Consider the following 235,626-nt stretch of genomic DNA (forward strand, 5'->3'; position numbering starts at 1 on the left):
GAGCAGCATCGTGAGGATCCGGTCGACGGTGACGGTGCGGAGGGTGGCGGTGGGAAAATAAAATGATAGGACGCCAAAAACAGTCAAATGAAAGCAATAAGCAATCGTGATTGCTCAAAAAAAGTGGCCTGGATTCTTCAGAATTGCAACTTAAAATTAGCTTAAAACGGAACGAAGTTCACGTGACACAAAAATCTTTATTTTAATCTTCAGAAGAGGAAGAGGTGTATATCCTCACTGAATCACCCACCTTCAACCCCTGAAATTATGAAAAGAAAATTGACTTTGAATTGGACATCAATATTTTATTCACATGTAAATTACTTCAAAGTACAAATGTTTAGACAATAAAATAAATACAGAGCATTTATTAGCACCTCTATATGTCATAGGCGTGGGGTTTATTGAGACACAAACCCGCCCCCCCCCCCCCTTTGAAAAATCAAGAAAAATTCATTTTGAGCTGTACATCATTAATTCAAAATAAATTCACTTTAAAGTAACGTTTTAAAATTAATAAAGAAAACAAAAATGACAGACTTATTTCTATATTTGTAGATACCACTCAGAATTTTACAAACTAGACCAATGCCAGTGACTGCAAGGCCCAACTAACTAAAAGTGAGGCCCAAGGCCTACAATGCTTTGGAAGCCGCTCTCCGTCTCTCTCTCTCCCCCCTCTCCCTCTATTCTATCACTTTATAAGTCAATGCAAAATAATGTTTAACATTTACTTTAAAGATTTTTTTTTCTTCTCATTTTCACAAAAATACATGATTTTTTAATGCTGTGCATAAGTTCTTTAAAAATTCGGGGCCCCTGAGGAAGATGGACCCCAGGCCCAGACCTAGTAGGCCTTAGCCTTAATCAGACCCTGAGTGACTCACAGCTTGCAAAAGATGCTGACACTCATAACACAGTACTTGTGTTCATCAATGAGGTAGAGCAAACGAACACTACTCGCCATTTTAGCCACGAGAAATAATGACACTCTCAAAATATATATTAAGATATCAAACAAATTGCTAGTGCCATAGCTAGGAAGATACCTCTCCCCGCATGGAAAATGGGGGAATAAACATTCTTAATTTAATACTTTATAACATTAAGCAGATATCAACTTCACCGTTTTTTACTTTCTTCTATATCTAAAGAAGAAAGTATTGGATTCGTGCAAATTTTCGAATTTCGAATTTTGACGGATTCGAACGTTTTGAGGTGTGCTGAGTCCATTTCGACCATTTTTGGAAAATGTCTGTCTGTGTGTATGTGTGTGTGTCACGTCTGTGTGTGACCAGTTTTTTGTGGCCGCTCTACAGCAAAAACTACCGTATGAAATCGAACGAAATTTGGTACACGTATGTGCCCCTATGTGAACTTGTGCCCATTGGTTTTTGACGCGAATTCCTCCAAGGGGGGTGGGGGGTGGAGCAATCGGACGTTTTTTGAGTTTTGCGTGACTGCTATTCCCCAGGAAGTAACTGGCGGAATCAAACAAAATTTGGTCCATATATTTCTCCTAACAGGGAAGGGTCTTGATTCAATTTTGGTGTCACGCCATGTCTTCGTACGGCCCGGGTTTTGAACGCAGAAGTTAGAGCAGAGCAAAGTAATACAAATTAATAAATGAAAACTGTATTAATCTTTATTGCAACTACTTTCGAATCTTGTACTTTTTTCAATATATTTTGAAGTAAAAAGGAAATGTGATTTTAAATTAATTTTTTTTTAGAATTTATTATTTCTTCATTATGTTTCTTCCTCATTTTTACTTTCTTCTATATCTAATATATAGAAGAAAGTATTGGATTCGTGCAAATTTTCGAATTTCGAATTTTGACGGATTCGAACGTTTTGAGGTGTGCTGAGTCCATTTCGACCATTTTTGGAAAATGTCTGTCTGTGTGTGTGTGTGTGTGTGTGTGTGTGTGTGTGTATGTATGTGTGTGTGTGTATGTATGTGTGTCACGTCTGTGTGTGACCAGTTTTTTGTGGCCGCTCTACAACAAAAACTACCGCATGAAATCGAACGAAATTTAGTACACATATGTGCCCCTATGTGAACTTGTGCCCATTGGTTTTTGGCGCGAATTCCTCCAAGGGGGGTGGAACAATGGGATGTTTTTTGAGTTACGCGTGCTTGCTATTCCTCAAGAAGTAATTGATGGAATCAAACAAAATTTGGTCCACATGTTGCCCCTAACAGGAGCAGGTGCTGATTCAATTTTGGTGTTAATAGCTCAAAGGGGGGTTGAGTTATAGAACGTTTTTTGTCGTCAATTGTGACTGCTGTATCTCAAGAAATAACGAACGAAATCAAACAAAAATTTGTCGACAAGTAGCCCTTAGAGGGTATAAGAAATGATTCTATTTTGGTGTCAACAGCTAAAAAGGGGGTAGCGCAATCGCCCGTTCTTTTTTTCCATTGTGAGTGCCCTATCTCAAGAAGAAATGCTACGTTCTGGTTGAAATTTGGAATATATGTGAATCCATATGTAAACAGGCTTTGGTTCTATTTTGACGCCGATCGCTCCAAGAGGTGTTGATTTTTTTTTTTTTTTTTTTTTTTTTTGCGAATAAAAATATTTTTATTAATGCAACAATAAGAAAGATAAATCGTAATAGATTGTCGTCTGCGTATTTCTCGTGATTTTAATTGTATGGAAATGATAGGAAATATTATCTCAATGATTTAAAATTTTGAACTGTTGCCATCTTATGTTTGTTAACAAATAATATATTTGTAATTCATTCAAGCAAGGCTTTTAAAATAACTTTCAATTTTCGCTCTTTGCTTTGCTTTTGCAATAAGTCAGACATTGGGATTGTCGTCAAGTTTTTGCATGTGTCATTTTGTTTTTGTTGGGAATATTGCTTCCTCGTCAAGCATGGGGAGGGATCAGAAAAAAAAAAAAAAGAAAAATATAGAAGAAAGTTTCGTGATGGCCACAACATACTAGTTATTGTTCGCTCTTAAAGTATTTCATCCATTTATTGTTATATTTATTTTTGAATTTTGCACACTAGAGATGCAAATCATTCAAAAACCCATCGGGAACTGATCGGGAAACTTTAAGAATTAATTAAAAAATAACTAGCAGCCCTAATGAAGTGAAATTGGTGTCTATCGTTATAAAATAGCCTAAATTTTCATTTAAAAAAATAAAAAAAGCGCATGCAGGTTCCTCATTCACAACTCCAACGAACTATAGGGGGCACTGTAGCCACTTTCTAATGACGGACGAAAAAGGTAAAACAAACGCACGTGGTAACGAAGAAAATGCTAATAAGCCCAGTAAATTTTGTTCGTAAGCATGATTTTTTCGCTTTATTCTTTTTAAGTTAATTTTCAAAGTCTTGTTGATATTCTGGCCCACGTAGAAAGAAATGAGAATTCAAGAAGCATTGCTAAACATTAGAAATTAATGCAAATTACGCAGTTCGTAGTTCTAAGCAGCCATTTCCATGATGTTGAATTCGATATTTATCAATTCTTGATAAAACTTAAATAATAATTGTGGCCTAACAAGAATAACAATTAATGCTGAGAAGCTCGAGAATACTATTAAGGGACGAAAAATTTTCTGCAACTGAAAGCAATCTAAGACCGGTCTAGGAAGATTGGGCGCCGGGAACTTTGGGCGCCGAGTATTTTGGGCGCCGGGAACTTTGGGCGCCGAGCATTTTGGGCGCCGGGAACTTTGGGCGCCGAGCATTTTGGGCGCCGAGCACTTTGGGCGCCGGGAACTTTGGGCGCCGAGCATATTGTGCCCAGTATTCCCGGGGCCTAAAATGCTCGGCGCCCAATGTTCCCGGCGGCGAATTTTGAAACGCTCTCAATGGTTGCGTTCGACGAGCTCGACCGAGAGCGATCGGTTAGTTAATCGAGTGACAGTTAATGATCACGTGCTCCAATCAACAGCTGAAAAGCGACCTGTGTCAGCCTTTGCACCCCCCCCCCCCTTTTCCTAAAAAAAATTGAAATGACACGTTTGGCTACCACCAGGGAGGTGGAAGGGAGGAGATAAATCTTTCCTATTTAGACGTGGCAACGATTGTTCACGTTTTTAGAGGGCGCTGTCGGCGAACTGCTCCCGTCAATCGCAGCAGATCAATGTAAATGATGCTAAGTTTCTCATTTTTTTAGAGGCAGCTATTAAAGCAAAAAAAGAAAAATACTACTGGAAATCGGTTGTAATAAGGGGCTAATATAGTGGACGATGTACGGCTTTCGTTCACAGGAAGTTTGCACAGTATTTTGATGGAAAAATTAATTTTATTTTTCATCGCCAACTTGCCGAATTCGTCTGCTATTAATATTGCGCTGTGAGATGTTTTATTTATTACGAGTTGGAATTTTTCTATTCCTATAAATAATTGACAAAATGAGAATGTATTAGAATTATTGATGTAATTGTTTAATAATTATTTACATAAATACTTTTTTTTTAATTAGTTGCAAATTTCGTGACATGTTTCGAGAACTAAATAAAGCGAAATAATTTTTTGCTTTCACTGTGCTATTCGCAACTCCAACGAACTATAGGGGGCACTGCAGTCACTGTCTAATGGCCGACTTAAAAACTTAAACAAACGCATGTGGTAACGAAGAAAATGCTAAAAGTGTTGTGATTTTTGTTCGTATGTATGATTTTTTCGCTTTATTCGTTTTAAAAGATTTTTCAAAGTCTTTTGGTTATTCTGACACATATAGAAAGAGATTAAAAACCAAAAAGTATTACGAAAGTAAACAATTAATGCAGAACACACAGTAAGTTGTTCTGAAGCAGCCATTTTCACGATGTTGAATTCGGAATTCATAAATTTTTGGTTCGCTTCGAACGGCATTTTCATTTTGTACCGTTTTTTCTATACATTAGTACATATTAAGTTCAGTTTCGTGATATTTCCAGCATTTGTTGCCATTTTTGTCACATAGTGCACATACATGGCAGACTGTCAAGAGTAACGTTTAACACTAGATAATTTATTTCTATGACTATATGATTGGATATCCAAAGAAATCATGCATTTAATTCATTCGTCATGGAAATGATTTACCTGATATGCGAAATCTTGTCAAGATACATTATTCTTTCACATAATTTTAAAACCATAACCCTATAAACAGATTTTTGGCGAACTTTTATTTTTTATTGTTCAAATTCTTAACGTTCTTTCTGGATTTTTCAATCTGTTCTGCGATAAATATTTTCAAGAAAATTTATTTGCATACTGTCTATTTCAGTAGGATACTGTAGTAACAAAGGTTATTTAAATCATTTATGTGGAATTAGGTTAAGGAAAAGTGTCCAGTCAATGTTGTTAAGTTCGTTTTTTTTTCATCGAATTGAAAAACTGATATTTATTCAAATTCACTCAGAACAAAATAAATAAAATGTGTACTCACAGTTTATATATGGTGGTAGTTTTCTTTTCAGTTGATTGACCATTATTTCTTTTTACTTATCGAATTCTGTAATCTTACTATCATTTTATTCCACTCATGATAAAAATTAAAAATGGTTTAACTAAAAACGCGAAAACTCGCCAAGGCTACTTTGCTTGCACAATACTAAAACTACTATAACCCTAAACAAATTTGGCGAAACCTTTCAGCTGAGAATAAAAGGAATAAAGCATAGACTAATAATAAGAGTAGACCGAGCTATGGCAACCCTTTTGCTGCTCATAAACCAAACCATGTGACTGGTGGATATCCTAGCAACAGCGGGCGTTAATCGTAGCAGACGATCAACGCCAGCGCGAAATAAAATAAATAGAATTGATGGAACATGGAAGAATTATCTTTTATGGAGTCCGATTTGTAAATTTGTTATTCAAAGTTGTAAATATTTTGTTAATATAGTGAGTTTTTCGTTTAGATAGTATTGTGCATTTTCTTTAGTCAATTTCAATAACTCTCTAAGCAATAAAAGATGCAAGCGACCAAGAGGAATCAGCAAACGGTAAGATTTTTACCTACAGTTTCAATTTAAGATACCGATTAGTACATTTTTGCGTTAACGCAAAACGTTTACGCCATTTCGTTTACGCCAACGCTGACAGCTCCAAATGAAATAAAAGTTATCGAAAACTGATCAAAAACTATTACTAATGTCAAAATAATGCATAACTAAAAGAAAAACAGTTCAATCTCTGCACCTGGAAGTTTTTTTTAATGAAAACACATTGTCTTAAAATACATGTCGAGTGCCAAACTATAGATAATGCTGCCATCTAGCAACCATGCTGCCAAAGTCTTCGCCAAGCCCTTCCACTAGTCACATGATACATTTATGAACCAATTTTCTTTATCAGCAGGAATGAGAAAGCTCGGTCTACTCTTATTATTAGTCTATGGAATAAAGTAAATTCTTTCTCGGTGAAACATTTTTCATTTTGTTCTACGATAATATGTTCAAGAAATTTTGCATACCGTCCATTCCAACTAAATGCTGCTGTAAAAGATGGTTAGTTAAATTAATTTAAGATTTAAAAAAACTCATATTCTTACAAATTCATACAAAACAATAAAAATTTTTACCTTGTATAACGTTATCCAAGTTTGTTAATCCAGTTTTCGCTTTCACCATTTTCAATCAACTCATATTTTAGAAGGAAATAAGGAAAACTAACATTATTTTGAGAAGCTCGAGAATACTACTAAGGGACGAATTAATTTCTGTAGCTGAAAGTAAACTAAGACTCATCGATTGCGTTAATAAATACTAACTGCCTGTGTTTACGTCAACAGACACACGTGGAACGCAACGTGGCAATGTTTCAGTTTCATCGGCAGTTTTGTAAATCACCGCAAGGTAGCGTATTCGAGCGCTGGAGTTCCGAATTTTTATCTGTTAAAGATCGTGAAAGAAAAAAATTATTTCGCTTTAATTAGTTCTCGAAACATGTCACGAAATTTACAACTAATTAAAAAAAATGTATTTACGTAAATAATTGTACTACATTCTCATTTTGTCAATTATTTACAGGAATAGAAAAATTCCAACTCGTAATAAATAAAACATCGCACAGCGCAACATTAATAGCAGACGAATTCGGCAAGTTAGTGATGAAAATTAAAATTAATTTTTCCATCAAAATACTGTACAAACTTCCTGTGGACGAAAGTCGTACATCGTCCACTATATTAGCCCCTTATTACAACCAATTTCCATTAGTTTGTTTCTGTTTTTGCTTTAATAGCTGCCTCTAAAAAAAATGAGAAGCTTAAACGTCATTTACATTGATCTGCTGCGATTGACGGGAGCGGTTCGACGACAGCGCGCTCTGGAAAAAGTGAACAATCGTTGCCACTTTTACACTAGCCAACCCGTAGGACATTTCTCTCCTTCTTCCTACTCCGTGGCTACCACCAACTACTCGCAATCAGTAGTCATTGGCCCCGGGAACTGTAAGCTGTTACATTTCGATTGTTTTATGCTCCGAGCTTGTGTCACTCCTTAGCTGTACTAAATCATTATAGTCTAATAGGTGTGAGTTCATTTGTATGCTAATGATATTATATTCAGAGCTCTAAAATTTTTTTTTTGGTCTTGTTAATTTTGCCTGAATGAACTGATAATTGATAACAATTTGCAGATTGCACCAAAATCTTAATTATATTAAAATGTCCCCTATCAAAGGAGTTTACAGCAAATATTGTATAATTGACTTTGAATTCATAGCACCTGTGATAGTTAAGTTAGAGGGGGGAGGAGAGCCAAAGTGAGTGCCCTCGGCTAGTGCATTCTTGCACCCTTTGAACTTGTTCGTTTCCGTTTTTTTCCCTTACATTCATGGCGTGTGAAGCAATCCGGAAAACTTGCTAAAGGGTTTGCTATTCATATTGTATTGTAATCAACTCGGAATTTGGAGCACTTCAGAAGTGATTGGGGAAAGGGGGGGGGAGCCCTTGAGCCAAAGTAAGCACCCTACAACATGTGAGCCACCCATGTTTTCTTTTTTAGGTTCAAAGCAATCCATATAAGTTTGCAGAAGGAGCTTGCAGTTAATTATTCTTGCATTATAATTAATTTTGAATTCATGGCACTGTGGAAGTGGAAGGAAAATTGGGGGAAGGGCCAGGTCTGAATCCTAAGTGAGCGCAAGATATGGCACGCTTCTCCATGACATTCAATCGTCTTCTGAACTTTATACTTTGTGCAGAATAAGGAGCTGAATAAGATTCAGTGCAAAGGGTTGTGAGAGCCCATGGTGCGCCTACCAATCCTTACGCCCTTATGAAGAACCTTTCAACAGAAGACATTTTGACAAAACCTTATTCTTTTCATAGTCAAAGAGTCGGAGTCATTTTTCCTCCAATTCCTCAGCCTTGGTTACCACCTGCTTTCTCGACACTAGCTGGCTCATTAGTAATGGCAGATTAAATGAATTAAATTACCTGTCTTATTGGTAAACTTGCTGCTTGTAAATGTATTTCATTTAATGATAGTTGCTTCGAAATAAAAACTTTTTGCAATTGCTAATTAACGGTGAAATAAGAATCAAACAGATCAAAGTTGGTTTTAAAAAAGTGGTTCATTATCTACATAGTTTAAAATTAATATGAAGTGTTGATGTTCAATATTTTTCACGGATCATTCTTTTTGGAAGACCCTGCATTATGATGAATTAATTTTGTTTATTTAAGGGTGTATTCAGGGTAGTGATGTGGATCGGGTAAACACCCAGCGGGTAGGTAAATATTTTTTGGGTATTTACCCGGGTATTTACCCAAGGCCTGGGTAAATACCCAAAAACTGGGTATTTTATAAAAAATGCAAAAAAGTGAATGAAAATTTTTTTAAAAAATCTAAATATGAAAAAATTGGTAAAACTGATATTATACATATGTATTACACAGTTTATAATATTTTTTATTGAAAGACTTGATGAAATCATGAAAGAAACATATCGTGAACCAAAGAATCTTTCTTTTCAATGTCATAATTGGAGAAGTATAAGCAATTCATTCTGAACTTCAGGATATCAAAATCACAATCTATTTTAGTCATATCCAAAATGAAAAAAAGGAAGCATGAGGGATGTTTGGAAGAATAAACTGAGAAGTTATTAAGACACTATGGTGTTATTTATTTTACTGATATTTAAGTGATAACATGGAAAATATAGAAACAGTTTTCACATTAATAAGCAAAAAAAAAAAAGCGAAATTTTCTTTTCTGTTGCCTTGCTCATTTGCATTTGCTCCCCTGTAGGGTGGGAAGGTAAATATTTTCTTGGGTATTTATCCGAAGGCAGGGTAAATCCCCTAGTAATTGCGCATTTTGCAAAAAAAATTTAGGTAGTATTAAAAGGTGAATATTTTCTTTTTTAAACATAAACCCTAAAATAAAAGATTAAAAATTTTAAATGAATTTTAAATGTTTATGTATATTATGTGTATATATATACAGAATGCACCTGAACAATTGAACTAAGTTTGGAGGAAATTTCTGCATAAGATATAGGTAAATAAATAGTAATAATAAATTGAGCGACACTTCGTTACATTTTGATGTCATGCAGGGACATATTACTGGGTTATAAAAGACTAGGACCTTAAAAAATGATGTTTGCTTTTTTTTGTAACCAGTTAAGCTTTTTTCTTCTTGTAGAATGACTTTTTATATCTGAAATTTGGCTATCAACATTGATTAGACATATCCAACACATTTAATGTGAATATCATATTAGATTGCTAAGCTGTTTCGCACAATAATTCTTTAAATATGTGATCAAAATACAATTTTTGGGCAAAAAATTATTGTTTTGTATATGGTTCATTGTATATATACATAATGGAATACATACAGAAAAGTATTTTAGATGAATATAAATTTTTGAAATAAATACCCGGGTATATACCCTGGGTATTTAACCCTAAAAATAAATACCCGGGTATTTTACATCACTAATTCAGGGGGCTTATCATTGCTCCCCTCCAGCTTTTGGAAATACCGATTTTGAATTTTTTCTCTATAAAATGCAATGGTATGTACCATCCCTCCTGGAGGAACATTTCCTTTCTAAATTCTCACTGCGGGTTTAGTTCAGGGTCATATCTAATGAGTGGATTTTTAGTGTTTTAAACCCACTCGGAAATTTTTCTAATACTATTCCAAAACTTGCTTTATTACATTTTTTCTATTTTTTTGCAGAAAAATTAAACTACAATAAACTCTCTATCATCCGTGAGTCATTTAACAAAAAGGAACGTGTTTTTGCAGTAAGAAGCAGAAACAACGACTGTTTTTTGTCTAAAAATTGTAAATAAACTCATTTATTTTTGTTTCATTTATTTATTGTACTGTCCGACCATCACGAGAAAAGCCACTGCCGAAATGTCTGCGCCTGTCTACTGCCCTAGTAACAAGGCGCGTCTCATTTTCCCCAAGAGAAGCATAATGTAGGGAAAACCTGTATGATCCGTTGTGCAAAAATACTACACTTTTTTACTTCACTGTACAAATTTTCAGTTTGAAGAAAGTATTGACGCATCAATGCAACTACATTTTTGTGGGAGGACAATTTTTACCTTATTGACCCTCATTTAAGCCTTCTTGGGGTTTATCCGCGATTTTTATTATCAGCGGCACTTGTGACAACCGATCCGCTGATAATCAGAAGTTTACTGTATTATTTTTGAGGAATTGTACCACCTCAGTGCTTTAACTGCAGTATTTATTTTTATTGTAGTTATTGCGAACATCATTTGTTTCAAAACAATACAAAGTTCCCTACAGATGTTAAATACCCATCACATACAAAATTTTTGATTTTGAAAGTACCAGACTTCTGTAAAACATTTTAAAGGTGTCAAAAAATATTAATTTAATAGGTGCATATATTTGAATGTGCATAATGTTTTTGTATTTTTGTCACCTATTGTAGGTTAGCTTTAATTTGCAAGCTTGTTTATTTGTTTCATGCTGAGAAAAAGTGCAAAAAAACGTCTTATTCCAACATTTCCCTATTGTTAGTATTGAATACAAAACAAGTTGCTTCAAATATCTCGAAAACTACTTTCTGCAGATACTGCCAATTACCTGCCCACTGCAGTATAAATGTTTGAAGGTGCACTGAATTTTACTAGTGCTAAACTCATCAGTAAAAACTTGAAATTGAAACAACCATCAATCGATTAATTTTTAGAAATACTTTGTTTTTTTTTTATGTTTATTTTTGAAAGGGGACACATCTAATATTCTCGATACCATTTGGATGTGTCCAAAATGAAATATCCTTCTATACATATCAGATATAGAAGAAAGTAAATATGATTTACGAAACATAACTTAAACACCTTAAGAACAGACTGCTCTACCTCCATCAGCGAAAACCAACATCACTGAAAGTTTTAATAAAAATCATTTAATGATAAATTGAAACAATCAGTTTAAAAATGGTAGAGAAGATGGGAGTAAAGTGAAATGAGAGAGAGAGAAAAAAAATCTTCACAAGCTTAAGCTCATTAATGAAGAAAATATATTAATTGTCAATTGGAGGGATAAAAAATATGTTATTCGCAAACTTCAAAACTAATTCTTAACGATTGTCGAGGTGCAAATGAATCAATGGAAGACTAGAGCATACTGGTCAGAATTATTAAGGATAATATTCAATCAGAATTAGGAGTAATTCCCAATTTTGAATTATTTGTGATTGTGACACGTAAAGGGGGGTCTAGGGGTAGGCCGCCGGGAAAAATCTGAAAATTGTAGTTTGAAAAATGCAATTTTAGATGATCTATAGTGATATTCAGGGGAAGAAAGATGTGCCCCCCCCCCCGAAAATGTTTGAAATCTTGAAGCCTTAAAAACACGATTGTAGCCTTTTTTTTTTGTTAAAATTTAGTGCACCGCCAGTTTCTTGAAATTAAAGCTCCGAAAACGTAATTTAAGCCAACCTTCGATAAAAGGGAAGGGGGAGTTTTGAAGGGGCTCGAGTCCAGAAATATTTCGTAATTGAAGCACTAAATGCGAGATTTAAGACATTTTTCGATGATGTTGGCGAGAGAGAGATAGAGAGAGGGCGGGGGAGGGGGGGAGGTGCATTCTCTCGAGAAAATTTCGATCTGTTGAAACCGCAGTTTTAGAAGATTTTCGGTAATGTGGGTGGAGAGATTCGGAGTCCTCCCCTGGCAAATTTTCAAAATTCAATTCAATTAACGCAATCGTAGACGATTTTAAATACTGTTCGAGGAGTAGAAGGTTTTGGAGATCTCCCTCGAAAATTTTTCTGAATGAAGCCTTAACAATGAAATTTTTGAGGATCTTCGGTAATATTTGGAGAACGACAGTTTCGGGACACCTCAGGGAGTTTTTTTTTAAATTAAAGTCCAAAAGACGAAATTTATTCGACCTTGAATGATGATGAATGAGAGAGGGCGTTTCTCGGAGGTTACGTTGAGAGCACTCTCATAGCTTTTCGAAATTGCAGTCCTAAATACTTAGGTGTAGGCCATCTTTAATCACGTTAGAGTATGGGATGGGGTTTGAGAACGTTTTCCCGGGATTTTTTCAAAACCCAAGTTTTAAAAACTCACTTCCAGGCCAGCTTTGGGGACGTAAAAAGAAATGATTGGAGTTCCTCAGTCTTCCTTTCAGTTTGGCTATGTCCCTCCTATCTTTATTGTAAATTTCAATAATTAATAAACATATTGTGGTAATATTTTTTTCCAATTTTACTTTGCCAAACACGATAATTTGCTTGGATTTTCCATAGTAAAGTTTTCAATTTTCCGCACAATATTTTTTTTTCTTGCAATACAAGCATTTGCGGCCTTAGAAAAAGGACTTTTAACATTTTCTGCGATACCTTAGGTCTCTATTCCACTTCGTTTTATTTTAAATATGCCACCTGCATCTCTTGATCAAACTTTTGATTTATTTCCGATTTTTACATTCAAACATTTAGAATTGGTGTGAGTATTCATTATAATACACTGTTAAAAAAATTTCCTGAAAATAACGGATAAAGTACCAGCAGCAAAGTTGCCGTAAATATTACGTTTCCGTTAAATTATTTTCCGTGACTTAACAGAAGTTCCATTTCTCATTTCTCCGTTTAGTTCTGTTCTTCCATTTATAAATTTTCCGTGATTTAACGAAAATTCCATTTCTTTTCTTTCCGTTGATCTATTTTTTCGTTTTTAAATTTTCCGTTCATCTATTTTTCCGTTTTAAAACTTTCTGTGTCTTTACAGAACTTTCGGTTCTTGATTTTTCGTTGCGCTATTTTTTCGTTTCTCATTTTCACATATTTTACTGAAATTTCATTTTCGTTTTCTATCCTATATTTAAAATGATATATAATAGAAAAATAGTTTAACTATTTAAAAACTATTTTTTTTTATTTGTATTTATTACTAAAATATATTTTAAGTGAAATTTTTGCTTGATAAACTTACCTTTCAAGCATCTCGAAATTCGCACCTTCAGATGAATGAAAATAATCGAAAAGTACCAACAAGGAAATTAGTGGATTTAAATATAACACCAATTTTTGATGCTGATACTGCTCGATATTTCCTTCGACTTCTTCTCGTACATATTCTGGCGTGGCATGGAAAAGCATACATGAACAAGAGAATATTTTTATTTGCAGAATGAGTCAAACAAAATACCATTAAAATCCGGTTGATTTTATCATGGAATAATATACCTGATGGAGAGTACCGCATACCAATTTACTGTGTTTAAAAACAGAATCATTGACATACACGTGAAGAATTTTTTGCTCAGATGATGTATACCCCCCCCCCCCCTGTGATTTCCGCATTTTTCACTCATTGGAATAGCAACATAGATTTTAAGTGCATAAGCATTATACTTAGGCTAAACATATCAATCAGTTCGTTTTACAAGAAATGTTTTTACAAGAAACTTGCAATAATCTCAAATAAGTTGTTGGATGAGATCCTAATAAAATAAATTAAGTAATTTATATTTATTATTATAAATCATAGACTAATAATAAGAGTAGACCGAGCTTTCTCATTCTTGCTGATGAAGAAAATTGGTTCATAGATGTATCATGTGACTAGTGGAAGGGCTTGGCGAAGACTTTGGCAGCATGGTTGCTAGATGGCAGCATTATCTACAGTTTGGCACTCGACATGTATTTTACGCCAATGTGTTTTCATTAAAAAAAACTTCCAGGTGCAGAGATTGAACTGTTTTTCTTTTAGTTATGCATTATTTTGACATTAGTAATAGTTTTTGATCAGTTTTCGGTAACTTTTATTTCATTTGGAGCTGTCAGCGTTGGCGTGAACGTTTTGCGTTAACGCAAAAATGTACTAATCGGTATCTTAAATTGAAACTGTAGGTAAAAATCTTACCGTTTGCTGATTCTTCTTGGTCGCTTGCATCTTTTATTGCTTAGAGAGTTATTGAAATTGACTAAAGAAAATGCACAATACTATCTAAACGAAAAACTCACTATATTAACAAAATATTTACAACTTAGAATAACAAATTTACAAATCGGACTCCATAAAAGATCATTCTTCCGTGTTCCATAAATTCTATTTATTTTATTTCGAGCTGGCGTTGATCGTCTGCTACGATTAACGCCCGCTGTTGCTAGGATATCCACCAGTCACATGGTTTGGTTTATGAGCAGCAAAAGGGTTACCGTAGCTCGGTCTACTCTTATTATTAGTCTATGTTATAAATGAAATCTCGAAAGGAGCAATGAATGTTTCCAGATTTCTAAGTAGTCAAGAAAACTTATTCTTGTCAACATTTTAATCGTATTTTCAAAGATTAACAATCTACTCTGCCTTTTCGCAAAAAATATAACTGCAAGAAATACTTTTATTTAGAGATTTAAAATGTTTACTTTCAATCAGTCAACAAAAAAAAAAAAAAAAAAAAAAAAACTGAGTGATTTTTTTTCTGTCTTGCTCGCACACTGCGATAATCTCCGGTTGATGCGAAATGTTGGCATTTAACGTTTTAATGATTTTCAAGAATACAACGCGTTAGAGCAAAAACAGTAACTTTATAATAGTTCTATAAATTCTAAATCAGCTACCATCGGAATTCTATCAAATGCATATTAACAAGAAAAATACATTTGTATTTTAACATGTACAAAGATATTCAACAATACTTACATGTGACCAGCGGTGCTAAATTTAAGTGTCTCCATTGCATCTGGATACAAGTAATCCAATAGCCTTTATTTTAAATGGATAACACGGGATCCTAAAAGTATTCTCACGGCTAGAACGCACAATATGACTAACGAATAGAATTGTTCGAAGTATTGAGCAAAATAATACACCGCAATAATATTCTACTACTGACTCAGTAAAACCCTCATCAAATCATCAGGGCGATCAAAACACATCTGCCAGTCTAAAAATGGCGCGAACATTTTTCCAAACCTACAAAACTAAAAGGCGTATAAACAATTTCGACATAACAAGTATATTACTCTCCAGACATGAAATAGCAAGCTATCTATTTTGTCTACAGCATCCGAGTTGTTATTCTAAATATGCTTTTAATTAGCAAAATGTAACAGTGCGATTAATAAGCACTATCAATGAGGGATGTTTATCATGACTTGAAGACTAATCAGAGCAAAGTACAGCACAGCAGCAACCCTAGAAATGGAAAAATTCCGTTTTCGTCGGGATGTTTACGTTGTTGTAAGGAAAAAATACGTTTTGAAGCATTACAGAAATATTCTGTTAAAATCAGTCAGAAAACTACCTGAACTTTCAGGTTTTTCTTAACAGTGTACTTTGAATGTCTCTTTGCAATTAACTGTTGTTTTTTTTTTTTTTTCCCTCTATCTCTCTATTTCAAATTTATTCCGGCGACTATTACATTTTTCTCCACTTAGCAATGATTTTCAGGACAACATTTTTCATCAAAAAAAAAAAGGATATACATATGGGAATGTTTCGGCGACCCCTATCCTATTGGACTGTCCTATTTATTTATGTATTTTTATATTATTTTTTTTTTTAACTGCAGAACCATGAAGCATGGTTTTGTATAACCAGGGCCGTCGAGAGACAAGGCATGCAACATATTAGTTTGGTTGCCTGTCCTCCCTCCCATTATTCAAATTTTGCTCTATGCACAATGTTTTTAATGCAAGCCGAGCCCATAGTTTCCGACTTGGCAGACATACGCACTCTGCGGCCTAGTGAAAAGTGTACTGTACTGAATACTTTTTTTTTTTGTGTTAATAAAAAATATTTGAAGCGTACATTTGCGCGGCCCATACTTAGATACTCGTAATAAAAGAGAATGATGGATGTTTCTAAATTGTATTTTAAGATTACATTTTCTATTCAAATTTGACAGAAAAAACACTTTTTGTCACTATTATTTCACTTGTTCATTTATAAATTACTATTTTAATTTTTTAAAACAACGAAAACACTCTTCGTTAGTTGCATCGCTAAAATGAAATTGTCGTCCACACTTCTGAAAAACGGGGGCCTGCTAAGGCGACGGCCCTGAAAAGTACGCGGAAAAAGTATTATTAATGCTTCTATTTATTGTTGTGAGTGAGTTTAAATATTTTTTCTTTCCAAAATTTAAAAATTTCATGTTCTAAATATAAAAAAAGTTCTGGAAAAAAAATCCCCCCCCCCCAAATTTTGATGGCGCAACTTGCGCCATAATCTCCCCTTATGGGCACCCTGCTTCAATGAGGTGACGTCTGCCTTCAGCTTGGTTATTGACTATTCCAGACTGATGAGTCCATAACAAGGGCAAAACTACAGTCTCTGGATGTCATACAGTGCATAATTAACAAATGTGTAAAAAACAATGTTTTTCTTCAAATCTTTGTCATAATCTTCATTTACTTTTAAATTGGAAGCAAAAATCAAACAAAATATTAAGTTCCTGTCTTGAATCTTGAGAAGTATGCGTGCCAGTCTTGTAGTTTTCTCGACGCCATATCACTTTGATCTGTTTGATTCTTATTTCACAGTTAATTAGCAATTGCAAAAAGTTTTTATTTCTAGGCAACTATCATTAAATGAAATACATTTACAAGCAGCAAGTTTACCAATAAGACAGATAATTTAATTGATTTAATATGCCATTACTAATAAACCAGCTAGTGTCGAGCAAGCAAGTGGTAACCAGGGCTGAGGATTTGGAGGGAAATTGATTGTTTGATTTTGAAAAGAATAAGGTTTTGACAACTGTCCCATTAGGAGCTTTTTTCTAATTTGACAGAAGCTAAAAACAAGGAATAATCACTGGGTTTGTTCTTTGTTGAATTTGTTTGTTTTGCATTCATTTTCGAGCTATTTTAGTTTTTCAAGAGTTGTAAAAATACATTTTTCTATATTTTCCTACTATGTTTTCGTTTTTGTGATTAACTGTTCAGCAACATCAAACTGAAACATCTCTTTCAAATTTTACTGTATGCATTGCCTTCTTTCTTTTTCTTCTCCCCCTCTTTTTTTATTCTTTCTTTTTACTTATTGCACAAGGGGTTTGCCAACATTCTTAGCATTTTACAAAGGGTTCGCGAGCGAGAAATGGTTGGGAACCGCTGACGTAGCAAAATACATGGGGTTCGGAACTTTTCGATGTAGGAGATCCAAAACTGCTGTTTTAGACGATCTTTGAATGATGTTGAAAGATAAGAAAAGAAGGACATGGGGGCTAATCTCCACAAATTTTTCGAAATTGAAGTCCTGAAAACGCAGTTGTTGTAAGCCATCTTTTATGACGTAAGGAGAAGGAACGGGGCTTGGTACTTTCTACCGGAAATGGGGTTGTTTCCTTCAGTCAAAAGTAGTACTTTTTGTCAGTGAAATTGATAGAATAAGCAAAAAAAACATGGAGCGAGAAAAAACTTTCATTTTCCCAACAGTTATTTTTTAATTAATTTTAAAATGTCCGATTTTTCAAACAATGCGTGGTCTCGATGACATCTCAAATGATGCTCTTTGGCGCATCTTTCTACCACGTTTCCACGTTATGATAATTAAGAAGCGAATTATTCCTATTCCTATTCAGAGTCACAACTGACTACAACTGTATTTATGTCGAGGACTGCATACTAAGTGCCTTGCCTCCATTATTTTATATACCGATAGATGGCAGCATCATCACCGGATCGAACAGTTAATGAGAATTTAGAACTAGTCCAGGAGCTAATAGCTACCTGGTGCTAGCACCCCCAGAGGTATCGTTTCACTTGGAGGATATTGAGACCACGCATGTTTAACGTCGCCCAGTCCCCTTTAATGACGACGGTGGTCTTCGACCATCGAGGTTCGAACTCAGGACCCTCCGGCCCCGAATCCGACACTCTACCGATCGGGCTACCACGGCCCCAGAAGCGAATTAAAATTGCGCTCTACGCTTGCCATCAACTATATCGTTGCCAATACAAGTGAGTAAAGATGCGAATTAAATATTTTGCTCCGTGAATGGCATTTCATCATTTGTGATGTCATCGGCAAAGCGTTAAGAGTGAAAGCGCACCGATTTAAGAAATTTTTAAAAATTTTAAACTTAAACACATTATTTAAAAAATGGCCAGTTCCTATTTTTTAAGCATGCTCTTTCAGAAAAAAGTACTTTTAAAATTTTGGAAACGACCTCATTGTTCGAAATTGGAGCTTTAAATGCGATGGTTGGCCATCTTAGGTAGCGTTAAAAGAAGAGATGGGGTCATGAGCCAACCCTCAACTTAAAAATATATTTTCAAATACAGTAGTAAAAATTGGTTAATTTGTCATGTCTGAGGTAATATGATGTATTATGAATTTTCAGTAAGGCGAAGTCGGAAGGACCAAGGAAAAAAGTTCGAATGAGCGAGAATCAAGAGGGGAGAGTGCAAAATTTGAGAAGGGACACGTTAGGAAAAGATTAGAATTACACACATGTTAGGAAATATCACTTGAAGTTTCCTGTTGTATTTATATATCTCATTCAAAAGTGCTAGGGGAAAAAGTTCAGTTACTTCACTAAACATTGAAGAATTGAGAATGAATTTTTCTAAAGTGAAGAATCTCATATCCAAGTAGATTATTGTTGCATATTTTGATGACAGACAATCAGATATATTTTGCACTTCTTCGACATATTTGAGTATCGACTTGATAACGGAACAAATTCACTTTCTTTCTTCAAAATGTGCGTTTACATCACTATTAATTAATAAAGTCCAAAACTGTAAAAATTATTTCTGTTCGAAATATGTTCACCGGGTATTAGTTCAGTACATTGATGTGTTGCTTCTTCTTCGAATTCTGCTCCTTCAACAAGTTTTTTTTTTTTTTTTTGAATTTGGAAGTTCGATATTTCAGTCCATTTACTCACCTGCCAAGACCTTGTTCCCCTGCCAAACAACTTGACTCAGCGCTATTGGGAGGATCGCCGTCGAATGGCCAAAAAGCCACTAACAGGCATTGAACTAAACTCTTAAGTCCATTTTCAGAAACTAATTTTGTTTCTTGAAAAAAAGATTGAAATATTGTTTTACTGCTCATGCTTCACTTAATGCCTTCTCGGTTAATTTTAAAGCAAGTTCTTCACACAAACGATCGAGTGCTTTCAATAGTCCTCGATGGTGCAAGGAAATGGGTCAAATTATTGGAAAAAGTTTCATGACCTTACGGGCTCCCCAAAGCTCCTGGCCAGTGGCGGATACAGCCGGCGGGCAACCGGGCATTTGCCCGGTGGGCCGGCCATGCTTGGGGCCGATCAACTAACAGCAATAACGCAAATTCGCAAAACATAGCCTCAGCTCCTCTTTATGCATGGACTAAAGCTTGCGGGTGGAGGAAGGTAGGGCCGTCACCACAAGAGGGTGAGGGGGGGATTTCTGAAATGGGCTGCCCAGGGCCTGATTACCACACAGGCTGACTAGGCCTAGGCCTGGGGCCCCATGTTCTTAAATGACTTATTAATTGGAAAAAAACTTCTTTAAAGGGGAATTTTTAATCATTCTGCCAGTAACGAGTTTACTTGGTCACGATTATGCGGGGGCCCAAAGAGGATTCCTAAAGGCAAATAAGTGATTTATTCATAGTTGTGTGATTAGACAAAGAGGCTTCCAAAAGTGCATTCGTGCTTTAAAAATTTAAATCAAACACTGCATAGTCTTCAGGGGGCCTCCAAATTAATGTGGGTTTAGGGCCTCACTTTTAGTTAGTCGGGCTCTTGGGCTGCTAATATATTTTTAGTGGTACAATAAAAAATAAATGAATAAATTAAAAAAAAAAAAAAAAAAAAAAAAAACAGGGAAACCTTAGCAGTCGTAAAAAGTTAAAATACTTTTGGTCTCTTTGGCGCTTTTATTTATAAATGACAGTTCACAATTGCTATAAAATGCAAAATGCAACTTACAACAAGGGTCGACGTGAGGTCATGTCAGCTGAGTTGGAGAATAGGGGCCCGGCTCGGAATTGAGCTCGTGCAGAGGGTAAAATATCGTAATGGTGAAAGGTGTAGAAAGAGGCTTGTGAAAAAATTGACCTTTGTCATTTTGTTCCCGGATCCGCTTTTGCTCTCGGCGACCCTGTTTATAACAATTGGAATAAACGTGACACAGTATTTTTTTCCGTAAAATTATTTAAAAATATGCAATTTTAAAATACCATTGAGGAGCATCCAGTTTCGAAAATTTGCTGGAGGAAAGTACTCGAACCTCTCCCATTTTTTTAACATTCCCAAAGATGGTCTAAAACTGTTTTTAAATTAACAGTATCACAAATTTTCTGGGAAAGTGCCCCGTTCCCTCCTTTCTCTCGGCAATCATCAATGAAGAACGTTTTAAATCGCGTTTTTAGTGCTAATATTTCGAAAAATTTCCGGGGGGAGCCTTCTGAAAACTCCCTTTCCTAACATCACTGAAGGTCAGCAAAAAATTTCATTTCTGGAACTTAACTTTCGAGTAACTGCCGGTTTCCTAGTCTTTACCAAAAAAGGCTTTTTAAGACTTCAATTTGAAAAATTTCTGGTGGATGGCCTTGGAATCTATCTCGACTTAAAATCACCAATTCTGTTTTCGGATTTCCACTTCTGAAAAACTGCAGCAGGAGAAACCCTGAACCTACGTTCCCCTAATATCACCAAATATTGTCTAAAATTGAGTTTTTAAGACTACAATTTCGAAAATTTTCCGGGAGAGAGGCCCCCTAGGCCACCCTATTTTAGACTCAAAGTTGATCTTTCCATTAAGTTTATATTGCTAATACTTTAATGACTCCCAGAAGCCAGAAAGCTAAATCCACTCTATCATATTTGTTGTAATACATGCGTTTTAAAAAATATTAAGGGACTGCCAAACTCGTACCCGACCCCTCCCACCAGTTTTTGACCTCGCATCGAGTTTGGAAGTCGCCAGGATATGGCAGCATAAAAAAGGGAATGTTTATGACAGGGCCCAGTAATGTATGTTTGTGTCGAGGAACCCATCACGTTCTAAGACGGACCCAGTCTTTCACCCATGTGAACATCGCTAGATCAGTTTCATATAACAGGGCAATTAAGTTACTTGTTATGACTGCAGAAAAGGACATACTAGTCAAGAGGTATTATCATTAAGGAACTATTCAATCAAATTCCGGGCATTATAAAAATACTTAAATGGACAATTACAATCACAATTTTCCCCCAAAATAAGGTTTAAGCTAATACTGTATCAATTTATTCACCACTAAAGCACAGAAGTGTTCATATCTGTTAAATTTTGTATAAATAAAACACATTTAGTTGTTAAGAATAATTTCCTCATGTTTAAGTGACATCCCAATCATTTGATAAAATTTAATATCTATAACAGCTATGAGGCCGCTACACCTCGTAATGCCAGGGCCGATTTTTTCAACCAATCCGTCACTGCTCCTGGCCGGTATCCTCACCCAAACGGCGACCCTGTAAGTGGTGGATCTTCATTGATGTTAGTGAACGGCTCGGGATCGCGGGCTCTCTCCCGGAATTTTAGTTTTAAATATGTAATTGAAGGCCCTGTTAACGACACTTTCGAAAAAGTTTTCGATTCCGCTGATTTTTTTCAAAATTGAAGCTCTACAAATAAACTAGTTGTAAAAATGTGATGTAAACAGGAAAGTTGAAATATAAATAGATTTTTTAAAGAACTTGATTAATGCAGCAAAATGGTTAGTTTCAAATGAACTCGTTTTGTTGTAGGTCACATGCTGAGACCTTCCTTGCATCTTTGTTAAAGATCCTTGGTTCCTTGGTTACTGTACCTGTCGAAAAAAGTAAGTCTGCTAATAAGAACCAGTATGAATGCATTAGTCCAAGGGTTCTCAAACTGGGTGCCGCGACGTGTTCATGATATCAACATATATTTCTGGTGGTTGTGCAAAATAAGGTCATGTAGACAAATAAAGTCATCCCCTCATTGTTTGATGTAGCATAGTAAAAATTTGCAAGATCATGATCAGAAACATGATCAGATCATGATTATCAAATGCAACAAGCAGTTTTTAATCACCTTGCAACAGTGTAGTAAAAGGTTTGATATCACAGAAGAGTGATGTCAAGACTAAGGCCCGCGGTTCTAGTCAAAACTACCTGAAATTATTTTACGTTTCATTTTGTTTCTACGTGAATCACTGTAGGTTAACAGTAGGGGAAAAGTTTATTGTTCTTGAAGCCTAATTTAAGTAGTTGACGCATTCAAAAAGAAAAAATGTCGTTTTATGCGTCATTTTCTTGTGATTTGATAACCAAGAAAGAACATTGTCAGTCAATAAGACCATGTTTGTCTTATTTTCATGCTGGTGTCCTTATAATAAGACACCAGAGTATCGGGTAGAGGTAATGATCCTGTGCTGCGTATGCTGCACATATGTGCAGGAGTCACAAAAAACAGAAAATAACAATTATCGGTTGCCCTGAATGTGACAGTTGACCTTTCTGCTCTCCGTGGAAATATAAGGAAATTATTGGAGGAGGTTATTAAATGTGGTTTACTGCATCTTTTTTCTGGTATCAAAGATTTTTTTCAATTACCTCAAGTAATTGAGATGGACTGGGATGCCATGAAAATGTTCTAAATATTCAAAGGGTGCCACGAGTAGAAAAGGTTTGAGAACACTTGCCTTAGTCAAAACTTTTTTTCTACCTAACAAAGCCGCTTGAAAGGCTTTAGCCTTTTGTAAACCTTTACAATCAACCAATACAGGATCCAGTCTTTTATGCGGCACCATTAAGGTGCAGATGTCAATGGCAGAGAATTTTGACACTCAGTTTCTTGTTAGATGGACACACTTAGGCACTCTTCTAAGCAAGATTTCCCTAGGGACTAATTTTACAGGAAGTATTTAAAGCCAAATGGACACTAGAGGGTAATGTCAATACATGTTGCAAAATCATATGACATGGGCGTTGACGATTTTCTGCAACTTGAAGATCCAGTGTGGCTACTTGGCCCACGGGTCAGAATTCGGGACCAATTACATAAGAGACAAATGCCTTACCACCATGTCAATCAGCCAACTAGTAATAACTCTGAATGAATTATAAAGAATCCTGCAAAATCATTGTAATGTTTACATAACTTTAAAGTTGTAAGTGTGCTGATATAAAAATTGATGCAACAAGAGAAAAATGAATAGAAAGACACAATTTGCCTTCAGAGACAAAAAAAGAAAATTTTTTATTTAGAGGTGCAACACATTGGAAGGGAGACAGACATACACGAAACACAAGCATGTATGAAAATAAAAACTTTGGTATTCAAGCAACAAAGATTTCGTTCTTTTTTTTTCAAACTATGGAATGTGTTCTATTTGTATTTACGCAGCGCATATTTAGGCTGTAATATAGGGCAGTCCAACTCTTCAAATCAAATAAAAATTATGGGAATGTGTGATTGAAGTGTTTTCATGTGTCAACTAAATACCAGATTCAAAGGCTAGTTTTAGATCATAATTCAATGTTTTTCTTGAAATTACAGGAAAACAATTAAATTTCCACTTTCTTTTTTGCCTTTAACTAGAGAAATTCTCTTTTAAAACAAAATACAAAGGAAAGGTTGCAGTAATGAATGAGTAATATTTATCAAGTTAAAGCAACAATAAACAGTAAAAATACCATTAAAATAATGAGAAAAAATACAAGAAAATCAAAGCAAAAGTTTTAAACATATTGTACATAAATTACAGGGTAATAAGTCACACCTTTTACCAATGAAAAAATGGAAACTTGTTACATTTGCCTTTTACTAATACAGTGAAATCCCATTACAACAAATACCAATTCAACGAAATATCCGTTTCAACAAAATAAATTTTCAAACTTATTAAATTTCCGCTGCATTAGTTGAATTCCATTACAACGAAAGCCCAGTTTCAAAAAACAAAACTTGTGGCCCCTCGAAGTTCATTGTAACAGGATTTCCTTGTACTTAAATATAAATTACACTTACTAAAATTTAAAAACGTCCAATTCTTATTATTTTCCAAAACAGATTTTGGATTATGTAAAATCATATCCAAAAGCATATTATTTCCCAACATACTTAAAAAAAATCTCATACCTCAAATTTTTTTTGCTGTTCAATAAAAAGTTTCTAATTGAGGAATAGAAAACTAAACTTTTTATGTAAGTGTAGGAGACCAAAACTAGAATAGATCTTTCCTGCTTCTGTTGATCTGTTTCAAGTTTCTCCATATAGAGGTTGATATAAACAAAAAAATTTTTTTTCTCAAAATATTGATTAGAAAGAAATCCAAATTTATAAATGTCTCCACAAACCAACACAAGAATCAACTACAAATGTAGATTCCAAGAATGCTGCGAGCTACATTTTTAATTACAACAATCCAAGAATTTAAAATTTTATGGGATACAGTTGGACAGCCCCCTTATCTGGTAAGGTGAAGTGAAAAATGCAAAATCAACGAACATACATTTTAGATAATTTAAATCTAATTCTGAGGCTATATCTACAATTGTTTTCAATACATACTTCATATAATAACATTTTTCTTTTCATTTTCAGTATAAAATTCAGGAATGTCAATGAATGTTTCATTTAAAAAAATAAAGACATTGTATAAGAAAATTTAACAATAGTTGTCATCTTGATGACAGTTAAAGATTGCAGCAGCAATCCACCATTGAAATATAAAAACAATTTTTATTGCATTATTTCTAATTTTTTCATTAGTAAAAACATTCAACATGAGATAAAGAAATAAAAACAATAATTTCGTTTACTCTAAAATCAAACTCCTATGATCTTTAAAAAATAGTTCTTCTTTTACAATCATTAACATGATACTGTTCAATATATTAATGGCTCACACAGTCAAATTTCTAAGTCCTCATAATAAATATTTTGCTACTTTTAACAGATCTTAAAGATTATTGCTGTTTTTTTCAATTAAAATAAAATAGGAACTCAATGGCTTGAAATATGCTGCTGAAGACAATTGCCTACACTATTATGAAATGTTCCCACGGCAAACAAAATTATTTTCCTAAAAGGTGAATTTATGGCATAATTTTACATGCAACAATATGACAAAGAATTTTCTAGAAGTATTCGATGGGTATTTATCAATGATTTGAGCAAATTTCAAGTTTAAGAAACTTTTATTAACAAGGAACTTATAAATATTTACCATAGCATTGCATTTATACGTAGTACAATCTAAAAGTTCGAGGACAAGTTGTATAAAACGTTACCCTGAATAGTTCTTATCACCGAAGCACATCCACCTTCAAAATGGTCACCTTGAGCGACCATGCACTTCTGCCAACCATCAATAACTTTTGGAAGCACTCCTGGAAGCCATTTTTTGCAACCTCCTAAAAAGTAACATGGTGCTAGATTGGACTTTTACTTGTTCCCAGAATTTACAAAACTTATAATCAAAAAGTAAGGATGCCACTTTCTTTCGTCAGATGAAGTTAAAGCTGCTTCGCAGGCCTTACGGGAGGTTGCAAAAAATGGCTCCCAAGAGTTATACAAACCTTAGCAGAAGTGCATAGTTGCTCAAGTCGACTATTTTGAAGGTGGATGAGCTTCGGTGATAAGAACTATTCAGGGTAAGGTTTTATGCAACTTGTCCCAAGAATTTTGAATTGTACTACGTACATCAAAGTAATTAAAATCTTATTCCAAGTTTCAGGAAAGCAAATTAATATAGAGCATGGGACGTTGTGTATTTACAAAATCATCACATCCTAATACTGGATGCCAAGGATTATCTTTACACTAGGCAATTGTATTCTACAGCACATTTTAACCCATCTATTATTTGCTTAAATAAAACCAAATGTTTACAACGATAAATTTAACTTCTGAAACGGGTATGATGCAGGCATCTACATTCAAAGAGTTACCCAAATGAGACACCAAAAGATGTTTATAAGTCATTCCATTTTCTTGAAATGGAGCTCAAAGGAAATCTTAAGCCAAGTGAATAATAATTTATAAGATAATGATGCAAGGGATATTGCATAGAGAATACAAATGGAAAACACAGTTTGAAGCATGTCATGAAAATAAACAGGAAATACTGGACAACAATAATCTTAATGAACAAGACATCTTCAAATTCGAATAAATTAAGACAGCACAAGAAAACGGGTACTACTGTATTTCACAATAATTTAAAAGGCAATTTGAAATTTACAGAGAAAGCACATTTACGAGGGGCAACGTCAGTCTTAGTCGACCTCTCCGAGAAAGAAGCCGACTCTAATAAACTTTTCCCCCATTTTGTTTGAGTAAAAAAGTGCTATAAATTTTGATTGGAAGACTCATTACTTAAGGGATGATAAAATATGGTTTCGTTCAAAACTGAAAAGATAATGCTAGGGTCAGGATTAACCATGCAAGCAGATTACACTCAATAACTAAAAGTATTTTTAGCAAGAATACCTTGCTATTTAAAGCACTTTTCATAACTTTTTATTCAAATTTATTTGGATATTTTCTGAAGAATTCCATAAGTAATTAGAATGAAATATTTATTCTCTTTTTCCTCTCCAGTATGTACCTAAAAATTAATCGCAATTTATACAAGGATGATTTGTACAGAAATATAAGATCCAAAACTTTAATGGCCAGCCTCAGTTCTAAAATTATTTTCTGTGGTACAGGCTACAGGCCACCCAGGAAGTATAAGTCTAAGCTTTCACTTGAAATGCCTCTGGTTCTTCCAGAGCAAAAATGCATTCAATGGAAAATCTTAGTCTTAAAGGCTTATCTGGAGCCAGAACAAATTGTAGTTCAAGTTATTCAAAACACTTAACACGTTCGCGACAATATGAATTTCTTTACTGCACTTTGAAGAACGTGAAATTAATTTTTAATAACAGTGATTCGTCGCGTCTTTGTTATTGTCAACTTGTTCATTTTTTCTCCTTTGATCGCTATCAATGTAGCCACAGTTAAGAAATTGTCTCCAGTACACATACAGACTTTTCAGCAGCAATGCAAAGCTTCATAGTAGGTGACCCACCTGAGGATGGCATGTCTATTAAGAAAGTCCAGGGTGACCAACTTGTGGGTCAGAATGTTGCAAACATGTTAAATATGACTTCTCCATCGAAACTGTTCATGTTCAGAAGAAAGCTGAGAATCAGGCTTAATATTGGCAAAATGCATCAGGAATGGATCATACCCTGTTTATAAGATGTAAAAAGAAATTGTTGTTGCATTACACAGGATTCTTAAGATTACCAAACACAAAAATAAAACCCAGCGATACTTTTCTTTTTGCACCATTGTTGCTTATTGGCCCTTCCTATATCCCAACACAATCGATCAATAAAAATACAGCACAGAAAATATATACAAACAGAAACAACTGAAAAATCTGTAGGTAAAAAGAAAATGTAGAATGAATGGGAAATGAATATATTACAGCTACCAAAAAAAAAAAAAAAGAAAAAAGAAAAAAACCCATTTCAGACACATAACAATGCTGTCATCAACATCATCTATTTTATGAACTAGTTGAAATTTATTCTTAGTTATATTATCACCATGTTAAATGGAAGACTAAACTGCAAACCAACTGCAAGGAAAAAAATTCAAAACAGAATATTGTAAAAATTGAACTGAAAAATTTATTTGGCTCTGCAGTTTATCCAGTGATATATTACTCCAGCTGTATTTTTGCTCCATTATTACTGTATACTTTGCTGACATATTTCTTCGGTTTGTAAAATGATATGTGGAAAATTATGGTTATTTGCTTCATTATATATCAATTACATCTTTTACTTGTCATGAAGATAAGTAAATAGTCATATACATATTAATACTATTTCAGCATATTAGCATTAACTTTAAAGGCTATCATTTCACTTTGAAATGCCATTTACATTTCAATTTTTGCTGGCTATTAACTTAATTTTAAGTCAAAGGTGAAAAAAACAGGGAGGCTGAGAGAAAGGGGCAAAGGGGTGGAGGAAAATTTAAGCATACATAACCCATTTCATGCTGATATTGTATTTTATGACAAGATGAAATTCAGGAGAGATGATTTTTAGTTTTAAAATTTCATTTTGCAGCATCAAACTCATTCCAAATTTATCTCATGGTTGTCCAACCTAATAAAAAGAAAAACAAGCACCAATATACTAAATCAACCACTTTTTAAGAACTTTTGTAACAATAGAAGAGAAGGAAAACTTTTGTTTCGATGCCAATTTTCAAACAAAATTTAGTTATTACATTAGCCAAAAAGAGTAATTTTTTTGTTTTTTTTTTCTTTTTTTTTTTATAAATAGTTGTGGGTAACCAAAACTGAGCTTATGAAATGTAAAAGCATTCAATAGCAAACCACTTTCAACAAGAATTTTTTAATTAATATGAAAGGAACCATTTTTCATAATGCTGAATAAAATTTCTCACAATATGAAAAAAGAGTAAATTATACACAACGATACACAAATTGTAACCAACTACGTCCTTTTTCAATAATTAACTTTTCCAATAGGCAGTTCTATCTGCCAAGGTTCTTTAAAATAACATTCGGATGAAAATGAGGAATAAAGAGAAGCACATTCAACAGGGTCATAAATAATAATATATATTTAAATTAAATCCTAAAAACATCTTATAAAATTTTAAAAATAAAGAGATTTTTTCAAAGCATTTCCTTAATTTTTATATAATGCGAATTCGACCTTACTAGCAGTCTGAGTTTAAACAATAAAAGCTATGAATATTTCATTTATGCTATTGAATCCTACAAAAAAATATATTTGCAATAATTCTTAACTGTTTAAAACTTATAATAAAAAGCATGCTCAATGCCCCACAAGTTACATGCAGGCAATTGTTTTGTAGAGAAAATAACAATACACTTAACTTCAAAGTAGTGTCACAGTTTAGTTTATAGTCAAAAAAGATCTTTATATATCTAAAACATATACCATTAAGTTGAGCAGCTTATGCAAATCATTTTAAATATAATACATCATTTAAATTGTAATCAAACAATTTCATTACAAAAAGCATAGATTAAGTACACAAACAAAAGTCTATTACAATTTTAAATCTAATAAAAATCTATTCATAATGTTAAAGTGAATCTGAGAGCTCAATTAGGGCCATTCCACGAAGAAGTCAACCCTTAGTCCCGCATGTTACGGTTTATATATTTCATTAAAACGTAATAATGTCAAAGGGTAATGATAAAATTTTTTGCTTAAGAAATCACGCATAAGTTCATAATTTAAGCAGAAAAAATTTGTTCATAAATATTTTAATGTATTATTTTTAATGAAATATATGTGGCGTCACGTGCGGGACAAAATGACCACTTTCTGTGGAATGGCCCATAACAAGTTTTTACTACCAGTACAAAATTGACACGTTTTAAATGATTGATGCGGTTTTCCAGTCTTATCAGTTGCGAAAGCTATTTCAGTTCGATATTTATATTTGAAAAAAAAAAAAATTACAGGAATTGAGTGAAATATTAGAATATAAATCATTTGCAAAGAGGATTATCAAAAAAATTGCATAGGAGAAATTTATTGAAATGCACTAAGACAAACAGGGAGAAAAATGGGAGGCAGGTCCTAAAAAAGGCACAAGTCCACAAGATTTCACATTTTTCTTGCGTATAAAAAGGCTCTTCTACCTTATAAGAATCAATTGACAGGTGGAGAACCTCGTCTCCTCAAATGACTCAACGCTCCTCAAATTCAAATTACCCAAAGGACGGTACTTTAAATCCCAAGCACCTAGCATGATGATATCATGAGCAATGGTTAAGCTATTGATGGGGCACATTCAATGCAAGTACTTTTAGTAACTGATAATTTTTTTTTAAAAACCAAGTGACACACGATGATTCTAGAATATGAAACCAAGATTCATCTGTAGATTTTTTCATAAAACGTTACTTAAAATAATTTACCTACAACAATGTTTCTCTATATATACACATTAGAAAACTTGATGAATGTCAGATCAAAGAATTAAAATTTATTTTCTTCTGATTTGAAGAAGTGCTATAACCATATTTAAAAGACTTAAAATTATAAAACAATCATGACATCGAAGAATAAAAACTATTAGTGACATAGTGGTACCACTCATCTAGCTATATGTGCATTGGCCGTAACAATCTTCGAAAAGCGTAGGAAGTTGTTTCAGATGGTATTTGTTTGCAGTTCTCCTCTCATACTCTGTAAACTGTTGATATTACTTGAATTCGATCGACAGAAACAAATTTCACACTTGAAAATGGAAAATATTTTTTCCTGCTTTCATGGGGATACAAGAAAAATAACACTATATAAATACATTTGATATGGGAATTTAGAGCCATTTGCCTCCATAGAATGATATCCAAACCAGTGACAACAGGCAAACCAAATTCAGCTTACACTTTCTTTTTATTTATTGTTACAGACGATGCAAGTGCTAACAGGATGATTGGACCATGGTTGCATATACTAACATGCATTAAAATTATTTAAGTCTTGCCACAGCCAACTCTTTCAAACCCATCAACCTAAAACTCGAAATGGCCGAAATTGCCACAAGTTTTGAAAAGGAAACAATAGCTGAAAACTGTAGGAGGAGTTTTACTTTTAGATGGAAATAACATCATAAATGTTCAGATAAGTTTCAAAAGCAACGCCATTAATTGTGTAAACCTAAATCTTCAAATTCCAAGATCCACAATCACTTGATTCTGAACAGACTGAATTTGAGAGAATTGACTGTACTCGTATTTGAAAAACAAAACTTGAAGGAAATAGTAATTCAGAGATGTTTGATCATAACGTAAGCTTATCCGATGTTCTCACAACAAAAGTAATAAAATTATGTACTACAAAAGACAGTTATTGCAGTCATCAATGTAGAGGTTTTGAACCCAAAAAAAAAACAGATGAGACTACCATGTTATAACAAGGCAATGGCCCCATGTCATAGCTTGATTTCATACATGCAGCTTGGGCAGGGTTACCTCACTCAAAAGAACACTAGGGCGACGACAGATAAAACTGTCGAAGGGGGAAAAAACATTCAACGCCTACTTACAGCAATTCCGAAGTTCTTTTTCTGCTCCCTAATGTGGAAATTGAATGACATGTGAAACAAGAAATGGTTTATGTGGATATGCTTAGGCAATTAACTACTTAACCCTTTATGTTAAAAGTTACATTAAATAAAATCAACAAAGACACTTTCAGGACTTCATTGTTAATCAATTAAACCTATGAAAGTCAGAAGACTTCTTTTTCAGCTCTACTATGGAAGCATTTTTACTCTCATTCAAAACCTTATTAAAAATAAATAAATAAATAAATAGCAGAAGTAAACATTAAGGAAAAATCATTTGTGTTCTGTTTAATACAAGAAGTTTCACATAAATATGAGGTTGAGCTGAACTAAATTTTGCAATTATTTTGCAAGTCAAAAATACCATTCATGTTGAGCGTTCTACTCAACCTCAAACTCAACATAAAGGGTTAAAATAGTAAATTTTCATTTCACACAAGATGAAGGCATATCACAATAAACAAGTAACATATCCAGAAGCAAAATCTTAATTTCCTTTTGCACATCTTGGCATCTGAATAAACTCTTAAAATGTTCTTTTGTTAATGACATCAGACTTTCTCGAGCAAAGCAATGTCCAAAGAGGAGCCGAGTCTTAAGAAGCATTTACAACTGCGCAATTCAATCACATATACATAATCATGAAAAAATAGCTTTTCATCACTACTAGAAGCTATTAATTTTTTTAAAACTATGCCTTTTCAAAGTAATAAATAAATATGCACTCTATATTTCTGTTCTACAAAAAAGCAATTTACATATGTACATGACAGTCATACTTCAGGATGGTGAATGCACCATTTCAGTACGTCCAGCTCCTTAAGCCGAAACTCAGATTCGCAGTCCTTCCGAAATGCCGGACAGAATGAGGTAACCTTGTTTACCGACCTTTGGCGAGCACACTAAACTATGACCAAGCGCTAAAATTCTACATCTAATTGAGGACAACAGACAGGACACACAATCACATTACTGCCATCAGACAAACATTGAACAAGGGAGGAAGGGGGAAAAAAAACTTTAAAAAGAACTTGCGATGTGCAGAATCCAGAACATTAGAGTTTTCTTCAGTTCAAATAAAGGGCTTGTTCTAGCAGCACATCTTTCCAAATGAAGAAGACCTTTTTATTTATTTAAAAAAAGGAAACTATTCCCTCTAGTCAGTCATTGAATTAATTTAGTTAAAAAAACTATATCTTTAGTATGTCCACTAACTCATTCATGTCTTGCACCGAAGTTGACCATTAAGGGAATGCATTGACGAAAATAGCGTCTTTCAAAGGGGATCAACTCCTTTTGTCTGTTGTGGCTCCATTAACGAGACCAGGGAAGCTTCATAAAATGAGAAATGTCAAGATACAAGATACGTCATCTTTAAAAATAGCTTCTTAGATCAATAACAAAATAAAAAATTTTCTTTTCACACACAAACATACTGAAGTTCACTTAAATCCTTTCCCCGTTTATCTTGTTATCATGACTGGAATCTGTAGGATGTTAATAAGTCGACCAAATTTCAGTTTTGCAAGATGTGAGTTCAATTCTGAAACCAAAGAAAAAACAAGCTTTAAATACATAAGCAATTTTTTCCCAGCAATCAAGAAATAGTTTTTAGGAAAAATTTATTTTTCAATTCGTTTCATAAATGGTCATTCTAAACAAAATGCGTAACTTGATTTTTTTTTTTTAAATCTATACTTTCATTCCTCAAAGCAGAATACTACTAAATTTGCGACGTACATCACAGAACAGATGCCTGAGATGCAGAAGAATTCCATTCAAATGTGAGAGGAAAACTAAAGACAAATTTTCTGCAGAAATTATACAGATTTCTGTGAAATTTCTGCACATTTTCTGCAAAAATCTTCCAACTCAAAATAGATTTTTTGCACAAATTCTGCATATTTCTTGAAATTAGAATAAAATCTAAAATTCTCAGAAAATCATGATAATTCGGCAGAAAGCTCATGAAAAATATTGAATTTGATAAGTTACATGCAAAAACTTCAGATTTACTTTGAACTTAAAGAAATCTGCAGAATTTATGTAAAATTCCATCTTGAGTTGAAAGATGGAATTTTTCTATCTTTTTAGTTCTTCTTTTCCTTATTTTTCCCAATAAATCTTCAACACTGCAATATCCTCCGTAAATGTATGTTTTGGAAACATGCCAACATGCATTCAATGCATTGAAACACGTCCTTTGCCGAAAATTGCATGTCTTGTTTGAGATTTCAATCCTTCTGCATCCTCAAAATATTTCAATTATTTAGAAAGTTTTGAAGTGTTTTATTATATACTATCCTTACTCGACTCATTTTATTTATTATTTTAGTAATTTATTTATTCACTAACAATATTGTAATTTTACCTTCATGTCATGTAAAAAAAAAAAACGCAGTTAGACACCTATGTTCGAATTTTTATAAAAGTTTGTATCTTTGCTCTTTTAATGCATTTTAGAAAGCACATTAAATACTTTCAGAGAATCTCAATCAGATTAGGTTCCACAGAAATGCATAGCAACAGTAAAGTTAATTAAAATATCTGTATGAAACTATTTTGATTTAGGGCTCCCGATTTGTGGAAAAGGTCACATTGGTTGCTTGTGTATACAATGCTTGAAGTACTTGCAGAACAATTTCGATCAAATTATTTTATGTTGCAGAACATTGTCAAGTATTCTGCTTTGGGGCTTTCATTTAAAGATCATTTACTTTATTTTCAACAAAGTTATCTATAAAATAAATACCTTTGTGCTGAACAGTAAAGTAAGACAAAACAACGTAAGCAGAAGCACAAATTTGTAATTTGTGCTTCTGCTTACGTTGTTTTGTCTTACTTTAAAGTTATCTATATTTTATTTGTAACTTAATATGAACAAATTAATCAAAAGATGGTTTCTTAGGATCAGAAGGCATAAAGAACACATAGTTAACAACTCTCCAATTGTATTAGTACACACTTTTCTACTGGCATTAAAAAATTGCAAAATCACAGTGCAAAATATAATTTCAGATTATGGTATAACCAACACACATGTTAAACTCTGGCCATTTTAAACTAAATTTATCTTGCTTTACAAGCCCAGCAAACATTTATAGCCTCTGACTTTTGTTAGTTTTATCTTTGAATGTGAATAATACATACTGAAAATATTAAAGTTTACAATAAAAAGACATTTTTATAAAAATTACATTTTTTCTTTGCAAAATTTTCCGAGTTAAAAAACTAAAATGTTCTCATCCCATTTTTATGAAATATTACAGACTTTGCCTCTGCTGATTACTAAGCAAAAATATAATTATCGGAGCAATATTTTATAAATTAGTCTATATTCATTAAACACTAATACATTAAATTTAAAAATAAAACCTCACCAGGAAAACTGAATTTTCTTAAAATGGTGCATCAATTTGGACTTACAATACAAATTTGAAAAAAAAAAAAAAAAAAAAAAAAAAATGAAATTCTATACTATATAGTGCAAAAGATTAGATTTACTGTAGCACAAAATTGCATAGATAAAAGATTAACTTTTTGCAGAGAATTAAGCTCTCACCACATTTTTTAACATGCTTTCAATTTTTGTTCAGACAAACACAATGGATTAATATGAGTCCAAACCAACATGCAGCTAACATTTACTACAGATCAAACTACACAAGCATTTTTTTCTCTTAATTGTTGCATTGCTATTCCTTGACAAAGCAAATTTTGACTACCAAATATTTGTGGCACAGTGCAAGCTTTTTTTAAAGATAAAAAAAAAGAGCATAATTTTTCGCACAAAGCCCCAGCAGTATTTGCGTTAAGGGGGTAGGTACTGTAGTCTAGAAATTCGAAAAAATAGACTTTTTTTTTTCATTTCATTTTAAAGTTTAGACCTTCAAGAAAAAGCCTCTAAGAGGATTTACAGAAATTTGAAGAATTTTTGAAGTTATCGTTAATTTTGTTAAGATAAAGAAAAAGCCAACAAACGAGATCAGCAATGTGACAAACGCTCTGAGGTGTGAGTTTCCAAAGCTTCAAAAGAAGGCAGAACTTCTCTCATGGCTGAAAGATCTGCCAAAATGTAGCTTTTGAGGTATAGGAAGACATGAGGTATAAGGCAGGGATCGCTGTTCAAAAAAATATCAGTATAGCATACAATCAAACCACTCAGACTACCCGAAATGCGACTGCAAACTTTAAACGCGTTTTACTCGAAAGTACTTTTTTCAATGCGGTTGATAAGATAACTAAAGTTTTAATGCACCGATTTCTTTCAAATTTCCTAGACTTTCTTTATACTATCAGTTTTGTCTCCACATAGGGGTTTCAATATTTTTTATTTAGTATTTTTAAAAAATACTAAAGTTGAAAAAAAAGAGGCAAAAATGATCTTTTATTTTTCAAAAAGATGCCATTTTATGCAAAAATATTTTTTTTAAATTAGCTACATCCAGACGATTTTACGTCCTTGTTTAATAAGAATCAACCTTAATTTCATGTTTCAGATCACCAGGAGGATTGGAATCTTGTCAACCAGTAGACACTATTTTTTTCTGAGTCCCCCTTTGTCGGTCTCTATTAATTTCAATTTTGAATTTTTCCCCCCACTATTATACATTTTTATACTTCTCAAGTATCAATAACAAACTGAAAAAAATTGATACTATAGCTTGACCACGAAGAGAAGGCGGATGACCTTGAAGCGAAACCTCATTTTGTATCATTTGTAATAGGTAGAATCAACCAGAAAGCACCTAAAACTGAGAGTCGTTCTCATTGATTCTATCTATCACAAAATAATTACAATCAACCTATTACAAACGATACAAATGATGTGTTTGCTTCAAGGTCAGCCGCCTTCCCTTCGCGGTCAAGCTTTAAAAATGTTTACAGTTTTTTTTACTACGACCACAAAATCGCCTCAAAATTGAGCGCTAGACTAGAATAACCCCTTAAGAACAAAACAAAAGTTTCAGTCATTACATACAGTATTTAGAAGCTCAAAAGGCAGGAAAGGAAGGGCAAAAGGAAGAAATCATGCTGAGATTAAAAATGATAAGTAAACAAAAAGTTGTGTTACAGAAAAATGTTTTGCTATTAACATAAGCAGCTGAAACAACAGTTTTTTTTTTTTTCACTTTTTAATCTTAGTTTTTTATTGAAATGTAATTATATACCTTATTCTTTGCTTTAAATAGTTATAAAAAAAGGCTAAGAGTTATGACGTATTGTATTTGAACTTTAAAAAGACAATTTAACATTTTAACCAACTAGAGACATAAATCTTTCAATGCTATTTTCTTCAGTATTTTCTCTCACGGAGAAGAGTTGATAAATGTTCACTCATCACAGATGTGATATTGTGACCTCTTCCTTGTGCACACCATAGTTCTGAAGCAATCAAGATTTATAAAATGTATTGCAACTGAACCTAAGTTTGGTCATTATCACTTGATTTTTTAAATGATGTTCCAGGCTCTTTAAGAAGAAAAAGTGGATCCTGTATTCTTCTTCTACATTGAATACTTTTACTTCCAACAGTTCTCCTAGCCACCAGTCACTATCATACACACAGCAAACATAATCTGATAATTTCTTTCGGATTCTTGCTTTTTGTTCAGCAGGTTTGTCTTTCATGACCTGAAAAATTGTAAAATCTGAAGGAACAGATGCGCATCTGGCATGAATGATATATCTGTTGATAGGGATGTAGCTGTGAAAATACAGAGTTTGGGGGTAATGGCAATGATGCTTTATATATTTTTTCAAGATCCTTTGCTACTGTCTTAACATCATCACAGGAAACATAGAAAAATGTTAAACCATTAATATGTTTGGTGCAATAATCAAGAACTTCTAATGGATTTAAGATCTGATTATTAATCAGGCGCTGTAAACTAGCCCTTCGAACTAGCCTCTTTAGTGTTCCACCTATCCCATCAGATGGGTCTTTCTCATGGGACGTTGCAAAAAAATACCACTATGCTTTTATACCAAAGTCCTCTCATGGTGGCTGAGGCTAATGAAGTTCTTTCTGTTTTTATATTTTGCAGCAGACCCATCTGGAAAGTAGGTTAATTTTGAAACTGAAGGGTGGTCTGCCTTAGTTTTCAACAAGGATCTTTACGGTAGTATTATGATCCAGGTAATCACTCACAAAGCAAAAACTTTCAGCTTGAACCATTTTTTTGCCAGTATACAACAAAAGGATGAAGTGTGCATTGAACACCTGACCTGATAGGTCTGGATCTCGTCTTGGAAAACACAAGAAAAATTTTCTGAGAAGTCTCCAAGTACCAAAACTTCTACCAGTGGCGTAGCTAGACCCGACTTTCGGGGGGGGGGGGGGGGGTTACTTCTTATATATATATATATATATATATATATATATATATATATATATATATATATATATATGTATAATCGCTTGGAATTTTTCCCTTTTCTTCTTTTTTTTTTCTTTCTCTTCTCTCTTCTTTTTCTCTTTTTTTTTTTTTTTTTTGAGACTAACTTTTCGGGGGGGGGGGGGGTTTGTCCCCAAAACCCCCCCCTTAGCTACGCCCCTGACTTCTACCTTATCCAAAAGGGCCCATATGAGAGGTGGGGGAGTGGGCAAGTAGGGGCTCAACCTCCCCAAAAGAAATTAGAACTTCCTTGCGTTTAGTACTTTTTTCTTTGCAAAAATGTAAAAGCATTTCTTCTTTTGCCATTAACAAATAAGTTATTTTAAAAAATGTTAAACTTTATAAACTCTAATCGGTACTGAAATCGGTTTCAACAGGGAAAATATACTGCTAAACCATGAGGAAAATATCTGAGCCCTTTCTCCCCTTAAAATTTTGCCTATAGGCATCTATGCCCTTATCCAGAGCGTCTTTTTTTTATTTTAAAAACTCTGCTTGCTTACTGGCAATGAAATTGTGGCTCTTCAGGTGTTCCAAGTTTTTCACAACACTTAACCAAAAATTTTTGCAAAGGAAGCTCATATTTCAATAAAAAACTAAGATTAAAAAGTGGGGGGGGGGGGGGGAAACCTGTGTTGCTTTAGTGCAATTATTTGAAAATTCAAATCCTTATATCTGCCAAAAACCTTTGAATAACAAAGCAATTTTTATTTTGTTAGAAAGCTGATAAAAAGTACTTAAAATACCACAAACAAAAATTTTTTTATGTTGCCCCCCACATGCATTTTTTTGTGTTGAAAACTGGATTTTTTTTGAAAATTTGCAACTTTGGGAGAGCATATCTCATAAAGGGGGTGGAGTAACAAGCCAATTTTTTTTATACAATAAGTAACCATGCATATAAATATATGATGAAAAATAGGGCTGGTTATTCTAAACCATTCATGGGTTTTTTAATTTTCAAAAGTGGTAAAAAAATAGTTTTTCATCACGAACTTTAACCTTGAAAAAATTGGTATTTTTTTTAATCTGAAATTTATTGATATCATGTATGAAAAGATCTTTTTCTTAGCTTTCCAATGAGCTATGTTAGAGCTCAAAAGCTTTGATAGAAAAAAGTTATTGTCCATAAGACAAAGCATCAAAATGCCCTATTTTTGCTGTTGCCAATAACAAAAATGGCCTATATATGAAAGGGTAAATTTTTTTAAAATAAAAAATTTATTTTTTTGAGGTCTAGGAAATAAAAGGAATGCACATGCAAATTTTCATCAAATTCAAAAATGGTGATGAAACAACTTTTTTTTTTAAATTTGTTGATTTAAAATGGAATGACCCTTAAGCAAAAACATTTTGTCATTACCTTTTAAAACATTTTTTTTTCAATGGTTTAAAATATTGTTTCTTAACAAATAAGATACGTCTCCTTCACATTGAAATCTTTGCTTTCAAAACCTACATTTTATTTTGTCATTCCTACAATGATAGATCAAAAATATTAACTAATTAATACAGCAAGCTACAAGATGTTTACGTTTACTTTGGATGTCTCGAACATGACGCATGCAAATAAATTAAATTTTAAGTAACAAAATTATTTAATAAAAATTCAATTGCAGAAGCATCCTATCATCAAATGTAAAAATTAAAAAATGTGTTTACCCCTGTTTAATTAATATATTAAGAGATATGACAAAATGTTGGTGAAATTTAAGCGCCTGATTGTCTCGCATGTGACAGTGGAATGGCCCATTTGTACATGCTTACTCATTTTCAGCCAATTTAAAAATGGTTAATCGATTTCTTAGTGTCATTGAAAATGTCATGAATGCATAAAATAGAGGAAGTACCATAGTGATGCTTGACCTCACTTGGATTCAGTATAAGGCTGTTGGTAGATCGAAGGATCTTCGTTGCCAGGGTTGGGTCCACTTGCAGAGACAGCAACACCTATTGGATCCTGTGGGGAGAGATTAGGTACTCTCAAGAACAGCCCACATATAACTACCGCATAATCCCAAATAACACCCTTTCTTTCTGATGAAGAACCAGGTTCTTAAATCTGGATGTAGAATATAGGGTAAAGCTACTTACTAAACAGCGCAGTAAAATGTCTGTAGAAACTTTACACCCATACAAACTGGAATAATTATCAAATTTAAAAGTTTGCAGAACAAAGTTTAAAGACAGTTGCTATCTTTAAGTCAAAAGAATTTGAAAAAAAAAAAAAAAAAAAAACATGATAGATGATGCTAAGTAAGAGCAACATTGGTGGAAATATGCAAACGGTGATAAGAACTTGTGCTCCTCAATAAAGTTATCTGCCTTCAAAATCATAATTCTAATGATAAAGATCATATTAAGGTGCAGGTGTTATTTGGGATTATATAAGGTAAGCAAGCTTTTTTTTGTCCAAAAGTAATACCAAAACAAAAAAGTTTTAACCCATTTTCGGCCAAAGGTGGTATACGCACCATTTCAGTAAAGAATTTTTAATTAACGCTGTTTCATATATTTTTTACAAATGTAATTTTTATGCTATTTCAAAAGGTTTTGAAGGCATCTATAAAATAATAGTAATTCATTTGGAGCAAGCACTTTCTTTAGAGAAAATTTCAAAACATGCTTGTTTTTTACCTTGAAACGTTGATTGTCAAATTCGACTTTTTGAAATTGTATAATTAATCCACTTGAGATTAATCACACGTTCTTATAATGGGTTAAAGTTGTAAATTCTATAGATAAAATAAAAATAATGTCATAAAAAATCTTATAAATCGTTATTTAAATTTAATGGTGTGTAAACGCACCATTGGTAGAAAGCATGAATAATAAGCAAAAATTGAAATCCTAGTTTTTATGTAAGAAGTCATACCTTTTTTTTTTCTTTTTTTTTTTTTGCAAATTGTTATTTCATTTAAATTTGTCTAATGAATGTGTCTAAATCATGTGTCCTAATAGATTTGTCTAATTTTTTTTTCAACAAAATATGCTAATGACAATAATAGTCACGATTTCCAATTTTCTGCAACTGACTTGAAAATATTTTTAGGCATACTAATTCTTTCTGGATACCATTCTCTTCCCCAAGTAGATATGTACTGGTCTTTAGATGAGTATAAAAGACTGCCAATAATTTGGAAAAGCACAAGTGGAATCAGATTTAAAAACATAAAACAAAATATCCATTTATCCGATAACTCTTGTCTTGTTAAAACAGACAAGTTTGCTAAATTACGCCCATTTTTCCTGCATATAAAAAAAGAGATTTCTACAATTTGGAATCTTTTCTCAAAATTTGTCAATTGACGAAGAGATGGTGCCTTATTTTGGAAGGCATTCATCAAAAATATTCATAAAGGGAAAGCCAGTAAGGTTTGGATTCAAACTTTGGTGTTTGTGCTAATCAGACGGATACCTTTTCAAATTCATTCCGTATGGAGGTGCTGAGACTAGCAGTAATCAACAAAAAATGCCATTAGGAACAAGTGTTATTATGAAATTACTTAACGTTGTTCCAAAACCTGAAATGCACAGAATATATTTTAATTACTTTTCTTCTTCCTACAGTTTATTCGAAATTTTGAAAGAATTTTTTTTTTTGTATCTGGAACAGCTCGCGAAAATCGCATTGCTGAATGTGTATTGGATGACTCCAAAAATATGAAAAAAAAAAAAAAAAAAAAACGTCGGGGTTCTTATGATTTTGCATTCAACAAGGATGTGAAGACATTGGCTATCAAATAGAACGACAATGCTGTAGCAACGATTGTTACCAATAATGGGACCATTTTGTAAATTGTAAATGCCAAACGCATAGCTGCATTGAACAAAAGGAAATTTATATTTCACAACCGAACTTTATTTTGGACTACAATAAGTATATGAGAGGCATTGACTTGCATGACAATGCTATAGCAAATTACCAAATCAGAATTCAAAGCAAAAAATGGTGGTGGCCATTATTTATAAATATTTTTGATAGTGTGATAGTGAATTCATGGAAGCTACATAGAATTGCTAATAACACAAAAGTCCCACTTACAGACTTTAGTGATACATAGCGATTGCCTTAAGCTGAATTCAAGGACAATCTATTTGGTGAAAATACGGTACAAATATCGCATCCAAACAAGGGTCGTCCATCATCCACAGCTCTACCGAAAGAAATACGGACTGATAGAATTGTATTTACCATAAATGAACACAAAGAAAAAGCCCGCAGACGATGTAAAGTGCACAAAAACCACACGATTTATTTGTGCCTCAAATGCAGTCCATTTACATCCAAAATGCTTCGAAAATTTTCATTTAAAAATGTAAAAAGTTCGACTAAGAATAATATTGTTCCATTGAAATTAGGACTCGACCGATGCATCGGCGTCGATGGTTCAACAATTTAGCCATCGGCATCGGTGGCAGATGCTAACTTGCAGAAAGCATCGTCCCATCGGCCTTACAAACATCGAAAAGCCGATGGAATTGGCCGATGTTTTCGAAAAAAAAGACCTTTTGCTGTTTTACTTTTTAATGCAAAGTAAACGGAGTTAATGTTTTCATATAAAATTGTTTACTTAAAACTTCAGTATGAATTTCTATTTTAGTCACCCCTGAAAGAGTTTTTAATACTGCATTCAGGTACCAAACAAGTTAATTATTGCGTTGTTTCTTGCGGCTGGATGTACGTATGTATCTCTCATAAGTCATATAACTCAAAAATGGTAAGCTGTAAAAGGTTAAAATTTTGCATGTGGGTTGTGCGTACATTCCAGTTGTGCACTTCCCTTTTTGTTTTTGATCGGGTGTTCTAAAAAGCCTATTTAATCATTTTTTTCTGGCTATTTATTACTTATTTGCAATACAAAACTAATATTGCGTCTCAGACTGACGATAATTTGGCGATACACTCTATAACTTAAAAAAAAAAAAATCGATGCACCAAAAATGAGAGATCCGATTGAGACGAAAATTTTTGGATAGGAAGACAATACACTGAATATTAAATGATTAAATTCTTATAACAATTAAATAATTTATGTCAGAGTTACAGTAACAAGTTCAATAACGTATTGACCCGTCTCTAGCCTAGATACAAGCTGAAGCACGACGTGGGAAATACCGATAAAGCTCCCGGAGGTTGTCCTGCGGTATTTCTGGCTAAATTCGCTCCAACTGCGGGACGAGGTTATCAATATTCCATCCCATCATAGCCCAGACATGCTTGATGGGAGAGAGATCTGACAATCTGGCAGGACATGGAAGAGTTTGACAAGCTTGCAGACAGTTCATGGCAACATGTGCCGTAAGGTTATTGGGCAATATTGAAAACCAGCCGAGGGTACTGCAAAAGGAACGGCATCAAAACAGGTCTTAGGATGTCGGCGACGTACCACTGTGCAGTAAGTGTACCTCTAATTACGACCAAAGGGGTCCAGTTATCAAAGGAAATATCGCCCCAGACCATAATGCCTTGTTGAGGACCAGTGTGACGTGCAAAAGTAATACCAGTATCCCTCCTCTGCCCTGGGTGTCTCCAAACACGTCTTCGATGATCGTCCGCTAAAGACTATAAATCCCCAGTCGGCAACATTCCAATCTAATCGAGCCATGCACCACTGTAATCTGGCTAGGTAGTGTGAAGGCGTCAGTGACAGGTGGCATAATAGGTCTGCGGGAGGGTAAATTTCGTTGTCCCAACCGTCTGTAAATGATCGTGATGGACACTGGTGTTTGGGTTGAACGTCTGATGGTTCATAGAGATGAAGAAAGCGCTGTGACAGATGATCGGACAATCCCTCTGTCATCATGATCTGTTGTGACCCTAGGTCGACCGCTAACTCCTGACGCTGAATTCTGCCATTTTCCACCCATCCTTGCCAGCATCTTCGAATAGCCGCATCGCTTCGACTCAAATGACGAGCGATCAACCGGCCTCTTTCAATCTAATGATATGACCTCGTTTAAACTATGACAGTTGCTCGTAATGAGCACGAATCATGCGACGAGGCATTTTTAAGTTGTTGAAAGGTAATCTGAATTGCAATCAAACCGAAAGTTTTAGCAACTATTGAAGAATTGCTCTTATATACATCTGCTGGATGCGCAGTTTCGATGAGCTAGAGATCAAACTATCCATTCATTGGACACCAAATTTTAATCATTTGCACATCTGGTCAAAACTATGCATACAAAATTTCAAATCAATCGGATGATTGCTTCTTGATGCGTCGAGTTTTTTTTTTTTGTTAGAGTGCATATTGCCGAATTGGAGACCATGGAAATAAATATGAGATGGCGAAGCCGGTTTTTGTATCATTTTGATAGATTCCTGTTGAATCGACGGTAATTTTTAGAACACTTGCGTGCCCCCTCCCCCTGCCTGTATTTCTTATATTAAACTCTAGTTGCATTTCCGAGTTGTTTAAAACTAACACCACTCATAAAATTAGAGATTTTTTTTTCAAACGTAATCTATTGTTTAGGAAGAATTTAGAGCATTAATGTAAGAAATTGATTAAAGACGTTTTGAATGGTGACATAATTCGGAAATCAAAGAAACTTTTGAATTTTTTCTTCGGAAGTGCTGAAGTCGACTCAGAAACTCTTCCGAGGCGTTGGTGGTAGCGGTTCTGTGTAAATCCGAGTAGCATCAACTCATCGGCCGATCATTGAAATCCGATCAAACTTTGATCGGCCGATGATCGGATTCTGATGAGTTTTCATCGGAAATTGCTCCAATATGTCTCATCGGCAATAGTAGAATCCGATCAGCGGAATTCGATGAATTTTGCTCCCTATACCGATGAGATTTGGAGCAACATACGAGCAGAGCTGTTCCGAGGCAATGAATTTTGGATGAAAATACGATGAGATTTGAAGCAATATACGAGCAGTGCTGTTCCGAGGCGATGAATTTAGGATGAAAATACGATGAGAAGTAGTAACAACTGCGATATAGGGACAAGCAAGAGGAAAAAAAAAAAAAAAAAAAAACAGTGGGAAAGGGGGTCCGCCATCTTGGATGATCACGTGACCCTTCCGCCATCTTGAAAACTTTTTGGAAGGGTATTTTCGGATGACGTCATTTAGGACAATTATTTAATATATTTTAATTTTTTATAATAACTTGTTTATTTAATTTCTAATTTAACAACTTTTGACGAACCAGATTCATGAGCTCAATCTAAGTCGCTTAGCCGGGAATCGAACCCTTGACCTCTGTTATACGAGATTCATATGCTAACCACTAGACAAGTAACGCTCTTTCCAAGGAGAAAAATAATGTATTAAATGGAAATTCATTTGTGGCGCCATCTATTGGGGCAAGGCCATGACAGATTTCTGAACGGATAGAGAGAATTTTATGCAGTGAATATACTTGTGGCGCCAGTTAATGAAGAGTCGGAGTCTATCATTTTGCCCGCAAACCGAGTCGGAGTCAGTAATTTTGGGAGTCAAATTGAACAGAATGGAATTGTTTTGGAGATAGAGAGAAATCATTCAAGAGTCGGAGTCTCATTTTGTTCTCAATTCCAGTGAGGTAATCGGGGTTGGAATCCTGGAGTTAAAGTTGAATTGATTTTGCAGCAAATCGGAGTAAACCCTTCCAAAATCCAGGAGTCGGATTCGGAGTCAAAGTCTCAGTCATTTTTCCTCCGATTCTCAACCCTGAATGTTGATCCGTACAGCCTTACGTTTGATCAATAGTCGGATATTCGAATAATAAAAAACTTATCCTATTTTAACAGTTGGGGGAGATTTCCAAAAATTTTAGATTGGGAAAATTTTTATCGGAAAATTTAAACGACCTACTTTTTTTAAGATAAAATGTAACTCGGCAAATTTTCATCAGAAAATTTGATCGTTAAGATCTCTTTTTCCAAGGAAATGTAGCTCAGCAAATTTTCATCGGAAAATTTGATCGTTACAATTTTGTTTTTCAATGAAATTTCGCTCGGAAAATTTTCATCAGAAAATTTGATCGTTACAATCTCTATTTCCGATGAAATGCAGCTCGGCAAATTTTCATCGGAAAATTCGATTGTTACGATCTCTTTTTCCGATAACATGTAGCTCGGAAAATTTTCATCGGAAAATTTGATCGTTATGATCTCTTTTTCCGATAAAATGCAGCTTGGCAAATTTTCATCGGAAAATTTGATCGTTACGATCTCCTTTTCCGATGAAATGCAGCTCAGCAAATTTTCATCGGAAAATTTGATCATAAGGATATAGTTTTCCGATAAAAAACAGCTCATTGAAAACCATTCTCAGATTCTGATCGCAACGATATCAGCGTGCATTACGCGATGAGTTTATGAGGAATCGATGATCGGCAGAGCAAAATCCGTTCAGTTGACGCTACCTGGGAAACAAATGAGGCCGAAGTTGGGAACGAAGTTTAATGTTGTGAGTTACTCCAAAATCAGCAGGTGCTCCCCTCCCCTCCGCCCCTCCCTCGTCGTTTCTAGCATTTCTTAAATACACTGATGTGCAAGAATTAAGGACGAAGTCGAAAAATTAGCATATCAGCTGAGCGAAGAGGCAGAGCGGACAGAGAAAGACTAATCAGGAGATTAAGTAAGGTGATGTACGGTAGCACATGCGCTGATATGCAGGCAGACCTAATGGGGGAGTGTCTGAGTAGTATAAAGCATGTTGTCGGTGTAAGATCAGTATTTCTGGCAAAGAGATTGCACGCCATAGAGCAGTTAAAATCACACCGAGTAGCTGCCTCAGCAAGAAATGGCGAATAATCAATCTGTTAGACGACATCTGGATGCTTTTACCTGAGGTCGAATCATTGGGAAGTTGGAGGAAGGCAGCAGTGGGACAAGTGTGGCTGCAGAGTTTGGAATTGTTCACAGCATCGTTTCACGACTTTGGAGAAAATTTCAAACTACAGGAACAGCTATCCGGGGGTTCAGTAGTGGTCGTCCACGAAGAACCACACCCGCAGATAACCGGTATATTGTCTTACAGGCCAGAAGAAACAGGCGGCAGACAGCAAGAGAAATCGCTAGACACACGACACAGGCGACTGGACGACCAATATCGCGTTTTGCCGTAGCCAGAAGACTGCACGGTGGTGGTCTGTTTGCAGAACGCCCTATACGGTGTGTACCTCTAACGCTTGCCCATCGGAGAAGGCGTTCTCTGTGGTGCCGGGAACACTGGAATTGGAGAGACAATGAATGGGGACGAGTACTCTTTACAGATGACAGCAGATTCAGTCTGAGTAGCGATTCTCATCGCATACTCATCTGGAGAGAGCGGGGAAGTCGCAATCATCCCTCGAACATCATTGAAAGGGACAGGTATGGAGGTCGCGGTGTTCTCGTTTGGGGAGGTATCATGCTTGGTAGTCGTACAGATCTTCACATCTTCGACGCAGGTTCAGTCAATGGGACCCGTTATTGTAACGAGATTCTTCTTCCATATGTGCGTCTTTTTAGAGGCGCTATGGGTCCGCAGTTCCTTTTCATGGACGACAATGCACCATGTCATCGCACAGTAGCTGCGGAACAGCTCTTAGAAAGTGAGGATATTGAACGTATGGATTGGCCGGCACAATCTCAGGATCTCAATCCCATCGAGCATTATGGATTTTCTAGGCAGACGCTAGCAGCTGGTACCTTACCACCAGCAACGATTCGGGAGCTTCAATCAGCGCTGCAAGACGAATAGGCAGTAATGCCTCAACAACTCATTGACACCCTCATTCTCAGCATGGGCAGACGCTGTGAAACCTGCCTAGCAGTCGGGGGAGGTCATATCCCCTACTAAAGACCGGATGTTTCTTGCTGGACGCCCATGACAGGGATGTTTCAGCCTTCAGTCGCATTGCGCTCCATGCTACTTTTTCAATAAAGCTTCTTTTTATCCCTCTGGTTTCTCTTTTAGTAAGTGTTGCTTACATTACACATGTCCTTACGTATTGGGGATCTTACGGTATTAAATGTGTTGATTTGAAAAGCTTTTGTACAAAGTTATATTGAAAAACCGTCTCGTCCTTAATTTTTGCACACCAGTGTATTTAGCGATTATTTATTTTGCTTAAGAAATGTCATTTTACGTATTTCTAGTTCTTGTTTTATCTTTATTTCGTAATGCGCCATCTTTTTTGCATCATTTATAGCGATCGATTTTTCTATTGTAAGTAACTATTTTCATGTATTTTTATAAAATCAATGAACGAGTTATTTTCGTTTTCATCATATTTTTAATAATATGTTATAGAAAAGTTTCAAGGATTTTCTATTAAGCAATTATTTAAATTTCAGCAAATTATTGTTAAATTGAAAAATTTAATTTGAACTTGTTTGTAGTATTTCATAAAAAATTTTAAACAATCAAATTGTTTGATATTATGTGTGCAAACATCATATCAAGCAGTATGTATATTCAGTTATTATTAACTTGGAGTAAATATCAAGCTTGTTTATTGTAGCTGCGTTTTAAGAACCTCACTCTTTTCATGTCTATTTTTTTTTTCAGAAAAATTTATGTCACTGTTATAGCTTTTATGAAAAATGCAAATTTTTTAATTCATAATTTTTAAATAAGTGTAAAAATATTCCTATAACGATTTAATATTGTAATTTATCTGTTACCTTTTTTGTTTAATTTCATGACTAAAAATGTCTACATGCAATCTTTCCTCTTTAATTTCGTAATTTGTTGACGGTTTCATATTTTTATTCTTAATTTCTTTCGAATGATTAAACAACATAATTTAAAGTTTTTTAACTATGTATAGTGTACATAATCCATACATTATTACAATATTGCTGAAATCTTAGTTATATTTTCAATAAAAAAAAATCAGTTGGTTATTAAACAGTGTCTTTGTTTTTCTTCCCTTTTTTTCTTTTCTTTTTGTTTTGGCTGTTGTTCTTTCTCTATCATCATACAACAGTCAAAAAAGAGAAGCATAACTACATCCTATATAGATTGTCCGTAGTACGATCCAAAATTACGGGGACAAGCTGCATAAAACTTTACCCAGAATAGTTCACATTACCGAAGCACATCCACCTTCAAAGGGTCACCTTGAGGGACCATGTACTTCTGCCAGTGTTCATATAAGTTTTGGAAGCACTCCTGGGAGCCTTTTTCGCAACCTAATATGATGCAGCTTTATTTTCTCCGGACGGAAGAAAGCGGCGTCCATGCAAATGTTTTTTTGCTGGGAACATGTAAGAGTCACACGGAGCTAAGTCCGACGAAACATTATATTATTTGTTTGTCGTATCATAGCATTGATCAATCAAACCGTGCATCCTCAACATGAAAGTCTCTTTCTTCCCCACGATGAAGTTAAAGCAGCAGCGCAAGAGGCTTTACAGGAGGTTGCGAAAAATGGCTGCCAGGAGTGCTTCTAAAAGCTATACGAACGTTGGCAGAAGCGCATAGTCGTTCAAGGTGATTATTTTGTAGATAGATGTGCTTCGGTAATGTGAACTACTCAGGGTAAGGTTTATACTGTTTGTCCTCGAACTTTTAGATCATACTACGTACGTATGAGTTTTCAACTTTCTATTTCATAACGTTTCTGAGTGACACAAGTTTACGCGTATAAATACGTCACAAGAGAACTTGCGATAATTAACTGAGGAGGTGTTCAAAATGTATATTTTGGTCATCTATATGTTCTGTGGTACATATGCGTGTACAGATGTGCCGAAAAAACTTGTGAAGTTTAAATTGGGTGATCGTAAAATAGAAATTAGGTCGAAATTTGATTTTTTTCTTTTTTTTGTTTTTATTAGAAGTCCTTATTCGTAGAAAGGAAGTAGTGTGAAATTAATAAATGATCCTTTAAATCCCTGGCAATCTTATAACTTTATTTCCGTTAGATTTTTTTTTTGCCATCGGCCAACGGCATCGGCAATTTGGAGGAAAACCATCGGCAATCGGCCCATCGGCCATCTTTGAACAATCGCCAACAATCGGCATCGGCCCATCGGCCAAAAAATGCCATCGGTCGAGCCCTAATTGAAATATTTGTTCATTGATTTGGCCAATGGTGCGTATAACAGACTTGCCAACCTTATGAAAAGAAAAAACGGGAGATCGAGTCAAAGCTTTAAGGGAGAAAAAGGGAGATTTCAAACGATGCTATAATAAGTAAAAAACACTATTATAACAAGTATTTATTGAATTTTTTCATGAAAGAGAATTCACTCCTATAATTGCTCTTATAAGTTTGTAGATATTTCTTTTTTTCAGACATCGCTAAAGATGAATGTTAAACTACAACGCACGCTGTAGCTCAAGACGCAAGATGAAAACACGCGGCGCAGTTAGCATGCGTCTGAAAACTGAACGATACCGCAAAAACGGCAACGGCGCATGCGTGAGATAGAAGTGGAAGTGCCACCAAACACCATCTCCGGAAGCACTGGGGTCGACACTCCGAACGCACCCATCGGATGTTTGCCACTCACCTTGCGTTCGACGAACTTCACCGGTCGACCGGTAAGTAACCGGTTACTAACCGCAGCATCCTACGATCAACCGGTTACCGCATCCGTTACCATTCTAAGCAGTTGATTGGAGCACGTGGTCATTAGCTGTCACTTGATTAACTAACCGGTCGTGCTCGTCGAACGTAAAGCTCACTGAGCAGTGCGAGTTTGCTCGGCTAGCCACGCCATCTATTAGGGCTGTGAGTAACTATTTTAAGGAAGAAAATAAAGTTTAATTTAAAAAAAAAGAAAAAACCCGAAAAAGAATTAAAAAAACGGGAGAAATGGATACCCAAACATATAACCGGGAGAATGGAGTAAAAAACGGGAGTCTCCCGTGAAAAACGGGAGAGTTGGCAGGTCTGGTATAAGCACCATTTAATTTTTTTTTAAATTAATTATTTTTTATGCAAGAAGCTTTTTTTTTGTGTCTTAATGGATGTATTTTAAACCCAATTTTAAGAAAATATTACCACATTTTATAAAATTTCCATGCTCGGCCTGAAATGGGTTAAAACAAAGGTTCTAAAAAATTATTGCAAGCTTTAAGAGTAATTTTTAGAAGTAGTCCTCCACCCTCTAAGTATTTTTCTCTTTAAAAATGAATATCATTTTGCCCTATGTTTAATTTATTAAACACTTAAATTTAATGTAGAGATTAAATAAGCTAAAAACTTGGATATTTACACTTCATTTGTATTGATCAAATTAGGGCTCTAAGATTGGCTCAAATGAATAACCAATTCTTTATTTATCGCCGTATTATCAAAATAGCAAGCATCACTAAATGAGAAACCTCAATTATACAAAAACTAGCAAAAAGACCCGGCGTTGCCTGGGTTAGCAATAATTATGATACACACGATTCGTTAGTTGCATTCGTTTTCTGTTTTAAGTGAAAGAACTTAAAACACACCCTTTTGACATGATTTAAAATTTAACTTCTTCCTTACTCATAAAACTAAAGTAGCAGTAAATAAAAAGAGCAAAATAGTATTCATTTAGAAACGAAAACACGAAATTTAAGCGTATACAAATTTGAAGAATTTAAGAAATATGAAATTAAACTTCACATGGTTAAAAAGATTTATCAGTTAATACTTATTTTTTTTTACATGAAGTCTTACCTTCTCTGTATGTCTATTGAAGAACGAACTGTTTAAAAAAAATGTAGCCGTGGCCCATGATCCCCTTAAAGTTGCTTTAGTTATTTTGGAAAATTTCAATTATTGTGGGTTCTTGGTGCGATTTAAAATGTTACCGAATTTGCGGGAATCGTTTTGGGATACCTTGGATAATGCTCCCCCTCCTTACTTTGTAAAACGGTATGTTACTAATTTTTGTTGAAGAGATATTGTCGCCATATGCTAAGATACTTTTGGTCACCATAAAATGGCGCTAAACAATTTCATCCGAAATGTTTCCAAAATAAGTAGTAAAATTTGGCGATGGTTTGAATTTGTGCACAAAGTCACATTAATGGAAGTTTTTGTGCTGTTTATGGATTTGCCTAATTTAGTTGCTGGATTATTTTACAGTAAAAAAAGTTTTTAAAGATTCTTTGATTGACGATATTTTGTTTACATGGTGAAAGCTGACAAACATTATTACGTAGTCTTTGATTTTAAAAACCGCGACAGTTGAAAAAAACTGCCAAATGCATCCACTACTGAAATCTTTCTGCATAAATTTTGGCGAGGTTTCTGCTGTTAGATTGGATAATGATTAAAAAATCCAATCAGCACAAATAATTTTTAAAAAAACCCATTAATTACACTCAAGTTCCGTTTAAATGGAAAATAATCAACCAAATCTAGTTATTATTAGTCAATCTTGGGGAAAAAAACGTTACTTTAAGATTTAACTTGAGAAAAGCCTCAAACAGTCAGATGAAACACAAAAACATTCAACAATTCTAACTATGAACTGGGAGTTGAGATGATACACTAAATAATGAATTGGGTTGAGGAAAGCCTTCGAACATGGAACAAAAAAGCCCATACCTCGTTTTTCATACAACTTAGAACTTTCTAACAGATGCCATCTTCAGCAGAAAAATAAGAGCTTTCTTTGGACACATAATTTTAATATGTGCACCTTTTTTTTAACCATCATATTGGGGCATTTATGCGAAAATTTGGACAAATTAGAATAAAAAATAAACTATCAAACGGATTTTTTTCGAACTGGTTTACAAACCTCCCCAGTACCAAAAAGAACAAACGGTGAAAGTTTCAGCCAAATCTGCCGGGTAGTTTCTGAGATCTTAGGGAACAAATTTACCAAAGTCCATTTTTATATATATAGAAATGCAAGATCAACAATCATAAAAATTATAAGCATAATGAAGCAATAATTGGAATCATTTTTGTTTCAGTTTGATGAATTTTATTTCAATGTTCAGATGAAAAACGTTAGATAAAAATATCATGAAGTTGTGCAATGTCTTATCAAAAGATAGTTATTAAACTATATTTCATTCATGCAAGTAGAGATCTTCATGCAGTATGAATATTCTAAAACATGCATGTGTTAGACAAATATAGAAATATTTACTTTTTGAGAGCAACAGTTTGTGTCTAAAGAATATCGAAAACTACCAAATTCCTTTGCTTAAATACAATGATCCACAATGAGAAATGTTACATTACAAAAACAATTCGTCCAAGGATAAACTAAGAGTAAAATAATATATAGAATTTGTGCAACATATTTAAACCAAAAAGAAAAAAAAAATCTATTAAATTACTTCTTTTAAGCACTAATTTTAAAATTAGTTGTGTGTGCATCTGTTTCACTTGATACAGCCAGAAAGTAATAAAAAAACTTGAGTTTTGTCCAATTTTTTTAATAAAACCTTAGAATAAATTTGCTATCAAGGAATTTCAAAATTCAGTTCATTCTTCATATAAAGTAAATAAAATATCCCCAAAGATGCAAGGCTCAGATTTAAGAAGAATATTTTTATCATTTTGTCCTTTTCTACAACTGTAAAAAAATTTGCGTATAGTGCAACGAAAACGTTTGTCATCACTTCAATAGCCGAGAAGTTTGAAATCAAATGATAATAAATTGCATCATACATGAAAGTAACTCAATTTTCAAGTATTCTCCAGAACATGTACACAGTAATCATCTTTCCCCTGCCTAATTTAAGTTTAAGCAGTTTAGGTTGGAAAAGTATAGATGGCAATGTGGTTATCTCTTGAGAAATTTCGAGCCAAGAAATTAAGCATGGTGGTAAGAGAGCTAAGTAGAAGTGATTTAAGATTGCTGTTTTTGAAAATTCATTCACATATCTTGCTAGATGTCAGAACTTAATTGCGTCCTAATTTTCACTTCAAACCTGACAGACAGTAGCAACCCTGATAGTAATCAAAAAAAAAAAAAAAAAAAAAAAAAATTCGAACTTATTTTTCAAAAAATGTAACATATTGTATCATACAAAGGATAACGACACACAACTAAAAAAACAGCATGGAGAAAATACAGGTTTTACGAAACAGTAGTTTCAAGTGATTTAGTCTCAAGTATTACAATATGTGCAAAAAATCAATGTTTTGTTTACTGGCCTGTTTTTGTTTTGATACTTTATAATGCATACTTAAAATTTTGGGAGATTTTCTTCTAAATCATTAAATTTTAATGATATGTCACAACTGATTATATCCTGCACCCGTGCACCAGTAATGTAAGCTAACTTTGTGCAAGTTTTGTGGCAAGAAAGAGCATTAAATTTAGATTTTAAATCCATGACTAAAAAGTTTTCAGTAAATTTTGAGTTGTGTCACTTTTTCTGCCAGGGTGCAATATGTATTATAATTTTTTATGCAGAGCATTACAAGGTGACATTTACGGAAAGGTTAATTCCGAATCAAAATCTTCAAAACTATTTTTGTTACAATATTAAGCAGACATCATGTATGAGAGTTGGGGAGCACTGACAGAGCTACCAGAGAAAATAAGTCTTGACATCATTGCTTACTTCTTGAAGAGCAAGTTGAGGTGCCTGGGCTGCAAGGAGATGAGCAGCTGCCTGAGGATAAAGGTGAGGGTGATGAGCCGCTCCAGAAGCGCCTCCTGGATACCCAGGAGTAGCACCGGTCATGTACTGCAAAAGAAATTTCATCCATCACATTCAAGCATATATCCTTTAGATTTTAAGTTAATTAAACCAACTTTTTTTACATTAGATTTAGTGTCTAACTTAAGAATTTCTTATACTTAAGATATTTAAATGAATTTTAAGTTGCTTTTTTGTTGCATATGCATGTCATTGCTTAACGGCTATATCACACTTCGCATGAATGGACAGTTGAAGTAAACAAAGAAGGTTGCATCTTTGTCATTGACATTTGCTTTATTTTTATGCTTTTTTTTGTTGAATTAGCAATTTGTTCATATTGATAAGAGTTAGTTGGTCACGATTTTTGTATATATGGAATTCAATTGCTTTTTCAGCGGAAACTGCCGTTTAAATGGTAGTTGACACAAAAAGAAAGCTTACTTTCTTCTTACAAATATCATTTTTTTTAAAAAGAAGATTATTTTTAATACTGTTTTAGAAAGAAATTGTGTAAGTCAAAAAAGTTTTATAACTCCAAAAACATTAATACATCCACATATTAGCATTGGCTGTATATATATTTACTTCCAACTACAAGCAGCAGAAAAAGCTTATGTTTTAGAATAAATTTTGAAAATTGAATTAAAGGGTATATTTTTCAAAACTCACACAGCTGAAAAGTTAAATATGATATACAATAAAATCAATTTCAGATAACCTTAAATTATTTCAAAGCAATTTTGATTAATAAAATGCCAGGCACTATGAATGTATGCAAAAATAGCAATTATAATACACACACAGTGCAAATAAGCAGAAACTTAAGAACATCAGCATGCAAAATCACAGTGTACAGTTGACATGAATGTAAATAACGTGCCCTGTAATATTTTACGTAGCTCCCATTGCAAAATCCTGCATTATTCCTACATAAACATATTTACCGTATATACTCGCGTATAGGTCGATCTCGCGTATAAGTCGACCCCCCCTTTTTCAGAGAAAAAATCCAGAAAAATCTAAAACCCGCGTATAAGTCGACCCCCATACTTTCCAAAAACATCGCGAATTATTTTCAAAGAAATTTCAAAATAATGAACACATTTATTTACAAATAAAATAGAAATTAAATAGGAAAACATTTCTAAAAGCCTTCAAACTCGGATTCCGAGTCGGACGCAAAAAAAAGTTCATTAAAGTCCGCTTCCGTCATCACCGCGTCATCCTATACATCGGCGGCAGCAGAATTCATAGACTAATAATAAGAGTAGACCGAGCTATGGCAACCCTTTTGCTGCTCATAAACCAAACCATGTGACTGGTGGATATCCTAGCAACAGCGGGCGTTAATCGTAGCAGACGATCAACGCCAACGCGAAATAAAAATAAATAGAATTTATGGAACATGGAAGAATGATCTTTTACGGAGTCCGATTTGTAAATTTGTTATTCTAATTTGTAAATATTTTGTTAATATAGTGAGTTTTTCGTTTAGATAGTATTGTGCATTTTCTTTATTCAATTTCAATAACTCTCTAAGCAATAAAAGATGCAAGCGACCAAGAAGAATCAGCAAACGGTAAGATTTTTACCTACAGTTTCAATTTAAGATACCGATTAGTACATTTTTGCGTTAACGCAAAACGTTGACGCCATTTCGTTCACGCCAACGCTGACAGCTCCAAATGAAATAAAAGTTACCGAAAACTGATCAAAAACTATTACTAATGTCAAAATAATGCATAACTAAAAGAAAAACAGTTCAATCTCTGCACCTGGAAGTTTTTTTTAATGAAAACACATTGTTTTAAAATACATGTTGAGTGCCAAACTGTAGATAATGCTGCCATCTAGCAACCATGCTGCCAAAGTCTTCGCCAAGCCCTTCCACTAGTCACATGATACATCTATGAATCAATTTTCTTCATCAGCAAGAATGAGAAAGCTCGGTCTACTCTTATTATTAGTCTATGGCAGAATCGTCAATGATATCAAAGGATGCGTTCGACGAACCTCACCGGTCAACCGGTAAGTAACCAGTTACTAACCGCGGCGTTTTAACCGGTCGCTCCCGGTCGTGCTCGTCGAACGCACTCTGTCTGAATGGCGTGACTGTTGACGATAAATATTTTAATACGTTTCACGATATTTGTTAATTGCTGATTTGATCCTTAATAAAGAGGAATAAAATTATCTTTACTTATGTGTATTATTTAGGTTTTTTTAGTTATTATTTTTGAATAAGTTTACTTTTTCACACTAGCAACTTATCAGCGACTACCTGTAACCGCACATCGGCATTTCTCGTAGCTTCCCAGCTCTCGTTGATCGGAAATTTTTTTTCGGAAAATTTGACCCGCGTATAAGTCGACTCCCCTTCCTTTGATCTCATTTTTTGGACAAAATTTCTCGACTTATACGCGAGTATATACGGTAGTTAAGTTTCTTACTGACGTTCTAGGTCAAAAGAAGATTTCTCTCATAAAATTTGCTGCATTTTGAATTATAACAGAATATCTTGAGCTGAAGGAAAAATAATACAATATAGCCAAATACAGAAAACTTATTTTTTGCAAAGCTTTGTAGGACAAAAATTTCTTCCAAAACTATTGGCTGTTCAGGGAAAAATAAATTTTCTGGACAATTCCAAAACTATTGGCTGTTCAGGGAAAAATAAATTTTCTGGACAACAATGCACAATGGTGTAAATAAAATATTCTTTTCAAAAGTGCTAAGTATCAACAAAATGAATTATAGCCTTTCAAATTTATTTCTAGGTGAGACATACAATTTAATGCTGATACAAAATTAGAATATATAAATCTTTACAAAATGAGCCTATTTTCAAGTAAAATAAATGTGAGATAGAGTGAAAAAAACATGTTTTATAAAATAAATATTTTACCGAATCAAAATAAGAAACCACAGTACAGCTGCATAGAAGTCTGAGATTACAGTACTTAATGTTACAAAATACTATGTGTTCTTAACTCTATAAATGATAAGCAACAAAAACCCTGAGCTTTAAAACTTGGCTTAATATAAGTAGATTTTTAAAATACTTTCCGGTATGGTAGTAACAAATAAGACATCTAATTTTTAAAATTTCTAAAATTCTCTTTTGAAAACAAAAGTCGCTGCAGAGGTAGCATTTTGTTCTTTTAACAATCATAGATGGCAGAACTTCCAAAACGGCTTTCTCTGCTGGTTCAATTTCTAGCTCAAACTACTCTAACTTTTGAGCTCAAAATGGAATTTTTGTAAGTGTTTTATTACACTAAAACAATCAACTATTTTCCTTAATTTTCCCTGAGATATTCTCTCTCAATCTGATTTTTGCAAAAGATTCAAAATTGTTTTTGAATGAATGAACATTAATTTCCTGCCATAGATGAGAGGTGTGGACAAATGGGGGTACCACCCACCGCAAAATAAAAATTCATTAAAAAATGTTTTCACTTTAAAATCTATGTCTAGGTGATAAATTAAAGCCACTCATAGTTATTTTTCATCATATTTCCAAAATATCAATGGCTTGTGCTGGAAAGGATTAAGAACTAAAACTCTACTATTTAGCAAAGTATGCATCTTGCTGGTTTTCACTTTAAAAGTGAAAGATTCCACCCATGAAAAACTTTCTAGAACTTTTATAAATAAATGTTATTATTCACTTTTGAATCTGAAGACTATCAAAACAATGCAAGAGGTATTAGCTTCACTTCTCAATCTCTGAGCAAATGTTTTCTTTTTTTGCTGCAACATTATTTAAAAAGAAAAATTAATTTGGGACATCAAACCCTAACAGAAGAAAAAAATAAGCATACAACTATCCATTCCATGTGATTCCTTCAATTGTGTAAGCAAACAGTTGCGTGGAAAATTGTTTGATTTGGAATGGTAACAGCCTGTCAACTTTCCCTACGAGGAATGGGGAAGAAGCAATGAGTAGCCACTGAACTACTGCCAAGGAACTATCTTAGAATTTTGATGCTTTGATGCCCCCTTTTGATGGGACTTATACTCCCTACTTTTGAATAAAGCTATTTAAGTGCATAGTACATACTTTTGCACTAAAAGTTCTAAATTTAAATGTTTTTTCTAACCTTCATTGAGTGTTTGTTGATCTTTGAATTCGATGTGGCAAGGTTTAGCATAGCGCCATTTTTTGTTACTATCACATTATTCAAGTTCTTAATGTGAAGTAGGCATGCCTTATTAACTATTGCAACTAGAATTAACTGTGATATCAGCTCTTTTAAATAAGGACTGTCAAAAACAGGCCAGAAATGTTTTTTTGAAAAAATGCCAGAAGCTACCAACTATAATGAATCGATTCTTCAGCATATCAATTAAGGCAACCCGCAGCTTCCGCTGCCAATAAAACTGTTATAATCAATATGGGACATTTCACCACACATGGCATATTCACCTGACATTGCTCCAACAAATTTCCACGCATTCCATTCCATGCACCATCGGTAAACTGTTGAGCATTTTCAAAATCTTGAAGAAGTAGCAAAGTTGGCAGTTGATTTTTCTGCATTTTATCCAACGTTCTTTTATCACCATAGCATTCACTTGTTTCCAGATAATTCTAGATAAACATTTTGACTTTGATTTTTGTTTTCTTGGTATGGATATTTTTCTGACTCAAAAAAAAAAAAAAAAATCCACAAGCTTTTGCACTTACTGAATAATACTACTCATAGCTTACATTCAACTCTAAGCAATTTTAAGCTACTTTTAAGCTACTGGTTAAAGTGAATTAGGTAAGAGCAACTTACCGAAGTCCCTGAAAGCTGCAGCTGAGAGAGATGGGCGGTGATCTGAGGCATTATATGTCCATAATGCAGAGGATCTAGGGAGGAGGGAATCATCTATGGAGAGAAGAAATAATTAAAACATCTTTCCATTAAAACAACTTTCACCTTAAATTTGTTCATCCTTTTTCACAAATCAAAATAAGCAAGATAGTCAGGAGAGAGGAACAACAATATCAGATGTGCAGAGTTTCTATTAATCTACACCTGTTTCTAAAAATGTTTTCTTTGCAGTGTTTCATAAATTTTTTTGCCCTCCATCTCATTTCAATGTTCACCATAAATATGCATACAATACTTTTGCATTTGGTCATCCTTAACTTACCTTAATGTATTTTTAGCTTGGCAATGATAAGCAGTTTTAAGGAAATTAAAATTTAAAAATAACAAATAAAAGTACATGAAATACACTGCCAGCTCAGTCAATTCCAGCCGAGGACTGCAGTTTCGTGCTTATTAGCACTCATCAGCCCGGCTTAGGAAGTAACTGAGCTGGAATTGGAAAACCTCTCAAGAAAGCCAAGAGTGCCAAACAAACTGGTAGCTAATATAGAATTAGCACTGACAAAACAAGTGACCGAAACAATGGTTTGGTTCAACTTGAAGAGAGCTAATTCTATATTAGCTATCAGTTTGTTTGGCACTCTTGGATTCCTTAAGAGGTTTTCCACCTCCAGCTCAGCCCCTTCATAAGCTGGGCTGATGAGTGCTAATAAGCACGAAACTGCAGTCCACGGCTAGAATTGACTGAGCTGACAGTGTATTTCATGTATTTCTGCCTTAGCCCTGGCTATAGGGCGGTAACTTACTGAATACAACAAATAAAAGTGCAATAAAACTTGTACAACACGTTTTGACTTAGATGGACACGTTGTTGATGATGTTGACATGTTGAAAGAACACGTTGAAGATCATGTTGTTGATGATGTCAGATGAACATGTAATCTCTTTCAAAAATGCATGAATTATTAAATTTTAAGAGAGGTTTTACAACTTCATCATTGAGAATATTTTTAAGCACTGACACAGAACGACTGTTTTAAAAATTTATATGTGCTTCAGATGCAAGGTATCTCAAACAAATAAAAATTTCTAAAGCAGTCGTCTATGTCTCAATACCCATCATCATATTTAAAAAATTACTGTGGTTCTTCATATTATTTCAACTTTAAAGGAATATACTTTGTTTAAATTTACTAGGTTTATTAACTTACTTTTAGACTCATAATGAACTAAATCCAAACTACATAAGAGGAGCAAACTTAACCAATTTCACCCTTTGGTGGAGTAGCCTATCCATTAAGAAGTTTTTGCACAAAAGTATAAAACATAGAAATCATAGAACTGAATTACAGATACTTTATTCTTGAACTGTTTACTTTCATTGTTTTGCATATTCAAAAATGCGAGTATTTCATGCTCTCATTAAAAGAAAATTCTACTAATGCTGTATTACATAAAGTTAGAGTCAATAAATCAAATAGCTTTTCAGTGCATTTCTATAACAGCATTTAATTCTACTTTGGTCACTGCTCTGAGATCACAGGCCTTCTGGCTAAAATTTTCTAAGTCTAAGTTTCGAAAATTGAGAGTACATTTTTTCAAAAAATATCAATTTATGCATGAAATTCAAGTATGTGAGCCCTCACAGCGCTAGAGAAAGAATGCATCTTATCAAAGAGGGAGAAAGAAACTGTACTCACCGTGGGAAGCTGAGTGGGTTGCACGATGTACTGGGTGGGCCCTTGGGTAGCCAACCAAGCAGTGTGCGCAGCAGCAGGATGGGTTGCATGAGCAGGGCCGGGTTGCAATTGGTAAGGGGATACAGGCGTGGAATAGGATCGCTGATAAGAACCCAGGGGACTCACGAGCTGAGAAGCCACCCTAAAGTGCAGGATTGAGCATAAAACATTAGTTAGAACTGTTTGATTTAGGAACAGATTTCAAATTAAATTTTTACACTATTATCATGACAACTACGCAATTTCATACTCATTTTTACATAAGTGCATGCAGACTTTGGAAATTTGGTTGAAACCTAAACGGAAACTTTCTTAGTACTTAGTCTCAAGTTGTCAAATGTTTCATACCAGCATTGGGATTTTTCATAAACATGTAACAAGCATAGCCCAAAATTCGAAGTAAGGCGAGTTTTGCTAAATAAGGAAACGGCAAAAAGTATCTTAAATTAACTGGTGGCCAATGTCCAATCTTCTATTAATCTTTCATTTTATCACGAAGTTGAACAAAATATGTTGAAAAGAATTGACCCAAAAGGTAAAAAAAAAGTAAATAAATGAATAAAGATTTAAGTGTTGATTGAGAAGATGAAAATGTTGATGTAAATAGTTTTGGAAAGACAAATGCAGAAAAAATCACATACACAGCAAATACCAATCAGGGTTGTTTGGTTTAAACCATGTGGTTTTTTTCCAAAATGGATTTTTTGAAATACTTCACTGTTTTTCCCTAAATGTTTTCATGATTTTTACATATCATTGCAAAGAGTAAAATCTAATTGATGCAAACTAGCAAAGTAAAAACTGATTTAACTAGCAAAGCTTTTTAGATAAATTACAGATTTAATAAATTTAGAAACTTATATTTTTTAAGGTAATGCAAATTATTCTAAATAGTTTTTCTTTTGTTTTTTCTTCTTTTTAAGCACTTTTATCATACTTGGCCCGATTGTCACGGAGAAATCTGAGGCCTGGTTTTGCTTATATCTCTGCAACTAGATCACACAGAGACTTCGGGATTTCACTAAATGACTTGCTTAATCTTAAGGTACAACTTTGCGCTGAAAAATTAAAAATCTAAAATAAAATTATTATTTTAGTTAGGATGGAAAACAGCAAATTTCATGTAATTTCATTATTAAATGTTTAAATATAAGACACATTGTTACAAATTTTGTTTCCTTGCAACAGTAATGTTAAAAGCAATCATAATGAAAATTTTGAATCAAGGCTTCTCTGAAGCAAGTATGAAATTAGCAAGCATAAATCTTAGAGAGGAACAAGGATTAAATTTTAGTGCCAACTGCTTAACATTTAGACACGTATATGGGTTTTTCCCCTTTTGCTACCGAGCATTTTTAAGGAAAAATAAGGTGAAGTTTCGTGAGGGTAAAATTTTTTCTAGAAAATACCAAGCACTTTTCATAATGCACTCAAAAGGTGAAAATAACTTTTCTGGGTCAGAAAGGACAATTTAAGAATTCCTGTAGTTTTTGAAAACTCCAAGAATATGACACCACAAATGAAGAAAAGTTCGGTTCTAGTCATTTCAAACCAAACTTTCCCAATAAGAAAAATATGCATGTTTTAACATTCAAAGTTATGATTGAAAGCTAGATAATGATAATAAATTCTCTTCATGACTTGAGCCGCACTTTTCTTTGTTTGTGGTGTCATTTTCTTAGAATTTTCGAAATCTACAGGAATTCATTGTCCTTTCTGACCCAGAAAAGTTATTTTGTCCTTTTGAGTGCATTATGAAAAGTGCTTGGTATTTTCTAAAAAATTCTGTTATTTTAAATCAATGCAGCTTTCCTATTAGGTACATAAATATATAAAGGAGACCAAATAAGTTTTTCTAAAATTACATGGAGAAAAAATCCAAGTAGCTCTTTTTTTATTCATTCAATTATTATTATTTTTCAGTCTTTTGCGTTTCAAAACAGTCCGAAAAGCATATTTCAACCATTTACTGCCTAATTTGCTTAATTACTCAAGGTTTATTGAGATAGATTATGTACCATTGAAACGATGATGAATAGTGTACATAAATTTTAACGCCAGAATAGTTAAATGACAAGAGAAAAAAAAAATAACTAAAGAAATCCAAGAACACTTTGAGTAGGCATAAAATTCTGCTTATACCTGCACACTTTTTGCATCCCCTAAAGACTATGCGATCGAAGCAAGAAAATAAAGTACATAAAATTATGAAAACAGAAAATATTCATGTAACTCAGTTACTCAGTGCTCTTATTGAAAAAAAAAATTCACTTTTCAAAGAACTTTTTTTTATCCCAATATAAAAAAAGAAGTCTCATGTATGAATGGTGGAAGAATCAATAAACATTAATTTTTATGACAGTCTTTATTGTTAAACTATTTTTCATACTGAGGCTTTTAATTAAATTTTTTTTCTTTGATTAAAAAAAATGTATTCCTAAATGCATTAAACCAGGAGAAATAATGTCTATAACGGAAAACATAATGATTTTCCTAAAACCTACTTGTCCTGTTTCTATAATTGTTATCACTGATACATTAGGTAAATAAATTACATGATTTGTAGCTTTTTTATAAATCTTTAAACAAAATATGCAATGTACATCAGACTTGTGATTCATTTGTAGATACTGTAAAATATTTTCCATTTTTAAGAATACATGATTTTAACTTCACTTGTATTTTTATTTATCGTACATAGCTATGATTATATAGAAATTAATTTACAAGAATTTATTCTTGGTTATTTGTAATAGTTAATAATGTCTGATCTGTCACAGTAAATTAATTCTTTGATTATTTATACCAAGGCCAATTTACTTATTGTATTTTTATAATAGTTAAAGATTTTCAAACAATTTTATCCAATAGAAATCTCTACGTATGAGGAAATAAAATGATTTTACTTTTAACAATTTAATTAATTACAAAGAAATTACGTAAAAATATAAATTTTTAACATTTCTTAACAGTTAATTGATAAAATCTTCATGGTTTTCTTAAAATATGTTTTTTTTTTACAAATAGTGAAAAAAAAAAAAAAACAAACAAACCCTGGTTTAAAAAAAAAAAAACTATGTTCAGTTCCAATTTTAATTGCCATTACATTGTTGAATTCCATTACAAAGAAATTACCGTTATAGAAAACTAAATTGAAGTTCACAGTGACATTAATTTTATTGTAACAAGATGTCAGCATATTTTTTTTTACAATTCAAAGTATGAGTTTTATGTTATTGTCAGGTTCAATAGATCTTGTCAATCATCAACTTCAAGGAAAAATGGACTCTTTCATTAACTTACAAACAGAAGTCAAAAATTTTAGTTTTATTTTTTGAAAATTAATAAATGTTTTGGCATGAGCGCTAACTAAGCCTACTCATAATAAAAATATAAGAATAACCATAAAGCACAATTACTTACCCATTCTGATTAATAGTAGTCTGATCATACAACTGAAGAGCCTGTTGAATAATTTGTTCTTTAATTTTTTTTTTTTTTAAAGTAACAGATAATATGTCATTCAAAATATTTTTAAAATATCATCAATAGAGCACTCTAGCAAAAGCTGTCTTAAAAAAGAGGATGCAGATTTTTTTTTTTTTAACCATTGTCTACTGGTAGCTAAGGTGCACATTTCTAAAACAATAGCTTATATGTTTCTTCAATTGTTCCCAATTTTTTTTCTGTGTAGTAGAAGTTCTTAGAATCTTTATAGCGTCTAGGTACGAGGATTTAGAAGTTTCAGCTAAGCAGATAAATGCAGGGTTAGCATAAAAGAATGTCAAAAAATTTATATTTCATAAATTATTACACTTAGCACTGCAAATGATACATAAAAATAAAGATAAACATTTCAAGTTTCTTTTAATTCGCAAATGTTCGATGTGAGAGCCTTTTGTAAAGCAACACGCATCTAACCTGCATTCTAGTTCATTCCATACATTTTGGAGAGTTTCACTGACAATTCTTCGTAATGCTACACATATGCAAGCTTTCATTTCTTGCAATGTTGTAGGCAATGGTGGTGTATAAACAATGCTTTTCACGAAACCTTATAAAAAAAAATTTACAGTGCACGTTGAAGTAATCACGTACGTTCAAAAAAAACTTGGAATGTTTATCTTCATTTTTATGTATCATTTATAGTGGTAGGTATAAAATAGTTTATGAAATATAAATTTCAAAACGAGGACACTCTTTTACGCAAACCCTATATTTTAGTCACATGATCTGACTAATTGTAAAGGCAGTTGCCAACTTTGGAAATCCTTAATAAGTAAAAATTTATCCTGATTTGATAATAAAGACGAAAATCAAGTCTCATAAATTCTACTAACTGCATGGTAACATATTTGTGTATGTTAAATTTAAAAATAAATCTAAAAAAAAACCTACCATGCAGATATAGATACCATGAATCAATGATACAATTTAATAATTTAAAATTATGAACGCTCTATTATTGCAATTTTGGAGAAGATATAGGTTTCATCAAGAAAATGTTTACAAAGAAACACTAAGTCTTAAACTTTTTTAAAAGAAAAATATGCTATGTAAAAATCAATCAAATATTAACAATATCTTAAAGTAATCAGAAGTTTTTTTTTTTTTTTTTGTATGCTTATGACCTTTACAAGCATTAAAACTTAAAGCAAAAATCACTGATAGTAACTTGATTAATATTCTCAATTCGAAGCAGCCACCCTAGCACCTAGTTAGTATTATAATAGTTGCTCTCAGTAACTTACTTCAGATCTTTCATGCCATAACCTTTGATCTTGGTTTTTGAATTGATTTCTTCTTTTGTTGCCTCCATCAGCAAATTTAACTAATAGTGATTCTTTACAGCCTGAAAAAGAGCACTGATGAGAAGGTACAAGAGTATGACAAAAGAATTCGATAAGAAACAATTACTATTTTTGTACATAACTCTGACTGAACAAAAGGAAAGGAAGAAAAAAAAAAACCCCTTGCTCACATTACTAAAGAGCTGCGCAAACACCTCACTTTCAATGAGGACTGGAAAACTTTCGCCACCTGCACCAAGTGCCTAACTCATCAGGCTTCTCCAGGTCACATTTTGCATTGCATGGGACTCATATCAACTGGTAGTCTACTTCAGCAGCAAAAACTCCTCATGAAACTTTAAGTTGATAGTATGTTGTATTATTTTGGAGACTACATAATTCGACACTTCTTACCACAGCATTATGTTTTAGATGCTACTTATGTCATGCTAATAGGAGTTAAAATTCTAATGTGACACTTCGAGATGCGACTCCTCTACATTTCACAAATGAAATGGATTGATTTTTTTTTTTTTGAGAGATCAAACAACATTATTTGACTATTGTATCCGTGTATACTGACAAAATTATTAATGTATTCATCTGATACAAGATGTTATTTACATATTGAAAGAAGATCATAGAGTCAAAATTAGTCCTTTAGGGATCAAATTAAATTTTCAACACAGCAAATTAAAGGTACAGTAAAAAGTTTTCTACTTCACAGGGGAAAAAGTTTTTTCTGATGCTATTTACAGAGTAGTAGTTAGTCTATTGAGCTGAGTCGAGAACTTTCGTTGTAGGTGCAGTTTTGTACTTTCCATGGGAGTTTGCAACCCTGTTACCTATAAGCACACCTCCACCTCATTTAGCTCACAGAGAGATCTGTTCATGACGTCGAACATCCAACATTGGTGGCAATCACATGTAGAACTCAAAAATCTACTGGAAAATTATTTCATTTGCTACTAAAAGGCTTGGTGCCAAATGATCAAATAGTCATCGAGAAGAAATTGATAAATCAAAAATTAAACTATTCCAAAGTATTAAACATGTATTTAGCAATTATTTGTGCATTTTTCATGTTGTATTAATGTTCTTCAACTTTTAACACAAGGGTAAAACACTATGTACTCTTCAGACTGAGTTTTGTTTTTCAGCCTTTCTAAGTATGCCTCTTAATATTATGATTCATTCTCTATTAGTACTGTAATATATTACCGATGATTGTTAGAATGACTAAAAATAAGTTAGTATTTTATTATACAGCTGCAAAAATCAATGCTTATAGGTGCAAGAGAAAGGTGTTTTTATCATGTTGGACTCTTAACAGGGCACAACAAGGACAGTACCCTACCTGCCATATCCTAGATATACCACAAGGCACAATGAAAATCAAAACCAGAAAAACCTAACTGAAATGTAATAGCTGCACAATTTCAATGATTCAGTGACTTTATTTCGTTCCGTTTAATAATTCACGATTTTTCTACCCATTAATTTGTTACTTACCTGCTAGCAACTTTCCATTAAATCGCTGGATTATCATTTCACACATATCTCGAGTGTCCATCCTAAGAAAAGCAGAGGTGAATAATTTAGAAATTTAATAAAGTAAATCTTTGAATAGTATTTTAAAATTTCAAGAATTCTGTTATTTTTTCCCGTCTAAAGAACTCGAATAAATGCTTTAACAAGAAATTAGTTTAAATATAAGCCTAACTTCCATAAGATTTTTTTTAAAGGATTTTTTTACTTTTTTCTTTAAATGTGTGATTTTTAAATGTAAGCTTTCCTTTCCTTCTTGTATGCCCCATTTAATTCACTACTCACACATACACACAGAGAGAGAGAAAATTGTGGCCTACTCTCCTTACATTGCTTGATTAAACTTTTGATAGTATTCCCCTACTCAATTACATTCAAAAAAAATTCTGGAATTTTCAATCCTTCGCCTCATTATAAACCATTAAAATACGGTTGATACGAAACGTCAAAAATCAAGGAATTTGTTCGTATTAGCTGTTATTCCTAACAACTGTAAATAAGTGATACTAAGAAGAAACAAAGGAATGCTTACCTATATTTAAAAAATATTAAACTAATACACACATGGTAATTTAACTGCTAGTATGTTCAGAAAAAAAAAACAACACTTATTTCTCATAATTGAACATTTTCAGAAAATTTCGAGAAGGGTAGATGATAATCGACAATCGCGGTATAGGTTGTAATCCACAATGAATGATGAACAGTTTTATCTCTGAGTAAATTCAAATGTCCGCAGGTTCTCCATACACAATGGGACTTACCTAACAAAAATGATGAATTATTTCTAAAAAAAAAAAAAACTACAGTATTCAACATTGAACATTTTAAGTAAAGAGGTCAGAAATGTTTACTCGTTTTAGCCGATTCTTTCAGTTTAATGTACTTACTATAAGCAAAATTTTCAATGTAATTAGATAGAAAACCTAACTTAAGGAACAAAATGTTCGTTTTAGCTGCGATTTCGATTTAAACGTGATCGTACTAAGAGTTCAACTGTGTTTGATAAAAAATTAAACTTGAACTTCATGAGTTCTTTTTTCTGAGCACTTACCTGGCAAATCCAACACCCCTAGAATTCATGGCAGGATCCCTGAGGATGCGGGTAGAAATGACTGTTCCGTAGGGTGAAAGCATTTCCTCCAGCTCTTGTTCAGTCATGAAGGGAGGCAGGTTGGCCAAGTACAAGTTCGTTGGATCTTGTTCTTGTTGCTGCTTAGAAAGAGCACACACAACCCATTTCAGGATGCAAGTTGAAGAAAACAAAATCGAAACATAGCAACTCATCAACAGAAAGACTAATCATCAATCATGCGGGTAAATAATTTACTGCATCACATTTTTAGAGGGAAAGCAATGTTGAAGGAAGGAGGAGGAAAAAAAAGATTTAATGTTTCATGAAAAAAAACCCCAAAGGTTCCACTCATTATTTGAAATATAGCACTCTCTCTCTATTCTGAACACTCATGGAACTGAAGAAAAGTGTTCAGATTATGGGGGTCTTCATTATAGAGAGAGACTGGATAATGCATGTGTACATGTAATCTATTGCTTTGGTGGACTTTGCTGAGTACTTTGCCAAGTATATATACCAGTTGCTGAGACAGAGCTGCTAAATTTTGGATTGGTGGCTAGTGCAAGTGCAATGTCTAATTCAATTCAGTAGGACCTAAAACCTTGCATTTCTTTCTTTCCTTTTTAATTTAAAAAGTTTCACACAAAATTCAACAACAAAATATTACAATACAGTAGAAGCTTGATTAACTAAGGTTTCTGTTAATCGAGCCTTTAGTAAAGTTTTTTTTTTTTAAATAATGTAAATTTTACTAAATATAATCTATTTTCAATTTAAAAATAAGAATATTTTATGGGAATTAGTGTTTTTTAAATGCATCTTTTAATATTTAACTGGGCATTGTAAGAAATGACAATTATTTTTAAAATTTAATACATGTTATTTTTTTATTTTAGTGTTTTAACTGTAAAGCATTATTTTTTGTGTTCATTTTCATATTTTGAAAAAATTCTATTGTGTTTTTAGTTCATTCATTTAAAAAATTTGCAATACTGGTAAGTGTTATGCAAAGTTTAACCGAGATTTTTGACATCTGAGTCACTAGCGGTCCTAATTAGCTTGGATAATAGAGGTTCTACCTGGACAATACCTGGAGAGAAAAAAAAAGTAATTTTTAATCTGTTTTTGCAGTGTGTATTTCCCAGCCTCATTTTGCTTGAAGGTAAGATTACTTTAAAGGTTTTGAATACAACTTAATTCAATGGTTTAGTTCCTGAAATGTAGTTCAATGGCAGAAACTTCAGGCTCATATTGCTCATCTGAATGATTGAATGTGATGCAGTAATATCCAGGTTTTTTTTTCTCCCTTCCTCTCTTCACCTTCCACTTAATGCCCTTCAATCATTGTAATAAAATTTTCATGTATTTCAGGCTTACCAATTTGATTTATAGGAATTCCGAGTAACGATTGTAAACATGTTCAGTATATAGAGAGGTAGTAATTGAAGGAGGTTAAAAATAGCGTTCATAATACTGGGGTATTCATATTATAGAGTGTTCAGAGTACAGAGAGGTCAGTCTATGTAAAGTCCATAGATATTTGCTGGGACAATCTAAGTATGTTCAAAATATCTGAGTGTTGACATTAGGGAGTGTTCAGATAGAGAGAGAGTCCACTGTAATACTTTTTAAAGGTCTACTTGCAAAATAATTTTTTAAGACAATTTTCCCTTAGCACAGACAGAAGTACTCTTTTTAAATGACATTGTTGTATTTGCTTGAAAGTTAAAAGCTATTGAAAAATATAAGTGACGATTACACAGAAAAGTGTGAGCTTTTCTAGGGCTTATACAGCAATCGAAATGCAATGACAAAGTTTTTTACAGCTCCATTTATTTTGGCAGTGTAATATCTGACTATTTCAATTTTTGCCTTATTGGATGTGAATATTATTTCTGAATTTATTTCAACAAAGAATCCTTTTTACTGGAGCTTTATGAGAAGGGTTACATTGAAGATGTGTTAGACAATAACAATAATAATAGCAACAAAGCAAATGAACAAGTAATTAAAAAAAGAAGGCAATAAGGAAAGAAATTCAACGTTGAGCATGTACTTGCTGGTAGAAAATCAAACAAATGATATATTATCTCATACAAGTCACCAATATTGTTACAAATAATTGAAAAATATTTTCTAAAGGTTTCAACCTTTTGTGTGTGGAGAATGACAATATGAATATGTAAAATCTTTCGCACTGTTATACTGAACAATAGACAATTTTTATTTTAACACACAGGAACAAAGAGATGTAGGACTGTCCTCCAATATCTTTTTTTTTTTGGAATATTTTCTTTTTTGAACCATTAAAAAATACATTCACTGCAAATGTTTGAAAAATTGCATTCAGGTCAGCTTACTTCAAAATAAATTCACATTAAACAACCATAAACATTATCATTTAAAGATGCAATCGTTCTTCTCTTTTACAATCAAATAAAACCAAAGACAAATCTAGACAACAGTGCGGGAGAGATCATCAAGTGTCAAGGTCTAAGGAACTTTGAAAAGGAGGATAAGTTTTCAATAGAGAACTATTCAAAAAATAAAGAAAGAAAGAAATGAGTTTTGTTTATACCAGGAAAAAATGCAGTTAATCGACAGCACACCTTCTTTTCTAAGCGAAAAAAGAGAGTTTCGATAGTGAATAACAATAATATTTTAGAACATTTCTTGCTTGCTCAATACATATGTTTTTAAAATTAAGTTTCATGTCACAATATTCTAATTGAACGATTGGCAATGTCATTAGTTAAAATATTGATAATAGCATTGATTCACATGTACTTAAATGCTGTAATAGGAAAAAAAAGTTTGAGAAAACCTATTTTTGGGTTTGTGTGTGTGTGGGGGGGGGGGGGGATTGGCCAAAAGAAAAGGTGGCTTGAAAACAATTTAAGTTACCTTTTAAAGTTAGTTGAACACTTTTCGAGCTGTTTTTTTTTCCAGCAAATTAACCAGAATGCACAAGAAAATGATTGAGCCCACAAGAAAAAGTGTCATAAGCAAAAGCATCATCATGAAGAGACAAAGAACAAGGGAAAGCAAGTTATGTACTCTCATGAAAGCAAACAGGGAACATTCACTCAATAACATTAGGGGAGCTTATTGAACCCTTTATCATTTTCTAAAACTTCTGAATTTCCTTGAGAAAACTTGCACAGATAGCTTTCATTATGATTGCATGCTGACAAATGATGAGTGTTTGCACACAGTAAGTCCCCAAACATATGCCACAGTTTAAGAAATCCTTGCTCTCTCTAAGGCACAAGTTTCAATAAAAAAAACTTGAATGGAGTGGAATTATAATGAAACACTTGTTATAACATCATTCGTGAGATTACCGTGTTCTTAATATTGTAGGAGAGTAATTTCAGTTGAGGTTGTTATATGAACAAAAACTCAAATTCAATTAGTTGATGTTGAGGGCAGCAGCTAAGGTCAGGCTCATTACTAGATGTCAAATCATATGACAAAAACCATGTTAGAAATTAAAGTTTCATGATTGTTTTATTAAAAACGAAAGATATGTAATCACCACTTTCTAAATTAAGTTTCATTCTTGTTGCATTTTAAAACTAAACTTGTCAAGATTCTTTTACAAGTGAATTGTTTTATCACAAAAAAGTTAATCAAAATTTTACAAGTATATATATTTTGAGGAGAAGAAAAAAGAGAGGATTCTCACTTATGAACTCTTTCCAATCAAGACTTTTTGTGCTGTGCTAATGCAATATCTTTACTGTTCTCTCATATATATATTTTAGGAACTTTCAGTTAAAACCATCACTCTTAATACAGGATATCCTACATCCTATTCCTCAAAAACTTATTTGAAAAGCACAGACAAATTTTATCTGTGCAGAGTAAAACACTCTCTTCAACAAGTCTTGTGATAATTATGGCATTATATATCAAAAAATCAATAAGCGAGCAGAATGTCAGTTCATTAAATGTTCACAATGGGAAAATGTTTTTACAGTTCTCTGGTTTAGAACATTTTTAAAGCACTTTCACAATAGAACAAGAAGGCACAGGAAAAAGAAAAGTGAAGCAACAACAGAAAGAAAGAGAGTGGCAACACTCATGAATTACCCGCAAGTAACATACTTTAGCCATTTGGGCCTGCACCCCTTGAGTTGATAGAGCTTTGACAGCTGCCTCGGCGGCCACAGGAGATTCAAAATCTACAAAGCCATAACCTGCGAAAAACATGGGAATAATTCAAACATTTAACAAACTAACAGAACATATACACACACATTACATTGAAACAAAAATACAAGTATCAAATGCTGAAAAATGATTAAGATATAAATGATAAAAAAAAAGTGAGAGAGAATTTCCAGCATATTGATCCCCGTGCTTTTGACAGAATACAGAAATGCCTTACATTTCAAGTATCCATTCACACAAAGAATGTTTAAATTATAACCAATAAATAAGTTTAACAGCCTTTTACACATGCCCAGTTAAAAGAATAACTGTACAGATCAACTATTTCTTGTTTGGGATACAATGTAAACAACTAATTTAGAGAACTTAATCTCGAAAGAGATAACTTCTTAGGTACAGGGGAATTTTGCTATGGTGACTTGCTTTACAAATTTTAAAACGAAGTTTTAGAAATTAAAGCTTTCAGAAATGTTATTGCTCACAATATCTATATTATTTATGAATTTAGAGCTTTCAGCATAAATGCAACTTTGGCAGCTACTAGAGACCAATCAAAAATGAAAAGGAAAGAGGGTATTGACTGAAAAAAAGGGGCACATTATAAAGTAGCTTGGTTAACATTATCTCTAGATAGTAACGTAGAGTAAAATAAGAAGAATACATAAACAAAAACAATGAACAATAATGCCAGTTTTAAAGAATCTTCAATAAGAAATCCATCTTTGAAAGAAAAAAAAAAAGCAAATCCATCTTTCAAAAAAAAAAAAAAAAAACTCCAGAGAAAAATAAGACCACCTGATACAGATAATGTGGAAAGTGAAGAATTACAAAGTCTTCGGCAGACATGAACAAAATCTTTAAACTTATCCAAGGAATAGATTTAAAAACATAGATTTTTCAACTAAAAATTATATATAATACTGTAGGGTGTCACATATATTATGTCTAAGGTGAGTTAAACATGAAATACAACTCTCATTTATAGCTACATCCAATTTCAATGTATACTAACACTAAATAACTATCATAAAAGTTTCATAACAAGAAATAAATAAAATAGAGCTTCATATGATAATTCCGACCAATTAAAATCATTTTATTTGAAGCAAATGAATTAAAACAAACAACTTTTAAGGAAATTACATGAAACATGGTTTAATTAGTATACATAATACTTTACGATTAGTTTTAATAACAAAACTTCTCACCTTTGCATTTATTTGTCTGTTTGTCTAATATTGCTTTTGTAGAAATGATAGGTCCATATCTAAGAAGAAAAACATGCAAAAATAAAAATTGAATCTTGATTACATTGTTTTTGCAGGCATAGGTGCAATACTTTAATTTTTCAAGTCTTCTTCCAGAAAATGAAATTAAACAAGTTCTTTTAAAATTTTCAGAAATGTCTTCTCTTACTTCCATATAAAGATGTTGCAATTCATCTCAATTAAAAAAAAAGCAACCAAAGTAACTTGAAAAAGCATCTCTCCCCCACCTCCTTTTCCTGGAGCTTATGTTCTGATGAAAAAAAATATTACTACTCACACTAGAGATGGATCCAGGTTTTAGCTTTCGGATCAGCAATTTAAGAAAAAAAATCTGATACATTATAAAGATCCTTTTTAGTTATCCCAATTCTATGCAAAGCCGATCTGGCTGAAAGGCCTCCATGGAGAAAAATGCATAGAAAAATTTTAGTAGGGAGGGTATTTTTTATATTGGAGGGTTTTTAAACATTTCATTTTCAGGGAAGTTATTTGAGCTTAAAGTTACTTATATTTTTATACAAAAACATTGTGAAGGAAATGATTTTACAAAATGTAATTTTGTGAAAGGGCAGATTTAATGATTGGTAGTTTTGTTGAAAAACCACAAAGCCATAACACAAAATTATTGAAAACTAAATGAGAAATTATAAGCAAATTGCCTTGATTATGTCATGGAGCAGTTACTGTGTAGGATAAAGCAAATAAATGTTCTTTAAGAGCATATCTGCATAAAAATCACTTAATATCACTGTTTGTTAAAATTTTGATGACTGCTGTTGTAAACCTTGTTCGTACAACACACAATAAGCTAGGCAGGCTTTATGACTGATTTAAAAGAAATAAGTTAACAGCAGTGTTTTAATATTTCCCTCTGGCCTAGTAATTCCTTAACTCTATTTAGAAAAGGGTGCCACAAAAAAAAAGTAATAAATAAATACATAAAACATAGCTGCCAACCTCAAGATAAAAAAAATAGGAGCACTTCAGGGAAAAAATAGGAGCAATGAGGGTTAAAATAGGAGCACCAAATCGTGGCCTGTGCTAAACCTTTCTTCTGTACCGTAAGCTTCTATAAGTTCTAAGCACCATTACAATGCGTTTCTGAATTTTCATGTTAGATTTTCAACAAAACTACAACCAAGTTTAAAATAAAAATATTTTACATTAAAAAAGCATCATTACGTAAGTACATATTGAAAATTAAAAAAAAAAAAAACATGATTACTTTTTGATTTAATAAAACTGCAACTCTTTTTTTAAAATATTCCTTTATACATATCCTACATGTATTGAAAATGCATTGCATAAGAACATATTGAAGATTTTAAAAAAAAAAAAAAACACGATTACTTCTTATACTTGGAAGTAAAGCAACTTCATAGGAAAGGTCAAGACTTGGAAGTCTTCTAACTGGCCAGTGGCCACTAGACTCCAAAAACTTAGTGGCCACAACTGTCACCAAGTTTTGAACCACAAACTGGAGGGAGATGGGGCAGTTTTTACAACTTTCATGAAAAAAATATATAGATGAATAGGACTTCACACATTTTAAAATAGAGTCATTCAATACTTTTTTGTACATGGAAAATTCAAGTTAAAATAGATTTCTGATTTATTAAAAAAATAAATAAACAAATGAGAAGTCAGCAGGAACCTTCATTTTAGATGAAATGGTTTCAGCTTATAACAAATCCTCCGAGGCAATAAGGATCAAATACAGATAAAATTTCTCTTTCAAAAAAATAATTGAAAAAAAAAAAAAACATAACTTTTTGCCTTTTGTTATTTTTAATAGTTTGCATTGAGACAAACAACCAATTCTGTTTTCGGAAACTTAGGCTATTAATAGTCTTGTCTACTTCCATGTTGCAAATGACCAAACATGGCAACAATGCAAAAAATTTAAGATGATAGATTTTTGAATTTGTTGCATTAAAAGTAATTATAAATAATTAATAATCCTTAAAAAAACTAAAATTTAGATGAAATAGACAGTTTTTAGCATATTAGCATCCAAACCAATCAGGATAACATAATATTCTGAAGAAAATTTTTTTTCATTTTTCAAGAAAAAAAAATTAAGAATTTTCCGGGAAAAAAAAAAAAAGAAGAAGCCCATTTCGCATTATTTTCAATAGTTTGCATTGCAATAAACATCTAATTCCGATTTTGAAAACTTGGCCACTTTAAGAGTTATGTGTACTTAAATCTCGCAAATGACCAAATATGGCGACTAAGTCAAAAATTCAGATATAAAATTTTGAATTTGTTGCATGAAAATAATTTGAAAATAAAAAATCCCCATGAAACTACAATTTAATTGAGAATCTTTAGCACATTCGTGTCCAAAGCAATAGGGATAAGATGAAATTTTAAATAGTATACTTGTTTTCATTTCTCAATAAAATTATTTAAAATAACCAAAAAAAAAAAACATTTTGCAGCACATTTTGCTGATTTTCATTAGTTTGCAGTTAAAAGAAACCCCCAATTCTGCTTTGTCTTTGAAAACGAAAGCATAAGCATCGTCTACTTCCATCTTCTGAATGACCAAACATGGCGGCTACGTTTTGCACGTAGCTGAAATGCTTAATGAAAAAACAATGTTTCCAGGGCATACAATTGCCTCATCTTTTGTTGAGTTTGTGCATAATTCCTACCTTCCAGGATAGGGAAATTTCTTCTTTTTCCTCAGAAATCGAAAAGTGTACAAGCAAAGTCAAAAAACGGAGTTTTTTTTGGAATAAATCGGATTTTTGGAGTATGCAATAAAAATCGGAGAAACTCCGGGAAAAACGGAGCACTTGGCAGCTATGATAAAATAAAATAGAAAAAATCATTACTTAGGACGCGGAAAAGTATTTGCTACCAGTAATATCCACTACTGATGCTCAGAAAACGCCATTAGCTTAAACAAAGTTATTGACTCATCAACAATTCTATTGTATTGTTGGCACTTGGTGGATAAGTCAAAACCATCAAGCATTGTGCTAGTTCACATGCAGTTTGGCCCCAATTTTCAGTTGAAATTTATTTTTTACTGAAAAAAAAACATTGACACTCCAGAAAAAAAAACTTGTTTTGCCCATGCTTGAAAATAAAGCAACCCTCACTTATCATGTTTTCAACTGGTTTTGAAGTGGACTCGTCCAAGAAAGAATGTCAACAATGCCGAGACAGACTACACAAAAGCGGAAACGAGGAGCCTGACTCTGAATAAGAGTAATATAAATTTGGCTAGTTTTTTTATGGGGGGAGGCGGGCCCGGTGACCAAACCGACAAAGGGCCCGCTTTGGATCTTGACATGTTGGTGGATAATTGGGAGTTTTCTGTGATTTCGAGTACGAAAAAGGATACAAAGTAAAAAACTTACGGTGAGCAGAGATTGAACAGATCCTTATCCGTCGTGTTTTGGGTGAGGCCGCGTATGTACAAGTTTGTTTTGCTCAGCTGATCGGAAGCATGAGAGGAGCCCCCAGAGGAGTTGGCCCCTGAGGAGTGTTGCTGAGAGGGAGGAGAGGTAGTGGGAGCTCTCGGTGGAAGGTTCTGAAAAGGAAACAATAGCATGACTAACATGTATGATCACTAACATTAGTGGACACTTTATTTCAAATTAAAATGCTTTACTATTTCCCTAAGAAAAATTTCCAACACATATGCACCAACACAAGTTACTTACCAAACTGAAATTACCAATACATTGGTACTAGCACTAGTACCAGGGTTGGGTTTTTACTGTGAAAAACTGGTTTTTACCAGGACATGGGAAAAACTACGTTTTCACCGTTAAAAACCGTGGTAAAAACTGTGATAAAATCCTAGTAAATTCTATTAGCCCTTGTTCATTTGCTGGCAGGCAGTGATTTATTATTTTAACCAATAAGCTTCAACACATATTGTAGTTTATAATCATCTGTTATTTTGTATAAATATATTTATTGCATACTAGAAAATAATCATTGGGCCAGTGGGCAAGTAATAAGATGACGGCTATCGCATGAATTTCAGATGTATATTTTTTTCTTTTCAAAATTATTTGGGAAGGGCATGGGACAAGTTTTGTGCTATTAAAAAATCAAATCGATAGTTCCATTAAATTTTCAAAGTTTGTCAGTAAGTAAATATTAATTTGAGATAAAATAATTAATTTGTGCTGCATGTGTATTACATCAATGTAGATCACAACCTTATTGTGGCGCAAATGGGAACTGTCCACGTTTACAACCTTAAACATGAACAGTTTTAACCATAATTTACTTTAAAAACAAAAACCATGTGCCAAGAAATGACAGAAAAAATAAAAAACATACCATGAATATTTTTTTCCCCTCCAAGATAGTGAAAACCATGGGGAAAACAAGTTTTTCCAAGGGCGGTAAAAACGATGGTAAAAACAGGTAAATACCATGCCAACCCCAACTAGTACAACTAGAACTTTCTTTAAATGCATTAAAATTCACAATTTTCTTGCAAATGTGTAGTAGAAAATTTCCATTCATATGTGATTAAAAAAAAAAAGCATTAACAAACCAAGCATCCAGGGGTGGCCACCCCCCTAAGAGTAAGGGAGCACCTCCCTAAATACTGCAAAGCCCCCTCCCCAAAAAAGTGAAAAATGCCCCTCAAAACACCCCCCCCCCCCCCGCCTAAAAATTTTAATGCTGCAGTCTAAGTCATAACCCCTAAGTGGGTACCCCTGTAATCATGTATAACATAGAGCACCAGACATACTTCTTTAATTTTTGGTGTGAGTATTTTGCTCACTATACGAGTTCAGGAGGTTTAAACAATTAAAATGAAGAACTTAATAAAGGCGTAGAAAGTTAAAATAAATTTCTGAATGGAATATAACTATTCAAGGAAAATGTAAGATTCATTGTATTTAATGCTTATTTTTTGTATCCACAAACACTAAATAAACAAATTGGGAGAGGGGGGGGGGGGAGATGTTAAAAAATTAAAAATAAAATTAAAAACAAGTCAAATGGTTCATGTGACTGTACTTCACTACTTTTTTACTAGAAAGTCGCCCATCAAGATATAATGGGTGAAAACTGCTTCTACATTTGAACGAAGCCATTGCCTGTTTAGCGATATTTTGATAGTTGAAATTGAAACCCTAGCTCCTGTGGATTAACCCTAACCTCCAGTAGGTAGCATTCATAGTTGATCGTTTTTTCATTTCTTCATTCCCCTGAAATGAGTCTTACCAGCTAGGGTGTTATTCGAGTTTTAGCAGCCAAGTGTGAAATTTGTCTGAATAGTCGATAAATAATCATTTTTGTTATTTATTTATTCTCGCCCAAAACATAACCCGCTGTAGTGTGTCACCCAGCTGTATAAGTTAGTTCAAGATTTTTATAAGTAATTACAAAATTAATGTGAAAAAATATGACAAAAAATATGGTTGTTAAAAAAAATTTTTGGAATCCAAAAAAGATTTAATTGGTGAAATGAAGATTGATATCCAAACAGAGCCGGATTTGGAAGTGTGGAGGCCCCGGGGCAACAAAGGAGTGGAGGCCCTTAATCAGGATTCGAAAAGAACATATTTTCGAAACTATCCGATACTTTGATATATATCCGAATATTTTGATATATATGTGTATATCCAATATTTTGGATCCTTGAAAGTTAGAATATTTTGTAAAAATTTTATTGTGGGGGTCCCCTTGTTGTGGAGGCCCCAGGGCAGTAGCCCCGCCTGCACTCCCCTAAATCCGGCCCTGTATCCAAATTGAGTTGTTTTCAGCCCTGGGGGAGGGTGGTATGAAATACAAAATTGAAATCTAACTTCAGAAAAACGTTTGGAAAAAGAATGAAATTTTATAGAGGTGTAGAGATACCTTTGAAACAAACCTATGCACATCTTCAGCTTTCTATATCCAAATCCTGAGGATCTATGATCTCCGAAAAATGTGATCCAAAAATGGCGGATCAGCTTTTTGTGCCAAACTGTCAAGTTTAGAATAAGTTTACAGAAAAGTTTATCACACTGGGAGCCTGAAATTTTTGGCGTTTAAATACAATTAGCTGTTAAAAGATTCAACTATTTTTGAAAATTTGAGCTCATATTTTTTATAGAATACGAGTAAACTCGTGAAAAAGCGTGGCGGGGAAATTTTTTCCTGAATTTTAAGTTGTCATAAAATCTGAACAAAAATAATTCAAAGGCTCGTACTTCATGATTACATTGTGAAAATACTTGTTTTAAATGGGTTACAGTTTAAGAGCTAAAATATCTATTTTCTAAAATATATTGTCATCCAAAGTGGATATCAAAGCCGTTCAAGTGAAAAATAGCTTATTTTTAAAGCGTTATAGCTCAAGTGTGTCACCCCGCATCTTCTTTTCATTAATACAGTAAAATCCTAAAATGCAGACACTAACAGGACAATTTTTTTGTCCGCAATAGAGGGGTTAGAGGGGTGTCCGTTAGGAGTGGTTTTACTGTACCATTAGAAAGAACAGATTTTTTTTTCTTTCAAAATAAGTTTTTTCTTCTATCGTGTTCTTTCGAAGCTTACTACTATTATATATGCAAAAGTTTGTCTGTATGGATGTATGGATGTTTGTTATTCTTTAACGCAAAAACTACTGAACGGATTTTCATGAAACTTTACAATAATATAGCTTATGCATCAGAATAACACATAGGGTAGTTTTCGTCCCGTTATGGGGGGTAAAATCCCCTTAGGGGAGCAATAAAATACAATTTTCGTATACATTTTCTAATATAGGGATGAAAAAATACTTGCGCATATTAGCATTATATGTCCATCAAAAGCTCTGATTTTTCTGCTGAAGATGGCACCTGTTCCAGATTTCTAAGTAGAATAAAAAACGAGTTATGAGCTTTTTAGTTCCATGTTCGAAGGCTTTCCTCAACTCAATACAGTATTTAGTGTATCATCTCAACTCCCTGCCGATAGCGGCAATTGTTGTATTGTTGACTATCTTTGCTTTTCGTGACTGTTCAAGGTTTTTCTCAAGTCAAACCTTGAAGTAAGATTTTTGCACAAGATTGGCAAATAATACATGATTTGGCTGATCATTTTCCATTTAAATGGAACTTTAATGTAATTAATAGTTTTTATTATTATTTATGCTGATTGAACACTTACTCATTATCCAATCAATCAGCAGATCGCCAAAATTTTTGCAGAAAGATTTCCGTAGCTGATGCATTTGGCAGTTTTTTTCAACGTCGCTGTTTTTGAAGCCGAAGACTACGTCATAATGTTTCTCAGCTTTCACCATGTAAACAAAATATCGCCAATCAAAAAATCTTAAAAAAACTTTTTTTACTGTGTTAAATAATCCAGCAACTAAATTAGGCAAATCCATAAACAGCACAAAAACTTCTATTAACTTTCCTTTTTGCACAATGTCAAACAATCGCCAAATTTTACTACTTATTTTGGAAACATTTCAGATAAAACTTTTTAGAGCCATTTTATGGTGACCAAAAGTATCTCAGCACCTGGCGATAATATCTCAACGAAAATTAACATCATATCGTTTTACAAAGTAAGGAAAGAAGGGGGGAGCATCATTAAAGGTATCCCAAAACGATTCAAGCAAATTCGGTAAAATCGCACCAAGAGCCCACAATGATTGAAATTTCCCAAAATAACTAAAGCAAGTATAAGGGGATTACGAGCGCAGCTACTTTTTTTTAATCACTTCATACTTCATTAGCCATACAGAGAAGGTTTTAGACTCCATGTTAAAAAAAAAAGTATCAACAGATTAATCTTTTTTAAACATGAGAAGATTAATTTCATGTTTTGGAAATTTGTATATGCTTAAATATAGTGCTTTCGTTTCTAAATCAATACTATTTTGTTCCTTATACTTATTGCTATTTTAGTTTTATGGGTAAGGAGAAACTGTATTCTTAATCACGTCAAAAAGATGTGTTTTAAATTTTTTCACTTAAAACAGAAAACAAAAGCAAGTAACGATTTTTTCTCATAATTATTACTGACCCAGGCAACGCCGGGTATTTTTGCTAATAAAGATATAAAAACGAATTTTAAATTCTGTCTGTTGTAACAAATTGCTATGCTTAAGTTCAGATTACGGGAAATTTTATCACACTGGAAGCCTGAAATTTTAGGAGCTCAAAGTACTTTCGGTTGCCAACACATTCTACTAGTTTTATGAATTTGAGTTCATTAACTTTTGTGTAGCACGCATGCAAAGTTGTAAGAAAAAAACACTGGGGAAACTTTTTCCTGGATTTTAGAATGTCAAATTCTGAACAAAAATGATTCAAAAGCTCTTACTTTGTAATTCTATCGTCAATATACGTGCTTTTAATGGGTTATAGTTGCAGAGCATAAATATTGATTTTCTAAATGATATTGGCATCCTAAGTAGCTGTCAAAATCGTTCACATGAAAAATAACTTATTTTTAATGCTTTTTGCGCTATAGCTCAAGTTCGTTTCATTGCATCTTCTTTCGTTGGTACCATTAGAAAGAAGATATTTTTTCACAATATTTTAGAGGCCCATTTAACTTCAAAATATTTTATTGGCACAGTGCGGTCCGCACAGTTTGCCACCCCCTAAGCATGGCCCTGCCTCCCAATAAAACAGTAAAAAAATTGGATTGAGTTCAGCGTCATCACAATAAAAACTTTTCCTGCATGTGTTAAACATTACCAAAACATATTATCAAATTATCAAGCCGTGGTGCGAGTTTCATTGTTGAAACTCGCAGGTTACTCGATCATTGGCTATTATTTATATCAGGATTATTTGATGATAGTGTAAAGAAGTGCATGAAAGTCATTCCAATAAATAGCCAAAGAAAAGTGCAGGAGTAAATTGACCGAGTCAAACAAGCATTGTGTAATTAATACTTCAAATTATCGTTCTCAAACTTTAATGTTAATGATTCCTTTATGAAAAGGGAAAAGAGCAAATTATATTACTTTTAAATTGTTACTTTAAACGGGCTCATAATTTCAAACTTTTTTTTTCGGGGGGGGGGGGGGGGTACATACACAGTGCATGCAATGTTAAATGTTTTTAAAATTGGGGGGGGGGGGAATTCACCTCTAACTGATTGCTAAAATTACGGACCTGATTCAAAGTATTTGATAAAAGGCTGCTGTAGTTCTGAATAACACAATTTTTCAATAATATTTTATTTGAAGGAAATAAAAAATCAATTGTAAGCCACTAAAACTGATCACTCAGGTCGATTTCTGAAAGAATCCTTTTCTTTCTTTGTGGTCAATGGGTTACATCAGTTATTAGACATTGTTGTTCTGACAAAATTAACTAACCGCTTTAATTAGCATCGTTCTAGCATCTGCACTCATTCTCTGCAAAACTGGTTTTTGTTTAACACCAGAAATAGAACTTTTTTCAGTTATGTCTTTTTTAGCCTCATCAGATATCAAGTTTCATGATTCAGTTTCATTAATGAAAATTCAAATCAAAATTAAAACCTTTGATTGGGAAACAAAAATTAATAATAGTGATCGCCTTTTAAAAATTGCAAATTGATTTAGTCTTTAGCGCCAGGTTTCCTCAGAGCTTTTGAATTTTAAGTGAACGTTCCTGCACACCGAAAAAGTACAGGAACTTCCTCTTCATAAGCAATCTTTCTGTGTGAGTGTGTGGAGGTCAGTGCTTTTTCCACATAAATTTCCCCGAGTCTCTCGTCAGAAGTCACTTTCAAGGTCACAAACCGATAGGCCGGTCGTCGAAACAGGCGTTTTCGTATTCCACTCGCTTTTAATCGGAAAAGGAATAATTTCCTCTCAGTTATTTTTCATGAAGTGAGGAAAAGGGAATCGTTTCTGCAGTTTCACGTTGCCCAAGATATTTGAAGTCTTTTGAAAAGATGAGTGGAAGAACGAGCACTAAGAATTTTGTTTTTGAAACAAATTTCTGCAACTTTAGATGTGTGAGATGTGGTGAGGTTACAACAAACAAAACACACTAACTCAAGTAAAATTGAAAGTAACGTTCCATTGCAAAAAACTTGCAGATTACTGCACGCATGTTTCGGCGTCACAAGCCGCCGAAAATGCCTTTTCTCAACGTTAAAATGGATGAAAAGACATCAAATACGATTTTTTTCACTTTTTAGTTTAATACATTTTTTTAAAAACAGTTTTGCAATCCAAATCAGGCGTTTCAAAACTCGGCAGATTAATAAAACTCCATAAATATATAGAAAGAGCAGTTCAATAACCTTGTTGAAATTTTGTTCCGATTTTTTCTACTGTGACCATTAATGGCGCTCATTCACCTTATCTTTTGCACGAATTGATGGTGTTCTTGTTTGACTTGACTATTTTTTTTAATGCAATGGGGTCGTTTCCAAAATTTTAAAAGTACTTTTCTCTGAAAGAGCATGCTTAAAAACATAGGATCTGATCATTTTTCAACTAATTTCTTTAAGTTTAATATTTTTAAAAAAATACTTAAATCAGTGCGTTTTTATTGTCTACGCTTCTGCTGATGACATCACAAATGATGAAATGCCATTCAGTGTTGCCATTCACAGTGCAAAATATTTAATTCGCATCTTTACTCACGTGTATTGGCAACGATAGGGTTGATAGCAAGCGTAGACAACGCCTCCTGAGGCGTTGGCGTAGAACGCAATTTTAATTCGCTTCTTGATTATCATAACGTGGAAATGTGGTAGAAAGATGCGCAATAGTGCATCATTTATGACTCAATAAAGACCACGCCTTGTTTGAAGAATCGGACATTTAAAAAAATTAATTAAAAAATAACTGGTGGGGAAAATGAATTTTCCGGGTCCATGTTTTTTTTTTTTTTTTTTTTTTTTATTCTATCAATTTCAGTGACTAAAAAGTTCGGAACTCAGAACTCCACAGCACTAATCGTTCAGAAGTTTTTCATCAAAAATAAAAAAGTAAGCTCGGTGTTTTTTGCGCGTCACATTACGGTTGAAATAAAAAGTGTCTGGGGACGGATATAAAGGAGGGGCCCCACACCGGTAATTTTTACGTAGTTAAGTTCTAAAACAAAAGTGTAGGCCAGCTTTGATGGCAATACAGTTCGAATCACCCTCTCGAAATCTTATCGGAATCGAAGTTTCAAAAAGGCATTTTTTTGACTACCTTTAGTGATGTTACGAGGAGGAGTTTTGAGGCCTTCGCCCATCGCCCAGGCATTTTACAAAAGTCTTAAAGACGCGATTTGAGACATTTTATACATACTTAAGGAAAAGAATGGGTGTAGTGACTTTCCTACGATAATTTTTCAAAACTGAAGCTCCAAAAAGCGCAATATTAAACGACCTTTCTCCCGGAACTGTCACGAAATGGAATTTCTAGAATCCAATTTTAGAATATATCTTTCAACGGAAAAGGGACGAAATAGGATCAGGGAACCCCCAGGGCTAAATTTCTATGTTTAAGAGTCGTTTTTTTTTAAGGATGAGGCAGGCTGGATAGTTGACTTTTTTTATTTTGCTGAAATTTTCAGGATATGTCCCTTATTTAAAACTACTAAACACGTGTGTTTTTTAATTTTTACAAAAAAAAAAGAAAGAAAAAGAAAAAAGGAACGTTTTTGAACGAAATACCCTTGTGAATGAAAAGTAAAATAAGAAATAATAACGTCAAATAGCACGAATTGCAGATTACTGCAGACACGTGTTTTGGCGTAACAAAGAACGCCTTTTGCAAATCAAAAAAAAAAAAAAAAAAAAAACAGTTTATGGATGAAAGGCATCCGACAAAGGACATACGTTTTTCGAATGTCTTTTCATCCATAAACTCATTTCTTTTGCGTTGAAAAAGGCGTTCCTTATAACGCCGAAAAACGTGTCAACACACGTTGTCATTTCTTATTTTCAAATTGTCTACTTGGTCAGGCGACTTTTTTTGAAACATCTCGTCTTCCCTTTTTCATTTGAGAATTATGAATCTGCTTGAGTGTAGTAAGGTTCAAACTGAACCAAAGAACCTTTTATAAAGACCACGAATTTGAATGGATAGGAGAGGTTAGGCCCTTTCCAACAGCAAAAAAACGAGCTTCTCAGATTAATAAAAGACACACCATTATAATATTTTCAGGAAAGGAGAGGAAACTGGTATGAAATCATCTCCAGAAAGCACATCAAAAGAAATCAAAGACATCCGACAAAAGCGTATGCCTTTGGTCGGATGCCTTTTCATCCATAAGCTGATTTCTGTTGATTTGCAAAAGGCGTTCCTTGTTGACGCCGAAACAAGTGTCTACAGTAATCTGCAATAGGGAAGTTGCAACCTATTAAATGTTCATATTTTGGCTATTGGATATTGTTAATTGACCCTCAAAACTAAAAAATTCACCATCGCCGAATTTTAAAACACCGTGGTTGATTTTTAATGAATTTTTAAAAATCCACGCGCAAAAGTGCGCGCTTCTGAAACGTCACTAGCCTACGTCACAGGGCGCGAATGGGCAGCCTTCCGCCGAAGATCCCTTGTTTTCGCTAGGAACATTTTGAGCGCGCTGATATTTTTATTTTTTAGAAATTAAATAATCCTTTTGAACACACTATGGAGACCGGATTCGTTAAAGCACAATCTAAATAATCTTCCTCATGTAACATCAATGAGGATATTCGAACATTTCCGAGAAGATGAGAGGTTTAATGTTCCAGAAACGCGAGGAGTTAAATGGGAGGAGATAAGCCTTTTACGTTTCGTCTTCGAAGTCGAATGCGTGACTTCTCCCCTACCGGAAGGCGCATGTCGTCACTTCCTATGCCATCTGACGTCACAGGCGCTTGAACTTTAAAAATTAATTAAAAAAAAACTACTTATCGTATCGCAAAAAATTTTTCACCTATGATGTTCATACATGTTACACTATCATATAAAAAAAAATTGAAAAATCGAAAACTTCCCTATTCGTGCTGTTTGAAGTTGTTTCTTATTTTACTTTTCATTCACAAGGGTATTTATTTAACTTAGACAAATAGAGTTTTTGTTGCATACTGAGTAGCTTGTGTGGTTTTCAATTTGGTTCCTAGTTTATGTTGTCTCTTGTTATTATTTTAGTTAGTTTATAAAAATTTATTAAAATTTTGTTACAAATAACAGAAATAAATACCTAAAAGCAGATAATTGGCATTCTTTCACAAGCGCCAAAAAAGTCTGAATTAAGTTTAAAGTCAAATTGCGTAAAATTTGAAAAAATAGCCATAGGTCTGTTAACTGATTGTGTTTCTATGTTAAGAAAGGCTTCTTCTCTAGGTAGTTTCATATTTGCTGACTCTTGGCGCAAGTAATTAATGACCTTGAAAGTCATGCAATTTTGTGATTTCTGCATTTTCAGAGTCAAATATTTCGGTGCGCCAAATGTCAGCCACAAAAACCTTTCTCTTTTTGGATACTACTCTATGGTATGTATTTACTGAAACATGTACTACTGTGGCTCACTGTTGGCGCAAGAAGATTTCGACGGTAAAAGTTGCAGAAGAAAAATTTTTTTCGTACAACTTTGAGTGACCTCTGACCTTTGCGAAATGAGTCAACTTAGACTAATTATGTACTAACAGATATCGAGGATGTAGTAAAACACAAAATAATTGCCAGTGCCACGGTTCACTCTTAAAGTAAAAAGTATTGGTCAATGTATATCGGTATTCTTTTCTTGAAAAAAAACGAACTAAATCCAACTTTGACCTTCAAAAACTTTCAGATTTTTTTTTCCTGCAAAAATAAAAAAACACACGTGTTTAGTAGTTTTAAATAAGGGACATATCCTGAAAATTTCAGCAAAATCAAAAATGTCAACTACCCAGCCTGCCTGATCCTTAAAAAATCTGGCTCTTAAGTTTTAAATAACTTTAAAAAAAATAGATATGGCAGTCCCCCCCCCTCCCAGCAGGTGTAAATCAGATACGCAGAAAGAGATAAAGCAAAAAACAATCGCTCTTTCCTTGAAAAAATTCTGGATCCGGCCTTGGTGTCTCATCACAATACTATCAGCTGACAATACACACGATCAGGGGCGCCCCGAACTTAAATTCTTGGAAGGGCGGATATTCTCATTTTGTCGAATGGCAATTTTACCGAATGCCAAGTTTCACCGAAGGAAAATAATTTTGCCGGACAGGACTCAAAATTTCGCCGAATGATAATTTAGCCCAGTGGTTCCCAATATTTTTAGGCTACGGAACCCTTAGTCATTTGCTTTTACATAAAGGAACCCCACTTTTGTTCATGACTAAAAGACAAAATGCTAACGACGTAGGAGTCAACTGATAAATATGAAAAAAGATCATCATTCAATTATTTTCTTATGCATAGAAGAAACAATTACGTGAGAATTTTCGTATTTTGACGGATCAACACGTTTTAAAGTGCACTGAAACCACCTTAACCATTTTTGGAAACTATCTGTCCGTCTGTTTGTGTTTAGCATGAATTTTAACTATTTCTTGAGGACGATTTGTCCACATCATACTTTACTGCGCAATCCAAGCTTCTCTCCAATGGCGGATTTATCATGTAGCAAAATGCAAAGGTTCTCCATAACCATAAGGCTCATGATAAATGTTTCATACAGTTCTGTGATTGACATTTAGGGGCCAACAATATTTTACCGGCCGCCAAACTTATAAATCTGGAGCGGAAGAAGATTGGAGATACAGCCTTGTTATTCCCCCCCCCCCAATCACGACATTCATTTTCTTATATCAAACCAAATTTTATTGAGTAAAACTGAAACAGAAAATTTGTTTCCAACAGATGATCTCTGAAGTGCAATAACGATTTATACTCGGGCATGAACAGTGTAATAGGTTGCTCAAACGAACAGTAATGGTTTTTAACATCATGAAATTGCACTGCGTTTTCTTCATAGAGATTGTTTTTATCAGAAATTCACTTTTTAAGAGAGCGAAACATTCTTCGTTTTTCCTTTTAGGCAGGGAACACAAAAATTCAGCTTTCTTTTTAACGCTGTTATTTTGTCTCTCACAAAAAAATGTAGTTACTGTTTCCCTTTGAGTGAAAATAGCCACTTCGTTCAATTCATAAAAACTGTCCACAAAATATTTATCAACTTTAATTCCTCACTTAAATTAATGCTGTCTACATGTCTTCATAAATCTTGCTAAATAGTACTGAAGGGAGAAAACGAGATTTAACAAAATAATTTTTTTCTGGAGCATCGAGAACTTTCCTCAAGTCAGAAGGTATTTACTTGATTATGCAAAAATACATGGCGATGCAAAATACTGCGACGGCTACTACTTTAATCTGCAATGATCATTTAGATCCTTGATACAGATTATTTCATATTTTTTTAAACTAGTGGAAAATAAATTCATGCAACGGCTAATTCGTGGCGGAACCCTTTTTATACCTCGGCGGAACCCAAGGAAAACCCTGATTTAGCCGAATCGTTAGACAAAATTTGCCGAATGAGGAAATTTTTGAAGTCACAGTGACCTCCCATAGGGGCGATCCTCCACACGATTAGCATCATTCTCACTTAAATACCGGCGACGAAAATTCTACATAAACAGTAATATTTTTCAACGATAAGAATTTTTCTTGTCAGCTGCGAAAAATTCCGCGCTGCTTTCGTGATAGCTCAAGATACATTATCTCCTCAAAAAGCATTATTTGAAATACCACTTTATTAATCCCTCGCTCTCGGTTGAATGGAATTGCAGCCTCTTCAAGAGCACACAATAAGCTCGACTACTGTTGAATCAGGCGTCTGGGAAAGCATCTTTTGTGTCAATGACGTCTCCGCAGCTCACCAAATTTCCAGCTGTTGAATTTGATAAGCTCTAGATTTGATTACAAATTTGATGAACTCTGAATTATCCGCAATAATATTCGGATTTACATGGAAAATCGGAATACGCGGTTTATGAAATAACGATCCAATTAACTGCACTAATATACACAAATGCTAAAGAAATGAAAGAAAAAAACAAAGATGTGTCTTATGCAAGAACGTTAATGAATTTCAGGGTGGCGACAGAAACTGAAAAAAAGTTCCCTGACTTTTCCCTGATTTCCCTGACTAAGTTCACAATATTTCCCTGATTTACGTTACCAATAATAATAGTTTCCTTGTTTTGCCCTACTAGAAAAACATTGCATATTAAATAAAATGCAGTGTTTAAAACATTTTAAGCTGTTATTAAAAATATATTTTGAAAAGATGCTCCTTTTTTTAGTAAAAATAGTACATTAAATTATCTACAAGTAAATGTTATAGGAAATCTAAAACAATTATACTTCACTTCCAGTAACCAGTTAACATAAGAATTCTAAAATTATATTATAAACATTCTTAAAGAAATATCTAATCATGATAAAACAAAAATGTTTATATGGAAATAATTTTGAACTAAATTTTCAAGCGGTATAAATATTGCTGCAAGAATAACAAAAAAAAAAAAAAAAATACTTATGTACACAAGGTAATTCAATTTCAAATGATTTTCTTATTTGTTGTGGGGGGGGGGGGAATCTTAAGATTACTTATGTAACAAACATTGAAATGCAAAAAAAAAAAAAAAAAAAAAAAAAAAAAAAAAAAAACACTCAATACATTTCAAAATATATTTATATGTATATATAACTTGGTTTTAAAATAAAAGAATTTTATAGTACGGAAAAAAAAAAAAAAAACCCTTAATATAATTTGAGGCGACAGCGAATAATACGATGGCAAAAAACAAAGTTGATTCTCAATCAACATTCAATTTTAGCAATTAACTTAAAAATGCAAAGAAGTAATAATTTTTAAGCTTTTATCTGTATTAATTTGAAAAACAGACATTTTTCCTTGAAATCGTGACTACAGTACGAGCCACTGTATATACAGTGGCTCCCAAAAGTGTTCGTACACTTTGAAATTTTTTAGTAAAACCAAAATAACTCAAAACTGAATTCGAATATGAAGTCCAATATTTTTTCACATCCTTCCTATGTCATTCTAAATATAACCCATTGGTTTTCTTCAAAATATTGATGGATCTTTTTTTCGAAATGGGTCAGAAAACAAAGAGAGAGATATAACACGTCACAAAAATCATCGTACACTCAAATATTTTCGAATAAATTCATGATTAAAATTATCAGATGCCGTTTTTTTAATATTTTTGCATTGTGTTGACCCTTATAAGTCATTTGGCTTTAATTTTTTGTTTATTTATTGATTAATATTGTGCTTATTACTGTAAAATGGCTGGTATTCGTAAAAAACCGCAAACGCCATTCAAAATTTGAATTTTTTCCCATAGTAGTGGTAAATTGGTTTGAAATGTCTCTAAATTAGTTAATTTATTTGTTTGTATAGTAAATCGCTTGATAAAATGCTTTAAAGAAAGAAATCGGACCGAAAACAAGGTAAGAAAAGGTCAACCGGCAAAGTTGACAAAACGTGTTCGTAGATTTAAAGTTAAAAAATTAATGAAAAATACACATTTGAGCACTGTAAAAGTTTCTGCAGAGTTAAATGAAACATTTTACATTTAATTTTCACCTGAAATTGTTCGCCAAGTTCTTTGATTAGCTGGATTAAATGGGACCTCTTCCTGCAGAAATTTTCTTGGTCGTGCGAAAAACAGAAAGCTTACGCTTTTCGGCCCAAAATCAATAATAAATAAGCTAAAAACAGTTTAGAATCATGTCTTACTTACAGAAAAAAATTAATTCAACATTTTTGGTTAAATTGTTGTATAACTGTAAGTAGAAGCAAAAATTAGGAACTTAATCTTAAGAACTTGGATCAGTTAATCAGGTCGGTGAAGGTGTTTTAGTGTGAGGGTGCATATCAGCATCAGGACTTGGTAGTTTGTATTTTTTTGATGAAATAATGAATCATGCTGTTCCTTTAAATATTTAAAAAACCAATTTTGAACTCTTAGCCAAAAATTTGGTTATTGGAAACAACTTTGTTTTTTTTATCAAGATAACGATAAGAAGCACACGGTTTTCAACGTTTGCGTCTAGTGACTCGAAAATTGTCCTAAAGTTTAGAAAATGCCCCCTCAATCTCCAGATTGTAACTTAATGTAACGTATTTAGAGATATCTGGAGGCCAGATTACGAAAATAGGGCTTTAAAACGAAAATAGAGCTAGAAATAGTAATACTCGAAGTGTGGTAGAACACTTACTCAGAAATTACGCTAAAAAAAGAATGAAATCTATTCCCAGACGTTTAAAAGGTGTTATTAATACTGTATGATATTCTACTGATTAATAACTTAATCAAAAGTTGGATTATTCAATAATATATAGACATTTAATAAAGTGTACGAAGACTTTTGTGAGAAAATTTCCGGCACTTTTCGGGTTTTGATTTTTTAAAAATTAAGTTTTAATATTTTTTAAAAACTTTTCATGCAGTTTTGTTTAAAATTGATCATAAATCTTATAATTAAATACCTATTCCGAAATATTATTCTAACCAATGATTTAGGGCCTATTTCGTTGAAAGTCGTAGGTGTACGAAGACTTTTGGGAGCCACTGTATAAATGAATGTTTGTCTGTATGTCATCCATGAACTCAAAAACTACCCGTCAGATTTGGCTGAAACTTTCACCGTTTGTTATTTTTGGCACTGGGAATGTTTATAGACCAGTTCGAAAAAAATCCGATCGATAGTTCCTTTTTTATTCCAATTTAAGTCACAATCCATTGGATAAATACGAATAAAATTATCGGCTGCAGAAATTAATTCGCGTGAAAGATCTCATTGATAAGAAGTTAGCTGTTGCCATTTTTCTTGAGTTTGAACAAATAAATTCTTTCTTTATTGTTTTATGGCTTTTCATGCAACGGGGGGGGGGGGGGGGGGATTTAAAACTTTTTCTATTCGATATTTTTAGCGATCGATTGATCTTGCAAACTGCGTGAGTACAAAATTTGAGTATAGTCACGGCTTCACTTCATACCTGAACCGATTATTATGAAAATTGCTATATATATGTATTTTTCCACGGAGAAGATGCATAATATGCTCATTGAAGCCACTCGCCACCAGGTGGCACTGCAGAGTAGCAACTTCTGCCCCGTTCAACCGATTGTCATGAAAATCAGTATAATGATGTATTTTTTTGTTGGCGTAGCAACGCGCGTCGGGTACAGCTAGTACAAAATAAATGATAAAATCAATGCTATTGAAACATAATCACCATTATGCAACTTTTATGCTCGAATAATGTTGATTTTTATCTTTTATTTATGTACCCGTGTTTCTATTTATATCCGTGCTCGATGCTTCGTCGAAATAATTCACTGAAATGGTTAACCAGTTTTTAAAAAGTTAACAGCGTAGTTCGATTTGCTTACATAAACAGTAACAGAATCCTGTGAGAAAGTGTTCCTAAGGGGACAGGGAAGGATTAAGGAGTGGGACAGATAATTTTTTTTAAATCTTTTTACTTGGCACTACTAACGCTGCTAAAGCGTTAAGAGTCATTTTTTTTTTAAAAGCTGGACACTTCTGATAGCTAAATGTCTTCAATTTTCGTAAAAATTTCAGGATGTTTAGTGGTACTATGAAAAGAAAAAGCTTTTTTTTTTTTAATTTTTAAACTGATGTTTGTCCTTGAGTAGGGGTCAAAGTTTAAGGTCGTGAACAAAAAAAACAACAACTAAATACAAAATTGCTAATGAGTGAACCAAGCCAATTCTTTTAAATAAAAATACTACTTGATAATAGGTACATTCTAGTATAAATATTTTGGTGACTCACTCATGGCTTTGAGGGCAAAGGTGAATTGAAAATGCAACTTTTAAAACTTTTTTTGCCTTGCTTGGACCCGGATGCATATCTGCTAAAGCAGTGAGTAACCCTCGGAAATAAGTATATGATTAACTAATCACCACAGTATAGTACTAAGAAAAACATAAACTAGCTTTCGGGCCATTCCAACGTCACGTGCGGGACAATTGGACTCACATTTTGGACCAAAAATTTGCTATACAGGGTTCATACCCTTTAGGCAGAAAAAAATTCAAGCACTTTTCAAGTACTTTTCAAGGTAAAAAATTTTGTTTTCAAGGCAATATCATAAATTTGTACTAAAAATATTGTATGCAGATTTCATTTACTACAAACACATAGAAATAAGGCAATAATACAAAAAAGTATAGGAAAACAAAATTGCTTTTTCTACAACGAGAGACGTTTTGATGAAAGATCTACTGCGTTGAAAGTTTTTCTGAAAATGTTTGAAAAGTTTGGTCATAAAGAGAAGCAGATACCAAGAGGTTTAATTTTGAGGTTTTTCAAAGGTTGCAGCAGTTAGAGGTTTGTATATTTTCTAGAATCAGCAAATTAATACTTTATAAAAAAAAACTTTCATAAGTGCTTTTAACTTTTATGGGAAGAAACTAAAATACCCAAGTTCAATGGCATTGCCAGAGAGGAGTTTTTGAAGTCCCCCCCCCCCCGGTTTCAACATTTATTTCCAATATCTATACAGTGGTTTATTACACTATAAGGGCGGTTAGGACAAAAACACTACCCAGAAAGTTATTTCAGTTTGCACTATTAAGTTCTAAAAATATCAGGTTTGCAAATCATTTATAAGTATGCAAATCAATTATTCGTATGTATTTATTAGCTGTTCAGCCAATAAGGCATTTCAACTGTCCTCGAGTAAATTTAAAAATTAGGAAGCAAGAAAAGTTTATGAAAGTCCACAGTCCAGTCTCTACACCTCAAAATATACAAAAGCAGTTTAAGCAGTGATAAATACTCTGAATGCAAACTTGAGCCTATTCAGCTTTCATTGATTTACTTGCAATAGACAATAAATGTGCAAGTTCAGATTTATGGAGCCATATTTCGAAATTGAAAAGATTCACAAGAAGTTGACATATATTATGACAAAAGTAGTTTTATTTTGGGAAAAAATGGGTTATTGTTGAAATTAGAATTTAAATTTAGAAAGGCAATAATATTCAGGAGTAATTGTGATTTGTGAGTTCATAAAAAATTTCCTGAAAGTTTCAAAGAGCAAAATGGGGCGAGGGGGGGGGGGGGAATAATTTTTAAAACTAAGCTCCCTATTACTTGAATATACATATGTACAACAATAACTTTTGCTATGCATACAATTCATAAAATAGTTTATCAAGTCAAAATATTCTGCATAGAAATATCATGCCCAGTGCCTGTTGATAACCAGCAACAGGCACTGGGCCTAGCTAGGCTGGTACTGGTCAATTTATTAGATCCAAATGAAGATGAATGACCCTCCTTAAGCTATCTACCCCTTTGCTGATTAAAGCCTCTTTCAGTAAGCTCCAAGTACATACAACCTTAATAAAGTAGTAATTTTGAACATTTGAGGAAAAGGGGAAAATTGGAGATATAGGGAGGTAAAAGTATAAAAACGAACACTACACGATTTCAAGTGAATAATCATAACACAACCACCCCTGTTATACACCTTATTTATTTTAGCAGACATAAAAAAATGATGTACTTATAAATAAAATTATATAAATCAACTTTATATTTAAAATACAAACTTTAAGTTAATTTGTTAGGTGCTCAACTGCTGAAATTTAAATTTTTTTTTAAAAATCTGTTATGACCAAAAATTAGGTAAAGATAATCATTCAAAATTGCAAAAATAAATAAGCAAATAATTAAACAAGACCAAGGTAATAAATTCTTTAACTCTTTAGTTATTAAAATAAAAAATAAAATAAGCTAATCTGATGTAGCAGTGTCAAAATAACTACTAATTGCCAAAAATATAAAAATATTTACAAATACAAAAGGATTGAAATCTCAAACAAGGGAAGCAAATTTTCGCGAATTAAGTTTAATGTTGTCATGTTTCCCATAAAATAAACTTATATTTTACTGAAATTAAACATAAAATATGCTAATCTACGGTAGCAAATATGAAAATAACATCCGATTAGAGAATATATTTAAATATTTGCAAGATGCAAAAAGATTGAAATTTCAAACACGAGAAGCAATTTTTCGCAAAGTCTGAGTTTTTCGACGTGGTATGTTTCCCATGAAATAAATTTATTTGTTTTTTATTAAAATTAAACAAAAAATATACTAATCTAAGGTAGCATATGCGAAACTAACATTTGATTAGCCAAAATATTTAAATATTTGCAGGATGCAAAAAGATTGAAATTTCAAACACAAGAGAAATTTTCCGCGAAACCCGAGTAAGTTCAATGTTGTCATGGTTTCCAAATTAATATCTTTGTTAATTAATGAAATTAAACAAAAAAAAATAAACTAATCTAAGGTACCATATGTCAAAATATCTTTCGGTTGTAAAAAACATCAAAATATTTACAAGATGCAAAAGGATTGAAATCCCAAACACGGAAGCAATTTTTCGCGATGTTGCATACTGAACACATGTTCAGAAAATTGCATTGGTGAAATACTTTTTTAAAACTTCTAAGCACAATTCGTTGATTTTTGAGAGAATTTAAGAACTAACAAACTTTTTCAAGGTTTTAAAACTTTTTCAAGCACTTGAAAATGAACTTTTTTTTTCAAGCACTTTTCAAGGTTTTTCAAGGGCGTACGAACCCTGTTATAAATCTTAATGTTTTTAACAAAATCTGGAGATATCACATTTTCTCATCTTTACATTTACTACAAAGAGACGTCAAACGTAGTTATATTTTTATTACATATTAGCTATACCCCCGCACAGCAATGCTCGTGCTAAAAATTTAATGGAAGTTCGTTGAGTTAAAAAAACTATTAAAGTTTCTTTGGAATTTAAAACTTTTCGTCAAATCATTTAATTATATTTACAGTTGCTTTAAAACTCTATTTAGCGAGTGATGCGGTTTTTACTGCAATTTAAAATATTTCGCCAAATTAACAAAAAAAAAGACATCAAATAATATCTTTCAAGTGTAAAAATAATTCCGCAACACTACTGTTTATCTCCAAACTCGCCCAGCAACCACGCTACCATAATCCATCCGTCTAACGAAAAAAAAAAAAATCCCGTGGAACATTTAAATATCATCGTCAGAAAAAAAAAGAAAATGTCGTACATTTCACTCGGATAAAAAACAAATTAAAAGTTTCTTTTCTTTCATAACAAATCGCCAAAACAATGAATTACATTTACGGTTGCTTTGAAACAATAATCCTGAACTGCTCAGCGCCTTACGAGTCAAGCGACCACGCTATCGGAACCCAACTCTTTTGCGAGTGAAGCGGATGTTTTTTCTTTGGCAATAATAAATGTTTCGCCAAACAAACAAAAAAGTATAAAATCACATTAACAGTAGCTTTCAAAACTTTATATATTAAGAGCTGCTTTGCCCGGTCTACCTTGAGAATAAAAATTGTGTCAAGTGACATAAATTCAACAATCAGGCTTGAATAAAAGAAAAAAAGAAAAAAAAATGCAAAATTACCCTCCCAAACAATGACGACAGATATTAAAATACTTTTAAGAAATTAAAATGCGAAAGATGGATTTCAAAAGCGTAACCATGGAAACACGAAATAAAACAAGTATAAGAAATTAAATACAAAATAAAGAAAGAAACAATGGATTCAAAAAGCGTAACCGTGGAAACGCAAAACAGGGTTCATACTCAATTCGGATAAAAAAATTCCATGACTTTTCCAAGACTTTTTCAGGACTTCATAAAATTTTTCATGACCTTGTTACACGTAGAGAGTAGTACAATTTGATGTAAAACTAGACAATTTCCGGAAATGAGCAATGGAAAAACCTACATAAGTATCACCACCTACAAGCACTTACTAGTGACTGAAAAAATATCAGTGCACACTGCAGAAACTAATAAATTATTCTTATTTATCTTTATCATATAAATTCAAGCAAAATAAAAATATAGTGAATGCAATACACTGTACCATGTTTAAATGTCGATTAAATAAATAGGGCCAAATAGTAATGAATGGGACAAAAATTGAATGAGTCATTACTAAATTTCCAATAATAAATTTACTTCACAAAAACATTGTCCTTTGGTGTCATAAATGCTTATAATCACCCATGTAATTTGACAGTATAAGCGTTCATTAAAAGTAAAGCCACGTTTTTCAGTAAACTCATTTTTCTAAATCAGATTTTTAGCTGGCCACAAGGATCAGTTTTGCGAGTTGTATGTTGGGCACCACTGTCTTTATTAGAATTCCCCCATTCCTATGTTCTATTGCCTGACTAAAGTCTTCATTTTCTAAAGCCTTCAACATATTGAGATAAACTCGGGTAAATTTAATAATGAATCTATTACAAATAGTTGAAATGAACTCTGATGCAATTCAATCACACTTTTTGAGGGGGCGTGACAAAATTAAGAATATGCAAGTCCACTACTACAGAATACAAAATATAAGAAGTGCTGAAAATAATGGTTAATTCAAAATTAGTGACGACTCAGTAGTAAAATCACATTACAAAAAAAAGGCGAGCGGCTGTTACAGAAGCAGATGAAATTGGATTCCAAAACTCAGATTTGTTTTTGAGATGGTTCAATTTATATGCAATGTTACTAAATCACTCAATATTTATAGCGCTCTTTTAGCTATTGTTACTTTCTTATTACCCAAGACATTTTTCCATGACTTAAAATAAATTTCCATAACTTTTAATGAAAGTATTAATTTTCCATGACTTTTCTAGGTCTGAAATTCGTTTATTTTCTTTCCATGACTTTCCAGATTTCCATGACCCGTACGAACCCTGGCAAAAATAAAATGGTTGACAACCTGAATCACAATGACATTTTTCGAAATTGATTTAAAAACGCTTGTAACTTTTTTCCTTTGAAGATAGAAGCTAAGTCTTTCGACCATAGGTCGTGAGAGATCTAGAGTAAAAAATGTCGCTTTTTCCAATGGTGACAAAAAGAAAACTGTGGGACAATTCCTTCACTTTTTATTGATAGATTTAATGAAGAAAGTAGTGCCTAAATTTCAGCTAAGCCTAAAAAAGTTCGAGTTAAAAACGGAAATTACTCCAGCCGTAATTAAGTTAGAGCATTGAAACAAATTGCTTAGAACGCAGAAAATTCTACTCTTTTCAACGATATATAATATTAATATGTGCAAGTAATTTTTTACTCCCATATTCAGGAATTGATGTGAAATTTGGGCCTAAATTGGAATTACAAAAAAAAAAAGAACTATTTATCGGATTGTTTCGAATTATAGCCTATGTCACTCAGTAAGAAATCCCCTTTCATACAGTGAAGGAATTTTCACATAGGTGCAGGGGTTCCGGAGATTACCTCGAACATATAAACACACAAAAATCCGCTTTCTCTCTTTATAACCTTCTTAATATATAAAAATCTGTGCGGACGTTTGTCACCATAAGGCTTTTAAACGGCTGGACCGATTTCTATCAAATTTTTTGTGTGTAATTAAGTTGTGGCAAGCATGGTTTCGAAGGGCGATGGTTTGAATCGAAAACGTTTTTGTTAATCAATTAAATAATTGAAACATTGGATGGTTGTATCTCCCAAATGATTAATATTTTAACCTATTGTTGAACGAGAATTGAAATAAATATTTGACTCGTTGCTAAAGGACAATAAGAAAGCCAGCTCTGCTTTTTGTAATAAAATTTCCTATTGTGATTTGTCATTGTGTGTGAGAATAGATAACACGTAGAGAGAGAGAGAGAGAGAGAGTGAAGCCTTCATTTCTTAAAAGCAACGATTTTAGGTCCCGTGATATATTTTAAAGTGAAGTACTTGAAGGTTCACGCAAAACGTGTGTTCTGTCGTCGTAGTTGAACCATGTGACCGGATCGGTACTTTAGGGTTTTCCTAACCAAATGATCAGAAAGTGCCGTACCTAGAAAAATTTGTTTCTCGGCTGAAATTCATCTGAGTTTTGATACCGATGTCAAAAACACTGTAAGAATTATCTAACTAATCAGTACATTATTAAAGGAGAAGATGATGGAATTTAAAGACGAAACAAATTTTATTTTCGTCCAAATAAATTACAACAGGGTAGTTCTGTATACAAAAGATCAGTGCAGTGGAAGATCTTTATATTTGGTGGAAAGAACAAATTAGGCAATATATGAAGTTTAAAAAGTTTTCGTTCTAAAAATAGGACTGCTAATCGGTCGAAGTTGGCTTCGCTCACTGATCGGCTGGATTACAGTAACGTAATGTAGTACGCAAATTACAGTACGTAAATTCGTTGAAAGTGTAGTTTAAAAAACCAAATTGTTTACGTTATTAGAGGGAACAGGGATGGACACAGACTATCATTTTAGAAGGGGGGGGGGTCACGCTGAAGAGTGACTCCCCTCCCTCCCCCTAAGAACCAACCTACGGTTTTGAGTACAAAAACATGAAACTACTTGGGAATCAATGAAAAGCACAAATTAGGCCAAGAACAAGACACTACGTTGGCAAGGCACAACGTTGCAAACCAATTTCATAAGCAATGAAAAGTAGTAGTAGTTAAACCATTTATACTTTTAAAATCACTTAATGAAAATAAAAGATACTTGCAATCGTTAATATTTTAGGCATAAAGTGTTTAATCGAAATTTGGACGGATACTATTGCCGATGGTTCAGGGAAGAGGGGCCTTCCTTCATGACCTTCTCCTTGTATTCGTCATTGAGAGGAAGGCGGTATGGGGACCCTTGCCCGTATATTTTCTAAAATTCAAGTCTTAAAATCGCGATTGTAAGACCATATTTTGAGGGACAATTTTCGAAATGTAAGCTCCAAAAACGCAGTTATAAGCGATTATCGACGTTTTTGAGTATTTGGGAACCTTTCCCTGGAAGTGTTGCGAAATTGAAGCTCTGGAAACGAAATTTCAGATGCTGCATAATGTTTTCGGTGCTTGAATGTGTGTGTGGGGGGGGGAGGGCTTCGGAGGAGTAGGATTTTGAAGACTTTCTTATTTTTAGACGAACTAGACGAAGGAAAGAAATAGGATGGGGTAGAATTAGCTGATCGATAAGCTGTAACAATTGAATATATTTTAAAAAGAAATTAAGATTTTCCCCAAACACTATTATTATTTTCTTGTTAAAACTACTTTGTTTTCCAAAGGCGTGTTCTTTTCTTCTCATCAACAATGAAAAATAGTTTTAAAACATTCCACTCAGCACTCTTTGTCCCGAGGGGGGGGGGGGGGCTCTGGTTGCGCCACTGTAGTTAACGACATATTCCATCTGACGCTTCCGATTGAGCTTCAATAAGCTGTGCTTACCCGCAAACAAGTCCCCCCCCCTGTAATATAACAGCTGTATCAGAGCACCAGCGAAATGATATTAATAACGTAATGAAGTCAAGCGGTTATTATAAATACTAACAAAGCAACAGTTCATTAATTATGCTCATGTAATAAATTGTTCAAATTTCAGTTAGTTATGTGGCCACTCGATCATAAGTATGCAATTTTTTCCAACCCCTCATCGTTTTGGAAATATAGCTCAAGAGTGGAAAAAAAAAAAAGAACTATCATAGCGTGATAAAACAATGTCAGCTAAAAAAAAACTCTGATCGGGATCTGCTTTCGATACAACATCAGTAGTCATCAAATTGGACCCATCACTTAAATTCTTCTCTAATTAGATTTTCTTTCATTATTCAGGTCATCCAAACATCTGCAGACATCACAAACTACCAATTCAACTTGTTGTACATCAAACAAATCTGCACAAGTAGCTAGTTGACACGTGAAAGCACGCAGACGATAAGCAAAAAATGAGTGACTCATTTTACGCAAGTGAATTTTTTCTCCAGCCAATGCATTCGACATTAAGAAGTGTTCCCAGATCGCACCAAGCCAAAATTCAACATGCACGTAGAACTAGAACAGAAGCCAAAAGGGGTCAAAGAAACTGTTGCTCCCCTTTCCCCTATTCAAAATTTGCAGTTTTTATTTCTTTATGCAAATTCTGCTGCGTAAGTTAGAAAACAATAAGTACTTTTGCTAAAAAAGAAACATTCTGAAACTTGATAGCTGCTGGAGGAGTATAAGCATTAATAAAACAATCTTGTCTGACATTATTTGAAGTTTTAATTAAAAGCCAGCCCTGACGTCCGTTAATAAATTATGGCAGATATGTCCGGTTTCATCGGAATTCCGGGATTCGTTAATTGTAACACCCGGAGTAGCCATGGAAAAGTTTCCTCGTTTTAGGTTCGCAGGTTCAGTTCACCAAGGCAAGGTTCTTCTTGAACCATCTCGGCGGCAATCCCCAATATACTCGGGCGGTCTCAAAACACTGAGTGATCGTGCTGACAACACATTTCTGTCTGTTCCGAGGAGCAGAGTTTTCCCATCGCCGAGTCAAGTAGGTATCCGCTCCGTCGGCCCGTGAAAGAGGGTCACGCTCGGGCAGGTACGATGAACCAACGACTCACTCTACCTGGGGGGAAGGGGGGGGGGGGTGCCTCCGCGGAATGCTGCGCCTCGGGCGATCTTCCATTCAAGCTTTCTCGTCCTCTCACTTCGCACCCCCCTTTCGCAAAACGCAGTTTGAGTTCATACAATACAACATATCCCTATGGGATTGGACACGCTGTCCCATACTCGGCCATGAGGTATATGCATCTAAGTTAAGATACATCCGACAAATTAAAATCTAGAGGGGCGAAGACGTCAACCCAGAGTTTCATAACTCTTTTTTTACTGACCATGACCCTGGCCAGTCATTAAAGTTTTCCAGGGTGGAAAAGAAGAGGTGGGGGAGGGGGGGGGGTATGAATTCAATGCTTTTTATAGAAATAAAAGCACCAACATAGTACAAGTAAAAATGCATAAAGTTCCTTAAATACAGACGGGGTCAATGGACCTCCGCCCCCCTAATTTCCCAAATGACGGACCTGCCATTACCATGCTACAGATCGCGAGATGCTTTCAATATCCGCATTTCATGCACAGAAAATTTAAAGCATGTCTCAAAAATGAAAAATTGAGTACTTTTACACTTGGTACAACGAATAAAAAATTTAGAATCGTGGAAAAGAGGAGAAAAAGCAGTTGACATTTTTCAGAACTTCATCCAAATGTTTATCGATTTATTTCTTTAATTCAAAATGGCAAACATGTAAAATGTGTTCTACGTATAAACGTTAGAAATATGGATTGCAATACCGGACCAAAAATTCAATACCGGTATTCGGTATTTTTAAAACGTGATACCGGAATATCGGTATTTGAAATTTCTCCAAAAATGCTTGAAAGAACTTTGTTTCGTTGCCACATTTCATAATTTTGTACGAAAATGGCAATCTTTCCCATAGTTGAAAATACTCTTTCAGATTTCATTTAGGTCTGTGGTACTGTTAACAATGCCCGATTCACTTCCTTTAATCGTCTAGAAATCCTTCTTCACATAGTTCGATCTTTTGTGTGTTATTTTTGGATAAATCCTTTTGTGTGTGTTTCTTTTATATTGTGTATATTATTATTATTATTATTTAAATTTGTAAGGCCTTGAAAGATGAAATTTCGTATACAGGTGCAGTTTTTGACGATGTGGACCTCGGGCTTCGATTTTTGATATTTTAATAAGAAAAAAGTTATTTAATGTTTTTTTTTTTTTTTTGCACTTTTTGGTATTTTTTACCTTACAGACCCCGAACCAATCGCAACACACAAATATTTGTTGTACTATAGTTAAGGAAATTTAATTTTAAATATGATGAATGAAAAAATTTAAGATTCAGCAATTTTTGTATTTTTTAGGAATTTTTGAAAAAACTTTTAACTTGCATTTTTTTCTGGGTTTTATTTTTTTTTAATATCATCCTGCGAGAAGTATCAAAGCCTCATTTCTGAAATTTAAGTTGGTAATAGTAAAAACATTTCGCCCTCTTCAGAAGAAAAAAGTTCTGAAAAATACGCAATAGGTTTTTTTTACAATCCCTAGTTAAAAATCAAAATAGTACATCTCTTCCTGTTATTTTCCATCTCATTCACTTTTTTTTTCTTCATGGAATTAAAAATTATTATGGTCTTCCTGTTGTATTCAATCCTCTACAAAATAACAAGGAGTATTTTTACTCCTTGGAAAAATAGCTAGTAGTATCTCTGCCCACATCTAATATGCCAATAACCTCATGGTGATCAAGTAGATTCTCCCAAATCCGGACCCGGGAAAAGTAAGACCTGTAATCCGGAATATAAAAAATCGGTAAATTTATAAAAACCGTTAATTATTTATACCGCATTTCCATTATTAATACAGTTTGATTCCGCATTGCATCAATGACATGCATTTTGTACCGTCGGCGCTCACGTTTCAACAAAACTGACGTAGTATTTGATTCGATCATCCGCCACATTACTCCGGATATTTTAGAGTTTACTTCTGCACATAATTCATCTATATACATTGTTACGAGTTCTGTGCAGCTTCAAACTTTTTTTAGATGACGACACAGTTCTTGAGAAAACACAGGAGATTTATTTACAGCTATGTACAGGAAATGTAGTTACGAATACTAAATCAATCATCAGCAATTAAGCAAATATCAATTAAAAACCGTAAACACAACGGTCACACACGTATTTACTTGCAAACACGCAAAAACACAGCACAAAGGCTAATACATACTCTCAGCCCAACCTTAGCATTATGCTAACACACAGAGCTTAATACATGCTCTCAGCCCAACGGCTCAGACCTGTCTGACTTTGAACACGCGGCATGGCTATTTATAAACCTTGAAAGAGACCTTTCAAATATTCCAGAAAGTCCCGCACGGTTCTACCACTTTCTCATATTTTCTTTTTGTTGCATTCGTAATTCTTATCATTCAGAAATGGGGGGGACCGTATACTTCAGTTGAATGTTAGGGGGTTGTATGTACATTACAAGAAACTATTTACAGGTTACGTTACTAAGACAATTTCAGATGAAAGATAATGGAATAAACTCCAAATTTAGCTAGATTACAACAAATAAATCACTACTGTTACTATTTACAGAATTTGTAAACAATATAAAGCAGATGGCCTTTCTTTCTTTGTACCCGATGGCCAGAAGCCCCCATAGCACCTACAGCTCTGAAACTTGGCACAAAATTCGAACGTACCCCGGGGATCTGCACCTCTAAATTCTAAATTTCTAACTAGTTTTTTCAAAATTAATTAATTAAGCTAGAATTTCACGTTTTTTACCCAATTAGGGGGTAAAAAATCCCCCCACCCCCTGACATATGTCGTTGGAGAGAGCTTTCCTTTCCGAACAAGATGTTTGCTCCATTTCTCTCAATTAATCAGAACAGAAGATATAAGCGATTCTAATTCGCAACTCCAACGAACTATAGGGGGCACTGCAGTCACTGTCTAATGGCCGACTTAAAAACTAAAACAAACGCATGTGGTAACGAAGGAAATGCTAAAAGTGTTGTGATTTTTGTTGTTATGTATGATTTTTTCGCTTTATTCATTTGAAAAGATTTTTCAAAGTCTTTTGGTTATTCTGACCCATATAGAAAGAGATTAGAAACCAAAAAGTATTACGAAAGTAAACAATTAATGCAGAACACTAAGTTGTTCTGAAGCAGCCATTTTCACGATGTTGAATTCGGAATTCATAAATTTTTGGTTCGCTTCGAACGGCATTTTCATTTTGTACCGTTTTTTCTATACATTAGTGCATATTAAGTTCAGTTTCGTGACATTTCCGGCATTTGTTGACATTTTTGTCACATAGTGCACATACGTGGCAGACTGTCAAGAGTAACGTTTAACACTAGATAATTTATTTCTATGACTATATGATTGGATATCCAAAGAAATCATGCATTTAATTCATTCGTCATGGAAATGATTTACCTGATATGCGAAATCTTGTCAAGATACATTATTCTTTCACACAATTTTAAAACCATAGCCCTATAAACAGATTTTTGGCGCGAACTTTTATTTTTTATTGTTCAAATTCTTAACGTTCTTTCTGGATTTTTCAATCTGTTCTGCGATAAATATTTCCAAGAAAATTTATTTGCATACTGTCTATTTCAGTAGGATACTGTAGTAACAAAGGTTATTTAAATCATTTATGTGGAATTAGGTTAAGGAAAAGTGTCCAGTCAATGTTGTTAAGTTCGTTTTTTTTTTTTTTTTTTTCATCGAATTGAAAAACTGATATTTATTCAAATTCACTCAGAACAAAATAAATAAAATGTGTACTCACAGTTTATATATAGTGGTAGTTTTCTTTTCAGTTGATTGACCATTATTTCTTTTTACTTATCGAATTCTGTAATCTTACTATCATTTTATTCCACTCATGATAAAAATTAAAAATGGTTTAACTAAAAACGCGAAATATCGCCAAGGCTACTTTGCTCGCACAATATAACCGTAACAACTATAACCCTAAACAAATTTGGCGAAACCTTTCAGCTGAGAATAAAAGCAATAAAGTAAATTCTTTCTCGGTTAAACATTTTTCATTTTGTTCTACGATAATAAATTCAAGAAAATATTTTGCATACTGTCCATTCCAACTAAATGCTGCTGTAAAATATGATTAGTTAAATTAATTTAAGATTAAAAAAACTCATATTCTTACAAATTCATACAAAACAATAAAAAATTTTACCTGGTATAACGTTATCCAATTTTGTTAATCCAGAGTTTTCTTGTTTACGCTTCCACCATTTAATACTTTTTTGAAAGAAATAAGGAAAACTAACATTATTTTGAGAAGCTCGAGAATACTACTAAGGGACGAATTAATTTCTGTAGCTGAAAGCAAACTAAGACACATCGATTGCGTTAATAAATACTCAGAACAAACTGCCTGTGTTTACGTCAACAGACACACGTGGAACGCAACGTGGCAATGTTTTAGTTCCATCGGCAGTTTTGTAAATCACCGCAAGGTAGCGTATTCGAGCGCTGGAGTTCCGAATTGCGATCCTAATTGAACCAATTTTCAAGGCTAACTTTGATTTTTGTTTCTGCAGTGACGTCATCTTCGGTATACGGATTAAATTAGAGCAGTTATATAGATAGTATATATAGGGGCCTTAGATTAAATGTGCTTGCAGTGACGTCATCTTCGGTATACGGTCGAATAGTAGAACCGATGAATTCTTCATTTGGTGAATTTTTGATTCATTGTGCGAATGTTATGGTTTTCGTTTTAATTAGAAAGTCGCTTGGCGAATTTGGCAATAAACAATGTAGTTGAGAATTATTTGTTTTATTTCGCAAAATATTTTAGATTTCAAAGGATTGCATTTAGGTTTTCAAAGGGTGTTCAAGCATTTTACTTAAAAAATATGATTACTGATTATTTGACATCAGACGGGGGGGGGGGGGGGGATATATATATTTTTTTTAATTCTAGAGGATTTTTTTCCTTTTCTCAAACGTTAGCTTTTCTATAGTTAAATTTTTCATACGGAGTGCGGGATTTCCTTTTTGTCCTAGATGTACCGTGTTTTTTAATTGTGTTTGTTTTTCTGCTGTGGAGTTGAATCCTTTTTCATACAGAATACGGGATTTCCTTTTTGTCCTAGATGTACCCTACTTTTTAATCGCAATTGCTTATCGGCCAGAGTTCGTTTCGCTCGCTAATTGGGTGGGTTACTGTAGCGCGGTCGCTTCCGCCGGATGTTTCGCTGTATCAATTTTATGTTACATATTTGAATACGGCAATTTTTGCGTAAAAAGGTGAATGACACAAAACGCAACTGGAAATTATAGAAAATACGAAAAAGATAGATATTGATTAATTAATACCATTGCCAAATTTATTTAAACAGCCGCCGTAGGCGGCAAACTTGGCGTAAAAACAGGGAGAGGGGCGTGAATTTTTTTTTTATTCAACAGACTTCCTTTAAATTCTTAGCACGGGCTCGCCGTGCGGGTACAGCTAGTTATTCATATTGCTCAAAACATGAATGCCTTTTGTTTTTGCCGTAACATAGCAAACCACAATTTACATGTTTTAAAAAAGGCTTTCAAAGAACATGTGTTATTTTAACTAAAAAGGAAGATGTAAAAAAAAGTTGGCATTACGTTCAAAAAAGGAACTCCCTGAAAAATCAAAACAATCGATTTATAGGTGCAATTCATATGTGCATTCTGAGATTATCCTAGGAAAAAATCGAAATCTCCCGGGGTGGGGGGCTCGCAGAGGCGTGCAGAGAAATTTTAGGGCCCGCCACAAATGACTTTTACGGGCCCCTTCCATATTGTTCACCCTCATTTAAAAAATACTGGACCCCCTTCAGATTCGGGCCAACAGGTGCCCCTTCTCCCCCTCCCCCCTTGTACACGCCCCAGGGGGCTCGCACTTCAACGTTGAGAAAAATTGCTTTGACCAATCAAATTTCAAGACACCCCTATTCTTTCAAAAACAGCTCAACATGATGGTGGGTTAAAGTCTACGCCGGTTAACGGTTTCAGGAGGTCATTCGAAGTTAAGTCGGATATGTTGTTGCCCTAGTTCAATACGGAGACCAGGGGCACCCCCGAAGTTAAATGTTTGGGAGGGAGTAGATTCCTACTTTACCGAGTGAAATTCCGAACTTTTACCTAATGATAAAAATACGAGCAGGGACGCATACTTACTTTACTGAGAAGCGTCTAGGTATCGTTATAAGTATTGCAATAGTGTCTCTTAACTTGGCAAATCATCCCACAAAATTTGCCTTAATAAGGGAATTTTTGAGAAGTCACTGTGACATCCAGTGACCTTCCATCGGAGCGCACCTGACTGAGCCGTCATAAAAATCGCAATTATCAGATAAATGCCTTAAAACATTTTTTCCCCACTTTATAATACAAGAAACGTGCCAAGGAAAATTAAATTAGAGAATGAACGAATTAAATTCAACATATCTCAAGATAGACAAGAGTGAACCACTCTGAACATCTATACCTCCCCCCCCCCTCGTGATTAGTCGAATTTTCTGCAATCGCCGGATTTTGTTTTACTTCCAATGACACTTCGAGATACGACAGCCAAGTAGGTTGTCAAAATTTGGCTATGTATTAAGTACATGCTGAGTATTCTGTACAGCAAACACTATTTCAGACCCTAACCAATAGTCACAAAGAAATCTCTCATTGTTTCCGCACAAAGGAAAACCTTTTACGTATTATGAATAACGCATTCAAAAAGCATTGCAAAATTCTTTGCTGCCATTTTTATTCGCTACATATTTATACAATGTAACAAATGTTCGGCGAAAAAGGTTGTTTCCTTTTTCTATACGATACAAATATATAAAGTTATACTCCAGTTAACCTAACCAAATAAAAAGAAAGTAATAATTTTTTTTTACCATAGATGTAATTTCACGAACTAGTCAATGAACTCAACCAAGCCCTCAACGCTGAAATTTTATTTTCTTCCACAGCACACTTTCGAATTTACAAACCCAAAATGAGCGAAAACGTCTTCTTACGAATCCGGTTTCCAAAATCTTACATGATTCACCTGACCTCAGATACGGTCGAATAGCTAGAGCTATTTCAACTCTCTCAATCGACAGAAGGTACTGCGATTGCAGACAGTTTGGCACGAATATGTAGTCCAGCAGGATGAGATTCCAATAAGCGACTGCTGACACCAGTAATACAGAGAGATGAGTTCGTGTTCTACATTCTGACTTATTATTTAAAAAAAAAAATAAAATAGAAAGACATTTCTTAATCTGCCAAGAAACAACTTAGACAAACATAATGCACCATAACTTTAATGCTTATGAAAATATTACGACCGAACTTCAAAGTAAATAAATTGAATACATTATTCCGTCAAATATATTTACAAGTTTTCAAAGTGGCTAATTTTAGGATTAATACAGAGCTTTAAACGTGTCACAAAATTTTCGGATCTGAGCCGCAACTCACTTCTTAGTATTTTATCCCACATCTTGAATAACAATTTATTTAGGCATACCATTTTATGAAGTTTAGCACACAACCTTGTCTCTAGGACCTTCTTGCACTGTGAAACGGTGTCAACGACCCAACTCTAATGGTTTGGGGTGGGATATGTGCTACAGTGAAAATATCACTTGTTTTTGTTGATCAGGATATAAAATTAGTCAAAAAAAAAAAAAATGTCGCAAACGCATTTTGGAAGATGTCTTACCTCACAAAAGTTTTTTTGGAAACAAGATGGACCTTCCAACAGGATTCCACACCTGCACACAGAGCTAAAGGCACTCAAGATTGGTGCAAGACACATTTTCCGGACTTCATTGGAGCTTAAGAATGGCCACCGTATTCCCCAGACTGAACCCAATGGATTATTCTAACAAACGGTTCCCTTCAGAGCCAAAAAAGGAACTATTTGGTTTTCAGAGTTCAACGGAAAGCGTTTTTCGGTAATTAAAATCAAAACGTGTTATTTACTAGAATTACTGACGGATATAAACTATCATTTTTAGGTGGGGTGGGGGTATTAGGAAGAATGACCCCCCCCCCAAACGAACTTACGTTTTGGGCACGAAATTTTTTTTTAAATGCTAGGGTGTCAATAAACAGCACCAAAGCGGTCAGGAATAGGGCTTCTAGTAGGCATTAACGTTGCAAATTAATTTCATAAGCAATGTAGAAATTTCAAAAATAATTAATGACTTGAAAAACCACCGAGTTCCAGAACTAACTAATGATTCACTTTCACTCTATTCTTAATATGTCTCATTGGCATTTTGTGTTTAAATGAATCTTTATGGCTGATTCTAAAATGAAACGGCCGAAAGCGGGTAGATATTTTCAAAAGGGCAACCGCAGTCAAATCAAGACTGATTCCTTCAGTTCGATTCTTTAGAAGAAGAGGGTAGGTATCTAGCCGTCGAATTATCGGACTCTTGAGGATTTCGGGTTTGTGATTGATAAATCCGTGAGAACGAGTCTTATCGTCGGTTGCAAGCGCAGTAACTATGAGTGGAGAGTGCTAGAGACTTTTCCTTTCCTTCAGTTCTATGCCAAAATTATGGAGGTGGAGACAGATTGGTGCTCCCATCTATTAGTGGATGTTGGAATCAAATGTTTCTCGAATAGTTGGCACTAACCGTCCTGGATGCTCAAAGGAAGATGGAAGTAAGGTATTTCAGTTTGGTATTTATAACGAAATTTTTACATAGCTAGTAGGACAAGAGGGACTGAGTAAAACCAAACATTTTGAATTTTTAATTAGAGGGGAGGGGAGTTAAATTATAGCAAACATTATTTTTTTTAATTCAGGGGGAGGGAGCAATTGAATCTTCCTCCCCAAAATGACGGACTTGGATCTGATTTGAGTAAAAACTATCAATTTTGATACCTTGTGACGACTTCATGGCAACCTACTATTTGTAGATGGAAAGTCTCCAAAGTACCGAAAAAAAATTTCACACCAAAGGAAAAACTGTTGGAAAATATTTCTGACGACACGATGGGCAAAAATAGGGCTTGCAAAACCCATTTTACTGCTGTTTTGGCGAATGAAGTGGTGTAGGGAACTTCAAAAAGGCGGTAAGCAGCAGAGTGCGCTGCTAGCCGAGGCCGCTGAGCCCTTTCGAAATCCTCTAGAGTTAACACCAAGGCTTCATTTAAAAAAAAAAAAACGCCGCCGTGAATGAAAGAATAATTTATTTACAATATACTATATGATAAGAAACAATAAGCTATCAAGTTTTTTTTTCACTGGGTCATTCGCTAGCAGAAAAACGAAGGAGATCACGTAACACATGTCCCACATTTGCTTCAAAATAAATAAGGAGAAATTCAATTTAAAAAATACCCGCATAAGATTACAAACAATTCCATAATATTCCCAAGGAAAACTAGTATGTTGTGGCCATCACGAAACTTTCTTCTATATTTTTCCTTTTTCTGATCCCTCCCCATGCTTGACAAGGAAGCAATATTCCTAACAAAAACAAAATTACACATGCAAAAACTTGACGATCATCCCAATGTCTGAATTATTGCAAAAGCAAAGCAAAGAGCGAAAATTGAAAGTTATTTTAAAAGCCTTGCTTGAATTAATTACAAATATTTTATTTGTTAACAAACATAAGATGGCAACAGTTAAAAATTTTAAATCATTGAGATAATATTTACGATCATTTCCATACAATTAAAATCACGAGAAATACGCAGACGACAATCTATTACGATTTATCTTTCTTATTGTTGCATTAATAAAGCTATTTTTATTCGCTAAAAAAATAATGATAATAAAAATAAATCAGCACCTCTTGGCACGATTGGCGCCAAAATTGAACCAAAGCCTGTTTACATATGGATTCACATATATTCCAAATTTCAACCAGAACGTAGCATTACTTCTTGAGATAGGGCACTCACAATGGAAAAAAAGAACGGGCGATTGCGCTACCCCCTTTTTAGCTGTTGACACCAAAATAAAATCAGCTCTTATACCCACTAAGGACTACTTGCCGATAAATTTTTCTTTCATTCTGTTCATTATTTCTTGAGATACAGCAGTCACAATTGACGACAAAAAACGTTCTATAGCTCAACCCCCGTTTGAGTTATTGACACCAAAATTGAATCAGCACCTGTTCCTGTTAATGGCAACATATGGACCAAATTTTGTTTGATTCCGCCTATTACTTCCTGAGGAATAGCAAGCACGCGTAACTCAAAAAACGTCCCATTGCTCCACCCCCCTTGGAGGAATTCGCGCCAAAAACCAATGGGCACAAGTTCACATAGGGGCACATATGTGTACCAAATTTCGTTCGATTTCATGCGGTAGTTTTTGCTATAGAGCGGCCACAAAAAACTGGTCACACACAGACGTGACACACACACACACACATACATACACACACACATACATACATACATACATACACACCAGAGCATTTTTTAAGGAATTTTTACTAGGCGACACAAGTTTTATCATAAAGGCTGTAACATTCCCAATAATTTTTCTCTTTTTTCAACAAACGTATGCATATATCGTCGCCTCAAAGTAGTATTTCTGTAAGTACTGTTTGTTCTGAGGTGACTCCATGGGACTTCTGATTTAAGAGGAAGCCGATATGAACCTAACGTAAGTATAATATTAACTCCGAAGTAAAGGGGGTTCGGGGTTTCCTCCCCCGGAAAATTTTCGAATTCGTAGTCTTAAAAACGCATTTTAGACGATCTTTGGTAATGTTAAGGGAGGAGGTTTGATGACGCTCACTTGTCTATTTTTCAAAATTGTAGCTCTATGAATGCAGTTTTAGACGCTCTTTTTGATGATGTTAGAGGGAGGAGAGATTTGATGGCCCATCCAAGATAGTTTTTCTGATTTGGAATCTTTGAAATGCATTTCACTGTCTTTCGTAGTATTAAGCGCTCGGGTGCGACCCCCCCTCCCCCCCCCCCCGCCCATTTTTCGAAATTGAAGCCTTAAAAACGCAAACATTATGTCGAATAATGTTCAGAAGAGAGAGGTTCGCGGGGTTCTCTGGCGGATTTTTTTTTTTTTTTTTTTTGCAATTGCAGTGCCAAAAACGCAGTTTAATACGATCTTTTCGTGATTTTACGTGGAGGAGATATTCAAGGGCCCGCACCAAGAATTTTTGTTAATTTGCAGTCTTAAAGATGCATTCTAATTATCTTTTATAATGATAGGGCGAAAGAAGTTTGGAGCGCTCCCCAGGAAATTGTTTGAAATTATAAAATCGTAGCTCTAAAAAGACTATTTTAGATGATTTTTGGTGATGTTAAGGGAAGGAGAGATGAAAAAGCCCATCCCAAGGAAATTTTTCTAATTTAGAGACTTAAAAACGCATTCTAGACTATCTTTGGTAAGGTTAGGGGTTGATGATGTTAGAGAGCGAGGAGTTCTCCCCGGAAACATTTTGAAACTCAAGCGCGTAAAACAAAATTTATGCTGATCTTGAACGATATTGGCGAAAATGAGAGGGGGGACCCTCCCCTGGAAACTTTTACAAGTTCTTTTTTAAAACGCAGTTTTTAGACGATCTTTGGCAATATTAACAAGAGGAGTGGTTTGGGGGGTCCAATATTAAAAAGGGCTTGAAGAATAATTACATAGCACGCACAGCATAAAGCCAGTTTTGCAGGGCCCAATTTCCCGATAGGCAGAGTAAGCAGCTGCCTAGGGCGGCAAAATTTTCAGGGGCGGCAAATTTTGCTTTAACCACACATTTTTAAAATTAATTTTTTATTCTTGAAAGTAAAATATTTGCATTCTTTTATTTTTCACAGAGACCAATTTCCTTGAAATTCAATAATGATTACTTTCACACACCTAATTAAAAATTATTTTTTTAAAAAATTTTTTTAACGTGATATTTTTTTTTCAAGTGGACAGTTTTCAAAAGCGAAAACTATGGACTCTTTGCAATGTAATCCAGTAACAATGTTTAATGAAATACTAAGTGAGTGAACGTAATAACAGAGGAAATTATTCAAATCGTTGATTTGTAGATGAAAAAAAAAATCATTGTAAAGATGTTGTTATAAAAAAAAAATGACAACTGCTAAAATGGTTATCACACAAGACATTAAAGTTTAGTGCTCATCAAAGATTCAGCTATGTCGATGTTAAATATCTAAGCTAGAGTTTTGATATCAAAACACAGTTACGATCACAAGAGCACTAATACGTAACTTTTTTTTTTAAACAAACAGAATTAATTCGTAAAGTCATCTTTTTTCCCCTGTTTTTTTTCCTCTAAAATCAAAAAGTCTTTTTAAGAAAGCGAGGACAAATAATGAAACAACAAAGAAGTTTGTTAATTAATTCCGAAAATAAATATGCTGTATTATGTGAAACATATTAACATGCTTAGCATTCGAGACAAATCTCACTTTCTGTTTACTTCCCCATTTTCTATCATTATATTTTCCCTTATAGGTTTAACTCATGTCTATATCATTTTTCAGTATTTCATTTGCGTTGTCATTATAAGGAAATGTTTTAAAACCTCAAAGAATGAAAGAAAACATGTTTTATGAAACTATATTACCATGAAAAAATAATAAACATGCTCTATTAATTGTTAATTGTAAATAAATATACATATTGTAAATATTATTGAAATTGGTCTTATGTGAATCGTTTAATAACCTGTCCAAAAGCAGTACTTGAGTCATGAACCCCCGATGTACAAAATTAAATAATATAAACAGAGGCGCGTCGAACAAAATTTTTGGGTTTAGGAAAACTTTATACCAATTTCTATGTAGCAATATTATCTCCAAATTTGCCGGATCGTCAGCAAAATTTGAGGAACACGGAATTTTTGGAGAGATCACTGTGACATCCCATCGGGGCGCCCCTGAGTGCGAAACGTCATCATTTCTTAATAAACTTGACAGTTTAAATTTATAGAACACTTTTTTTCGTGTTTTTGAGTGAAAGATTTTTTTTTCTTCTTTTAGGGGCGAGGGGGCGGCAAATTTCAAATCTGCCTTGGGGTGGCATGGAGCTAAATTCGGCCCTGCAGTTTTGTTAATATTTCTAAAACATATGAGCAGGGTCGCAAGCAAGTAGCTAGAATTTTGTTAAGGGGGCGGGGAGTCCAAGACGGAATGAACTTTAAAAATGGGGGAATACTGAACAAGAAGCTTTAGCTGTTAATTATATTAATTAGTACTATTTCAATTAAAACTACAGTTATTAATGCATGATAAATAGCTTCAAATTAATTAGCTAATCAAAATTAATAAAGTAAATAATCAAAAGGCATAATAAAAGGTAATTAATCAAAAAAATTTTTAATCACTTCTAGATAGTATGAAATGAAGTCTCCAAAAAGCGTCTCACATAAATTCCCAAATATGGGGGTGAAAAATTACCCGCTCATATTAACAGTTTTTACCGTTGGAAAATGCAGATTTTTCTGCTCTCTATGCAATTTTTTTCAATTCTCTAACTTAACTATGGTGAAAATTATTTGCGTTAAAAACCCGAATATTTCAAGGCTTCGCTGCACTTAAGGTACTTTGGGTAGGTTACACTTTTCAAATCCTTCGTTTCTTTCTTTCTTTTTTATTTCAATTTCTTAAAAGTATTTTATTTTGTTGTGATCCATAATCCTGCCTAAGAGTTGTGAGTTTCCGGGACACAGCGGACAAATTCGTGGCAATTAGTGATTGTGAAAAAATTATATAGTTCGCAATCAGGAATTGCGATAGGACCCTACTCGTTGGGTTTCTTGTTTATTCAAATGGAACGGAAATGGTCAAGAAATTGGCACCCGTGGTGGTACTGGTAATTTTTTACAATAGGTAGCACGAAGTATATCCATAAAAAAAGAAATAGTAATTAGGTTCCGGTAATAAAGATTAAGATTTTTATGGCCGATATCCACCAGTACACTAAGCATAAAGATTATTTACAGCGTGTAACATTAATTTCTTATCAAACTTAAAGATGGGTATTAGTAATCTGTAAATATTAAAGACGATTAGATGACGTTTCGCTGTTTAAGTTAATCTATATAGGCGTTTTTTAATGTAAAAACATAATTTTACACAAAAAAAAAAATCTTTTTTTTAAATATCAAGTTTGCTTGAGTTAACGCCTGAAATAATAAAATCAAACCGCAGAAGATTTGTAACTATGACGAAGAAAATTTCACTCTCTAAATAAATATTAAAAACAATTGTCGTCACAGAAATCTAAAAACCCAGAGCAGCATCAGTTTTGTTGAAATGAGGATAATATGCTATTCGTGATTGCTCAATAACCCTAAGATAAACCACAGGACTACTGCAAACACAAGGAGTGTGCATAATGAAAATATGTTATTTATTCGATGCTATTTTTGTCTAAACGTAATATTTAGATGGGATACCAAAATAAGGTGTAAGGCACAAAATTGCAAAAGCAAAACACATTTTAAAAAAAAAAAATGCAATACAACCTACCTATCATTTTTAGAGCGCGTTGAATTTTTTTCTTCTGTATTTCGATTTTTTGAAAGATTTTTTGACTAATTTAAGGAAGAAAACGTTTGCTATGGACACCAATAATAGATATGTGTTGTGCAACCACAGAGACTCACAAGCCTTCTGCAGGAGCCCCTGCCCTTGGCACCTTCTAAAAATATTGTGCTGTCTACAATGGCTCCGCTGCGAACAGCCCCTTCCCTGATTATGGCCCAGGGTCTTGATATGGCCTTCCCTCAAAACCATTCCTACAAATGAGAGTGGGACGATTTCGAGAAAGGTTTATAATGGCTAACTCATCATTGCTGACGAATGAAACTTTCCCGAGGTTCCCTCTGGTGTTGCATGGCTTTCTCCGATGCAGTCTGCTTCCCTCAGGGGAGCAGACAGATCGGAGAAAGCCATGGGTCTTGAGAAAAAGATAAGCAAACTAAACCAGGGCCTGAAACCAAACTAGCAAGGAGGATGGAGGTCCCAAGTCAGCGTTCCTGTACACAGGCGCGAAAAGCTTATCGGCTATCATCAAGGGAAACTCTTATGAGGTGGGGTGCTAATCGATTGTTTAATCTGTCGCCTAGTGCGAGCTGACCCGGTGGCCCGTCTACGGGCAAGGCCTTTCCACAAGGAAAAAAAGCTTTCTTTCGGCAAGTACGAGTCAGCGGTTTTAAAGAAGATGGGGGCTTCCTAGGGTTTTACAATGATTTGAAAACCGTTTACAAAAATGAGTGAACCAATCTTGGATTTTCCTATGTTGCCCAGTGGTTTGATTTTGCATCTTCTAGGCGACAGAATTTTTTCACTACGCGACATTGGTGTCGCGTAGTCCCTATGTTAAAAAATGCTCTGATACACACACATACATGCATACACACACAGACAGACAGACATTTTCCAAAAATAGTCGAAATGGACTCAGCACACCTCAAAACGTTCGAATCCGTCAAAATTCGAAAATTTGCACGGATCCAATACTTTCTTCTATATATTAGATATAGAAGAAAGTAAAAACGAAAGGTCCTTAAAAGTTCACAGCCTGTCGCTAAAAATCTTGATTAGAATAGGATTAATAACACGAATTTAATTTTATCGCTTTATATCAATTATTTCGCTTTAGGAAAGCCTTTAATTCGGCTTTTTAGAAACAAATGCCAAAAAACTGACTCTAGGTCAGCAGCCAGCAACTGGCGAACCGCAGTACAGATAAACTACACAAATGAAAGTATAAATTAAACCAATAATAATTTTAAAATATTGTTATGTCAGGCAACGTTATTTTTAGGAGCATCTTATATCATTTTTTCTAGTATTTTGGAAGTAAATGCATGATTGATATAGGTTTGAATTGTTCATGCAGAATACGAGGGCTTTTTCTGGCAATCGACAAGAAACTTCAAGAGTATTCGGATTCCAACTAAAATTACTTGCCGACCCCTGATGTTTGAAATTAGCATGTCTTATTTAAGTCAGGTGAAATTACTTTTCTTTCTGTATTCGTTGGTACCAAGATCTCATTCCTGGACTAACAGCAGTTCCCAAGAAAAGCCTATCACACATTCATAAATTTATTTATTCTCGGTGATTAACAATTAGCAACTGCAGCGACTGAATTCAATACTAGGATGGAGTGTAACTCTAACTATTACGAAGCCGTTAAAAAGTTTCGATCACTTGTTATTTCACAACGTTCATTCACTCCCGCTAATCTCATATCAGATAAGGAACAGATTTTGCGTCGCACTGTTTGCTTTTGTCGCATATTTTATCTTTTACGCTTCAGAAAAGTTATGCCAAAAATGACGAGTTCAAAATGACAGAAGATCGGGGTCGTTTTATTATGTGTTTAATGACTCAACATGCTATGCTGCACCAGATAGCTATTTTTCCTGATTTTGTTTTTGGGTGCAGAAAATTTTGGAGTAAAGAAGACTTCCCGGAAGACTAAGAGTCTGAGGTGTGGCGCATTTGCGTATGAGTGGGGACAACAAAGAAATACAAATAATCAATACACACAGTTGCAAATTAAAACTAGAATAAGTAGGTAGGTGAACATCGATTACTGAAGCTGAAATTTTTACTTGACTACCTGCTCCCTTAAAAACTGTACCCACAATTTAAAAAATCTGAATCAAGATATCTCTCTCCCTACTTTCCTGTTTGAAGACTTTTTTTTTTTCCCAAACATTATCCCTTTCCTAGTTCGTGTACGATCGAAAGCGAAATTTTACTCATGTACGTAAGTACACATTTCAAAACTCTGCCGATTAGGTAACTTTGGGGAAGTATTTCATGGAGAACTAAACCTTGAATTAACATTTTCTGCTTTCATGTGACCATTAGCACGACAGGCAAATTTGAGGCAGTGAGGAGCAAAGGGGTGTAAGTGGACTTAATAAAATTTTGTTTAAAACGCGTTTTAAGTTGTGGTGCTAGGTAAGCTTTCATTGAAAAAGTTATCTAAATCCTGCTGTATTACAGAGGAGTAGTTCACCTACCATTTGTATTCGCTATATTAATAGTTTCAATTCTGCTACTTACGTTGGGCTTCTTCAGGACTTTCTTGGAATAACTGTGACCGTGGACATTTTTTTTTCATAGACCTTGGATTTGGACTTCATTTTTATGGTGATTACTCGCGCAATGGATGATCGATTAAAACAACTTCTTGACGCAATCAACTCTGTGAAGAGTGATATGGCGGCTAATAAAGAACATTTAAAAAGTGATCTGACTGCAAGTATGTCGGCAAATCAAGAACAATTGAAAAATGATTTAGCTGCAAATCAAGAACAATTGAAAAGTGATTTAACGGTGCTGAAAAAGGACTTAACTTCTAACCAAGAAAAAATTAAAAACGACCTTATTTCGGTCAAGACTGTGATGGAAAATAAATTTAATGGCATAGAGCATCGAGTAAATGCTATTGAAGAAAAATTTGATACCGTTGAAGACCAGATAGCCAGGTGGATACAGCGGCTCCAGAAATATGACCTGGAGATCAAGCACCGAAACGGGTTGTCTCGCGGTAATGCAGATGCTTTATCAAGGAGACCCTGTCCTGAGAACTGCCACTATTGTTCCCGAATCGAGAAACAGTAAGGAACGACTAGCCGTGCTGCCTATCAGGTGACAGCGACTTTAATATCATCAGATTTCGATCCATGGAGTGACAACCAATTTAGAAAAGATCAACTTGAGACCCAGACATAAAATCAATTTTGGAGTTCATGGAAAGTGACAGTCGGCGACCTAGCTGGCATGACGTTTCCATCTTCAGTCCTGCAACAAAAGGGTACTGGGCTTTATGGAACTCACTTCATTTACAAAACGGCGTACTACACCGAAAATGGGAAGCTGACGATGGTAAAACATCTAGGTGGCAGTTACTACTTCCCCGATCAAGGATTTCCAGATATTCTGAAAAAAATACATAGTAGTGCGACTGGAGGACATTTTCGTGTCTTGAAAACCCTCAATAAAGTTCGAGAGCGCTTCTTCTGGAGCAAGGCGAAGGATGACGTGGAAAAGCGGTGTTATTCTTGTGACGACGGTGCTGCCCGTAAAGGACCGAAGAAAAGAAGCCGAGGGAAGCTGCTTCCATACAACGTTGGAGCTCCTTTCGAATGAATCGGGATCGACATCCTGGGTCCTCTTCCAAGAACTGCTGACGGGAACAAATAGATCCTTGTTTCCATTGACTATTTCACCAAATGGCCCAAAGCATACCCTATTCCAGATCAAGAAGCTACCACCGAAGCAGAGACTTTAGTCCAGCTTTGGATCTCGAGATATGGAACACCTTTGAACATTCATTCCGATCAAGGGAGAAATTTCATATCTGCTGTGTTTAAGGGCCTATGTCAAATTTTCAAAATCGAGAAAACTAAGACAACACTACAACACCCACAATCTGACGGCATGGTGGAGAGATTTAACCGCACAATCCTGAATAATCTCTCTCTTATGGTCTCCAAAAATCAACAGGATTGGGACAATAAGCTACATTTGTTCCCGCTGGCCTACTGCAGTGCTGTCCACAAGATTACAGGATATGCCCCATCTCAGATGCTCTTCGGGCGAGAGCTTCGGCTAACTTGTAATCTCGTCTTCGGTCGTCTCAGGATGCGCATTCATCACTTGAGGAGTACATCCAGAATCTCCAGGCCCGGATAGAAGACGTTCATAACTTCGCACGGAAGCGAATCAACATCGCGAAGACCCGATACGACACAAGGACCACTGGACATGAATTTCACGAAGGTGACAAGGTTTGGTTATGGAATCCCCTCCGACGGAAAGGTCTTTCACCCAAATTGCAGTCGCATTGGGATGGACCGTACAAAGTGTTTAACCGACTGAATGACGTCGTAGTGAGGAACCAAAAATAACCTAACGCGAAACCTAGGGTTGTACATTATGATCGGTTAGCCCCATACTATGACCATAGTTCATGAGTAATTACGTAGACAACCATGGTTGATAACACCAAATTTGTAGATAATTTTTGCTTTTAATGTTTAGTAATATTTTTTGTTATTGTTTTCTGTATCTGATTGGTTATTATTTAATGTGTGTATTTATAAACTTGTGATATAAGTTTGGCATACTTTCTGAGGATTATACTGCCCGGGACGTGCAGTCCTTAGGAAGGGGGCAATGTTACAAATTCTGTAAATAGTAATATTTTTATGACTAATTTGCTGTAATCGGGCTAAATTTGTAGTTAATTCCATTATCTGTCATTAGTAACGTAACATGTAAATAGCTTCTTGCAATGAATATACAACCCCCTTACATTCGAATGAAGTATGTGGTCCCTCCATTTCTGAAAGATAAGATTTGGGAATGGAATAAAAAGAAAATATGAGAAATTCGTAGAACTTTTTGAGTTTTTCTAGATATTTCTTCGTTCGGTATAAAACGCCGGGCGTCTTATGAATGGAGGAGTCAGTTTGTTTTCTAACTGTGGAGTTGCGTTTTCAGCGTTCCGCTAGAAGTGTGTACGTGCCTTTGCGCTGTGTTTTCGCGTATTTGGATGTGAATACGTGTGTCCTCGTTGAGTTAACGGTGTTAACTGATATTTTCCTAATTGCTATGGTTAATTTAGGATGCTAAGGATATTTTTTGTACATAGTTGTAAATAAATCTGTGTTTTTCTCAAGAACTGTGTCGTCATTTAAAGAAAGTTTGAAGTTGCATCGTACGCGTAACAATATTTTTAATTTCTCCACTTCCATCCCTTTGCTTCTCGCTGCCTCATTTATCAAAATAAAATTTGATAAGTAAATAAACGTAAAAAACATTCATTAGAATTGCTACTGAGAGCCACAGAGGAGGCATTCCATCATTTTAATTTCACTGCTTTCACGTCAAACACAATCCACAAAAATCCTTTTTTTTTCTTACACCCACCTGGTCCTTAGATAAAGTACTCTTAAGTACTTGAAAAATAAGAATTTTCATAGATATTGAAGGCAATGATTTGCTCACCGTACAACGAGAAGGACCAATGGCGAACAGAAAAACACAATCAATTGCGAAAAACATGAGAAAGAAACGCAAGTCGTGTTTTCTGGCAAAAAATAACTATACATAAAAAGCAGACCTACAAAAAACACTTAATTAGATGGAAAAAGAAGACCAATTGTTGTTCATTAAATTTTGATCAAAATACATTCATTGAAAACGAACAAAGAGGTCATTTCACGAAAAAGCCGTCATTTTGTGCTGCACGTGACAGCGCACATATTTCATTAAAAAGTAATAATTTCAAAAGGCATTGAACAAAATGCTTTGCTTAAGCAATCACACATACGTTTAAGATTTTTAAGGAACAAAATTTCGTTCATAGCCCTTTTAAATTACTTGCTCTCACGAGCGGGACAAAATCTCATTTTCTGTCAAATAACCTATATCATGTCATAATGCCTATCATTGCAAAGATTACGATTGCATACGACGTTATTCTTACAATTGAGAAAATCATCTGCAAAAGAAAAAAGGTTCCAACCTTTCGAAGATCCTCCCATACGAATAATAAAGTTACAAAAAAAAGGAGCAGACAAAAAAATTTCTCAAAATATCGAGTTGGCACAAAATTTCTATGAATGCTAAAAAATCAATTTCTGAAGTAAACAATTCAAGTGCACACTCCTTTTGAACGATCCTTTTAGATTTCAGAACTCAGTTTATCCTCGTACTTGATTAATTGCAATTCACTCCTTAGTTTCAGAAAATTCTACGAAACTTATGTTTTATGGGTTTCATAAATTGAAAATAAAAAAATAAACCCGATATATTTATGTCTGCCGAATGGTGCAAGTGATAACGCGCCTCAGTGGGCTACAACATGGATGCAGCAACTATTATTTCGTTCCATTTCTAGCTAGACGAGGAAAATTACTCACATCTCATCGCTCCGAAAAACAAAAATCCAGCAGTCTAGACGAAATCTGCATTTCGAAAGTCGTTACTGTTTACTAAAAGAGCCTCAAGTTCAACATTTTCCAAAATTGTACAATGCAGAGTGATCTTTCTATCACAAGTTAGGGTAAAGCCAACAAAACACTGAAAACCAATAAAAACTGAAGCGCACGGCAGTGCTCCCATTCACAAATAATTTATCTTTCGTTCATACAGTAAAGGAAAGTAGCATACATACTGTATGCTGCGAAATTTTATTTGACCTTTGCTTTCTTCTATATCTAATTAATATATAGAACAGGGGTTCTCAACTTTTTTGCGCCCATATCGCTCTCTCTAGAAATTTAGACACCTTTCGCATCACCCCCCCCCCCCCGCCACTTTCTTGGTGGAAAAAAAATCACAACTTGACGCAAATGAAAATAGATGTTATTGAAACCATGGCCCGTCATTTGGGGGGGGGATTACGCCCTCCCCCCGGCTCAAACGACGGGCTTGCTGCTTCGTCATTAGTAACTCGCACATTTTCTGGTATAAAAGATTGTAGATTTGTTTTGATACGGTCGATTTGAAAACGATAAAGCTCTTCATGAAGACAAAAAAAAAAAAAAAAAAAATTAAATTAAATTTTATCCGATTAAAAAAAATAAAATAATAGTTTTAAAAACTAAAAAAACAGGCTTTCGTAGCAAAATGAACTAAAAAGTGAAAAATAATCTTTGGATGATAGTAGTTGACCAATCACTTAATTTTAATGTAATGCAAAAAACCGTGGGGTGCTGTCTATTCACATTTTTGCATGGACAACAAATGGAAGAAATTTAAGATAACTGATAAGAAGACCCCCACGCTTTTTTGTATTACATTAAAATTAAGTGATTGGTCAACTACTATCATCCAAAGATTATTTTTCACTTTATAGTTCATTTTGCTACGAAAGCGTGTTTTTTTAGTTTTTTAAACTATTATTTTAATTTCTTCTTTTTAGTCTTGTTTTACGAAAAAATATCGATGTATGTGTGCGGACATCATATCTACATTACTTTGAAAATTTGAGATGCATTTGAATAAAAGTTTTGTTCAACAATGGTCTGATCAGCAATGAATTTCCAATTGAAGGCTCACCTAAATTTTGGCATGAAATTAGTTAAAAACAATTATATTTCATGTTCTAATTACCTTGGAACATTGGAACAAATTTTGTCTGATGCAAAAAAATTAAAGGTTTTTGTAGATTTTTTAAATAATTTTTGTGAGCATTTTTTAATGTATTTTTTAAATTTTTTCCTTTTTCACATTGTTGGATTTATGCCAAAATATTGATTAAAATTGGAGGAAACTAACAATTAAGAGAGTTAATTAATTAATTTGATTATAGAATATTGCATTGTCATCGGGTCTGAGGTCGCGTGCCAAATTTCAAAAGAATCCGATCACAGGAAGTGGGCGAAATTGGAGTTGCAAGATTCCGTTACAAGATACATACATACATACATACATACATACAGGTGAAGCTAATAAAAGCGTGTTAAAAAGAGATAGGAATTTTATTTTAAATGTGCAACCATCTTTTTTATCTTTTTTTATTCTAAGCGAATAATGAGCCTCACTCGACACATTTTGAAGCACATACGATTTCCGTTCATTAACAAGATCCGTCAAAAACTAAACGAGCCTACCTTCCCGTATACCCATATCTACTTTCTTATACCTGATCAATATTCTCAAAAATAGCTAATATCGCAAATTGTTTCAAACATAATTTTTTAATATTTTAAGCTGATTTCTAGGAATAAAATATGCCTTACTCATCTAAAAAATTAGATACGTAAAAAATATAAATAAATAAATGAACGAACAAATAAAATAGCACCTTTTAAACAAAGCAGCTAATACACTTTTTTTCCATTAAAAAAAAAATCTTTAACCGCTTTCAAAACGAAAAAATAATAATGGGGTTGTTTCCTTCAGTCAGAAGTAATACTTTTTGTCATTGCAATTGATAGAATAAGCAAAAAATAAAAAATAAAATAACATGGACACAGAAAATACATTCATCATTTTTTAAAGTTATTTTTTAATTAATTTTTTAAAATGTCCGGTTTTTGAAACAAGGCGTGGTCTTGATGACGTCACAAATGATGCACTTTGCCGCATCTTTCTACCGCGATTCCACGTTATGATAATCAAGAAACGAATTAAAATTGCGCTCTACGCTTGTTATCAACCGTATCGTTGCAAATACACGTGAGTAAAGATGCGAATTCAATATTTTGCTCTGTGAATGGCAACACAGAATAGCATTTCATCATTTGTGATGTCATCAGACAGAAGCATAAACATTGAAAGCGCGCCGATTTAAGTAATTTTTTAAAAATATTAAACTTAAACAAATTATTTAAAAAATGGTCAAATCCTATGTCTTTAAGAATGCTCTTTCAGAAAAAAATACTTTACAAAAATTTTGGAAACGACTCCATTAAAACTAATGAGTTCATTAAAAAAAGTTTCTTTTCCCCTTGTTGCCAAAAATATATTTTTTTAATGAATTAATGCACTTACCAAAATAAAAACAATAAAATGTCAACTTAAAAAAATAATTTCATTGTCAAACAAACAAACAAAAAAAAAAAAAAACGTCTGCGCGTAATTTTTTGTATAAACATAAATGACTTCAAATTTATCCGCCGAAAACTGAGTACCTCAGTTTAGAGTGAAAATAAAAACAAGGCATATCAGCAATAATTATTTCACAGTTAAAACCATGGCTACAGAGTCTGAGTCAATCTCATTTTGGGATAAAGAAGTCGGAGTCAGAGTCGAATATCCAAGAATCGGAGTCGGTCTTTTTTCCTCCGTGTATTATTTTTTGCCAAAGCTACGAAGTCAGAGTCGTAAGTCGGGGAGTCAGAGTCTGACTAATTAACGGGCACAGGAGTCGGAATCAGGTGCTCCAAAATTCTTGGAGTTGAAGTCGAGAATTGGTCGTCAAGAGCTATTTCAAACAAAATTTGTTTGAAGTAAATCCGCCTTAAAGTACGGAATCTACATTGACTTTCTGTTTTCCCGTAGGCGCTAATGTTAAGGGATTTGAACTGTTCAAAATTGAACGGAAAATTGTTCGACTCAAAAAGATATTTTATATACAAGTTTTACATCAAAAGCTTTTTCCTACAAAGTTTGAAGCAAATTCGCCTCTAAGTTCGGAATTGCCTTGAATTTCCCCGTAGGCGCTAATGTTGAGTTTTTTGAACTGTTCAAAATTAAAACAATAAAATAGTTAAAATCAAAAAGTGAAATATAGGAATGAGGGATCCTCGCCGAGATCTTTCGAACAAAAAAAAAAATTGTTCGAATCGGACTATTTACTCAAACGTTATTAGGGGGGGGGACAGACCGACATCCCCCCCCCCATCTCAACAACTTTCTTTCCAATTTTTAACTTTTCGATATTTATTTATTTATTTTTTATTTACTTTTTTTTTGTTTTTTGTAATCCTTCTTTCGTGCTTTTTTCTTCTTTCTCTGACTTTTAGTGGAAAAGTAGGCAAAAAAAGGCATGATAAAACATTCGTGAAGGAATTTATAACGGACGAAATAACAGAAATTTATGCATCTGTTGCAATAATACTACACGAAGTATTCATGACATTCACTTTTTTTGTGAATGTAAAATTTAAACATATTCAGAGACACTAATTTTAGAAGTTAAAACAGCAATAAAAAGGGTAATTAAGGGGGGGGGGATTTTCCACGTAAAGAAATAACGAAGAATATTGCTTGGATTCGCGAGTGATGAAATTGAAAATTAGGTAGAAATCCGACAGGTAAACTTTTCGCCAATATAACATCCTATACTTCGTACTCGGATATAAAAATCAAAGTAATCAAAACAGAAATTGCAAGAAATATGGTAGATACGCGTTTTGGGTTAACAGACAATCTATTTTTCAATGCATAAAATTCGTTATCATAGTATAAGTCACACTACGCTGCTCCAAGTCAACTTTCTCATTGATCGTTTCTGCAATGAGATTATCCTGAAAAAGAGTTGGATACTTCAACCCCACTCTCCCATTCTCAAAAAATTTTATTCTTTTAAATTATACTATAGAATGTCACATGACGTGTTACGAGAAAAGAAATGTTAGTGTACTTGGACAGACGGGGTTTTTATTTCCGAGATTTCCTCATTGGCTAAGATTGCTATTCCAGAAAAAAGAAAGGTAGCATTCCGCTTGATTGGCGTCAGAACTTCACTCTCAAACCGTCTCTGTTCGCGGAATTTTTGTACAGAAATGGTTTGAGGGAAGCAAGGACAGACCAGAAAAATTTCAAGAGAAAGGCTATTCATTTTTATTAATTACGCTTTGCTACGTTTCCTTGTTTACAAACGTACAGCACAGATAATTCGGACTTTTCCGGGAAAGCGGACCAAACGGACATTTCGTTGCATTGGTATTCGTTGTAATGGAATTTTACAGTACTTCAAAAATGTAGACATTATACAAGACATAGCTGCTGGTGACATCCATGCTAATGAATGTCAGACTTTAAATGTTGTTTTAAAGTAGTTTGAATAATTTGCGGTTAATAACAGATCAAATATATCTGCAAAAATTCTACTAAGACTGCCAAATTCTTTTGAATTTTTAAGGACAAGAATTCTTTCTGTGTTGAGAATCAACCTTGTAGTACAATTTATGCTGAATTTTTTAAAGTATTAAGCTGCATCATCAAAAAATTGATCCACGGTTAACAAATTGTCACAAATGATTTAAAGTTTTATTCAGTGAAATTCCGAGATTTGTTCTAAAAGTCCCGAACTCCGGGTTAGACAATGGAACGTCTATTCAGTAAATTACCGCCCATTAGCCAGGGCTAAAGCAGAAATACATGAAATACACCGCCAGCTCAGTCATTTCTAGCCGAGGACTGCAGTTCTCGGCTGGAAATGACTGAGCTGGCGTTGTATTTAATGGAACGTCTGTTTCAAATGGCGAAGAGAAGTCAACTGAAATGTGACTTACAAAAAAAAAAATCTTTTTCCCCAATAATTAGTTGCTCACATAATAGGGCTTAGTATCTGAATTACACCGGCCCCCGCGATTTTTTATAGAATTTAGTGTTGCTCCAACGAGCAAAGCATCTATCTGTAGACAAATACACTTATTGACTGAATTAGCAAAACACAAGTCAGCTTCTTTACCCATAAGAATGTCTATGCTTATGCATCTAGTTTAATAACGATGTTAGCTAAACATTGCCTTTAAAAAAAATTTCCACACCGAAATTGGCATTGACGCGGTTGAATAATGATTCAAGTGATATGACAACTTCATTACACGCTTTTTTTTTTTGTCAGATTGCGTGCGATATCTCCAGTGATAGAAGGGGGGAGGGAGGATGCACACAAACACCAAATCCTATCTCCCAGGCCATACGATCAAAGTCCGATAGCTAGTTTCCAGAAAAATCACCGATAATAGGTTATTTTTAAACCCGTGATAACTCCACACAATGACGGATTAGGTTGGATTGGGAATGAGTGGCGAAAGCAAATCAACCAGGACTTCTTTCTAATCAAATGCATAAAATATAAAAAAGGCAAAAAAAGGTCTGCCTTCTCCGTTGGACACAACTGTTCATTTAAACATCGCTTGACATTCGGACATTTTGAAAGACTCGTACTTAAGTTTTCGATAGAGAACAGGCACCTGACATTAATTTTGCCGAATATCAAACCCCAAAACAATCAAATCTTGATCTCTATGTTAAAATTCATTTCAAATTCTGCCAAAAACTTTGATTATTTTTAAAAAAATGGAAAATTAACTTTCAAACTCAAAAACACGAGAAAATACGCTATTTCTACCCCAAATTAGCACAGTAGCAAAGTCATTCTTTCGTTTATAAATATCTTTTCGCCATTAAGTCATCCAAAAATCTAAGGTTACTCAAAAAATATGCAAAAACTAGCTGCGTTTCCCGGCTTTGCACGGTCTACCTCGAAAATAAAAGTTATGTCAAGTGACGCGTCTTCAACAATCGCAGGCTTCAACAAAAAAAAAAAAAAAAATCTAAAAATTAAATCAAAAATTTTGAGGCAGATTGCGAAAAGTAAACATTTTAAAACCCCCGATTACAGGAAAAGCCTTTAACACAAAATCCAGAGTTTCACTTGTTCATATTCGAAAAAAAAAATGGCAACAGATCTTTCGTCTGAATGATTTTTCTCTTTTCTTCACCCCGCTATAAATTTTAATAAAAGCATTGTTGCGGAAAGTTGAGATGAAATACTAAATAATAATTTGAATGGAGGAAAGCCATCGAAAAATAGGGATTTCATGTTGAAATCTAAGGGTCATAATTAATATTTTTTAATTGATATCTTGGCTAATTATTATCGGAGGATAATATTAAATATCCAAACATAAAGACATGGAAAATACGAATCCATCGATACCAAGTTCGATGGTCAGTTCACTGTCGTTCGGGAGAAGAAACTCGGACATAAATATATATGTACATACGCTCAGTTTTTAATTATATAAGATGAAATATATTTATTCAATTTTCATTTATCAACTACAGCTTTGCACGGTCTACCATGTAAATAAAAGTTGTATCGAGTGACAAGTGTTCAACAATCTAGCTTGAACAAAACAAAAACAAAAAATCTGCTAATTTTCCTGACACTTCGCAGAAAAAATCACCAGAGAGGAAAAATTTTAATTCCCCCGATTACAAGAAAAGCCTCAAAACCAAAGCCAGAATTTTATTCGTTCGTATTCGAGGAAAAAATGGCAACAGATCTCCCTTCTGAAGGCTTTAATACAAATAACAAAAGCATTGTTCAACAATGGATTTCTAACTGAAGGCTTACCAAAATTTTAGAACGAGATTAGTTAAAAACAGATTTAATTCACGTTCTAATTACCATGGAGCATTGGAACAAATTTTATCTAATGCAGAAAAATCAAGGGTTTCCAGACATTTTATTCTTTTTTTTTTTCTTTTGAGCATTTTTTCGCCCTCACATTATAGAAAAACGTAATTTTCGGGTCCTAAACTTGAAATTCGAACTGTTCGGTTATTTTTTTGACGCTCGAACCCCCCCCCCCCTCACCCTGCATCCTTCTCGGTTACCCAAGTACCTCTCTATCAAATTTGGTCGAGATCTGATGTAAACTGCGGATTTGTATAGGGAACATACACACACATATATTCTTTGTTTTATTCATATAGATATAGGCCGCACTTCGAAGCGATTTTTTTTTCTTTTTCGTATGCGTATTTTTATCAATTTCTCCCCCCCCCCCACCCAGAATGAGAGCGGAACTTTCATGTTGTTATCATTATACATACCTGTTAAATTAAATTATAGTTTCTTCAGATGAGGGAAGGGGAGACTTTCATTCTGTTCTAACCGTAAACCGTATTTTAACCGCGTTCTTGCTACAAGGCGAATTAACTATTCGCGAATCTAATAAGACACCGAAGAAAGCTTCCTCAGTTGGTGAGCGTTAGCGAGCAATAGAGGAGCCCCCTAGTTTGATAAACATTTATATTTAATAGCCAACAAATTCAGAAACCTCCGGGACAATTGGTAGTTATGAAATCCTATTCAATTCACCAATCCTAGGACAAGCAAGGGTATTATTATAGTGCTACCTCCTTAGATTAGGGATTATAGCTCGTATTTCATTAGGAATGATCACTTCACAAGCAAACAGCATAATTTCTAATCAAAGGAATGGCTACTGCATCATTGCTCAAATCAGATCGAAACACCTCCACAATCTTCTGCCTCTCTCGTGTTATCTACGGACCACTCGTAGTCTTATCTTGAGGTGTGCTTTGGCATCAGATGATACAAGTAGAAGGAAGTATTGAGGGGTGACTAAAAACTTGCCTAATGAAAACGGCATAATAGTCTTAAAACGGCATAATTAACTATCTTTGTTCCAGGGTTGAAGAGGTTCGAGAGCCCACCCCCGGGAATTTTCGAAATTGAACCCTTAAAATCGCGTATGTAGGCCATCTTTAAAAACGCTTAGAGGGCAGACTATTTCTTGAAATAGAAGCTCTAGAAACACAATTAACACAGCTCTTTAGAATGCCGAGGGGGAAAAAAATGATTTAACGAATAACGACTAATCAATGAATTTTAATTTACACTTTCAGAACTATTGCTAAATTTTTCAGAAAATCTTAAATGCATGTTGGGAGTCATACCTTAAATGAATGCTAGCTGCCACACTGCCCCCCCCCCACGTGATTTTACTCTATGGATTAAATATAATTGAAATGCTGGAGAAAAATTCAGAACTGAAGCCATTTATATTTTTCATAAACTCTTTAATCCAATTTGGCATCAGCTCTCCAAAAGGTGTCTCCCCCCCCCAGTGAAAGCGTCCCCCCCCCGGCGACTGGGTTTAATAGAATAAATATTAAAATGTTGGGGGAAATTTTCAGAATTTGTAGTTTTCATAGACTTGCAATTCCACTTTGGGCATCACTTCCCAGACGGGTGACCACTCCCCCCCCCTCCCCGTATCCACTACCTCGGAACTCTTTTTTCTCCCGTTGCCAAAAAAAAAAAAAAAACTTCACCGTCAAACTAGGGGTGTACAGTAGGGTGGTTCAAAAAACCTTTTTTCAGCTAGAGTCCAGGACATCCCATATTTTTTTTAGATTTACTAACAATATTATGCTGTAAACGTTTTAGCTTCTTACTCAAGCTTTAAGAGGGTGCTCAATGACCTCTTAATTTCACATTAGCCGCATAGAAAAAGCCACAAATTTAGAAAGATTTAATTTCCCAAGCTGTTTTATTGTAAATAATTATTTTATTGCAATGTATATGCATGTTACTAGTTTATATTATAATATGTTAAGTTTAATGTATTTTTACCCCCCGTTTTTCCCTATACGGTTGAAGATTGGGGGAGAGGGTTGAGCACCCTATTTCAGTTGAAATAGGAAGCTAAAATTCGTCCAGTACATTACTAACCACAAGTCTAAAAATATTGAGGGGTGTTCCGTTATCTAGGAGAAACATTTTTTTACATGTATTTTTGAATCACTTTAATGTACAGTCCAACTAGCTTATAACGAACGCAAAGGGACCGCGATATTCGCTCGTTGTAACCGACTGCTCGTAAAAAGCGAGTTAGTGAACTAACAGATTTTTTTCAAAAAATACTAAGCACTTTTCATAATGCACTCAAAAGGACAAAATAACTTTTCAGGGTCAGAAAGGACAATTTAAGAATTCGAAAATTACAAGAAAAGGACACCACAAACGAAGAAAAGTGCGGCTCAAGTCATGAAGAGAATTTCTTATCATTATCTAGTTTTCAATCATAACTTTGAGTGTTAAAACATGCATATTTTTCTTATTAGGAACGTTTGGTTTGAAATGACTAGAACCGCACTTTTCTTCATTTGTGGTGTCATTTTCTTGGAATTTTCGAAAACTACACGAATTCTTAAATTTGTCCTTTCTGACCCAGAAAAGTTATTTTGTCCTTTTGAGTGCATTATGAAAAGTGCTTAGTATTGTTTAAAAAAAAATGTTATTTTATTCTTTTTAGTGTAAATTAGGGATGTGTCGTTCATGAACGAACGGGTCAAAAAGAATGAATTTTTAAAATGAACGGATCCGTTCGTTTACGTAAAAAAGTAACGACCGTTCTTTTGAACGGTGAGCAGTTTTAAACATTGTATTGATGCACTTGTGATAAAATAGTGTTTTCTTTTTTTTAAATTACATTCATCTTCAAATTTTTAACTCTCAAATCAATCTCGAATTTCTTTGTTTTCAGTGCAGTACAATCAGGAAGTGTAGACTTTCTGCACTTCCTCTGTTCACTTTCGTTAAGTAATAACATGGGTATGGAGCTAATTCATACTGCATATACGTAGTTCGGCAAATCTTCGTCCAATTTCTGGGAAAGGGGCTGTCCATATAAATGATGTTACACTTTTTTCAACATTTTTGACCCCCTCCCCATTTGTCACAAAGTACTTTTCATAAACTAATTTTTATGAACATATTCGTATTAAAAAATGCTTGATGTCACACTTCTCACTCTTTCCTTCCCCCTTGTCACAATTTCACGACCCCCCCCCCCGCCCGTTTAAACGTCATCTGTGTTGTAGTCCACAAATACTTCTTTATTGTCCAATCAGAATTGTCGAACTCATTGAGGAAAGAGGAAGTGCGCGATCCTTTCGAGTCAGTTTGAAATTTGTGAATGGTAAGTGTTCCCTGTTTTGCAATGAAAGTGCGTGTTTGAAATTCTGTAACTTTTGATTAGTTGAATAAAACGTAACAAAACAGCATATCAAATTGAAGGGAATTTAAAGCTCTACAACTTTGTCAGTGAAAATTTTCATGAGCACTGATCCTGGGAGGCACTAGGAGCAAATGTTTGACAAAAAGAGAATTTTTCCGAAAATTATCGATTTCTCATAACATATACCCGGAAAATTATTGGAAGTTTGACAAGTATGTGTAGAAACAGTTTCATAGAAAGTTTATTTAGCTTGAATTTTTATTTTAAACGCATTTTTTCTATCGTTTTCGGTATTTTCTCGAAAAACCCGAAATCCCTCCCCCTTCCTCCCTCCTACCTTTAGCTCACCCCCCCACCCCACCCAGGGTCGGGGACTTTTACTATGTTTACTTACTAACTACCAGTAACAATCTTCTGACGTCAAAATTTACCGCATATTCCATGCACGCTACACCCCTGTTTTGAGCACTCATTGACTGGACTACATTGCTTTTACTCTGTACCAGAGAGAGGGTCGTCAATCTTGGAGAAACAATTTAAGGAGCATTTTGATGCTTTGCGGAGCAGCTCGTTTTTTTTTTTTTTTTTTTTTTTTTTTTTTTATATAAAGAAAAACGAGCTGATGTGTGCCTCACATGACTTCCTTTTACTCCAATCTAATGTCATTTTTCCATTATTGATAATTTTAATGTGATTCAATAGTTTACTCTCTAAATATCACCAACAGTGGCCAAATTGAAACCAGATAAAAAAAAAATCGCCAAATTTGTCGCCAAGTTGGCAACAAAACTTGGCGACCGAAAGACTAACGATATATCGCCAAGTGTCCGCCAAATTGTAACAGCACTTGAGTTTACATCGAAATTGACAATGATTTCCCAAAAAAACGAGCTGATGTGTGCATCACATGACTTCCTTTTACTCCAATTTAATGACATTTTCTCATTATTGGCAGTTTTGATATGATTCAATAGTTTGCTTTCTAAATATCACCAACAATGGCCAAATTGAAACCAGATTTTAAAAAAAACGCCAAAATTGTCGTTAAGTTGGCGATCAAAACACTGACGATCTATCACCAAGTATCCGCCAAATTATAGCACCACTTGAGTTTACATCGAAATTAACTATGATTCCCCCCGAAAAGGGGCAAAATACCCCTTTCGGAGCATCCAAATGCAACCAAAAAGGAAGGTGCACAACTAGACCCCGCAAGGAGTCTACAAACCAAATTTCAACTTTCTAGGACATTCCGTTCTTGAGTTATGCGACACGCATACTTATACGCACATACATACGTACATACAGACGTCACGAGAAAACTTTTTATAATTAACTCGGGGATCGTCAAAATTGATATTTCGGGTGTCTACGTTCCTAGGCACATATCCACGTGTGTACGGGTTGAAAAAAAAAAACTCAACATTCATTCGGGAGTGAGCAAAATGGAAATTAAGGTCGATTTTTGGGTGAGAATTTTTTCGCGAATACAATACTTCCTTTTTTTGTAAAAGGAAGTAAAAAGGGGCAAAAGACCCTTTTAGAAACTCCCGAATGCAACTAAACGGGGTGGTGCACAGTTAGACCCCATTAGGTGTCTACGTACCAAATTTCAACTTTCTACTCTCTTAAAAAATTCCAGCGATTTTAACTCAGACTGAGTAAATTTTCACTCCTTTCCAGTGTTGAAAACGCACTTTCCTTATAGGAGTGAATTTCATTCCTTTTGCGGAGCGGTTATTTTCACTCCTTTTGGATAAGCTAATTTCACTCCCTTTTGATAAGTGTTTTTCACTCTTTTTTAAGACTAAATTAATATCCTAAATGAGTGGCTGCTTTCCGTTTTGAAAAGCCGCTATTTCACTCTTTTTTAGAATAAAATAGGTAAAATCATTTCACTCTCATTTGGTGAAATTGTTTTTTAAACGTGTTTTCATGTGCTTATACTGTGTATTTGATAATAGTTTTTAAGTTAAAAAAAAGGGAAAAAAACTGTTTTTAGTGTTTTCGAAGAGGATGCACAAAAACTGTATGGTAAGTACGAAGAATTTTCTTTTTTATTAAAACTTTAACTGGTAATATTTCTTGAACTACTCGTATATCGTTACAAATCACCCATGTGCAATATTACGTACAATTCCCAATCTAAAGATTGAAATAAAATTTAAAAAACCCACACAGTTCCAAATAAATAGATTTAAAATTTTGAAACTCTATATTTATATTCTCGGTGTGCCTTTTAACGTTAATAATGTTTTAAAAGTTACATCAGTCCAAATTAATTTAAAAAGTCACTCATAAATTGTGACAAGATACGTTTGAATTCAATTTTGTTTCTTCGGGGCCATTCATTAATTACGTAAGGACAATTTTGGCAATTTTTGACCTTCCCTTCCCCCTATGTAATGGTATGTAAGACTCCCCCCCCCCATCTTACGCAAGATTCTTTTTTTTCTTCACAATAATAAAATAACAAATATTGCATCACTGGGATCGTTCTTAAATTAACTATCATTATTTTTTTTAAACATTTTTGAGTAAAGAAATGTTTACTGTAAGGAATCTAGACCGAATGTTTTTTCGACAAATAATTTTTGTATATAATGCGATAATAATTAAAAATAAGACATGCAAAACACAGTGCGATTCTTTTATTATATTTTACACGTTTCATTCTTTGAAACACAAGTAAAAAACAGCTCATCCTATAATACATACTTTTACCTTCCTGAAGCAAATGAAATGTAATATTTGCCAAACCACTTGACCGCGGATTTCTATATAAAATATCAGCTTGGAAAATATTACGTAAGAATGGATCTAACCCCTCCCCCCCCTCTCCAAGCAAGGGTATGTAGAGAATTTTTAACCCCCTCCCTCTCAGGACCCTTACTTAATTAATGAATGGCCCGTTACACATGAATGAGTGTAATATACAAAGTTCATGATACTCTTTAAAGTTTATTATACACAAAAACAATATTTGATTAATTTAAAATTATGCAGTGGTTGGAGCTCCGACCATCGGGAGCGGATTCGGTATCCGACCTATAGATTTGCGCATGGTCGGGTCTGTAACACCTGCCTAAAATATATATACAGTACACACACACACCAAAGATGGTAACGACTGTTTCAAATGTCATATTTTTGATTCGATGACCGAAACAAAATTGTTGATGAAAGTTTCATTAATTTGGAAGGAAAAGTTACAAAAAGTTCGTCGTAACATTGCACGTGGGTGATTTGTAACGATATACGAGCAGTTCAAGACATATTAACAGTTACAAGTTTTAATAAAAAAGAATATTCTTCGCACTTACCATGTAGTTTTTGTGCATTTCCTTTAGAAATCTCATTCGGCAACAAATATTGTTTAAATTCATTAAATGAAAACATTTAGATAGCGACATGCACTTAGTATTCGCGACCAACGTTAGTTAAGCCGAACGTGGAGGTATAGAAGATTCTCCCTAAACAAAATCACGTGACAGAATCGAACCAATGAAAATGCTTTTGAGTCCTTCTTTTAAAGAATGTTTTTATTTTTCGCTCATCAGAAGGATTTTTTCCGAATTTCACGCGAATAAGGACGAATTTTAGTCTTGGTTTTTTCGTAAAGTCTTTTTTCGATAAAGCTAGCACTCAGAAAGAATGAATGCACCCGCAATAGATTTCACTCCTTTTAAGAGTTATTTTTTCGTTCTTTTGAATTAAGAGTGTAGGACATACCGTTCTTGAGTTATGCGACATACATACGTACAAACATACGTACATACAGACGTCACGAGGAAACTCGTTGTAACTAATGCCCCTACACATACGAGCCGACGCATCAGCTTAAGTTCAGCCATTTTGGATCGGAGCGCGTGTTTGAGTGGTTGTCTTTTCTGGCAAGTTATCGCGTTTGGTGATTTCTCATTGCGAGCATTTATTAGCGGCACCGTGAATTATTTATTAAACAAAGTATTTTTTTTGGCAAATTTGACGAAATCCGAAACTTTGCTGTGGTAACCCTAGAAGCGCAACAATGAAAAAACCGATCCAAAATGGCTAAACTTAAGCTGATGCGTGGGCCTATCTATATAGCGGCTCTAGTTGTAAAACTCGGGAATCGTCAAAATGGATATTTTGCCTGTTTATACGTTCTTAGGCACTTATCCACGTGTGCTTGAGTCGGGGGAAAAAAAACCTCAACATTCATTCGGGGGTGAGCAAAAATGGGAATTAAAGCCGATTTTTAAGTGAAAATCCCCCCCCCCCCCACAAACGCAAAAGAGTTTTTAATGTTCTATGTAAACAAGAAATTCGTATAACTTTCAGAAACTACATTCGTTTTGTAACGAAATTTTAAGTTAGCCAATGCTCAAAAGACAAATAAAAACTGAACGTTTTTCAAAAACTTGCCCGAAACGCATACGTTCGGGGTCGTGGCGAGGTCAAAAAATGTAAGGGGGTTTATGAAATTGATGGCCCCTTAATTATTTCAAAAGTATCTGGAACACAGGGAAAGATAATAGGGTTTAGTTTTTTGGTTTAAGACAATATGAACTTAATACTGAATAGAATATTCACTCCATGGTAGGGGGGAGGGGTCTCCCAGGAAAAATTTCAAATTTGTAGAGTTAAAGTTAGTTTAAATATTTACACAAATTTTAGTGATGTTACGGGGGGGGGGGGGGGTTCGAGAGCTCAGCTCTGGAAAAAATTCAATTTATAGTCTTAAAACGGCATTATGAACTATCTTTGTTCCAGAGAATGTTAGTGGTTGAAGAGGTTCGATAGCACATCCCCGGGAATTTTCGAAATTGAACCCTTAAAATCGCGTATGTAGGCCATCTTTAAAAACGTTTAGAGGACAGACTATTTCTTGAAATAGAAGCTCTAAAAACACAATTAACACAACTCTTTAGAATGCCAGGGGGGGGGGATGATTTAACTAATAATGACTAATCAGTGAATCTCTATTTACACTTTCAGAACACTGGAGAAAAATTCAGAACTGAAGCCATTTATATTTTTCATAAACTCCTTAATCCAATTTGGCGTTAGTCCTCCAAAAGGTGTCTCCCCCCAGCGAAAGCGTCCCCCCCCCCCTCGGCGACTGGGTTTGATAGAATAAATATTAAAATGTTGGGGGAAATTTTCTGACTTTGTAGTTTTCATAGGCTTGCAATTTCACTTTACGCATCACTCACTCCCCAAACGGGTGATACCCCCGTAACCACTACCCCGGGAATCTTTTTTCTCCCGTTGCCAAAAAAAAAAAAACTTCACGGAGAAATAATATTGAGAAAAAGTATATCGAAACAGTGGCGGATCTACAGGTTTGGGGGTCATTTGCTCATCACAGAACAGTGTAAAACATTTATCACGTGCAATTTTGAACACCATTCGGGGCTCTTTCAGTCGTATGGGCCCCTCGTTATTGCGACTTGGTAAATCCGTCACAACATCGAAATAAACAATTTTTTCAAAAATATAATCGTCAGTAACTCCTTCGGAAAAAATATAAAGCACTTTAATTTTTTTTTTTTTTTTTGCAAAAATTTAAAAAAAAAAAATCATTGCGAATGCTTCAGCAGGCAATCCCCCGATACGAAAAGCCCCCTCCCCCTCCAATCCTCTGCAGTTATACCAAAAGTGTCAATATTATAATCAAATGAAGGGGCTGTCCATAATTGTCTCTTTTTTTTCCCAACATATTTGAACTCAACCCCTCCCCTCTTTGTCACATGTCACGCTACATTTTTTTCCCCTTCTTTTTCTAAACTTGTTTCAACCAAAATGTATGATACCATGCTTCATGTTATCTCTTCCCTCCCTATTGTCACATACCCACAATTTCATGAACCCCCTCATAAGAACCAAAAAAGATAAATCACTTATCTGCTAGGCACATGACTAGTTAACCAATAAGAGAACGAAGAAACGGTAATGTAAAATAACTTTCTGATGAGTCAAGTCTTTTTAATCACCAAGCCAAAAAAAAAAAATACAGTGTTAGTTTTAAATGAGGTTAAATGTTTAAACTTTGCCCTCAGTATAATTCAAAAATAGAATTTAATTTGAAATTTAGGACACGAAAATTTTTCTTTTTTATTCATTTAAATTACAGAGAAAAGTAATTTTGTCTTTAAAAAGATTTTCAGAAATCGGCCACTTGAGAGACATTAATGAACTTCCTTGAACAGAAAATTGTCGATTCTTTATGAAGGAGCATGAAATTTCAGTCTAAAATCACATACACGAACAAAGATAAAAAGTATAATTTCTATAGTTGGAGCAAACCTAACCTGGCAACATTGTGAAAGCTACGCAGATCCTAATCGCAGCATTGACGCTGCCAGGTTGTGTTTGCCCCAACTGTAGGTAAAAATTTTAAATTTCAACTTCGAGATGCACTGACCTTGGATTTCAGACTACCGGTGCGTCACATTCAAGGACGGATGCAGTTTGCGGTTTTTGGAAGGGATCATTACTGAAAAGCAAATCGGGGGAGGGGGTCATACATAAGTAAGATACGATCACAAACAGGTGGTGTGGAACTTTTGGTTGCGTAGGGGATTTGACCCCATCCCTTGGCTACTGCCGTAAGTACAATAGATTCGTTTGGACACTGCACACACGTAATTTCTTTATTAGATGGATAATAGAAACGATAAGTAATGAATTGTACCCAAATTCTAACAAGTCAAAATATTATTTCTTAGGCCGAGAATCGTGAGTTGGTGCCATTGTTATAAAAGCCTACAAACAATCTATCGGTCAAAAATTTCATATCTTTAAGAAAGATGAAAAATTATTTTGTCTTATAATGTTCAATACCACATGCAGTCCCGTCATTTGGACGATCGGGGGGGGGGCGATAAATTGACCCCTTCCCCCCCGTATTTCAGAAACCTAATGTTTTTATCCATTTTTGAGTGTATTTTGAGTTTTTATCCATTTTTCCAAGTGTATTGAATGCAAGCCTTTTGCACTCCCCCCCCTGGAAGTTTTTTGAACTGATGGTGATGAATTGTTTACATCACAATGTTATCGATAACCAAAATTTTTACAGGCAATCGACATTATTTCCTGTACAAATTTTAATGGACTGCGTGTTATTTTGTTAACAAGGGTGCAAATGCATCATGGGGAAGGGTTCAGATAACAGATTGCGTTAATTTTGGGCGGTTGTTTTAATTTCTAAGCAAGGCGGGGGTCATTTTGGGAGAAGATTACACCTTTGATCTTGAGAAGATAGGCACCGTCGCCTTATTTAAAAAAAACAAGTTATTACGGTTCACAGCTATGAATTTCCGAACTAAATACACCACAAAGCAGATCAACTGCATCTCATCACATTATAACTGAAAGAAATCCTTGTCCTCCCCTGTAAAACACTAACCGCTTAGTCAAAGTGCAATTAAGTGAATCGAGAAGCATGGGGTCATTGTGCCAAATGAAAGGGGTGGACTCACCTTCTTGACATAGTATCCGCGTCGACCCTGGAATGTGGCCGGATCTCGATAGTAGTTCCGGCCGGACGGCAGATAGGCCGACGGCTGCTGCTGCATGCTTACTTACAATTATTATCGTATCACAGAAAGCATAATAGAAGAAAAGACCGCGTGCACGTTCAAAATTAAATTTCCAAGTAAAACCTTCTATTCACACAACACAAAGTATCAAGATAATAATCTTCTCATGTAATTTCCTTTGGAAGGCTCAATGCAGAGTAAAGTAAAAAAATAATCCATCATTAAATTCACTACATTTTTCATTTTCACCACAGCTCTTGCTAACAGACCCACTCGGAGAGGTTATGTGACACCTCGGAAAGAATGGCAACCAATTCTCCTATTTGGTACTAATTATCGAAATTGGTGTCCGATGCAAGCAAAATGTCCTCTCCACTTGTGTATCGCTGGCCAGAAACAAAAATCTTCTGCCACTACATTCCGGAATTTCTGGAGCCGGCTCTCGCACACATCGACTTCCGCCGTGACGAGCTTGGAATATTTTACCAACCCGTTCGCCTCCGGGGCAGATCACTCGAAATTAAACAATAAAAAGCTTCGAGATGGACGGAATGGGAATGCCGGGGCTCCGTAGCAACGATATAGGGCACCTCATACAGCTGACGACAACGCCCACAATATCTCTCTGTTGTGTGTTGGGGGAAGGACTTCCCTTTAAACCTTCCCCTGACAGGCCAGCCACTACACTGAGCTATCAGTATGCGGTTTTCTTCCCCCCCCCCCCTCGCAAGAGAAGAAAAACCGCTGCCTTTTCCTCCTCGCGGGCGATAAGCAGCGACGACACCGGAGGAAAAAGAGAATTCTTTCCTTTTACCCTCGCTTACGCAATCGAGTGCCATGTGCTGCTACCTAGCGGCAGAGGTTAGGAAAAACATTGCGATGGAACACTAGTTATTAACGAAAAGCGCACAAGCAGCCCAATGAATCCTAGGGCGGTATAAATGCTCAAGGGGCAACGAAATCAGAGGTCCACCGAAAAACTGGGTACGTCCATAAAGCCTTCACAAAAATTAAAATTTTGAATGGGCTTATCATAAAATTATGTTAAATTCTTTAATGGACCTTCCATAACATTTTGGGTTCTAAAAATGCTTTTTTTTTAATTGCAAAGTTCAAGTTTAACCAGGATTAACACTGGGGGCTGCGGGCTTATGGACCTATGCACCATAACTTCAGGGGCACCAAAATAGGGATATCTTTCTTTCTTAACTTTTTCTTTTTTTTAAAATATCACTTTGAAAATGTGCAGATTCCCTTGTGAGAGGGGTACCAAATTTTACCAGGACCTGGTCACCACTTCCGCTTGATCGGGCCCTGAGTTCAACACTAATTTTCATAATTTCAGAAGCTCATACACTTTTTTTTAAAAATTTCTTTTGTTTTTTTATGTTATCATTGCCGGGTTAAGAGTGCAAAAAAAAAAAAAAGGAAAAAAAAAAACATTTTGTCAAAAACTAAAAATAATAATGAATTAATTTAAAGCAATTTCAATTCTAATGACTATTTCTGCGAGCTTGGTTCACACTAAAAAGTATGAAATAAAAACATGATTTCTTGATTACAACTCGAAAATCGCAGTTTCTTAATATCTTTATATTTAAGTTAATTCTAAAGAAGCCAAAGAGAAACTAAAAATGTAAGATAATTAGGTGGTGTACAGTTTTGTACAAACAGCTTTTGCTATGCCACCTTTATTTCTTTTAATTCACATTTCATTGGATGCTTTAAAAATTGTCTAAATATAACACATTAAGATTAACTGCAATTTTTAAGTGTTGTAATCAAGAAATCATGCACTTATTTTATTTCATACTTTTTAGTGTAAACCAAGATTTTATAAATAGTCTTTGGAATTGAAGAATATTATTCATATTTTATTTTTATTTTAAGTTTTCTCAATTTATTTGAAGTTTATTTGAGGATAAACTTTTTGAAATGTAAAGCCCATATTTGCCTGTCACCTACCCTTATTATTTTTTTAAAAAGGGATACTGATGTTCGTTTTAATATGAATGTATGACACACAAAGAGAATAGCTCATATTTACCATTGACCTCTTCTAAATATTGCAAGTTTGTATGATGGAACATCAAAGCAATTTTGAACAAGTCTAGTGAAATTTTGAAAAACAAACTTTTTAAAAACAATTTTTAACTGATATGACTTGACTTGAATCAAAGAAATGTTCAAAAAGCTGTATTATTTTTTAACGCCAAAAATCCACAAGTATTGTTCGTTTTCCGTGAGAAGGCACTTGACTCTGCCTTTGTCATGTGGTATCCGATGATTCTATTTCGCTGTTTTCGGCAAAAGTTATACTCGGATCACAGCATTTTGTCATAAAAAGCTGCAGTTTTTAAAATGTAAGAATAAAGAAAGTAACAGCCGACCAGTGAAGCGATGCAAAGGAGACTTTTTTTGCACAATAAAATGCATGCCTAAGTTAAGGTTATCTTATTTACAAGCACAAGGATATGTTTAGCAATCACCCCCACACAAAATTGGAACTTTGAGTTGGAGAAGGCGGGGTGCAGTGCCTTCTCATAGAAAACGGACAATATTTGCTTAAGTTCAGTCTTGGAATTAATTTGTTAAATTTAATAACAAAATTAACTTTGTAATTACTGTTATTCTTCATTGTTTTTTGCATTAATTAAAAAACAAAAGTAAAATGCAAGCATTATGAAAAGCAACTAAAGAAATAAATTTTTAACAAGCAAAAAATTGATCAAATTGAAAGGGATTTTTTTTCTTCAAAATGGGTTTGGTTTGTTTATTCAAAATAATAATATCATTTAACATTATAACTAATTCTCGACGAAAACATGATTTAACATTCTTAACTTCTTATGATAAGTCATGTTAAAAACAATTTGAGTATTTAAGAAATCATAAATATTAATAAGAATTCACTTACCTCTAATCAGTGGCATCACTAAGGGGGCCAGTCTGTTCTGGATGTAACCCGTCTGGGGGGTCCCCGGACTCCCCATTTTTATTTGTCATTTGTACATTAGCCCACTTAAATTTCCGTTATAACACAAATGTAGTGTTTTCTGAAAATTGCATAAATTTCATGTTTACATAAAATTAAAAAAAAAAAATTCTTTTGCTTTTGTATTGGGTGGGTGACACCATAAATTATCGCTTCAGGTGTCACCCATACTAGGTGCGCCACGGCTTTAATACTTTGTAAAATAAAAATAATTGAAAATGCTATGTTAACTGAAACTGAGAATGATATAGCATAAATCGTACTTCCCCATATAAATTGACAGGTGATGTATTCAGTTGTCCAGATAACCTTCCTATAACATTACTAAACAAAACTATTCGCAACGTCTAAATGTACATGATAACCTAAGTACAAGTGTTTTTATTGAAAATAAAAATAAAACATTTCCTAATTGTTCTTCTAGTACCATTCATTTAGTTGTGTTTAGATACTTGCAGAGCATTAAATATTAATTAGCTCTTAATGTCTTAGGGGCATCAAATATTTATCATTTGCTTAATCTGCAATACATTTTGGTCTTTTTATTAACATAACCTAGTTTCTGTCAATAGAATTTCAAAAATAAAGAAATCACATCAAAAGAAAACGGGATAAAATATATCAAATTTAGAAATTATTGAATAAAAAAAATCAAGTTAGAATTTTTTTTTCTTTTTATGTGGTCATTGCATATTAACAGGTAGATTGAAAAAGTGAAAAATTTGTGCAAAACTTGAAGTATAAGATTCGTATGTGGAGCTTATACTGTGCTTTCAATTTCAATTTTAAAATTTCAGGCAAGGAAAAAATCTTCCCTGACTTCTATACCCCCACAGTTCAGACCTAATTCTGCGCTATTTGTATTTCTATCTCTTTAATATACTTAAAAGTTTAATCAACCTAAAATGTCTTCAACATAAAAATTTATGTAATCATATCTTTACTTTTGAGTAAATGAAAAACTAAGTTCAGCACTCAAAGACTAATTGAAAATTATTTAAACATTTTTGAAAATACTATTTATTTTCTGTAATCAACTTTTTCTATGAAGTAATATAAATTTTTTACTTGGCGACCTTGCATTAAGCTGCTGTTAAAAAAAGAGAGAGATTCCGTTACAGTTTATCAAAGCATTTCTCCAACAATGCAAAAAAAAATCTTTTATGAAATAATTATTTCTTATTGTAATGTCTATAGTATTTTTTGAAAATGTGAAATCCATATGCAATTTTACTAATTATTACTTTCTAATTCTAAAGGAAGATGGCAATTTTTGGACTTGGTATTAATCAATATAATTATAATATTTAGTCTTTTTCTGAAGTAAATGTTTTCAATGTGCAGTAAATTTGGCAAAAATCCACTTTACCAGGATATTCAGTATTTTCAAGTAGGCCCACCCGAAAAAAAAAAAAAAAAACCTGAATGTAGCAGATTAGAATAAAGTTGCTACCTCTACTGCAGCGGTTCCTAACCGGTGGTTCGCGAACCCCTGGTGGTTCCCAAGAAGTTTCAGAGGGTTCGGGGAAAAAAATATTGTAATGGTGGAGTTTTAACATGCCTTGTTTCTGATGAAGTCTCGTGTTCAAGCGGTTTAAAGCAAATTTTGCTCCTTTTTTATTTGTCTCTCCCACATTTGATACTCTTATCAGTAAAATATTTGCATACTTCCTGACACATTTTACATTTAAGTAATTTAATCCGTCCCTGCAAAGCACCGTTTTTAGCGCTTCCATTGAGAATGACAGCCCTGATGTCCTCAGATGAAAGATTTTGAAATTTTGATCGGAAAGGTTATTTTAAACTTGATGAAAATATTACACGGACCATGTGAGAGTGTCTCAAATATTTTGTTGTTTAGTTTCTTTACCATTTGAGTTCGACGAAGTGCTATCGATCTTCTCGTGTGTTGAGTCAAAAATGCATAGAAGTGAGATCGCGCTGTTGTTTGTTGCTGTAATTTTCACACTACATAGACTACAATTTACTTTGAGCTTTATTGTTGAAAAAGAGAATAATGTCTAGCAACCCAAAAATATCACAGGAAGTATGGAAAATTAATTACTTTAGTAAATTTTCGAGGGTGAAAGTCTAGCAGTGTGAGGTAAAAAAAAATCAACGGATTTTAACTATGCAACTTAATTTGTGCTATATGCAAATAAGGAATTTATAAAATTTGTGTAAAAAATTTCTCTAGTAGTAAGTGAGCTCAAAAAATTTGTTTTGTTAAAAAACACCTTTTGTGCAAAAATGAGAGTAAATGTGGTTATCGAAAAATAGATGCTTCTATTATTCTTTCAATATACGCATTTTATTCCGGAATTATAGCATAGTTACAAGAAAATTCTTCAGCAATAAAACAATTAATGTGTGCTGTACGATAACCTTATCAAATCTCGTTGTTCTTTTCAAGAAGACTTAAACCTAGATCTTTCTATCATTTTACAGGAAGAAAAAAGTTCATTTCGTTAATCTGAGAGTTCCATAAAAGGCATTTTAAAGATAATTCTTTAATTGATTTCTGATCTAGTGATAGAGATAAATATAACATTGTGTCAGAAGAAGTTTAGCCAAGCTTTGAGTTTCTCTGTTCCACAAAAATTTCATTTTAAATTTTTTTCCAAAGTGATAGAAGCTCAACGCAGAATAATCTGTTTATTTTTGGTGAATCTGTTTTGAATTCATTTTTTAGCGATCATTTTAGTTCGTAGCAATATTTGCAATTCTATATTTTGCAATTGTGTTTTCGTTCTTGTTGTTCATTATGGAGCAGCGTCAAACTAAATAAAATCTCAAATTTTGTGTGTGTGCTTATGCTTTTTTTTTTTTTTTTTTGCTTCTTACTTACAGTAATTTCGGGTAGATAAGCCGCCCTATCGTATACGCCGCACATGCAATAATTTACTAACTAAAAATAAAAGTTCATCGGATAAGCTGCCCCATCGTATACGCGACAGAAGAGCCTGTTAAAACATGGCGCCCCCCCCCCCCTCTCTCTCTAAATATATATATATATATATATATATATATATATATATATGCATATGTACGGATGCAATCATTTATTATAGTTAGAACAAAACTCTAACAAGCAACTACACTTGTTGACAGATAGAAATGGAATAAACTTCGTGTAAAAAAAAGGTCAGAAAATGCTACGGTTACACAAAAAACTAGTGTTGCCAAATGACACCTACATTTGGTTGGATGAGAAGTTTTCAAATCATAGTGTTATACTTAGCAGTTCATCAAATAATTGTTCACCCTTTATCAATTTCTTCTTTCTTTTTTTTCATATTTATCATCATTGAGACATTTTAAAACATTACTCTGACTACAGGGACTCTAACTCAGACAAGCTAGCTATTCCTCCATTTTTCAGCCTTGTGAAACGTATGTTACCATCACGAATCTGGCAACACTGGAAAGAACAACAACAGCGAACAGCGGCAAAATCAGCGCAAAATAACGCAGGTTTAAGGGTGTGAGAAATTAAATTTAATGAAAAACCTGTTTCATGATGAAATTGGAGAGCTCTACTAGCGTTTTTTAATGAATTTTAACATTGCCGCTCGATTGGGCGAACATGAAAAGCACTAAGAAAGAAGGGTGGGGGAGAAATTTCTTCAGATATGCCGCCCTGGCAGATACGCCGCAGATGTTAAATTTCAACTTTAAAACACGTATAAGCCGCGGCTTATCTACCCGAAATTACGGTATTACCTAGTATCCAAGGGGTTCGCTTACTTTTTTTGGATTGGAAGGGGTTTGCAAGGGGGAAAGGGTTGGGAACTGCAGCTCTACTGGATAAGAAAGAAATAATTTTCACAACTTGACTTTGTCATTAATGCAGCAGCCCATTGTTTGCTAAGTATCACTCTAATACTTTGAGAGACCATCAACTACATTTGTAACAAGCAAATTTTTAATGTTATAACAGAGAGTAGGAAGAGAAAGGAGCCACTTCAGATATACTTGGTAGATTTTTACCTTGGATGTAAATAAAGAAAGATGTCAATAAAGCAATCTTTATACCACTAAATTATCAATAATTGTATTTCTTTCAATGAAGGTAATCAAAATTACTTCAATTTCTACCTGTCTTTAGCACAAAAACTTACTCACCAACCTTTTTACCTATGAGGCTATTGAATTCAGTATAATAAGTAGTAACATCTTCATGGTAAGTGGTCCCCCCCCCCCCCTTAAACGAATGGGTACCCTGCTCTATGCATTATTATTTGTCTAAATTGCTGGAATATTTGCTTATCAAGATGTTCAATGACTTTTCTGTAATGTAGATCTTATGTATGTGATGTAGCTGGGGGTGCCAATTTCCCTCCCCAAGTGCAGTGGCTCCCCTCAATTTTATCACCCCCCTCCCAAATAAAAGAAAAACACCACATCTTTTTAATGGATTAGAATCCTTCTGTAAAAAATTTAATGGCATTGTCTACATCATGACCTGCCTCCCCCCTGCAAAGGCTGTTATTATTCTTATATATTACTATTGTTATTCGCATAAATCCCCCTTCTCCCTCAAATTTATTGTGCTTCCCCCCCAAACACGACCTTTTATTGAAGAGACTAAACTCCTTTTTATAACTTCTCTGATAATTTCAGTTGTATACTAACCCTCAAAGAGCATGCCTGTTTTAGCTATTATTATACGAATAAACCAAAGGAATATTTTATTTTCAAGATGTACGATGGCCTTTCTCTGTAGCATATCTTAATATGCAGATGATGTAACTATGGGTGCCCATTCCCCTCGACTGTGATGGCACCCCTCAATTTTACCAAGTCCCCCTTTTCCCTCAAGAATTGAGACCCACTAATAAAAAGTAATTTTTCCAAACATTTTTTTGACATATATTCTTTTGAAGTTACATTTAAATACAAATTCATAAGAAATCAAACAGAGACAAATTGCAACAATTTCTCTCCCACTACAGATAGAGCAAACCTGACCTGGCAGCATCGTTATACTGTGATTAGGATCTGCATAGTCTCACAATGCTGTCAGGTTAGTTTTGCCCCAACTATAGTCAATTGAAAAGTTCAACTGCATAACAAAATACAGTCAACCCTCGATAACTCAAACCTTGATAACTCGAAATTTTTGATATCTCGATTTTTTTTTATCCCCCCTTCATACTTCCTATACTGTCAATGTTAAAATTACCTTGTTTAGTCGAAATTTTCAGTTTTAAGCCCTTGATAACTCGAAATGTTTTGCTATTTCGCTCGGATTCCATTTCCTTTTTTCTTGTTCCAAAATGTGTACAAACCTGTTTCTATTCTATTCTGAGCCGTTCCGAATTTTCAACATTCCTCTCCTTTTGTCATTTCACCCTCTTCTGCCCTTCTCCCCTTCTTCTGACTTTTCAAAGTCACACACCTGCAGGAGGGGAGCTGTGAAATGTTGGCGGGAGGACAGTAGGAGAGTAGGGGGGGGGATAGCTGCTTCTTGTTACAGTTCTGCTGGACCCTCATTCTGTTCTATCTTCATATCGCGTACAGTGGTAAAAAAGAATCATTTCAGATAACTTTCAAAGCTGTCCATTTACGCATAGACCATTACGCATTACTATGGCAACCAAACGAAAATTAAATACGCTTTCTATTCAGGAGAAGAAACGACTAATTGAAGAAGTGGAAAAAGGTTCCAAAAAGAAAAACCAAATCGCAAAAGAGTTTGGAATTCCAAGCAGTACATTATCGACCATATTGAAAAACAAAGAGGCTATTCTGGAAAAGTGTGCTGACGGCTTTGAGAAACGAAAGAGAATTTGAGTTAGCCAGTTTCAAGATATGGAAAAATGTTTAATGATTTGGATAACGCAATGCAGAGCACAAAACATCCCTCTGAATGGAAATTTAATAAAAGAGAAAGCCGAAGCATTTGCTAAGGAATTAGGCCATTTAAGTTTCAAAGGAAGCAATGGATGGTTCGAGAATTTTAAAAACCGAAACAACATTACATTTCTTAAGGTATGCGGCGAAAGTGCAAGTGTTGATGAGGAAGTCTGTGTGGAATTTAAAGAAAAACTACATTTAATCCTGCAAAATTATGATGAAAAAAATGTGTTTAATGCTGACGAAACCGGACTTTTTTTTTTAAATGCACTCCGGATAAAACCATGGCTATAAAAGGAGAAGCCTGCAAAGGAGGCAAGAGAAGTAAAGAAAGATTGACTTTGCTGCTTTGTTCCAATATGGATGGGACTGAAAAACTACCGCCTCTAATGATTGGAAAATCAACTAAACCAAGGTGTTTTTCAGGCATGAAATCCTTTCCTTTTGCTTACGATTCTAACCGTAAAGCTTGGATGACTTCCAAAATTTTTGAAAATTGGCTAAAAGAATTAGAAAGGAAAATGAAAAGAGAAAAAAGGAAAATCGTATTGTTCATTGATAACTGCAAAGCCCACAACATAATTCCGAAATTGGATTACGTAAAGGTTGAGTTTCTTCCCCCAAACACAACATCAAAATTACAACCCCTTGATCAAGGGATCATTCACAGCTTTAAGATCAAATATCGCCATCAAGTTGTGGAAAAACTTTTGGCTGAAATTGAAGAAGGAGTCAAGTCTTCTGGAGTGACCATATTAGAAGCTATGCGAATGACTGACAAAGCTTGGAATAGTGTAACTTCCGCAACCATCAGAAATTGCTTTAAGAAAGCTGGATTCGTAAAGAATGAAGAGGATGTCCCCATATGCGACATAAGTGATGAACCTGAGATGAGTGTGTCAAGGACAGATTGGGGACGACTTTCCGAACGTTTGGATTTAAATGAAGTGCAATTTCAAGACTTCCTAAACGTTGATGAAGAATTTGCAGTATGTGGTCGATGGGAAGACCACGAAATTATTTCTCAAATAACCGCTGGCGATCCAATTTCCGAAGAGGATGAAGAAGAAGAGATCTGCAATCCTCACCAAAAACCTACAAACAAAGAAGCCCTATCCGCTACTGATGTTCTACGAAGATTCATCGAATCCCGTCCACATAGGACAGAAGAGACTTTTAGAGCACTTTCTCATTTAGAACTTGTAGTGGAACAAGAAAAGGACTTGAATTTGAAGCAAACCAGCATCGATTCTTTTTTTAAATGACTCAATATATCAGTAAGTGTTTTATGAATAATATATGCATTTATTTTCAAAGTATTTGTTTGCATTTTATCCCCCACCCCCCAGCTACCCAAGGATTTTTGATAACTCGGATTTTTGTTAACTCGAATTTTTTTGATGCTCCCTTCAAATTCGAGATATCAAGGTTCGACTGTAGTTAAAATGTAATCCTAGAAGAATATAACTCAGTTAATATGCATGAGATAAATTTCATGAAACGCTTAAGCTAAAGATTGTTTCCAAAATATTTTATCTGATTCATATTACATCACTTTACTTTTGAGTTGGTTTTTTGTGTTTACATTCCTTCTCAATGTGACAGTATGTTCTTGTCTTGTGCTTTTTTTTTTTTTTTTTTTTTTTTTTGTCCTCTAACAATTTGTTTGATTACAGAAAACTTGTCGACTACAAATATCATTCTGAAAATTATTGGCATTCATGTGATGTGAACCTGGTGGTCAGAAAAAAGGTTTTTTCTTTGAATTACGATTACTTTTCATTTTCTCCCATTACCCTGATATTACTAAGCAAAAGTAAATTTTACATGAGAACGATAAAAATCTAACTTTATACCAACTTTACACATAAACAAAAGCAAACTGCTAAGTAAACTCGAAATTCACTTTTCACAATATTTCAGAGGAAAAAAGCAAATTAAAATCAATTTTGACATTTAATGTTTCAAAGACTACCCAGGAAACTTGATATTACTTCTTCTACTATAATATGAAAGTAATTTTGCAAAAAATAATAGTTCAAGTTTGTTCTTCTGCTTGAGATGATTAGGAATAAAAAAAAAGTTAATCGTACAATCCTATCCACAACAAATCCAAGATTATCTATGCTCTAAAAAGGTCTAATCATCAAATTAGTACTTCATTTGATTTTTATTTTCTATGCATATTTATCTGCAAACATTTCATCATCGAATCAAGGATATGATTTCACATTGTCACATTTATGTTTGCAGGTCTTCCCTTTGAGAATATTATGTTATGTTTCAAGGGGCATTAAGTCATTTTACAGTTTGCTGATGTTAATGTAAGATATCTTTCAATGTTTCAATTATTTTATAAAGTAGCTCATCTGGAAAATTTTGGTTTCATAAAATTGTTAGTTCTTTAAATCAGAACTTTCGAACACATATGAATTTATTGATTCAGTAACACAAAACAAATGCAATAAAAATATGTTCAAAGTACTTTTAAACAAACATTTTAGTCTTATTTAAAAATTGCATTAGAAGTTTTAAACAAATGTTTTGTTGAATTTGCTAAGAGTTTGATACATATGAAAGATTTTACTAAATGAATTGATTTAGCAATAGTGAAACCTTGTAATTTTTAAATTTTTATTCTCATCATTCTCATAGCAGGAGCGTGCATATCCAGTTAAAAATGAAAGGGGGACAACAAAGGCGTTTGGGTAACTACAAGGTGTGTCAATTCCCCCCTCCCAACATTTTGAAAATGATGTAATTATGTCTTTTAAATAATATGAAATGTATTACATAATAAACATTAAATGACTTTTGTTATTTTTCCCTACAAAATGCATCAAGTATATGGTTACATCCAATTGTTACTCTTGTGATCATCAGAGTAAACTTCCATAAAAGCTTCGTATTCTTGCATTTCAAAACATAAGTATAAAATTAATAGTAATCACTAAAAAATATTCATGTATTACTCTTCATAAAATATATCTCACTTATAGCAAAATGCATTTTGTTTGCCTAAGAAATAATAGTTTTGTTACTTATGAGAACAATAAAAAATCCAGTTTTGTAAAGTTGTGGCAAGACAGAATTCCTGTGATTTATATAAAAATACCAGGAGGAATTTCGCAAATTTCATTAGTGTAATTATGAACCCTCAAAAAAAAAAAAAAAAGCAGTTGAATTTGTATTGTTTTACATTTATTAATCATAGTTTCTTCACCTCCCTAGCCTCCGTCTGGAAACGGCCCATGTTGAATAGTAAATGTTTTGACAGTAATTCTATACTTAGAATTTTTCCAGAAAAGTTGAAGAATTAGCAATATCTGAATCCAGTCTACAATAGTACATGAGAATCAAAATATTTTCAGCGATGAAAAAATTACTACTTTTTAAGCACGGCCGTAACCAAACTTTTGTTTTGGGAAGGGTCTTAAAATATCTTTCGTTAAATTTATGATCAACTAGCCACCTGCGGCGACCAGCTGGTTCGCCTTCTTGCGCCATTCGCCTTTCTGTGCAGGCAGCCACCTACGGCTCATTTACCTTGTCATTTACCTTTTTAATTCAAGTTTGCCGCCTTCGGCGGCTGTTTAAATAAATTTGGCAGCATTATTAATCAATCCATCTCTATCTTTTTTTTTTGTGCCATTTTTACGCCAAGATTGCCGCCTTTGGTGGCTATCTACCTTTACGATCCATCTCTAAATTTTCTTATCCATCTCTGTTTATTTTAACATCCCCGCCTATTTCCTAATAAAAACAAAGATCACTCAAAAAACCGCTTTTTTATTTAAGTAGAGCAAAAAAAAGTTATCTTCAAAATTCCCCGTAGTGTGCAAAAAGTATCGTTTGACAAAGAAAAAAAAATCTTGCTGCTTTTATTGAATTAAATGCGCACAACTATGAAATGTAACGTAATATAGATACAGCAAAACGTCCAGCTTGGGGGAGGGGGGATGAAAAAGAAAAAAATGCAATCCCTAAATAAAACAAAAAAAGGAAAGAAAAAAAGCAAGCGCTGCCGGAAAAACATGTGGTCATCACATCATAAAATGTAGAAGTAAGCTATATAGTAAAGAAAAAAAAAAAAAAGATTAACATTGTTTGCGATTAAGATTCTGTCGTAAATATCGAATCGAAATCCAAGTAGTGACGTCAGATGCATAAAGGAATGAAGATTTTTTCGACGGATGCGTGGAAAGACATGTGTTCGGCATTAAAAAAATTGTAAAAAAAAAACTATTGCTTATTTTTAAGAACTTTTTTCTTCTGAAGAGGGCGAAATGTTTTTGCTATTACCAACTTAAATTTTAGAAATGAGGCTTTGTTACTTCTCGCAGGATGATATTAGAAAAAAATAAAACCCAAGAAAAGCTGCAAGTTTTTCAAAAATTTGAAAAAAATACAAAAATTGCTCTGTCTTCAATTTTTTTTCATTCATCATATTTAAAATTAAATTTCCTACACTATAGTACAAAAAATATTTGTGTGGTGCGATTGGTTCGGGGTCTGTGAGGTAAAAAGTGCAAAAAAACACATAAAACATTACATAACATTTTTCTAATTAAAATATCAAAAATCGAAGCCCGAGGTGCACATCTTCGGCAAAAACAACACCTGTATACCAAATTTCATCTTTCCAGGCCTTACCGTTTTCCCGAGAAGCGCGCCACACACACACACACACAAACATCTTATTTTATTATATGTATAGATTAGATTTGACTTTATTCATGTACCATTGGATACAGGACATCCAAAGCCATTCTGCCCTGTCTCACCCCTCTAAACTTTAAGGGGCTAAAGATAAAATTGAAATCAGTTTACTGGACATCTACCTTTATAATCAACCGCCGAATGCGGCACTGAGCCACTGCAGGTCGCAATTGGTAGGGGGAAAGGGGGAGTGTTAGAGAGTTAACAAGTTGTGACATAATCTCATCGTGCCAACAAACAGTCTGGTACATAGTTATGCCTTAGCCCTGGCTTAGGGGCAATAACTTACTGTTAAATACCCAAGCTTTGGCTTCAATTCACGAGTCAAACCATACCACGTTGCAGACACTCGCTGGTGAGATAAATTTACTTTATATACCACTCTCAGCTTCAATAAGATGACATTTGCCTCCCAGCTTGGTTATTCACTAATCCAGACTGAAGAATTCTAATAAGAGCGATACTGCAGTCTCTGGAGGTGATGACCGGGCTATCTGGCATATTGCATGAAGTTCCGCCCCTAAGCCCTGGCTTACGGGCCGTAACTTACTTCTAAACAAAACAAATAATCAGCTTTTTGTTGAGACAGCATGCTAAGGAAGAAAAAAATCCGAAAATTGTTCGCCTTTGTGAGAAAGGATGGTAAAAAAAAAAAAAAAAAATTCTATTTCTTTTCCAACAATCAAAGAAGTCATCCATAATTTATCTGTTGATAATGCACCGAATTCAGCCTTTCAGTTACACACAGTAACATAGTCTAACATTCATAGAATGCCTGAAAATCATAGCCATTCTTCCTAAATGGAACCATTTGTGAATAAATTACAATTTGTCAACTTTGAAATATTTTCCATGCACTAACACATAAAGAATGAACTTCTGAAATTTAATCGCAAGCACAGGAAGGAATTGAATGAGGCAGTGAGAAGCAAAGGGATGTAATTCGACAAAATTTTAAATTTTTCAAGATAACCAGTACAAATGGTTGGGGAACCTCTCCTCTGTCTTGGGGCAAGAAATAGTACTAGTAGCCCTGGTAGGTGCTGCCATACAGCATGATTTAGAAGAAAAATTCAATGAAAGCCTTACCTTTAAAAGCATTTTACATTTTACTCAACTCCACTTGAATCCCTTTGATTCTTACTGATTCAAATGAAGAATTTAATTAAATTTTCATAGAAGTAAAATAGTTATGTAATTCTTTGGATATAGATATCAAAATGCCCAAAACATGTACATGGCAAATTCATCGATCTAACATTCCTGTAGTCTGCTCTTTTGATTATTACAGAACTGTTCTATTATTTCACTACTTGGATTCTTGAACATAGGCAGATTTAGGACTAAGTTCCTGGGGGGGAGGGGGCGGCAGGATTTTTTTGTAGCAACATTTTTATTGCCCCCCACTCCCATGCATGGGTGCAAGACCTTCCGTCTCAGGACGGATTTCCGTCTTGACAAAATTTCCGAGACGGAGGTCGGGACGGAAAGAAATTCAATGACTTTCTTTTAATTTTGAATGAAAAAAGAAAAATTGAGTGTTTGAAAAAATATGTTTTAATATTACTGGATCGTTCCATAACCACGAATTTACATCGACATTCTCTCGGTTTTCCGCCATGTGCTTGTTTTGTTTGCAACGTGCTTTTGGAGGAGTGACTTTTCGGCTCGCGCCGTTTGACTTTTTTTAGGTATAGCTTTATTTCCAACTCGCTGCATTGCAGACCGAGGAGTTGCTCGCTATTCTCCCTAATTTTTCGAAGCAATCGGCTCTAATTGAAAATTTAGCCTTTTCTCATGCTATTTTCGATCATCCTTTCGTTTTTTTTCCATTTGTGTTTTTTTTTCTTGCAAACTTGACACGCGTAAATGAAAATTATGTACGCTCTTAAAATGTCTTAAGAGTTGAATCTGCATCACTGATTGAGAGTGATTGCTGACAAGATGAAATATTTTTGCCACAGTAAAGGGCATCCACATACCATGTAAAACAGAAACTTATCAAGATTTTGAAGATTTTAATGAAAATGGGAATTTTGGAAATAATCGAGGGGGGGGGGGGATTTCTAGCTGGTTGGAAACATCGATGGGCAAACCGTTCCTGCATTTTTGACAATAACTTGAGGAATCATTAAATTCTAATGTCATCGATTCGAACACTCGCTAGAATGGAAATATGGGTGGGGGGAGGGAGAGAAAGGAAAGGAGAAAAATAACGGCAGCACGAGTTTGCGAAAAATTGCTGCTCTTGCAAAGAGGGTAATCTGTCCGCAAATAAACCCACGATACTAAGGTCTTAAAACATTGATATCTTGGACAATCTAGGGGGTGTGGGGTTACTCACGGGTTACAGTAAAAAATATCGAAAAACTGAATTGAAAATATTTTTGAAGCTAGGAGTGGTTCGATATTTCTCCAGTGCAAACTCTTAAAAATTTAAAAGTCAAAAAGTTTTACGCTGTCTCTAATGATATAAAAGTGGGTTTTAAAAAAGAATTGAAGACTGGAGTCTTAAAAACACTAATTTAGGCAATCTTTGGTGAATTTATGAGAGATGGTTTTGGTGTTCTAACATGAAAATGTTTTGTAGCTGATGTATTAAAAACTATTTGAGGCTATACTTAAATGACTTAAGTTAAAGGGCATTTGCGACCCTCTCCCGAAAACTGTTTGTAATTGAAGTCTTAAATCTTTTAGGCTGTCTTTGGCAATGTCAAGAGGGAGGGAGGGGGCTCTCTTTAGGCGAAATTCTGAAACTGGAGTCTAAGCGCAACTTTGAACCGTCTTGGGGTTCTCTTTTCCCAAAAAATATTCAAAGCTGAAGTATTCAGAACTCAGCTTTAGGTAATCTTTGAAAGACTTAAGAAGAGGGAATTCGAAGGCTTTCTCTCAATACGTTTCAGAATTTAAATTCTTAAATCTTCGGTGATGAAAAGGGGAAACCGCAAATTTTAGTAAAATTTAATGAACTTAGAGGAAAGAGTTCAGGGGGGGGGGGGCTCTCTCCCCCTGAAGTATTGAAATGCTATTTTGGCTATTTTTGAGTGAGTTAAGAGTTAGGGAATTCAGAGGTCTTTCTCGAAACATTTTCGAAATTGAAGTCTTAAAACTTTGGGTTGTCTTTGGCGATGTTTGGAAGGGAGTTGCTCTCTCAATAGAAAAATAAATCTTAAACAAAAACTTACACTGCGTTTAGTAAACACAATGAGAGGAGGGGGGGGGGGGTATTCCACACCCCTAGTCCGAAACATTTTAGTTTTTGAAATTTTAAGAGCTTTGTTTTGGGCTATCTTTGAATGACTTAAGGGGGAAGGGTGTAGGAAGATTTTTTCAAAAAGTTTCCAAAATTAAAGTATTAAAATTTTTAGGCAGTCATAAGTCATGTTTATAGGTAAGAGGGGTGCTATTCCTACAAAACAATTTAGAAAGTGAAGCCTTAAAAATTGAAATTTAGGACATTTGTGGTGAACTCAGAGGAAGGGGTTCGGGAGTTCTCTTCCGAAAATTCTTTGATGCTGAAATATTTAAAGCGCCACTTTAGGCTATATTTGAGTGCCTTAAGAGGGATGCGATTTGGGAACCCTGCCTGGAGTTAGGATTCAGTTCCCCTATTTCTTTTTTTAATTAATGAATGTTGGAAAGGGTACCTTATTTAAAAAATATATCTACTTCACTGAAGCGATTTTTTATTACTAATTTCACCACCTGCTATCTTATGAAAGAATTCTTTTTCAAATGAAGACTGTGGGGGAATGGTGACAGTTCATTATCATTAGTCGGCCTTACCCTTCCCCTACCTTTCCTTCTTTTCTAGTTTGTTGGCGCTACCTTGGGTAGACTTTCGAATCAGAACTGATTTATGTTGCAAGAGTGAAAATCTTATGTCCTAAGCGATTTTATTGCCACAACAAAAATGTTTAGGATCGGCAAAAAACTAATGGTGGGGTGCTGCAAACGCTTTTACCCCTTACATTATCCAACATCGTCTAAAATTGCGTTTTTGAAACTTCAATTTCGAAATATTGCGAAGAAGGGTTCCTGAAATCCATCCCTTCAATAGTGCATTCAAAAAGCGTATAAACGTTATGAAATTTAAATTACAATTTTGTTTTTAAATCTTCGATTTCGGAAAAGCCCATAGCGTCTCCTCCCCCTCTCTTTCTTTAATATTTTTTGAAGGTTGCCCAATATTGTGATTTTGGGACTATCAGTTTGAAATAATTGATGTAAGAGTCCCTGAACCCCTCCTTTCCCTGAACAATACCAAAATGGCCTACCACAGCGTTTTTTGGACTTCAATTTCATTCCAGACCCCCCCCCTTATTGCCGGATTTTAGATTTTTTGGAATTATGATGTCAAAACACTTAAATATTACAATTTTAAGGCTTAAAATTTAAATCAAACAGATTCCAAAACTGGCATTGTTAAAATCTGCAACATTTATACATACAAAAATTTCCTTAAGCCCGCATGCGGGCGGGGGGGGGGGGGGGCTGAAAATATTTTCCGTCTTGAACACATCACCAAACTTGCACCCATGCTCCCATGTTTTTGCCTGTTTCCTGTGATGCATAAGTCCATGCTTTACTTTTTTGTGTGTTGTTTTAATTAATGTGTGTTTTCATGCTGTCCTTTTTGAATTGACCTTAATAGAGGGAGCTAGTATCGAGAGAGTGACGCAGGGCTCCCTTTTAAGTGGGAAACAGATTATCTCCAATTTTAGGGGGCCAGGTGTTTCACCCCCGGAGGAAATTTTTAAAAATGGATATGAACTTCTGCATTATGAAGCCTTATAAAGGTTAATTGGATAGACATAGAAATTGATAGCTAGATTATACAGTTGTACAGTATTGTTCAAACTTTGTAAGAAACGGCCATTTTAAGTTTGAAAGAAAAAATAAACTATAGATTTCTCATTACAACAACCTTTTTTAAATTATAAGTAGTGCAGAAAATGAAAAGGAATAGAGGTAGTGTATCATTTTTTTTCCTGGCTAAACAGATTAACAATATGCAGTAGAAGTAAGTGGAGTCCACTTTGCTTAGGATTTTCAAAGACTTATCTAATTATTTTCAATTACTCTAGAATAAATAAAATTATTTAACACAATTCATTTGTACTTTCCAGTGTCTAATGTTTTAGTACTTGATTGTAAATTTTTACAGGCCTGTTCTAACTTTGTGAGAAATAGCTGTTTTAAATTTAAAAGAAAAAAGAAACCATAGATTTCTCATGACAACTTTTCTTCAGTTGCAAGTGGGGCAGAAAACGAAAAGGAGTAGAGATGGTGTATTTTTTTCTGTGCTAAATAGATAGACAATATGCAGAAGAAGTACGATAAAAGGAATCAATACAAAAGAATTTCCAAAATACTGCATTTGGGATTGAATAAATAGCAAGATATGAAACATGTGAGTCACAAAAATTTATTTCAAATAATATGTTACAAACGTAAGAACCACGATTTTTACATTTTTAATACAGGATGTGGCAAAGAGCTGAATTTGACATATTTTGGCATTCCTCCCCCTCCACCATTTGTTAGAAATTTTTAAATTTAAGGTTTGTAGCCATACGTCTCCAAATATTCAAAGTTTTCAAGCACTTAAAAATGAAATTAGTTTTTTCAAGCAATTTCTATTTTTTAAGGAACGAATCGTGAATTTTTTTTGGGAGTTAGGCACCCACTTCAAAGCAGGGGCCCTAAGCAATAGCTTGTTTATCTTGAAGGCAAATTTGGCCCTGTTTGTAATTCACTCTTACCTGCAAATTTTTGTTTGATTTTTTTGTAATTTTTACGAAAATTCCTCAGTTTTTATGTTTAAAGAATTTTTATGATTTTACCAGTCTTTGTTAGGTTTTTATAGACTTTTATAAAATTTCAGCAAATTTTTCCAAAACTTTTTATGACTCAATTATTTAGATTTCAATGTTGACAAGGACTGACTCATTTAGACTTAGATGATTATGACATACCTTACTTTTAAAACAGTATTTATAAAGTAAGTAAAATTGTACTCTCCCTCTAAGTAAAAAGATTCATTTAATCAGAACACTCAGATGACGGAAATTTATTCAGAACTTTTGGAAGATGTGTTGTTACTACATAAAGTCCTCCCAAAACTGGGGGGGGGGCATTGCCCCCCTCCGCCCCGCCCCCCACCCCCCATAAATCCGCCCATGTTCTTGAACTATGTCATTTGAATCCAGAACTTTTGATTGTAATGAAGCATCATTTAAAGAAAAATGCACTTTCATCAAAGCAATGAGGAAGTTGTAACAATTTTATGATTTTAAAAATCTTGAAACAGAAGCAAGAATCTAGTAGGATACATAGAAAAACAAGGACTAGAATCAGAGGATAAACCTCATCGATCTTCTCTCAAAAATGTAATTTTTCCCTTCGATTCAGTGAACTCCATTGAATTATATGACGATTCCTCCAGTAATATGCACTGTTGTACCATCATTTAGCAGCCTGCCCTTATGAAGCAACTGTCAACAAAAGCTACTCCCTGTCATTTTTCAATGGGATATTTGTTAAAATAGAGCTTCAAGAGCTCCCACAAACACACACACATGTATTATCCGTAAGCGGTCAAAATGTGTAGAGTAACCTCAATAACAGTTAAGTCAGTATAAATTACAAAAATTAAAATCTTAGCAAATCTAGTACTTTCTTTCAAATACTTAGTTAATAACAGAAACTAAAAAAAAAAAGAAATAATAATAATAAATATATCAAACAAACTGTTAACCATAGGGGGAAAAAAAATTATGAGCCACCCCTTTAAAATTTCACATATAGGCCTCCATGCCTGTTGTCAAACTGTAAGGATAAAGAAAATTCTGCGTTATAGTTGATTTTCTTAGGAAAGCTATAAAATTACAGCCTTTTTAACATGAAAAATAATTCATTAGCATATCATTAAAAAAAATCTGAGGGGCAACAATTTAAAAAAAAAGCATGACTTATTAATTTAAAGCCTAACTAAATGTACAAGGGTTCCATAGTAATTATTACCATTCCATAATATTAAAGTTTCAAATTTAAAGCAATTGGACAAGCTAGTGCAGCAAATGTTCTTAGCTATGCTAAGATAATGTTGTTTGAGCAGTTAATCATAAGGCTCATGGTTTTTTAAAAAAACTTGCAACAAAAATTTTTTTTTTTCTAACAAGTGATAGTGATCTGTTGGATCATAATTATTCCTGATATATAGATCAATACTGCTGTGGGCAGATGAAAGGCAGTAACTGCATTTTTTTCCCTTTTTTTCCATTTTTGTCATTGTAGGTTAGTTTTATTGTACAAGCTTGCTTTTTGGTATTGAATCCAAAATGCGTTTCTTCAAATATTTCATTTCTGTAGATACTGCCGTTTACCGGCCCACGTCAGAGTAATTTACCAATAACAAATGTTATACAGAAATGTTGTAAGACTTAAAATATTGAATTGCAGCAATATTTAGTGACTGGCTATTTTTGTCTTGTTTTAAAATTTAGCATCTACTGCTTAAATGGGTTAAAACAGCAATTTGACAAGCCAGATTAATTTTATCTTTAAATAAGGAAATAAACACTAAAGAGTGACTTACCGTTATTGTAGGAGGAAAAGTATTATAAGGTGGTGGCACAGGTAAAGGTTGTTGAGTGGCTGTAGGATATCTGTGATGAGACAAATAATGTGGAGCCAGGCAGCTCTGAGGTCGGAAGGCCGGCATCTGCGGGTTGCGCAAGGTCTGGGTTGATGTAGCAGGCTGCTGGGGTTTCTGACCAAACACTGGCCGCACAGGCTGAAGTGAAGTTTTATTACAGTTTGTGCTTTTTTTTTCAGTTTCATTCAGTTATATGCCCCATGGCCGAGAACTTTTGATGGTCGTAAAAACAAACATCGGTGACAGCAGGATTACCAAGAGATTATTAGCTTGTTATAAAAGCAAATAGATAATAATTCTTTTAAAAAAGGGACCTCCATCTTAACTTTTAAAGGGTAAAAGAATGGATGTATTGACTAATCTGTCATAATCAATAATCAACTTTGCTGATAATTTATAATTGGTCAAATTTTACCGATTAATCAGAAATTGCTTTTTAAAAAAAGATGTAAAAATGATCCTTTTGATTATGAAAAGTAATCGATTGAAAATATTTTTTCAGGTTACTAAATTTTTACCAATTGAACGGTAAAAATTTATTTAAGTTAGCTGATCTTTATCTTTTTCAAATGAATATTACTTTTGCTTAGAGCAAAAATCATGTTAAAAGAATTTATTACACATCCCAACAATTTCGAGCTCTGGCCGTCCTGCCCCTATTTGATTCAACATTTTCATGGAGTCATTTTATTTAAAAAAAAATACAAATTGATAAAATTTACAAGGAAATTTAAAACAGACATTTTAAAGGAAAAGATAAAAAAGAGACTAGATTTTGAAAATTTGATGTAATAAACTCACTACATAACTAATACAGTAAAACAAAAACTTGTTCCTATGTATTGGACAATTTAGCACCATGAGACACATAACTGAATTGACATCATAAAAGCCATAACTAAACAATTGTTCAATTATTTATATAGGAAAAAACACTGAGAAAATTGTTGGAGAAAAGCTATATCCACAGATCAGTTGAGCTAAAAAGTGTCATAGATATTTTCTTTGAGAAAAAAAATATTGCTTTTCGGAGAAAAGGTCCCCCTCCCTTTCTTAGCAAATGTTTCTCCTTGTAAATCTCTATTTGTGCCCTTGTTTGAAATTTCGTTCATTTTGATTTTAGAATAGGGTTATGGTTTGAATAAAAAATGACTAAACTATTGTTTTTTGTTTTAATTTTAATTGCACATTTCCAAACTTCTAACTATTTCAAACACACGGGAAAAAAATTCATCACAACTCAATTGTTTACAATGTCCTGTTGTTTATTCTACGTCAGTGATTCCCAAAGTGTGGGTCGCGGAACCCTTGGGTTCCGCCACAAGTTGCATAGTTTTTTTATTTTCCACAGTAATTTCAGAAAATAAACTTTCAGGGATGAAAAATGTTGCTCTAAATTGAAGTAATAGGCGTCATTCTATCATCGTAATGCCAGTAATTTACAAAAAAAAAAAACACCATCTGATTTAAAGAAAGTTCTTGAAGAAGCTTCAGAAGTAGTTTTTTTTTTCTTGTTGCCTCCAGTCAACGCTAAGGTGATGGCACACCCCCTTAAAAGCTGTGGAGTTCTCCCCCCCCCCAGGAAAACAATAGCCCCTCCCTCAAATCAAGATCGAAATCCTTGTTACCCCCCCCCCCCTAAAATTTTCAAGGGTGCAGTCTGCATCACAGACACGCCCTGGTGGACACCCACCCCTGCATAATCAGTGGTGTATATTTAACAGATCTACACTGGATAAGCCTTTTATACATTTTTTGAGAATGTCAAACTAAACAAATGAAAGAATTTTCTTGATTTTTAACATAGTTGGCTTCAGAATGTCTTCCATCAAATATACAAACAAATGAATGCCTGGATTTGCAGGGTTGATTATTGTAGACATTAGCAAAAACTGTCTGATAACATTTTTTAATTAAACAGCAGGCTCTCACAGAAATAAACATGCTAAACCTACCATTCTCTGAGCACCATTAGTAGGCAACTTGCGATTCAAATTCTTGTTGTGTTGGTTTTGGGCATTGTTAATCCGCTGTAATAAAAAAAAGACAATATTATCAGCATGGTTTAACACATTAATTACATAAAACCCAAAGTATGTTTTCTTAAAAAGGCCTCTATAAAAACAAAAAAAGTTTTATAAATCGATATAAGTTTTATGTTTTAAATTTTTTCGTCTCAGAATTACATCTTTCCAATAAACATAAAACGTACATACAAATATGGGCATTTCTCAAGAAATGTTAAATTTTCTATCCCATGCTTATAGCACCCAAAAAATAGTTTTTTTCATAACTTTTTAAAATTATTATTCATTTGTCACTTCCTAAAGAATAACATAACAGAAATTTAGCAGAGAAATAACACCTATGTATGTGGAGGCTTACTATTAATACTAAAATGTCATTATCATCTAAAGTCCTAATACAAAACTTTGATGTCTCATGGGCGCCTACACGCACGCACACAAAAAAAAATCTTGAAGTATATTTTCATACTGCTTTTTCATGCATTCAAATTCAAACAAAGCTTCTTTTTTCTTTCGTTGAAATTTTCAAATATTTCCGATACAGTTTTACCTTGTTTCTGGCATTTTGTACCATTAACACCCAAAAGTTTTTGCAGGTTTTCATGACCACTAGGTGCTACTGGTAGCAGATGGCATTCAGTTACAGTAGCAGCTTCTATTTAAGTTTAATCAAATATTTTTTTCAATTAACCTTCAAATGCATAATATTTTTTTGCTTAATAGTTCCAAGTGGCGAACAAGAAAAACCGCAAAATTTTCTGATTCTGGCAAAAAAATGAAAAATCCCAAAAGGTTCTATACAGCTTATGGATTTTTTTATGCAATAAAAAAGAAATTATACCTTAAAAAAATGTTTAGTTGAAATTTATAAGAACTTAAATGAAGGAAGGGGGGAAAGGAAGAAAGAAAACAATCTAGAAAAGTGTTATGGCTGAATCTGATGAAACTGATCTATTTAACGATAAGATGGCACTGTCTGCTACACTTCCCTAGTGAAATATTGTTGATGAGTTATAACGCTTTGAACAAACAAAAGTTTTTAGGAAAAAAATTTTTAAAAATCTAATGCATACTTAAATCTACAAATAGTCAAATTTAACTTCAATGTAAACAAAAATATGTTTTAATCAAAATTCATTTTATATTTTCCAACTCATTAAAATTAATATTTATAAGTTACGTTCTGAATGATTTTTGTCAAAATATAATAGATTTTCTTTTTTGGAATTTTTAGGGAAAAATAACTAAATGGAGCAAAGATGATTAAATGGGACTGGCAAGGCACCTTGCAAAAGAAACGATGAAAGAAGGACTACTAAATTTTGAACACTCAGAGATAAGAAAAGACAGGAGAAGACCAGTGTCATTGGAAAGATACAAGTGGCAAGTTTGGGGAGTAAAGTGAAGAATTGCAGTAAACAGGACAGGTTGAAGAGTCAAAATCAACTAGGGGAATATTTCATACTGCAGTAGATTTATGCTGACAATAAAGACGATGACATATAGAATGTACCCAAAAAATGTTCACCTTCCTTGAATGATAATAACACAAACAATTATGATTTTGAAAAGTTTCAAATGTAAAAATAAAGTGAACCAATGTAGAAACCAGCCATTTATTGAAAGCGTTTTAAGTGCGGGATAGTGGTTCAGGCAGAGCTGATAATACTAATGAAATCCAAAACACTTAGTATTTGGGAACATTCCCTCTCAATGGCTGCTATGAACTCATCAACTGTGTAGCAAGTTTTGTGTTGTGAGCATGGTGCTTGAGGTGCCCCCCACAAAAAAAAAAAAAAAAAAAAAAAAAAACCATTGGGATCAATTTCAGAGACTGGGGGAAGGGGGATGTTTGGAAGTTGATTGTCCTATACCAATTTTGCATGGTACCACTTGCAAAATATCTCTGCGGTCAAGATCATCTTTATCAAAGTGTGTACAACTCTAGGAATAAAACTTTTTCATTAAGCAAAGTTCAAAATGTGACAGAAGATCATCTGTCGCATGAGCTGCTTGTTGAAGAGATTTTCTAGGAGTCTGAAGGAGCATTTCAAAGACTTCTTTTTCATGAGAAGTTGTGGATAATTGTAGTCGGCCAAAATTAATCTCACTAACAGTTCTTTCTTCCTTAAACTTAATCAGAAAAAGGAATAATTGTGAGTTTTGCTAGCACATCTCAATGAAATTTTTCATACTTCTCCTTGTTCTCAGTTTCCTAATATCACTGAAGAGTTGATTAAGTTTAACATAAAGTTTAGTTTGATTTCAGCCAATAATTTAAGCTGTCACACTTGAAAAACAGACACAACAATTGTGGCCTTTATAAACATTCAAAGACAAAGGGTATATATACATATTTTTGGGGGCACTCTTGTATTTCACAATGTGAGTTGAAAATCCTCCTGTTCTATGTTGTCATTAGGCCTAAAATTGTCATTTTTGAAATGAACTGCTTTAAGCCAGTATTTTTTGTAGTGTGTCACTTTTTCCAAAGCTGTTTGTGGTTTTCTAACAGTTTGTTACAATGATCAATTTGTGCAAGAAAAAAAATGGGTGTTAGCAAACGAAAATTCATTGTAGCTTGACCATACTGCATTTAAAACCATCAGAATTTCGAGCAGATATTTTCAAATAATCAGACCTAAAATTTGATCGGTTCAGCAGGTAGGTCGTTAGGGTTTTGTATGTATGGGGGAAGTTAACACCCTGTACAGTGTAGGAAATAAGTGGTATCAAATCGTGCTAACCATGAAAGACTATACAATATCATAAATGGCATTGAAAATTTTGAGATGACAGAAAAAAAGAGTATTTTTGAAATGTGAATGACAAAACTAGATGTTGATGCAGAGTACTTAATGATTTTAGATGACGATTTTTATTTGTATACAGGGTACAAATGTGGGTTTGTTTTTTTTTAATTTTCATACCAAAAATATTCCTGTATTTGTAAAACCATCCACTTGCACCCAGTTCTATTATTTTGTAAAAGATAAGTTATAAAAGTTTGTATAAAGTCCTTGTTCAAAGTTCTTTAAATGCACATAGTAAATCTTATGTTTCCTAAAACTTATTTATTTTCTTGTTGAAAATGTAATTTAGCATAATTTAGGAGTGTATAACACTCCAAAATTTCACAGAATTGCTCTTCAATATCAGAATTTGAGGAGTAGTACTGCTCCACAAAATTAAATATTTCCCTGCATAAAACAGTAACCAGAAATATGAACTCATACAATTATATGCTCATAAAAGTATTAAAAAGTCAATCAATTTTTTTATGAAACATGCAGCTAGGCAAAATAATAAATGATCATCATATCAAATATTTTGAAAGATGATTTGCCATTGACTATATTAATTATAACATTCAAAGTAATAAATATTTCTTTGGTGTAAAAAAAGTCACCTTTTTATCATCATATTTGGGGTCTGAGGCTCCATTCCCCAGAGCCATTGTTGAAGGAGGAGCTTCGCCACCATTGACAGGCCCCATGGGCAACACAGGCACCATGGCAACGGGGATAGTGCTCCCAACAATCAGTCCTCCGTTCATCTGCATTAGAGGATGGTAGTCATCCTGGAAAAGAGCAATAGAAGCATTACAGTATGAAACAAATATTTAAAACAAATTTAGTGGTTAGGACTGCAGTCTTTCGCTGATGTAACCCAGGCTGGAATTTAAATGCGAATTGTGAGATGAACCCACCACTGCAGGTTTTTGCTGAGATGGCAGGCCTGGCAACCGGCAGGTCGCCCCCAAAACCGGCAGGGCAAATCCTGTTTCTGCCAAATGCGGGGCCGAAACTCACAAAATGACAGAAAAGTAATTACTAACATACAGTAGAAAATGCATAGAGGAACAAAAGGTAACACAAGTAGAAATCATTTACAATATTACCATTCAAAATTAAGAAGTTTCTCTCAAGTCCAGCAGAACTAACAGGAATCAAAATCAAGAAACATGCCCGATTTATGAAATTTTCTTCTTTTTAGCCATTTTTAAAACTGATCCACCTTGTGGAAGCTGGCATCCTTTTAAAACTGGACTGGGAAAATATGTTTCCAGAAATTGAGCCAGTTTTTTTACAAAGTTATAATATTGCGTACAAAATCTGAATTAATATTAATAAAAGTAAATTCAGACACTTACTTCTAGAGCACTAGGATAAACTCCCATGCACTTTGGATAAATCATACACTCTAGCAAATAATAATCAGTACAACTCTCTCTTCCCTAAACATCCATAAGATGCCTGTCCTTTGTTATTTTAATCCAAATATTACAAGCACCTGCAACTGAACCATTCTCTACCAAGGATAATAGCAATGGATTTTATTTTTCACACTGATGAAATGAAGTTACTTTTTTAATTTATATAAACAAATGTCATTTCGTAATGACTGGAACTATTAAAGATGTGTTTTACTTTTGCCAGTTTTTAACGGTATACCTAGTTTCTGCCACTGACAGGGCAAAAACCAGTTTCTTCTGGAAAAAGCCAAATCTGTCCTATGTTGGAAGCCAACTCCAAAATCAGATAAGGTACCAAAAAATTGTTCACATCTCAAATGGATCATTGACAAAAGTTCCAAGTTTCTTATTTTTTTTCTTTTTTGAGGAAAATATAACTTTTTTTTTTGTATTTTTAACTTTGATATTTCTCCGGGGTCCCTCAGAACCTCGGGGCCCCTAGGCTACTGCCTACATTGCCTATTTAGTAATCTGGCGCTGTGTACACCACCATAATTTACAAACCTTTACTAGTCCAAAGGTGCTTGTTATAAAGATTGTCTTAGGTTTTAGCAGAAGGATGAATTGGAACTTCAATAAAAATCTTAATTTAAAACAATATTTATGACAATTTATGAAAGATAATGTACACAACTCAACTAATCCCTTTACAATATCACAGATCTGTTCTTAATATTGTCTTATACATAAAAAATACAATATATATTACAATCTAAAAACTTGAAATGGTTGAAACGTTCTGAAAGCCACTCCTTACAAGACAATATTTCATAAACAGAGCAAAAAAAAAAAAAAAAAAAATTCAAGACAGGTATTTTTAATTAAATCATCGTTAATGAACACAGATGAAAAAAAATACTGCTATGATTCTCTTCATATCGAGTAAATTGAACATAATTTTGAGTTAAAAGTTTTGTAAAACATTACAAAGTTATTATCAACTTAGCAAATCGTACATTTTGACAGATAAACACACTGCCTGACAAATATATTACTGCCACGGGAAGATAGTTTTCCACAAATCACACAAAATCTTACAAATACTTCAGTATATATCTATGTCCAAAAGTTAATTAACTTACTTACCCTCATAATAAGAAAAACTATATTTCATCCAAATGTCAGAAACGTATTTATTGTCTCGTACTTCTTCACGACAAATAGAACCAGGGATATTTGACTCCACTTTAAATGATCTAAAAAAGCTCTTTCTGGTGAAAAAAAAAAGCTCACTTTGTTATTTACAAATCATGAAAATAAATATTAGGGGGGCTATCTTCGGCTACTAGGCTTAACATCACAAAACCCTTCAATATAAAGAAAGAAATAGCTATTCTACGGAACTAATCGCCAATTTGTCTACATTTTAACAAAACGTACTGTTAAAAAAATTCATCTCTAAAGAGTATTAAGGAAAACCTTGTTTCCTATGTTTGTACAAAGAAAAATAAACATAGAAATTGCAAACCCGCGCTCAAAACTATGAAAACAGGAAGGTAACCACTTTCACAGCTGAAACATTTTAATAAGACAGATACGTCTTCTTCTTTCTGCCGATGTAAAAAAATATAATAATAATAATAAAGAGAAAGAAGGGAAGAAGAGGGGGGCTTTTTTTTTTTTTTTTTCTAACTTTTCATTATTTTTTTTTTTCACACAAAAAGTGAAACAAGGATAACTATAGGATTTTAGAAAAATCTGAGCAAATATCTGCGTTATTTTCCTCCTCAATCGTAGCTTTTGGGCTTCTCTCATTTCTGAATCCATAAGTATTTAATTTTTAAATTAATATTTTAAAGTTTTTACTGGCTTGAAATTTCATTAAAAGCTCATTTGGGAGCGTGTTACTCTGTTAAGCAACCAAACACCCCAATTCTGTGGGGACAGTCCCCATTTTTAGCAATTTGTCTTAACGTTTTAGATGCTTGAAACGAGTAAATTAAGCATTTGCAAGGGTGCAGTGAAGGATACTCAAAGTCCATCATCTTCTAAAATCTAAAAGTTGTGTTTTATATGAAGTTAGAAAAATGCTGGAATTTCAGAATTTTTGGGATTTGAGCTAATCTAGAGTCCCTTACGTCATTAGAGTTTTCATATGGTTGCGTTCGACGAAACTCACCGGTCGACCGGTAAGTAACTGGTTACTAACCAAATCGTTCTATGATCAACCGGTTACTACGGCGGTTACCATTCTAAGCAGTTGATTGGTTGATTGGAGCACGTGGTCACTAGCTGTCACGTGATTAATTAACCGGTCGCTCTCGGTCGAGCTCGTCGAACGCAACCTATGTCAATTTTCTAACGTGATCTCTTTCTCGATTGGCTTCGGAATATACTTTTTTCCACAATGAAAACAATTTTCCAAGGATACTCTATCAAAATTATATCAGGACTAAAGTGACCATTCGTCCCGTTTTGAACTGGACAATCCCCCTTGTCCCCTCACTTAGCTGCGGTGTGTGGTGTGGGGCGCTGAAGTGTCTCGTTTTAAGAAGTGGTGGAATGACCAGATGCAGAATTTTAACCGAGCGGTTCTGCATGACCCCCCAATTGAAGAGGCTAAAATCCTTTTAAAATAACTTCTCTGAGAATTTCAGCTCATTAATTCTCCTTGTAACTCCCCCCCCCCTCTTATGGGGACCCCTGATTTAGTTTTGTATTATTCTTAGAATAAATTGGCTAATCCCCACCAAGTGCGATGGACCCCCTTAATTTTACTGAGCACCCCCCCCTCCCCCGCCGGGTTACCTATTCAAGAGACTTATAAAATTCTGAAGAAAGTTCTTTGATAATTTCAATGGTATAATCAGCCTTATGCCCAATACTCCAGCTGTTATTTGACAACAAAATTGCTGAAATGTTGACTTATAAAGATGTTCAGTGACTTTTCTGTATAGCAGATCTTAATTCTCGAGTTTGAAGTGAAAATAATACAAATAAAACAGAGGTTATCTTGTCTGGAGACTGGATTCATGCTGTCATGACAACATCTTGATATTTTCCTGTCATATCAATATGTATGCAAGATTACAAAAGCAAGATCATCTCGCCTACAGTTTGATTTCACACTGTCATGACAACATCTTGACAACGTTGGAGTATGGCTACAGGTGTCACATTTGCTGCGTCCACAGTTCGTCGACGTCTGCTGCGCCAGGTCCTGAATGTAAGGATTCCCCCATAGAGGATTCCTTTACACTCAACCGTCGTTGCTTCTGTCTTCAATGGGCCCACCTGCAAGCCCAATGGCATGCGGACTAGCAACAGATCGTCTTTTTGGATGAGTCCAGATTTAATCTGCACTGTAATGATGGATGTGTACGCGTCAGACGTTACACATGAAAACGTCACCTCCCAGAGTGTGTAATCCGACGTTATTCCGGCATAACACCAGACATCATGGTCTGGAGCGCTATTGAATATCAAAAGGGCAGTACCATCTACTCCGAATTACGGGTAACCTCAATAGCGAGCGCTACTTCAGAGACGCTGTTTAACCGGAGGTACTACTCTTTCTTCAGAACATTATTGGTGCAGTGTTTCAGCAGGAAAATGCACGTCCACAAGTCGCACGTAACGTACAAGTGTTCTTCGGTGCACGACAGGTAACGCTACTTCCTTGGCCTGCCTGTTCTCCGGATATGATGCCCATTGAGTATATCTGAGATTGCCTTGATCGTAGACTCGCCCATGTGTCTCGTCCGACAGTGGATACGGATGAACTTTGGCGTCAGATTGAAGCCATATGGGATACTATTCCGAATCGTGACGTTAAGCTTCTCTATGATTCGATGCCAAAACGTATACAGTCTCTCACACCTGCGCGGGGTAGTTACATTCGATATTAATTTACGTCTGTTATTTTTATTTTATTGATCTGTAATTTCGATCGTTTAGTTGTAGCACTGTGAGTAAAATGTGCAATAAATTTTATTCCTTTCCAAAAAGTCCATCATGTTGTTGCAATTTTCACAAATATGAGTGTATTTTAACTCCGTTGTTGCAACTGCCCTACGCAAGCTCGCGACAGAGTAGCTTAACGATGATTTTCTACAAGTGACCTCCGGTCACTTGTAGAAAAGCAATCGATCAAAATCATCTTCAAGATTCCTCAGGAGCAATATCCGATTCCGAAAGTTTCGGCACAAGTTGGTCATTCCTCCTTTCCCAAACCCCCAATCCAGTACTTCACCATTAATAAGTTCTTAGCTACAGGTGTACCTGGCGGTACGGCAGAGTTGGAAATCAGTCTTGATGTTTGCAGTTACTTTGATAATGATCTGTAACGGAACTTGTAGAATGAGTTTTCTGTGCCTAGAGCACCATACAAAGAGAGATACATATGACCTCAGCAGCCTCAATGGATTCAGGGAAAGAAGAACTGTTGATATATACCTCAGATACATGTTGTATGATTTCAGATTTCTGGTACATTTTGACAGTAGAATGATGTGATCAGTTAGGGAGTTTATTGCTATCAAGAGAACAACCAGAAGGACTTCCTCTCAAATGATAGCTACCGAAGAATTTTGCCATCTGATTATAGCTGTGTTCGCAATATCAACGTCAACATTACCTAAAGCTCGGAGCGTATTTAACTCGTTTTTCAACAGCTTCATCATTAGCGGATTTGTCAGCTGACTGATATTATGAAAGTTGGACAGAAACCTTCTTGTTTGACCATCGTTTCAATTTTCTAACTGACATTGATGTCCATATGATATATACTGTCGTCTCTTTTTGCCTAACAGTTTTGTAGACTAGGTATCCTCAGTAACAACAAAATCAATTCAAATTATATCAATGTCATTATCATTTTCCTTAAGCAGCATTTATTGTGCAGACTTTCTGCACATCCTCACCTCCATTCATACTGCCTATACGTAATTTCAGGCCCGGATTACCCAATAGGCCACTCTAGGCCCTGGCCTAGGGGCGCAAGCCGAAAAAGCGCACGCACATCACGGAGAAAATAAACTTAATCAACAGATTGTTGAAAAAGAAGAAAAAAAAAAAGAAGACGCGCTAGTATATATGAAGAAGCAAAATTCAACTAAAATAGATTGCAACCAGCCCGTTAGGCAGAAAAAAAAAGGCAATTGAAGAATAGGGAAGGGGCGTAATGATTGAGTTGAGCTCCTTTTCTGGTCAAAGCAGATAATTTTCAATATCTTTGATTTGAACAATAATTTGTTAAAAATATGGCTTTGCCCAAGGGCGGATACTGGGTCTTCCAAGAGGGCGTCAACTTAGATTCCCGAAGGGCGAGCGCACAGATTCGAAGACGCAAAAAAAGAAAAGAAAGAAAGCGCATAGGCCGGGGGGGGGGGGGCATCCCAGTCTTTGCAAAGGTGAAAAAACTTATTAGAAGTAAATCACATACACAGGAAAACTAGTAAAAACCATAACCTAGAAAAAGTTCAGTCATAAAACTTGTCACTGAAACTGTTTTTCTTTTGATGTCTTTAAATAACGTCAGTAAATATGTGTTTCGAAATTAATAATTTATTAATTCATACTTGTTTATAACTGCCAATCATCAGGGGTGTCCAAAGTTAAAATTTTTGGGAGAGTGGAAATTATCAATTTACAGCATAAAACCTCAAATCTCACCGAATGACAAAATACGAGCTCGCACACGTACCAACATCTAAAGCAGAGGTTCCCAACCGGTGGTTCGCGAACCCCCAGGGGTTCGCGAGGTGCAGGAAGGGGGTTCGCGAAAATTTCGGTGCAATGGCGGATTTTTCCTAGTTTGGTAAAAAATTATAAAATATTCAATTTGCACACATAGTTACTAATTTTTTTCTTTTTTAAATTTGAAAACGCGGCAGGCTCTTGTATTAAGCTCAAAAAAAAAAAAAAAAAAAAAATCTTTCAGCGGTTTTATAATCTTGGTTAAAAAGAAATTTTCTCATTTTCTTTTCGATAGACAACAAAAAGAGATATCCTTCCTTCTTTATTGCGAGGCGCCATGCAGAAACGTTGTATTAAGCTGTGGCGGGGATCACGATGACCTTAAAAAGGCGCCATCGCATGGAGTCAATCAAACAATATACATAATATACATATGTCGAAAAAATAAAGAATTCTCAAACAATGCATCATAGGGGTATTATTTCTAATCTGGTTGAAATATAACTCGGGAATTTCCGTCGAATTCAGTCATCGAATAGCAGACATGACAGCAAAAGGCTCCAAACTTAAAATTTATTACTGGATTTTACCCATCTGTTCGTTTTCAAAAATATATAACATCAGCATGCTCATAGTTCTGGGGAAATAGTTGTTAACAGACGTATTTAGAGATACTTTAGAGATGCTTGAAAACAAGTGATTTTGTTTGCAATTGGTTTTGCTGCGTGAACTTGCTACTCTGTTTGTGAAGTTATAATCGTGTTGGTAATTTTTATGATTTAATAACTTTCTGCTGTTATGGATCGATGGTTGAAAACTGGTAGTTTGGTTGATCGACAAATGGACAAGCAGTCAATCGATCAACCCTCAACATCAGCAGTAACTTTCGAATCAACACAGGATATTGAAATAGATAGCTGTAATGAACTGCCGCCTCCCCCGACTAAACAGAAAAGTGAACTAGGGGAGAAAAAAGGAAAAAGCGAAAATATGACAGTGACTATTTACAAATGGGCTTTTATTTTACTGGAGAAGAGTCTGAACGTAGACCGCTTTGTCTCCTCTGCAACGAAGTTCTAGCGAACAGCAGTTTGAAACCGTCACTTCTGAGAAGACACCTCGAAACAAAGCATCCGACATACAAGGACAAACCTATCGAATATTTTAAAAGAAAATTGGAATATAATAAAAAGTGTAGCGTCTCTACGTTCCTGTTAGAATCCAACGAAGATAGTAAAATGGCCCTTGAAGCTTCATATCGAGTCGGTTATAGAATTGCAAGATCTGGACAGCCACATACAATTGCAGAAAATTTAATTGGACCGTGTGCTAAAGATATTGCTAAGTGTATGCTGGGAGAAAAGTCAGCAAAAAAAATTGATCTGATTCCGCTATCAAACAACACAGTATCACGCAGAATTACTGATTTGGCAAGTAATGTGGAGAAAGAACTTGTGAATAGAATAAAAGAGAATAATTTTGCGATCCAGCTTGATGAGTCGACTGATGTAGCAAACGATGCAATATTACTTGTCTATGTTAGGTATATTTTTAACGCTACAATTAAAGAAGAAGCAATTTTCGAACTGGTCAACAGTTACTTTGAAGAAAATGGAATAGATTGGTCTTTGTGTGTAGGTGTGTGCACTAGGGTGTCCCAAAAAAATGAAAGTCGTTTTTTTAAAACGCATACCCTCTTATTTTTTTCCTTTTATATCAAAACCGTTGGAAAAAAAGTTTCATGCAATTTGAAGCATGGTAACCCGTGCCGACTTGCGCCTAAAAGCCTAAACGTGTAAATAGCACGTGTATTCATATAAGCAAGCAAATGCTGGCGACGCGATACTTTGCAAAGCTCAAAACAGCTGTAAATAGTGCACAGAAAACAAATGAAAACAGAAAAACATATGTTGGGGGGAGGGGGGCTTATCCGTAGTAATTTGCAAACCGTCAAACATGTCAGTACGAATACATTCCGGTCAGCGAGCGCAGTATAGTCCTTCCATAGGGAACGAAACATGGCAGTGGAATTGCAAAGTTTGAAAAAAGGGATATTTTTAATAGGAGTCATAAAACAACAAACTACGGGCTTGAAACTTCCCTCTAACGGACAAGTTCTGTCGGTTTTGTTTTATAACATCCGAGAAGTAAATTTAACCATCAGTGAAAGTGCAAATATCGCTATTCTGGAATGCATCATCTTTTGGGAAAAGGCACGCGTTCCCACCAAATCGTTGCTAAATTGTGTGAATAAACTTAAAAACCTGTATCAAATCTAGAGAGACTTACAAAAAAATGCAGAGAAACTGCAAGAGGTATTCAGGCAGCGCCAACAAGAATTTTCAAGTAATTTAAACAATTTATTCAATATTGCACATGCTGATGCACTTCGGTTAATCAAAATAGAGGAAGATGGGACTGTTGCCTGCTTTGAGTGTTCAAAAATCAAAAGAAGATCACTTATCTATAGTTATTTTATATGGATGTGACGGAACAACTCATTGCTGAGTCTAAACTGGATAATTCCACAGGAAAAGAACAAACAAAGGCTGTTTGAAAGGCAGTTTTAGATTGGAATCTCAAAGACAAAGTTAAGTTGTGATATTACAGCTTCCAGAACAGGTCCTTTAAGTGGTTCTTGCGCTATTCTTGAGCAAAAATTTGATAGAGAAATGCTTTCCTTTGCTTGCCGCCATCACATATATGAACTGATCTATCTCACTTAAATACAGTGCTATGGAGGAGCTGCGGAGTTGTTCCGAACTGTACCCTAACTTGGAAAATTTACTTGACTTTTACCGTGCTGAACTTACTAATATTACCGTCAGGGATGACTATCAAGAGTTGATAGAACTACCTATCCTATTTTTAGGTGGAGATACAGAAAATGAATTTAAAATAAGACCACCGGGAGTCATGCACAAAGCTCGATGGATGGCTTGAGCGATTTACTCCCTAAAACTATTACTATTTAGTTCACAACTAAAATTAGATACGAAGGAAAATGAAGCATTATTTGATGTCTGCTTGTTTGTAGTGACAATATACGTGAAACCATGGCTTCAATGCATTTTGCCAGTCAAAGCACGAAAACAAAAATTTGTGCTTTTTGATAAAAGTACGAAAATGTGGGCCCAATTATCTCAAAAGCTACTCTACAAAAATTCATCCAGCTTTTATGGTATGGTCAATAATATTTCATTCCTTGATGTGTAAAAGATTGTCTCAATGATTAGAGCAGTAAACGATGCTGCTGAAAGAGCGGTAAAAATGATGCAGGACTTTCATGGTTTGCTAACATCTGATGAGGAACAAAAACAATCTGTGTTACGTTGCGTTCAAAAGCAGCAGAAGCTCTATCCTAACTGCAAAAAGCAAATATTGAAATAAAAATATGTGCAGTAATGTTTCTTTTAGTCTAATATTGCTGTAAATATCTGCTTTAAATAAATTGATGTCGCGTGTAGTAAGTAATTATGCAGTTAGCAATATTTCCACTGTAGTCGCCTTACAGGGATTTCAGGTCCAACTTTAACCTCAAGTCGGCACGGGTTCCCGTTATTTTATTGCAATGAAACTTTTTTCTCATGTTTCTGAGGTGAAATGGAAAAAATTTGGAGGGTATGCGTATTCGATTTCAAAAATTTTTTTTTCGCCATTATATCTTGGGACACCCTAGTGTGCACGGATGGTGCAAAATCAATGACAGGAAAATTTGTTGGCTTTGTGGTGCGAGTAAAGAAGATCAACGAGAAAATTGAATGGAATCATTGCTGCATTCATAGACAAGCATTAGCATGTAAGCGTATTCCCGCAGAATTATCCGCTACTTTGAATGATGCGGTAAAAATTGTAAATTTCATAAAATCACGTGCCACAAACTGCCATCTATTTCACGCGCTTTGTGAGGAATTGAGAAGCCTTCATGTTACTTTACTTCCTCACACAGAAGCTAGATGGCTTTCCCGTGGCAAAATTTTGACACGCTTATTTGAATTGAAGTCAGAAGTCCAAGCATTTTTTGTTGATCATCCATTTCTTTTGTCCACTTGCATATTCGATTCTCTTTGGATGCAAAGGCTTGCATATTTAGCTGACATCTTTTCAAAATTAAATGAATTAAATCTATCCTTGCAAGGTGCAGTTGTTAATATTTTCGTTGTGTATGATAAAATTGAAGCTATGGTAAAAAAAATTGAATTTCTGGATCCAATGCCTGGAAATGGGTGAGTTTTCTTGTTTCACTTCTCTTAGTAGTTTTTTATCAGAAAACTCAATGAAACTTGATGAAAGCGTTAAAAGAAATGTATGTGAACATCTGCAACATCTTGAACTAACTTTTGGCGAGTATTTTCCTAATAGGCGTAACGTCCCTCTCTCAAACAACTGGATACGCAATCATTTTGAAGAAAATCCATGCTCAGAGAACACCCTGACATTACCTGAAAAGGAAATGCTCATCGAGTTATCCTGTGATAATTCATTGAAAACTACCTTTAAAGAGCTCTCGTTAATTGACTTCTGGCTCAGTGTAAGAAATGACTATACCGTTTTGTCCAAAAAAGCAATTCGAATTTTATTACCATTTTGTACAACATATCTGTGCGAGAAAGGATTTTCCTCCTATACTTATCTCAAAGATAAATACCGAAGCAGATTGAATGCAGAGCCTGATTTAAGACTTAAACTGTCAGACATTGAACCAAACTTTCAGTTTCTTTGTTCCGTCAAACAGCCACAAATATCGCATTAAGGATTTTTTCCCCAATTTAAAGTATGCTTAAAAAAAATAGTTGGTTTATAAAACTTCTTGTTTATAATTTTTCTTGTAGATGTAGTTTTAACTTTTTATTAATGTTTGCACTTAATGATATTTTACAATTATATTTTTGTTTATTGCAATCAAATACTGCAAAAAATGGAAAGCAAACATGCTGTTTTTTTATTGTTTCTTACATGTTACTAATTTCAACATCAGGGGGTTCGCGAACATTTTTGCCTGTTCCAAGGGGTTCGCAAAGAGAAAAAGGTTGGGAACCGCTGATCTAAAGCAACATTCACACGTCGCACAGTGGTTCAAAACGACAAAAAAGCGGAAAAAATTCTATTACTTCGAATACTCTCAAAAAATGCTATGGAAAATTGTTAAAATCGTTGTATGGTAATATTTTTTTCCTGCTAGCTGATCGTATTCACTGCGAAACCACGATTTTACGTCCCCCGAATCAACGTTTTCCCCGCGTTTTACGATTTTTATCAGCAGGTCCCAGTTTTTCCGTGTACTAATAATATTAATTTAACCCGGATGACAAGTGTATTATTTATGAATTTCCCGCATTTTACGTTTTCCCTTTGCAGTTAAAAAAAAGAAAAAAATGTTTTAAAATTAAGCAACGTGTTTTCTTCTGTGCATTTTTAAACATAATCCACTTTGTTGAAAGTTAATCCATGAAAAACAGAAATGCTACTGCTCTACTGCTCCATCCGTAGCCGACCTTGTGGACCCTTCGGTCGCCAATGAAGATGAACAAGAAGAGGAAACACAACGCGTCTTTTCTTTCAATACTTCATTTAAGAGCTTACTATACTACTAATAGTAAAAGACTATTTTCTTTATCATAAAGACCTGGAAAAAACTTTGCAAAGTATTTCAATCCTGGATGAATTCAATGACTCATTATTACTGACTATTTTCAACCTAAACGCCCGGATTCGTAACTTAATGTGTTAGAATGATCTAAATTGGTATGTACAATAATGTTCTTTTCGTAAAATATCGCGTTTTTATTTTTTATACAAGCGTCATTGTAGCAGCCTTTATTATTATTTTTGTTTCCTTTTTTATCTGACTTTTGCTTTCTATACATTTCCCATACTTTACGTTTTCCCATATCTTATGGATTTTTTTTTTTTTAATTTGAACTGACGTTTTCCCATATTTTATGTATTTTATGTTTGATTCAGACCACTGAGAAAAGTGAAATCAGGGTTTCTCTATAATTCTAATTCATTTCTGTTTTTAGCGGAAAATATAAATTAAATCAGTTGTATGCCACACGCAAGGTTTATTTATTGCAATTGATACCCTTGAACAATATTTTCTGGCAATGTTGACAAACTGAGTACAGCTTTATACTAGAATAATTTCGAAATTACAAACGTTTGATGATTTTCTAATTTCATTGTTTTATGAACAGAGTGGTTATTTAACTTTTTATATAGAATTCTGTATGAGTTTTCAAAATTTCTTTTTCATATGTACCTTCTTTAAAGCCATACCAAACGATCCGAAAATTGTTATTTTCAGGTTACTACTGCCTTGTATGTAGAATAATGCTCCGCATTAAGCCATAACAACGTAAATCTGATAAAAAAAATCCTCTATATTTATTGATGAATGTTTCAAAAGCCCCAACTTTCAGAAACAGTAAACTAACGTTTTTAGGCTATCCTGCAAAGTAGGGAAACTGTGACATACGTTAGTCTGGAGCATGTCAAATTCGATGACCAATCTCTTTGATGAAAAAAAGCAATTTACCCCCCGTCATACCCTTACGGGTTATTTTCTAGTTTACTATTATGGTGTTTGTAAATAGCGAAAATCAAACAAAAACATCTGCCACGACTGCAGTCGCAGGTGGTCGCAACTAAAATGTTGTTGTTTATTTACAGGAAGGATTAAACTATTGATATATGTAAATTTTAGCCCACCGGAAGCCGCCGATAAAAGTATATTCCGCAATATTTTTCATTATATTTTTTAGAAAATAATGTTTTTTTTTATTTCAGGTAGTTTTCAATTTTTTAGAAATTTTAATTCTTAACTACGATGCAATATGCATCCTATAAATGTGAAAAACCAATCAGAAATGACTTTTATTAAATTTTAGTCCTCCTTATTGAACGAATGAATTAAAACTGAAGTTTAATCCGTACGTCCGAAAAAAGTAAAAACATAATTGTTCAACAATCTTGCCTTATTTTTGTGAAAAAGGATTTTTTTTTTCAAAAAACTCTTATGGAGTAAGTTACTACAACTCAAGGGCTAAGTAATTATGGCATGAAATATTTTTATCTTAAAACTTAAAAATGGCTATTTTTTCCTCCCTTGAACCACTGTGCGTCGTCCGTACGGCACGTGAGCTCCGTTTTTTCCTCCCTAAAACCATTTTTTGGATCGGCATTGCCATGACAGCAAGCCGTATTGTATGGGACCCATCAACGTGACGAGAAGAGATATCTGACGTCCGTAGAGTTGGGAGTCGCATTTCATTGGTCTCAATAAGATGAGCGCGCTCTATCTATTGGGTGAGAGTACTCACATGTGCTTTACTCGCGTTCGCAATATATACTTATAATAATGTAAGTTAAATGTTTTTGGACAAGAAAAATTGGGTCAGGATTATTTACAACATATTTTTAAAAATGAAAAAAAATATTATGGACAAAGCAAAGTAGGGGAGGGAGGAGTTTTCTAAGTGTATCTCCATCTTTTTACGTCATCAAAGGCAGCCTAAATTTGCATTTTTATAACTTTAATAGAAAAATTTCAGAGGAGATTCCATGAACCCGCTTCCACTATCATCTTCAAAGATTATCCAAACTTGTTTTTCTTTTTTTATGAAACGTCAATTTCAAAAAGCTTCCGAGTGAGACTCAACGAACCACATCTCTTCCCACAATCAAAATTGAGGTCCTTTTAGGACCTCAATTTTGAAATTCTTTCCTGAGAGCGCCCCCGATTTCAGTCCTTCTCCAACATTATTAACATCGTCCAATTTTTTTTTTTTTTTTTGAACAAGACCGGCTCCAATAGTTCTGCCACCCTAGGCGATATTGACACGTGCCCCCCCTCCTTGAATAATAATAATAATATAAAAAATAAAAAAATAGAAATAATAGTAACGTGTTTAAATTTAAGTGCGTTTCTAGTTAAATTCCAAAGTGGGTTTTGCATATTGAAGCTCTGGTACACACCTTAAGTAATCTTTTTTAACATTAAAGTAGTGTATCTTATGTAACTGAAAAATATATTAATATTTTCAAAAGACTTTTAAATAATTCAATTTGTCGCCTCTAAAATTAAATTTCTAGTTAAATTCCGAACTATACTTTATACATGTCCAAGAACTGGCACCCGCTCTAAATTATTTTTGTTTTTGGCATTGAAGTAAAGAATCTTATGGCGCTGAAACAGATATTCATACGGTAAAGACCCCAGTAATTGGCACTTAAAAAAAGAAGTAAAAAATCAAAATAACCAAAAATATAAATGTTGTAATGTTTTGTGCTGTTTTATGTTGTCATGTGTAAATGTAAAAAACAGGGGGGGGGGGCATAGCATGGAGATAGACATTTCGGCCAGTTTCCAGGCATGGTATCGTCAGTAAGCCCGAGGTCTTCAAGGAAGCAAGTTCCACCCCCATGGACCCCCCTCGAACTCCCCATTTAACTTTCGTAATTTTCATTGCAGGAAAGTGTTTTCTCATTTTAAGCCGAGACCGACAGGGGATCGGAGAGAAACACTTATACGGCAGTATTTCACACTCCTTTATTTTTCAGCAATTAATCTATTTATTCCATTTCAGAGAGGACACTCCGGAAATCGGGACAGATCAGTATCAGCTCCCCATATGGAAGGAGTGTCCTAGTGTATGTTTCTGCCGTAGTGCATAAAATGTAGTAGTTCATAAATGTATTAGTGCATTTTTATGTCTAACCCCCTTCCCTTACAGGGAGCCATGGCACGCCAAAAAGTACGGGGAGATATCCCGTACCCTAGTAGCACAAAAAACCGAACGACGTAGAAAAACTTTCAAAACCAATATAGAACTATATTTTCACCGACGTCGAACTACTTAAAAACTTGCCACTTCCGTTACGTTCACGAATATCGGCCCTGAACATTCAGGAATAACGGTCCTGAATATTCAGAAATAACGGTTCTAAAACCGATCGACGTAGAAAAATTTTCAGAAACTACATAGAACTATATTTTTACCCGACGTCGAACTACGTAAAAACTTGCCACTTCCGTTATGTTCACGAATATCGGCCCTGAACATTCAGGAATAACGATGCCGAATATTCAGAAATAACGGTTCTAAAAACCGATCGACGTAGAAAAAGTTTCAAAAACTACATACAACTAGATTTTCACCGACGTCGAACTACGTAAAAACTTACCACTTCCGTTACATCCACGAATATCGGCCTTGAACATTCAGGAGTAACGGTTCTATATCGTCACCCCAATTGCTATAAGGCGACGTCATTTTTTCCATTTTTTTTAGATACAATAATTTATAAATAAAGAGTTTTTACACTTCTTTCAAAACATATTCATCAAAATAGAGGTTCATTTTATTAAGTGAGAAGGTTTTGTACTATTGCTCGGCACAAGCATGCAATTTCATACATCAGATGCATTTGTGTTCAAGATACATGAAGCTTAAGCATTTTCCCGATTTTATTCATGTGAAACCGTGCTTTCTATTTACGTACTTAAAGTACAATGAAATATTAAGAAAAAACCGTTTAAAAAAAGGAGAAAATAAACTTTTTAACTCAATATTGAAAGAAAATTCACCTTTTTCTAAAATTCTTAAACGAAAAAACAAGTAAATTGAAACTTAATAAATGATAATAAACTAGGATTAAATAAGACGGTTAAAATCTTTCACGTTTTGTAACTATGATGGCTTCTGCATTTTGCAGTATAATACAGCAAAAATTTCAGAAATAATTTCTGCTTAACATTTTTTGTCAGTAAATAAAAAGTAGTAAAAATAAAGCTTTCTTACAGTAAAAAAAGTCAACCTTCAAATTCCAATAAATATAAAATAATCATTAAATATATTTTACTTATTATGCATAAATCACCATAATATACCTATAAATGACATCTTCAATAAAACAATAACCACATCAGTAAGAGTATACTTATGTTTTTTCTAAGCATGAGACTATAAACTGAAATTGTACTTTTTCAGGAATACTTTTTAGTAGTAATTTTTAAAAGCATTAACAGAGGAATGAGGAATTGAGGCTTTTAGATTTTCTTTCATGCAAGGCATGAAATTACTTAGTAGTTTCTCAGTTTTTGGGAATAAAGTTGTTATTCAAGAGTCAAAGACTACTCGTAGCAAAATAAAGAGTAGAAGCAAAACTATTTCTTAAAATATTTATTAAAAACGAATTAAACAGAACTGGTTTACATAGTATATACAGGAAATACTGCATCAGCTGTAAATATATGAAGTCAATTAAACACACTAAGGTAAAGACCGGAGCAACAAAATCTAATCATCCATTCACCATGGAGAATTGGGATTGTTCGCAGCACTCAATCCTTTCCACACTGAAGTCTTCAGAATACTTAACCAAATCTTGTTTTCACGTATTGAAATAGCATAGGGAGCACCAGCTAAAAAACATAAGAATTAAAAACATTAAACATTTTTTACTGTACAAAATAATAAACCATCAATTTTTGGCTATTTTGTGATAGATTATGGAAAAGACATGGAGAATTATTTTTCCTACTTATCGATAACTTACAGTCGACTGTATACCAAGTAAGAACAATCTGTTTTTAGACAGTCACAGGGGAGAATTGAATTAGTCATGTTGATTGTACCAGTAATGTAATGTTAAAATTGCAAAAAATGCACTTTACTTTGAAATAGTATGAATGGCTCAGCCAAGGAGTTTTGGAGTCGAACCTCCCGAATAGAACTCTCAATTTCAACACATATAGCAGGGTTTAGTTTTTTACCAGGACATGGAAAAAAACTAGGTTTTTTGCAGGTAGAAACTGTGGTGAAAACCTAGAAAATACTGTCAGCCCTGCGTAATCAGGTAACAGTTGAATGAATACCCAGCTTATATGAATAAAACCTCTAAACCTCTTGGAACCAAATATTTCTCCACAGACGCAATGTTAAAGATCCCCCCTTAATCGAATAATTTCCCCCAATAATTAAATAATATTGATTAGCTTTTGTTAATATTTTTGTTGAGAAAAATTTTGAACTGACTAGATCTAGATCTTTTGAACTATCTACATATAAGCTAAGAACAGCTATTGACGTAAAAATGTAAAACAATAATTTTCGCTATCAATAGGAGAGGAAACATTCATTTTCCATCAAAATAACTCTTCTAATCCACCTAATTTCTTTTGTCGTTGAGAAATATACACGTTTCAGACAGTAATAAATTGATAAATACAGTACGCTCTTGGTGTCACGAAATCGAAGGAACAGTAAAATATATATATATAGGCAGAGTTTTCGACATAACAAGGTCATAATCATAATAAAATACTATTCTAAAAATTAGTCATGATCACTAAAAATAAGTGTAAATATGTAACGAAAAAAAGTCTTAGTTGAGAATAACAATTGAAATTTTTTAAATGAGTCAAAATTAGAGAAAAAAGAATGCTCTAGTGAAGTAGCAAAACATAATAATTATCACGACTAAACTTAGCAAAGATTTCGAATACCAAATTGCAGAATGGTTTCAAATGAGATTCAAGCGCCCCAACACAAAAAAAGGTGCTCAAAAGATTGCACCATTCCTTGTGTCTCTAAAGGGGGTCCCCGTTCATCTCCCCTTTTATGGAGGTGAAAATAGAGTCAAAAGGTCCAACCAAATGGTGTGAAAAGTTTTAGGTACGTACGTTTTTTAGGCTTCTCTGCAGGCTTGGCAAAGTATCGGACACTACGGTAAAAACCCTGGTTTTTACCGTCCTGTCCAAAACTATATTTATAGAAAAATTTTAGTTTGTGACAAAACATCAAAAACAAAATAAAATGTGTCAAAGAAATGTTTTATACTGAACATTTATTCAATGTGAACATTCAACTTATTTATGCAGCTGATTTTAATCTAATTACATAGAAGTTAAATTCTTGGTTAAAATTTTAATTTTTAGGCATTAATTATTTATTTTTTTTGATAAAGTAATCAAATTTCCCTATGTTTATACATGTGCAAATGAAAGTGGGGTTGGCAAGGTTTATAATGCCCTGTTCAAAACCCTTGTGTCCAAAATTACTTTCTGAGAAAATATGACAGAATAAAATGTGTCAAAATTATGTTTTTTTTTCTTTTTTTCTTTTTGACTATTTAATATATTTATTCAACGTGAACATTCAAGTATAAATATATATGTATTTATACAACTGATTTTAATCTAATTATGTAGAAATTAAATTCTTCATTAAAAATTTCAATTTGTATGCATGTTTTTTTCCCAGCCATAAACCAAATTTTTTGACATTTGTGCATGTGTACAAAAGAAAATGTTCAAAATATTAGTGAAATAATCGACTTAAATGCAAAATTTTTTACAGTTATAGGATGTATTATACATCAAAGGTATGAACCAAAAAAAGGATATTCACAAGCAGGGGCGGCAAATAGGGGGGTCAAGAGGGGGCGGTCGCACCCCCAAATTTTTTAAGCAGAATGGTAAAAAATGGGTGAATTCAATTTATGTAAATCGGAAATCAATGTTCATTTTAAAAAATCTCGCTGGTTCTCAGTAAATATTTGATGAAACTCGACGCATTCCCAGACTAGAAAAAGTGTTTTTCGTTATTTGGATGATGACTTAAATTCATGAAGTATTTTCCGGCCTTTTCAGAACATAGAAAAGTGATAGAGAACCATGGTTAACTTTAACTAAAGAAGACATTTCCTCATTTTGGCTAAATATTTCATACTTGTGTGCCCACTGTAACGATGGCATGTTCAATATGAGTGGCTCGTGCAAAGTGGTGTGGCTGCATGGTTTTCACAAGAAAAGTCCTTGATATTATTCAATAAATTTTATGCTCATTTTTTAAGTGTATATTTATTTGATGAGTGTTTATCTTTTTCTTCTGCTAGAAACACGTTTCAGCTGCTCAATGCATTATATGCTTTCATAGAAACTTCTTAAAAATGCATATGATTATTGAATTAAAAAAAAAACATATCAACAAATATCTTTTATGGCGCTCTATAAGTATACAATCTCGGAGTGACAGAATATGGTCTTCACGAGTTAAAACCATAAAATTATTTCTCTATAACTTCAAAGCAGTGATTTGACGATTGGAAGATTTATTGCAAAACAATTCTTTCAATGGTGAAAAAGCTCATGCCCTTTACCATGTATGACTTTGTTTGAATTTTTATTCAATTTGTTTGTATTGAGGAAAGTTTTTGAAAAATGCTTTACTCTATCAAAACATCTTCAATCCACTACCCTTAATTTTCAAACTATTCAAACCATAGTTCCATCTACAATTGATCTGTGCAGCATACTACCATAGTTCAATCTACAATTGAAACTGAAACTAGATTTTATATAGATGCATATTTCAATCAATCGTGAAACCTTTCAAAAAATTCTTCCTCCGAGCCAATTTTAAAAAGGTGCGAAAAAAAAAAAGTGACGAAAACCCACACACACGATGTAAAGTCAAACATTGTTTTCTTAATATTTTGTATGAAGTAATCAATTCAGTTTCGAATGAAATTAACACAAGATTTGATGATATTTTTTTTCTGTATGGTTGGCTCTATATTATCTGGATTGGATGTTGAAAACAAAAAATAAAATGTTTCAATTTTGAGTAAAATTTTTAGCACGAGGCAAGAAAAATTACAAGCAATATACCGACAGACCGGTTATCACATCCAGAGACTGCAGTTTTGTCCTTGTTATGGACTCATCAGTCTGGAATAGTGAATAACAGAGCTGGATGCAGAAGACATCTCATTGAAGCTGAGAACGCCTATGAGACTAGATTATTCAGTGATGTAAAATTAAGCCCTTCACAATTTTTGAAGTTGCCTGGGTGATTTTAAGAGCAAGATATAAAAAGTGTTTTCATACATAACTTTGTTACTTCAATTATTTCTTGATTTTTCCTATCAGCTCAGCTAGTAGAGAAAGATTTCTTTGTCTCAGGAGGTTAGAGAATTATTTTCGAAACACAATGGGCAAAAAAAATTTCTATTTAGTTGTATTGGTAAAACAGCACGACACTGGGCACTGACAGATTAGTAACACGATTTCCTGCTCTTCCGAATTCGAAAAATCATGCACTAAAACTTTCCCAAGAGGTATAAAAACTTGAGTATAGAGATGTTTTGTGCGATAACGTATTAGAAAATGAATCAAAATTTTAATTGTTTCCAAACACAAATTTTTATTCATAGTAAACCGATTTTATGACCACTCCCTGTTAGATAATGTGTTTTGTACCACACTGTAGTAATACAAAAAAGGCAATTATAGAAAATATGAAATTTTTATATTATTAAATAGATTTTTGGTATAAACAAAATTTATATAAAAATACCTTCGATTTAAAAATAAAAGCAAATAAATCATTTTTTTAAGCAAATAAAACGTTAAAAGCAGAAATATGCAGGAACACTGCAGACACATGTTTTGGCATTACAAGGAATATCTTTTTCAATCCACAAAATGTGAGCTTATGTGTTAAAAATATCCGACAAAAGTCGGATATTTTTGTAGGCTGTCTTTACATTCATTAGCTCACTTTATGCACTACTGAAAGAGACCTTCCTTGCAACGCAGAAGCACAGGTCTGCAGGATTTCTGCACATTTGTGTTTTAACACTTTATTTGCTTTAAAAAATTATTTACGTTTGGCAACTAGAACTATAATAGGTTGATATAATTTGTTTTAATTCTAACTTGGTTAATCATACCTTTTATTTATTTGCTTTCTTCTAATTTTAAAAAATAACATTTTTGTAAAATTTTTGACACAAGCAAAAGTTTTTAAATGATGCATAATTAAATTTCAGACGAAGTTTTGTTTTAAAAACTATTATGTGGACATGGAGGTCTATACTACAGTTCCAATGAGTTCAAAATTCATCATGTGTTTGTCTGTGGTTCTTAAAGTATATTTGATATTCAGTATTCGGCCAGGTAGTGACAGGTCGAGTATGCGGCACTCGGCCAAAGTGCTCGTCTCTAATAGGGAGAATTCTCAAACATACAAACACTGGCACACTTAAACACAAGATGATTCTTTTCAATAGTTCATTGATAGTTAAGAATCGAGTGAAAACTGATAACATTAAAAAATTTCATGATAACAAAAAGTGATTATTTGAACATGCAAATGAATAGAGAAAATTGGGACTGAGGGATTTTGATAACAGCAATAAAGGATTGATAACATTGACCCCAATCATATAAGGCAGAGACTACTGTACATTTTCTATAATATGATTTCTTACCATTTTTGTCCGGGTCTGCAGCAACATTATTGCTTGTTGAGTATATCCCAAAACTAACTTTCCTGCAGATTTTTCAAACACTAACTAGGTAACAAATCTGTAATAGAAAAAGAAAAATGAATGCAAACAGCAGAACTATCCATAAACTAAACACACACACACAAGAGGTGGTAGGTACTTTACATAAATTAGACAAACATCAAAGTTAGAAATCAATAAAAATCCTACTGGTCCTTCGGACTAGTCAACATGAAAATGTACTAGTCTGCAGACAACATCATTGGTCCGCTTTAAATTTAACCAATAAATATGTCTGTACGTAAAATTATTTACGCTTTAGGATTGCATTTATTAAGTAATCTTTACTAATAATGAAACTGAAAGTCTGTATTTGGATCTCTGTCTATTACGCGTATAGCACCTAGACTATTTGGCCGATTTCCATGTAATTCGGCAAACACTTCAAAGCGATTTTTTCAAAATTCGATTTTGTTCTTTTTCTATTCCAATTTTAAGAACATTTTACCAAGCAAATTATCATAACATGGACAAACAATTGCCAACAATATGTGCCAAGGGGTGAGCAAATTAACATAGCAAATTGACGAGGAATTCATCATCCATCATTTGTAAATGGGCAGTTCTCAAAAGGTGGGAACAAAAAAGTTAACTTTGAGCAATTTCAAAAATTTTCGAATTTGACATCAATTTTGATTTTATTCTATAGTATGCATACCTAGAACACAATATATGAACATGAAAAGACAGCAGGTATTTGTAAAAATTGTTAATTAGCAAATTAAATCAGCAATCTGTAGGTAACAGATTTTGGACATTGCTTTCCTGTAGGTAACGGATTTTGGACATCATCATAACGTAAGTTTCATCATTTTTGACAATCGTTAATCTGATTTTTAACTTTTCCAATGAAAATTTTATTTATTACTTTTTAAATTTTGCAATTTAATAATAAAGAGGATATTAATGAAATACTTGAATGGCTATACATGCTGCTCCTTACATTTAATAAAGTTTTGGAATGATTTTGAAGAAATTGATGCAAAGTTAAAAAAAAGCTTCAAATTAAAAATAATACAATTGTAAAAAGTGACATCAGTTTTAATCATCAATTTTTTCTAATGTCATAAGAATTAAAATGATGTCTAAAAAAATTATTGAAGAAAGAAGTTCGTATTTCTATTTGGAGATCGTTAAATTATGTTTCCAAAAGAAAGAACAGAAAAAGAATTCTAAAATAATAAAAGCGGAAAAAAAAAAAAAAAATGCTAGCGCAGGTGATAAAGTCGCCAAAAGTGGTACAGCTGACTCTAAACTACATTTGTCAGACTGGAATTCCCCTCTGGTAACCTTTAGCGTATCGTATACTGTGTTGTCGCTAGCGGAAGTTTGCTTGGCGATGTTAGCGCAAAATGGCTTTCGTTCGATCATAGAAAGCCATGTTACTACTGTAATTTATGCATTGTTCAATGTGTAACGTATTAATTATGCAAAATACCAATGGATTATAAAAGATAACATTATAATAACCTTTTTTATTGAGGTTAGAAGACAGTGGATCATCAAAAATTATGAATCAACGGACAGAATTATCGGCATCAAGATCGTAACGCCATTTGGACATCTCACATGTATGTTTAAGAAAAATCATTTTTCTTCTAAGATACTGCATAAAAGCTTATGAAAACACTTTTAAACAATTAAAAATTGATTCTGAGGATCGATAAATACCTTTAAAACAAAAACATCATATACTTAGTTCTCAAATAATAGCATTTTAAAGATCGCAACTTTTGGACATACATCAAATTTCAAAGTTACGTTTTTTTTAAATCGTTTACAAAGTAAACAATCTATCTTTATTTTTGTTATCTGTGTAAAATATTAACAAAAAGTTATTCAGTGTAAGATTCATACCTTTAATTTTTTTTTGAAACGTATGGAAATAATTAAAAAAAAAATTTTTTTAATGGTACATTTGCTCAGTTAACGTTTTGGTATGTCCAAAATTGTGCCTTTTAGCAAAGAAAATATTTTTTTAAGGGCATTTGAAGAGCATTTTTTCCATAATTTATGTCAATTCTTGTCTCTATACAGTATTATAGTTTAACTCAAAAATTTTTGAGTTAATTAAAATGAAAGTTATTTGGTGTTGAAGCTTCAAAGTTGAGGTCTGTGTTTGTTCCCACCTTTTGAGAACTGCCCAAATATACAGGCGAACCAAATGACCTTTTAATTTTCTACGACGTGCAAAGCCGTCCGGGTACCACTAGTTTTAAATATAACTTTCTTATTTTTAACTAATTGATTTAACATTAAATAAAGCACTACATTCAAAAATTTTTGTTTGGCAATAAACATTTAAATTTTAAACAGCCAAGTGTTATGTATGAAAACTAATTTCATTAATCAACCCTTAAAATAGGCTACCAAAAATTTGATAATTTAATTTTGCCATTTTTACTTAGTTTCAAATGCTGAATAAAATGTGGATGATTCATATAAATTATGTACTTGTACATCGATTTGAAAAAAAAAAGTCAATGAATGGTTTGGCTAATAATTAGTTCAGGCATCAACTAGGCTTATATGCTTTTGAATTTTTTCTAGCAAAGTGTGATCATAAATTGCCAGGCGCTGGTGGTACCGAGGACCACCGATTTTTTTTTTTTTTTTTTTTGTGGTCTGATGCAGGTTTCACTTGTCTGGGACCAGTGGACCAGCCATAATTTTGAACGCTGAACATTTTGCACTGTTAACAACAAAATGAACTAATTTCATACACAAAATAAGTGAAACTAGAAACATTTTTTAGTGTTCAAAACCTAAAAGCCCTTGCAGAGTCATTCCACGTCAAATCAACACAATTTGGAGCAATTTTAGGACGCACCGTCACAGATCTGGATGAAACTTGGTACATCAAGAGATTTAACCTAGTTATGAATGAAAATGCTAAAAAAAAATTTTTCTTTCTCCTCATTTAGCAGTTATTAATTATTGATTATTCAAATTTTTGTTAAAAAATGCTACACTTTGAGACTGTTAATCCTTGTTTTCTCAGAAACTATAAAAGATACAAGCCTGATATTGGTCTTATTTTAAAGCTCTTTTAATCTGCTTCAATTTGATATGCAACTTAATGAAATTCAAAATTTTTTAATTTAAAATTAAATTTAAATAAATTTTAAAATTTAAATTTCTCAAAAACGGACAATTTTAAAATTTTGAAAAAAATCACAAAATTACTTTGTGTTATCTTCTCACATCTCACCAAGTTTCATATTGGGATCTTAATGGGATCAGTTGATACAGGGTGGACAAGTTTCACATATCTGCCAAAATATGCGTTATTGTGCTGAATAGTTATTATTTTATGTGCAAAAAAATAAATAAATAAATAAATATGCTTCATACATGTTCACTTTTTTATGCAGAACTGTCTACTAGAAATGAAGTTTTTCTTAGTACGATTTGTTCCTGAAAAATAACTCGTTAATAAAAATATTAATCATCTAAATCTCATTTTATTGAGAAAAATAAATTAAAAAGAAATAAAATTTTAAAAAAGGAAAGGAAGAAAGGGAAAAAAAAGAAAATATTTTCTCTGGGGATGTGAACTTAAAATAATCCACTACAAATTCAGATCTGAAACAGTAAGCTACCCTTTTCACCCCCTTTGCTAACAAAATGAAACAGACTGGGGGTGGCTATTGAGAATGAGATCCAATGGTTCGTTCTGCCTCACTGCTTTTTTCTCCACCTGTCACTGGTTTGGGATTGACCAATTTTTCAACATGTTTCATGTTTTTGCTTGTGGAGTTCAGTCAGCAGTACCATAAAATCTCAAAAGCACCCACTCCCTTAGTTTCAAAAGATAACTTACTAATTCCAAAAAAGGGGGGGGGGAGGTTATAATCAAATTTTGTTTTTGTAAAATTTGCCAAAATAATTGTTTGTAGCAATATAAATTTTAGAGTACACAAAATAAATAAGTAAATAATAGTTACTATTAATATTAAAGAAAAGGGAGAAATGAATTAATAAAAGCCTGTCATAATTTTATGGCATGGGGGCGACAATACTTTTTTGAAAGAAAGGATTTTGCACCTTAAGTTACCAAAACCCCTTCCAAAAATAATCAAAAGCAGTACACTCACATGAACTTCTTTTGTAACACATATGAACTGAACAAAAAGAAAAGTGCCCTTGCATCAAAAGGCGTCTAGACTTTTGGAAGGAATAAAACTGAAACTATTTTTTTTTTTTTTTGCAAGATCCTTTTTTTTTGTTTTGTTTAAGTCATAGTGTTTTCTTTTCTTCTTGTTGTCTTTTTTTAGAAAAGAAAACCAGCACATGAAGAGGGAAACTAAACCTCTAGAAATGCTTGCCAAATAGAGCATAAAATGTTCATTTTTATTTATTTATTTGGGGGGGGGTGAAGGGATGAAGATGATCTGAAAATTTTTAGGAGAGGGGAGGGGGAGGGTATATTTGGGATTGCAAAATGATCCTTCCACAAAAAAAGGGGGGGGGGGATAGAGGGATTCTTTCTAGTGTTTATAATACTTTCTTGTTCTGTAATACACAATTCCTGTTCAAACTATCTTCAGTCAGCATTCAAGCCTTGTCTTCTGCTGTGCAAACTTCATTTCTATGTAAAACTTGTCCTCCCTGTATCATCTGATCCCATTAAGATCCCATTATGAAACTTGGTAATATGCTAGAGGATAACACAAAGTAATTTTGTGAATTTTTTCAGAATTTTAAAATTGTCCATTTTTAAGAAATTAAAATTTTAAAATTTAATTTAATTAAATTTTAAAATTATTATTTATTGATTTTATCAAGTTGCACATCAAATTAAAGCACACTAAAAGAGCTTCAAAACAAGACCAATTTCAAGCTTGTATCTGTTATAGTTTCTGAGAAAATGAGATTTAACCGTCTCAAAGTGTAGCATTTTTTGATGAAAATTTGAATAATTAATATTTAATAACTTTTGAATGAGGTGAAAGAATTTTTTTTTTTTTTTTAGCATTTTTATTCATAACTGGGCTAAATCTCTTCATGTACCAAGTTTTATCCAGTTCTGTGACGGTCCGTCCTAAACCGTGTGATGATCTGACACGGAATGACCCTGCACTGAAATACAAAAACAAAATTTTGAGCAGCAAAGGTAAACACACTTTCAATCGATATCTAATATTTGAATTGAAACACTGACATATGCATTTTAGACCAGAAAAACAACTCCTTTTTTTCCCAATAATAGTGAAATCCTTTTCCTCATTTAGTAAAAAGGGACCCTTGTCGAAGTGTACCAATAAAGTTATTTCATCCACCCCAGATCAATATAAAATGCATTGGATTAAAATGAAACTGAGAAACTAATTCCTAATCCTAAGTAGAAAGGGGAAGTCTGCAAAAATTATTTGCATCTTAAAATGCTAATCAAGAAAATGCATTTGAACAAAGTACTTCAAAAGAACTTACAGGACCAAAATAGTTTGGAACATAAAACCATCTTAGATGCATAGGAAATAATATTATTTGTACATTATTTGCTAACAAATCTTATGCAAACATTACTTAATAAATTTATCTCTGCCATAAACAATAAAACAAATATCAAAGCAAGTGTATAAATTAAAATCTTAAGGGGTAAGAAAAGAACTGAAATTATTGGGGGGGGGGGATGCTACCTCAATTTTTAAAAGCTGGAAAATAAAAATAACATGGAATAAGATCAACTTAAGTTCAACACACATTCCAAATACTCAACTCACAATAAGAAGAAATAGCGTTGTAAATAATACAAAAATCAGCCAAAAACTACAGAATCATAGCATTTTATATTTTGTAACTTTGCTTGTAATGTTACTTACTTAAATTGTAGTGCAAAATGATGTTTCAATATGCTGAATCCAACTTATCAATGGCGATGTTTCTTTCACAAAGTTGCCATGCCGTTTGCCGCCATACAAATACAGAATGAAAGTAGCGTCATCATGATCACGTGACATTCGGTTCCGTAAGTGGTCTTGGTTAAAGTTATAGGCTGCGTTCGGAAACGATCCACCGGTTACACCGCGTGGTTAGTCCGGTGTGGTTATGACGTATTTGGAATTTCTCTAGGAATTCCGGTAGAACAGCTGTGTTTCCGAACGCTCGTGGTTAAACCGCGGTAGTTCTAGTTCAGCAGCAAACGACACTCCAATCAACGCGTAACTTTCATAATAGGCAAGTCACGTGTGTTACGATCAAAACATGAAACACGACCGGATTGGCCAACACAGACTTTGTGACGTTTGTGATCTCGCTAACCGCTTCCAGACAGCGGTGCCACAGGTTGCTACCAAGTCGACCGCCAGAAAACAACCGCAGTGTTTCCGAACGCGGTTAAGTGACGTCAGCGGTTCCACCGCAAGCGTTTCCGAACGCTTGCGGTTGCACCGAGGCGACCGATCCGCGTTTCCGAATGCACCCAAACAGATTCACGTCGAAATTGGTCAAAAAACGTTTTTCGATGTTTGCAATTTTTTCTATTTTACTACTGATTTCTATACAAATAAGAATATCGCTATATTTTCGTATAATAAAATGACATATTGATTTCAAACGTAAAAATAAGCAGTAAAAACTTCGAGGCATTTCTTTTAGTGATTGTTTCGATATCTACAGCTTCAAAGTTTTTTTTTCTTTTAATAAACTGCCAATGAAAATATACCAAAGCAAAAGTATATTTATTTTCCTCAGTTGATTTAAAACAGCTTAAATATGAAATTTTTAAAAAAATGTCGAAATAAAAACATATTTCGGCACAGAACTATGTTTAGAAAACCATATGGGGATTATTTTATAGATTGATGTCGAAGTATGTCGGTGTCACAATATTTTCTTTCGACATTAAACGACTTTTTTCGACGTTCGCAAAATTTTTCTATTTTTCTCCTAAATTGCGTATTTATAAGAAAATTACGAAATAAACGCTTTTAATTATGGCTAACTATTTTAAAAAAATCGGAACAAGAAGTAAAAACCACTTTTTATATAAAGCCAGTGAAAAAAATATACTTCGACATAGTTCTATATTTTAAAAACTGTATCCGTTATCAATCGGGATTCAAAACGTCGATCTATGTCGGTCCTACGTCGTTCTATATTTTTGTGCTACTAGGGTATCTCATGGCGAGCAAGGTTCACACATTAAGGGGTAAACTCCCAGCTGGGCTGACGTCCAGCACGGGGACCTTCCCCGGCGCAATAAGCACCAAGACCGTCCGTGGCCCAGACGACTATCGACCGTCGCACCCAGCCGTGCGGGGTCCGCTATGCGGACCCCCCGGCGGTGGAGGTGGAACCTAAGGCTCACAGCTAAGTGGTGGGGTGTGTGCAGGCCCGGACTGGCCATAGACTTGACCGGGACTTTTCCCGCTGCGCCCTCTCGAAAGGCGCCCTTCTGTTCTTTTCTTATTTTCCAAAACAATGTTTTAACAAAATGGAAATAATTGTGTGAAACCAAGAAGTGATTTTGCATGTGGATATTTTCACATGCAAAAGCAATGTTTTTCTTATTTATATAAATGTTCCCTTTATTACCCTCATAAAGGCAATTAGTCCCCTCTCGTTTCGTAAACGGTCTGCTCCCAGGGCATCGTTTGTGGCTTATCTTTTGCTCCAAGTTTCAGTTCTGATGACAAAAGCGGACCCATGGTGTTTCCCCAATAAAAAAAGGATGTGAGGGTGAAAGTGACAGCACATATCTATGGTCAAGAATACGAGAATGGTTTGATTTATTGATTGTACTTAAGTTGCTGTTAGCATGACTCCCTGTTCTGCTAACGATCATGAGTGCAATAGAAGCAAGTAAGAAGACAAATAACATTAATTTTTGAAATCTGCGCATTAAAAATGGTGTAATGTCGAAATAAGCCGCATAAAAGCAATATTTTAGTGGATGAATGAACACGATGACAGATGTCGCTTCACAAAAAGACTATTAGGACAGGACTGTACGCTGATTCCTAGATGTTTGAGTCAAGGCGCCCTTTCTGGAACTAAGATTTTCGCATGGCGCCCTTCCTAAAATAAAAGTATGACTTGTAACTGACAATCAAAAACAAATACGAGACGTGTATCTTCATTGAATAGCCCTTATTTATCCTGCAGAGGCTCTGTAAAAAATAGAAAAAAGTTTCACAAATAATAAGTCTAAATTGGTAGAGAAAAAATAGTTAATTTTCGAAGAGGTCCAAGGAGTACTGAAGGACTCCCCAGGGCACATTTGGAGAATTACTGGACTCAAGATTTTTGCCGTTGGCAATCTTTGTGTTCAAAACATATTCCAGTTTTGTTAACTGTATTTAATTCCTTCAGTCTTTTTAGCCAGAAGTGTGCACAAAGGAAAGGGGTCGTGGCATAACCTTCGGCATTGAAATTGTTAGGAGTTAACTTAAGAGATTTTTTTAAATCTTATTTTGGGGGTCACGTTCTCCGGAGGGGGGGGGGCTGCATAGCATTTGGAGGAGGTTCGTCATTGCCCTGGCGGTGAGGGGTTGTCGCCCTTGTATAAGCTACAATACTACCTTAAAAAAATTTTTTTGAAGTCCTACATAAAATCATTATATTATTACATTTTATACTGCCTTTGCATCATTTTGGGAAGTTTTTTAATCTGTGTTTTCCCTCAGATGAAGCTCGATACCGCTCCCCCCCCCCCCCTTGCTATTCTGCAGACTTGTGAAGGTTATTTTTAATGAATTTTGCATTAATGAAACAATACAGTTCATTATGAGCGTAACGAAGTTTGAGTTTGAAGAAGGAATGTATAACGATGTTGTTAATAAATAACACGCAAAGCTATTACTAGTGACGTCGCGAAGGGGGGGGGGGGATTGTCCGCTTCGGGTTTTACTGTCTGGGGGGTAACACCAAAAGTGGATTTGCAAGTTTTTGAAAAAGAGAAAGTAGCTGAAATGCATTTTTAAGACTTCGAATTTGAAAATTTTACAGGGAGTGGGACCGCCCGGACCCCAATATTTCCCACATCACAACATGGAATCAATGCATACTACTATACTCAGAATTAGGTTCATATTGTCAATACTTAAACCTAGTAGCGACCTCTTATACCCAAAAACTGAAAACCCATTATCTTTCCATGTGCGTGAGAAATGTTTAAAGTAATTACGAGGCCAACAATTTCACAGACCCCCTTTTTTTTTGATCTCTCGACGCACACATGCGTCTAGGGTAAGTTACATAAAAAGCATTCATGGTTTCTATTTGCCTTTTGTATATTATCCCACATAAAATTTTGTTTTTCACAAATATAGTTGTTTTTGAAAATTGTAAGATTTTCATGTTTACGTAGAATTTGAAAACTTTTTTTTTTTTGCGTTTAGAGGGAGAGGGGGGGGGGATGTCACATCACTAATTACCGCTCCGAGTGTCACCCACGCTAGGTATGCCACTGGTATTACAAATATTAATAAGAGTCAAGAAAGACTATGTTAGAAATGTAATGTGAGAAATATCGAAGTAACCTTATTCGTTTTCTATCTGCAGTTAGTTTTTCCCATATCAGGATAGTATAAAGCCTAAAAAAAAGAGCACTTTTTTTTCACAGAATAAAAGCTAAAGATTCTAACCATTAAAGCATTTTATGAGGGTCTTTCGAAGCATTCTTGTACTGTACAAGAGCTTTTGACTAACTATTTTATGGTAAGCACAAAAAAGGGACCATACATGTAGACCACACACTTGTTTTATGGCTTTAAATGACGCCTTTTAAGACGCTTTTTACGGATAAGGATCTGCGATGCTTAGCCCAGTGGTTGGGTAGTTGAATACGGAAGTAATTGGTGGAAAGCTGGAAATTGTTTTAATTTATGCCGTATGGGTCTGTAATGACCATACTAAGTTTTCCCCCTTCTACTAAGTGAGCTTTCGCCACAGCGTCCAAATTAGTGCCAAAAAACACCTGTTTTTTCATTAGTGTTACAATATCTCAAAAATGGCTCTTAAAACGACCAAAAATACATGCAGGTTTCTTGTAGAGCACAAAATACTGAACAAAATGAGTACCTACAACCTGCATTTTTGTTAAATATTAAGCTCACAACTCTATTTCAAAAATTGGCTTAAATTACTAATTAAGCGCTTAAAGCCAGAACGCACCTCGTTCCTACGCTCCCTAACGTAAAAAAATGGCAGGAAAACTTTATTATGTTCATTATTGTAATAGAAATATATCGTAGGTGGAATAAAAGTGTGAATGAGAAGGAAGGAAGTTGAAAGTAAGGAGGGAGGGGGGGGAAACGCATATCCAGGTTAATTATGCTAACCCCTTCCCACTCCCACCGGCTCTCCCTTTCTCCACTGAAATACCTTCGTTCCCTCCCTTCCGTCCACTCACCCCTTTCTTAGAGGCCGAATAAACCTTTTTATGCTGAAATTTCTCCCATTCGCTAAAAATTCCGGAGGGTAGTTTCTTACAATCGAAATTTTAATGCATTTCCAATGGGAAACTATTATACAATATATTTAACAACACAGCTTTTATATCTAAGTAATTCTTAAAAGTAATTCTTCTAAGAAATTAAAAATAGTATAAAAGAAAATAAGTTCAGAAATGCAAAATTCGCTTCTCAGAGTATGTATGATGAAATTATACTCGAAACAGTATTCATATATCACTCATAAAAAGTAATCTTCTTTTTATCTAACTATTGACGATAAATAAACAGTCAGACTTATTTCAATGAACACTCAATTTTTGCATTCTAGTAGTGCAAAATGAAATATTGATCAAATTAACACACAGATAAGAGTAATTAAAAAGGTACTAGACACGTAATTGTAGAAAATACATTTAATTACGAAAACGTGAGGTACAAAGGGCAACATTCCAGATTTCAAAACAGCTCTTATTTTCTTATGTTAAATAAAGAAAGACATTAGATGTTAAAAGTAAAATGCAATATATACATATGGGTCACCTAAAATGATACGTTGAGCATCGCTAAAACATTTGACAACATGTGAAAGTTTCACATTGTGTGGAATTGTGATAAAAACTACAATAATTTTCTAGCTTAATGAAATTTAACATAAACAATTTTGTTACACATAAAATAAACAGTTAAATGAACTTAATTTTTTTTCTTGACGCTGAAAGTGTGTTGCAAATGTCAGTTTGGTCATTGCCACTTTCATTATTTTGCAAATGATGGGTTAAATTCCTCCCCAGAACTTCGACACATTCATTTTTTTAAAATAAATTTTAAGTAACGGTATTTAATTTTGTTCGAATGGGATAGATTTCAACAGAACAGCTTCTGACACACACCATTACTGCCATAAGAGAGCAAGAATGGTCTGTACAAAACGCAAAGGACATTATGATCACTAAGCACTTCCAACGCTGCAAAAATCATTTTTAGGGAAACCAGGTGTTACTGTTTTGTGATTCTTGATGAACTGCAGATGAACACTCTATGAGTTATTAAAAAGCAATTCCTACCTGTGTATAAGCCTGTGTTCTATATGAGATGTTTCGTCCTTGCCTCAAGCTAAAAAATAAATGTATAACCGGAAGTCGCTAATTCCCCTCAATGTTACCATTTCTAAGAAAAAATCTTAATTCACTCTACAAGCCTGGCACACCAAATTTTCTGTTATCTCGACGCTTGCAGTCAAGTTCGTCGATAATTTAGGATCTGTTACCAATTATTCAGGATAAGATTTTCGATTGCATATTGCAGCTGGAAAGTTTACTAGAGTTTTATTTCATAATTGCACATTGCAAACATCGTTTTAAGAATAAACTAGATCGTATCTTCAGTTTTTGATTTCAGATGCATGAAATTTGATTAAATTTATTTCAGTTATTGTATCACACAGCAAACTTATGGGGATTTTTCAAAATGATATAGCATGTAAGCAGGCAACAATGAACTTTCATTTTCAATATTAAGAATTTTGAATTCCTTCTTGCTAAATTATTTCGCAAGAACAGTTAAATATTCTGGCTATTATGTACATTAAAAAAAAAAAAGAACATTACTGTATCTGAATGATAGGTTTTAAATGATTTCGAGGAAAATCCACGAAGAATTTATAAAAGATTATAACAAACTTAACGGTAAATATGTCGTCCCCCGCTTTTTTAGTTTTTTTTTAAATGGTTATTGTGTCAAAACGAATCGTTAATTATTGAGAGGGTGATATAATTAAACAACTTCTTAGCCATAAAAGCTGTTTTTTTTTAATATATTGTATAATAGTTTCCCATTGTAAATGCATTAAAACTTCGATTTTAAGAAACCACCCTCCGGAATTTTTAGCAAATGGGAGAAATATCAGCATAAAAAGGTTTATTCGGCCTCTAAGAAAGGGGTGAGTGGACGGAAGGGAGGGAACGAAGGGAGGGAGAGCCGGTGGGAGTGGGAAGGGGTTAGCATAATTAACCTGGATACGCGTTTCCCCCCCCCCCCTCCCTCCTTACTTTCAACTTCCTTCCTTCTCATTCGTACCTTTATTCCACCTACGATATATTTCTATTACAATAATGAACATAATAAAGTTTTCCTGCCATTTTTTTACGTTAGGGAGCGTAGGAACGAGGTGCGTTCTGGCTTTAAGCGCTTAATTAGTAATTTAAGCCAATTTTTGAAATAGAGTTGTGAGCTTAATATTTAACAAAAATGCAGGTTGTAGGTACTCATTTTGTTCAGTATTTTGTGCTCTACAAGAAACCTGCATGTATTTTTGGTCGTTTTAAGAGCCATTTTTGAGATATTTTAACACTAATGAAAAAACAGGTGTTTTTTGGCACTAATTTGGACGCTGTGGCGAAAGCTCACTTAGTAGAAGGGGGAAAACTTAGTATGGTCATTACAGACCCATACGGCATAAATTAAAACAATTTCCAGCTTTCCACCAATTACTTCCGTATTCGACCTTTTTTCACTCCCCAACCACTGGCCTAGCTTGGGGATTCGAAGCAATGGATCGGACAAAGGAGGACAACTATCGTAAATTTTATCCAGTAAGATGACAGAGACCAGAGGTCCGATTGCTGTTACATGAATCGAAGAGTCATTTGGATCAGATTTTAGCGTTAGTGAACAAGTAATTTTGAAGCGGCAGCAAAATTGGATACATTAATTCAAGCATCTTTTCAACAGTAGGTTACTCGTTTCAGTTTTCATTTTCTTTTATTGCGAAAATATTTTCCTTCATGTATAATCTTAAATTATAGAATTACGATTTATGATTCATAATTAACTGTAATGAGCTGCGAAACGACAAATAAATAATACTGCAAAATATTCGACAATACATATAGTTAAGAAAACAACGTACTTAGATAAGTTGAAAGATAAAATTTAAGTGTCTTGTGTTATCAATTGAAAACTATTATTTTAAAAAGTAAGAAAGATTAAGATTAAGCCTATCCACGAACTATTTTTTTTTTTCATTCTCCCTCTCTTTAAAATATGATATAGGTTCATTTTATGACGGCTCTTTCTAGGTCGCGGCAGTTTTCAAATACAAAATTTTACTCAAAAAGTTTTCGAAACTTTAAGACAACAATGCCATGTAGTTTTAGGTTTGAGCTCTAGTTTATTGTTTTTAGCCTAACAAGTGGTGCGTTTGCCCATTGTTACTCTATATTACATGTACTGGAGCTTAAGCAGTCTCTTCTAGTTTATAGTTAAAATTTTGGTCTTTTGACCATAATTAATGAATCCTCCACGGCTGATGAGCTCTGGATTCACTCTTTTTCTATTCCTACTTAATAACTGTTTGCATTTTTCCTTTTTATCATCATTTGTTATTTATAATTTGTTTAATATTTATAATTCTGTTTGCTTAATTTTATATATATATATATATATATATAATAGCTTTAGTATTATCAAAATGATATTATTTATTACGTACTGCAAAGAGGCAATCAGGTGCACTGGATGAGTTAGAGTTCGATTGATCGTATTTTCTTGTAAATTTCCCCCAAGATATTTGCTATGACATGATCATGTTAATAATAAATAAATAAATATAGGATTTGAAAAAATATATCAGACTTTGAAAATAGACTCTAGATATTACTTATGTTTCAAAAATATGTATTGCTAACATTAAGAAAAAAGCTAGTATGTTGTGGCCATCACGAAACTTTCTATATTTTTCCTTTTTCTAATCCGTCCCCATGCTTGACGAGGAAGCAATATTCCTAACAAAAACAAAATTACATATGCAAAAACTTGACGACCATCCCAATGTCTGAATTATTGTAAAAACAAAACAAAGAGCGAAAATTGAAAGTTACTTTAAAAGCCTTACTTGAATTAATTACAAATATTTTATTTATTAACAAACATAAGATGGAAACAGTTAAAAATTTTAAATCATTGAGATAATATTTCCGATCATTTCCATACAATTAAAATCACGAGAAATACGCAGACGACAATCTATTACGATTTATCTTTCTTATTGTTGCATTAATAAAACTATTTTTATTCGCAAAAAAAAAAAAAAAAAAAAAAATCAACACCTCTTGGAGCGATTGGAGTCAAAATTGAACCAAAGCCTGTTTACATATGTATTCACATATATTCCAAATTTCAACTAGAACGTAGCATTACTTCTTGAGATAGGGCACTCACAATGGAAAAAAAAAGAACGGGCGATTGCGCTACCCCCTTTTTAGCTGTTGACACCAAAATAAAATCAGCTCTTATACCCACTAAGGGCTACTTGTCAAAAATTTTTTGTTTGATTCCGTTCGTTATTTCTTGAGATACAGCAGTCACAATTGACGACAAAAAACGTTCTATAACTCAACCCCCGTTTGAGCTATTGACACCAAAATTGAATCAGCACCTGCTCTTGTTAGGGGCAACATATGGACCAAATTTTGTTTGATTCCGCCAGTTACTTCCTGAGGAATAGCAAGCACGCGTAACTCAAAAACCGTCCCATTGCTCCACCCCCCTTGGAGGAATTCGCACCAAAAACCAATGGACACAAGCTCACATAGGGGCACATATGTGTACCAAATTTCGTTCGATTTCATGCGGTAGTTTTTGCTGTAGAGCGGCCACAAAAAACTGGTCACACACAGACGTGACACACACACATACACACACACACACACAGACAGACAGACATTTTCCAAAAATAGTCGAAATGAACTCAGCACACCTCAAAACGTTCGAATCCGTCAAAATTCGAAATTCGAAAATTTGCGCGAATCCAATACTTTCTTCTATATATTAGATATAGAAGAAAGTAAAAACATTATATTTTAACTCATTTTCATGGTAGCAGTTACTTTATAGCATACATAAACCGATTTCATTACAAATGCATAATTCGTATTACATTTGACGTTTGAGATGCAAAAAAAACAATAGTATAGCTGCTATAAGTACAGAACAAATGAGTAAACCATAATTCGAATAATATTTTAATTTTGAGGACTGAAATTAATTAACCACTAGTGTCATGTCTCATGTTATATCCACACTAAATTCTTCATCTTAATTACTCTTTATTACTTTTCCCTTTTGATAAATTATAATACTTCTTGATTTACCCAATTTGTAAAATCAAATTTTCCCTTCATGACTGAATGTCTTTTGTATTACTATTCATTCAAAAACATACCTTTTTTTTAAGTATATTTATAGAAACTAGTAATGGCCTGATATTCGTTGCCACTCGCTCCTACTCTCAAAATAATTGCGCAACTAAAATGTTTAAAAAAAGCACTATGCAGAGATGCAAACATTTTTAAAAATCCAAAGAAAAAAATTTACTTATAGTGAAATGATATTTTTAATTTATTCTTTTTGAGTTTTGAACTTTAGCACAATAAATAAAGTGGAAAAAATATTTTAAAACAGTCTTTGAAAACGGACAACAATTTGAAGTGTCATGTAATTTTAAATTGCAGAAGCATTTTGTCGAAAAAGACAAACTAGCATACGCAGGGACAAAATGAAAAAAAAAAAAAAAAACTTGGCATGACTATCGATTGCAGCATCATGTTTTTAAACAATAGCAAATACCAGTGAAAAAATTCATTCTACAACACAAACACACACACAAAAAAGTATCACTGCAAGAGGTGTTGTTACCTAATGCTAGTGAACTAGTGAATGATGCATTTCAGAAGAAAGACGAACAAGTAATGAATTTTTGGAAGAAGTGTCTGTTGAGAAACATTTAGCAAAAGTTCTCATTCTTCGAAACTAGAAATTATCCCCCCCCCCCACGGCGTTATTCAAATTTTCAAGGGGTATTTTGGTGGTCTTTCCTCTCTTTTTTTAGGGGGGGGGTGTCTTTTTAGGGGGTAATCAGTAATATTTAAGGAGATGTGCCAACACTCTTTGGGGGGAGGGGGGTCAATACTATTATTTTTAAACTTGCAAAAAATATGACTTCTCGTTTGGACATTTTCTGCAACAAAAAAAGAGCTTTATTTGCTTTTCAATGATTTTTTATCCTTTTAAAAAGTCCGCACTAAATCTTAATTTCTTAGATATTATGGAGCCTTAGTCGACGCCCTTCAACTCAGCTTTCCCGCGCCCTGTCGACCACCCAGTCCGGCCCTGGGTGTGTGCGGAGAAAAGTAATTGGCACTTTAAGAGTTTGTCTTTAAACTTATCTCTGTTTTCATTACTTGAAAAAAAAAAAAAAAAAAAAAATCACTTGCAAATATTTTTGTATTAAAGAATGCACATCTGTGTTTCTATTTAGTTCACTAAAATCAAAAATGTTTGAATTGATATTTTTATAAAAATATATGGATAAAAAATTACCAAAATCCCCAGTAATTAGCACCTGATACTCCAGTGTATGACCATGTGATCCAGTAATTGGCACAGAACTGGAATTAACAGAACTGGAAAACCACTTTATTTTTCACTTTTAGATTACATATAAGTTTTATCATCATAAGAAACATAATTAATGTTAATTTAAAGTTAGTAATTTTAGATAAGTTAATGTTGAATCACACATCTTGACCTTGAAAAAGTATTTTAGAGAAATAAAAATAATTTTGGAGTGTTGCATGGAAAAAAAATATCGAGATTAGTGCTGTTTCATTAGTCGGTATGCAGTTTCGATATTACGAATTATAGCTGTTTCCGCAGAAAAAGGAACATTGACCCGATGATTCCAAGGGACCATAAAAATTAACCAATTCTCTACAGTCGCAATATCTGACTGATGGCCAAAAATATACACTCTTGTTTGTGAAAATTGCAACACCATGAAGGAAGCATCATAGTTGAATGAAATTTTATACACAGTTGAGTGGTAATGGTACAAATAAATGATTACATTTTCAAACCAAAGGAACAATAAAAAGAAATAGGAATTAGTATTTTGTGTGGCTACCACGCGGCGCAATAGGAGCTGCTACACAACTCGGCATGGAGTGAAACAAATTTTGAATATCTGCCTGCGGAAGAGCATTCCATATTGTTTGTATACGCAACCAAAGCTCGTCTGTCGAAGCAACAGGACGAGAATCACGAGCGAGACGCCGCCCAACGAAATCCCACACATGTTCAATCGGTGATATATGCGGGGAATATGCAGACCAAGGAAGAAGCTGCACCTGCTGCGAATCAGGGTAGGATTTGATAGTCCTAGTGACATGTGGACTGGCATTATCCTGCTGGAATACAGCCCCTGGCAATCCTTGCAGGAAAGGAATAGCTTGGGGCTGTAAAACTTCGTTTATGTATCGGGTACTGTTCAAATTGCCCACAATTCGTAGCAATTATGTTCGTCCATGATATGCTATGGCACCCCGGACCATAACTCCGCGTGTTCGTCCACTGTGGCGTTCGATAATGCACTCCGGAATGTGCCGTTCACCGGCATAGCGCCTGACACGAATTCTGCCATCATGGTGCCACAAATTGAAGCAGGATTCGTCAGAAAAGACGACCTGCTGCCAATCAGCACGCCAGCTCCTATGCACATTGGCCCATTGTAGCCGCAGGCGGCGATGGTTTTGCGTGAGAGGAATCCTTGCGCGCAGCCCATGCTGCGGCAGCAGACGTCTCCGAATTGATGAAGCACACAATAAAACACCTGTAGCTATTGACCACTGTGCTGCCAATTGTCCAGAAGAAGCTGTGCGGTCCGTCAGCGCCATCCGCACCAGGTGTCTGTCATCACGAGCTGACATTACATTTCGGGGTCCACTCCCGGGTTTCCGAGCTGTCCGACCCTCGTCCGTCCATTGCTTCCAAACATGCATGATTGTGCTGCTGTTACGCTGCACACGAGCGACTATTGCATGATAAGACAATCCAGCTTCACGAAGATCGACGATTCTGCCCCGTTCAAACTCCGAAATTTGCTCAAATTTCGCTTTCTTTCGTCGAAGAGGCATAGTAAAGATTCAGTTAACGTTTACTCTAGCATATAACCACCGATAATCACACACGCCTCGGTACAGCTGTCTATTAATATTCGGTTCGATCCGCCGTTCAGAGGGCACTGCTTAGCATACGCATGCGCTACCGGTCTGCAATTCCAATCATTTGCATATTATACCCTACTTTACATTTCCTGCAATTTTCAGCTCACTCGCGTAAGTCCTTCGTGGTGTTGCAATTTTCACAAACAGAAGTATATATATATATATATATATATATATACAGGAGCGGACTGGCTGACTTTGGTCGGTCGGCAAAACAATATTTTGGCCCACTTCTGTCAATTAGTCGAGCAAAAACATTAAACTACTACTAGTTCCTATTTTTCTTTAAGTTCCTAAATCAAGATTTAATGTTCTAAAATAGAAAATTGCGAAACGTAAAATATAGCTAACACTGACACATTTTTTATGTGCCTTGAAAGGATACTTATGGTTATAAGCCTGAAAAGGCACATCTTGAGGCCTCTATACTGACAACATAGGAAGGACACGAGGAAAGAGATGAGGAACCAGATAAATCCCCCCGGAGATTTTTTGAAATTGGTTGAACTATATAGGTCTAAGAAAAGAATCGGGACACGGGGTTCTAGTTCTTTTCCAATCGATATTTTCAAAGTTGATGTCAAGAAAGGCATAATTTTACTGTTTTCAGTAACGTTAAAAGAGAGGGAAAACAAGGGGTTCCCCCACAATTTTGTTTTCTTAACTTTTTTTTTTTTTCAAAATTGAAATCCATTTTAGTCTATCTTTGTTTACAATAAAATGTCGGAGGCTCTTCCCAGAAATTCTCCGAAATGGGAAGTTTTAGAAACGCAATTTTAGGCTACCCTTAGTGAAATTAATGGAACAGCATACGAAGCTCTCTACAAAAACGTTTAGATTTTGAACTATTAAAAAACACAAAATTAACTTTGGTCACGTTTGAGAAAATAGGACGGTCAGTAGTTAAAAATTGAAGTATACTTTGACCCAATTTTAAACTACATTTCGTTACTATAGGGAATCTGGAGACTCTCCTTCGAAATTTTCCGACATTGAAATTTTAAAAATATAATCTTATAATATGTTTGGAAACATTGAAAGGAAAAGAGAAAGGTTTCCCCCAAGATTTTTTAAAAGGACACTGTGCCCTTCCGCTTTTAAGCTAACCTTCGATCCCTGTTCTTGAAACGTCATTCTTTCGTTTCAATCATGTATCCACAAGAATCTGATTAGAATATATTTGAATGTTTTTTGCATTACCTTTATAACTTCAAACGCGTTTCTCTCCATGATGCAATTTTTCACGAATTTTCGCATTCAAACTCTTATGAGTCCAGAACTGATAAAGTAATGAAATTTGGAGCATATCTTTTGCAAATAGTTTATTTTGATTTTTATACGGTGAATTTGAAAAAAACCATTACTTCAAAAAATATGATTTTTTTAAAAGTATCTTTAAATTTTTCGAAATTTTTCTTCAAATATTTTGTATTTTTATTGAATAAATATTTTTTTAATCGTCGAATAAAAATTTAAACTTAGATATTTGTGCATAGTTTTTTTGAAAAAAATTTGAAAATTGACTAAGATATTTTGAGTTTTAGCAATTTAAAACAACCCCATATTTTTAGAAAACAATAACTGAATTTAAATATTTTTTAAAATACTTATGTTATGATTTTGTGCATCAAACTGATGGTTGAATCAATGCAAAAAATTCCAAAACTCTAAATTGTTTAATACCTTTTTTTTTTTTTTCAAAATGTGTCCCGGACTATTTTAAATCTGTAATACACAATTTCCTTCTTGGACCTTAATGCAAAAACCAAGAACCAGGTAAGTCCAGACTCACTCATTTTTGGTAAGACCAATAAATAACATTAGTGTCCGATCGAAAGGCTAATATATTTCCCACATTATTTACTTCAAAGCAGAGGTCTAATCTTACATTTGTGACCCGTTGTTGCACCAATCGGAACAACCAATTCTCCGCACGCAAAAATGAATTTTTAAAAAAGGAAAAGTTTGGGCATCAAAGTCCTCAATTGTAGACTTAATACTATCGTGACTTTAGGACTACAAAGAGACCTCATACCTGAAATACCATAGGGACCCAGGCAGTGGCGGATACAGCCGGCGGGCAACCGGGCATTTGCCCGGTGGGCCGGTCATGCTTGAGGCCGACCAACCAACAGCAAAGTCTTTCGGGCCTGTCTACTAACAGCAAAATGTTAATTTTGTGCGCATGTGTTTAGAATAACGCAAATTCGCAAAACACTATCTCAGCTCCTCTTTACGCATGGGCTAAAGTTTGAGGGTGGAGGGAGTAGGGCCGTCACCACAAGAGGAGGGGGAGGGGGAATTTCTCAAATGGGGCTGCCCAGGGCCTGATTACCTCACAGGCTGACTAGACCTAGGCCTGGGGCCCCATGTTCCTAAGGGGCCCCACATTTTTTAATGAATTATGCATAGCATCGCAACGATATGAAAAATACATGTATTTTTAAAAAAATTAAAAATTATGAGTTATTAATTGAAAAAAAAAACTTCTTTATAGGGGAATTTTTAATCATTCTGCCAGTAACGAATTTACTCGGTCACGATTATGAGGGGGCCCAAAGGGGATTCATAAATGCACATAAGTGATTTATACATAATTTTGTGATTAGACAAAGAGGCTTCCAAAAGTGCATTCGTGCTTTTAAAATGTAAATGAAACACTGCATAGTCTTCTAGGGGCCTCCAAATTAATGTGAACCTAGGCCCTCACTTTTAGTTAGTCGGGTTTTGCGGCTGCCAATACATTTTTAGTGTTATAATAAAAAATTAATGAATAAATTTAAAAAAAAAAAAAAACAGGGAAATGTTAGCGGTCATAAAAAGTTAAAATACTTTTGGTCTTTTTGACGCTTTTATTTATAAATAACAATTCACAATTGCTATAAAATGCAACTTACAACAAGGGCCGACGTAAGGAATAGGGGCCTGGTTCGGAATTGAACTCGTCCAGAGAGTAAAATATTCTAATGGTGAAAGGTGTAGAATAAGGCTTGTGAAAGAATTGACCTTTGTCATTTTTTCCCCGGATCCGCTTTTGCTCTCGGCGACTCTGTTTATAACAATTGGAATAAAAGTGACAAAATATTTTTTTACGTAAAATTATTTAAAAATATGCAATTTTAAAATACCATTGAGGAGCATCCAGTTTCGAAAATTTGCTGGAGGAAAGTACTCGAACCTCTCCCATTTTTTTTTTTTTAACATTCCCAAAGATGGTCTAAAACTGTGTTTTTAAATTAACAGTATCAAAAATTTTCTGAGAAAGTGCCCCGCCTCCTCCTCTCTGTCGACATCATCAACGAAGAACGTTTTTAATCTCGTTTTTACTGCTTCAATTTCGAAATTTTTCCGGGGTGAGCCTCCTGAAAACTCCTTTTGTTAACATCACCGAATGTCAGCAAAAATTTCATTTTCGGAACTTAATTTTCGAGTAACTGCCGGTGTCCTAGTCTTTACCAAAAAAGGCTTTTAAGACTTCAATTTGAAAATTTTCTGTTGGATGACCTTGGAATCTATTTCGACTTAAAATCACCAAAGATCTTCTAAAACTGCGTTTTCAGAACTAATATATTTTTAAAAATTTCAGAGGAGAGCCCCCGGAACCGCTCTTTATACCATATACTCGAAGATAATTTAAAATTCTGTTTTTGGATTTCCACTTCTGAAAAATTGCAGCAGGAGAAGCCCTGAACCTACGCTCCCCTAACATCACCAAATATTGTCTAAAATTGAGTTTTTAAGACTACATTTTCGAAAATTTTCCGGGGGAGAGGCCCCCGGACCCCCCCCCCCCTATTTCAGTCTCAACATTAATCTTTCCATTAAGCTTATATTGCTAATACTTTAATGACTTCTAGAAGCCAGAAAGCTAAGTCCACTCTCTCTCTCTCTCTCTCTTTGTATTGATACATGCGTTTGAAAAAATATTAAGGGGCTGCCAAACTCGTACCCGACCCCTCCCGCTAGGTTTTTTGCCCTCGCATCTAGTCTGGGGGTCGTCAGGACATGGCAGTATAAAAAAGGGAATGTTCATGAGAGGGCGCAGTAATGTATGTTTGTGTCGAGGGACCCATCACGTTCTAAGACGGCCCTAGTCTTTCACCCATGAACATCGCTAGATCAGTTTCATATAACAGGGCAATTAAGTTACTTGTTATGACTGCAAAAAAGGACATACTAGCCCAGGCGCGGATCCAGGATTCGGCTCAGGAGGGGGCACTTTTTTTTCAATTTTTCGGCGCCCCCACACACCTTGCGCCCCCCCCCCCCCCACCAAATGAATTCATAGAGAGGAAAAATCACATTTTTGTTTTTTATCCACATCTTCTTTATTTACTTTTGAACATTCAGCTATTCTCCCGCTTGGGAAAAAAAATATTAAGTAAAAATACATTGCTACTGGAAGCGAAAAATAATTTAAATAAACTAATGTAGGATTTTAGGATAATTAATTAGGATTAATGTAGGATAAACTAATAGGATTTTATAGTGGAGTTATCAGAACGGGTGACACCTAGGACGTTAATTTGTGGTGACCCTTCCCCCTCACTCGCCCTATCAAGAAAAAAATACAACAAGGTATTGTGATTTATTATTGCAATAAAAGTAATTGATGCGCATAACATTTTCAGTGTAAACAATTGTTTTAGTATAGTCTTAAATAACAAAATGCAAAAATGTAAGCGCGGATGCAAGGGAGAGGCGATGGAGGTGATAATTTGAGGGACTGTGCACCTGCCATAAACGCAATTTCAGTCGATCTTAGATGAATTTAGCGGAAGGAGGATGGCTGTTCTTCAAAAATGTTTCAAAATTGTAGTCTTAAAAACGCCATTGCATTCCACCTGAAGTTAAAAGAAGAGCAGGTGCACAACTTGAAAATAGTTTTTTTTTTTCGTTTGAAAAGGTGGGAAGGGAGGGGGAGCACTTAAAAAAATTCCCTCAGACATATGGTATATATGTAGTATATAACACATATTCAAAAACTAACAGGACCGTTGGGAGGTAAAAAACTGGGAGATGATCTTTGGTAATATTAAAGAAAGCAAATGTTCGGGGCCCTCCTCAGAATTTTTTTGAAATTTATGTCTTAAAAACGTGATTATAGATTGAATTTGTGGATGTTAAAGAAGGATCTGGGGTTTAGGAGATGTCATCGATGCAAATAGGCTATTATCAAACGGTAAAAAAAGCCCTAGAATGCCAATAATTATTGAACTACTAGAATACTGATTTTTTGAGTCGATTTATCACCCCCAGCCAATGTTTCAAAATTGAAGCTCCAAAAGCGAAATTTTTGACAATCTGAAGATATTGAGGAAAGGGGAGTTCCAGGGGGGACTCTCCTCTGGAAATTTTTCGAAATTGAAGTCCTTAAAACAAAGGTTTTTAGACTTTCTTCAATGATGTTAGAGGGAAAAATTCAGTGGTTCATCCTCTTAAAACTAACAAAATTGTTGCTTTAAAAACACAATTTCCGTCATTCTTTCTTGATATTAGAGGGACGGATTTCAAAGGCCTCTCCCAAGGAATTTTTCGAAATTGAACTCTTAAAAATGCGGTTGTAGGCTACATTTGATAAGGTTAAGGGCCTGGTAATTTTTCGAAATTGAAGATTCAAAATCGCTACTTAGACGATCTTCGGTGTTGTTAGATGGCGGGGTGTTCGGGGGCTCTTCCTCCTGAATAATCTCCCCAAAATTAAAGACCAGGAAACAAAATTTGAGACTATCTGAAATAATTTTCGATGGGGGGGGGGGGGGGGGGGTGAGCTTCGCGCACAGCATTCTTATTTTCAGAAGGGAGGTAGAACAAATTAGCTGACCAAGAATCTGCAACTGTTAAAAGTTTTTAATTTAAAGATTTCTTTTAAAAATAATTAAGGTTTTTTTCCTAAAATTTTTTCCCTTGTTAAAATAACTTTTCTATCCCTAAGGCATGTTCCTTTCTTCCTCTCAGTAAGAAAGAATACTTCTGAAGAAAAAAACATCAACTCAGCATTCAGGGGTAGGTACGGGTCTTGTGGACCCCTCCTCTGGTTGCGCCACATAAGAAGAATGTAATTACAGACTGCACTAGCGCAGCCAGAAATATTTTCCGGAGGAGGTTTTTCGATGCAAAATACTATCTGGAGGGACTATTTTTTAATTAAAAATATCCTCGGGAGAAGGTTTTTTTGATGAAGTGGATTTTTTTTTTAAATCAAAAATACCTTTTGAAGGTGGTTTTTTGATCAAACTACTGTACTAGAATTGGCATTTATGTTAAAACCAATGGCTCTAAGGGGTGTTTTCACCTCCAAACCCCCTACTTCCAGATAGTTTTCAAAACTTAAGTCATAAAAACCCTATTGTAAACTATCTTTCGTAATGTTGAAGGAAGGAATGAGGTTTATACATTTTTTTTTTTTTTTGAGGTGTGTATTTTTTTTTTTTTTTTTTTTTTAAGTTTCATGAACGCAATTTCAGACGATCTTCGATGATGCTTCAGAAAGAGAGGTTAGGAGTCTCTTTCTTGGAAATTTTGTCGAAATTAAAATTCTAAAGACGTAATTGTAGTATTTCTTTGATGACGTTAGGCGTTAGTGGAAGGGTTTGGATTTGGAACTTTCCCGCGAACATTTTTCGAAATCGAAGCTTCAAAAACGCAATTTTTGGCGATCTTCGGTGATGGCAGAGAGGGGAGAGGTTCGCTCCTTCCTTCAGATATTTTTGAAAACTAAAATCATAAATAAAAAACACAATCGCAAGCCAGCTTTAACGATAAACGAAGAAATGGAATTCTGAAACTCTCTTCCGGAAACTTTTAGAAATTGAAGTCAATAATGGAATTTTTGACGCTCTTCGATGATGTTAGGAAGATTAGAGTCCCTATATAGATGCTAGCTTCTATATAGGGACTCTAAGGAGGATAAAGGAGGGCCGCTCCCTCTAGGAGGGCCTCCCCCACAGTTTTTTTCATCGCTGAATGTTGAAAAACGCAATTTTAGATGATCTTCGATAATAGCAGGGAAAAGGGGTGGGGGATCAGAGTTCTCAAGCGGAAATGTTTCACAAGACCTAAACCTGTGTTATTAACATGTGTAACCAGGATACGCAGGGCTCGACTAATAAAAGTGAGGCCCAAGGCCCACAATAATTTGGAGGTCTCCCTGAAGGCTATTATTTTGAAAATGTGTGTATTTTTTGTATAGTTGTAATGCCATGCATAATTCTTTAAGTAATTTGGGACCCCTTTTGAAGAGGGGCCTAGTAGTCCAGGCCTAGTAGTCCAGGCCTAGTAGGCCTGTGCGTTAATCAGGGCCTGAGGATACGTAGTAAAGGTTGAATGATTAAAATCAATCGCTCTTCACTTGAAAAATTTCTGTAACCGCTGTTGAGAACGGGCAATTCTCATAATATTGCGCCCCTAAGCAGACGCAGACGCGCCCCACTCCTCACTAGTTGAGGAACGGTTAATGACGCAAAATTTTTTTTTTTAATGTCTTTCTTTTGCACCCAGTTCCAAAACTTCCCCTAAATTTTGAGGGATACTCATAAAATGCAGATATTGCGCCCCCTAGGGAGCGCGGGGCGCCTCACAGATATAGAATTGGTAAGTGAACGAAATAAATTTTTCAAATGTCTCTCTTTCTTTTGTACCCAATTCCAAAACTTTCCCAGTTGATGTATAGGGAAACTCATAAGTTGCAGATATTGCGCCACCCAGGGGGCGCTGAGAACCGGTGAAAGAACCAAATAAATTTTTAAAATGTCTTTCTTTCTTTTGTACCAAATTCCAAAACTCCCCCCTCCCCTAAATTTAGATTGAAAATTTATAAGTTGCGAATAGTGCGCCCCTAGAGGAGCGCGGAAGCGGCTCGCTTCCCACAGGTTGAGAACCGGTGAATGAAACAAATAAATTTTCCAAGTATCTTTCTTTCTTTTGTACCTAATTCCAAAACTTCCTCTCTAAATTTCAAAGGAAAACTCATTAGTTACGGATATTGCGCCCCCTAGGGGAACGCGCTCCACTCCCCACAGATTGAGAACTGGTGAATGAACCAAATAACTTTTCTGAATGTCTTTCTTCTATACCCAATTTTAAAACTTTTCCCCTAAATTTGGAGGGACATTTCTTAAGTTGCGAATATTGCGCCCCTAAGAGGGGCGTGGAAGCGCACTACTTGATATTGGTTTAGAATCGTAAATGAGACAAATAAATTTTCCAAGTATATTTCTTTCTTTTGTCCCTAATTCCAAAACTCCCCCCCCCCCTCCCGCTATATTTAGAAGGAAAATTCATTAGTTGCGAATATTGCGCCCCTAAGGGACGTGCCCTACTCTCCACACATTGCGAAGTGGTCAATGAACCAAATAAATTTTCCAAATGTCTTTCTTTTGTACCCAATTCCAAAATTTTCCTACCAAATTCAGAAAGAAAGCTCAGAACTTGCGGATATTGCGCCCCCTAGAGGGGCACGGAAGCGCCCCACTTCACACAGGTTGAGAACTGGTGAATGAGACAAATAAATTTTCCGACGATCTTTCGTTCTTTCTTTTTGGTATTTAAATATTCGTCTAGGGACGCTTTCGGCGCCCCCTTCCTACTGGCGCCCCTGATTTTCCCAGGGAGGGGCAATAGCCCCATTGCCCCCCCCCCCCCTTTGGATCCGCGCCTGTACTAGCCAAGCAGAGTTATCATTAAGGAAATATTCAGTCAAGTTCCGGGCATTATAAAAATACTTAAAAATGGACAATTACAATCACAATTTTCCCCCAAAATAAGGTTTAGCTAATACTGTATCAATTTGTTCACCAATAAAGCGCAGAAGTGTTCATATCTGTTAAATTTTGTTTAAATAAAAAAATTTTGAAAAAAAATAGAACCGACTTCAAAATTGCTCTAAAAAGTGAAAAATAATTTTATTCTTTAAACACCATCGATAATGCTTTTAAACATAATTTTTGAAGTTGGCGCAAAAACAAAACGTAAAATCCAGTGCAACCATGCTTCGTTCTTATTTTTTTCAGAAAAGCATCCAAAGTTACGAATGAAACATTTATATCGTTATTCAAATATGCTGTCATCCATGCATGATATATGTGATAGTGAAGAAACTGGGCGTGGTTAAATTTATAATTATAGTTGAGTTACGACTGTGAATGATTTTATCTATCGTTTTTGCGCCAACTTCAAAAATTATGTTTAAAAGCATTATCGATGGTGTTTAAAGAATAAAATTATTTTTCACTTTTTAGAGCAATTTTGAAGTCGGTTCTATTTTTTTTTTCAAAATTTTTTTATTTTATTCTTTTTAGTGTAAATGTAGGTATTTCAGAAATAGTAAGAAGTTACCATCACGAAACTTCACCTTATTTTTTTCATAAAAATGCTCCGTACTAAAAAAAAAAAAAAACTATAAACACGCGTTACACTTTAAGCGATTGGCACTAAAAACTTATCTTTGTTCCTCTCTGGAATTCATGTGTAGTTAATTTCTATTTAAGTATTACGTTTTCCCTAACTAATTTCCATTTCACAGCATACAAGTTGCTTGTTATGCAATCCTGTATTTTCTTACTTAGCCCCGATCATCTGTTATTGGAATAGATAATAACGATAAAAATACTACTGTGTGTAGTTGAGGCAAACCAAATGGTAGCATTGTGAAGGCCTAAGCAGATCCTGATCACTGCATCACTTCGCTTCCAGGTTAGGTTTACCCCCACTATGGAGCAATAGCACAGAAGAAGGGAAGATTTCGGTAATTCACATAGGGTAACTATACATCAGCAGGGTTACCAAAATCAAATTATTTATGCCAAAAATGAGACGACAGCGCCAGATTCCCGATTATCAAAATATCCCACTGAAGAAACTTGATGCTTGCTTCAGGGAAGCCTTCATTCAAAATTATCCTTACAATTACTATTAATGTTACTGTCATATGGCACCAAACTTTCATAACAATGGGTTTTAAATTTAATCATTTAATCAGGGAAATTGCATGAAATTTATTGATTTTTGCCCATAAATTTTTTTCTAAAGGACAAATATGGTCAAACAAAGTAATGGGACCTAAGTTGAGCCATTCCCTATCCATTAAAAAAAGAATCATCAAAATCGGTTCACTAGGTGAGACGCTGTGAGTGGACAAACAAAAAAAAAAAACATACATACGGTATGAACTGATAACCGCCTCCTTTTTGAAGTCGGTTAATAAAACATATTTAGTTGTTAAGAACGATTTCCTCATATTTAAGTGATATCCCAATCGTTAGATAAAATTTAATATCTATTAGAGCTATGGGGCCGCTACATCTCCTAATGCCAGGACCGATTTTTTCAACCAATCCGCCACTGGACCCAGGGTTACCAACAGGATGGTTACCAACTACTCCGCATTTTGCGGAGTTGCTGCGCAAAAATGGCGAAACTCCGCGGCTCCGCAAAGAAGTTCTTTTGCTCCGCATTTCCCTGCCGAAATTTTATAGCTTAAATTTTGCTATTTCATCATAACAAACAAGTAAATATGGGAAATTAAAGATGCTTATACTCAAAGATTGAAATTGTGTATAAAGCTGTTTTATTAATTTAGAAATAATTATTTTCATACTAGTGCTTAAAATAATTATTAAAGCTTTAAAAAAAAAAAAAAAATCAGAAGTGGTTTTAGTTAATATTGTTGATTTTTATACAAAATTCCAAACTGCTTCCGCAAAATTCTAAATTACTTCTCAAAATCAGCACAGATGCTCCTCAAAAAAATCTCCCCCCCCCCCTTGCTTCCCCTGGAGCTCAGGCCTAAATCTGCCTATGTTCCAGAAACTTGCCCTTCTAAGTTGAAATTTTGTCCTGTTTCAGATTAAGTTTATCGTAGTCCAGACTTGCTTTCCCGATGCGATTCTGAGATGAAAATACTCGTATAGCGACAAATTACATAAGACTAATAAAATCGATTGTCAACTGACAGCATTTAGTTGAATCTACCGCAACCAGTGAATATCAGGCCAGGGGCGTGTACAGAAATTTTTGAGGTCCGGCACAACTGACTTTTACGGGTTCCTCTCCATTTTGTTACCACAACGTCCCTACTGTATATTTCACCCCACATTTAAAAAATCTTCAGGCTCGGAACCAGCCAACAGATGCTCCTCCCCCCCCCCCCATCAACCTTGTGCATGCCACTGCTCATGTATCAACACCCCAAAGCATGGCCTACACATTTATAGCAGGGCCGGGGCCGCTTTGTCTAGTGGTGCAGGCCAATTGTTGTTAGTAGACGTACTAATATAAGATTTTTGAAAGCTCTTTTTTTCGTCCCGGGCCCTTTTTCAGGCCACGTCGGACCTTAATTTCTCTGGCCCCCTCCCGTTTCCTCAATGTGGAAGCCATGGACCCCAGAGCTCCAAAAACTAGAGACAGTTGACAAAGAGAGAAAAGCATTCGCACCTGTTGACTTCGGCTATTTACTTCGGCCCTGCTAAGGATGGGAGAAAAATTAACCTGCTTCCAAACACTTTTTTCCCATAGAGTGAACAAATTTCATTTTTTCTTCTATTATTACGCTTTAAAAAATGTTAGATGTGAATTAAATGTATTAAGTTCAGTAAAAAATTGCTTAAAGTGGCCCACTCGGTCGTTGGCCCAGTCGATGCCCCGACTAGCCGACCTGGCCAGTCCGTCCCTGTATGTATGTATGTATGTATATATATATATATATATATATATATATATATATATATATATATATATATATATATATATATATATATATATATATATATATATATATATATATATATATTCGGGTGGTCCTTATTTATATGGGAAATTTTTTTTTTCGGAATTCAACAAGTGACGCCCCCTAGTTTTGTGACACTATAATAAAAAGTAATCGGTGCAAAATTTGAACTCGATCGGGCAATAATAACACGTGCCCCTAGGACGTTGAACTTAAACACTTTTGGTAATTTTCCCACAAATCTTCAAGTTTTTACTTCAGACCCCGTACATCGTTTCTCCTAAGTTTGAAAAATATTTTTACAGCGAGATAGCACTAAAATTAATCTTTTTAATTACTTCATATCGTCTAAAGATTTTACATTGAATAAGAATGAAATAGTGCTTTAGAAACTTTACCTTAATCGTACGCTTTTCTCAATATATCTCAATTGTGTTCATTTTTTTTCCCGATAGTCTTGTGTTGTCTGTAAAATACTAAATTACTTTTGTGACTTATATTTGGTAAATTGATTGTGAAATTCTTCGATTAATTGCGCTCCTCTTTCAGTTGTATCTTTCACAACTTCAGCATTTTAACGATATCTCTTCCCTTTAAATAGCTTCCTTCATTTTGCCATGAATCAGGATCAAATAGGAAAACATCTTTTGGTGTTTGTAACTTATCAAACAATTTTATTGACTTGTAATTGATTCTATAAAGAGGAAGATCTTTACTAAGAAAATATTCCAAATCAGCTACTGTTACCTGAAATTTTTCATACAGTCATCAGACACGTCTTCCTATTCAGCAAGCATTTTTTTGAAGTAGACTTTTCCTATCTTCAAAGTTAATTCCTTCATCCAATACGGACAAAGCTACTAATTCATCCCCTAAGTACCATAAGTGATTTATGAATTTTTCAATCACTGCTTCTACTGCATGTTTGTCATCATTTTGTACGCTTCAGGTTTTTTAGACACTAGACTTTATAAGATAAATAAATACCTTTGTGCGGAATAGTAAAGTCAGACCAAACAACGTAAGTAGAAGCACAAATTTGTAAATTACAGCAGACACGTGTTTCGGCGTTACAGGGAACGCCTTTTTCAATGCAAAAAATAATGAGCTTATGGATGAAAAGACATCCGACAAAAGCCAAGAGCAGATAAGCATGCAGCTTAAAAGATAAAAACAGCGGATTAGCCAAACACCAATGACAAAGTTATAAACCGATCAGGAACCAATAGGAATGCAAGCAAAGGCCAGGAGCTTTCTCTTAGGTACGAACCCAGAAAGAAAGAATTCAATTGGACAAGGATTAAGCCGAAGCTTAAACAAAAAGAAAAGAAATTGTCAGTAACCGTGAACCGCAAGAAAGGAAAAGCAGAATGGAAAACCATGAAATAAAATAAACAGAAACAAAAAATATTCGAAAAAAGGAAAAATAAAGAAAAATAGAAGAAAATTGGAGGGGGGGGGGGTGTCAATCAAGACAAAAAGGTAAAAATAAACAAAGGAAGATAGATAAAAATGAGTGGGGGAAAAAAAAAGGGGGGGGGGAACGGGGAAAGAACAGTATTAAAGATATGGGAGCCAAATGTTAGAAAAATATGGAACTGCACTAAGATCGTTAACTAAGTTAGAACTGTTCCTCAAAATATGAAAGGATTCCCAAAAGTCAAGATCTGATGAATTGGGGCATTTTTGGATAATCTGATAAGAGTTAAAATCAAAAGAGTGATTAGAATCCCAACAATGTTGAGCAATACTAGACTTATTTAATTGTTGTTTTTTCACATAATTTTGATGCTCTTTCAAGCGAATTTTTAAAGCACGCCGAGTCTGTCCAATATAGGCAAGTTTACAACTACAATTAATTCTATAAACTCCACAACAATTAAGAGGGTGAATAGGATCTTTAAGAGAAGAGAATGAAAGTTTATTAATAGGAGAGAACACCACCTGGAATTGGAAACGTTTTAGAATCTTAGCAACCTGATAGCTTACAGATGGAAAGAATGGCAAAACAACCAAATTCTTTCTGATGAAGGTTCGGTTAAGAACATTAGTTTGGGATTTATTTGAAAGTTTTTTATAAATGGAATCAATCAAAGTTGGCGGATAGTCTCTATCAATTGCCACAGCTTTAAGATAATTAAGTTCCACTTTAAGAAGTTCCGACGAAGAACAAATATTAATTGCGCGATAAACAAAAGAATTGAAAGCAGAATATTTTTGATTTGGAGGATGAGACGATAGTCTATGAGGAGGTAAAGAGATAGCAAAAGGTTTGCGATAAACAGTAGTTTCAAAACCAATTTCAGTACGAGAAACAAGTACATCAAGAAATGAAATGCAACTATTCCGTTCTTTCTCACAAGAAAACTGAATATGAGGATCAATGGAGTTTAAAATAGATAAAACCTCATTACTCTCAAACTGATTCTGGTTCATTAGAACAAAACAATCATCAACATACCGAACATAAAATTGGAACTGTAGTTTTTGGAACAGCTTAACCTCAAAATAATGCATGTAAATATCACTAAGAATGGGGCTAAGTGGGTTACCCATAGCCAGACCATCTAACATAATATAAAAATTCCCATTAAAAACAAAAGAACATTGCTGAAGACAAGTACGGGTAAGTTAAATTAAATCCTCAATTTCCGTATTGGTGAAATGAAATTCAGAACGTCTTCTACGAAGGCATAACAATGAACCCTCGACGGGAACGTTCGTAAATAAAGAGTTAACATCAAAAGAAGCCATAAAAGAATTATTTGGAACGACACTATGAATTTTTTTAACAAACTCAACAGAATTTTTAATGGTAAATAAATTGTGACTCCTAAGGGGAGAAAACACAGAGACTAAATATTTTGCAAGTTTGTACGAAGCCGTACCAATATTGGAAACAATCGGCCTGAAAGGAATACCAGCTTTATGCACCTTAGGTAAAGCATAAAATCTAGCACAATTAGCAATAGATGGAACAACAGAGCGTTTAACATTTGAAGGAATAGACTTAACAGACTTGACAGCAGATGCAATAGTTTTTAACTCTTTATCACTAGGATCTTTAGAAATTTCAGAATATGGCCCAGAAGAAATCAAATCATTAGTTTTATCAACATAAGATGATTTGTCAAGAACAACAATTTGGCCACCCTTGTCAGCTTTGGTAACAACCAGATCAGAATTCGAAACTAAGTCTATTGCTGTACTGTAACAACTATTGCTGTAATTTACAAATTTGTGCTTCTACTTACGTTGTTTGGTCTGACTTTACTATTCCGCACAAAGGTATTTATTTATCTTATTTGTGGCTTAAACGGGCCTTACGTTTACATTTTTCGCCTTTTATGCAATTTGTGTTTTTGTTTTTTGTTTTCGGAATTTTTGTCTATTGTTGTATTTTGATCGTGACTTTTTACTTCTTGTTTCTTATTCATTCTGTTATTGTTTGATTTTGTTTATTTTCATTTGTTTTGGTTTTGCTTTTGATTATGTCTCAAATCAATAGGTTTGCCAATCTTCGGATTAAGAAATTTCGTTTTTTGAACCATTTAAAATTTCTTCAAGAGTGTAGGCGCAAGAAAATTATTCCGAAGTTTATTTCTTTGAAATGTAATCTACCACGTTCTGTAAAAATTGACAAAGTAATCTTTCGGTCGAAATTGGCTTTACTCAGAGCTTCGATCCAGGAAACTAGGAAACATTTATCGTTTATTGAACGTGAACTTTATGATTTACATCTTTCGGTTTCTAATTCCATTCCCAACTTTAACATTATTGACAGAAATTCTTGGTCTAGAACCCTTCGTTCCTCTGATAAACATCAAATTGTTTTGAAAAAGAAATTAGCTATGCTTTGTAAATCTTCTCATGTCGTTCCTCTTGATAATTTACCTGTTGTTAATAAGACTGTTGTTGTTAATCTTTCTGGCGTTCCATTAAGTAATTCTCAAATTGAGGCTCTAAAATGTAATGATAATTTTGCTGTGAGTGTTAATCCTTCTTTTTCAAAGCTTATTGCTCCTGTTGAGAAAGCTTTTAAATTTAGTGCCTTAACTTCCTCTCAAAAAGATTCGATTCGGCATCTTATAGCTTCTAATATTGACTTTAACTCGAAAATTTCTAAACCTGTATTTGCTAATACTGTTAGCCGTTCTGTTAAAGACTTAGTTTCGAATTCTGATCTGGTTGTTACCAAAGCTGACAAGGGTGGCCAAATTGTTGTTCTTGACAAATCATCTTATGTTGATAAAACTAATGATTTGATTTCTTCTGGGCCATATTCTGAAATTTCTAAAGATCCTAGTGATAAAGAGTTAAAAACTATTGCATCTGCTGTCAAGTCTGTTAAGTCTATTCCTTCAAATGTTAAACGCTCTGTTGTTCCATCTATTGCTAATTGTGCTAGATTTTATGCTTTACCTAAGGTGCATAAAGCTGGTATTCCTTTCAGGCCGATTGTTTCCAATATTGGTACGGCTTCGTACAAACTTGCAAAATATTTAGTCTCTGTGTTTTCTCCCCTTAGGAGTCACAATTTATTTACCATTAAAAATTCTGTTGAGTTTGTTAAAAAAATTCATAGTGTCGTTCCAAATAATTCTTTTATGGCTTCTTTTGATGTTAACTCTTTATTTACGAACGTTCCCGTCGAGGGTTCATTGTTATGCCTTCGTAGAAGACTTTCTGAATTTCATTTCACCAATACGGAAATTGAGGATTTAATTTTCCTTACCCGTACTTGTCTTCAGCAATGTTCTTTTGTTTTTAATGGGAATTTTTATATTATGTTAGATGGTCTGGCTATGGGTAACCCACTTAGCCCCATTCTTAGTGATATTTACATGCATTATTTTGAGGTTAAGCTGTTCCAAAAACTACAGTTCCAATTTTATGTTCGGTATGTTGATGATTGTTTTGTTCTAATGAACCAGAATCAGTTTGAGAGTAATGAGGTTTTATCTATTTTAAACTCCATTGATCCTCATATTCAGTTTTCTTGTGAGAAAGAACGGAATAGTTGCATTTCATTTCTTGATGTACTTGTTTCTCGTACTGAAATTGGTTTTGAAACTACTGTTTATCGCAAACCTTTTGCTATCTCTTTACCTCCTCATAGACTATCGTCTCATCCTCCAAATCAAAAATATTCTGCTTTCAATTCTTTTGTTTATCGCGCAATTAATATTTGTTCTTCGTCGAAACTTCTTAAAGTGGAACTTAATTATCTTAAAGCTGTGGCAATTGATAGAGACTATCCGCCAACTTTGATTGATTCCATTTATAAAAAAACTTTCAAATAAATCCCAAACTAATGTTCTTAACCGAACCTTCATCAGAAAGAATGTTGGTTGTTTTGCCATTCTTTTCCATCTGTAAGCTATCAGGTTGCTAAGATTCTAAAACGTTTCCAATTCCAGGTGGTGTTCTCTCCTATTAATAAACTTTCATTCTCTTCTCTTAAAGATCCTATTCACCCTCTTAATTGTTGTGGAGTTTATAGAATTAATTGTAGTTGTAAACTTTGCCTATATTGGACAGACTCGGCGTGCTTTAAAAATTCGCTTTGAAAGAGCATCAAAATTATGTGAAAAAACAACAATTAAATAAGTCTAGTATTGCTCAACATTGTTGGGATTCTAATCACTCTTTTGATTTTAACTCTTATCAGATTATCCAAAAATGCCCCAATTCATCAGATCTTGACTTTTGGGAATCCTTTCATATTTTGAGGAACAGTTCTAACTTAGTTAACGATTCTTAGTGCAGTTCCATATTTTTCTAACATTTGGCTCCCATATCTTTAATACTGTTCTTTCCCCCATTTCCCCCCCCCCCCCCTTTTTTTCCCCCACTCATTTTTATCTATCTTCCTTTGTTTATTTTTTACCTTTTTTGTCTTGATTGACACCCCCCCCCCCCTCCAATTTTCTTCTATTTTTCTTTATTTTTTCCTTTTTTCGAATATTTTTTGTTTCTGTTTATTTTATTTCATGGTTTCCCATTCTGCTTTTCCTTCTCTTGCGGTTCACGGTTACTGACAATTTCTTTTCTTTTTGTTTAAGCTTCGGCTTAATCCTTGTCCAATTGAATTCTTTCTTTCTGGGTTCGTACCTAAGAGAAAGCTCCTGGCCTTTGCTTGCATTCCTATTGGTTCCTGATCGGTTTATAACTTTGTCATTGGTGTTTGGCTAATCCGCTGTTTTTTATCTTTTAAGCTGCATGCTTATCTGCTCTTGGCTTTCGTCGGATGTCTTTTCATCCATAAGCTCATTATTTTTTGCATTGAAAAAGGCGTTCCCTGTAACGCCGAAACACGTGTCTGCTGTAATTTACAAATTTGTGCTTCTACTTACGTTGTTTGGTCTGACTTTACTAGACTTTATATTAATTTAAAAGGCCTAGAATGGGTTGCTGCGAAAAACTATATCTTCATACAACATTTAACTGCAAAACAGCATTTACGGGCATTCTCTTCATGTAAGTTCAATTTAAATTGTTTCCTAAATATAAAAATATTCAAACAATAAATTCTTTTTGCCACCCATCTGGCTCACAGATAAGCTCCAGGTTGCCGAGAACATATCCCTGTAGGAGGGAGGACTTCACCAAGAAATATTATTACACGTTATGAGAATTCTCTGTAATATTTCTTAATTCCACTTTCTACGAACAATAATATGTCATCAAATTCTTCTTTTAGAATTTAAGGGATATCTGTACTTTTTGAATTTTGAAGCGCTTAAATAATGGAATATCGAGTCTAGAACTAAGAAAGGCAAGAACTTCTTCAAAGACACTTTGCAGTACGATTTCAAGTGCATGATGATAACAATACAAATGCAATATATCACCGTTCAGCTTTTGCTATAAAAATTACATGCATAATTTATACGGCCGGTATTGTAAGCCGCTGTATAAAACACTACAGCTTCAACAGTTAGCAATAAAGAACAATCATCTAAGATATCATATACAACCGAAGAAATATCTCAGAAATTCTGAGTAGCTGTTCAACATTGGGACCTGAAGCTATCATGGTAAGCCTATCGGCGTTTTTTTTTTTTTTTTTTTTTTTCAGTTACATCTGGATGTAGCTTTGTATATCAGGGAATAGCTAAAAAATCTAAATTTAAATTTATTAAATCTGATTTTACCTCTCGAAGATTTTCTCTTGCTCTCGTAAGGGATGTACGATTGATCATAAGGTTATTTGGATTTAAATTTACTGCATCTACATAGGCTGTTAATAAATGAGCAGCATCTTTGTCCCTAATATGGCATTTGTCTAACATCGATGAAACGCGAGCAGATATCAATATTTGTCAAGCTTTTTTGCGTTGTGGTAGACCAGAAAAAGAAAAAAGGTTCAACAGGTTAAGACAGATACCCATTTCGATCTCTAAATCTTGTGAATTGCAAGAGGAATTTGATGATAATAAAGGACTATGTACTGAAATAGAAGACAGTTTAAAGTATAGATTTTTACATTATTCCGATCTGGAATTTTTTTAAAATTTATGTTTTAGATATGGAAAATAGAGTTGATTTTTATGGTAGGGTAATCGAGGATTTTTCAAAATTTAAATTATAAGAATGCATATACATTTAAGTATATAACTAAAGAACAGCGAATTAAAATATAATTGTAATTAATTATATTTATAGCATGGAAACCTAGTGGACCTATTTGCTACACCTATTACATACACAGAAAATTTTCTAAATCAACACCCCCAAAGCCTGCAGGAGGCAATTTGTTATTGTCAAAAATCATTCATTTATGGCCTAGGCCATTCATTAACGGCCTTTAGAATCCCTTGTGTCCATCTTGGTGGAAAGAAATGTTCCTCTGCCGCTCGGTTTGAAACGTGCGCGAATAGCGGTATGCCTGTCCCAAGGCCATTGGTGTACGTGTACCCTATGTAATATGTAAAATTTCACAGAATGAAAGTGAGAGAATGGTTGGTCTGGAAGTAGCAACATCTATTGAGGTTCAAAATTACTTTAAATCTGAAATCTAGGAATATTTTTACATGAAAATGAGAAAATCCGCAATTTTTTCTTCGAAACTCAAAAAAGGGGGCCCTAGGGGCACGTGTTAATATTCATGGATGGACTTAAAATTTTGCATGGATCATTTATTTGTATGATGGAACAAATTGAGGGGGCCTCGTGTAAAATATCTACAACTTCAAAAATAAGGAACACCCTAATATATAAATATATATATATATATATATATATATATATATATATATATATATATATATATATATATATATATATATATATATATATATATATATATATATATATATATATATATATATATATATATATATTGTTTCTCTTAAAAATTTAACAGTGTATTCTAAAGGATTCAAATCAATAGTAGAACCAATATAATATTGTTGCTGCAAAATTATCAGATATGAAACTAGTGACATATTGCACAACACATTGGTGTTTATAGGCACATGTGCCAATTACTGGAGAAAGTAAAACTGAAGCACCAGTCAATGGCACCCATCATTATTTCAAAAATCCAAAAAGGGTTAAAAATGTATTTCTACCCACTCAAAGTAACACCTTTCAACTAAACAAAACTTTTGACAACGAAAATTTAAAATATATTTTAAGTCAGATTTTAATGGATTGATTCGCATGCTTCTCTTAAGCCAGAGAAGTTTTTGCAACAAAAATGGCTGATTTGACACAAGCCACAATTGTTTTTCTTTCCTATGCACTGCTACCATTTAGTGACATGAATTGAAGTTATAATCTTTAAAAGAAATGTACATTGTATAGCTTTCTTCTTTCAAAAAATTTGCCCGGGAAATTTTCTAAATTTGAGATCAAAAATAGTAAGCTTCAAAGTTTTTTTAAAGCATTTTAAAGTCATTTAATCAACATTAGAACCCCGAAAACTTGACAAGCCTGACACATGTTTTTTGGCTTTGAAAAAAGGAAACAATAAATACAAACACGCACAGTATTTTTGTTAAAAAGTAATTTAATTAACTTATGGTCCGTGGTAGCCCGATCGGTAGAGTGTCGGATTTGGGGCCGGAGGGTCCTGAGTTCGAACTTCGATGGTCAAAGATTCACCGTCGTCATTAAAGGGGACTGGGCGACGTAAAATATGCTCGTGGTCTCAATGTCCTCCAAGTGAAACGATACCTCTGGGGGTGCTAGCACCAGGTAGCTATTAGCTCCTGGTCTAGTTCTAAATTCTCATTAACTGTTCGATCCGGTGATGGTGCTGCCATCTGTCGGTATAAAAAATATTGGAGGCAAGGCACTTAGTATGCAGTCCTCGACATAAATACAGTTGCAGTCAGTTGTGACTCGGAATCGAATCGAATCTAATTAACGCATGTTTTTTAAGACTAGTTGTTTTTTCATAAGTGATATCGGCTGACATATTCAAGTGTAAACGCAGTTTCTCAATGTCTAGGTCATTTTTGAAAAACTCACTTGATTTTTCGAAATTTGTTTCACTTTTCTTTTCTTTACTAATAATAAAGCTGAAAGTCTCTCTGTCCGGAGGATGTCTGGATGTCTGTGACGCGCATAGCGCCTAGACCGTTTGGCCGATTTTCATGAAATTTGGCACAAAGTTAGTATGTAGCATGGGGGTGTGCACATCGAAGCGATTTTTCGAAAATTCGACATGTTTCTTTTTCTATTCCAATTTTAAGGAAAAAAATATCATAAGATGGACGAGTAAATTACGAAATTATCATAACGTGGAACCGTAAAACGGGCACAAGCCAATTGGCGAGATACGAAATTATAATAACGTGGAACCGTAAGATGGGCACAAGCCAACTGGCGAGAAAATTCACCATACATTATAGGCGAACCAAAAGACCTTTTGATTTTTCTATTACGGGCAAAGCCGTGTGGGTATCACTAGTGTTTAATAAAAGCAAGCACTCTTGTTCAACTGCAAGAACCTATGTGAGTCCAGTTGATGTAAACAGCTGGCTTTGTTATTTTCATACTTCTTTGATATACGTCGATTCCGAAGAAGCGAAAGGATCATCATTTTGTGAAGGTTTTCCTTTTAAACACAATTCCCAAAGCATTCAAAACTATTACGCCTCCCATTTAATATACAAAATCAAAGTCTCATATATTTTTTCTAGATCAGCAATACTTAGATGAGCGCGCCGCAGCGCTGCCCACTAGCAACAGACTTGACCCGTAAGTTCGCGCACTAGGACAAATTCTTAGTGTGCTTGCAGCACCGTAACACCATCATTATTCACACCACTCGTTTTCAGTTAACCTGCTTACTACCATAATAATTATTTGTTTTAACTCATTACTGAATGTATTTTACAAGGTAAACTATCTTCAAACTAGGAAAATAAAAGATAAATTTATGAGTTTAGAAAGCATAAAATGACTAATAATTTTCTTGATTTATTAGGGGGGGGGGGGGGCTCTGCCTCCTCAAAAATATTTTTGAGGGGGCTCGGCCCCCCTCAGGCCCCATGGAGTCGGCGCCACTGAGCTCTTGTAGCCCTTTAATATACACTGCTCGACATTGAAAATGCAACACCAAGAAGGAGTGTTCAGAAATCTATGAAAATTTTAGAGTAGACGTACATCACTGAGTTATGTAAATGATGTGAAATGCGCAGCTCTCTGACGCACCTAAAGTAAGATATAAGGGAAGAAATTTGCAGAATGGGCAATATTCGTGTCGTTATTTCTGACTGGAGAATTATCGAAGAAATTTTTTTTTTCTTGCAGGATACGTGTAACACGAGAGAATGCCAGGCCGCCGTTAACGAAGGCACTTCCAGCAGATAGACAATTTTACGAAGGGTGTGGTGATCGGACTGAGAAGGGGCGGTTGGTCCGTACGTCAAATCGCGGCTGATACCCACATGGATGTGAGCATCGGCTGTGCCGAAGATGGTTGGAACAACGAAATGTGGTAAGATTGAGGGGTGCAGGGGCAGCCAGAGTGACGCCAGAACGCGTGGATCGACGCATCCACCGACAAGCTGTAGCAGACCCACAAGTCACTTCTTCCTCGATTCTGCAGCAGGTGCAAGATACCCTAAATGTTCCCGTGTCAACCAGAACCATTTACCGTCATTTGGTCGCATGTGGTCTGCAATCACAGCGTCCGCTAAGAAGAATGCCCTTGACCCCACAACATAGACAGCAACGTTTAGTATGGTGCCGGACTAGAGCGACGTGGATGACAGAATGGCGAAATGTCGTGTTCTCAGATGAATCCCGCTTCTGTTTATCCAGTGACAGTCACCGCACACGTGTGTGGCGTCGACGTGGAGACAGATCTAATCCGGCAGTAACTGTGGAACGTCCCACCGCACGACAACGTGGCATAACGGTTTGGGGCGCAATTGTGTACAATTCTATATCACCTCTAGTTCGGATTCAGGGCACTATGACGGCCCAACGATACTTGGATAATGTGCTGCTGCCAGTGGCAATCCCTTACCTTCAAGGGCTACCTAATGCAATTTTTCAGCAGGATAACGCCCGACCACACAGTGCTTGCATCTACCAACATGCTCTCCAAGGCACACAGATGCTTCCCTGGCCACCATATTCTCCTGACCTGTCACATTTCGAACTTGTGTGGGATGTGATTGGATGCCATTTGTAGACTCTGTCCCTGCCTTGTTCAGAAGACGAACTGTGGCAAATGGTTGAAAGGGAATGTAGAACCATCCCTCTGACACCATCCGTACCCTTACTGACTCTATGCCTAGACGTGTTTCTTCGTGTATCGCTGTCCGCGGTGGTCCTACATCCTACTGAGCCGACGCCGTTCTCGTTCTGTATTCTGCCTATCATTTTGAAATTAAGATCATTTATTATTCCTTGCTGTTTCTTTTTTCCAAATTTCATCACTTTGTGACCACTCCTTCTTGATGTTACATTTTCAATGTCAAGCAGTGTATATTTGATAGGTTACAAGTTTAAAAATATGAAAACCATAAAATTAGCCTCACTCATCAGCTTTGGGAAAGGAACGCTGCAAAAATATGACACCTTTATATGAAAAAAAAAGTGCTGCTCTGCACAGAATCGTTTCAATCAAAGATTAAAGAGTAATTAAGCAGAGAGGGAGTGTAAAATATGGGAGGGAGGGGTAGATAAATATAAACTAGCCATCATCTTATGATAACAACCGAACTTCTGTGAGGATTTTTAACATATTTGAAGGGCTACGGGGAAGAACGATCAAAGTCCATTTTTCTAAAAAAACTCTGGTTAACCTATGAAAACACGAAGATTATTACAGACAATATTCAAGAAAAATATTATTCAGGCAAGAATCATCATAGTGAGTTTTAACAGAGAAGAATGAGGCTACCTTGGAAACGATTCGAGATTTCAAGATCGAAAACGTAATGAGGGAAATTTGAGCATGGTGGACTATGATCATTCTTCCCCGTGGCCTTTCATTTACTCTACAAATTAGAGCAATTTTTAAGATAACTCAGTTGGAACAAAAAAAAAAACATATTAACAAAAAAATTTTTTTCTTCATAAAACTATCTCAGAGATAGTTAAATCTTTAGTTTTCGTCATAAAGACAATTTATTAAATTATTCTATTCTATTCTATTCAAGAGTCACAAATGACTACAACTGCATTTATGTCGAGGACTACATACAAAGTGCCTTGCCTCCATTATTTTATATACCGATAGATGGCAGCACCATCACCGGATCGAACAGTTAATGAGAATTTAGAACTAGTCCAAGAGCTAATAGCTACCTGGTACTAGCACCCCCAGAGGTATCGTTTCACTTGGAGGACATTGAGACCACGAGCATATTTAACGTCGCCCAGTCCCCTTTAATGACGACGGTGGGTCTTCGACCAGCGGGGATCGAACCCGAGCCCCTCCGGCCCCGAGTCCAATGCCCTACCGATCAGGCTACCACGGCCCCTTATTAAATTATACGTTCATCTTTTTCCTTAACTTTAACACTATTTACTGGTAAGGCTACGAAAATCGAAATTTTCAATTTCTGAAAAATTAGTACGTAATTTTTCTGAAATCAGCGTCTAAAAATCTATTACATTTTTTTGGTTGTAAGCCTGTGTAATCTGTTTTCATCATGAATTACACTAGACGATTGCAAGCAAATGTTAACTTGCAAACAACCCCTCATGACTCGCTGCCTATCCAAGAATTGTTGAAGTTCGGCTCATTAGATCGCTGATAACTTTCTGCATTTTCAAGATATTGAATGGAATTTTTTTTGGAAGTTGCGAAATCTAGTTCGGTTTTAGCTTATGAAAGTTATAAATTGCTATCTATCGCGCATGCTCAGTGAAACATTGCTTTAATTGTCCATGTTTTATCAAATTTTCAACATTTTAATTTCAAATTTTAGTATTACATTTCTCTTGTGTGCTGCCAAGTTTTCTGAAAGTTTGGTACGCTTCGATGGAAAACTTCGCGTGTTATAAGCCAAGAACTTTCAAATAAAACTTGTAGTTTTGAAAGAAATGCTCATATCTTTGTGAATATCAGCGATACTTTTAGGAAAGTATGTAAAATAAATTGTACATACTAAGCGAATTGTGTTCTGAAATTCACAGAGCTATTTACAATGAATGATGATGAAAAAAAAACTGTTTTGTTTTTCTCAATTTGTGATTGATCCCCGAATTGCAAGGGTGACATCACTTTTATTGGAAAATGTCAGCTGGATCATACTTCTTATGTGACAAAAGTTACAAAGCAATTGGTTTTTTATTTCCTGAGAAATCGTTAAAAACGTGAATTTTTGAAAGTGTCCCAATACTTTTGGTCATATAGTGTAGTTAGATATTATAATTTTTGCTACCTCTCTCCCCCACTCAAAATGTTGAATTGACCTGTTTAAATATGTATCGAAATATAGAAAATATTGATAATTGGAGAGCGATATACTGTAGTATTAAAATTCTGATATCACTCCGCTCTACTGACCAGTTAGCTTTTCAAGTTTTAACTGAAAAAGTGGAGTTGGTAATGTTTATGCAATATGAGTAAGCACACAATTTTTGCAGAAACAAAAATTATAAACTTTATTTAAAAATATAGAACACAGCATTATTTCATTTCGGTTTCTTTCTTCAGGAACTAGTCTATTTAAAACAGAATCTGAAATAAAATACTAATTTAGAATAAAGATAAGATTAGTCATTTATGTGTTCAGATAAAAGAATCTAACGTTAAGGCTCATAAACTCTTAATGAAGATTGTCTGCATAGCTAATTATACAGGGAGGTCTCAGTTTATGAAGAATTTGCATAATTTTAAATGAGGGGAAAATACTGTACAATCATCCAAGAAAAATGCAGTTAAATGTTTCAAAATATTTCTATAAAAGAAGTACTCTTTTTACAATCAAAACACAAATTAAATATATACATTAAAATACAATGACTAAGCTTTTAAATTTTTTTAGAATAAATTTTGTATCCCTAATGAATAATGAAAGTTAAAACGACAAAAGAATACAATTAGAATAATTTGAGCAAGATGATTAGAGAAGGCACACATTTCTACAACTTTAAAACAAATTTTAGTCCATAGCAGCAAATTTGGTATATGAAAAAAGAAACAGGAGAAAAAAAAAATCACATAAAAATTTACATTTACACTTTCTATATTTCTTTTACATTTCATAATTTACACTATTTAAGTTAACATACAATAATAACTATCTTGATTAGCGATCTCTACCATTTAGATTTAAAAGTAAATTATGAATATAAGGCAAGATTATATTCCATTTACATCACAGAGTCTGCCGGTTATTCATCTATTAAATATTATTTTTCAAGCTGAAATTATATGGAACATAAATGTAAAAAATATAGCACATGAATAAACAGAGGCCACCCTGTAATGGAATGCAATGAAATCCCAACTTTATTTTTACACAGAAATGAGACAATTTGATCCCAGAATGCAAAATCACTTGCTATTTCTTTCTGCCATTAAAATGCCTAAATTTGTCTTGGACATTAGAATAGTTTTCCAAAAATTTAAATTTTGGTATATGTTTTGACTTGTTAAGAGATTTTGCAAGGTTTAGTCTGGGGAAGACAGATTTTCTCTTCCTACCCTTTCAGAAAGTCCTTTTTTCATGGTCACATATGAATGGACATTCCAAGATAAAGTATGAGAGAAAATGTAGATGATATTCAGCTGTGGCAGCAAACTTTTAAAACGCTCATGAAAAATAAGAAAGATGGCATGAGAGTTACAACTTATCTCCCTATCTTTAATCATGAAGCTTTAAGATTTGCTACATACACAAGTGAGGTGGTAGAGTTATTCCTATTCACCATGTCGGGAATTGATCCAGGTTATCTTTGTGAAAGACAACAGCCTTAACCACTAGACTATATGAAAGTTACAACTATACGTAGGCTTGCCAGATTTCTGGAATGCTCAACTGGACACCGGAAACTCTCCCCCCTTGGTCGCGAGTATTCAAAAGGGGGTGATAGTGGACTGGACTGAAATAAAATTTTTTGAAGAGTGAAATTTTTCGAAACTATGATAAAGCTCTACCCCCTCCCTCCCCCTGTAAAAACGTTTGAACAATGCTAGCTAAAATTATTGAAATTAAACATTTTAAAAATGCTATCTATTTTTTAAATAAACTTTCAGCTTTAGAATGTGTTGTCAGGCCAAAATTTTTGGAATTTCTGGATCTCAAACATCCCAAAAGGGAACATAAGCTGGTTTTTAGCATGTTTTTTTTTTTTGGGGGGGGGGGAGGTTACTAATTATGAACCTAAATCAGGGGTGATAATAAATGACACAAGCAGATAAATTTTATTATTCACATGTTAATATTTATTAGTTACTTTTGCTAGAAGAAATACTTTTTTGAAAGAGGAATGAAAACTTGGGCAATATTTACATATA

General features: G+C 34.3%; 1 protein-coding gene and 1 long non-coding RNA gene across 2 annotated transcripts; both read right to left on the reverse strand.

The window, feature by feature from the left end:
* Positions 1-23,618: 23,618 nt before the first annotated feature.
* LOC129221165 (RNA-binding motif, single-stranded-interacting protein 2-like) lies at positions 23,619-167,750 on the reverse strand. The gene is made up of 14 exons (XM_054855615.1): positions 167,662-167,750; positions 164,181-164,255; positions 162,166-162,363; positions 77,258-77,430; positions 73,824-73,882; positions 72,550-72,641; positions 68,419-68,576; positions 67,329-67,390; positions 65,778-65,878; positions 64,450-64,490; positions 60,988-61,168; positions 59,249-59,341; positions 54,384-54,509; positions 23,619-33,073 (listed from the first exon to the last, which is right to left on the reverse strand). Exons 1-14 carry the CDS (start codon positions 167,746-167,748, stop codon positions 33,068-33,070), a joined length of 1,452 nt encoding a protein of 483 aa, XP_054711590.1. The 5' UTR covers positions 167,749-167,750; the 3' UTR covers positions 23,619-33,067.
* Positions 167,751-184,392: 16,642 nt separating this feature from the next.
* On the reverse strand, positions 184,393-195,458 carry LOC129220438 (uncharacterized). Its single transcript, XR_008580466.1, has 3 exons — positions 195,327-195,458; positions 189,424-189,520; positions 184,393-184,570 (listed from the first exon to the last, which is right to left on the reverse strand). It is a non-coding gene; the product is annotated as an uncharacterized LOC129220438 (long non-coding RNA).
* Between the last annotated feature and the right edge of the window lie 40,168 nt (positions 195,459-235,626).

Source organism: Uloborus diversus, chromosome 4 (assembly GCF_026930045.1).
Source record: "Uloborus diversus isolate 005 chromosome 4, Udiv.v.3.1, whole genome shotgun sequence".
Classification (NCBI taxonomy): domain Eukaryota; kingdom Metazoa; phylum Arthropoda; class Arachnida; order Araneae; family Uloboridae; genus Uloborus; species Uloborus diversus.

Excerpts from the sequence above, each read along its gene's own strand:
- LOC129221165 (XM_054855615.1), bottom strand. The coding sequence starts at position 167,748 with ATGGGGCCTGTCAATGGTGGCGAAGCTCCTCCTTCAACAATGGCTCTG. Across the intron at positions 59,342-60,987 it reads AACCCACTCAGCTTCCCACG|ATGATTCCCTCCTCCCTAGA; the intron begins GTGAGTACAGTT and ends TTCTCTCCATAG. Across the intron at positions 54,510-59,248 it reads TGCAGCTTTCAGGGACTTCG|TACATGACCGGTGCTACTCC; the intron begins GTAAGTTGCTCT and ends TTTCTTTTGCAG.